The sequence below is a fragment of the Bos indicus x Bos taurus genome, chromosome 21, assembly GCF_003369695.1.
Source record: "Bos indicus x Bos taurus breed Angus x Brahman F1 hybrid chromosome 21, Bos_hybrid_MaternalHap_v2.0, whole genome shotgun sequence".
Lineage (NCBI taxonomy): Eukaryota > Metazoa > Chordata > Mammalia > Artiodactyla > Bovidae > Bos > Bos indicus x Bos taurus.
In genome coordinates, this window is record NC_040096.1 from 48,925,819 (window position 1) to 49,214,176 (window position 288,358).

The window sequence follows — 288,358 nt, forward strand, 5'->3', positions numbered from 1 at the left end:
AGAAAACAAATCCCAAGTTAATGCCAAAGGTCATAGCCAGAAAGATGGGTTTCAGAGGCTGGGGCAGATCAAAAATGAAAGGTAGAAACAGGAAGAGAACTTCTTGACAGTCTTGATGAACACTACAGAAAATGAGCTTGAACAGTGTGCCTGGCTTGTGTGTTTATGACAGACCTTCATCTGAGGAGGTCAAAAGTATCTGAAGGGTAAAGGACGAAAGCAACAAGTTCTTTGAACTTCTCAAGGCTGGGCCATGCTTAGCTTTCTGTACTTCATGTGTGATGAGAGAGTATAAAATTCACTGAGAATCCCAGGGACAGAGGAGCCTGGTGGGCTGCCGTCTATGGGGTTGCACAGAATCGGACACGACTGAAGCAACTTAGCAGCAGCAGCAGCAGCAATATTGTCTTTCCAAACAATGACAAATATATGGGGGGGGGGGGGCAGTTACTCTTTATCTATAATCAGATGCTGAAAATTGTAATAAACAGTGAATATATTAGAAATAAAATGAGAAATGAATACTATCATAAGGATGAGTCAGAGGATAGTTAAATGGCTGTTTCCATTCAATCTGTCTACTCTAGCCCTTCTCGTAAGGGCATCTCACACATTATGAAGTGACAAGAAAGCAACCAATTAAACATCTGTCACCACTTTCCCTTTAGTATTTAATCTACAACAACTTTCCATTTCCTTCCAAATGAGAGTTGATTATTCAAGGGAATGCTGGCTGCATTGTACATGACTTCGTCTTGGCCCAGACTGGCATTAACCAGCCACCATATCAACACTGAAACTCACAAGTTCAACACAACGGAAAAGGAACATTTTCACCAGAGTTCAGTGAGGTTGCCTGTGTAAGCATTCCATTCACTGACAGTAACAAAATTAATGAATATAGTCACCTGGATGGTGCTTTCAATGCTACCCTTAAACTGATTTCCAAATACTACCAACCAAAGATCCAAAAATCACAAAATGAAACAGATCATATCTAATGTCTATATAGTAACAGACCTTGTCTATTAGGAAATGTAGGAAATGTTTCATGTTTTAATTTCAATCTTAAATTTTCAGGTCTTCATTATAAGGGGTGGCTACTCCAACTGCCTTTGTGACATAAATATATTTTGACCATTAGCTCCCCTCCTCCTTAAGGAGCCCCCAGATTTTCCCAGTACTGCTCCTTTTGCCCACAGGACCCTTTGATCAGTATTCAAAACCCAAGAGGTATTAAGCCAAGTGGCCATTTGCCTTCAAGGTTATACAGTTACTCAAAGAATGCACTTAACTCTCTCATCTCCCACCACACCCCCTCCTACATCCTTGTCTCTAGATTCACAGAGCTGCTCATCTTCCCTTAAATACACTGTGTGTCTCTATGAGTTGCTCACTGTTCTAGTCTACTCTGGCCACCACAACAAAATGCCATCGGCTGCTGGCTTAAACAACAGAAATTTATTTTCTCACGGTCGTGGAAGCAAAAACTCCAAGATCAAAGTGTCAGAAAATTCAGATTCTCATGAAAGCTCTCTTTGCAACTTGCAGGCAACCACCTTCCTGCTATGCCTTTAGATGAATTTATTCTGTGAGTAGATGAAGAGGAAGACAGCTCTGGTGTCTCTTTCATTTCTTATAAAGACATCTGTCCTGTAAGAATCCCACCCTCTGACTTCAATGGACCTTAATTACCTCCTTAAATAAATAGTCACTTAGGGGGTGGTTATGGCTTCAACATATGAAATTGGTGGGAACACAGTTTAGTAGCTAACACTCACGCACTATCACCAGTCGAGAAAGGTCCCCCCTCTCTTTTCCCCTGAGAGACATTCCACTCAGTGTCCACTTAAATGTTATCATCTCCAAGAAGCCTTCTCCAGTTACATTCAGGAATAATTTATTACTGTTGTGCCATTATATTTTCCCTCCTATTACTTCTTGTTAGCAGCTTATGTGCCTCTCCTCACTAAAATACTATGAACTCCTTGAAAACAGGGACTCTTCTCAGACTCATCATGCATTGCCCATAACACCTAGCACAGTCATTCACTCTGTCTCTGCAGTATCTAGCACATGACTACACACAACAAGCACTCAGTAAAAAAAAAAAAAGAGAACTTTCTTTCTCTTTCTGCTATTCACATTTTCTCCAATTCCCCTTTAGTCCTTTTTGTCCTCGTTATGAACTCTCTTTCCCTTTTTCCCTTCCATGACACTAACATTTTTTTCAAGCCCCCCACCCCCAAAATATAGCTTGCTCTCTCTTCCCTTATTTCCTCTCCTACACACTTTAAAAAAAAAGATACACAAGAAGAAAAACTTCAAGTATGATTCCCAAAGTGCATCTGCATCCCAGACCTCTCTGTTGAATTCCAGTTCTGCATGCCCATATTCCTGATTGACAGCTCTACTGGATGTCCCACAAGCAGTCCAAATACAACAACCCATCTACGCATGGAGAAGGAAATGGTAACCCACTCCAGTATTCTTGCCTAGAGAATCCCGTGGACAGAGGAGCCTGGTGGGCTGCTGTCCATAGGGTCGCACAGAGTCGGACACGACTGAAGCGACTTAGTAGTAGTAGCATCTATGCATAAGTCACCCCACATCAAATCAGTCCCCAAATCCTGTAGATTAGACTGCCCCAACATCTCCCTTTCTGCCACTTCCTTAATTGAGCCTGGTGTGCAACTTGTCAGAATGATAACGATGATGGTGGGTGTGAGGGTAAGGTGGTGATGTTACTGATGATCTTGATGACAATTACTTCAGCAACAACTTAATTATTTGCCAATTGTGGGTCTAGGCTTATTCCCACCATTCCCCTACATTCTCTTTTTGATCCCAGCAGACCAAATATAATTCCCCAATTACATGCGATCTTTCCTGCTATGTTTCTATACACTCCTCCCTTAGCCAACAGTATCACTCTCCACCTTCTGAATCCAGTTCATTCTCACTCATCTTTCAAAACAGGTCACGCTGCCACTTCCTACAGGAGGACCTCCAGGATATTCTTTGTAGCCAATGGCACTGTAAGCAGTATTGCCTATGTGGAAAGATAAGCTGATTTTCCTTGCTGATTCCTGACTTTCCTCTTCTGAGTCAAAGGTCTTCACTGCCCCAGGAAAAGGAGTGTTATATATACACACACATATGTACATATGACAGGAACTAAAGAGTCATCTGACTTTATAAATATAAATTGGATATCATGGTGCTTTCCCTAATCACAAATTTGAATTATCCAGAATATATGAGAACTTCAGCTCAATTTTACAAATAAAAAACTATGTATTCCAACATATTAGATATTGTTTTCTCACACAGAATAAGCCGAGATCCTTCTATATAACTCTTTCTGGGTGAAATGAAGAAATGAATGAATCTCAACTGAGAGTTACTCTAACAACACTGAGATATTCTTGAAACCACCATAACTACAGTTAGTCTCAAAATAAGTTTAAAAGCAATGAAATACCTTAAAGAATTGCAAGGTAGTCATGTTTGGGTCACATCCTTCAGAAAAAAAATGGTAACATATAAGCCTTAATATGACTGTAAAATCTGCAACTGCCACCAATGACATACACGGCTCCTTGAGCAGTGTCATCAATGTTGCTAAGCACTAAACCATGAGACAGATCACCAATACCCAGGGCCTGAAATGTAATCAATACTACAACATAGAAACTAGGCTTATTATGTTTCAACATGGCCAGGTTTAAAAGGATAACAGCAGAATACAAAAGCAGTTCTTTCTTTACTTCTGTGAGGAGACATGGAAGAAACCCTTAACAAGTGGGATAAGACGCAGCTGCACGAGCAAAAAGCTTGTATCTGAGCAGCCCCTCTCTGCTCCAAGACTGCACTAGACCTGACAGCTGAGATCTGCCGAAAAACACCAGCACAGGCAGCCACAGCAGTGAGGAATGTGGGAGGTGCGGGTTCCATCTGAGGAAGATTTCAAGCTGACCACTCATAACTGTACACAAACTGACTGTGGAAAACACACCTAAGAGAAAGCTATTCAAGTGTCAGGGGTTTTCACGTAGATTTCTTCATCCAGCAATTTATTCTGGAAAAAAAAGCTATAATCTCATTGACTAATAATTAGGTTTTTAAAAATTTAATCCTACAAATTACTTTCAAAATGCTTGATTGTGCTCAACCTACATAATTTTTCACAAACTGATTTTCTAAGGGAGAAAACTAAGAAGCCATGTAGAAAAGAACAACAGACTTCAGTTGTGACTACTCAAGCAAGCCAAAAAAAAAAAGTAACCTTCTGGGAACAGAGTGTGGAAATGTTCTCATAGCCTCCAGGATATGCACAGAAAGTAACCATAAGCCATTTATCACCTTTCAAGATGAAGAGTAAAGAGATCCATATAGATAATATAACAAAGATAAACATAAAATGACAGGACTGATTTTCTTATACAATTTACACTAAGTCTCATTGCTCTATTACTTTTTGAATTACAAACCTTAATACCAAACAACCTTAATTTGCATCATAAGCTATAGATTACCAAGTACTTTCTTATGCATTAACTCCAATAATCCTTAAAATATTACCCTGAGATATATCTCTCATTTCTGCTGAAGAAACTAAGGTTCAGAAAGGTTAAGGGGCTTGCCCAAGGTCATGCAACTGGTGAAGTCTGAGCCAGAGCTTTGCCATAAAATCTAATTCCATCACTTTTTCCAACACACCACTGTTGCCTCCATGTACCTACGTCTATCAAATCATATCTGCATGCCCAATAATATGAATCCACCTCTTCAATAAACACTGATCACCTACTCTATGCCTAACAGTATGCTAAGGTTTTCACATCAGCAGATTAGACCAACCACAGACAGAATTCCGGTTGGCTGAATCCCTGGATTAAGAATCTACAGGCTCGGAGGTCAGACCATACAATGCCATTTCACATATGGAGCATCCTCAGGTTTTGGTCTCCACAGACAGCCTGGACCCAGTTCCCCACAGATACCCAGATACTGAGAGACAACTGCAATGATGAGTCCCATAAACAGAGACTAACAGCTGCTCTCCAGGCTAACTGCGCAGGACTACCCCATCAGACAAAATAGCACATGACTTTTTAGGCACCTGGACTCAAAATATTGTATACTTTTTTTCATGTTGAAAGGTGTATTGTAGAATGTCGTATGTCTAGGTGGCCTCCAAAAGGGCTTTTCCCAACCTGTAAAATGTGGTCATTTAGGAGATTTTTGCATAAAATTAATAAATTCAAGCCCTCCCCCGCCCCCTGCAAAAAAAAGCCGGGCATCCAAAGGTGACTCAGATAACATCCCTGACCCCTCAGAGACACACAGTCTTCCAAAAAGACAGTGACATCATCAGCATTATCCAAAGAGCTAACTTTTTTTGATATTACCCATGGGCCAGGCACAATTCAAAGCATTTTATAAGCACTCATTTAATCTCATAAAGCTATGAATTGGGTAATTTAATACCTGCATTGTACATACAGATAAGGAAACCAAGGCAAAAACCAAACTGACACAAAGGATTAAAAGTAGTAAAAAGAGTTTGGTGCTAAAACAGTGTTAAAGGCATTTCAACAGAATAGATCCTATTTGAGCTGAGCTGTAAAAGATGAGCTGGGCTATGAAAGACAGAAAAGACATTTCCAGTGGCACGGCTGGAATGTTGGCAAGGCTGAAGAGCTGCCTCAAATGTGTTTCATGCTCTTTGGCCTCCTTGTCTTTCTGCTTTGCTTTAGCTACAAATCTCTTCCCTCTTCTCCAACTGAATATACCCACCAGGGCTTATTGGCTAATTGGAAATGGCTAAAAAGAAAAAGGAAGCAAAGGATAACTCAAAAATATTTGACCAAAACAACAAGAAAGATGGAGCTGCTATTAGCTGAAAAGAAAACTAGAGGAAGGAAAAGTTACCAAAAAGGGCGGGGGTGGGGGGGGTGGGGTGGGGCGGGGAGGGGAGCCAAAACTGTGCACCCTACACAGGGAGCTTCTGTTTAGAGAAAGATAAGTCTTTCTCTAATCTGCATAAAACAAATGTATAACAACTCCAGGAAGTATTGAGAGTTTGGTTTCAGGCATGTTAAGGGATTTATTAGACATCCAAGTTAATCTCTCAAGTAACTGAATAAACAAATCTGGAGTTCCCTGAATAGGTTCAGAAAGGAAATATAATTTAGGAGCTGTGAGCTTAATTATACTACTTAAAACCATGACTCTGGATAAGTTTATCAGTGAAGAGGGAAAAAATAAAGAAGAAATCTAAGGACTGAGGTCTAGAATATCCAATGTTAAGAGATGAGAAAGATGAAGAGGAACCAGCAAAGAAAGTAGAAGTATCCTGGAAATTTAAAGAAAGAATGATAATAATACTGCTGATTGATCAAGTAAGATAAGGACTGAGAAGTGACCACTGGAGTTAACAATATGGCAGTCACTGATGACTGACAAGAGAAGTGAGCAACTGGGGAGAGCAAGCAGAAGCAACTGTAGAAGTTTTGTAGAGGAAAGTAGAAAATGGAGCAGTTGCTGGCAGTTGCATTAATTATCATTATGCTGCTGCTGTTGTTTTAAGTTGGGAGAAATAGTTGCCTGTTACTAATGGAAACAATTCAGTGGAGGAAAGGGAAATGACGGTGCAGAAGAAAGAGGACAGAATTAATGGAGCAATGTCCCTAAGTCAATACAGAAGATGGGATCTAGCGCACAAGTAGGATGATTGTCACGGCTAAGAGCACGAACAGTTCCTCCACAATAATGGAGGAAAGGCGGACTGTAGGGGCCCTGATGCAGGTATGCAGGTAGAAGCAGTGATGGGAACGTGGCCTATCTCTTCTGATTTTTCTATTTTCTCAGAGAAGTGGAAAGGAAAGTCATCATCTTAGAATGAAGACTGCAAAATCTTGCAAGCATTGCTGCCAAAAAAAAAGTACTAAAGACTGACATACCAGAAAAAGGAGTTGTCAATGATGTGGACAACAGAAACTTGCATACACTTGTTCAGTCACCCAGTCGTGTCCAACTCTTTTTGACCCACGGAATGCAGCATGCCAGGCCTCCCTGTCCTCCACCATCTCCTTAAGCTTGCCCAAGTTCGTGTCCATTACATCGGTGATGCCATCCAGCCATCTCATCATGCTCTGATGCCCTCCTCTCCTTCTGCCCTCAATCTTTCCCAGCATCAGGGACTTTTCCAATGAGCTGTCTGTGTGCATCAGATGACCAAAATACTGGAATTTCAGCTTCAGCATCAGTCCTTCCAACGAGTATTCAGGGTTGATTTCCCTTATAATTGACAAATTTGATCTCTTTGTTGTCCTAGGGACTCTCAGGAGTCTTATCCAGCACCACAGTTCAAAGGCATCAAATCTTCTGCCCTTCACCTTCTTTAAGATCCAGCTCTCAGAACCATATGTGGCCACTGGGAAGACCACAGCCTTGACCATACTGACCTTTGTGAGCAGAGTAATGTCTCTGCTTTTCAACACACTGTATAGGTTTGTCCTAGCTTTCCTACCATGAAGCAAACGTCTTCTGATTTCATGGCTGCAGTCACCATCCACAGTGATTTTAGAGCCCAAGAAGAGGAAGTCTGTCACTACCTCCACCTTGTCCCCTCTGTCCCCTCCACCTTGATCTCTGCTTCCTCTTCCTTTTCTAAACTGACCTTGGACATCTGGAAGTTCTTGGTTCACATAATACTGAAGCCTAGCATGCAGGATTTTAAAAATGACCTTACTAGCATATTCATACTTTGGCCACCTGATGCAAAGAACTGACTCATTAGGAAAGACCCTGATGCTGGGAAAGATTGAAGCCAGGGGGAGAAGGGGACAACAGACGATGAGATGGTAGGATGGCATCACTGACTAGATGGACATGAGTTTGAGCAAGCTCTGGGAGTTGGTGATGAACAGGGAAGCCTGCCATGTTGCAGTCCATGGGGTCGCAAAGAGTTGGACATGACTGAGCAAATGAACTGAACTACTAGCATGGGAGATGAGTGCAATTGTCCAGCGGTTAACATATTCTTTAGTACTATCCTTCTTGGGAACTGGGGTGAGGATTGACCTTTTCCAGTACTGTGGCCACTGCTGGTCTTCCAGATTTGCTGAAATATTGAATGCAACACCTTGATGGCATCATCCTTTAGGGTTTTGAATAGTTCTACTGAAATTCCATCACATCCACTAGCTTTATTAACAGCAGTGCTTCCTAAGGCCTACTTGACTTCTCTCTCCGAATATCTGGCTCTAGGTGGCTGACCACACCACTGGAGCAATCCAGTCCTTTTCGACCTTTTCTGTACAGTTCTTCTGTGTATTCTCTCCATCTCCTCTTGATCCCTTCAGCATCTGCTAGGTCTATACCATTTATGTCCTTTATTGTGCCCATCTTTGGGCAAAATGTTCCCTTATATTTCCAGTTTTCCCGAAGAGCTCTCTAGTCTTTCCTCTTCTGTTGTTTTCTTCTAGTTTTATACACTGTTGATTGAAGAAGCCTTCTTGTCTCTTGGTGCTATTCTTTGGAAATCTTCATTTAATTGAATATACCTTTCTCTTTCTCCCTGGCTTATCACTTCTCTTCTTTCTCTTAACTATTTGCAAGGACTCCACAGATAACCACTTTGCCTTCATGCTTTTCTTTTCTTTGCATTCCCTGAAAGTGAAATTGAAAGTGGAATTGCTCAGTGGTGTCCGACTCTTTGCGATCCCATGGACTATATATAGCCTCCTAGGCTCCTTCTATGGAAGGAGTCCATAGAATTTTCCAGGCAAGATTACTGAGGTGGGTTGCCATTTCCTTCTACTGGACATGAAAACTGGTAGAACCACTTGGAAAACAGTGTGACAAAATTCAGTAATGGCAAAGATGTTCATATCCTGTGACCCAGCAGGCATTCCTAGTTATACATATTATAGAAATGTGTGTGTATGTAATCACGGCCCCATACAAGAATAATCATGGCATGACTGCTCTTATATAGGTAGTAAAATTATTTTTTAAAAAAGAAAGAACAGACAATCATCAACATAGTGGCTACCATTAAGAGGAAGGAAGGCGGCTGTGACCATGAATGAACATACTAAAAGATTTTCAAGTACTCACAATGTCTTATTTCTTAATCTGAATGATTTGTTAAACTGTACATATGCATTTTATGTACTTTTACAAGCTGTTCAATTTCAACATTTAAAAAATGTTTTTAATTCCTTAGTCTTGCCACTTTTGATTTACACCTGTCTCACTGGGTATTATATTGGAGAAGGAAATGGCAACCCACTACAGTGTTCTTGCCTGGAGAATCCCAGGGACAGGGGAGCCTGGTGGGCTGCCGTCTATGGGGTCGCACAGAGTCGGACACGACTGAAGCGACTTAGCAGCAGTAGCAGCACTGGGTATTATATCAGCTCAAGAGTCTCGCATTCCCCTCCACCTTCCTTCTCCCCTGAAGATAACATAATTTCCCAAGGTGGTTGCAAGAAATCTTGGCAGCTGAAGTATCTGATCCAGTAGCATCTAGCTCACCCACCTGGTTGCAGGGCATCATGCACTGGTGCCTGATAAATATGAGTTCAATTCCTGCCTCAACCCCAATCCAATCTTGAAGGCAGCATATTCTGAAACCTCCTCACTGAGACCTGGGCCCTTGTTTAACCTACCAGCCCTCTCAGCACTTATGCATGGCCCTGCTGGCTCAGAAAATCTGAGGACTGACTGAGGCTTCCCCAAGCTTATCCATTTCTCTATCCTTTGCTTTCCATCTCCCTGCACCATGCTATGGGAAATACAGCACAAATCTTTACGCTCTGAGCATCTCCCTATAAATATCCACATCCTGCATCCTTTCTATTTTCAGGCTCATTTTATTTGTACTTAGTCCATCAGACTCTGAATTTTAATAACAGTAAGAAAAGCTTTGGGGATCCAGAAAACTCTCAAGTTCCCAGTAGTTGCTATTACCTTTAATTCTGTCCAGTTTTGTTTCATGTACTCTGAAGCTCTGCTATTAGGTACACACTTATTTATGACTGTTACATTTTTAACACTAATAACAACTTTTGTCTTGAAGTCTAGTCTGTCTGATATTAATACAGTTTACTCAGCTTTCTTATGGTTAGAGTTCACACAGTATCCCTTTTTCCATCCATTTATTTTCAACCTTCTTTAACACTGCCCTACAGGTCTGTGATCTCTGGTCATTTTTTAAAACGTTTTTTCTATGTCCTTCAGAAGAGATAATTTTTATCGATCTATCTTAAAGTTCACTGACTCTTCTGTCATTTCCAATCAAGTATTAAGCTCATTCAGTGAATTTTTATTTCACGTATTATACTTGTCAGTTCTAAAATTTATATCTGGTTCTTTTTTGTAATTTCTGAGATATATCTGAGATATAATTGCTGAGATATCATTATTCATTACAGAAGTATCTTCCTTTATATCCTTTACATAGTTATAATCACTGCTTTAAAATCTGTTTGCTAAATCCAACATCCAACTATCTTTGGGTCAGTTTTTCTCTTCAGTGTGAGTCACATTTTCAGGTCTCTTCATGTCTAATAATTTTAAATGAACCTGGATATGATAAATGATACGTTACAGAGACTCTGGTTACTGTTATGTTTCTCCGGAGAGATTTATTTTTGTTTGTTTTGACAAAAACTTACCTAGGCTGAACTCAAACTCGAAATTCTGAAATCTCAGCTCATCTCTTTATGTGTCATCCAGGGCCCATCTAGATATTTGGGCAACTGATACAAAGAATGTGGGGCTCCTTTTCCATGGCTCTCTCTTACTTCCTGCCTTACTCTTCAGCTGCTATGGTTATCTCAAATCCTATCCTCAGTAAGGCTATGGGTTTACTATCCATGGTTTGGTTTCTGAGTGTGCCAGCCTGGGACTTTCCTCCAGGCTAAAATCTATTAATATGAGGAACTGGAAATCCACTCAGTGCTGGTCCCTTCCTCTAAATGTCCATATAAAACACATACAAATGTGCCTTTTTGGTTTGCTCCCTAATGCCTTCAGATGATTGTGTTTTCCGTTTTATGTTGTGTTTATAGTTATCTGTGGAAAGGTCATTCTGACAGGAGCTTCTAAGCCATTGTCAGAAGCAGAAACTAGCACCTGCTATCAAAAGCCAGGAATTCTGTGCCTATTCCCTCTAGTGTCATTGCTGTTGTTTAAATCTCGAAAGAAACTCAATGAAGTCCTTCCTTCTCTCTTTACTTGTGTGTATACGTCTTTTCCCTGAGAGTAGAGAATTCAGCTTCACTATCTAACTTTAATGCTGAAAGGACTAAAGGAAATAAGAAAGGGAAACATGAACACATCCCTCTGTAACTGGAGATCTATGATGGAAGAGGTTAACACACTAAAATCATCATTTGAACAAATTAGGTTTCTGGCCTAGGAGGTCCTGAAGGAGAAGAATCTGTGAGAGGAGAGAGTACAGAGGATATAAAAACATCCATGGCTGAGTGAGAGACAGATCTTGGTGGAGTCCCTTAGCGAGGTGTGAGATGGGGAGCAAAGGCTGACATCTCATAGATGAAGGAGGAGCCCCAAAGACAGCTTGTTGTTTGCCGTTACTCTTTATTTGCTCAGTCATGTCTGACTCTTTTCAACCCCATGCACTGTAGCCCACCAGGCTCCTCTGTCCATGGGATTTCCCAGGCAAGAATACTGGAGTAAGTAGCCATTTCCTTCTCCAGGGGATCTTCCCGGCCAAGGGACTAAACTTGGGCAGGTGGATTCTTTACCCCTGAACTTCCAGGGAAGCCCAAAAAGACATTTTACAACCCCAGAAAATGGAGATTGCCTAAATTTTAGACTTATACCCTTATGACATTTTAAACCTAAAAGATATTTATCAGATTATCTAAATCCAAAAGTCTTATTTGGGAGACAAGGAAACTGAGTCTCACATTTTTGCCTGCCTCATAGTTTAGTCAATTTAACCCTGTCAGTATAGGGTTGCTGCTGCTGCTAAGTCGCTTCAGTCGTACCCGACTCTGTGCGACCCCATAGACGGCAGCCCACCAGGCTCCCCCGTCCCTGGGATTCTCCAGGGAAGAACACTGGAGTGGTAGTCTATTCTTCTTAACAGCAGCCTGGGGCCTGCTCACATTTGTGTTTTGACTAATCAATGTGCTGTATGATAGCTTTAGGTCTGAGCCACTCAGTTCATTCTTAAACATGCCAGAGAATTCTAATATAGAGCCTTTTGTTCTTTCTCTGTATATCCCGGAGTTTTAATCACAGCAGAGTGCACTGAGGCTTCTTTATGATTGCGTAGAGTACACCAGGCTCCAACTCTCTCTTCTAATTACGACAAAGCCGTGCGGCGTCTCATGGATTGCTCAGTGGAGTGTCCAGGTATAGATGGCTCACAGGATTTTATAAAGATTAATTCAGATTAGCTCATAAGTTTATTGAAGGAGGTATCTATTAGGTGTTCCTATCTGTCTGTGTGACTGCTATTGACAATAATAAAATGATATGAGTTTCAAACTCCTTTGTCCCATGCTGCCTTCAGATTTAATCATTAGTCAGAATCTGCCTTCTTCCCTAAGGTATTTTTTTTATCATTTCAAATAAGAATGACAAGCTGAGATTAGTGAATTTAAGAAAAATTTATTTCAAATACTACTTTTATCTCCACAGATTTATCCTTTCCTCTCAATATCTGGGTTATAAAACAAATTGACATCTTCTGGACAAATTAATGTATAATCAAGATGTGTATAATTGTTTTTTAATTGTGCTTCCAGTGACAATGGTGGCCAAGTGAAAACAGAGTAAACCATTGTTCACAACCCAGGGTCAATAGTTACTAGGTTTCTTTCAAAATGATGCACCCCTGCCCACCTGCCAACCAATAAGAGCCCAAATAGAATTTAACAAATAGTCCCAAGGTATCAAATATAACCAAGAGTAAGGAGTGAGGTTTATTTCCCTCCCATAAATAAAAAATAGAAATGCTAATACTCTTTTTTAAATCTACAAATATTCATATTATTTTTGAGGCTGTAATTATATAACCCAAAGGTAATTCAAAATTCAGCACTTGGAAATACAAATAACAGCAGCATTTTTTAAGCAACTATTATGTGTAGAGCCAACAGCAGAGGCCATGCTATGTCTCACCCACTGGGGACTTTGGTTTCTTCTAGTCCTAGGGATCATTGATCTTCTTTTTAAGATTTTTGCATTTAATATGAAGATCTTCACTAAGAATACTTTCTCCAATCCCAGATTACTGCTGTTAGTTTCAGTGACAAGCCTGATGATCTCCACAATATATAATCAAAATTCATATATAAATAAGACACTGGATCAAATCACTTTTTAAAAAAGATAAATTATTATTTCTCAACAACCACATATGCAAATGTACTACAGGATAAATGAAATCTGATTAAGCACTGTCACAAAATCAGTGACAACCGACTCCCACTTAACATCTCAGACACCACTATCAAGACCCCAAGCATGGGTCCTGATCAGTTTCAGCGGTCAGCATGAATGAACAGGAGCAGGAGGGAGAGAGAAAAGAGGCATTGTTTTGATGCTTTCACAGTATCTCTTCTACTCTGGTATGTTTTCCCCCCAACATGACTCTGGTAGTTACTGGATTCTATCTTCCTTAGCCTGGAGAAAATAAATACTGCCAGCTCCCTTTAGCCTCCTAACAACTTTATCCTATCTGAATATAATTGGCGTGTCATATTAATGGACACACATACACTAACTTATTTTCTGCTGCTTCCTCAGGCTTTAAAACCGCTCTCCTGTTAATTATTGAACATTTTCATTTGATGAACAAATATTTTGATGTGGGCTTGGTGTCAAGCAACATAGAAAAGCAAGACTGAACTAGACAAAGAAGGGGATATACATTCCAGGCAGAAGACACCCATTAAAGAGAGATTCTGTAGCAAGAAAAGGAGGTTCACATCCTATAAAGACTTGCTATTTTAGTGGCAGCTTGTAATTCAGCCCACGTTACTGGTAAATCTTAAAAATTAGCCCATCAAGCTAATTCTCAAGAAAAAATGTGACAGCCACACAGCATGGCTAGTAACCAGGTAAGCGACCGTCAGTGTGATAGTACCAGATGGTCATGGGGAAAATGCATCTTTGCACATGAGTCTCAGCGGGGCTAATGGTGTGAGTGACAGGCAAGCAAAATGCAAATGACCAGTAAAAACAGCCAGTGCTCTCAATATGGTTTTTAAGATGAATTACACTTTAAATAATTTTGAAACTTTTCTTCAGAAACTCTAATACTCTCTGACTAAAATGCCTGAGTAGATAAATTATCATCACTAACATACATTAATTTGGGGCTTATGATGCTTTAGTAACCAAAAAAAAGGATCTATTTTTGACTATCTTAATTCCTTGAGTTCTTACGGAACTAATATATCTTGAAACAAAATGAAAAATATAAGCTGAGGTCCATCCTTGGTTAGACTGGAAAAGATTTGCTTGTAGTTTGGCATTATATCTTTAACACACAAAATGTCCCTGAGGGTTTTACTTCAGATATAATCCCCTGGGAATTTACCACAAGACATTAATATATATGTATATACAAAATGTATTAATATAAAAATGTGATGTCTTAAGCTTTAAACAAAGTAAATTTATTTCCTTTTTTAAAATGAACTTTTAGGACTTTCCTGGTGGTGCAGTGGTTAGGACACTGCACTTCCACAGCAGCGGGCATGCATCTGATCCCTGCTCAGAGAACTAAGATCCGGCATGCTACCCATGGCAAAAAGCTGCTGCTGCTAAGTCACTTCAGTCGTATCTGACTCTGTGCGACCCCATAGATGGCAGCCCATCAGGCTCCCCCATCCTTGGGACTCTCCAGGCAAGAATACTGGAGTGGGTTGCCATTTCCTCCTCCAATGCATGAAAGTGAAAAGTGAAAGTGAAGCTGCTCAGTCGTATCCGACTCGTAGGGACCCCATGGACTGCAGCCTACCAGGCTTCTCCGTCCATGGGATTTTCCAGGCAAGAGTACTGGAGTGGGGTGCCATTGCCTTCTCCATGGCAAAAAGCTAGAAAAGTTAAAAAACAGAAAGCAAAATAAAATGAGCTTTTACATCATGTCACAAAACGGCATTATGAGTATAATATTTAGTATCAAAACTCAAATATAAAAATTAAATGCAAAACTACATCAAGTGCATTCCCTTAAGTGTAAATAAAAAAGAAAAATATAATAACCAGATGAAGGTGCTATCAAGGAGATTATAAGCATCCCAGTGGAAAAACAAAGAATGTTACCTGATTGGGATTAAAAACAAAAATAGGTGGAGAGTTTAGCTCCTCCTACTATAAGTTTTCTATAAACAACTGAAAAGAAGAAGGGGAGATGGGCATTTCCAGAAGACCCATCCTGTACAGCCACTGCAGTGGGCTCTGAGGGTGTAGCAGGGAACAAAACATATGTCCTTTGCCCTCATGGAACTGACATGAGACAGATGAGAACTGAGAAAAGATAGTTTTTCTAAATTGTCTTTCTTCCCTCCCAAGCTCCCCGTAGCTTCCGTCCAGTATAAGGAAGAGAAATGCATCTGGAATTCCCTTTAATCCCTTTTCATTGTCTACAGAGTTCCAGCTCTCTGACCTGGTTTCCCAGGCCTTCCTTGGGCTATTCTCAACCCACAATTGCAATCTCATCTCTCCCACTTTTTCACATGTATGTTTTTCTCAGTCAGGTTTTATCCAGTCACTGTTTCAAGATACTGTTTTTACTTTTAGTCAAAACAACTCACTGAGTCCTTTAATAGCTTCTCTTCTCTCAAGGGCACCTGGAAGGGCTCCCTTTGTAGACAGCCCTGTCCTACACCTAATGAAGATTTACAGAAAGAAGCAGACATGTTCCCTGACCTTGAAGAGCTGTTGGGAAAATAAGGAGAAATGGGCAGAGTTGATCTCTTTGCATTAGCTGTCTTCATGATCAATATCTGTCTCCACTAAATCGATTTTATGGAGCCTTAAACTGATAGCTAAAAGACCAGATTGAATATTGCAACCATGCTACATATGTCCATTCATATTTTCCATGTTGGCTGAGCCAAGGGCTGCACATTCTATATGGTACCTTATATAGAAATCAATCTAGAAATGAATTGCTATTCTTCATCATTTTTCAATATGAGTAAACACGAAGATCTTGTTACAACTTAAGAAAAAAGGAGTCAGGAACTACAGCCCAAAGACAACAACTTTAAGACCTAGATAAGATTTCTTAGACTTTCATAATGTCATTTACTTTTGTCACTCTCCATAGGAATTAACAACAGAAACATTAAAAGAAACAACAAAAAGGCTCTGTTTTTCTTTATCTTTGGGGACTGGTGGCAAGTAGGTCCTAGTCTAAAGTAAGCACTCAGTTGTTTCATCATGATTTGTAACGCTGTAGTCTGCAGGGAGAGAGCCGGGGAGGTAAATACCCCAACTTCCCTCCCTCCAACTTCCTGCCAGGGCTGAACCCAACCAGAAGTCACAGAAGCCCACTGAAGGGTTTCTACAGGTCACCCTCCTGGGATGTGGAGCAGAATGGAGAAGCGTAGAAAGGGAATCCAGAGAAGCAAATGCAGGCTATCTAGCCAGAAGACTTGAAAACCTTTAAAATTAAATTCCAGAAAAGTCTTGTGCTCAGATGCAGTTGGTGGCTCAGATGGTAAGAAGTCCATCCGCCTGCAATGCAGGAGACCTGGGTTCAATCCCTGGATCGGGAAGACCCCCTGGAGAAGGAGATGGCTACCCACTCCAGGATTCTTGCCTGTAGAATTCCATGGACAAAGGATCCTGGCTGGCTAAGTCCATGGGGTCACAAACAGTCAAACCCGACTGAGTGACTAACACTTTCACTTTCATGCCACATTAAAATGGTTAGAAAGATGGGCTCTGGAGTATCAATGACTCATTCATTTACATAGTACTTCTTTTAAGAAATACGGGAGAATTGGAGACTGACATGTACACACAGCTTTATTTTAAATGGATAACCAACAAGGACCTACTGTATACCCCCAGGGAACTCTGCTCAGTGTTTTGTAACAACCTAAATGGGAAAAGAATTTGAAAAAGAAGGCGATGGCACCCCACTCCAGTACTCTTGCCTGGAAAATCCCATGGACGGTGGAGCCTGGTAGGCTGCAGTCCACAGGGTCTCGAAGAGTCGGACACGACTGAGCGACTTCCCTTTCACTTTTCACTTTCACACATTGGAGAAGGAAATGGCAACCCACTCCAGTGTTCTTGCCTGGAGAATCCCAGGGATGGGGGAGCCTGGTGGGCTTCCATCTTTGGGGTCGCACAGAGTCGGACACGACTGAAGTGACGCAGCAGCAGCAGTAGATCCATGTATATGTATAACTGAATCACTCTGCTGCACACCTGAAACTAACATAACATTCATCACTTATACTCCAATATAAAATAAAAACTTAAAAAAAATAAAATAAGAAATATGGAGGAATTTGAACCACTTAACAAGAAAGAGACATCCATTAAGCTGTCTTTGAAGTGAGAAAGATTATTTACTTTAATAACTCATAGCTAGGAAATAACACCCCACTTTTCAAACCTTAAGGCCAGGTGATCTGGGAGACAGAATCAGTCAGTTATCACACAGGGATAAGTAAACCCACTGGGTGTCTCACATCAAATGCAACTTAATGGATGTCTCTTTCTTGTTAAGTGGTTCAAATTCCTCCATATTTCTTATTTTATTTCTCAACTTTTTAGTTTATATTGGAGTATAAGTGATTAACAATGCTGTGTTAGTTTCAGGTGTGCAGCCTTTGTCAACAGCAAAGGCTCCTGCCTCTGTGATACTGTGCTCACAGAAACTATAAACTGAGAAAAAAAATGGAGACTTGAGCCCAAAAGCACAGATGTGAACACACACAAATACCCAACACCACACTGAAAGAGCAGAAGGAAAATTACTACACTAGCATGTATCTTCCTCAAAAGACGGAAGCCCTTATCTCCAAAACTCTCTCTGCTTCCCCTGCCTCAGCGAGTACAAACCATGCAGTAACAGAACCAGACATGGTGCCGGTGAGTTCAGCATCATATTTTGTTAATTAATCTGGCTTTCATATGTGGCTTGTTTTTCTAGAACACAGGATTACTACATTATGAAATGCTAATTGTTTCTGCTACCCAGCATGACCTGCCTGGAAGATGAGATGCAAATTAAGACATAATGTTGATATAATTATGGCTGTTCTCACGCTATTCCAATGTATTTTTCTTTTCCAACAGGCTCAGGTAAAGTGGTCCTTATTTTAATTCCCATATCAACTCCTGCAGCCTACGGACTCTACCCGGTGAAATGTCTAACATTAGTATAAGACAGTGAGGCTTCTTGTTTCGAACAAACATATCAGAACTTCTGTATCCAAACAAGTCTTGTCTTTCTAAATAATCACCTTGGGAGGATAATTATTTAGGTCACATGGCTGCATTTTTATACCAGTGAGCTTTCATGAAAATACTGTGTCAAGACAAACTCTGAAAGAGAAAAGAGGCACCATCAGAGAAGGATGATAGACATCAGCTTGCAGGGGGCATGTGGAAAGGCGGGGCTGTACACTGCCTTAATGACCATGGGGAGTTAGCGAGGCAGAAACCTTTCTTCCTTACCGGCAGCTTTTAAAGCATCCTCTTAGCCTCCTTAGCCAGCTGCCCACCCTGATTCAGGCTTGGTATCTTACCAGAACAGAATGAAATACATTGCTAATGGAAGTGTTTCTAAAAAAAGAAAGAGACAGAGGGGAGTGAGAAGAGGAAAAGAAGTGGGGGGTGGGGGGGGGGACAGAATGAAGGAGAAATAAATGTGTTTTGGCAAAGTATCAGGAAATCTCCTGTCAATAAGACATTAAGCACTTCAGAATGTTGTAGAGTGTGAAGCTGTTTATGATAGTAAATACTTGAAGTTGCTGAACTGTAACTGGCAAAATAATTTATGGATTATCCATGCATTAGAGTAATTGGCTGTGATTTAAAGTTATTGTATACACCTATTTTCATTGAAATGGACAGTTGTTAGAAGAGAAAATCACATCACAGACTACATGTATAATGTGATCTCCTTTTTAAAATATGTATGTTTGCACATATAAATGTATATGTGTACACAGGGAAAGAGGGAGAAAACTACAGGAGAAAGAGAGGAGGAAGGGAAGAGTCTCAATAAACATCAAGATGAAAATGGATATTTTTGAGAGGCAAAAATTATGGATGGTTTCTTTCTTCTTGCTTATTTCAATTATTTTTCTATATGAGATATGACTTACAAATGTAAAAAGTAAAGAAGGCTGCCATAAAGAAAACTGAGTAGTTGTGGCTGAAGATTATCATTCAAGTCGTTACCCAGCATTGGCTTTTTTTTGTACTAATGTCTCTTTCTAAAAGCAGACAATGTTATGCTATAGATACAGTGATGAGATTTGTACATAAACCTCCAGAGTCCACATAGAGTGCTCTTTTAAAATCATAAGGCTTCTCATCTCTAACGTGTTATGAAGTGAAAAAGCAAAATGAAGAAGCAGAAAAAGTATAAAGTATGCAGCCAATTGTTCACAAAAGGATATATCAGATTGGCTTCCATGTGCATAAAAATGATCTGAAAGGGTAAATAAGAAACTTAACAGTGTTTGCCTGTGGGGAATAATGACTGAGCTGATGGGGGACAGAGATAAACCTTTGGGTGTTTTTTTACATTTGAAACTTGTAAATTTATTACCTAGTCAAAAATTAAAACTTTAATTAATCTTTTATACTTTTCAATGACTTGTCATGTATCGTCAGAATTATAAGTGATTGGCTTAGTGGTTTGCTCTTGATTTAATATTAATTATATTCAAATGTCCATCTCCATGATATTTTTTAATATTTCTACTTTCTCTCTTTCTGAATGTTAAAGATTAGATGACCTGGGTAGGTGGGGACAGTCTCAGCATCCTACCAACTGAATAGGACTGAATATTTTTGCCCCATGCTTTTCTTTTTTGGGGGGTGGGGTGGGGCACGTGGCATGTGGGCTTTTAGTTCCCCGACCAGGGGCAGAACTCTTATCCTCTGTGTTGGAAGCATCGAGTGTTAACCACAGGACTGAGAGGGAAGTCCCTGCCCAGTGTTTCTTAATAGCAGGTTTACCAAAGAAGTCAAATAGAAAACAAACCCTAGCTGGGGGTTAGCCGCTAAGAGGCATGAAAGAGGCCATGTTCTCGTTCATCATTCTATTTTGGAGTCAGTATTAACGTCTCTTGGATGACAATCCTGCCTCTATTATTTCCCCTTAACATGGGGCACCCAATGAGAACATCTGCCCAACATTAATGAGCTATTCACAGGAGAAACAAGAACTGGGTACCAGGAGCCAAGACAAAACAATTAGAGGGAAAGGAGTCTGTTGGCTCCTGACCTAAATTGAATTGCTTTTAAGAGACAGAAACAGATTTTTAATTATGTAATCCCTTTGTTTCTCATTTCCTTTAAAATTTAAAGGTCAAATTTCCCTTTTAAATGCTAAAGGCCAGATTTGACATTATTGTACCTGATGTTATTGTGTCTGTGAGACTTGCTGGACTGAACCCAGAAGAGGTGCCCTGTTCAACCTAGATGGATGCAAACCATTTTGTTGTTATTATCCAGACCACTCTTTGGAAGAATTAGTTAATAACTACTGTCTTTCTCCACTTCATTTTTCTTTCCAAATACTGTTCAAAGAGAAAATTTAGGCTGCCTTTGCTATGAAAAAGAACTGTTTGAAGGCATGAAGATTTGGGATAAGAAGTCTAGTTAACTTCCACTTCTGCAAGACTTAACTAGGCTTTGAGATTGCTTTAATCTACTCCCTCTCACATGTTATTGCTTGCAGTATTTCATTAATGGAAGAAATTTTTCTTTCCATACACTTCTCCTCTGCCCTTCCATCCCTCCTTTTCTCAGCCTACACCTTTATTCTTCCCAGCCCAGATAAGTCCACTTCTTCAAAATCAACTTCCCCAGTTTGCACAGCTCCCTCTGATCTTAATCTCTGACTCCCTGACTCTTTCTGTTTATAAAACTCATTTGGCACTCAGGCCCACATTCTCTTCTCTTTTGCTGGCAAGAAGTCTAATATAAAAAAAAAAGAAGAAGAAGAAGTCTAATAAACGAACTGCACTGGTTCCTAAGGCAGGAAAGAAAAGGAATTAAGGCCTAGCTGTGTCCAGAGGTTCAGTCAGTGTCACTGGACTCTCTGCCTCCTTCTCCATCCCTTTGGCTCTGCTTTCCCTCTGTGCATCTTCTCTCTCAAGCAAGTTCTCCCTACAAGGTGGCTTATATAATCCTAACAGTTGAAAATCCCAGGAGAAAAGGACTCTCCTTCCCAGAGTTCTAGGAGAAGTCCTAAGGGCTCTTGGTAAGAGGCCCAGCCCTGAGTTAGATGCTCACCTCAGGAACAGGGATCAAGATCAGTTCTACCCAAAATCCACGCACTACAAAGAAGGAAGGGAAAATCCCAAAAAGAAAGGAGGGATTCTGACACCAAAAGCAACAGTGTTACACACACACACACGTCATCCTCTCAAGTTAGCACCAATACTATCGATAATGACGATTTATATGCATCATTCACCTAGACACGGTAAATTTCCCTGGTGGGATTTCCCTGATCTGCCTACAATGCAGGAGACCCAGGTTCGATCCCTGGGTCAAGAAGATCCTCTGGAGAAGGAAATGGCAACCCACTCCAGTACTCTTGCCTGGAAAATCCTGCAGATGGAGGAGCCTGGTGGGCTACAGTCCATGGGGTCGCAAAGAGTCGGACACGACCGAGCATCTTCACTTCACTTCACCTAGACAGTAAGTTCTTGGAAATCAGAGACTTTCACTATCCTTCATCTTCCAACCTATTATGAAACACATTATTAGTGAATATTCTACACACACTCACTGAATAAGAAAATTCCTTTTACAAAGAGAGAGAGAGAGAAGCCCTGTGTAAGACTCAGAGGCTCTATAGAGCTGGATACTTCCATCAACACTGGGGGAAATTTCCATCTCTGGGGACAACAGACAGTGTTTTCAAGGGTGACAGACCCCAGATGCTCCTGATTCCCTATACGGAAATCCCAAATGTCAGCCACTCCTTATGCTGTAGGGAAAATTCCAGGTGCTCGGCTTCCTTTCTGAAGAACTTACAGCAGGGACCAGTGAACTTTATCTGTAATGGAGCAGATGGTACAAATTCAGGTTCTGCGGGCCACATGGTCTCTACTGCAGCTATTCAACTCTGCAGCATGAAAGCGGCCATAGACAACACATAAATGAATGTGCATGGCTGAGTTCCAATAAAACTTTATTTATGGTACTGAAATTAGAATTTCAGATACTTTTCATGTATCACAAAATATCATCTTCTTTTGATTTTTCTTTCAACGATTTAAAACTGAGAAATACATTCTTAGCTTGCAGGTCATATACAAGCAGGCAGAGAGCCAGAAGTGGTTCAGGGGCCATACTCTGCCAACCCTTGTTCTAGAGTAGTTCAGGTTTTTTAAGAAGGACCTTCTTCTGACTTTACTGGAATAAGATAAAAGCAAAAAGTAAATAAGACAAGTTTAAACTTCCACTTGAAGGTTAACTTTTTGAAAGGTGATAACCAGTTGAGCTTTCAGTGTGATGGTACCTAAGTGTACTAAGCTCTTTCAAAGCTGTTCTCAGTCTGACAGCCTACAAAAAACATTTAGCCATGTTCACTGGTGTTTTTGAGAACTGAAGCCATTGATGCTTGATATCAAGAAAACCTCTGCAGATTTGAAAGTCTGTCTCTAGCATACTGAATTTTCGATTACCAGTACACATGTGGTTAATTTAGGTAACACATTACAATTCAGTCAGCCTCAAGTTGATCAAATAACCAGTTGATCCAGGGGAGGGGAGCTTTTCTAAATTTGTGCATTGATTCAGTTAACATCATTCAGATACTGGATAACAATAGCAATGAATATTCTCTTATTCTATAAAGGAACTGAGGTAGCTAAAAAAACATATATATGGTACTCATTTTTTCAAATTGTTTTGAGAATAATTGTGGCATTTATGTGTCATTATGTCATTTAAGTCTCCCAACTTGATGAGTTAGTTAGGTAAAAGTTTATATTACTATAGAAATGCACTTCACTTTAAGAAAACAGAAAGCCAGAGAAGTTAAAGAACTTAAAGCATTTGAACTTGAACCTAGATCCTTTGGCACTAAATGCTTGTTCTTTCCATGATACTTGCTCAAGGATGGAGATTTTGTGCGTTAAGTCAGGTCATTTATGAGCATCAAATAACTGTGGTATGACTAAAAATTTAAGCTCCATATGTAAAGTCAGATATAGAACAATGAGACTATTGGTCTCTTTGCAAAAGAATTTTAAATTGAAAATCCTACCTTGTCAGGCAAACAGTATTTTAAAACAGAAGATAAAAAAAGACAAGAAATATCAAGTGTTAGAGGAGAAATATCAAGTGTTAGGAGAAAAGGAAACCCCTATACACTACTGATGGGAGTGTAAATTGGCACAGCCACAATGGAAAACAGTATTCAGACTCCTTTAAAACAGAACAGAACTATAATACAGTAGTTCTAAACCAAAGAATACAAAAACAGATTGAAAAAGATACACGCAGCCCTGTGATCATGCAACACTATTTACATTAGACAAAATATGGAAACCTAAATGTCCATCAACAGGTGAAGGGGTAAAGAGGGTGCAGTGTGTGTGTGTATGTATAATATACTTTTCAGTCATTAAAAAGATGATACTTTTCAGTCACACACAAAAAAGGATGAAATCTCACCATTCGTGACAAATGAACCTCAAGGGCACTATACTAAGTGAAATAAATCAGACAGAGAAAGACAAATACCATACGATTTCACTCACATGTGAAAAGCAAAAAGGAAACACAAACAGAAAAACAAACTACATGAACAAAACAAACCACATAAAAACAAACAAGTAGATATAGCGAACAGAGTAGAGGTTACCAGAGGGAAAGGGAGGTAGGGGACAAAATGGATAGACAGGATCAACTGCACGGTGACGAGCAGAAACTAAAGCTTTGGCAGTGAGCACCCTGTAGCCATTACAGAAGCTGAAATGCAGTGTTGTGCATGTGAAACTAACAATGTTATAAACCAATGTTACCTCAACATAAACAAACAAACAAAAATTTTAAGGAACAAAAGATAGCCCTAGGAAAACTGGACCTTTGGAAAACTCCAACAATGAAAATACAGGCATCATTCCTGCAAAAGCTAAAAATGCATGTTCTTCTAAAGGTAGATCAACCCTAAAATAACCCTAACCCTGATTTGCCAGTTTTATCCTTTTTGTTCTGACTACACACGTGCCCACACTTCCTTCCCTCCTGAGCTAACCCTTGCCCAACAAATCAAAATGCATCTGTTGACTGGTGGTGGCTTAGAAAGGTTCTAAAACAAAGCAGCTGTTCAGAAAGGACTTTAAAAAACATCCCAGCTGTGGAGCCAGCTTTCCTAGTGGCTCAGATGGTAAAGTGTCTGCTGCAACATGGGAGACCTGGGTTCAATCCCTGGGTCGGGAAGATCCCCTGGAGAAGGAAATGGCAACCCACTCCAGCATTCTTGCCTGGAAAATTCCATGGATGTAGGACTAGGAGCCTGGTAGGCTACAGTTCATGGGGTCGCAAAGAGTCAAACACAACTGAGTGACTTCACTGTGGAGTGTGAACTATTATAGAACTTAATGATCTTTTAGGCACACAACATACCTTCTTCCTCCAAGGGAAACTCCTACCTGTCTATCAAGAATCTACCTCATTCACCACAGATCTGTGACCTTGCCTGACCCTCTATCCCCTGTTATCATGAATTTGGCGCTTGTCTAAGGTCTTATAGCCTTAATTCAGTGTTATTTAACAATACCTGTATATTCACCGTATCTCCAACTAGAATGTAACTTCTCAACATCAGTTTCACTTCCTTCTGTCTCCACCCCTTTGTCAGTATCTACCACAGTAGAAATCATTGTGATAATCTATTATTAATATGCCAGTGGCTCCCAGTGACCCAAAACTCCTGATTTAAACATACTCATGTGCTTCCCTCCCCATAATTAGTGTATACTTCATGACTAGCTTTAATCATAGAATACAGTGGTGGTGCCAGTTCCCAGGCTAAGCCTTGAGAATACCTGGAACTTCTGCTTTTAAGTCCACGGACCCGTGGAGAGTTGGGAGACTCTGCTGGAGAAAGAGAGCCCCCATTATCTTTGTGTCCCAATTTAATCCAAGCACCACCTGATCTACAAGTTGAATGAGTCACCAGAGTGACCATCAGCAAAATCAGCAGAACTCTCCAGGTGACCCCATATTGCAGAACTATAAGCAAATTAAGTCTTACTGTTTTAAGCAAACTTAAACTGTTTTAAGTTTTCAGATTTATAATGTAATAAAAGATAACTGGGAAAAGGTACCTGGAAAATATATGTTGATTGAGTCAATTAATGAATGAATGAAATTCTTGATTTGTATTGCTTTGCTACAAAATTGCCATAGCAACAAATATAACATTAAAAACTCATAAAGATAATGGATTGAGAGTCTGGGGTTAGCAGATGCAAATGGCTTCAGCAATATGTGAACCGTGAACTTCCTGATGTTCAAGCTGGTTTTAGAAAAGGCAGAGGAACCAGAGATCAAATTGCCAACATCCGCTGGATCATGGAAAAAGCAAGAGTTCCAAAAAAAAAAAAGAGAAAATTCCAGAAAATCATCTATTTCTGCTTTATTGACTATGCCAAAGCCTTTGACTGTGTGGATCACAATAAACTGTGGAAAATTCTGAAAGAGATGGGAATACCAGAACACCTGATCTGCCTCTTGAGAAATCTGTATGCAGGTCAGGAAGCAACAGTTAGAACTGGACATGGAACAACAGACTGGTTCCAAATAGGAAAAGGAGTTCGTCAAGGCTGTATATTGTCAACCTGTTTATTTAACTTCTATGCAGAGTACATCATGAAAAATGCTGGACTGGAAGAAATACAAGCTGGAATCAAGATTGCCGGGAGAAATATCAATCACCTCAGATATGCAGATGACACCACCCTTATGGTAGAAAGTGAAGAGGAACTGAAAAGCCTCTTGAAGAAAGTGAAAGTGGAGAGTGAAAAAGTTGGCCTAAAGCTCAACATTCAGAAAACGAAGATCATGGTATCCGGTCCCATCACTTCATGGGAAATAGATGGGGAAACAGTGGAAACAGTGTCAGACTTTATTTTTCTGGGCTCCAAAATCACTACAGATGGTGACTGCAGCCATGAAATTAAAAGACGCTTACTCCTTGGAAGGAAAGTTATGACCAACCTAGATAGCATATTCAAAAGCAGAGACATTACTTTGCCAACAAAGGTTCGTCTAGTCAAGGCTATGGTTTTTCCTGTGGTCATGTATGGATGTGAGAGTTGGACTGTGAAGAAGGCTGAGCCCCGAAGAATTGATGCTTTTGAACTGTGGTGTTGGAGAAGACTCTTGAGAGTCCCTTGGACTGCAAGGAGATCCAACCAGTCCATTCTGAAGGAGATCAGCCCTGGGATTTCTTTGGAAGGAATGATGCTAAAGCTGAAACTCCAGTACTTTGGCCACCTCATGAGAAGAGTTGACTCATTGGAAAGGACTCTGATGCTGGGAGAGATTGGGGGCAAGAGGAGAAGGGGACGACAGAGGATGAGATGGCTGGATGGCATCACTGACTCGATGGACGTGAGTCTCAGTGAACTCTGGGAGTTGGTGATGGACAGGGAGGCCTGGCGTGCTGTGATTCATGGGGTCGCAAAGAGTTGGACACGACTGAGCGACTGATCTGATCTGATCGGATGTATAGAAGGGATAAACAATAAGGTCCTACTGTATAGCACAGGGAACTATATGCAATAGCCTGTGATAAACCATAATGGAAAAAATATAAAAAGAATGTACATATATGTACACAAAAATATGTATAACGGAATCACTTTGCTGTACAGTAAAATAAATGCAACACTAAATTAATTATACTTTAGTAAAATAAATCTTTAAAAAAACTCATAAAGAGTGGATTGAAAAAAAGCAGAATGTATGAAAAAAGAAAAAACTAACATCCCAGAAGCTTAGAAAAGCAAGAAGAGAAGCTATGTGCCCCAGTCCAATGCACCACAATGCTGACCCATATCCGGGTGCATCCATGTATATGCTGGCTCAGTAAGTCTGGTGTAACAGCAAAAACATATGTACTTTTTACAAACTCCCCAATTGATTCTGATGCACAGTCAGGTTTGAAAACCACTGTTCTGGTCCATTTAAAAATATAACTAATTCAGGAAAAACTGTTAGTTTTTACCCTTCAGAGCACATGTCATACTAATGGTACGTGAAAGATGATACATTTTTAATTATGTGGACTGTCTATCTTGACATCTTCAATTCACTAGATGTCATCAACCATCTTCTTTAATGCTGACTTGTGTAAAATCAGTTTAGTATCTCAAAAGGTGAGTTTTTAAATCTCAGCAGTCAGCCTAAAACTGGTACCATTACCCCATAAAACAGCCAGGTAGATTTAGGCTTGGTTCTTTGAACAGATACTAATGCATCTTAAGTATAATGTTTCCAGCTGATTTAGTACAGTAGATTCAAGCATATATACCTTGCCCTCATGTTTCTCTACTATGATAATTAAATGTAATGTGTTATAGTTTCAAGATCAATGTGGAATCTGGTTTTGTGATTAGTCACTCAGTCATGTCCAACTGTTTGTGACCTCATGGACTGAAGCCTGCCAGGCTCCTCTGTCTATGGTGGTTCTCCAGGCAGGAATACTGGAGTGGGTTGGAATCTGGTTAACAACCTCCAAAAAGATGCTCCTATGTCTACCCTAATAACCCATGGAAATATAAAACTAAATCCACTGCACACACAATGAAGTGATCAATAACCTCATGCCACAATCAGTGGAATCAACACAAAGCCCAAGGCATTTGAAAATACACTGAGAAAAACCTTATGCTCTTCATCACACCACATACTCTGGTGTGAATCATGAAAAAGAAGCCACTTAAGGGAAAAAAAATACACGACCCAAAATTATTTTTAACCTTTAAAAAAACTTTTTATCGGAGTAACATATAGAAAAGTTTATGCATCATTAGGGTATATAGCTCAATGAATTTTCACTAACCAAACTCGTCTGTGTAACCAGCATACAGATCAACAGACAGAGTAATACCAGCTGCCCAGAGAGTTGCCTCAGGCTCCTGCCAACCACTAACCCCCACACCATGGTTTGTAGCTTTATTTAAAATTCAAAAAAGATATTTATAGTATCCCACTTTCAGTCGCCTAACTCAGAGTCCATAAAAATGAAGCCAGCGTGCCTAGAGCCTGTGCGCCACAGCAAGAGAAGCCATCGCAATGAGAAGGCTGTGCACGCCGCAACCAAGTCAGCCCCTGCTTTTCACAACTAGAGAAAGCCCCAGAGCAGCAACGAAGACCCGGCACAGCCAAAATACAAGTAAATAAGTAAAAAAGAACGTAGCAAACAGAGACGAAGCCGTCCATGCCCCTTGGGTGTTTTTCTATGTGTGAGACACAAAACCACACAGGACTCCCCTTCCCTTCCTCACTCCTCCAAATCTCTGCGTCCGGGCAGAGAGAGTAAACACCAGAAAGCAGTGGGACAATGAGTATGTGTACAGAGGCGAGGAGACGCATGAAGGGACGGGTGACATCCGCCTTCTCTGTGAACACCGAACTATTCGGCTATGAGCACCGAATGCTGAGGATTGAAGCTTGTGTGCACCGTAGCGATTCACACGTCACAGAATCAAGCATTAGAGACAAACGAACGGTACGTCAACTGAACAAATGCCCGCTTCGAAAAGGAAAACTGGGCTGAAAGCGCAATGCATCAACCTGCCCTTCACATGTCCTGTGAAAAAGAGATCATATCTAAATATCTTTGAACTGTATCAATACACCAATACGGTTTGTTAAAGATATGAGTGAGGAGGTAAGAAAAAGTCTACTCACCCTATCTGATGACAAACAAGGAGTTTGGATTCATCTCATTTTGTTCAAGGAAACAAAAGGAGAAAAACCCAACGTGAGTCTGTGAGGGGGAAAAAATACAGAATAAAGAAAAAGAGAACAACATATATGAGAGCCCAGGAAAAACAGAGCTAATGTCTAAAAATAAACTCTTTATATTCCAGCAAAAAATTTCCAAATTCTGATTAGTCTTCAAGAACAATATAAAAAGACATCTGATCTAACGAGGATAATCTGGACAAAGAAAGAGCAGGGTGAAATGAGAAGGTCAAGTGAATAGTTTTAAGGAAATTACAAGTACTATTGCACACTGTTCTGGTAAGTGGTCTGAAAATACCTACTAGACTTGATTATCTGTGTGCTCTATTAGTCAACAAACCTTCTAGTGGATATATAATATTTACCCTAAGAAATACCACAGAGTGCACCAGAATACAAATTTCAAGTTAATTATACTGTATTGGATACTGGAAACTTGCTTTGATTTCAGGTGCTCTAATCATTTTTAAAAATGAAACTATACAAGGGAACAATATGTTAATTAGCTTGACTGTGGTAATTCTTTCGCTATGTATATATGTACATCGAATCATCATGGTATGTACCTTAAATATATATAATTTGTACTTTTTTAGAGAATGTTTAAAGCACCATTTTTTTAGTAGCCAAAAACCATAGTCAACCCAACTGTGTGGACCCAATCTAACCCCTGCAGACAGGGTAGAATGGCGCTGTACGTAACGATGAGATACCTACCATACAGAAACGAAAATGCAGCAGACGACACCTACTCACCCCAACACAGCTGAGTGCCACAAATACAGTGACTTATGGAAGGAGCCAAACAAACAATTCACACCGGCTGATTTCTTGTACATAAAGTTAAAAAGCTAAACTGCTATATTTAGGGATGTATACGTAGGCTGCCAAACGATTAAAAAACAGAAAGCAAGGCAGTGATTACCGTCAAAGTCGGAAGACCATTACCTTTGAAAGGAACAAGGAGTTTGTCCCTAGGGATGGGGCATGTGGAGACTCCTGGGATGCCGCCATGTTCTGTTTCTAACCTCCTTCTTAGAGAATAAACTTTATTCTCTTAGAATTTCTCAGTGTGTGCATTTAGGATATATTCTTTTCTGTATGTGCATTACATTTCATGACAAAAAGTTTTGGAAACACATTAGCAAAATTAAAATCTAGGTTGAGAGAAAATGCAGGTGTGATAAAGAAAAATGAGAATGAACTTGTATATCTTTTTTTTAGTATTTATTTATTTGGCTGTGCCAGGTCTTAGCTTCAGCATGTGGGATCTAGTTCCCTAACCCATAATCAAACCCAGGCCTGCTGCTGGGAGCACAGCGTCTTAGCCACTGGGCCACCAGGGAAGTTCCTGAACTTGTATACTCTTATGAAATATAAAACAATAAGACATAACACGATGACAGCAGAAGAAAAAGAAAAGGAAAGATTGAAATGCAGACAACTGACATCTCTGGAAAAAAGCCCCAACAGACAGAAGGGAAAATCAAGTAAATAAACGAGTAACGTAAAATAGGTACTGAAGGCTTCCCAGGTGTCACTAGTAGTAAAGAACCCACCTGCCAATGCGGGAGATGTTAAGAGATGCAGGTTCAATCCCTGAGTCAGGAAGATCCGTGGAGCAACCCACTCCAGTATTCTTGCCTGGGAAATCCCACAGACAGAGGAGCCCACCGGGCTACAGTCCATAGGGTCCCAAAGAGTCAGACAAGGGAAGGGACTTAGTAGAGCACAGAAGAGAACAGTAAGTACTGGGCTAAACATAGAAATTAACTCACTGAATGCTTGCAGTAACTCTATGAGGTTCAATACCGTCACTGGTTTCTTCCTCATGCTAGTGGGAAAACTGAAGCCTAACTTACCCAGGATCTTATGACTGGTAACTGGTAGGTAGGTAAGTGGCAGATAGAAACCTTAAACTTCTGTGAAGTACTAGAGCCAGTCCTCTGAAACACTATACAATACTGCCCCCTCTTTTTTCCTGTCCTGGATTAAAATAAAATGTACTGCAACACTCAAAGCCAAAAGATAGAGGAAAAAAAAATCCTTTAAAAGATTTAAGGAGAAATTCATTTTTCATTTGTTTATTTATTTGTTTGGGCATGATTTTCGGTTGGGTTTTTTTGTTCGTTTTTTCCAGAGTTCATTTAATCCAATTCTAACCATGAGCACTCATTACAAAAAGTATTTATTCAAACTAAACAGAATTAAAAATATAGATTTTCCTGAACCAACAACTATGAGTCATTTATTACAAAACCAGACGTATTCAATATTTACTACAGAGTCCAAACCTTATTTTAAAACAAACAAAAAAAAACTTTAAATAAGTCATGCTTGAATGGGGAAAAAAAAACACCTTCTACTTAATGTTCTCTATAAAAGAAAGTCAAGTTTACCTTGGTACTAACTGGGAGTAGCAATCACAGGCTCTGGTTAGAAACACTAATTAATTTCTAGGTTCTTTGCCCTTGTTCTGCAGAATAAAGTACAAAGTAACCAACGACAATGGCCCTTAAATATTATGCTATTTTAGTTACTTTGTTCAGAATGTATGACCCCGTATGTTTTTCTTAACCCTCTTTTGCCGGAAAAGCCTTTCAAAGCATATCATGCATCTCTATAGGATATAACTAGGTTGTGAAACAATGAACAACCAAAGCCATCCTATATTTAGTACAAAACACCACTGGAGCCGAGCCTGGGCACAAGGCGCTGCTGCGGGTGGACATCAGCTACACTAAGACCTCCAGGCACCGGCCCGCGCTCCTGGTTGGCCGCAGGGACCACACGTGACCCACTTGCTGCCTGTGACCCACCTGCTGCACTAGCGGCACGTGGGGACTGCACGTGAGCTGTGCACAAGACCAGGACCTGAGACCCAGGAGCTGGGCGGGGCAGAGAGGGTCTTAGACCACGTCTTGGAGTGCAGGCGGCGGGTGGGCTGTGCAAGCGCAGCACCGACGGCCACTTCCGCACAGGCCTTCTGGCCACGGGGCTGCGGTCTCGGGGCGCCGGGAGGTACAGGTGCACAGAGCCCGGCTCCGTACACAGCCTCAGCCTTCCACAGAGCCCACTACTTCTCTGCGCCAGTCATCAACACGTGGGTCGTCCGCGTCATCAACACGTGGGTTGTGCTCGGCTTTTCGCCGAGCGCGCAAACCAAGTTAAGGAGTCGGCCAGACGGTGACCCTGCACAGTCGTCCCCCAGGGAACCCAGATGATCTTGAGTCAGGGGCCGGGTCCTCCACAAACCCTCTCTGCTCTCTCTTCACCTTCAGTGCTGGAGCCTGAAGGACAAAGCCCAGTCAGTGCAGAGGAGTTTGCTGGGGAAAAGGCAGCCACCCGAAGGGCCTCCTGGCCACCAGTGGTGCCAGTTCAGGGGCCAGGCCACTCTGAGGAGCACCATCAAGTGTGCATGGCCTTGTCTCTGCCCTGCGACACCTGAGGGGAAATTCATGGTAATCCAAGAATTTTATACACAACTGTTGACTAAGGGGGAAAAAAAAGCCTTAAATTTGATAATTGTGTTTTATTCTGAAGATATCCTGAGGACTTAAGCCAAGCTTTCAACTAGCTGGAATAGATTGCTCCAGCAGAAGTTCAAGAGGAGGTATGGTATATATAAGCTTTGCAACAAAACCAGGTAGTTGGAACATCAAAAGATCACTGTTAATTAAAGAAAATCATACATCTGAAGTTAATGATTTTAGCACATTTCTCTGTAGGGGCAAGAGTCTGGGCTCATTGATATCCTGTCTTTGATAGGCTGTCTAGGGTGGGTGTCCTGTTTTTGTCCATACTGGATCCCCTCAGGGGGCACGGTTGGGCATGGCTGTAGTGGCCTCCCTCTTGATGGCCATGGCATCCTTCCTTTACTGGTATGGCAGGCAGCATTTCTCATCCATACACCCAAGCTGTTGCATACTTGTGAAAGCAATAAAACAGACTCGGGTGTTCCAGAAACTACACCCACTCATATTTTTAAAACCTTTTAAAAAAATATACATTTGAAAACCAATTTCAACTGGCCAAGAGAAGAAGCCTAGAAGGAGGTAAATATGAAGGAGGTAAAAATAGAAGTGTTCCAGAGCTCCAAAAATGGCTGAAAGATGGATTTAATCATCTAGGAAGAGTTTAAAAAGAGAAACTAAAGCAGTATCCAAACATTCCTGATGCTACAATTAAAAAGAAACATTTTTGAAAGAAAAAAATATTTTTAAAATTTGTATAATAATCCAAATTTTAAAACTCAGATTTCATTAAGAAGAACTGGGTGGGTGAGAAGTAATAAGCAAGGAGAAGGTGGTGGTGGTTGTTTAGGTGCTAAGTCATGTCTGACTCTTTTGAGACCCCAGGAACTGTAGCCCACCAGGCTCCTCTGTCCACAGGATTTCCCAGATGAGAATACTGGAGTGGGTTGCCATTTCCCTTCCAGGGGATCTTCCCAACCCAGGAATGGAACCTATGGCTTCTGCCACATCTCCTGCATTGCAGGCAGATTCTTTACCACTGAGCCCCCAGGGATCCTCAAGGAGAACTTGGAGGGGAGTTTAAACTTCTCTAAACAGTAATCAAAGATATGGTTTTACTCTTTGGGAGTTACAGAAATGTAAATTTATGAATGCTTTTGAAAAACTTTGAAAGCTAAGTACCACTAGCAAAATTTAAATATGTGTGTGACTATCTCCGAAGGAAGATAAAAGCAAAGAAAATGAGATCCATATTTCAAAACAATGGAAACGCACAGAAATGGGAAAACAAAACATGAAACAAGATGACAGGTAACACCAAACATATTGAAGTCAGAGGGTTGCAGATCGAGTCCCAAACTGCTGAGTTTAAGAGCCCCATATAATATCAAGTGACATAAAAAGGAAAAAAGTAAAAGGGAAGGAAAATGTATGGGAAACAAGGGCACAGGAGAAAGAAGCAGTGATGAAAATATTAATAACTAATTAAGAGGAATATAAGGCCAAAAGCATTACATAGGATTGTTTTACATTAAAATAGGATTATTTTACGTTAATAAGTGATACAGTCCTTAGTATGTGTACAACAGTCAAATCTTTATATGCCAACTAGGATTGTATTGAAAACACACACAGGAAATATGTCCATAGACATACCAGGATACATTTTCAGCAATGCAATAGTAGTAGAGAATTTTGACACTGTCTGCTTCCTGGCCAATCAGATATAGGCCAAAAAATAAAAAAATAAAAAGGATGACATTTCAAGAAATACATAAGATCAACTTATTGGATATGTGTATCATATTATTTATACCACAAACCGAACACCAACTCCTATAAACCTCCTAAGTAAAACAAAAATCATTAAGATCAATTTAGAAATAGCCGAAATGAAAACACTACACATTAAAGAATACAGTATCAGCAATGAGGTACCCAGAGGAAAATATTCACTAACACTCAAAGAAAGCATCATAGTAAATGAGCTGAGAACTCCTAAGAAAGCAATAAAGCAAGACAAGGGTAAGCACAAAGGAATTAATAAGAGAGTAAAGTAATGAAGATGAAAATAGAAAAATATCAGAATGATAACCCCAAAGATGGTTCTTTGAAATTAAAAAAAAAATAAAAGGACAAATTTCTGTTGGCTTTAATCAGAAAGCAAAGATAAAAAGTAGTTACAGAGGATCAAGAATCTAGAGAAGAGAAACTTTTTAAAGTAAAAGATTTAAAGTATTGAAAATCTGGATCAAACAATGGAATACAGCTTCACACCAATTAGGCTAGCAAAAATCATAAAAATCCAACCAGTGTTGCACGTGTGTGGTGGATGTGCCGAGCGCTGCTTTGGTTTGGAGGGCAGGAAAGACCGGAGACACCAAGTAGTTCAAAAAGGTGCTTTTCCTTTGATCTGCTCCCAATGCAGCAAATAGTGCAAAGGGTATGATGCAGGTGGGTGGATGTGGCTGCCTGTAACTTCTCTTGCTTTTCGTGGTGGCACAGTAGAATTCCAGTCCACCAGGTTAGAGAAGTACAGACTGGAGGAATCCCTGATTTTTTTTGTACCCTAAAATACATTAAAATCCAGACAGGTTTTGCTTTGCAAGAAGTCAAGTTGCCTTGCTTGTGCTAATGTTCAGATTTCATTCCTTGACATTCCTGCTGTGCCAGATCTGGGCCAGTCTCCTTGTCTGGGTCAATACGCTTGCACTGTAGGATCCAGGTGTTTTCAATCACGTTGACTCAGGGGATTTGGGTGCCAAGGCACAACATGGCATAACTTCCAGAGTAACACCTAGTACTCTGATAGGTCTCTTCATTTGTTTACTCATCCATTCATTTGTTAACCAAATATTTAACAGACTTTTATGTATCAAGCAATGGAATAAAGTCGGAGAATACAAAAACTTTGGGGGAAAATTACTGCCCTCATTAGAGACAGCACAATCTAGTGAGACAGACAGACACAGTTTAAAAAAAAAAAATTATCATATCAAATGTGCACAGGTAAGCTATGGGAGCAAGCCATGAGAAGAAAGGGAAGTCTTAAAGGACAAATATAGAGTGTTTGTCTTTCTCTGGCATAGTTCACATAGCATAATGCCCTCCACGTTCATTCATGTAGTTTCAAATGGCAAGATTTTTCTCTAAGGCTGAATAATATTTCTCTTTGTGTGTGTGTACATGTATATACATATTTTTCACATTTTCAACAATACTATATTGCATACTTATAATTGGCTAAGAGAACCAATCTCAATTTAAATCTTCTCAAGATAAAATTGTACATGCAATTGTAACTAGAGCTGATTTGTAAATTACTTAGCTTGATTATGGTGATATTTTCACATTTATCAAAACATCAAGCTGAATACTTTAAATATATACAATTTCATATGTCAAATATATCTCAATAAAATTGTTTTAAAAAACGAAAGAATAACTATGAATTTTCTAGCTAAAATAACTCCAGGCAGAGGCAGCCTGTCTCTTCTCCCTCCCACATCAGTCTCTGAATTCTATCCTTCTCATTACCCCTCTCCCAGCATCATCCCTCTTGCCTGCTGCTGCTGCTAAGTCGCTTCAGTCCTGTCCGACTCTGTGTGACCCCATAGACGGCAGCCCACTAGGCTCCTCTGTCCCTGAGATTCTTCAGGCAAGAATACTGGAGTGGGTTGCCATTTCCTTCTCCAATGCATGAAAGTAAAAAGTGAAAGTGAAGTCGCTCAGTCGTGCCTGACTCTTAGCGACCCCATGGTCTGGAGCCTACCAGGCTCCTCCGTCCATGGGATTTTCCAGGCAAGAGTACTGGAGTGGGGTGCCATTGCCTTCTCCGAATTAGAGAAAGGAAATGCCTCAAAACTCAGAGAATAGCACAAGGCCCCTCACTCATAGCAAGTACTTCTCATCTGTCCTCCTTTTTTCAGGTATGACCTAAATCAAATCCCTTACGACTATACAGTGAAAGTGACAAATAGATTCAAGGGATTAGATCCGATAGAGTGCCTGAAGAACTATGGACGGAGGTTCGTGATATCGTACAGGAGGCAGTGATCAAGACCATCCCCAAGAAAAAGATATGCAAAAAGGCAAAATGGTTGTCTAAGGAGGCCTTACAAACAGCCATGAAAAGAAGCAAAAGGAAACGAGAAAAGGAAAGATATACCCATTTGAATGCAGAGTTCCAAAGAATGGCAAGGAGAAATAAGAAAGCCTTCCTCAGTGATCAATGCAAAGAAATAGAGGAAAACAATAGAATGGGAAAGACAACAGATCTCTTCAAGAAAATTAGAGATACCAAGGGAACTTTTCTTGCAAAGATGGCCACAATAAAGGACAGAAATGGTATGGACCTAACAGAAGCAGAAGATATTAAGAAGAGGTGGCAAGAAATCACAGAAGAACTATACAAAAAAGATCTTCATGACCCAGATATAACCACAATGGTGTGATCACTCACCTAGAGCCAGACAACCTGGAATGCAAAGTTAAGCGTGCCTTAAGAAGCATCAGAACGAACAAAGTTAGTGGAGGTGATGGAATTCCAGCTGAGCTATTTCGAATCCTAGAAGATGATGCTGTGAAAGTGCTGCACTCAATATGCCAGCAAATTTGGAAAACTCAGCAGTGGCCACAGGACCAGAAAATGTCAGTTTTCATTCCAATCCCAAAGAAAAGCAATGCCAAAGAATGCTCAAACTACCACACAATTGCACTCATCTCACATGCTAGTAAAGTAATGCTCAAAATTTTGCAAGCCAGGCTTCAACAGTACGTGAACCATGAAATTCCAGATGTTCAAGCTGAATTTAGAAAAGGCGGAGGAACCAGAGATCAAATTGCCAACATCTGTTGGATCATTGAAAAAAGCAAGAGAGTTCCAGAAAAACATCTACTTCTGCTTCATTGACTATGCCAAAACCTTTGACTGTGTGGATCACAACAGACTGTGGAAAATTCTGAAAGAGATGGGAATACCAGACCACCTTACCTACCTCCTGAGAAATCTGTATGTAGGTCAAGAAGCAACAGTTAGAACTGGACATGGAACAACAGACTGGTTCCAAATCGGGAAAGGAGTACGTCAAGGCTGTATATTGTCACTGTGCTTATTTAGCTTCAACGCAGAGTACATCATGAGAAATGCTGGACTGGATTAAACACAAGCTGGAATCAAGACTGCCAGGAGAAATATCAATAACCTCAGATACACAGATGCACCACACTTATGGCAGAAAGTGAAGAAGAACTAAAGAGCCTCTTGATGAAAGTGAAAGAGGAGAGTGAAAAAGTTGGCTTAAAACTCAACATTCAGAAAACTAAGATCATGGCCTCTGGTCTCATCACTCCATGGCAAATAGATGGGGAAACAGTGGAAACAGTGACAGACTTTATTTTTTTGGTCTCCAAAATCACTGCAGATGGTGACTGCAGCCATTAAATTAAAGATGCTTACTCCTTGGAAGAAAAGTTATGACCAACCTAGATAGCATATTCAAAAGCAGAGACATTACTTTGCCAACAAAGGTCCATCTAGTCAAAGCTGTAGTTTTTCCAGTAGTCGTGTGTGGATGTGAGAGTTGCACTATAAAGGAAGCTGAGCACTGAAGAATTGATGCTTTTGAACTGTGGTGTTGGAGAAGACTCTTGAGAGTCCCTTGGACTGCAAGGAGATCCAACCAGTCCATCCTAAAGAAAATCAGTCCTGAATATTCATTGGAAGGACTGATGCTGAGAAAGATTGAAGGCAGGAGGAGAAAGGGACAACAGAGGATGAGATGGTTGGATGGCATCACCAACCCAATGAACGTGAGTTTGAGTAAACTTCATGAGTTGGTGATGGACAGGGAAGCCTGGTGGGCTGCAGTCCATGGGATCGCAGAGTCAGACACGACTGAGCGACTGAACTGAACTGAGCCTTACCGACCTCCAGATTATTCACTCCGATCAGACACTGTCCTGCTTAAAATCTGCCATGGGATTCTCAGTGCCTTTAAAATCTAAACTTCTTAACCTGGCTTACATGGCCCCTCAATATATGGCCCATGTCTATCTCAGCTGTTTCATCTACTGTATTTTCCCAGTGGATTAATTTGGAGAAGCAGATATTGCCCAATTGAAATAACCCCCTAGACTCTCATGTTAGATTTTCTTGCAGTTCCAACAGTCTGTTTGCAACACATCCCTAATGTAACGCCCAGGCCTGGGAATTCACTGTATATTCTCAGTGATGGTGACAATGCTTGTAATAATGACAGTACTGGAAATTGACTATACCTCCATTTAAGTTAAAGAAATCAGGAGTCCGGGTAAAGAGGGAGAGGAAAGTAGGTGGGAGGTGGGTGGGAGTAAAGGAGGGACATCCAGGACATGTTTACGAGGTTGGGCACCTCAACTCAATATCAAAACACCCGCGGTGGAGGAGATAAGTAGTAGAGAGTTCTGGCAAGTGTAAATCCCAAATCAATAGGAGTTTGAGTCTTTGTTCCTGCCTGGAGTTCTATTCTAATAGGCAATTATAATGGAGGAGACAGCAGTGTGGATAAGGTCTATGAGAACGGCGCTTAACCCCTACTCAGGTGTACCTGGATGTAGGCAGAGAGCTAGAGAGAGCAACAGAAGTTTTCAGCAACTTTACTGAAGGATCCTGAAGTTACTTGAAAAATCACACATCAGTATACCAAGCAAGAGGTCACTGCAGCATGGGGCAGTGATGGAAGCCCACAGCCAGTGGCCAAAGTGTGGACCGACTGAGTTTGGGAAGATCAGTAGGACCCCTGCGAGCAGGCATGGGAGCTGGTCAGCAGGGGCTCCTGGCTGGGCTCTCCTGAAGCATCATCAAGAGAGACAGTCCACAAGATACAGGGGCCACAGGCAGCGAGGGGAAGGCTGATGACCAAACACCAAATGGAATGGCCTTCCAGCCGAGCCAGTGATGACCAAATGACACTTTGTTGGCTCAACTGGCCCCATACACTGAGAGCGAGGAAGAAATTGAGGAAAGGGGCAGACCACTCCAGATTGGTGGGTGACAGTTTTAATAAACAAGAAAATTTGCATGCAAGACTTGTCTTGGGTGCCCGCTAGATGAGCTGATCTCTTCACTCACCCACCAGAACCTTAAAAGCTTATACAGAGGCTTTAATTAGGTTCTGTCACTTTTTCAGTTCAGATGGTCTCATCAACACCTATTCTTTTAAGGCTGTGTCTTTGAAAGAGCCTCTAGTGTGGGAACAGTGGGCAGAGCATCATTCCAAGAACAGGGGCAGGGGTGAGGAGCATTAATTGTATTGGTCCAGTTCTCCATACAACTGGTAGTCACATCCTTTCAATGAGTTCCTCCCATACCCTTCCCTCATCTCAGGACTCCATAGAAGCTCCATAGGAACTTTTAATCACCCCCAGGGAAAACAGCAAAAATAAGTCGTGGATTCTAGGGCAAATTACCTGGACTTACTCAAGTCTATCCACTAAGTAGCTATGCCATCTTGCGTGAGTCAGTTGATCATTCTGTGCCTTCATTTCCTCATTGACAAAATGAAAATAATAATGGTGCCTGTCTCAGAGGTTATCCTTAGCACATGAAACAGTGCCTGGCACAAAGTGAGTGCTCCATTTGTTATTAATTACTATTAAGTTTGTTATTCAGTTGCAGTTCCTGGTGTATTTGTGTACAATCAGTATAATATAATCCATGTACTTTACCACTTATCAGCCATGAACACTTTTATAAGGCCTTTAAGTCTTAGTTACTTTATCTGTAAAAGGCAGATAATAACGTGGGGTGCCCAACAGACAATGAAGAGTCAGAGAGGAGTAAAGCCTCCCATGATAAGGATGGCAACCAACACTTCAGTTCAGTTCAGTTCAGTTCAGTCACTCAGTCGTGTCCGACTCTTTGAGACCCCATGAATCGCAGCACGCCAGGCCTCCCTGTCCATCACCAACTCCCGGAGTTCACTCAGACTCACATCCATCGAGTCGGTGATGCCATCCAGCCATCTCATCCTCTGTCGTCCCCTTCTCCTCCTGCCCCCAATCTCTCCCAGCATCAGAGTCTTTTCCAATGAGTCAACTCTTTGCATGAGGTGCCCAAAGTATTGCAGTTTCAGCTTTAGCATCATTCCTTCCAAAGAACACCCAGGGCCGATCTCCTTTAGAATGGACTGGTTGGATCTCCTTGCAGTCCAAGGGACTCTCAAGAGTCTTCTCCAACACCACAGTTCAAAAGCATCAGTTCTTTGGTGCTCAGCTTTCTTCACAGTCCAACTCTCACATCCGTACACGACCACTGGAAAAACCATAGCCTTGACTAGACGGACCTTTGTTGGCAAAGTAATGTCTCTGCTTTTCAATATGCAACACTTACAGGGCACTTAATAAGCGCCAGGCACTGTTCTAAGCATACTACAGGCACTTGATCATTTAATGCTCACACAACCCTATGAGTAGGTACTGTAATTTTCCCCATTTTACACCTGAGAAGAAGGTTCAGAGTGATTAACATGCCCAAAGTGATTCAGCTGGGGAGTGGCAAAGTTGGGACTCTAACCCATGCAGTCATGCTTCTAAACACCTCACTCGGCACCCTCTGTCCCCTGCGTGTGTGCTTAATATCAACACCCATGGATTCTTCTTCTTAAAAGAGATACACTATCCGTTTCCCCCTGTTTGCTAGATAGACAAACATTGATTATACAGAAGAAAAATAAAAGAGAAAGCACCTGTTAATCTAAACTCTGCTGGATTACTCCTGCTGGAAATAGCAAATGCTCAAACCTTGATGTTTAAAAATAGCTGAAACACCCACTATATCTAACATTTACCAAAGCTGTTTATCCCCACAGATCTCCACTCATATGATAAGTAATTCACTCGAGCATGGAAAGAGTCAGAGAATTTTTGACATTTTAGGATCTTCTACTAAATATAATTTTCTTACACAAATTCTCCTGGTTATGGTTATTGTGCTTTTGCTTAAAAAACGAACATCATACTTTAAATCTATATTTAGATGGTAACCAAATGAAACATGACTAAAATATTAAATATTCTGCAAGAAATTATAGGTCAAAAACGTGGTCAATCTGGAGATTTTAGGGTTATGTGTGACCTTGGAATCCCCTCCCAGTCTCTCTTAATTGTGCTGCAGAGTCCACAATTAATACTTTTTTTTTTTTCACAATTGATACTTTTAAGAGAATTGATTTACAGAAATTTTTAAATTTTATGTATTTGTAATTTTCTTCTGGGAACTCTGTTTTTTAAAGTATTCCATGCGTGATGCGGAGATTAACTCAGACTTTCGAATTCTGTACACTTTCAACAAACTATTTTTTTACTCTGGGGGTCCCATTATTTTAGACAGGCGTAGGGATTAGCTGTCAAAAATCACACACTAAGGCATGGGCATTGATATTTTTTAAATCACAAAAAATAATTAGAAATGTCCAGAATTTAAAGTGGAGGAGAAATACTAAGAAAATGACTTGTTTCCAGTTATGTGGTAGCTGCTGCCCTCGTGTGGTGAAAAAGTGTTAGTGCCTTCAAGCTATTTTCACCTCTTGACCGAAATTTCTTCAACATTTTCTAACATTTCTCTGAAATGCTTTCCTTGTTATTTTTATTATGTCATTATTTTCTTCCCTTAGTCATTTTCTCTTTTGTTTATTGAAGGCCTAATAATATTAACGTAAAAAAACCAGTGAATTAAAATTTTCACACAATTCAACAACTAGTTCAGCAATTCTACAAATAAGTAGAAAGTGAAAATAATACAGAGAAATGTAATGACACAGCCCTTAACAGAAAAAAAAGCACAGAATAATTTTTTTCTCTTGACAAATTTGTTTTTCAGTCCTAAAATCTAATCGTAAGGAAGACGTGGCAGGAAATATTTTAGTATTAATCTCATTTAAGTACAAAAGTCAGAAATAAAGGACAGATACATTCTAATGTATGAATCATCTAGCACACAGAAATTTTTCATTGATTATTTGAAATGAAATTATAATTTTCTTTACGAGAAGGATAAATGATAAAATACTTCATGTCTCCCTCCCTGCATATATCTGACTGGTAGGTTAGTTCTTTTTCTAACTTTCTAGAAACATCAGCAACTGATATTTTTAGCACAAGGCACTGCTCTATAAATAATTTTCATCCCTAGTCTACAGCACTTATGTAATCTACATAGTATTGCATATAAAGTGAGTGAACGGTTGTATCTCTGAGATATTTTTTATCAACAATTACTGAGAAACACTTAGGTGTTAAACAAGGTGTCATAGACTTGTGCAAAGGAGCATCCAGTTTCAGCATGGACTCCCACCAGGGTGGGACTCTCGTCACTGAAACACCCTTCCCATGGTTACAGCCCACAGAGAAGCCCCACCAGCAGAGCAGACCCAGGGGGCAGAGGAGAACATAACCACCAACATTCTGCACAAAGCTGCACATCAGGTCACCACCTTAACAGGAAAAACAGACAGATGGCCTTGTCTAGCATTTGAGACGGAGAAGGCGATGGCACCCCACTCCAGTACTCTTGCCTAGAAAATCCCATGGATAGAGGAGCCTGGTGGGCTGCAGTCCATGGAGTCTCGAAGAGTCAGACACGACTGAGCGACTTCACTTTCACTTTTCACTTTCCTGCATTGGAGAAGGAAATGGCAACCCACTCCAGTGTTCTTACCTGGAGAATCCCAGGGACAGGGGAGCCTGGTGGGCTGCCGTCTATGGGGTCGCACAGAGTCAGACACGACTGAAGTGACTTAGCAGCAGCAGCAGCAGCATTTGAGAGGCAAATGTAGCCTTCCACTAGAATTCATGATAAAGATTTGTCTCTTCGGGTTTACTTTGAGCTGCTTATAAGCAAATCCTGTGACTTGGAATAAAGGTCCTAAAGTGAGAATTGTGTATCACAGACCAAACGCTGTGGAGGAAGAGGTGAACAGGTCGGACCCAGGAGGCAATCTCCAGGTCCTGGGAAAAGAGTATATGGAGACTAGAACTATTCCCAAGACATGCTGATTAGGAAGCTTCACTGAGAGAAGAACCAGAGACTGACAATGGAATTCTCTGTGTATGTATAGTTTATACTCTTCTTGTGGATAAATGTGAAACAGGTAACTTGCACTAAGATAACATAGATAGCAGAATACGTGAGCCGTAATAGAGACCACATGCAGAACTGTGAATGAAATGATGAATGCTTTCCACCTAGCAAGAATATGACTATTGTTAAGTGGGACTATGTCTATGACTTAAGAGAGACCTATTAGGTAGAAGTGATGCCCAAATTATCAACCTGCTAGGGTCTTCCTCAAGTGGTTGATGGATGGAAAATTACACACACTGAACAAGTTTAAAGGGACAGAGATAAAAATATAGTAGCTCTCAAAATTATGATTCACGATCCCTGCTCTTTCAATGCACTAATTATAAAGACGTGGAGTGCTGCTGCTGCTAAGTCACTTCAGTCGTGTCCGACTCTGTGTGACCCCATAGACGGCAGCCCACCAGGCTCCCCCGTCCCTGGGATTCTCCAGGCAAGAACACTGGAGTGGGTTGCCCTTTCCTTCTCCAATGCATGAAAGTGAAAAGTGGATTGAGTCTTGTGTAATTCCCATTACTCATCGATATTAAGATTTTTTGTTAGGAATCCTCTTGGACAGTGTTAGAAAGACATCCAAACCAGGTGAGCCTTATCTGTTCCAAGTGAGCAGATAAGGCATCTTCTGGGACTCAAATGTGCCACATATCTCACTGTCTGATTAGTGTTCTCAATGCTGAATCCCTTTTCTTTCCAACAGGCAGGTGAAAAGGTAGTATCATCATTGTCACTGTGACCATTGTTTCACCAACAAGTTTAACTCTTTTTCAATATTGGGGATTTGATGTAAGGGCACATTTGCAACTGGTTCAAGAATCCGCCTGCAACGCAGGAGACAGGTTCAATTCCTGGGTTGGTAAGATCCCCTGGAGAAGGAAGAGACAACCCACTCCAGTATTCTTGCCTGGAGAACCCAGTGGAGCCTGGTGTGCTACAGTCCACAGGGTTCCAAAGAGTTGGACACAACTGAGCGACTGAACAGCAACGACGACGAAACATTTGGGAGTAAGGGTGAAAGGATTCCATAAAATAGCCAGGCTTCAAGATTCAAGGGCATCTAGGATCCCTACCCAGCCACGGCTCATGAACCTTCACCCTCTGGTTCTACAGTCAACATGCCTCTTCCACTCTTTGTTTCTTCTCTATCATTTTTCCTCTCATTACAGAACAGCTGCTGCTCTCTGAGTTTTCCTATTCAAATTTTAGAGGAGAGGAAGTATACATAGTCTAATTAATTGCCAGTATCCGTACTGGGATATCCTTATGCTTGCTCCTTGGAAGAAAAGCTATAACCAACCTAGACAGCATATTAAAAAGCAGAGACATTACTTTGTCAACAAAGGTCCATCTAGTCAAAGCTATGGTTTTCCCAGTAGTCATGTATGGATGTGAGAGTTGGACTATAAAGATAGCTGAGCACCAAAGAATTGATGCTTTTAAACTGTGGGGTTGGAGTGTCCCTTGGACTGCAAGGAGATCCAACCAGTCCATCGTAAAGGAAATCAGTCCTAAATATTCATTGGAAGGACTGATGCTTAAGCTGAAACTCCAATACTTTGGCCACCTGATGTGAAGAGCTGACTCATTTGAAAAGACCCTGATGCTGGGAAAGATCAAAGGCAGGAGGAGAATGGGATGACAGAGGATGAAATGGTTGGATGGCATCACCAACTCGATGGGCATGAGTTTGAGCAAGCTCCAGGAGTTGGTGATGGACAGGGAAGCCTGGCATGCTGCAGTCCATGGGGTCGCAAAGGGTTGGACATGACCTAGCAACTGAACTGAACTGATCCTTACTGGGAAAACTTTAATGCCAAATCACTTTATAGGTTGGCAGCCAGTCTGCACCTTAGAGATGCCTTTAAATGATCCCACGCCTTTGTTTAAGGAAGAAACTGGGACTGACTGCTTATCTCGGCAGAGGGGCTGCAAGCAGAGGACTTCCTGAGTGTTACAGGCATGCTGATTGATAACGTCTAGAATGCCATGTCAAGGATTTGGTTTTCTTACCCTGTAGTGGCAACCTTAGATTTTATTCATGAGTGGGTTTTATCTATGACAGGTGCAGAGCCATATATAACATGTAGCATGGCTACTTCATTATTAAAAATATTTTGTGATTATATTCTTAATAAATAAAAGTAAACTCTGGTCATGTTTTAACATATCTCTCTTCAGCCATCACCGTTTCATGATCTATTTAATCATAAGAAATCCTTGCAGTGTTCCACATAACTATTGTTTTGTGGAAGGTCTTTCAGAAAGGTGGAGATTTGTTTGAATCCAGTTAATTTCCTTCATTAGACAGCTGGACAGCTAATGATATGGACATATGGACTTAAAACTGAAAGGTGCAGATGGAAAAGCAGATGTAGCTGTCTCCCATAGAGGCTGAGTAAGCACAAGGGGCGCCATGAATGTTCTTGCCAGAGAACCTGTAATAACAAAGCATGAGCTCCCTGAAACCATGCTGGACTTTAGACTCCAAATGGAAACTAATCATTAGAGTCATTTACAACAAGCCACATCAAAAGCTGTATGATACTCAATAAGTGAATGTAATTGAAAATGCTACTGTAAATAAATATATAAGAAGATGACAGAGTGGGAGGTGGGAGGGAGGTTCGAGGGGGAGGGGACATTAGTATACCTATGGCTGATTCGTGTTGATATACGGTAGAAACACAATATTATAAAGCAGTTATCCTCTAGTTGAAAATAAATTCAAAGAAATAAAATTTTTAAAAAGATGATGTAATATACACAGAACGGTAGTCTGTTGGTGTAAAGACTGCTCAGACTGTTGAGTTTATTTTTCTAGTTGCATGAATATCCACGTCTGTCTAATCCATAATGGTTGTTTAGTGTGTTAACTGCTCAGTCATGTCTGACTCTTTGCGACCCCACAGACTATAGCCTGCCAGGTTGTCTGTCCATGGGATTTCCCAGGCAAGAATACTGGTGTGGGTTGCCATTCCCTTCTCCAGGGTATCTTCCTGACCCAGAAATTGAACCCAGGTCTCCCGCATTGCAGGCAGGTTATAATCTGAGCCACTGGATATCCATGTCTATCTAACCCATAATGGTTGTCTAAGCAACTAATAAATATACCTCAGTTCAGTGCAGTTCAGTCGTGTCCGACTCTTTGTGACCCCATGAATCCCAGCATGCCAGGCCTCCCTGTCCATCACCAACTCCCGGAGTTCACTCAAACTCATATCCATCGAGTCAGTGATGCCATCCAGCCATCTCATCCTCTGTCATCCCCTTCTCCTCCTGCCCCCAATCTCTCCCAGCATCAGAGTCTTTTCCAATGAGTCAACTCTTCGCATGAGGTGGCCAAAGTACTGGAGTTTCAGCTTTAGCATCATTCCTTCCAAAGAACACCCAGGACTGATCTCCTTTAGAATGGACTGGTTGGATCTCCTTGCAGTCCAAGGGACTCTCAAGAGTCTTCTCCAACACCACAGTTCAAAAGCATCAATTCTTCGGGGCTCAGCTTTCTTCACAGTTCAACTCTCACATCCATACATGACTACTGGAAAAACCATAGCCTTGACTAGACGGACTTTTGTTGGCAAGGTAATGTCCCTGCTTTTCAATATGCTATCTAGGTTGGTCATAACTTTCCTTCCAAGGAGTAAGTGGTTTTTAATTTCGTGGCTGCAGTCACCATCTGCAGTGATTTTGGAGCCCCCAAAAATAAAGTCTGCCACTGTTTCCACTGTTTCCCCATCTATTTCGCATGAAGTGATGGGACCAGATGCCATGATCTTAGTTTTCTGAATGTTGAAATATACCTAGTGAAGAACATTTCATAACATGCCTTCGCTTGCACAGTCCTAAAAAATGGGAGGCATCTTCCCTAAAATAAATAAAGCTATTCCAAAGTCTATTACTCAGAATCTTATTTTCTCAACACCTTTATCCAAATATAGAAGCTGATTCCAGGTATTACCAAAACCCAAGATTCAATGAACACATTCTCTTCAGGTACATGATACTGTACTCCCATTAATATTTCAGTAACTTAATAACCTTTGTAATAGAAATACTTACTTGCTGAAAAGGGATATTTGATAAATCAGTTGGCTTAATGTTCTCATTAAAAATAGAATTTTAGAATGATACATTTCAAGAGATCAGACAGGATGGAATAACCTGGGCTCAGCAGAGGAGGACTGTGTCTGACTCTGTACTCCCCACTTACCTTGTTAGTACTTAGTCAATGTCTGCATTTTATCATCACCAGGTGATTCCTATGCCTGGTCAAGCTTGAGAAGCACTGTGCTATGATTCTCTCATCTCCATTGAGTTTTTCTTCCCAGATGTTTTCAAACACACAAATAACTTGACCTGTCAACATCTCACAAGGATTTTATGAAGATTAATTTTCTGCAGATTAAGTTGTTTTTAAATTGCCTTCATGACAGGAACTATCAGCCCTAAACCAGTAAATCTAGTGAAATGTGATCCTCACTCATTAGAGGTTCTTCAATCACAACGCTTATCACTTCAAATGATGTCTTTACTGTAACTCCTAAGTAATCTACACATTTGTTATCCTTAGAAAAATGTCTAACCCTTCCAGAAATTGTTGATTTTATGGATTTCCCTGTTTTGCTAAAACAAACAGTGCAGTCCTCAGACAAGTTTAAATGTACACATAGCATCCTTCTGTGGCTGCTTCACCCTGTTAAGGCAGCTGAGCAAGATCCTGACACAGATCAGAAAACAATTCTTCCCAGCAGCAGCTCAGGCCACATTTTCCCTAGGAAACAGATTCGCACCCCCTGGCTTTTCATGCCCTTCTCTCTACCTAGAAGTGTACTCTGATTACAGGGCTCTGCTGGGAAGTTAGGTACATGATGTCCTGCTTGGAAAGTGTATTTCTGAAGTAGCACAGACTTCCTGCATTACGGGCTGCCCCACTCTCATTTAATGACAATATCAGAGGGCCAGATGGCTTTGTAGGTCAATGGTTATAGTCCTCAGAATGTGTTGTGTAAAACAGATTTAAATGTTCGCCATCAAATTCTGGTCAAGGCTTCTTTTTGGTATGTCACATATTAATCCTTCCCAGTTCACTATCTTTTCTTTAAAGGTGTAAGTCACTTGTAGGGTTCAGCAATCTACGCTCTCCTGTCTTAACTGACACTGCAAGTGATCTACAGAGGGCAATCAACCATCAGGGATATTGTGAGGGAATTCTTGAACTGGGTAAGGAAATAGGATTTAATGATCGCAACGGACTCCTTTAACTATAATTTCTCAACTTTGTAAGTACTTCTATGTTCATAAGGAGTAAGTATATGATTTTAACATCAACTTTTCCCTGAAATTCATTAGAGAATAAATTTTAGATGCCTTGGTAATTATACAACTAAACAATTATGCTTAATTGGCCTGGACCAAAAAATTTGAATAATTGTTCATTTAAGATCTCCATTAAAAAACTATTCAGAAGATGAGCTGATAGTCAATTTCCTTCTTTGCTTTCGAAATGCATTTAAGACTTTCAACGCTTATTATCTTTTTGGTTTTGGTTTTATGAAGCATCGCCTCCATTTATTTTCTATCTCATTAAAATTCTTATTTTACCTTTATTTCCTTTCTCCTTCTTTCCTTAGATATATTTGTTGTTCATTTTCATTGAGTTGAATACAAAGTTCATTTATTTTCAATCTTTTTTCTCCAGTTGCCTTTAAAACAATATATCCCTCTAATAATCTTTTTTTCCATACCACAAGTTTTGAAAGAGTACTTTTATTTTTCAATTCTAAATATTTTATAATTTTCATTGAAATTTCTTATATAACTCATGAGAAAATAATCTTGTTTCCAAGGACAGCAGTGTAACAAAGTCAGAGCACTTGGTTTGAGTTTTATTGCCATATGCCAGCAATTCCAAATAATATCAGTGATAAAATACTCCAGCTTGAAACAATTTTTATTGGTCTACAGTCTATACAATTGCTATGGCTACCTCTGAGTCATAATATGTGTGTAATTTTCTGATTATTACATTGAGACAGTGAAGAGGAACTAAAAAGCCTCTTGATGAAAGTGAAAGAGTGAAAAAGTTGGCTTAAAGCTCAACATTCAGAAAACTAAGACCATGGCATCTGGTCTCATCACTTTATGGCAAATACATGGGGAAACAGTGGCTGACTTTATTTTGGGGGGGCTCCAAAATCCCTGCAGATGGTGACTGCAGCCATGAAATTAAAAGACTCCTTGGAAGGAAAGTTATGACCAACCTAGATAGCATATTAAAAAAGCAGAGACATTACTTTGCCAATAAAGGTCCATCTAGTCAAGGCTATGGTTTTTCCAGTGGTCATATATGGATGTGAGAGTTGGACTGTGAAGAAAGCTGAGCCCCGAAGAATTGATGCTTTTGAACTGTGGTGTTGGAGAAGACTCTTGAGAGTCCCTTGGACTGCAAGGAGATCCAACCAGTCCATTCTAAAGGAGATCAGTCCTGGGTGTTCATTGGAAGGACTGATGCTAAAGCTGAAACTCCAATACTTTGGCCATCTCAAGCGAAGAGTTGACTCATTGGAAAAGACTCTGATGCTGGGAGGGATTTGGGGCAGGAGGAGAAGGGGACGACAGAGGATGAGATGGCTGGATGGCATCACCGACTCGATGGATGTGAGTCTGAGTAAATTCTGGGAGTTGGTGATGGACAGGGAGGCCTGGCGTGCTGTGATTCATGGGACTGCAAAGAGTCAGACACGACAGAGCAACTGAACTGAACTGAACTACCTATCCTTTCATAAACACTGTATTTGTCCCATACTCAGAACTTAATTCAGAGAAGCCCCATACAATCCAGTCCCAACATCCACACACCCTTGCCTTTGGAAGGTTAAATTAGTAACAGTTTTTGAATCAGTTCGTCTCCCTTGAAGAGATTTTTTTTTTTTTGGTCTTCAATATCCATTGGTCAAAGTATCCTAGTGTTTAAACAGTAGGTTCAATAAACAGTGGTAATTACAAAGATGAAGAAACAATTCACTCAGTCTTTATATGGCCACCCAGAGTTTTTGTTTGGGGTTAAATTTTAAAACAGTGAAACAGTGTGAACTTTGAGGTGTAATCTTTTTTGTAAGTGCAAATTTTAGTGTACACATGGAAACCTTTAATGAGTTTTAGTATCTTTACAATTAAAACTTTCTTTTTGAACTGTTTTAAAACTAAAGGACTGACCAAGAAAATAAAACATGACATTAATAGCACAATTTAGAAATTTTTCTTGGTGCAAAGTTTTAGATGAGGTTGATCAGAAATTAAAATAGTTGCAGTCTAAACAGAACTAAACAGTGTACAGTAAAACATTTTTTAAATTGCTCCTCCATTTTTAAATTGTGAAGAGCAGCACACAGCAGTTGTAGAGAAGACTATCAGCTATGCAGTGACAAAAATATAAGATATGCATTTACATTGAATAATCAAATTTGAAGAATGCCAGGAAAGCAACAAAAAGATGTTGGTCTTAAATGATCAAAGAAATTAAAAGAGCAATGTTCAAATGCCTTGATCATCTTCACCATAAAAGGACCTTTGTTCTAAATCAATGGATCAAATAATGTCAATGTTCACCAGCATTGAGGTATCTGTTCTCATTTTTGCAAAAGAAAAATTTTGGAGGATTTTTATCAGATTTAAAAGGAATTTATCTTGAATTAAAACTCAATAAAGCTGTTTTTTCTTTAAATAAGTGGCTTTTTAATCCATCAATAGCAGGTTTTATAAATGCTCTACTTTTACACTAGGCTTTTCAGGCTTACTAGATTTCAAAATAAGCGGGAAAACAGAGCAAATGTATATTTTATTGGTATTCAGACCTATCATAGTTCAAATAAAATGGAATAGAGCAATTTATTTACTCTAATCAAATAAAACATACAAACAATTCATTTAAAGTATCTGTTTTCCCATCAAATGATTGTGTTCATGCAAATACAATCATTGCAGTCCTTCTAAGCCCATATAGTAGCACCACCTTTTATTGCAGTACTTGATGTAAATTTCATTGTCAAACATATCTGGCTTTAGCAATGTAAACATCTGCTACAAGTAAACTTTAAAAGGTAAAAGTGAATGATACTAATGAATAAATCAAAAGAGAACTGAGCATCATCACATGATAAAATTCAACAAAATATTAGATAATACTGTTTCAATAAGAACTACAACTGTTCACGAAATGGAAGCAAAAACAGAAAGTAGTGTGTAAACTCCCAAGAGTTTAAAATACTGAAGGATATAATATAAAACTTACCTCAGAAAAACAAAAGGAAATAACAAAAGCATGCAGTGAATATTAAATTTGGTTTAGAAGTTACAATAGTCTTTTTACTGCAAAGCCTTTCTAAAATGTACTGTGACGAAACTATTTCTTTTCTATTTCCCTTTATTAAAAAAAATATGTTTAATCACATAGTTGGGTCCTTTGTGGGAATTTCACATGTTATCAATTATGGAACTGTCATCCAAAAAAACTTTCATCTCTAAACTATTTTTTTCAAATGACGAAAAACATTAAATTATCTTCATGAAAATTACCATATATAAAGTCAAATAATTCCTAAACAAGTCATCATAAAAATAAATCTGCCTTAACAGAGTAAGTACAGAAGAAGTGTATACATAAGTGCTGAATATCATGGAAAAATATTCAATGAATAGGCAAAAATGTTCACATTTATCATTACTGTTGATGATTTTGTTTACTTTCTGGTTAAAATTAAGAAACAAGTTTTCACAAAGTCAGGAACATTCAGTGCCACTTGGAATTTGTCTGCAACATACAAATGAGTTATATCCCTGCAATGCAAGGCAGACGCTATTTTTACTTTTTAACATAATTAAGTTATAAAGCATCACCAACTAGATAGGACATGAGTTTGAGTGAACTCTGGGAGTTGGTGATGGACAGGGAGGCCTGGCGTGCTGCGATTCATGGGGTCGCAAAGAGTCGGACACGACTGAGCGACTGAACTGAACTGAAGTTATAAAGACCTCAAATTTCTAAAACCAGTTATAATACTGTGGCAAGGAAAACAAATTTGTTCGTATTGCTCTTATACTCTAGCTTAATCTACAAACATGAACATTTTTCCAAATGCTGTCTCAAACCATACTAATACAAAAAGAGTCTACAGAGATCTCTGTTGATTTCCACAGATTAACTGAAAAGAAGAGAAAAAAGAAACAAATACTATTTCATCTTCTCAATCTTATTAAGTTCAGCACATCAAGCAGCACTTGACACAGCAAGTTTTTTCAAGTGATCCATAAACACTTGCAAACTAACATCATCTGTGAGAATCGGCGCTCCAGACTCCTAGAAGAAAACAAAGATATTCGCTATAATCAAAAACAAAGGATAAAATGTATAAGCAAATGTGTAAAAAAAAATAGACAAGGAAATCATTTTAAGCAGAATAATGTCTATGTTCTTGTATAATAAAGAATCTGACTGGTCTTTGTCCCAGATTCCTGAGGGGGGAGACTACATCCTTGGAATTACCCGACAGCAGCATCTGTTATTCATGAGCCCTTCAGATCACACTCGAGTTTATGCTGTGAGATGAGATGACTCAGGATAGGGACCAGTCACCAAAAAGATCAACCATGTAATTAGATGGCTGGGCTTTAAGAGAGCCTGACCTCCAGGGAGGAAGGGATGGTGTGGGGGCAGTGGGGGGCTAGATTTTCAATCAATCATACAAAACAAAGGCAAAGGCAAAAAAAAAAAAAACCCACTGGATACCAGAGCCAAGTGGAGATTCCTATTTGAGGAATAAATACATCAATACATCAGCTGGGAGGGTGACAAACCCCGATTCCATGGGAAGAGGAATTATCACAGTTTTATAATAAAACTGTAATCATAAATATAGTGCTTTCCTGAGTTCTGTGAGTTGTTCTAGGGAATTTCCAAATCTGATGGGGGGTTGTGGGAACCCATCCTCTTATCTACCCCACCCACCCATCTCCCATCCGACCACTCTCCCTTTCTCACCACCCCCAAACATGAATTTGTAGCCAGCTGGTCGGAAACGTGGGTAACCTGGGATTCGACTTTCGGCTGGCATCTGAATAGGGTAGGTCTTGTTTGTGGACCATGTCCTTTGACTTTTGGGGTCTGCACTAACCCCAAGTGGTCAGAGTCAGATTTGTACTGCAATTCATCAATTGGCATTAAAATAGCTCCATATCCAATTTAGTCTTTCAAGTAGTAAAGTGTTCATTTGTCTTGAATGTATTGGTGCTTTTATCTCTACTAAGAAGTAAGCCTCCTTCATTGCTGCCTGTTTACTAAAATAAAATTTCAATTACATATATTTTGGCAGAACTGCCAGCTGGAAGGAAGAGAATTTATATCATGTTTTAAATAAAACACACATATATTTTCATTCAAGTCATTTTCTTTCTTTCTTTTTTTTTTTTCATTCAAGTCATTTTCATTGATTCTTGTGGGTTCTAAAGTTAGGGAAAATTCCTGACTTCTATTTTAATAAAAACTGTGTTGATGAAATGATCTTAATAATCCAATCCACTAATAATGAAATTTTATTGTAGCAAGAAAGTTTCCTGGAGTATTTTATATCTGGATTTTTAAATTCTTCACCTGATATCCACTTTCTTACTTAGAGGTATATATAAAAGCCTAAAATAAGGAAATTCAGTAATTTTCAGAAGATATCAGCAAATTAGTGGCAAACATGAGATAAGAATTCACAGCTCTTGTGGTTCTTCTCTGGCATAGCCACAGACATGCCATAACCTCTCCTGAAAAGGACAATCAATTTTATTATATGTTTTCACAGGTGAATTCATAAGAACTTGAAAAACTACATAATGAAGGGAGACAACAGCACTGGAATTAAGAGCTTAGAGACTGGAGCCAGGCAGACTGAGCTCAAATCCTGACTCTGCCGCTTACTGCCTATGTGACTTTGAAGAAGTGACTTTAGCTCTTTGAGTCTTAGTTTCCTCATTTGTAAAATACAGATAAGAACAGAACCTATTGCACATGGCTGTCATACTGATTAAATGAGTTAAATTGTGTAAAGCAAATAGAACAATACCTGACACACGCAGGTGGCCTATAACATTAGTATCTATTTTAGAAAATCTATTCTTTTATAGGCTACATATATAGTTTTATTATATTTTATTCTATATTTTATTCTACATTCACAGTTAACATAGGAAGTAAGGTATCAAAAATGTGACTTAAACTAGTAATAAGCCAATAGCTCCTATTTTTCTTCCTATAATTATACCTGATTTTTTTTCCACTTTACACATTCTCCACCTCAATTCACCCAATCCCAGATCTATTTCTCCTAGTAAAGACAAAATATATATGGGTTTTCTAATTTATATACTGCGACCTTATTTGAAATGATAAATACTAAATGCTCAACTCAATCTTATCAAAAATTTCCAGTTGACTGATCTCAATTTTTCAACTGTACCCTTTTTCTCTTTAACATACACCCAGGATTGGGCAGAAAGGGCCACGTTTTATATCATTTAGCATATGAAGAACTACAGCATCAGAGGCCTCCAGCACCATCACAGAAGCAGTGCTGCAGCGGCGCCCCCTTCAGGTCATCCATGGATAATACTTATACTGGACTCTCGATTTCTGACAAAAAGAAAACTAAGGTATTAGATTTCATAATTTTTAGCAAAATGCTTGGGTATCATGTTAACTCCCTAAATTTCAATCATCAATTTAGCTTAATGGTTAAAAGTTCAGATTCTGGAGTTAGAATGACCTAGGATCAAATCCAAACCCTTGTCACAGTTTATGTGACTTGGGGAAAGTTAATCTACGTAAGCATCAATTTCCTCTTCTGAAAAATAAGATTAACAGTACTCACCTCACAAGTGTTTTAATAAATAAGAGTTTATGAAAATCTTAGTATAATGACTAAAACAGTGCAGATTCAGCTTATTATTATCTATAAAAATATTAACATAATTTCTCTTATAAAAGTCATATGTCAAGAAAAACCTTAGGCTCTTGGTTTCTTTCTTACTCCTAATTATCACATTTATTTAATTTTGACATTTCAAACACCATTACAAAAAAGGGATGCTTTCAAATTTAACAAAATATAAAGACTGAGAAACACTGATTTAAATACATCAGACCAAAATTTCATTGTTTTTAGACACATGAACTAATTCAACACAGACTGAAAGATCTTTGAAATAGTTTTAAACCAATCTAAAAGGAGTTGTTTGTTTTGTTTTCATAAGATTCTATTCATAAAAGATAGGATCAAATGCCAGCTTGCCCCAAAGGTATAACTGTGACTAATTCTTCAATTTTCCTAAACCAGATGGCATTTCTGGAAAAGATTATTATATTTTCTAAAATGTAATAATGAGAAGAAATCCAAACTGCTTTTAACTGCCTCTTTGAGGAAAAAACTTTATAAAATAACCTAAGGAGAGACAGACCTGATAATGTAATTAAAACCACCATATGTAAGGATATAATTTAACCGAATGATTGAAAATATTTAAACAAGGTTTTATCAAATGAATAAAAAGAACTCCTTTAATAACAACAAAGCATATTTAAGTTTCTCCAAAGACGATGCTTTCAAAGTTGAATACATGGATGGGTGGATGGATAAATGAATGAGTGAATAAGATAAACAATACTGCATGTTTGTTCCTTGGCCTGGGATTTCCTTCTCCATCATATTCACCCAATGAAATGATCTCCCTCCTTCAGGGTCTGGCTTAAAAAATGTTAGGGCTCTTATTTATGCCTCTAATGTTCCTATTTCCAGGCAGTAATAATTAAGTTTCAGTTTAATTATTATAGGTTATATTATTATTGGTTTTCTTCCCTATCTTAAATATCTCTAGAGAGAGACTGTTTTCTCCAGTGATAACAAGGAAAACTAATAACTAATATTTACTGAGTATTACTGGGTATATCAAGTACGTGTCATTACACTCTATAACAGATAAGGAAAAGAAGGCATTGGAAAGTTTAGTAACTTGCAGAATTTTCAACTATCAGCCCAGAACGACACATGGATTGATGCCTTTCTACCTCAATTCACCAATCTCAGATCTAGTGCTCCTAGACCAGACAAAATATATATGGGTCTTCTAATTTATATACTGTGATCTTATTTGAAATGATAAATACTAATGCTCAACTCAATCTTATCAAAAATTTCCAGGTGATTGATCTCGATTCTTCAACTGTACCCTTTTTCTCTTTAAAAATACATCCATGATGGTTTTCCACCTCCATCTGCCCATAGCTTAAAATAATATGACCTATGTGATGGATTCATTTTGATATTTGGCAAAACTAATACAATTATGTAAAGTTTAAAAATAAAATAAAATTTAAAAAAATAATATGACCTATAATAATTAAACCGGAACTTAATTATTACTGCCTGGAAATAGGAACATCTGTGGACCCTCCCCATAAGCCCTAGTCGGCCACAGCCCCCGCCCTCAGGCGTTGGTTTCTGACACTGAGACTGAAACGGTCCCTTATATGCAGCCAGTTTCACTCATTTGTTCACCTAGTCCTTACGGGCAATTGATAAACGACCCCTGATGAATACTGTTTTAAAGTATCCTTTAACTTCCCCCTCATATTGATTATTTACTATTTTCATTAACTCTATTTATTGGTGCTATATTTTCTATATTCTTGTGGTTTTCTTTTCTTAAATAAGTTCCTTTTACCTTGTGGGATCCAGAACCAAAACCAATACTCAACCAACTAAAGTATAAAAGAAAGGCTAACTCATGGACATCCTGTAGCCCAAAGTTCCACATCACAGGATTATACTTGGCTTTTTGTCTCCCCCCCACTCCCTACCAAGTGGAAGACGGTGAGGGATGATACTGAAAATCTATATGTACATGTATTATGTGGAGACAAATTTTTCTCACACATGCTATGTACCCCTTGAACAATTTCCAGGAGTAAGTTCCTTTCCTTGCTATAAAAAAAAAAAAAAAAAAAACCTCCTCACTTTTCAGGACTTTTAGACCATGGACTCAATTTATCTATCTATTTCACAAAAGCTTTGTAACTCCTAAAGCATCTCCACAGATTCCCCTACTCTAATCTCTGTTGTCCTGTCCAGATGTATTATAGTCAATATGTGCTAATGTTTAAGGTACTGTGGAAAGTCAAAAATGAAAGTGACACAGTTATTACCCTCAAGTAATTTATATTCTAACAGGAAAAATAAGTGCCATCAGAAATGGATGGGGAAAGAGAAGTGGAATGAAGGGTCAGGGATATTCCACAATATCCAGTCATACAATCACAGAAAAAGTTTCATGGAGTCAGTAAACTTTTAAAACTGAGCCTTGAGGGATGGCTGCTCTGTAAGTTACATGCTCAGTACACTCAGAGTGCAGTAGGAAGGCCAGTTTGATTAAAAAGACTAAATAGTAGCTAAAAGTGGGCAAAGCTATGTGGAGCACACTACAAAGGACCCTCAATAGCAATACAGAGCTTTTAGTAACTCAATAGGGGGTTATTAAAGATTTCCATGCAGTGCTTTGACTTAGAACTGTTTTAGGGAGACCACTCTGATCAGTGCCAAAATGGGAAGAAACAGCTGAAGCGGTGCCAGCAGGTAATTCCAACAGTCTATGTGAAGACTAACAGGGCCTAATCTTGATTAGCGACAGGGAAAGGAGTGAACGGCCAGGGAAAATAAGTCAATGATTAGGGGCAGAAGAGAGAAAATGTACATGACTAAAGTTCCAAGCCCTGGCAACTGAGAGAATGGTGGGCTCCTCTGTAAAAAACCTGCAAGTCAGTAAGTACAAGATGGTATGAGAGAGCTCAAGTTGGGGCATGCTGCTTATGAAATGTCTACAGGAAACTCAAGTGCTCTGCACCTGGTGGTTATAAACTCCAGTCTGCAGGTCACTGTGAAGCCAAAGCAAAGATGGAGACTTACAAGTTAGACTCAAATGAAAGCTGAAGCCACAAGAATGGATACAATCACCCAGAAAAAATTCTCTAAAATGTAGAGAATTCAAGGCAAATTTTGAGGCACCTCTATATTCAAAGGGCTTCCCCCATAGCTCAGTTGGTAAAGAATCTGCCTGCAATGCAGGAGACCCTGGTTTGATTCCTGGGTTGGGAAGTTCCCCTGGAGAAGGGATAGGCTACCCACTCCAGTATTCTTGGGCTTCCCTGGTGGCTCAGCTGGTAAAAGAATCTGCCTGCAATGGGGGAGACCTGAGTTCAATCCCTGGGTTGGGAAGATCCCCTGCAAAAGGGAAAAGCTACCCACTTCAGTATTCTGACCTGGAGAATTCCATGGACTGTAAAGTCCATGGGGTCACAAAGAGTCGGACACGACTGAGTAACTTTCACTCACTTACTCACTATATTCAAAGAAAAAGGCCTGAATTCCAATTATTGCTTTATTTCTCTTCTAACTAGCCTGGGCCCCATAGTCAATTGTTTAACAATGTTCTCAAATATTCTACTCTCTTTGCTGTGTCCATCTTTCTTACCTCTAGTTCTAAATTAGCCCCAGTTCTTTCATCTTTGATGCAATGCCTAACTACACAGCATGGCTAAAGAACATTACGGAACCATGCTCAAGAAACTGTTGGTAAATAAAATGGACCCTCAACACTGCTGTAAGTCTTTTACTCACCCTCTATTGCTTTCTTATATTCTTTATAGCTGTTTTTAACCTGTTCTGTTGGAGAAGGCAATGGCACCCCACTCCAGTACCCTTGCCTGGAAAATCCCATGGATGGAGGAGGCTGGTGGGCTGCAGTCCATGGGGTCGCTAAGAGTCGGACACAACTGAGTGACTTCAATTTCACTTTTCACTTTCCTGCATTGGAGAAGGAAATGGCAACCCACTCCAGTGTTCTTGCCTGGAGAATCCCAGGGATGGGGGAGCCTGGTGGGCTGCTGTCTATGGGGTCACACAGAGTGGGACATGACTGAAGTGACTTAGCAGCAGCAGCAGCAACCTGTTCTGTTATCTAGTCCTTAACCCCAGCATTTCTCACTCTAGCAATAATCTATTACTGAAAAGAAACAGGCTTCTCCAATGAGAGTTTTTCTCTCCACCTCAAAATCTTTCTGTCTTCACCCTTCTTCTCACTCTTTGCTTTTGCAGAAAGAAATGTCCTGCCTCCCTACCAGTGCTTAAACTCCACATAATGTGATCACACTGTCTCTTTCTGAGGATCTTAAACATCTATACAGTGTCCTTCTGGGTCTCCCCAACGTTAGCTCCTTACACTTAGCCTACAAGTAAGTTTTGTGCCCTTACTCTAATAACAATCATCCTTCTATTATTCATTCAGGCTAAATTTGCAAAAGAAGCATTTATACTTAATGACCTCCACTTCTTCACCACTCATTAATTCTTTAATAATCTATCCTCTACACAATGACTATATTAAAACTGCTTAGCAAGGGCACAAATAACCGCCTAGTCCTCAAACCAAGTATCTGCAGCATCTCAGTATTTGTTACTCCCTTCTTCTTCCTTCTATAAAGTTCTCCCTCGCCACTTAGGACACGGTGTTCCTCTCTTTTTCCTTCCACTTCTCTGATTATGTATAAAATACTCCTAGCACTTGTACTTCCTCAAGGTTCTGTCTCATCCTTCTTTGCCTCTGTAGCCTCTCCTTGGACAACCATCCACTGTGATGGCTTTCAGTATCACTTGTCTAATCCTTGCCCTGACCACCAAACCCAAGTTTTCAACAGCCTGCTCATTTGGGCATCTAGATGGTATCTCAAACTCAAGGTCTAAAACGTTGTCTTTTCACTCTCATTCCTACCGGCACACGTTCTCCTCAGTTACCCAGGCTCAGAGCACCTTACTCCCTTGTTCCCCCCCCTCAACTATTTTTCAAAAATTCAAACCTTAGGAAAAAAGTACAATGAATACCAACATAGCACTGAACTTAAAATCAATGATGAACATTTTGCCACATTTTATGTTTGTATCTATTTTTTCTTTTCTTTTTCTTCTTGTTGAATCATTTTTTCAAGCTGAAGACATCACATTTTATCCCCGAACACTTTAGGATATATCTCCCAAGATCAAGGACAATCGCCTACATAACCACAACACCATTATTACTCTTAAGAAATTTATTACTATACTAGTATCTGATATACAGTCTATATATTTCACAAATCATCCCAATTATGTTCTTTATAAGCTGTTTGCTCTAATCCAGAATCCAATCAGAATTCAGATTTTGTATACAGCTGTCTGGCCCCAGAGTAAGTTTTACTTTCCTGCAACTGCTAATCAAATCTCACTGAGTCTCCTCTCGAAATATAACTCAAATCTATTCCTTTTCACCATCTCATCTTCTTTCTCTCTCACTTGGATTACTTCAGCAGAAACAGTTCCAACTTACAGACTGCTTCCAATTAATCTTAAGATTCAACTGTATTATCCAAGAATCAGAATTGGCTCTCTGGCCAAAAACCTTCAATGACATTCCATAACTTAGCAAATAAAAACTCAGCTCCTCAGTCCTCAGCCTGGTACTCAAGAGCCTCCATAACTAACTGTACAATTACATTTCCAGTTTATTGTTCTACTATTCATCCTGACATATACTCTTTATCCTAGTCCATACTGTCATCTACCTAGAATTCCATTCCTCACATAATTTCTACTTATTGGAGTCATAAGCACTCTAAAGGAAATATCTCTTCTTCTGCCATCATGCGACCCTTTTCCCTCCTTCTCCTCTATCCCCCCGTAACACTTTAAATTTTCCTAAAAGCATACAACCCAATCTGCCTTGTATTTTTAATTACTTAGGTATGTGCTTTATTTCTAATACTAGACTACAAGCTCTTCAAAGGCAGGGATGATAGCTGGGATCCTGAAGTACCAATATAGAGTCCTGCAGATTGGACACTTGATAAGTGGTGATATAGTGCAGCAGCAGCAGCAGTGTATCAAGAGAGAGAATTTCTACCAAATTAAAATACATTAATAATGATGTCCAGGCCTCCAGCCTCTCTTGTTCAACCACAATCCCTGACCACTCCCTGCGTACTGTGGCCTTTTGTGGTTCTCAGCCTAGCATTAAGTCTGAATCATCACCTTCTAGTTCATTTACTATACACTTTATTGCTTTTTGTCTCAAGGGAAACATGATAAGCTTGAAATATGAAAGGGTTCTACATATTTGATATAATCACTTTTGTATTTTCTGTGGTGCCACCAAATGTTAATTCTATTTTCACCTCTTTTTTTTATTACTTTTCCAGCAGAAACCATTACCAAAAACAAAGGCAAAAAACGTAGCTTTCACTAAAATAACGAACTATAAAAAACACAAAGAAATAATTTCCACGGTCTGCTATTTACACTTACCTGTCCCCAGGCATACATATTATTATGAGTCTGTGAGGGGTTAACTTTTGAAAGCAGGAAACGAGCCTTAAAAGCAAAGAAGAAATAATATTATCCATCAAATATAAGATTTGGTCAATATAGGCTAAACAAATACATTATGCCATATAAAATCAATTCTATTTAATATATTTTCATAAAATTAATTTTATTAAAATGAAACTTTAAAAAAATGAGATAAATCTTGAAATACATAGACCACTATATGTTACAAATAAGTGTAACCTCTCCAAATCATACATACATAATAACATTTACAGTAACAAATACAAATTGTAGAATTCAAAACTCGGCATATAAAGAGTATGTGTGCAACAATTATGACAAAGTTAGTGTGACATTTACCAAACATCTGGTCTGAAACATCAACAAAGGTTCAAAGTCTCCAAAGGTTCAAAGTCTCTACATGTTCTTTCACTTTAAACAATGACTCTCAAACTTTTTCAAACTATAGGCTATTCCATGACAGCACTTGCCCAACATTTTGCCCATCTATCCACTATGCCTTATCATCATGAAATAATAACCAGAATTGAAAAGGAATACAGCACTACATGTGGTGAGACATCAATGAGAGAACAATTCATAAATTATTATTTCACATTAAAAGAACAAGACAGTCCTATCATTTGAAATTTAGTACCATACAAAATCTTTTCTACTTCTAAAGAATATCTTGGAGAAGGCAATGGCACCCCACTCCAGTACTCTTGCCTGGAAAATCCCACTCCAGTACTCTTGCCTGGAAAATCCCATGGATGGAGGAGCCTGGTAGGCTGCAGTCCATGGGGTCATTGAGCGACCTCTGAGCGACCTCACTTTCACTTTTCACTTTCATGCATTGGAGAAGGAAATGGCAACCCACTCCAGTGTTCATGCCTGGAGAATCCCAGGGACGGGGGAGCCTGGTGGGCTGCTGTCTATGGGGTCACACAGAGTTGGACACAACAGAAGCGACTTAGCAGCAGCTGCAGCAGCATAGAACATGTGGATTCAAATCCCAATTCCTCCATTTACAGTTTTCCTTGGCCACAAGTAACCTAAGTCTCAGTTTTATTATCCGTAAAATGGAAACAATAATAGGACTGCTAGAGAATCAAATGAGAGAAGTTATGTAAAGTGTTAACAGCTTTGCAAATTCTCAATAGGGTATAGTAGCTCCTATTATAAATATAGTAAAACCCTAATAATAATTGCTATCATTTCTGAGTAATAGTTACTGATATCTACTACCTACTTTGTAATACTGTGCTAGGCACTAGGGATACATCAATAAACAAAGCAAGGTCTGTACTTTCTAGGAACAAGTGAAAAAATAACCTATAATTAATTTATATACCTCTAATAAGAATTTAAAAGCAGCAGTAAAAGTTATTCAAGAGTTGAGCTTTCCACAGATGGCTAACAAACACATGAAAAGATGCTCAACATCACTCATTATCAGAGAAATGCAAATCAAAACCACTATGAGGTATTCACGCCAGTCAGAATGGCTTCGATCCAAAAGTCTACAAGCAATAAATGCTGGAGAGGATGTGGAGAAAAAGGAACCCTCTTACACTGTTGGTGGGAATGCAAACTAGTACAGCCACTATGGAGAACAGTGTGGAGATTCCTTAAAAAACTGGAAATAGAACTGCCACACGACCCAGCAATCCCACTGCTGGGCATACACACGGAGGAAACCAGAACTGAAAGAGACATGTACCCCAATGTTCATTGCAGCACTGTTTATAATAGCCAGGACATGGAAGCAACCTAGATGTCCATCAGCAGACGAATGGATAAGAAAGCTGTGGTACATATACACAATAGAGTATTACTCAGCCATTAAAAAGAATACATTTGAATCAGTTCTAATGAGGTGGATCCAACTGGAGCCTATTATACAGAGTGAAGTAAGCCAGAAAGAAAAACACCAATACAGTATACCAACGCATATATATGGAATTTAGAAAGATGGTAATGACAACCCTATATGCGAGACAGCAAAAGAGGCACAGATGTATAGAACAGTCTTTTGGACTCTGTGGGAGAGGGAGGGGGGATGATTTGGGAGAATGGCATTAAAACATGTATAATATCTTATAAGAAACGAATCGCCAGTCCAGGTTCAATGCAGGATACAGGAAGCTTGGAGCTGGTGCACTGGGATGACCCAGAGGGATGGTATGGGGAGGGAGGTGGGAGGGGGGTTCAGGATGGGGAACACGTGTACACCCGTGGTGGATGCATGTTGATGTATGGCAAAACCAATACAATATTGTAAAGTAAAAAATAATAATAATAAAAAATAAAAAAGAAAAAGGAAATGAATTTTTAAAAATAAATAAATAAAATAAAATACTAAAAAAAAAAGAGTTGGGCTTTCCTAGTGGCTCAGTGGTAAAGAATCTACCTGCCAGTGCAGGAGACGGGTTCAATCCCCAGTTTGGGAAGATCTCACATGCCACGGAGCAACTAAGCCCGCGTGCTACAACTGTTAAGCCTGTGCTCTAAAAGCTGGGAGCCACAACTAAACCCATGTGCCACAACTACTACAGCCTGCACACTCTAGAGCCCGTGCTCCACAGCAAGAGAAGCCCCCTCAGTGAGAAGCCTGCGCGCCAAACCACAGAGTAGTACCCGCTCACTACAACTAGGAAAAAGCCTGTGTAGCAACAAAGACCCAGTGTGGCCAAAAATAATAAACAAAAAAATTTTTTTTAAAAACAGAAAAAAAAAAAGTGTATGTTATGGGGTCCTAATTGAGTCTTCTGTAAGGCCAAAAAAGGCTATATGTACGTTATTTAACCCTAATAACTCTAAAAATTACACACCTTTTTATAATGCCATAATGCTTTCCTATTACATGACATTTTCTAGAAAAGTGAAATGATAGAACAAGGAAAACAAAAATTATGTTACCATAAACTTCATATTCATAGACTTTGTCAGTAAACAAAGAGATCTGAGAAAAGTACACTAAATTATTTCCTAAGTTGTTCATATCTACTTGCTCAACTAAAGCTGGCATATCACCAAAACACCACCCTGGCTCTTGACTAGAGCTGAGCTGGAAGAAGAAGATGGGAGAAACCACCACCTGTAGTCAGCTAGTCAATGATCTTACTGCTCTGCTCTCAAAACTAAGGCAAGAAGGAAGCATACCTTCCTCTGGAAACCATCTGCCCATCTCCTTCCTTTTCATTTGCCTGGTGAAGCAGTCTATTCAAACTAATGTCAGAAGGCAAACAGGAACAACTCATTGTAAAATCATCAACACACACGCAAACAAATGAAGAGCATTACCTGACTGCCCCCGTGTTCCGTGTCAATGTACCTCGGCATTGGAAACCTGGAGTGAAGGATTTCCTGGGCGTCATCCACTGGGGCTTGCAGAAGGTGGCGGAAATTTTCATATTCTGGCATGTCCTGGTATCCTGACTTGCGCCACTGAGCTATGGTCTAATTTTAAAACAATTAAAGGAATTATTACTTTTTTTCTTGCCTAACCAAATATTTGTTTTTCAAATGAAACAATCATCAGAAAATAAGAAAATCATAGACTATTATCCCATTTATTTTTAAGTTACTAATTTTTTAAAGTTAAAATACTAATTTCAGTATTCTTGCATAAACAGATGCAAAATTAGGATATTTCTTCTTTAAAAGTAAAAAGCAATAATAATGAAAAAATTTAAAACACTACACTTATCATATTAAAGTTAGATAAAAGGTATCCCTGGGCTTCCCAGGTGGCTCAGTGGTAAAGAATCCACAAATCAATGTAGGAGACAAAGGTTCAGTCCGTGGGTCGGGAAGATCCCATGGAGAAGGAAACAGCAACTCACTCTAGAATTGTTGCCTGGAGAATTCCAAGGACAGAGGAGCCTGGTGGGCTATATAGGCCATGGGGTCGTCAAGAGTCGGACATGACTTAGCGACTGAACAACAACAACAAAAAGGTATCTACCTAAGCTTATGATAAATAAAGGCGATTTTTGGTACAGAAGATTTCCTGGAGACTTCAAAATTAATTACCTCTTATATTATGAATCTTTACCAATGGAGTTACATTCTCACAAGATACATAAAGGTAAAAACTTTAATAATAATAGCAATAATATTATAAAGATAATACACCTATAAAAGAGCATCTGAATCAATATTCTTAAGGTAAAAATATTGATTTTATTAATCAACTTTTATTAAGGTAAATGACTCCAAAACACCATTTAATTAAATCATCCAAAGATTTAACCTGGCTTGATTTCTAAGTTAACTGAATCAATCAATGTATATCTTTATATCTCTATATTTAACAGAGGAACAGTCATCTGAATTTCTGATTTCTCATTTATGCATGTTAACAAGCTATTTGAAGAAATAAAACTATTGAAAGACAAAAGAAATAATCAAAAACCTAGCTCTGTCACAGAGCTAGTATCACAGGCATTATTCTTAAAAGTTTATAATAGCCAGGACATGGAAGCAACCTAGATGTCCATCAGCAGATTAATGGATAAGAAAGCTATGGTACATATGCACAATGGAGTATTACTCAGCCATTAAAAAGAATACAGTTGAATCAGTTCTAATGAGGTGGATGAAACTGGAGCCTATTATACAGAGTGAAGTAAGCCAGAAAGAAAAACACCAATACAGTATACTAACGCATATATATGGAATTTAGAAAGATGTTAACAATAACCGTGTATACGAGACAGCAAAAGAGACACTGATGTATAGAACAGTCTTTTGGACTCTGTGGGAGAGGGAGAGGGTGGGATGATTTGGGAGAATGGCACTGAAATACGTATAATGTCATATATGGAACGAGTCGCCAGTCCAGGTTCGATGCACGATATTGGATGCTTGGGGCTGGTGCACTGGAATGACCCAGAGGGATGGTATGGGGAGGGAGGAGGGAGGAGGGTTCAGGATGGGGAACACAGGTATACCTGTGGCAGATTCATTTTGATATTTGGCAAAACTAATACAATATTGTAAAGTTTAAAAATAAAATAAAATAAAAATTAAAAAAATTTAACCCCCCCCCAAAAAAGTTAAATAGCTCTAGTAACTGGTAACAGTTAAAAATAATAATCAATAGGTCTTTAAAAGTCCCATATATTTAAAGTGATATTTCGAATAAGATCTTCCCTGAGTGCATGCGCGCCAAGTTGCTTCAGTGGCATCTGACTCTTAGCAACCTTGTGGACTGCAGACCACCAGGCTCCTCTGTCCATGGGATTCTCCAGGCAAGACTACTGGAGTGGATTGCTTTGCCTTCCTCCAGGGCATCTTCCTAACCCAGGGATCGAACCCTGGGTTATGTCTCCTATGTCTCCTGCACTGGCAGGTGGCTTCTTTACCACTAGCACCACCTGGAAAGCCCCTTCCCTATTACAGTGCAAATCTAAAATCATTTACAGTTATAACACTGGAAAAATATATCTGCACAAGTTACCTGAACACTAGACTATAAGCTTGAGTATAAGTTTATGAAAAAGATCTGTATTTCTCAAAGCATCTAGATTTCACTGCTTTCCACACAGAGGAAGCACTTAAATACTGCCTGAATGAATAAATATAGGAATGAACAGAGTTATGCTAAATAACCTAGATTAACTCAATTGCTACTCAAATAGTCTGCTCTTTTCATTTACCTATCAAATTAAGTCATAAATTTTAATTAGCTTGTGCTTTAAATGAATCTTTAAGATCAACTGAAATATTTTTTTTTACTTTAAATACTTCGTGTGGAATATTTGGGGGGTGGGGATGGGGTCTGTGTCGGGTTTTAGTTGCACTATGCAGGCTCTAGCTCCCTGACCAGGGATAAAACCTAGCCCCCTGCATTGGGAGTATGGAATCTTAACCACTGGACCACCAGGGAAGTCCCAGAATACTTTTTAAATGGATACATGAAATAACAAAAAGGAAAGCCCGCCTACTGACTTTTCCCTTCTTAGTGTCTTCAGGTAAAACCCAAAGGTATGATATGCTCACTCTTTCACAGCTATGCTTTGTATAAAATTCACTTCTCCGATTATGTGCAGACAAACAGACAGAACAACCACAGACAGGTCAACTGAAAATTAAGTCTAAAAATTCACAAAAGGAAGAATCACATTTTACACATAACTTAATAAAAGCAGAAATAAAGTTTATCATAGAGGAGACACTACTCATACAGTAAAGGGAGGAAAACTTCTAGCAATATGAATTAAAAGACTTTACTGAAACTACGTGCATAGCTTTAAACACAAGGGAATCTTACCTCACCATGATAAATCAAAATCTGGAAAAATGTGTCCATGAGGAGAATACGATCTGCAAGAATGCTGCTGCTATCAAGAAGAACCGGCTGATGTGAAGATAATAATGAAAGAGGAAGAAGGAAAAATTAATTACTTAAAAATACAAAATTGATCTTTTTAGGATCTTTTAAATCTTTTAAATGTATTATCTTACTATTTAAAACCTCTTGCTATTATGAATTCTTAAAGGATGTTTCAATTTAATTTTCTGAGGAATCGCTAAACTGAAATAACAATTGAAAATAGAGTAGTCAAGAGGAAATCAGAGAATAGATTCCTAAGTCTGATGGTGTGTGGCACCACTGAGAGAGGAAAGGCTTGGGACAGAGAAAATTTGGAGATGGAAACATAGTTCTGAATATGAAATAGAAGGAAGTGGCCTGAACTGACATAAATTTGGGTATCACATGCATGAAGATGGCAATTAGAGCTATGTGATTAGACTGCACCGTTTCAAGGGAATCCAGAGAAGCCAGAGACTGAGCCTAGACCACACCAACATTTAGAGTTCAGAAAGGGAGAAGCCAGCAGAGGGAGTCTGAGAAGGAACAGGCAGTGAAGAAGAGGAAAACCAGTAGGTGCTGTAGGCATTGGAGAAGCCTAGACCAAAAGTTTTTCAAGGAGAGTCCTCACTGGGTAAATGCTGTTGTGAGTTCCAGCAAGATGAGGGCTTGGTAGCCTTTATAAGAGTTGTTTCAGAATAATCTCAGGGCCAAGAGTCTGACTAATATAGGTGGAGAAGAGAATGTAACGTGGGAACATATGGACAACAAGCAACTCTCTGCGTTTAGCTGTGACTGGGACCAGAGCAATGAGGCGGCAACTAGAGACAATGTGAAGTCCAGGGGCTTTTGTTTAACAAGAGTGACACTAAGGTTTCTATGTTAATAGAATGATGGTGATGAGAGAAGTGACAATGCAGAAGAGAAAGAGGATAACTTTAAATGCAAAGCCTTAAGAAATGAATGGGATTCATGGATTAAACGGAGAGTTTGAAATCTGACAAGAGCAGGCAGTGGGATTCTATTTTTCTTCCAAACACTTTTTGACATTTTCCAGATGTTTACAACTTACATATATTACTATGAAATTAAAAAAAAAAAAAGGTATTTCTAAAACTTACTTTCCTCATTCAAATAACTATGAGACCAAATGAATAGCTAGACCAATTAAAAATGCATTTTCTAGAAAAGTAAAAACTATGACAAATTACTATAAAAAATGGCAACAAAATATAACTTTTTACCCACTATTTTTTTACAAAAGTGAATAAAGGCAGCATTAGAGATCATTAACAAATAGATATCATATTCTCTTTATACTGACCCTTCCTAAAGTTATTATTTTCAAATATAGTCATTACATACTTTTAAGTAAACAAATTGTTTTAATCATGAAACAGAAAAACTATCTATTTGAAAATAGGTAAAAATAATTGGGACAGTTTGCTAAGAAGGCAAAATGGATAGCTTTATCATCTTTCTAAGTATATATCTTTATAATCAACTGTATCTTATGTTCCAAAAGACTATAGGAGAATGGGACTGTATTAAAACAAAGTTTTTGTTTAGACAGAATGCCCTAATTGTCAGACACTAAACTCTGGAATACAGTTTCTAGAATCGTCATCACCTGCAGACATTGGTAAGGACATAAGTCATGAGACCGATAGGATTTTTATCAACCAAATGACTAGACAAAATAATCTTTAAAAAGTCTGTTAAAAAAATTTTTAATAAATACAAAGTCTCATAGCTGTTTATCTTTTTAATAATTTCCTAATATAGCCTAGCATTTTATCTAGCATATAGTAAGCACTCATAAACATTAAGAGTACATATGAATAACAAGATATTCATGCTTGAATTAAATTCTTACATTTAATAACTATATTTCAAGAAAAACCTAGTTGTTTTACTCTAATAGCAGACAGCACAGTAACAAAACCAATTTCTTTTTCTACCCCTCTCACCTCTGGTGGTCCACTAAAAGAATAAGCGTACAGAATAGGCTGAATCATGATGAGAGACTGGGTCAAGTCTTGACGCATAAAGTGGTGACGGTAATAGGAACTCTCATCAGGACTATTGTTAAAAACTTGCAAGAAAGGAGATCTTCTTAAATGAAACATAAACTACAAGATAAAACATGTGAGATAGCTTTAACTGATTTTAATATGGCAACAGAAGTTTACTACTATGAACACATTTGATTACAGCCATTAATACAAAAAAACAACTTACAATAACAACATTCTAAATTGTATTTCTCAGAATCTTACCCATGATATCTATCAGTTACTTAAAAATGCAACTCAACAACAACTAAAAAGAAAGAGATGACTCAAAAGAAAACCAAGACTAGGGACAAAAACCCTTTGTTTGGATCTAAGTCAAATATTTAGACTGAGGGCTTCCCTGGTGCTTCAGTGGTAAAGAATCCGCCTGCCAAAGCAGGAGACAGTTTCAATCCCTGGGATGGAAGATCCCCAGAGAAGGAAACGGCAACCCACTCCAGTATTCTTGCCTGGAGAATTCCAAGGACAGAGGAGTCTGGCGAGCTACAATCCATAGGGTCACAAAAGAGCTGGACACGACTTAGTGACTAAACAACAATAACTTAAACTAATGCCCTCAATTCCCTTACAATTTTCTGATATGAAGTGAGATCCGAGAATTCTCAAAACACAAAGGGTTGCCTCCCTTAAGACAAGTGAGTGACAGTCACTTAGTTGTGCCTGACTCTTTTCGACCCCAGGGACTATATATAGCCTGCCAGGCTCCTCTGTCCACGGAATTCTCCAGGCAAGAATACTGGAGTGGGTAGCCACTCCCTTCTCCATTAAGACAAGTAGACACTGCCTTATTCTAATCCTCCAAAATCTCAACAAGAGACTTGGGGAAGTCTCCCCCATAAACATGGAGTTTCTAGGTTACAGATCAATGAACTATTTTCAAAAAATAAGAGTATCTCTGAAAAGAAGGTCGAAGCTTTAAACAAAGTTTCTGTGAGGAGCAAAAATTTGAATTTCCATATCTCAATATTAATCATCCTTCCAGGTTAAGGTAATATAAAATACCACTTCTTCCATAAAGATATACCAAATAATCCATTTGGAAGGATTCTTTAAAGTTTCCTTTAAATATTGTGTCTCTGTTGTAGTGTTGAATCTCACTTTCTTTTCTGCATTGTTTACATATATTTCAGATCTCACCCTTCAAAATGAACGCTCCTTGAAAACAGAATCCACATCAACCATCTTTATTCTCCTAAATTACTTGCACTTCGTATATACTCAGTTGAATAAATATTATCTCTATTACTCATCATATAAACCTATACTTTTGGGAATATCTACCAAAACAACAGACAGATAGACTCCACTATCCAAGTAGAAAGGTTCTGTAAGATAAAGGTTCTTTTCTATTTATCTGGGATATCTCCATAAAGTTGTCCTCAGGCAACGATACCATAAGACTAGCAGATTGTTAAAATTACTTCCTTTCGGCAGTACTACTATTAGTTAGATCCCTTTTATCAGATGGAAAGCTAATCTGCGTCATACCAAACTGTGCTCCCTGATAAGGTTCTGGTGTAAATTTCTACTCACCACAAATATATACTATATGCAAGGTTATCATAAAAATACTACTTACTTTCACTAACTATTCAACCATAATACTGTTTTCTTAGCTATCTCAAAACTTAAAACCTAACCAAAAGAATAATCCTATAAGATGAGTAATAAAAGACAACAGGAAAAGTGAGACCCGACGCTACTGTCAACACTAAGAACACAGATCTTCTGTCTACTCACCTGTGGATAAAGGGAGAAAGTTTCTGAAAATCTGAAGGAACTTGGATCATCTTTGTGATACTCGCCAAACTTCTGACACTAAATAAAATAAAACTTGTTAGTAATACATACTCTGGCACAGAGCTAAAACTTCTGCCTATGTGTTTTCTATTTTTAAAAAGTTATTCTCTTTAGGAGGCAGATACTTGACACAGTAAAACTGGGATATTATTTATAGACTTACCAAGAGAATGATTACCAAAAAAGACAGAAATCTGAATTTTGGAAGCAAACAATACATTTGCTTCAGTGCAGAACAACTCATCTTAAAAGTGTTTGCATTTTTTTAAACTAAGTGTCTCTGATAGCAAATAAAGAGCTCTGGGTGATGGCCCAAGGAGCTCAGTATGTGCCCCCTAAGACCCTACCTAAAAAAGAGAACAGTCTATAGACAGAAACATGTGCTGTCAAGATACCACAGTGGCTCTAAAGGCAAAATGATGGTATAAAATTGGGTACACTCGAAAAAATACCAAAAAGAAAGAGCTACTGAGGAAAAAGAAAATCAAGATCAACGGGTAAACCCGGATGGAAAGAACACAAAGGCAGAAACTAAAAGGCAATAAAGGAGACACATACTCTAGCAATAGGGAAGTAAACCCTCCATGATAATATAACAAAAGGCATCAAAGTAACTGAGATAATCCACAGGAGAAAAGTGCTCAGCACAACAGCGGACACTAACTAAGCACTGAGTAAATGGTAGCTTCCTCTTTGTTCTTCAGCAAAGTCTCTGACCTGAAAAGTTTCTATAGTACTTATGTAACTGGTCTACTTCCTGGCAACATCTATTAGTACTTGCATATGATCAAGGGCAAAAATAACCACCAAAAAGTAACAAGAGATTCACTGCTGAAAGTAGTGCAGGGCTTTTGTAGCCTAAAATGTTCAACTAAATCATTTACATAGCTATCTGTGCCATAAAGAACACATAAAAGGCATAATTGGTTTGACCACATTTTTGGTTTTCAGGAAAAATCATTTCAGAACCACAGCTATCCAAAGGATAAAAAAGCTGCAGCTGCAGCACTAATCCTCAGAAAACAGATCTTGGTATCTGGGAATAAGAGTACTTCTGACATCAATGTGCCCTAATAACATTTCACTGATGAAACTTATAGATTAGGATAATAATTTTCACTGTCCAATATGAAAGCCACTAGCTATGATAAATTAAAATTAATTAAAATTAAATTAAAATCCAGCTTCTCAGTTGCACTAGCCATATTTCAAGTACTCAAGAGCCACATGTTGGTAGTAGTTCCATAATGGACAGTGCCAATAACAGAACATTTCTGCCATTGTAGAAAGTTCTCCTGGACTGGTCTAAAATACAAAATATACTTGAGATCTAGAACATCAAACACGTTGGAAAGATTTTTCAGAAAAGCCAGTATGCCACACATCATTTGATTTTATTATAAGATCAGTCACTTTTTCATGTTTTTCATTTTCATTTTTATTGGTGACTGCATTCCTTCTTTTGCTAATTCCTTGTCCATGATCTTTGCTTATCTTTTACCCAAATACTACTCATTTGCAATAGCTCTTATATATGAAAATTTTCACATTTTGCCATACATGTAATAATGTTGGTAATAAATTGTGCTAATGGTATTTTTACCACACAGACTTTTGTTTCATTTGAATGTAATAAATCTTTTAATATTTTTATTTAATGGCTCCTGATTATATGTTTCATATTTAAAGTCCTTTTTCATCCAGAGGTTAAATGCATATTAACTTATTTTTTATAAATATTGCCTATGCCACAGATAACAATATAAATTTTGTATAATATACACATACATAAATTTCTAATCTTTGGGTTACTTTTTAAAATTTTACTGAACACTCAAATGCCCTGGCATTAATTACTGGAATTGAGAGTAGTTTTTATTTACAACCCAACCAGAACACTACCACAAATGAGAAAAAAAACAAAAACTGAAGCAAAAAGGAGGTATATTAAAGATCCACTGTTTGAGTTATTTACTAGTAGTAAGACTGGGCAAATAAAGCAATAGTAACACAATTTTCTTGGAGAAAATAACAACACTTGTAAGAACTTTAGTCTTTAATTCAGCTATTAGTAATGCACAAAGCCAGCCACATAAATGAGCCCAAAGGGTCAAAGCCTAACCTCTGTAAGAAAATGGTAATGATGGAAGCAGTCCTCCTTAAAAACAGCACAACTAAAGTGCCTGGTCCCACCAGTATACCAGAAAAAGTGCAGCTTCACACGGAAAGCTACTTATCAGTGGGTTTTACACAGGTTGATAACCCAAGGTGTACATTCCGATTTCGTGTCATATGTCATAACCTACAAATGCAGTGATAATAGGTTAACTACAAATCATAACCATATGACAAATAAATGTGCTGATTACTTCAAACAGCTTTTAGATTCTCAAAGCAGTAAAGTATTTGTTAAAATTACATAGTCACAATTAGTGAAAAAGCTCAGGAAACAAGATATTTCAGAGCAAAATTTATTATCTAGAAAAGAAAAAAATCACACAGTAGATAAGAACCTAATAATGACCACATGTAAAATTACAGTAAGTAAAATGCTAGGATAAGATGAAGTCTGAGAAATTAGAAAGGTTCCATTGTAAAACAATATAAAAAGTGAATGCATTCATGACATGTTAAATGATGTTGAAGAGGTTTGTATAATTGGCTGAAAAATAACAGCTTCCCTAATCAAGCGAACAAGTCAACAGATTTCACCAATGTCATGCCAAGTTGCTAAATAACTGTGAAATTCCAGAGGATTTTTCTGCTGCCCTAAACAAGCAAAGGGCAAAACATATTTAATGTTTTGATCTTCTTATATGGAAACCAAAGTCTACTTTGGAGAAAATATGCTGGCATTTGTACTGACGGTGTCCAATTAATGGTTGGCTCCAAGAAAGGTTTTATGACTCTTGTCAAAAAAAGACAGGCTGATGTTGCCACAACACTGTTTTCTTCACAAAGAGGTCCTAGAGTAAAAACGCCCTCAAAAGTGAAAGAATGAAAGCACTGGATGATGCTACAAAAATGGTTAACTTTATTAAACAAAGACTAGTTCCCTCAATAATGTTTTAAATATACATGAAAATTTAGACAAAGAACACAAAAACTTCCTGCTAAAAAAAGAAATTTGATAGCCTAGCAAAGACAGTTCTCAATAGAATTTCCAAACTCAAGGAAGAATTGAAGAAGTACTTTCAAGGAAATTATAGGCCAGAATTTGCTGAGTAAATAGGAAGCATTAAGAACAGAACTTAACTAAGCATTCTAGGTCATAAGGAAAGTAATGGGTTCCTGACATGTTAAAGCCCAAGTATAATTAGCATTCTTAACAACTTTACTAACATACACTTTGGTAGCCTAGATACAGATAATAAAGACTTGTCTATGTTTTATATGTTAATGTGTATAATTTTTATATCCTAATTAATTTCTCTTCAAACTTCCACTAAAATAAAAATAGAAAATTAAAACCACAGCAGTGGAGGAAACTATGCAAAAATACAGTAAAAACAAATACAGCAATTAAATTGGGAATTAATTTGGTATCAGTCCCCCCAAATAATAATAGGTACATAATTGTCACTCCTTCATTTTAACGAAAAAAGGCATTTTCATTTACTGGAAGAGATCGATGAGCTCTACTATTCATGACTATGCCTTTCTCAGCAACTTGATCAGTAGTCCCTCCACAGTCCTTCAGTTACACTGTCAAGTACCTTTGAAAGAGATTATCAGAAAATACTGACCATCAATAAATGCATACCGATTCAGAACAGTATGTTTACTTCTTACCAGTCTTATGAGCTGTCTGTCTAGCCATCTAAGCACATCTGGACCTTCTTCAGTTTCAGCTCTATAAATCGCCAGCCGAGCCATAAGAATGGCAGCTGCCTCCTGGTCAAAAGATGCAGCAATGTTTTGGATCTGAGTTTGAGCATCTGCCCAGCTAAAAACAAGAAGAAAATACAGAATTGCTGCTAAATTATAATGTTCATGATACCTTAGTTGGCTATTACACAGATTTAAATTTAAAAGATACAGAAAATTACATCAATATTTCAAAATTCCAATATTACCTAGAAAAATTAGGTTTAAAAAATCACTAATAGTAGTTTCAGTATAGTACTCACTGTTTTCAGAAAAAAATATCCAAACCTAATAAAATCCTCTAAAATAACTGCATGTGCCTAGGTGCTTCAGTCCTGTCCAGCTCTTTGCGACCCCACGGACCGCAGCCCGCCAGGCTTCTCTGTCCATGGGATTCTCCAGGAAAGAATACTGGAGTGAGTTGCAATGCCCTCCTCCAGGGGATGTTCCTGACCCATGGATGAAACTCATGTCCCTTATGTCTCCTGCACTGGCAGGCAAGTTCTTGACCACCAGTGCCACCGCAGAAGCAGTAGATTTCCAAACACATTCCTTAAAACATTAAGATCTTTACATATAAAAATAACAGCATAGGTATGTGTGTGTGTATGCACACAGATACACGGGTTGGTATCACAACAAACTGTGGAAAATTCAACAGTTAGAACTGGACATGGAACAACAGACTGGTTCCAAATCGGGAAAGGAGCACATCAAGGCTATATATTGGCACTGTGCTTATTTAACTTACATACAGAATACATCATGAGAAATGCTGGGCTGGATGAAGCACAAGCTGGAATCAAGATTGCTGGGAGAAATATCAATAAACCTCAGATATGCAGATGACACCACTCTATGGCAGAAAGCGAACAAGAACTAAAGAGCCTCTTGATGAAGGTGAAAAAAAGTTGGCTTAAAACTCAATATTCAGAAAACTAAGATCATGGCATCTGGTCCCATCACTTCATGGGAAATACATGAAGAAACAGTGGAAACAGTGACAGACTTGATTTTTTTGGGCTCCAAAATCACTGCAAATGGTGACTACAGCCATGAAATTAAAAGACACTTGCTCCTTGGAAAGAAAGTTATGACCAACCTAGACAGCATACCAAAAAGCAGAGACATTACTTTGCCAACAAAGGTCTGTCTAGTCAAAGCTATGGTTTTTCCAGTAGTCATGTATGGATGTGAGAGTTGAACTATAAAGAAAGCTGAGAGCCGATGAATTGATGCTTTTGAACTGTGGTGTTGGAGAAGACTCTTGAGAGTCCCTTGGACTACAAGGAGATCCAACCAGTCCATCCTAAAGGAAATCAGTCCTGAATATTCATTGAAAGGACTGATGCTGAAGCTGAAACTCCAATTCTTTGGCCACCTGATGCAAAGAAGTGACATTTGAAAAGACTCTCATGCTGGGAAAGATTAAAGGCAGGAGAAGAAGGGAATGACAGAGGATGCGACGGTTGGATGGCATCACCGACTGAATAGGCATGAATTTGAGTAAATTCCAGGAGTTGGTGATGGGACAGGGAGGCCTGGCATGCTGCAATCCATGGGGTCGCAAAGAATCAGATACGACTGAGCGACTGAACTGAACTGAACTGACATGGGTTGGTATATCAGACTTTAAAAATTCATTTCTTCAATCTTATAAAATCTTCAATCTTATAAAAACAGAAAAATGGAAACACAAAAAATAAAATTTTCTCCCAGACTAAATAATTATCATTTCCTGAACCAGAAAATGAATAAAGTATCAGAATTTTTTCTCATTGGTCTTTAATTCAATTATTAGTAATAAAAATTACTTAATTAAAATTATTATGCATTCTTTTCTCTCCATATTGATACACTAAAACCAATAAAAAATAATAAGTAAAATTTTAGTCTAAGTGATTCATTTGATATTATATATAAAATAGCACAATTTATTAAACTCACCTGTTCTATAAATCTAATCCAGTCAAGCTGATAATGAGGAGACCCAGCAATAGCTTTTGTTTGTTTGTCTAACATTTCACAGGCAGAGTTTTTTAATACTTCAGCTGATCCTGTTCCTAAAGCACCTCACTTAAAGCAATTCTGGCAATACTTATAGCTTCGTGAAAAGCTGAACCACTTTTACATGACTCAGAGCTCTAAGAAGGGATCTCACGCAGCAGCACTCAAATTCTTCTCCTTTTTTCCTGTGCTTTTAATTTTTTTTCAAGTAGACAAATAATTGTTTAATATTTTCCAGGTGACTTATAGCCATAGATTATCTCAGTCTAATGAAATACCAAAAAGCAGAAAACAATGAGACTGAATAAAGGAATAAGAACTGGCAATTTTAAAGGTTACTTTTAGTGCAATTTAAACACTTAGTGATTATACTAACAGTTTAATTTAATTACTTTTAAGTAAAAAAATATCATAGAACTAAAAACAAAGCTGTTGCTTGTCTGGCCACGCAGCAGGGCTTGCAGAATCTTAGTTCCCCAACCCGGGAGTGAACCAGGGCCCAGGGCAGTTGAAGTACCAATGGTTAGGACCACTAGATCACCACGGAATTCTCAAAAGCAAAACTGTTTTAAATGGGAATTTTTTCCCAACTTGTACGACCATGATATTCACTTGCTGAAACATTTTTCTCCTGAAAACAAAACGGTTCAGCAGTGAAAAATACATTAGCAAGCAAACACATACAAATTTACTACTTAAAAGTTATTTAGCCATCAATTTAAAATTTTATTCCTAAAGTTTAAAGGGTTTGTTCACATGGCAAAATCTGTCTTCTGTATTTTCAATACTCTTTCACTATGATTCTTACCAGTAGTTTCAAACCAAACTTTCCAGATCAAAGTTATTTTCTCTATACAACACAGGATAACTTGACTGTATCTCAGGAACTTAAGTCCTTTACTTTCATATGGTTTATTCACTTAACAAATGCACTTGCCTTGGCCAATAAATAAAGGGGAAAAAATAAGACTTGATTATTGAAAATGGCCAGGATAAGCTAATTTGAAGAAGTGGGTGCTTTGGTGATACTCAAAGATATAAATGGCACCAAAACACACATGGTATCTCTCTACAAATAGCCTCAAAAATTCGAAGCAAAAAAAAATTGAAGATCTGTAAATCCATGAAAAATTTCTTATAACAAAAGTTCCCTTTCTCTTGAAAGATTAACCTCTTTTTAAAACTTTTCATTTTAAGAATATTTCAAACATAAAAGCAATGAGTAGAATAATCTATATGTTCATCACCTAAATTAAACAATTGTCAGCACTGTAACATTCTGTTTTGCCATTCTCTCTTCCTTCATACACACACACTTTTTCTTTTGCCAAACTTTGTGAGACTAAATTAAAGATAGGTATTTCACCTTCTCCTTAAATACTTCAATGTGTATCTCCTAAGAATAAAAAAGTTCCTTTATACAGCTCCAGTTACAAAATAAATGAAATTAAACACTGATATAACTCCAGTATTCCTGTCTGGGAAATCTCATGGACAGAAGAACCAGGCAGGCTATAGTCCGTGGCATTGCCAAGAATCGGACACAACTTAGCAAATGAACACCACCACCACCACACAATCTGGAGACTGGGATTTGGGGAAATAGTTCTTGATGGAAATTTGGCATAAAATGGAAAGTGAAGTGACCTAGCAATATGGAATATAGACTTTTGTAAGAAATTAAAATTTGTGTATAGAATAATAGTTGCAAATATTCAAACAATAAATTCCGTGGTTAAAGGGAAAAAAAAAAAGATAAAATATTATTATCCTATATGTAGACCAAATTCAAATTGCCCCAATTGTCTCAACAATGTCCCTATAGCAAAAATTTTCCTGACAGGATTTTATCCAGGATTGCATACTGGCTTTAGTTATAATGTCTCTTTAGTCTCCTTTAATTTGGACAAGTTACTAACAGTTTCTTTGCCTTCTAAGACATTTTTGTTGAGTCTAAGCCAGTGGCTTTGTAAAGTATCCCTCAATTTGACATGCTCAGTTGTTTCCTTAAGCAAATATTTTGAATTCCAAATTAAGTTATACAGGCATGTGGGGGTGGGACGTGTATATGCTGCTGCTAAGTCACTTCAGTCGTGTACAACTCTGTGCAACCCCATAGACGGCAGCCCGCCAGGCTCCTCTGTCCCTGGAATCCTCCAGGCAAGACTATTAGAGTGGGTTGCATTTCCTTCTCCAGTGTACATGTTGAGGTGGCATAAATAAATTGACCTATTTGCCAAGAATCAATACTTCAAAGTTTGTAGTATAAAATCTGAACAAACATAAAGGAAAGCTCAATTGGCACTTTTTCTTCAAAAGAGTAATATACTCCCTTAACATTCATTCAAGGATTTTAAGTCAGAGCAAAGTTATAGCAGGACAATATATCTAATCTCTCTACATACTGCCCTGTACTATTTAACAGGCCATCCAACACAACCCTCTGTTGAAACATTAGGCCGTGTCCATCACTCACCAAAATAGTCTCATGATTTTAGAAATGAAGCTGAAATTTAAATACATTTCAATAAAAAGAGAGCTATGATGCCTTCCTTCAGTGTGCATTTTCTAAACCATACCTAGATTAGGTTAAGTTTATACTGCCCAACACTTCCTACTCAGACAATCAAATCCAAGACAAAAATAGACCAAAAGTCTGTTCACGTCTAGACTCACCTCATCTAAGAATCCTTTCCAGACCAACTTCATTTCAAAATGTCACTCAAAATAGGAAGCCAGTTTGGGGAGCATGACACATAAATTAAATCTCTAACAAATACAACTTACTTCCTAGCAATGGTGGTCACTCGTATGCGTCTCTGCCCACTTGAATGCTGATACTGAGTCACAAACTGGATTGCACCACGCCCTCCTTGAGGAATTGGAGCATTATGCTGCATAAAAATAAAAGAGCAGAATCTAAGCAAAGTCTATTACAATGTTGTCATATACTCATGGATTGCATATTCTAGCACTAACAATTCATTCTAAAATCTATCAGAAGGATGCTTATTTCAAGGGCATACAGAACAATGGCGATTTACCACATGAAGGAGAAATGTATTGGGGAGAGGAGAAAAATTATGAAGGATAAGAGGGAACTGAGTCAAGCTAGTAAACCAATTTCAAGTAATATATAATTCAGAGAAACATGAAAAAGCAAAATGAAGAGAGAAGTGTAAAGAAATTAAAAGATAAAAAAAAGCATATGTGAGGCAGTTCTGCCTAACAGTAACTGGATAAAAAGAAATGGAACTAACATAAAAAAGAATGAAATAATGCCTTTTACAGTAATATGGATGGACTGAGATATAATCATACCAAGTAAGAGAGACAGAGAAATACGTATATCATACGGTATCATTTATATGTAGGATCTAAAAAAAAGATACAAATGAACTTATTTACAAAACAGAAATAAATTCACAGACATAGAAAACAAATTTATGGTTACCAAAGGGGAAGGCTGGGGTGGGGGATTAGGATTTGGGGATTAACATATACACACTACTATATATAAAACAGATAACCAACAAGGACCTACTGTATAGCACAGGGAACTATACTCAATATTTTGTAATAACCTATAAGGGAAAAGAATCTGAAAAAGAATAGAAAAATATATATGTATAACTTTGCTGTACACCTGAAACTAACACAACATTTCAAATTGACTACAATTCAATAAAAGAAAAAGAGCTAAGTTTCCTCCCCTACGTACATAAGATGAAAACACAGATTTTAGGAAGATAATCACATGATGAACAGATGACCAACAGAAAACCATTAATGAGAAGAGACCAACAGTAATATATGATAATCATCCTCAGAAAGAAACAAGACGGTCAAAAGGGAAACTTTCTTCATGCCCTTTGACAACAGCCATTCTTGCTTTGTTGTTGTTGTTACTGTCTGTCAATAAGAGCCACTATCTTTTTCACAAATTTTAATAGTTAAAAAAGAAAATTACTGCATATATTTTAGGCAGGCTCACTACTAATACTTCATAGTTCATTTTATGCCCAATAACTACTGGTATATCAATATTTATACGTTATATCATTCTTTAATATGATAATGTTCTCCTGCAGCAGAAGAAAATATCGTTCCAAATACTGGCATCTTTTACCTTCCAATCTTTTTCTATAAATTTTGATATCTTAAACTTTCTTTCAAAAGGACTCATATATCAGTATACCTTGCGACACCTAGGAGGAACTAGATACCCACCTACAAAAATGCATAACTAGAGCAGAATTTAAGATTTTATTTATGCTACAGCTTTAAAACAAAAGACTAAAAGCTGGGTTGTCCAAGGTTGGGTATTTGCAGCTCTCCCTGACATCTCTTATTATACAGTATGTCCTCTCACCAAGGAGTGTAGCCTTGAGAAACAGAAAATGACAAAGAAAAATTTCAAAACAGAACAAGCTTTTGGTCATAGCTCTGGAAATACTCATGGCCTAAATTACGTTTTCAAATATACATTTCAATATTCAAATATAAAAGTCATACCTGATTGACAACTTCAAAATATATGGCTAAGGTTGTGGTGGGACTGAGTCCACATATCTTCCACTGACAAGTGCCACCTGTTCCTATCTCCTGTAAAAATAAAACACAGCATATTTGAAAGCTAGAGAATATAATTTATCTCTGGTGGTGGTGGTGGTGGTGGTGGTTTAGTCAGTAAGTCATGTCCGATTCTTGCAACCCCACGGACTGTAGCCTGCCAGGCTCCTCTGTCCATGGGATTCTCCAGGCAAGAGTACTGGAGTGGGAATTTACCACTATATATATGTGTGTGTATATATATATGTATATATATATATATGGGCTTCCTTTGTAGCTCAGTCGGTAAAGAATCTGCCTGCAGTGCAGGAGACCTGGGTTTGGTCCCTGGGTTGGGAAGATTCCCTGGAGAAGGAAATGGCAACCCACTCCAGTATCCTTGCCTGGAAAATCTCATGGACACAGGAGCCTAGTGGGCTGCAGTCCATGGGGTCGCAAAGTCGGGCACGACTGAGCGACTAACATTTACTTACTTATACACACACACACACACACACACACACACACACATATATGCATATATATATAAAGGTGGAAACGTAGAAAAAAAAACCAGTGAGAAAAAATTTACTTCAGGTTTCTAACTAATTTAATAAATGTCAAATGTCTAAGATTTTTTTAAGATCATATAAATATGCCATGAAATAAAATTAAGCAGTTTTCACACAAATAAAATTAATTCAAATCCTTGCTAAGTAAATTATAAAAGTATTAGCATAAGTTTCTCATATTGGAGACATTACAAGTATACTCAATTTAATGAAGTAATTACAACTAACATTATCCTTCTATCCAATGATTTAATCCACTTAAAGAGATAGTGATTTAACATACGCATATGAATACAGGTTCTTCGGATCAGAACTGTGTAATTTAAGCCATCTAATTTCCAAGAAAACATCTTAGATATAAATTTTTACCATGCAAACTGCTTAAAATTAATTTTTAAAGTGTCATTTCAAAGATGATTGCACACTTTGTATTTTATCCCATCATTTTCTTCACAGCTACATGATTCTACCATTTCAAAGCACCTTATACATCTCCTAGATAGAATAATAGTAAAGAAAGGAATTAATTCAGCTTGTGGCTTAGCTGGTAAAGAATCAGACTGCAATGTGGGAGACCTGAGTTAGAACCCTGGGTTTGGAAGATCCCCTGGAGAAGGGAAAGGCTACCCACTCCAGTATTCTGGCCTGGAGAATTCCATGGACTGTATAGTCCATGGGGTCGCAAAGAGTCAGACACGACTGAGTGACTTTCACTTTCACTTTCAAAATCTTAAATCTAATTCAATTACTCCAATGGAACCTCTATTAATGAAAACAATGGGGGAATCAATTTTGACTTTCAGAAATCTCCAACTTTCCAAATCATAATAGTTGCTTTTTCTCCCCCAGGCACAATGGGGCAAGGAATAACTTAGGCATAAAAAATAGAAGACTAGTGAGACAGTACAGAAGTTTTAATTTAGGGACAGATGGGAAAAGAAGAATGTGGAAAGAACCACCACACACAGAGGTATACCAATGGAAGCTGAACCACGTTCTACTGAAAAGCAGCCCACACAGTCATTTTGAAAGAATGCTACATATTGCCCAAGACTCTATTGAATCTACCCTGAGAATTAATGATTTTCTTTTTAGAAAAAAAGGTAGTGACTTACATTTTCAGACACACAGGGTCCTTTAGAATTGAGAGACACACAGGGTCCAATAGCTCCTGAAATCTTTATTTCCCTTGAGGTCTGCAAAATAAGAATATACAGTCAGCACCCCATATTGGTGGGCTCCACATCGGCACCTTTTTGAATGAGAGCTTTCTGGATATATGTGGCAATTTCTTAAAATAAGACAACAATGAAGTTCGCTGCATCAAATGGCTCTTCTTTTCACAAGCAATTTCTCTGTAGAATGCAACACTGTCGGACAGCATTTCACCCATTAATTGAACTTCTTTCAAAATTGGAGTGAGTCCTCTCAAACTCTGTCACTGCTTCATCAACTAAGTTTATATAACACTTTAAATCCTTTGGGGTCATTTCAACAATCTATAAAGTATTTTCACCAGTAGATTCTATTTCAAGAAACCCCACTTTCTTTGCTCATTCTGAAGAAGAAACTCTTCTCCATTCAAGCTTCATCATGAGATTGTAGCAATTCAGTCACACATTCAGGCTTCATTTTATTTTAAGTATTTATTTATTTCACTGTGCCAGGTCCTAGTTGCAGCACATAGGATCTTTGATCTTTACTGCAACATGCAGGATCTTTTAGTCATGGCACGTGGCTTCTTTCAGTTGCAACATATGAACTTCTATTTGCGGCATGTGGGATCTAGTTCCCTGACCAGGGATGGAAACTAGTGCTCCCTGCACTGGGAGCACAGTCTCAGCCACTGAACCACCAGAGAAGTTCCCAGGCTCTAATTCTGCTGCTGCTGCTAAGTCACTTCAGTCGTGTCTGACTCCGTGCGACCCCATAGACAGCAGCCCACCAGGCTCTGCCGTCCCTGGGATTCTCCAGGCAAGAACACTGGAGTGGGTTGCCATTTCCTTCTCCAGTGCAGGAAAGTGAAAAGTAAAAGTGAAGTTGCTCAGTCGTGTCCGACTCCTAGCGACCCCATGGACTGGAGCCTACCAGGCTCCTCTGTCCATGGGATTTGCCAGGCAAGAGTACTGGAGTGGGATGCCATCGCCTTCTAATTCTAGCTAGCTCTAATTCCCCACATCTAATTCTAGTTCCCTAGTTGTTTCCACTATATCTGTAATTACTTCCTCCACTGAAGTCTTGAACCCCTCAGAGACCCATGAGGCTTGAAACTTCTTTCAAATGCCTGTTAAGGCTGATATTTTTTACCTCTTTCCACAAATCACATATGTTCTTAGTGGCATCTAGAATGGTGAATTCTCTGCCAAGATTCATCAAATGAATCACCGTCTATGGCAGCATGACCTTATGAAATATATTTCTTAAAAAATATGACTTGAAAATTGAAATTACTGCTTGATCCATGGGCTGCATAACACATACTGGGTTAGCAGGCATGAAAACAACATGAATCTCATTGTCCGTCAGAGCTGTTGGAGTACCAGGTGCATTTTCAATGAGCAGTAGTATTTAAAAGAGAACCTTTTTTTCCTGAGCAGCAGGTCTCAACAGTGGGTTCAAAATATTCAGTAAACATGCGGTAAAGATATGCTGTCATCCAGGATATGCTGTTCCACTTAAAGAGCATGGAGAGAAGATTCTTAAGGGTCCAAGGATTTTCAGAAATGGTAAATGAGTCTTAATTCAACTTACAGTCACCAACTGCATTAGCCCCTAACAAGAGAGTCAAGACTGTCCTTTGAAGCCAGACATTGACTTCTCTCTAGCTATGAAAGTTCTCAATGGCATTTTCTTCCAGTAGAATACAATTTCACCTACATTGAAAACTTGTTTTAATTAACTACCTTCATTAACTAACCCAGTATCTGTTATGCAGGCCATGGATCTTAGCAAGATCTTCTGGATAATTTTCCTGCAGCTTCTACATTACCACTTGCTGCTTCCCTTGCACTCTCATACTTTCCTTAAATGTTATGAACTGACTCTGTGCTAGCTTCAGATTTTTCCTCTGCAGCTCCCTCACCTCTCTCAGCCTTCCAAGAATTGAAGAGAGTTAGGACCCACTCCAGTACTCTTGACTGGCAAATCCCATGGATGGAGGAGCCTGGTAGGCTGCAGTCCATGGAGTCGCTAAGAGTCGGACACGACTGAGCAACTTCACTTTCACTTTTCACTTTCATGCACTGGAGAAGGAAATGGCAACCCACTCCAGTGTTCTTGCCTGGAGAATCCCAGGGACGGGGAGCCTGGTGGGCTGCTGTCTATGGGGTCACACAGAGTCGGACACGACTGAAGCAATTTAGCAGCAGCAGCAGGGCCTGCTCGAGATTAGGATTTGGCCTAAGGGAATGTTATAGCAGGTTTTATCCTCTATCCAGGCTACTAAAAATATCCACAATCAGGCTATTTCACTTTCTTTTTGCTATCATTCATGTACTTTTAATTTCCTTCAAGAACTTTTCCTTTGCCTTTACAACTTGACTAAATGGTGCCATAAAGCCTAGCTTTTGGCCTGTCTTGGCTTTTGACGTGCCCTCTTCAGTAAGCTTTTGATTTAAAGTGAGAGATGTGGGACTCTTTCTTTTACTTGAATGCTTTAGAGGCCATTGCACAGTTATTAATTGATGTAATTTAAAATATTATTGTGTCTCAGGGAATAGGAAGGCCTGAGAAGAGGGACAGAGATAGATGGAGTGATCAGAACATATACATTTGCTGATTAAGTTCACTATCTTAAATGGGCATGGTTCATGGTGCCCCAAAACAATTATGGTATTAATGGTAACATTAAAAATCACAGATGACAAATGCAATAATAATGAAAAAGTTTCAAATATTGTGAGACTTTCCAAAATGTGACAGAGACATAAAATAAGCAAATGCTGGTGGAAAAATGGTGCTAACAGACTTGCTCCACACAGGGTTGCGCATAAATCCTCAACTTGTAAAAAACATAGTACCTGCAAAGCATGATAAAACAAGGTATACCTAGCCTTAAAAAGTTAAACCCTATTTAAACAAAAAATGGAGTCAAAGGAAATTTTACTTATATGATTTTTTCTTGTTTTAACAATTACCTATGGATGCCCAAGTAAAATTTCATTATATGTTTAATAATGAACAGTATTATGGTGAATAAAATCTCTAACTCCAGGTTTCAATATAAAATAACCACAATTTTTAAAGTATATATTGAATTTGACTGATGGTATTTTAAAATTATGATCAAGCCTACAAATTTCTCTCTTGGTAACATACCACACATGTCAAGTTTTAGCTCTTACCTTTATTTCTAACGTACCACCAAAGCCCATTTTAAACTGCCCATGCATATCTTTGGTAAAAACTCTTTGAAAGGTCTGCTTGAATAAAGAAGTGTTGAAAGAGTCGCCCATTACCATGTATCCTCTGCATGAAAAGAACAAGAAACAATGTGATGCGAGTACTTGGGTCCATGTGATAAAACCAGAAAAGCAAATTATTTCTCAACACTACTAACATTTTAAAGATATTTCCTCAAATGTGTTTATTAACATTAATTTTAAAAACTCAATTATATGAAAATATTCCTACCCCACAAATAATCTCAATTCTGAGGGTACCTGAGTGCCCCTAACACTTGTATTTATCCTCAGTAATTTTTTTAAAAATCTTTTTTAAATAAGTTATACATCATACATTACAAAATTCAGAAAGCACAAATGGGTACACAGTAACATATGTGTTGGAAGTGAGAGTTGGACTATAATTTTATGAAAGCTGAGTGCAGAAGAATTGATGCTTTTGAACTGTGGTGTTGGAGAAGACTCGAGAGTCCCTTGGACTACAAGGAGATCCAACCAGTCCATCCTAAAGATCAGTCCTGGGTGTTCATTGGGGGGACTGATGTTGAAGCTGAAACTTCCAATACTTTGGCCACCTGATGCGAAGAGCTGACTCATTTGAAAAGACCCTAATGCTGGGAAAGATTGAGGGCAGGAGGAGAAGGGGATGATAGAGGATGAGATGGTTGGATGGCATCACCGATTCAATGGACATGAGTTTGGGTAGACTCTGGGAGTTGGTGATGGACAGGGAGGCCTGGCGTGCTCCAATTCATGGGGTCGCAAAGAGTCGGACACGACTGAGCGACTGAATCGAACTGAACATGTGTCTCTCTCCTATCCCAGTTACCCAGTTCTTCCTGCTAGTGCAGACAGCTGAGTTAATGGCACGCATTCTCATTTTTACAAACAGAACATCTACACGTGTATGTGTATATGCATGTGTTGGTCTCTGTGTGCCACATTAAGCTGTTAAGTGTTACACCCAGTGAATGAGAATACAGGGATACTTTGGGAGCATTTTCACTTTATGCACTTACATACTGTTAATTTTTTTCCATAACCATGTACTTCTATAAATTTAAGTTTTAAAAAAAACATTAATTGTCAAATAGAAACTATCCAAGATGCCATTTCCACCCTAATAAATCAGCAAAGCAGCCTGACAATGTATCCTGTTGAGGAGACTGTGGGAAAAGTAGGCACTTTCATAACTGCTGATGGGAATGGAAAATGGTGCAACCCCAACTCAAGGGAATGTGACAATATATAACAAAATTAAATATGTATTTTCTCCTTAATCCAGCAAACATACTGTTAGGAATCCATCCCAAAGATCACTGGGCAAACAAAAACAAAAAGCAAAATATAGGCACAAGTCTATTCACTTAAGTATTTTTTACAGCAATAAAAGATTGGAAATAATCCAGATGATCATCTGTTGAACTAGCTGAATAAAATACAGTACATCCACACAGTAGAGTAATATACAATTGATCTTTGAACAACACAGGTTTTGAACTGCATGGGTTCACTTACACGTGTGGTTTTTTTTTCAGTAGTAAATACACAGAACCATACTATTCACTATGGTTGAATCTGAGAATGTAGAACTGCAAATATGGAAGAACCACAGATATGGAGGCCAGCTATAAATTATATTCAGACTTTCCATTATGCAAAGGGTCAGTTCCCCTAATTCTCAAATTGTTCAAGATATTTCCAGGATGTGAGTAAAAAATGTAAAGTAGGAAAAAATGCAAAGTAGGGGAAAGTGAAGTCGCTCAGTCATGTCCGACTCTTTGTGATCCCTGCACTGTAGCCCACCAGGCTCCTCTGTCCGTGGGATTCTCCAGGCAAGAATACCGGAGTGGGTTGCCATTTCCTTCTCCAAGGGATCTTCCCAACCAAGGGATCGAACCCTGGTCTCCTGCATTGCAGGCAGATGCTTTACCCTCTGAGCCACCAAGGAAGCCCAAAGTAGGGGAAGGCATGTAAAATTTCTGTTTACGTTTAATCCCCCGTTAAATGGGGGATTAAAAAAAAACTTTAGTAAAAAATTAAAAGAGGACACATATACTCATAAACAACATGAATATAAACATTTATAAACATTTTGTATAGTTTTTAAATAATAAAAACAATCAAAAATTAAATTAGGCAAAAGAAAAAAATTAAAAGAGGACACATACACTCATAAACAACATGAATATAAACATTTATAAACATTTTGTATAGTTTTTAAATAATAAAAACAATCAAAAATTAAATTAGGCAAAAGAATAAAAACAATCAAAAATTAAATTAGGCATAATTAATCAATGGTAATTTTTTTAATAAGATTGTATTTATTTATTTATTTGACTGTGTCAGGTGTTCATTGAGGCATGCAGGATCTGGTTCCTGGACCAGGAACTGAAACCAAACCCCCTACATTGGGAGTATGGAGTCTTAGCCACTGAACTACCAGAGAAGTACTCAACAATAATTTTATTTTTGATACTGCTAAAGTCCTTATTTATGTCATCTCTGATGCTATTATACATTGTATGTTGTTAAATTTTGTTTGCTCTTTATTGTTGACTCTTGAACAACCCAGAGTTGGGACACAGACCCTTATGCTCAGTCAAAAATCTATGTAAAACTTTTTAGTTACCCCTTTGTATCCACGGTTCCACATCCCCAGATTCAACCAACTAAGGATGGTGTAGTAATTCAGTGCATATTTACTGAAAAAATACCCACATATAAGTGGACCTGTGCAGTTCAAATTCATGGTGTTCAAGGGTCTACTGTATTTGTTGCTGCTGCTGCTGCTGCTAAGTCGCTTCAATTGTGTCCGACTCTGTGCGACCCCATGGACTGCAGCCCACCAGGCTTCTCCATCCATGGGATTCTCCAGGCAAGAAAACTGGAGTGGGTTGCCATTTCCTTCTCCAATGCATGAAAGTAGAAAGTGAAAGTGAAGTTGCTCAGTCGTGTCTGACTCTTAGCGACTCCATGGACTGCAGCCTACCAGGCTCCTCCATCCATGGGATTTTCCAGACAACAGTACTGGAGTGGGGTACCATTGCCTTCTCCCACTGTATTTGTTACTGGTATACAAAAATATAATTGAAGCTTGTACACTGACCCTGATTTAGAAGTCTTGACAACCTAACATACTAATTTTATAGTCAGCATGTACATTCTTTCAGATTTTCCACTTTTGTAAACATACCATCTATAATGATCTACGTTATCACTAAACCTAGTTAAGCATCCTAAATTAATGGCAACATATACTGCACCCTATTATCTGTTCCCTTTTACAACAAACTTTTATGCAAGAGCTGTCTATACCCTTCCTAGTCAGTGTGGCCCTTGATCCATCAACATTAGCATCACCAAGGGTCTTGTTTGAAAAGCAGAATTTCAAGTCCCATCCTACGCATACTAAACCCAGAATCTGCATTTTACCAAGATATCCAGCTGACATGTAAATGTGAAAGGGAAGTCTGAGAAGTTCTGGTCTATACCAGCTGCTCCCAATCCCCTCTCCTGTTCCTTTTCTTATTCATTCTAAGTCAACTTTCAATGCTCTTAGGAAAGTCACCAATGACCTTCCTAGTGATAAATTACACAATCTTATAATCTCATCTACTTTTACTACTTTAAAAAAACCTGTAATATTCTGGCAACTCCCACATTTATATCTACAGATATAAATCCAGACCTATCTTCTGCCTTCCAGGTTCTAATAACCAACTGCCTACTCAACTCCTCCAATGGATGTCTACCGGCATATGAAACCAAACACGTTCGGAACTGAACTCCTAATCTTCTCCCCAACTGTTCTTCCTCCCAGTCGTACCCATTTCAATAAAGAACAGCACAATCCTTCTAGACTCATTTGCGTTTCTCAAACCCCAGATCCAACCTATCAGCAAATCTTCTACCTTCTAAATATATCCAAAATCCAACCATGTCTCACCACCTGTGATTCCACCACTTGCTTTTCCTGTATCTCACCGCTGAAGACAACTGAAATCAGTGACCCTTTTAAAACATTTATTCAAATCATATCACTCCTCTCCCGAAAACTCACTAATGACTTCCCATCTCACTCAAAGTAAAATCCAACAAACCAGGGATAGGAACATATTCAACCTGATAAAAGCATCTACAAAACCCCACAGCTAACGTTATTCTTAATGGTGAAGGACAAAATGGCTTCCCCCTAATATCAAGAACAGGCAAATCTATAGAGAGAGAAAGTAGTTTTGTGGTTGTCTAGGCTGAAAGGGGAGGGGAAGGAAGGAGAAATAGAGACTGACTGCTAATGGGTACAGAGTTTCTTGCTGGGATAATGTAAATGTCCTAAATTAAATTATGGTGATAGTTAGAATATACTAAAAAAATAAATTATATCCTTTAAGGACTTCCATGGCTGTCCAGTGGTTAAGACTCTGTGCTCCCAATGCAGGGGGCACTGGTTTAATCCCTGGTAGGGGAACTAAGATCCCACATGCCACATCCCATGCAGCACAGCCAAAAGAAAGTAAAATAAATTATATGCTTTAAATGGGTAAATTTTATGGTATGTTAATTAAAATTCACAAAAGCCACTAAAGTAATAAAATACAATGAGTTGAGTATCAAGATGAGCTTTTCAAACAGAACTTGTGCCTTTTTAACTGTACTTTACAAAAAATTTAGTGAGCATCACTGAAAGGAGTATAAGAAACTTAACAGCTGTTGCCCTAGAGTGGCAGGATGATGACTCGGTTACTTTTTCCAAAATTGTCATTGGTTTATACTTGTAAACTCTCATTATTAGTTTATAATTGCAAAACTTATAAAAATGTGAATACATACCCGGTAAGGTTAGGACAGCACTTCATCTCCAGGAGACCTGTCTGATCTAATGCACATGCATAGATATCGATAACATGACCAGTGGTAGCAGCACGATTAGCCAATGCTTCAAAATGCTACAACAGAAGTTTCAAGACCAAATCAAAGTAATGTACAAACTTCATCATCCTATAACTCTTTCACCATCAATAGATCAAGATGATCTAAGAAATGTTCAGAGTCCATAATAATGTAAATGGGATTTGTCCTAATTTAATTTTCTATAATGTCTCATAAAATAATACAATAAATTCTAGTAAGTCTGGCACTTTCACATTCTTTAATTCTTTCTAAACTCCTCAATCAAGTTAACCTTGAAGAAAAGCATAGGGAACATCCTGCTCTTCATACATAAAAATAATAGAAGAATCAACACAGAACTTTTTCTTGGCTAAATCTATACCCAAGTAACATCAAAAATAGACAATAACAAAATCGTTAAGATAAACAAATACAAAACTTTTTTTATAGCTCTAAGAAATATTCCAAGCTCAAAAGGGAAATTAGGTGTCAGGAAAATAGTATCCATTAATAGTAACAAAAATTATCTGTTATTAACTACACACTAAAAATTGAATAATGACTACCAAAAAAAAAAAAAACCATGAGACAATACAGCACAACTAAACTAAAATTGTAAACTTTAGAGAACTTTTTTAAAAGGGTGTTGGTTGGGAATTAACAAGCAGAACCAATACAAGGGTGTCAAGAATCAAAAGTAGTAAAAATGTACTGACACAAACCCAGGTAAAACTGAAGTTTCATGAACAGAGAACAACTCATGAGAAAATGATGGACTATTCAAATTACGAATAATATTCACATCTAAAGGGCAGCCTCTTGGAAATGAGAAATAGGAAAATTTAAGAAATTCTTCCTTATGGGAAAGACATTCTTTAACGTGAATATTAAAAAGACACACAGGTTTTCTCCCAGGATTAATTTTTAAAGAGACACCTACTGGTGTCCACTATTAAGTTTTTAATTAAAAAGTTAATATTTAAATTAAATTAAATTTAAAAATATTAAATTTTTAATACTTCAGCCACCTGATGCTAAGATCTGACTCATTAGAAAAGACCCTGATGCTGGGAAAGATTGAAGACAGGAGGAGAAGGGGACAACAGAGGATGAGATGGTCAGATGGCATCACTGACTCAATGGACATGAGTTGGAGTAAACTCCAGGAGCTGGTAATAGACAGGGAGGCCTGGCGTGCTGCAGTCCATGGGGTCGCAAAGAGTCGGACACAACTGAGCAACTAAACAACAAAATTAAGTTTCTAAATATTTAAAACCAGAAAAAAAATACCCTAAGTTATCAAGGAAAAAAAGACTATTTCTCTAATTCTGAATGGCAGCTATAGGATCATCACAATATCGGATTTATCATCAAGTAATTCTATTCCTCCTTCTTCACCAAATGAATTTTTCTAATAAGGCAAAAAGACTTAAAAATCAAACTTACCTTAGTTCCCTTTTTGACATATTTGGCATTGTCTTTTTCAATGTCATGCCATGATCTTATGGGTGTCTTCAATTCATCTCCAACCACCATTCCAGGCCCCTGAGTGGCTGGACCACCAATGAACATCATGATACGAGCACCAGTGTTGGGAAAAGTACACTATTAGGAAAAAGTAACCCATGAGAAGAGTTTAAAGGGAAACAAATGGATACACATTTCTGATACTGAATTTTGATATATTCTTTCTAAACAACAGGAAAGCACACATATTTCAAGAACAATCAAATGTTTAACAAAATTTAAACACAAGATATATCTTTCTTTTGAAATTCTATTCTAATGGCCATGTTTTTCTAATTTTATTTTTTTTTCCTAATTTTAAAATTATCTATAAACCTGATCCCTATAAGCAAGGTTGTTCCTCCTTCTTAACTAGTACAGACAGGAAGGAGTAGGGAAAGAAGAAGAAAACAGGGCACTCTATTTGTTCCACAAATAAATAATATCATATTCAAAATGCTTTTATTTTTAATTTCTATAAGCAGTTATTGAAAAAAAAATACAGAGTGCATTTTCAAGCTACTTATTCATTACATTCAGAAAAGAATATATCACTTCTCGGGCTTTTGGCTAAGATCAAGTGCAGAAAAGAATGTAAGTGATATAAACTTTAATAATAATTTTAAAAATCACATACTTAACAAATCTAGGGAAGAGCAAGGAAAATTGCCTTTTAATTTTCATTTTCATATATCCTTATATATTGTTGGAATGTTCTTATTAGGTATACTTATTACTTATATGACTTTCTTAAATTAGGTTAATAAATAAAAATACTCTTTTCATCCTGGGTATCATCTTGCTGATGTAATACCAATCATGTAAAGCTGAAACATCAGTAAAGAAGAACAAATAAAAGTATACAAACCGCACATCTTCATAACTAGAACACAAAAAACATTTAAACTTTGAATTACTTATAAGGAAAAAAATAAACACTAAGTCCCAGTGAGCTATCTCCCATGCAAACCTTCACACAGAGCAAGGGCAGTTTGGGGAAAAGTAGAGGGAAGAAAGAAGGGAGCTAGCAACCAGCACAGAACAACTGCCAGACTCAAATGAAAACTTAAAGGAAACTGAAGAAAAGCAAGAAAATACCCAAGAGCATAAAAACTAAGTAAAGAGTAAGAGAGCAGAGACAAAGTGGCTGAAATGGAAAACAGGCAAAGATCCAATTTATGTGTAACTGAAGTTCTTAAAGAAGATAAAACAGTTAAAAAACTAATACTTAAAACTATGATACAAGAAAACTTTATAGAAACAAAAGATTTGAATACACATATAAAAAAGGATCACCAGACACTAGAGAATATTTACCCACAAGACATTCTAATAATGCTATTAAGATAATAAAGATAAATTCCTCAAGACCTCCAAGCAAAATGATCAAATAATTTACATGGGCAAGAGAATTAGACTGGCATCAGTCTTCTCAAAATCATCAAAGCAAGAAAACAATGGAGCATCATTTTCAAAAACTACCAGAAAGAAAGTGAGAAGCAAGGCTTTTTATATCCTGCCAAGTTATCCTTCAACTATAAAAAAAGCCACAGAAGAAGTGTTCAAACATTAGACAGTTTATGAAATTCTGTACCCTTACATCTTCTTAAGAAATTTACTAGAAGACAAATTTCATACAACAAAGGGACTAACACTACTCTCAACATATAGTTTTGTACAACTTTGATTTGGAGGCATGTTAATGTTTCACGATACATACACACACACGCAAAAGAGGAATGGGATTTTTTAAAAAGAAATGTACAGAATGTGCAACAAATCAAAAACATAACCACATGAAGTGGGGGGAGGATGGGGATAACTAACCCAGTTCACTTTTGAGTATAGTGTATTTTGTCTCATATATCCTCAGAATGTTAAATAAACATTGAGCCCTAACTCCTAGGCTTTTTCACAGAGATCTGAGCTAAAAATTCTAAAACTAGTCTATCTGTATTCTAAGACTGAGCAAATAAGTAAATATATTTTAAATAGTCACAGCCAGCTTCTCACGGTCAAAGGAATTACAAATATGCAAAGTGGGAAGGACAGAATAAATCCTGTGGTACTAAATTGGAATTAGATATATTTGAAAGAAATCTTGGTTTCTAATATATATAGTGTTTATGGTTGTAATAGAGATAGACATAGATGTTTGCAGGGGAATGTAGATATACGTGTAAATATATGCACACATACACTTAATTATATGGGTATGTGTGTATATATATAAATATATAGCTATAGAGAGAAAGGGAAACATACATACTTATCTTCTTCTTATACATATCTGCTTCTTAGCTCTATTCACTAGGACATAAAAGCAATGACATTCTAGTAACAGTGAGCACATGAACCATCAGTTCAGTCACTCAGTTGTATCCATCTCTTTGCGACCCCATGGGCTGCAGTATGCCAGACTCCCTGCCCATCACCAACTCCTGGAGCTTGCTCAAACATGTCCATCAAGTCAGTGATGCCATCCAACCATCCATCCTCTGTCTCCTGCCTTCAATTTTTCCCAGCATCAGGGTCTTTTCCAATGAGTCACTTCTTCACATCAGGTGACCAAAGTATGGGAGCTTCAGCTTCAGCATCAGTCCTTCCAATGAATATTCAGGACTGATTTCCTTTAGGATGGACTGGCTGGATCTTCTTGCAGTCCAAGGGACTCTCAAGAATCTTCTCCAACACCACAGTTCAAAAGCATCAGTTCTTTGGCACTCAGCTTTCTTTTTAGTCCAACTCTCACATCCATACATGACTACTGGAAAAACCATAGCTTTGACTAGATGGCCCTTTGTTGGCAAAGTAATGTCTCTGGTTTTTACTGTGCTGTCTAGGCTGGGCATAGCTTTTCTTCCAAGGAGCAAGCATATTTTAATTTCATGGCTGCAGTCACCATCTGCAGTGATCTTGGAGCCCCAAAAAATAAAGTCTGTTTCCATTGTTTCCCCATCTATTTGCCATGAAGTGATGGGACTAGATGCCATGATCTTAGTTTTCTGAATATTGAGTTCTAAGCCTACTTTTTCACTCTCCTCTTTCACTTTTATTAAGAAGCTCTTCAGTTCCTCTTCACTTTCTGCCATAAGGGTGATGTCATCTGCATATCTGAGGTTATTGATATTTCTCCTGGCAATCTTGATTCCAGCTTGTCCTTCATCCAGCCTAGCATTTCGCATGTTGTACTCTGCATATAAGTTAAATAAAAGCAGGGTGACAATATACAGCCTTGATGCACTCCTTTCCCAATTTGGAAGCAGTTTGCTGTTCCACGTCTGGTTCTAACTGTTGCTTCTTGACTTTCATGCAGATTTCTCAGGAGGCAGGTAAGGTGGTCTGGTATTCTCATCTCTTTAAGAATTTTCCACAATTTGTTGTTATTCACACAGTCAAAGGCTTTGGAATAGTCAATAAAGCAGAAGTAGAAGCATGGTCATGTTCCAAAAGAAATAGAGCTAAAAGAAACCAGGGCTTCTAAATGGCCAACTTCAGGTCAAGGGCAGGGAACATGTAAGATGAGCATCTTACTATACTAGAAAGCAAGTTAATGTTCAAACAGTGATGAGGACATATAACAAGGACCCAGGAGCCAGCTTGAAAGGGCTCCCATTGCAAAATCTGGACAATTTGAGTTTCAAAACAAAAATAATGTCAGTAAAGGAATATAATCCATTGGATGAAATAAGAATTCACATTGATATAAACATAAATGAAGAACAGAACACTCAAGTAGAAAGTCAATAAATGTAGAAGAAATGATGGAATTAGAAAGTCACTATTTAGCCCCCCTCAATAATAATTGATCAAGCAAGAATCAAGAATGGACGCTAAAACTACTGGGTAAAAGTTTGATGAGTACACAAGGAATCTCCCCATTCAGTTCAGTTCAGTCGCTCAGTCATGTCCGACTCTTTGCGACCCCATGAATTGCAGCACGCCAGGCCTCCCTGTCCATCACCAACTCCCGGAGTTCACTCAGATTCATGTCCATTGAGTCAGTGATGCCATCCAGCCATCTCATCCTCTGTCGTCCCCTTCTCCTCCTGCCCTCAATCCCTCCCAGCATCAGAGTCTTTTTCAATGAGTCAACCCTTCGCATGAGGTGGCCAAAGTACTGGAATTTCAGCTTTAGCATCATTCCTTCCAAAGAAATCCCAGGGCTGATCTCCTTCAGAATGGACTGGCTGGATCTCCTTGCAGTCCAAGGGATTCTCAAGAGTCTTCTCCAACACTACAGTTCAAAAGCATCAATTCTTCGGCGCTTAGCCTTCTTCACAGTCCAACTCTCACATCACATCCATACATGACCACAGGAAAAACCATAGCCTTGACTAGACGGACCTTTGTTGGCAAAGTAATGTCTCTGCTTTTGAATATGCTATCTAGGTTGGTCATAACTTTCCTTTCAAGGAGTAAGCGTCTTTTAATTTCATGGCTGCAGTCACCATCTGCAGTGATTTTGGAGCCCAAAAAAATAAAGTATGCCACTGTTTCCCCATCTATTTCCCATGAAGTGATGGGACTAGATACTTACAATGGGAAAAATATAACGTTACAGTGAAGAAACCTGGTTGAAACCACTTCGACCAAGTGATCAAAGCTAAGTAAACCAGCAGTAATAAAATAAGTTAACATCACATCATGGACTTCCTGAGATGCTGCACTAAGCAGATCGCAAATCAGTATTTGCATTTTTTTTTTTTCAATATTCCTGCCAAAAGTGCAAAAGCTCAATCTACTCATGAGAAAAAATCAGATAAACCCAAATTGAAAGTCATTCTACAGAATAACTAGCCTAAACTAACACAAAATTATAAAGCCATTGTCCTACAATTAAAAATTTCAAAATTAAAATTAAAAAAATAACTAGACTGTACTCTTAAAAAAATATTAATGTCACAAAACACAAAGAAAAACTGAGGAACTATTAGAATAAAGGACACTAAAGAGACACAACAACTGAATACAATACAGAGTTAAGATTAGGATAACTGGTGAAATGTGAATAAAGCTTAAAGATTTGGAAAATAGTGTTCTATCAATGTTAATCTCATAACTGTTGAATGAGCTGCATTACAAAAGGATGTTCTTGTGTAATTAAGAAATACACACTAAAATATTTAGAAGTAAAGGGATATGGCTATAACTGACTTTCAAATGGTTTCACTATCTATATAAATATCTAGAGAGAGAAGGACAAATCAAATGCAATAAATGTTAACATTTGAGGAATCTGGTTAAAAGATATAAAGGAATTCTTTGAACGATTTTCATGACTTTTCCTATGTTTGGAATTATGTCAAACTAGAAAGTTAGAAGAAAAACAAAACTGAAAGTAACAGACTATAACTCGTATAAAACAGGAGACCATCAACCCACAGTGATATTAATAAATAAATGAGTAAATTGAAAGTTTAATGAGGAATGGGATATTTTCATAGTTTTAAAGATCCTCACCATCTAACGTTTATTAATCATAAAGGGAAGAGAAATGAGAGTAATTTTACAGTGGAGACTTCTGCCAGACACATTTTAATGAATGATCAAAGTGATCATCATCAATAATGGGGCAAATGAAAATCATGTGTCACCTGATAGGCTATAAAAAGAACAGAGCATTACTTCTGTGATCTTCCTGCCAATGATGCAAGACCTCAATCTAATTGTGAGTCTACCATCAAGACAAACCTAATTTGAGAGACATTCTATATACTGGCCTGAATTTTCCAACATGCCAAGGTCATGAAAGCAAAGGAAGGCTGAGGAAATGTACTCGAGTGAAGGAGACTAAACAGACATAATCACTACATGTGCGTGCATGCATGCTGAGTTGCTTCAGTCGTGTCCAACTCTTTATGACCGCATGGACTGTAGCCCACCAGGCTCCTCTATCCACGGGATTCTCCAGGCAAGAACACTGGAGAAGGTTGCCATGCCCTTCTCCAGGGGATCTGCCCGACCCAGGGATCAAACCTGCATCTCTTATGTCTTGCGCATTGGCAAGCAGGTTCGTTACCACTAGCGTCACCTGCGAAGCCCATCACTACATGCCTCTGAATTAAACCTTTTAAGCAAAAAAAATTATTGAGATAATCAGTGAAACTCGAATGAGTTCTGAGAATTAGATGGCAGTAATATATCTGTGTTATGTATTGTATAATTCAATGGATATGAATTTTAGCAAACTCTTGGAGACAGTGAAGGACAGGGAAGCCTGGTGTGCTGCAGTCCATGGGGTCGCAAAGAGTCAGATGCAACTTACAAATGAACAACAACAACACAACAATACATCAGTGTCATGTATTGTATAAAACATCAGTGTATATATACTGATATATATATATCACATATTTTAAAACCTGATTTTAAAAGTTGTATTGTGGTTATGTAGGAGAATATCTTAGTTTATAGAAAATACAGCTAAAGTATTCAAGGAGTTAGGAACATCACTTAATCACAAATAGTTCAGAGAAAAAAGTCCTTTGAAACTTTTCTAGTAACATTTCAAACTTAAAAAAAAAAAACTTTTTTTTACAAAAACTCTTCTAATTATTAAGATAAAGCTAAGATATGTCAAGTTTAAAATTTTCAAATTGTATTTCATAAAATTCTCCTTATCCTGCCACTCTTAATATTTGGGTAAACATCATTCCAGAAGCTTCTCTATACACAAAAGGATACACCACAGATCAAACTTTAAACAAAATCATGTATGTCCTATCCTGTAACCTGATTTTTCCACCCAGCATCATCTTGTGCATACCAGTCCATACATACATGTACGTATTTACATTCCAAAATAAAGTTACTGTCACTACCTCAAGGAGTCCTACAGCTATGGAAAGTGCCACCCCAGAGGAACGCAAAGGTCTCTTTCCCTGTGGTACAGGCCAGGGGTCTCGCTGAAGCTCTCCCAGAAGGTCTGTGAGATTCATGTCTATCTTCTGTACTGGCTGTAAGAATCTACAAAACAGAACAAAATAAAAAGCCATTGATAAATGTGGGTGAAGGTTTAAGAAACAAATTGTCCACTTTCTTAAAAACAGAAAAAGAAGCTGAATACAAGGCAGACCAAATGGTTCTCAAACTTTTGTGTATATCAGAATCGGTGAGAGGGTTTGTACTGACACAGATTGCTGGTTCCAGGGTTTTGTTTCAGTAGGTCTGGGGTGGTGACCAAGAATTCGCATTTCAAGTAAGTTCCCAAGTGATGCTGTCTACTGCTGAGGAACTCAGTGAGTACAATTACTGTAAAGAGAACACTCAAACCAAGTATTACTTTGGGACTGCATCTTCCATTTACCAATCTAGTAAGTTTTAGAGTTACTGAATTAATTATGAGAAGACACATCAACTCAATTTTACTAATACCATCTCTGATTAGTAAGTTTAGCAGAAAAAGCTACCCACAAAACTAAGAAGGCAAAATTAAAAGCTTATGGGGACCTATTTTTGCTTGGCTGCCCTCAAGCACAAAAATAAAATTTTTTGAACTTAAAAACAGAAAATCAGGAATATATCAAAACTATATTCCAGGGGCCTTCCTGGTGTCTCAGTGGTAAAGAATCTGCCTGCCGATGCAGGAGACACAGGTTTGATTCCGAATCCAGGAAGATCCCACATGCTGTACAGCAACTAAACCCCTATGCCACAACTACTGAGCCTGTGCCCTGGAGCCTGCGAGTCTCAACTACTGTGAGTCTCAACTACTGAGCCCGTGTTCCGCAACTTCTGAGCCCGTACACTCTAGAGCCTGTGCTCGGCAATGGGAGAGGCCACTACAGTGAGAAGCCCTTGCACCGAAACTGAAGAGGAACCCCCGCTCACAGAAACTAGAGAAAAGTCCGTGCGACAACAAAGACCCAGTACCATTCAAACAAATAAATAAATAAAATGCCCCACATAAAGTTAAAAAAAAAAACCAACTATACTCCAATATTTAAAAAAAAATTTTAAAGACTATATCAAAACTAAAGTAACTCCTTACATTGTCATAATGAAAAACCAACCATTTCAGCAATGTGATGTTACTACAACTCTTTAAAAAGTATACTAATTCAGTATTTATATTCCTAAAAATATTTAACGGTATTGGATCACTGAAGGCCTGTGTTCAAGTTAAGGGTGAAGACAGATGTATCAACTGTAAAACTGTGAAGTTCTTTTTGACATATTTATTACCTATTGGAAGGAGGTGGCTGCTGTACCTGAGGACCACGTGTTGCTTGAGTAACTGGTACTTTAGAGAGCCCCAGCATTTCCTGTAAAGAGATTATTTCTGTGATGTCTGTTTAATTACTCCTACAAAGATGTATTAACTATTTATGGCATGGAAGGTGCTTCCATAGACGTTAGAAACACAAAAATAAAGAACACAAAATCTCTTCCCTTGAAAGCAAAACTTCCAGTTGGGAAGACTATGAGGTCAACAGTGATATAATGAAATAGACATCATAAGAGAGCAAAGTACAAAGTGCTATGTGAGCAAAGTAGGGGGAAACTAGCCTAGAATACTTCACTTCTAATTAATAGTCAAAACAGATTACTGTGTAACTTGGATGTCTGTATTCTTAGCTTGTATTCATCAGCAGCTATATAGTTCAAGTATCTGTTATGGGCCAGGAATGTAATGGTGAAAAATATAAATAGTCCCTGACTGTATGAAAATTTAAATCTGGTGAAACCAACAAAAGTTGAAGCATTAGCTAAATAAGTGTAATAATAAATATGAGAGATAATAAGCAATTGTATAAAGGAGGGTTATACAAGGGGGGTTATTATTATAAAGTAATAAACATCTTGCATGCCTATGCTTCTTAATTCTCTGACTTATATGAACATTCTCTGCCCTCTCAACTATCTTCCAATCGATGAACATATTTAAAGTAATATGAATATCTCTCATCATCTATCAAAATATCTAGACAGAAAAAGATTTTGAAAAATATACCAAGATAATCCTAGTATGTTGCACATAACTCCCTGCCTTGGAAGACAAGGCTTTAATTTGCTTCCAAGACAAAAATATCCGAGTGTATGAAAAAATATATATATTCACAGTTCACCTATTAACTCTCAAGCCTTAAAATACCTCCCCTTGCCAAACACCAAGTGTTTAGTGCCTAAGTGACATGCAAGGAAACAAAAGTGGTTGCCTTCTCTCAGTCTTCAGCATGACTCTTCTACAAGCCTTCAAATCTTTAGTAAAACAGCTTCAGTTTCACTCTAAGTTTTACAGATACTTCAAAAGTAAAGGGTCTTCAATCTCTATGATTACAGTGTAAGGCAAACGAAAGAAAGCTGAGGCCATCACTAAATTTAAAGGCTTTGTTATAATACAACTATATTAGTCATTCATAATATTTTCTGGAAACATATATCTAGAAGGCATTTTTAGACACACATAGAGTGATGTGCAGAGACAGGCAAACTACCATTCTTGTTGCTTACCTGCAGTTGTTTGGCAGACAGATCTTTTGTTCCTCTGAAGACATAGCTTTTTGAAATGCCCTCACATCCAAGTTCATGAACCTGCACCATTCTCCCAAAAGTAATTAAGCCAACCAAAGCTGTAGGTGGTAAAAGGCTTAGTGACATCTGCATAGATTCTTTCAGGGCTTGTAAATCTTCATCTTCCATGCAAGTATCAACCACATAGAGGAATATCAAAGGCATCTGAGGACCACGCTTTTAAAAAAGATTGTGATTAAAAAAAATGTTGTTTTAAAAGTATAACACTTCAGCTCAATACATAGGATAATCAATAGAGGACTAATTAAATAATTTATTATATGTTTAACAATGGAATTCTAAAAAAGCCATTTTACAAATGAAACATTATATATCTAATACATCATCAAGTGAAAAATTAAGTTTATGAACATTAGTTATGTTACAAGAAGGGGAGTTTCACTTTCAATTTTACTTAACTGCATGAAGTTTCATTTCTTACAACAAGCACTTTTTTTAAAACAAGAACACAGTAACTTTAAAGCTTAACAGCAAAATTAGGTGATTTTTATAAAATAATCATCTAATCTGAATTGCATTGTAAGGGAACTAGAAACTAGTCCGAATGGACAAATCAGTGACAGACTCAAGTGAGTCATATTCTGCTATCTCTACAACATTCATAAAAGACATTACCTTAATACTTAATATTAAAATAAATTATATAAAGCTGTTCAGAAAGGGAAGAAAAATTATTTTCCTAACAAGAACCAATTCAAGAGTAATTTCATTATTAGACTTGGGGATATATCATTAGGCTCCAGTTTCATATTGACCAAGTATCTGTAACTAACCTTCCAACTACAAAGCAAAATTGATACTTTACTATTTATTAACCTACTCAATATAGCAAATCAAACCTCCCCACCCAAAATCCTGGCCACCTTTCAAATAACTACAATAGAAATTACCTTGCTCAAACTGACCTTGACAGTTCTTACCTTTGAAATGCTCAATCAATTCAATGTGAGAATGAAGAATGATGCCTTTTAAGTCAGCTCAATTGAATAATTATTTTGGTATAAAGTATTGCTATATTACTGGATATTTTAAACTTCCTTAAAAAGTTACTTTTATGTTCTTACCAGAACTACATATTCAATGCTAGAAAACTGAGGTAAAAGTTCAGCAGGCTGATTCAGTTCAGATATACCAGCGTAAGTCGGTGGAAACTACAGGTAGAAAAAAGCAAAATATTTTAACAAATTATTACCAAGTAATGAACTTTTAAACTGAAACAAATTATTTCCTGATCACTTAATTACTTAAAAATAGATACTTTAATCACTTATTTATTTAATCCTATAAAAAAGTAATCTTTATTTTCAAATATGTATTTTCCTACAGTATTAGTATTACAGCATTAACATCTACATTGGGGGCTTTCTTACCTGATTCCTCTGATAACAAAAGTTGCAAGCCCAGAGTTTTGCTCGATAATCCACTTGACTGTTTTAAGAAAAGATACAATAGCTCATGATTTAGCTAAACTGTGCAGTAATTCCAATTTCAATAAAATTAACTTCTTTCTGAAAATGAATCAATTCAAATTGACAGTGAAAGCAATCTTTAAAAGCCATTTATTTTTAGGTGTTGCCAATATTTAATTCATACTTTTAACACATACAAGCTCACCAAAATGAATATATTGTAACTTTTAATGTATAGCAAATACCAACGATAAATTAAGATAATCTTATTTTTTTTCTCCAAGTGACTCAGTGACTTCTAAACTCAGCTCTAGAAAACACATATTCAATAAAAATATATATAGTTACTGAATGCCATTATTCTAGGTACTGATGATAAGTAAATGAGATCAAAGGTCTTATTTTCATAAAGCTTATATTCTAGAAGTGAAAGACAATAAACAATAAATGCATAAATGCAGAAGATACTTTTAGAAAGTGATAATAAAAACTAAAGATAACAAAGCAAGACATGAGAATGTATTTGGGAGGGCAACTTTAAAGGAAAGCCTTCATTAATAAACAACTAAAATGTAACTGAAATGAAAAGAAACCAGTTACAGGAAAATCTGGGGGCAAAGCAATCCAGGCAGCACGTATAGCTATTGCACAAAGTCTGTGGCAGAAATAAGTTAAGTATATCCAAGAATAGAAAGAAGATAATGTGTAATGTAGGTGAAAATGAAGAAAAATGGATGATACAGATGAAGGCAGAAATATACACAGGCTACATTATATAGAGCTTTACAGGTCTTGATAAGGGGTTTGGATTTTTCATTATAAGTGTAAATTCTCCACTCTTCTGGGTGGAGAAGAGATTACTGAAAGGCAAGAATGGAAACAGGAAGATCAGTTAGGAAGATAATGAAACCACCCAAGAAAAGATTACCATCTTTTGAAGCACCATGTATTAGCAGAGAATGAGAGTAAGAGACAGGATGAGTACTGTTCTTAAGACAGAATGCACCAGATTTGCCAGTGGATTGAGTGGAAAGAGAGGGAGTAGAAAGAGGAATAAAAGGTGATTCTTCAGATTCTGGCTTATATAACAAGAAATCATAACATTTTCGAAACACCATACTACCCAATTATGACTTTACAAATGACACAAAATGAGGTGACAGCCAGCATCAGTATCTAGAGAATACTGATAGAATCTAACAGTTTACATACTGACAATTTTGTATTTGGTTTCTTTGTAACTCACTACAGCTAGTATGAGTCTAAAATTTTATAGCTCTTTGGTTCTACTTTAATTTGAAAAAATATAAACAAAAACATTTTATATAAATGAACAAGTAAGAAACTACATTTTTAAATCATAAGGACACTTTAGTGTTTTCCATATGCTTTAATTACCATAAAGGATTCAAAACTGCACGGCAAGTGGTCCTACTACAGAGAACAGGTTCATATTGAATGGGTGGCAGATCTGGTCTCTCCTTCAGTGGTGTAAATAAGGCTGCTACTGGAACGACCATTCTTGTGGCTTCCAATCGACTCGATGGCCAAACATTCCAACTAAATCGGACTCCATCTCGTTCTTCATTTTGTTGGATGAATTCCAAATAGGTTGTCATTGTAGAGCTTGATTCTTATTTCTGTAACAAAATTAAAAGATATTTTTAAATCCTATTAAGAAAATTCAAAATAAGTATGGTTTTCCCAGTTCCACTGATACTCATCCATTAGAAATCATAAACGAAAGAAAATAATTATCTCAGAAAAAAATTAGCTAGTGAACAATGACCTCAATTATAACAAAATAATGAATGGCTCTACAGAACCCAAAGCTCATTAGGCCCCCAAAGAGGTATTTTATCCTTTTTTCATTCACTCTTGAAAAAAACTACAGAAAAAATAATAAATGATAAAATTGATGTCCCATTGATTTAAGTCAAAAATGGGGAAAATCCAGGTCTTAAGTTTTCTGTATCAACCTTATCAGTTACATCATTCTAATAAACAGATTGTCAAAAACATTAAATTCTAAAACTCACCTGCTTTTCTACCCAGAACGAAGTAAGCTTCCATTAAACTTGTTAAATATAATGCTTAAGAGTACACAACAAAAAGATTTTTCTAAAATGAGGTACTTCTATTTTAGACAGGCAATTTTTTATTATACTAATACAGGACATTTGAGGAACAAGAAATAAACACATGGTAAGTGTGTTCCATGTGATGTATATATCACTTACTTCTTTTGCAGAAACAACTCAGAATACTTCTAACATTCCAACATATGAGAGCATTTTAAACTCTAATTTGAGACATATAATTTCAAAATAATCATTTAAACTCACTACCAGAAGAGGGAGATGCCATTTTGGTTAGGGCCCGGTATCAAAAGACATCTTCACCTTGTTATTCTTTAGCTGCTTGACTAGGATGCCAGCTCTCCTACCTAGGCAACAGGTCTGTCTCATGCTCTCAAACTGCAGCAGTGGTTAGTGATGGAGGGAAATTATAAAATTTAAAGGTCTAAGAAGATAGAATCTCAAGTACTATCTGGCTGGCTAAAAGATTTGTGGGAGGGATGAATGGCATCAAGAATTGGAGAATTATGAAGGTAAGGTACCAACAGAGCCAGCATGGATGCTGAAGTTGCTAAGAATAATGATGGGATGAGGAACTGATTCTAAAATATAAGTGAGGGAAGAAAAGGTATTATTAGATATAATAGTTTTCATAAAAATGCTCAAATATATTTTGATAATACAAATTACAGAAACTGATGCTTAACAAACCTAAGTATCTTAAATAGCTAAGAACTTTCCCTTCTTTAAAGAAATAAGAATGTTATTAGTCAATTATATCCTAATTGAAAATATAATAAGAAAATAAAAATTAGACACTGTATTTCCTCCTATCAGAATTTCAGAGACAACTAGGGAATTTTATACTAAGCAAAAGCAATCATGGATTTTTCAAAGATTGACAAAGGGTAGAGAGAAATCCTAAAATAACTAGATTTGTTTAGAAAAGATTATTTTAAAGCTAAATATAGGAGATGGCTTTGAGAAAAAAAGAAGCATTTGAGAAAAAAATGGCTGTTGAAAGATAATGATAAAATAAAGGTCAAGGATAATCAGAGGGGAGTTAAAAGATGCCAACATTAGTTTTAGCATAGGAAACAATAAGAGTTTTCCAGCTCCATACGTGAAGCCAGATTTCCTTCATACAATTCAACCAGACAACATATCAAAACAGCAAGTAGATCCGAAAATCCACCTGTCTTCTATTAAGCCTGGCTCAGCTGGTAAAGAATCCTCCTGCAAAGCAGGAGACCTGGGTTCAATCCCTGGGTTGGGAAGATCCCCTGGAGAAGGGAAAGGCTACCCACTTCAGTGTTCTGGCCTGAAGAATTCCATGTACTGTATAGTCCATGGAGTTGCAAAGAGTAGGACGTACTAAGGGACTTTTTTTTTTCTTTTCTTTTGTTCTGGATCCTCAATAATGTTTAAGATTATAAAGAGGTCCTGAGAATCACTTCCTTAGGACTCTAGGGCTTAATTTAAAAGCATGGAAGCTGGTAGAGCAGGCTCTATGAAACTTAACGTGAAGACATCTACACACAGCCATTGGCCAGGTTTAAGTTTCTACAAGAGGTAACAAGCCTGGATTGTAACTTGACATCCTTACTTTTTACTGAGACATACTGAGTATCACCTGATTGATATTTAAGTACAATTCCCCTCCTCTTCCTCACTGTTTTGTCTCCTCAATCGCTCTGCTCTAAGATCATATTTGTTCTCTAAATCACATCTATTTATTTCTTACATTATCACTTTTCAACAGCAGTCTGAAAAATGTCCCACGTTTTTCTTCTTAACTGGTCCGATTACAGAGACATGCAAAACACCTCCCCATATTCCCTCACCTTTCCAAGGGAGAAATTAATCTTAAAATCACTCACTCTAGAACCAATCCTGCCAGGCTTGGTCCCATATTCAACAACTGCATATCTGAAATAAAGTCCTTTTGCAAACCAGCTCTTTATGAAATGGCATTATTTGATAAGCATTCTCTCCCCTAGTACTGTCTGTATAAAAGCATAAAACTAAAAAATTTTGATTCAAACACTAAACTAGGATGCAGACAATATACTAGTCATTACATTTTATTAAGTGGTACAAAACATAAAAGACCATTCTAAAGAAACGTCTCCTTTACAGCACAACTTTTAATCATTGGGAATGTACTTTCTTATGGTATAACTAAAGTAAAGAAACATTAAGTCACTTTAACCTAGCACATCAGATATATGCCCATTAGCCATTTTATAGGTAGATAAGTGAGAAACATTGTAAATTGCAAGTAAAATTTGAGTTCCTTCCAATCAGATATATCTGTTAATAGACAATTAAATGTGGCTTTCCCACTTTTCTGTCCTAAAATCCTCAAAGTAGTGTCTTCAACTACTTCCCACGACTAGATTTACTATACTGTACAAATAGCTTAACCTCTCTGATCCTCAAATTCTCATCAGTAAAATGAGGGGTTTCGGCTGGAAAACTACAAGGCCCCTTCCAAATCTAAAATTCTGAGCCAATTAAAAATGACTGAACTTCCAAAATGATGTCAGTTAAGACTACTGGAGAAGGCAGAAAAGGAAGACTTAACATACATCTATAATTAAATCTAAAACTTCTTTTAACCAAGTTCACTTGGCTAGTTATCCACTCCTTTGAAGGGTGGACCTTGAGGAAGCTCCCGGATTCAACATACTCACTCCAGTGATTACAAGCAGATTTACTATGACTTTTCCCTTCCCACCAAAACGGGAAAACATTTAGGGCCGAATGGAAGTACGGAAGATGGGTCCAATCTTAAAACTCAAGTCTATTTGTAATCAAGGCCCAAGGTGTGAGCTCTACCTGCACTTTTCTCCTTATCCCCTTTAAGTCCCAAAGCCAAACTACGAGTGACGAAGTCACGTCGGGTCAAAGTCTAGGGCTCTTCGGATGAGACAAGGAATGAACCAAGAAGCCAAAGTACCCAGAAGCGGCGATGGGGTGGGGTGGGGTGCGGTGGGGAAGGCAGATCGGCCATGAACGGAGGGTGGGGTGCTGCGAGAGATGCCCTAACTGCTGTTTTTCACTCGACTCTATCTTTCACTCCTGATTCGGGGTAGGTGGGTGAGGGAGCCGGGTTCCCAGGCCCTGATAGAACTAAGCAGAGGGGGTGGGTGAGAAGGTCACAAGTTCAGGGCTCAAGGCAGCCCCCGCCGGGCCGGGTTGCAGCCCCTGCGCACCCCCATCTGGCCTGGGGCACCCAGAAGGCAGAGTGGGCACCACCCTCGAGACCCCGGCCCGCGGACCCGCCGCCGACCTTCCCCCGCTTCCCAGTGAGCGCTCGCGGCCCCGAAATCGATCCTTACCACAGTGCCACCACGTACGAGATCTGCGCCTGTTGCAGCCTCTACCTTACAAATCCGTCCCCTCCGCCGAGCGGCAGCGGCCGTGGCACCGCAATCAGGGACCGCGCAGCCCCGCCCCCGGCCTGCGCACAGAACACTGCTGGACCAACATGGCTGGTGCCGCCTCTGCCACGTCAAAGGGAGGGGGAGGGGCGGGGCGGGAGCTGGGGGCGGGGGCGGGGCCATTCTGGGGGCGGGGCGACCGAGCCGCCGAACCGCAGGGGAGCGAGCGGGACCCCTGCGGAGCCGGGAGGTTGGAGAAGGGGAGGAGAGAGGGGAGGGGGGAAAGGCGGAGACGGAGCTGGAGGGGCGGGGCGACAGTGACAAACCCAACACGACTACCCCGGAGAAGCGCGGAAACCCGGTGGAACTAAAACGCGAGGGTGGGGCTGCGTCGTGGCGATGCGGTCTCCTCTCCCAGGAGTCACGGCGGATCCCACTCCCCGTGGGCCTCCACGATGTACGACCTTCTGTCGCCAGACTCCTCACCTCGTTGAGAGAAACGGAGGTGTTCCCGAGGACATCCTCTCCTCTAGGGCCCTGGTTGATTCCAAAAACAAGCCGCATCTCCCCTGAAAAAGCAAAGTGAGAAGTTCATTCTTTGACTTAGTGCAACAAACATTTACTGAACGTTCGTCTGCTTTGTGCTAGGCACAGTAGCGATGCTGTGATACCGCGTAGGCAAAAAAGGCCAAATATTCGGTCTGGAAGAACTTACATACTATTTATACACTATTGATGTGTTCCCAGTTTACCTCCCCTTCTACACTGCCTCTGCCACCTCTCCCCGCTAAACACATACAAACACACACACACATACCCTCTACAATCTTTGGTTGATTCATCTTGATGTGTTTTCTGCTTCTCTTTTCAAGAAAAGAATTGAGCAAAATGGGGAAGACAGAAACTGGCTGGAAAGACACTGAAGCTTGATGGTCCGAGGCAATCCCACCCTTCAGTGAGGAGTTTGTTGACTAAAAAAATAATATAGTCACAACCTTAAAGAAGAGAGGTATTTTATTTGGTGGAAATGTTAAGGACTTTGAGCCCAGAAGCAGCATCTCACTAGACCTGAGAAATCTGCTCCAAGGAGGCAAGAGGGGGAGTCATGCTATATACAAGTTTACAACAAAGTGGGGCAGGCAGTCTGACCATCAAAGATTATTGTGAGGTAAGAGAAAACAACATTCAGAAAGCTAAGATCATGGCATCTGGTCCTATCACTTCATGGCAAACAGATGGGGAAACAGTGGAAACACTGGCTGACTTTATTTTGGGGGGCTCCAAAATCACTGCAGATGGTGACTGCAGCCATGAAATTAAAAGACGCTTACTCCTTGGAAGGAAAGTTATGACCAACCTAGACAGCTTATCAAAAAGCAGAGATGTTACTTTGCCAGCAAAGGTCCTTCTAGTCAAGGCTATGGTTTTTCCAGTAGTTATATATGGATGTGAGAGTTGAATTATAAAGAAAGCTAAGTGTCGAAGAATTGATGCTTTTGAACTGTGGTGTTGGAGAAGACTCTTGAGAGTCCCTTGGACTGCAAGGAGATCCAACCGTCCATCCTAAAGGAAATCAGTCCTGAACATCCATTGGAAGTACTAAAGCTGAAGCTGAAACTCCCATACTTTGGCCACCTCATGTGAAGAACTGACTCATTGGAAAAGACCCTGATGCTGGGAAAGATTGAAGGCAGGAGAAGGGTATGACAGAGGATGCAATGGTTGGATCGCATCACCAACTGAATGGACACGAGTTTGAGTAAACTCCAGGAGTTAGTGATGGACAGGGAGGCCTGACATGCTACAGTCCAAGGGGTCGCAGAGTCAGACACGACTGAGCGACTGAACTGAACTAAACTGAAGGGAAATCAGATATCAAGTTAAGGAATTTAGCATTCTACGTATGGGAAGATGCAAGTCTCTGGGCTCACTGACTTCATTCCTTTCATATGGACCTCAACTCTCTGGGGCCAAATCCTGTTTTATGATTGTTTACATCCTTAATTCCTTGTTCACCTTAAGGAGTGGCAAATGTGGCAGATGGCTGCTTCCCCTAGCTTCTCAGCAATCCTGGGGGTGGAGGGTAGGGAGGGGGGCATGGCAGCATCTGGTGGACAGAAGGCATTGTGTTCCAAAATTGCTTATGTCTGTGACATTTCTTATTTATTGATATGGCAGGAGTTACTTCACATAACAGATTGTTCATGAAATTATTTCCAAAAAGGACAATACCTAAACTCTTGCCAAGCTTAGCCCTATAAGCATTTTACTGCACAGAGAAAATGATTAATTTTTTTGTTCTTCAAAAAAAGAAGATATTCTTTTATAAGAATATAAGAATATAAGAATATAAGAAATCTTTTATAAGATGTTCTTCTTATATTCACAAGAAAGAAGATACATAGCAAATATATATTTTACTTTCTCTAAGCTTGTTTTGTAAGATAAAAGAGGGTGACTTTGGTTGTCAAATTTTAAACACTCCTGAAGAGGAAATGGGAATCAAAATTCTGTACAGACCTGCAAACAAAGTGGGGTCAGTGTGCCACCTTAACAAGGATTCTTGACTGAAAGTACAGCAAGTAAATAGCTGTAGACAATGATATAAAGGTGGAATATGGACATTCACAGAAAAAAACAAGATCTAAGAATGAGTAGGGTAAATAGAGACAGATGAGAGGATCCACTGGGATCCTGGAATTCCGTGAGGAATAAATCAAAGTACAGCACCTTTGGTAATTTCATTCATGTTATGGTCCCCAGAGAGGGATCTTTGCCATCCAACTCAATGAAGTCTAAGAACTCATAATGTTTATGTTTTCAACTGGACAAAAGGCTGTTGTTTCTTATTCCAATGAAATAAATGTTAGGATGGGTAACAAATTCAATTATATCTGTCTTTATGTACTTAAAGATGAATGAGTTTAAGAGTTAACTCTTCTACATATTAGGATCTATTAGACCCAACTTTAGTTTTCAAAGATTTCCTCTTCTGGGAGTACTATTTGTAAGGATTGATTTTTTTTACAACTTTTATTCTTTCTTAAAGGTCTTCCAAAACACAAAAATTCATTAAAAAATAGAATTAAAAAAAAGGATAAAACTTTATTCTATTTGCAGTAGTTACATGGGTCCATTGAACTCTTGTAAATCTAGGATAAATCATGGAAACTTACTGATCTTATTTTTCCTGTCTTGCAACATTCTGCTACTTCATCATCCATGGAATTATTTCATCATTAATGATTAATTGTTCCAAACTATGCTTTAAAATATACTAAAATAATAAGAAAATGGAAAATGATATAATTACCTAAGATGATAGAATAGTGAAGTAAAGCATCACTATTGCATTATCCTTCAGTTTTCTTTTTGCAATGCTCCAAGTACTGTAGCTTCTTTCAAGATCTTTATACTATGTCTCTAGCTTTCATTGAATATAGTTGAGAATTCAGAAGATGAATACAGAAATAGAGAGAAATACAGAAATTTCTAATAATAAGAGCAAAATCTTAAATTAGAATCTTTAGATGACCATTTCCTAAATGAATGTTTCAAAGTCAAGAACTAATGAGTCAACAACATATTTCTAAAGACAAAAACTGTGATATCCTCATTTAGTTATTCATTCAAAAGGAATAACTTCATTCCACAAGATTTGCAGCAAGCATCTGCATGATCTTATTTTGCTAAGAGCACATATTATGGAATTCTTTCATCTTTTATGATGTTTATATGGATAATTTACTTGATTATTTTTAAGGGGATATTTGCTAATGGCAGTTTTGTATACAAAGATGATAAGAAGGAAACAGGTAATCTAGAAATTAAAAATTCTTTGAGTTGCTCATTTATTAAACTAAGAATACATATGTTTTGCAACTAGGTAGCAAAGAAGATGGCTGTCCTCTATTCCACAAAATGATGAGCTTTTAAAGGTTTCAGAAACTCTTTGTCTTATGTTTTGATGATGCAACTGCAAAAAGAACCAGAAGTAACAATAAGCAATTCATAGTATGCAGTAGTAATGTATTTGGAATTTGCAGTCACCATGTGCCAGACGGATGTGTTCCAGACACATTATTGCAGGCAATGAGAAGGTAGTCGCATTCAGAGCACATTGCCCATTTGCGGTATTATCTTCAAAACCAGGAAAATAGGGAATAAAAACTGGGATTTTCTATGCTTATTTATTTAAATTTCCAATAAAGTTGCTTTCCATTATCCTTTTATTCTTTTTTAAATAATGGCTTTATTGAATATCCCTTTAATCTAAATATGTATTGGTTATTCATGAAATGACTTGAAGATATAAACTTAAAAAGGACAATGAGTCCAGATGGTAAACGGTGAAAACTATTTTTTCTGATATATTGAAAGTTAAGTAGTTTTGATCTGAAGAAGAATAGAGACTGGGAAAGAAATGTTTTAATTGAAGTATAGTTGATTTACAATGTTGTGTTTGTTTTTGGTCTGGTATACAGCAAAGTGATTCTGATACATAGATATAGATAGATATGTGTATATATTCTTTTGACTAGATCAGTCTGACTTAAGAAAATACAGGTAAGATTTATAGTACAGAATGTTTTGCCTATGTTCTCTTCTAAGAGTTTCATGGTATCATGTCATTTAAGTCTTAAGTCATTTTGAGCTTATTTTTGCAAATGGTGTGAGAGCGTGTTCTAACTTCACTGATTTACATGCAACTGTTCAGGTTTCCCAACACCACTTGCTAAAGAGACTGTCTTTTCCCCATTGGATATTCTTGCCTCTTTTGTTGAAGATCAATTAACCATACGTGTGTAAGCTGATTTCTGGGCTCTCTCTTTTCTGTTCCATTGATCCATATGTCTGTTTTACGTGTAGTATGTGTAGGACTAGCACACTGTTGGGGCTTCCCTAGGGGCTCAGTGGTATAGAATCCACCTGCCAATGCAGAGGATACAGGTTTGATCCCTGGTCTGGGAAGATTCCCTGGAGAACCCAGTGCAGTATTCTGGTCTCAAAGAGCTTAGCAACTGAACAACAAAAAACAACACTGTTTTGATTACTCTAGCTTTGTAGTAATGTCTGAAGTCTGGGAGGGTTATGCCTCCAACTTCGTTCTTTCTCCTCAGGATTGCTTTGGCAATTCTGGGTCTTCTGAAGTTCCATAAAATTTTTAGGATTATTTGTTCTAGTTCTGTGAAAAATGTAATGGGCAATTTGACAGGTACTGCATTAAATCTGTAGATTGCTTTGAAGAGTATGGCCATTTTAAAGAATGGAGCATTTCTTGAGCTCCTGAGAAAGGACTCAGACAACGAATTGGAAAAAGGGAAAATCTCCCAAAACAATCTTTACTGGCTTTCTATTTAATTATAGACATCCCTAGACCAAGGCATTTTAGATCAATATGTAAACTTGAAGGATACTAGTTAAACATTTACCAACATGCAACTGATTATAACTGTTTGCTTTCAGTTACACCACCCTGTAAGTCCTAGCACAAAATGACTGTTCCCCCAAATATTTATGAATTGAGCATGAAACTTAAACAATTATAAAATACTGTTTTTATCATTATCATTCATATGTATCTAGATTGACTGTAAAACTATAAAATCTGACATAAATCCCCCCACAGAAAAAGTATTTTTTAAAAGCAAATACTCCTAAGATAATTACTTCAAAATGGTATTTTTTGAAAATGTCAGAATAGCCTGGCGTACTGCAGTCTATGGGGTCACAAAAAGTAGAACACAACTGAGTGGCTGAACAACAGCGAATTAAAAAGAGGAAGGAGAGGTCCCATGGTCAAATAAAGTCTGGAAATGCCAGTTATGTAAAATAGGTCTCTTAATTTGTCAAGAGTTTTAATATGTTAATATTCATTGTGAATCTTTAAGAGTGGCATTTGTGTACATTTCCCAAAGATATCTGACCTTGGACTTTTTCCAGGGACTATCTAGGGGCAAGTATTCTAAACAACCTATGACTTTGTCTTCAGTCATTAATCACTTTAATCACTAGTTAATGTGTAACAGCCAGTATTTTCCTTCCCACTTTTGAACCCACAGGTTTTTCCAAACTGGAGATTCCAGTAGTAGTCAAAGAATACAAATTTCTTGAAATTGCATATGGTCACCAGCAGATGGTGCCTTCACCTCTACTTTTTCTTTCTGGTTTAATCTGTTTTTTGGGTTTTGTCCTGTGGGATCTCAGTTCTCTGCCCTGGGATTGAACCCGGGTCACAACAGTAAAAGCACCAAATCCTAACCACTAGACTAGGGAATAAATGAAGCACCTGTAGTTTTTTCTAACATGGATTGTCTTCTATTTGTTCAGATGGTGACATTATAAGACACCACGCAACTATTTTTGGAGTACTCACTAGAAAAAGTAATACTAAGCATCAGCAGAGTGTCCATATATATTGCATATGTGATGCCATAGTCCATATAGTGTTGTAGTCTGCACATACAACTACAACTGTTGTTTAGTTGCTAAGTCATGTCCAACTCTTTGCAACCCCATGGACTGCAGCATGCCAGGTTTCCCTGTCCTTCATTATCTCCTGGAGTTTGCTCAAACTCATGTCCATTGAGTCTATGATGCCATCCTCTATCTCCCCCTTCTCCTCCTGCCCTCAATCTTTCCAAGCATCAGTTTCTTTTCCAGTGAGTCAGCTTTTCACATCTGGTGGCCAAAGTATTGGAGCTTTGGCTTCAGCATCAGCCCTTCCAATGAATATTCAGGGTTGATTTCCTTTAGGATTGAGTGGCTTGGTCTCCTTGCTGTCCAAGGGACTCTCAAGAGTCTTCTACAGCACCACAGTTCAAAAGCATCAATTCTCTGGCATTCAGCCTTCTTTCTGGTCCAACTCTCGCATCCATACATGACTACTGGAAAAACCATAGCTTTAACTCTACAGACCTTTATCAGCAAAGTGATTTTAAAAAATCTGAAAAATAGTCTTGGAATGTTATATTAATTTCATAAAATAGTTTTCCATTATAGTGTTATCTAGTTTTAAATCACCTTGAATGATGAATCCTTTTCAATTTCAGGAGTTTGTTTTGCCTATTCTTATTGCAGTATACACATGGTGATAAATTTTCATTCATGTTTGACCTTAATGAAAATGTAGATCTATTTTATGAGTTCCAAAAATGGGCAGAAGACCTAAATAATCAACATGACAATTTATTAGAGAAATTCAAATCAAAGCTACAATGAGGTACCACTTCACACCAGTCAGAATGGCCATCACCAAAAAGTCTACAAACAACAAATGCTGGAAAGGGTATGGAGAAAAGAGAGCCCTTCTACACTGTTGATGGGAATGTAGCCACTGTGATGCAGCCACTGTGGAAAACAACATGAAGAGTCCTCAGAAAATTAAAAATAGAGTTACCATATGATCCAGCAATCCCTCTCCTGGGCACAGATCCAGACAAAATTCTAATTGAAAAACATACATGCAGCCCTATGTTCATAGCGGCACTATTCACAATAGCCAAGACATGGAAACAACCTAAACGTCCATTGACAGATGAATGGATAAAGAAGATGTGGCACGTATATACAATGGAATACTACTCAGTGATTTTAAAAATGCCATTTGTAGCAACATGGATGCAGCTAGAGATTATGATACTAAGTGATGTAAGTCAGAAAGAGAAGGACAAATAACATAAGATACCACTTACATACGGAATCTAAAATATAACACAGATGAACCTACCTATGAAACAGAAACAGAACCATAACATAGACAACAGACTGGTGATTATCAAGGGGGAGGGATGGAGTGGGAGGATGGGGCTAGCAAATACAGGCTTTTATGCATAGAATGAATAAACAACAAACTCCTACTGCATAGCACAGAGAATTATATTCAATATGCTATGATAAACCATAATGGAAAAGAATATTAAAAAAAGAATGCATAAATATATACATATAACCAAATCACTTTGCTGTACAGCAGCAACAAACACAGCAATGTAATTCAACTCTACTTCAATAAAAAAATTGATAAATTTGTAAAAAAAAATTATACACGAGAGTTATAGAATTCTAAACTCAAACAGATCTGAGTGATCAGTTAGTCTAATCCCTGTACATAACAAATGATGTGAGGATAATAGAGTTTAAGTAGCATATCCAAGGTCAGGGTGTTTATGTCCATTTAAAACCTAGAGCACTTGGTATTAGTTTCATGCCTGTCATATCCTCCTTAAATGTTGGCGAGACTTGTCATTAAAATTTCTAGCTTTTGTTCAAACAGCAATTGAGAGTGCCCCACCAGTATTATACTTCAATATCATTTCATTCTGCCACTCTGACCAAATACATAATTATTACTAAGAGTACATGTAATCAAACAAAACATATGAAACAGTATGCTCTGCTCTTCATTCAGTTATAGCTAAAGAAACAGAACATGGTTACTTTTAAATTTTTAAAAAAATATTTTTTGAAGTTTTTTTCCTTTTCTTTTTATCTACTGTTTATTTGATTTCCAAAGAACGTAAGAATTATTAAAACCATGTAGCAAAGAAGAGAACTCCTACTTTAAAAGGAAGTAGCTAGATTTGTATTTTTACTTTAAAAGGGGAGTAAAGTATTGGGTTTGGGGTTTCTATAATTAAATTAGACCTTGCCTCAACTTTTCGGCATCAAGTAAGCTTTGTTGGATCTGGATTCAAAAGCTTAAGAACAGCATTCTCAGAGATAAAGAGACTGACTGCTCATGCCCAAAGGGTGTGATCTAAGACTAAGTGTGACCTTGAATCTAATAGAATTGCCTCTCTCTAATCTACAGCCAGTTCCAGTTCCAGTTCAGTCGCTCAGTCGTGTCCGACTCTTTGCAACCCCATGAATTGCAGCATGCCAGGCCTCCCTGTCCATCATCAACACCCAGAGTTTACTCAAACTCATGTCCATTGAGTCGGTGATGCTATCCAGCCATCTAATGCTCTGTCGTCCCCTTCTCCTCCTGCCCCCAATTCCTCCCAGCATCAGGGTCTTTTCCAAGGAGTCAACTCTTCGCACCAGGTGGCCAAAGTATTGGAGTTTCAGCTTTAGCATCCGTCCTTCCAATGAACAACCAGGACTGATCTCCTTTAAAATGCACTGGCTGTATCTCCTTGCAGTCCAACGGACTCTCAAGAGTCTTCTCCAACACCACAGTTCAAAAGCATCAGTTCTTCGGCACTGAGCTTTCTTCACAGTCCAACTCTCACATCCATACGTGACCACTGGAAAAACCATAGCCTTGACTAGATGGACTTTGTTGGCAAAGTAATGTCTCTGCTTTTGAATATGCTATCTAGGTTGGTCATAATTTCCTTCCAAGGAGTAAGCATCTTTTAATTTCATGGCTGCATTCACCATCTGCAGTGATTTTGGAGCCCCCCAAAATAAAGTCTGACACTGTTTCCACTGTTTCCCCATCTATTTCCCATGAAGTGATGGGACCAGATGCCATGATCTTCGTTTTCTGAATGTTGAGCTTTAAGCCAACTTTTTCACTCTCCACTTTCACTTTCATCAAGAGGCTTTTTAGTTCCTCTTCACTTTCTGCCATAAGGGTGGTGTCACCTGCATATCTGAAGTTATTGATATTTCTCCCAGCAATGTTGATTCCAGCTTGTGCTTATTCCTGTCCAGCGTTTCTCATGATGTACTCTGCATAGAAATTAAATAAGCAGGGTGACAATATACAGCCTTGACGTACTCCTTTTCCTATTTGGAACCAGTCTGTTGTTCAACGTCCAGTTCTAACTGTTGCTTCCTGACCTGCACATAGGTTTCTCAAGAGACAGGTCAGGTGGTCTGGTATTCCCATCTCTTGAAGAATTTGCCACAATTTATTGTTATCCACACAGTCAAAGGCTTTGGCATAGTCAATAAAGCAGAAATTGATGTTTTTCTGGAACTCACTTGCTTTTTCCATGAGCCAGTGGATGTTGGCAATTGATCTCTGGTTCCTCTGCCTTTTCTAAAATCAGCTTGAACATCTGGAAGTTCACGGTTCATGTATTGCTGAAGCCTGGCTTGGAGAATTTTGAGCATTACTTTGCTAGTGTGTGAGATGAATGCAATTGTGCGGTAGTTTGAGCATTCTTTGGCATTGCCTTTCTTTGGGATTGGAATCCAAACTGACTTTTTCCAGTCCTGTGGCCACTGCTGAGGTTTTCCAAATTTGCTGGCATATTGAGTGCAGCACTTTCACAGCATCATCTTTCAGGATTTGAAATAGCTCAACTGGAATTCCATCACCTCCACTAGCTTTGTTCATAGTGATGCTTTCTAAGGCTCATGTGAATTCACATTCCAGAATGTCTGGCTCTAGGTGAGTAATCACACCATCGTGATTATCTGGGTCATGAAGATCTTTTTTGTACAGTTCTTCTGTGTATTCTTGCCACCTCTTCTTAATATCTTCTGGTTCTGTTGGGTCTATATCATTTTTCTGTCCTTTATTGAGCACATCTTTGCATGAAATGTTCCTTTGATATCTTTAATTTTCTTGTAGAGATCTCTAGTCTTTCCCATTCTGTTGTTTTCCTCTATTTCTTTGCACTGATCACTGAGGAAGGCTTTCTTATCTCTCCTTGGTATTCTTTGGAACTCTGCACTCAGATGTTTATATCTTTCCTTTTCTCCTTTGCTTTTCGCTTCTCTTCTTTTCACAGCTATTTGTAAGGCCTCCTCAGATAGCCATTTTGCTTTTTTGCATTTCTTTTCCATGGGGATGGTCTTGATCCCTGTCTCCTGTACAGTGTCACGAACCTCCATCCATAGTTCATCAGGCACTCTATCTATCAGATCTAGGCCTTTAAATGTATTTCTCACTTCCACTGTATAATCATAAGGGATTTGATTTAGGTCATACCTAAATGGTCCAGTGGTTTTCCCTACTTTCTTCAATTTAAGTCTGATTTTGGCAATAAGGAGTTCATGATCTGAGCCACAGTCAGCTCCTGGTCTTGTTTTTGCTGACTGTACAGAGCTTCTCCATCTTTGGCTATAAATAATATAATCAATCTGATTTCAATATTGACCATCTGGTGATGTCCATGTGTAGAGTCTTCTCTTGTGTTGTTGGAAGAGGGTGTTTGCTATGAGAAGTGCGTTCTCTTGACAAAACTCTATTAGTCTTTGCCCTGCTTCATTCCGTACTCCAAGGCCAAATTTGCCTATTACTCTGGGTGTTTCTTGAGTTCCTGCTTTTGCATGCCAGTCCCCTACAATGAAAAGGACATCTTTTTTGGGTGTTAGTTCTAAAAGGTCTTGTAGGTCTTCATAGAACTGTTCAACTTCAGCTTCTTCAGTGTTACTGGTTGGGTCATAGGCTTGGATTACTGTGATATTGAATGGTTTGCCTTGGAAATGAACAGAGATCATTCTGTCGTTTTTCAGATTGCATCCAAGTACTGCATTTCGGACTCTCTTGTTGACCATGATGGCTACTCCATTTCTTCTAAGGGATTCCTGCCCACAGTAGTAGATATAATGGTCATCTGAGTTAAAGTCACCCATTCAAGTTCATTTTAGTTCGTTGATTCCTAGAATGTCAATGTTCACTCTTGCCATCTCCTGTTTGACCACTTCCAATTTGCCTTGATCATGGACCTAACATTCCAGGTTCCTATGCAATATTGCTCTTTACAGTGGGTCATAAAGGCTCTCACAAGAGATGAGCTGTATCTTGTAGAGCATAGTAATTTTTAGAGCAATGGTTAATTAATCTGACTACCCAAGATGGACTCTCACCTCCATCCACTTCCTAGCTGTATGATCTGGGCACGTTATATAACCTTTTCTGAGCCAGTTTCTTCATCTGAAAATAAACATAATAACTGTATTTACCACTTAGAATAACAACATATCATGATAATTTGTATAAAATATTTAGCCCAAAGAAAGAGAAAAGCAGTTTCTGAAAACCTGAAATTAGCCTGGCTCTATCTCTGGGTCGGGAAGATCCCCTGGAGGAGGACATGGCAACCCACTCCAGCATCTTGCCTGGAGAATCCCATGGAGAGAGGAGCCTGGCAGGCTATAGTCCATAGAGTCGCAGAGTCAGACATGACTGAAGCGACTGAGCATGCACACCTGGTCAGGCCTAAAAAATCACATATAGGTATTTAACCAAGGAACAGAACTCATCAGAATTGTCCTCCTCAAAATTGTCCCCATTTCCTGACAGCAAACCTCCACTGTCCCCACATCACCTAATAAAGCCCAATGCCCACGATCGTGTCTGACACATCATAGAAAACTGATAAACCTAGACAGCATAGTAAAAAGCAGAGACATTACTTTGCCAACAAAGGTCCATCTAGTCAAGGCTATGGTTTTTCCAGTAGTCATGTATGGATGTGAGAGTTGGACTGTGAAGAAAGCTGAACACCAAAGAATTGATGCTTTTGAACTGTGATGTTGGAGATGACTCTTGAGAGTCCCTTGGACATCAAGGAGATCCAACCAGTCCATTCTAAAGGAAATCAGCCTGGGTGTTCATTGGAAGGACTGATGTTGAAGCTGAAACTCCAATATTTTGGCCACCTGATGCAAAGAGCTAACTCACTGGAAAAGACCCTGATGCTGGGAGGAGTTGGGGGCAGGAGAAGGGGATGACAGAGGATGAGATGGTTAGATGGCATCACTGACTCAATGGACATGGGTTTGGGTGAACTCTGGGAGTTGGTGATGGACAGGGAGGCCTGGTGTGCTGCGGTTCATGGGTTGCAAAGAGTCAGACATGACTGAGCGACTGAACTAACTGAATTGAAACGTTAATTGGATGACTGAATTTATTAAAGTTTAATGCATAAAAGAGAGAAGTTAAATTTCAGACTGTAGCCAAGGAGAAAAGAACTGACAAAGTATGGTAAGACAGAATTCTAGGGTGTGTGCTAAGTTGTTTGAGTCATGTCTGACTCTTTGACAGCCTATGGACTGTAGCCTGCCAGGCTCCTCTGTCCATGGGATTTTTCAGGCAAGAATACTGGTCTGGGTTGTCACGCCCTCCTCCAGGGGATCTTGCCCAACCCAGAGATCGAACCCATGTCTCTATGTCTCCTGCATTGCCAGGTGATTTCTTTACCACTAACACCACCTGGGAAGCCCCAAATTCTACGGGAGTAAATCTTAAAGAATAAGGAGGAAACGGTAAAATGGATGTACTAAGCTATGTTTCTCACTTGGAATGCTTTCGAAAAATTTCAGTTTCAGAGTCCTACAACCAATAAACAGAGTCAGAAACTCTGGAGGAGAGAGTTATAGGACCCAGGAGTCTGTATTTTAAAGAATTTCTTGCAGATAATTCTTATATACACTAATACTTGAAAATAACTGAGCTGCTTAAAAGGACATAAAATACAGGGACAAATTTTTCATTTAGCTCTGCAAGTTTGACTTAGCAGATGTTGCTGTCATCAATAAACAGACATTCTGTGCTCACAACCTTCATATTACTCCTACAGCCAAACACCAATGTGGGAAACATTGAAACATAAAAATATTTCCACTGTAAACTGAGAAGTGACTGGAAATCTTTAAAAACAGGGCCTCAGAAGCAGTTAAGTATCTTAGAAATAGTTCTTCCTAGGAAGAAATGGTTATTATAGTCTTAGATGTTCAGATTTCTAATAAGTTGTTTTTCTTCAGAATAACTTCATCAACTGTCTCATAGTTTCTTCTCAACTGTCTCATATCTCAATCAAAACACTCAAAAATACTTAGTGCAGGGGACTTCCCTGGTTTTCCAGTGGTTAAGACTTCACCTTCCAATACAGGGGCTTCGGGTTCTATCCCTGGTCAGGAAGCTAACTGCCTCATGACCGAAAAACCAAAAATAAAGCAGAAGCAGTATTGTTACAAATTCAATAAAGACTTAAAAAAAAAAATACTTAGTGCAACTTCCTATTTATAACCATATTAAACGTGTTCCAAAATTCATTCCTTAATTCTTTTAAGCAAGATTAGTTTTAAAGAGCAGACAGTAACCCTTATAAATGTTTAATTTCCTCTCTCTTGAATGAATTCATCCCTGCATATTTAAAATTTTAGAACCATTTCAGAATTATTGATGTCTTTCATTACACACTTCTTTTGAAAAAAAATTCTTATTATTTCCTGGGACAAGCTTTATTTTGTTATCTCTCTCCTTGTTTCCTTCATCCATGTGTAGTTTTGCCATGCACTTTTATATGGAGTCCAGTATTAAGAATTGTTCCCTTTGTGGTTGATCTAGTAGGTTCTTTTCTATAGAAAAATGGGGGGAAATTGCTAATATGCTACTTTCCAAAGAAAAAAGTATGTGTAAGAAAATCCAGAAATGACACATTATGATTTCTAATTTATTCTTGATCATCACCAAAATGTTTGTTGACAGGAGTGTTTCTCCACATCTCTTATAAGTTTGTTTCTTCTAAAATCAGTAAGATTTTTTAACCAAATAACTTTCTAGTTTGCAGCCAGGCAGTTTCTTTCCATATCTCCAGTTGTTTAGTTAGTATTTATAAGCACTAATTCTTAAGCGCTTAACCTAAAGATTGTCCTTACTTTATCTCCAGTTTATAAAGTTACATTCTGGTTTTAAAATCAACTGTGTGCAATCTAAAAACTGATTTAAGAACAAGCAAAAAAGCCTTAAATTAAAGACCTTAGAAAACAATTGTATTCACTCAGAGCTTGTTTAGAAAAGACTGAGACATAGTAATTTCACAGTTTCTTGCAATTTGTGACCTAGCATAAGTTCAGTTCAGTCGCTCAGTTGTGTCCAACTCTTTGCGACCCCATGAATCACAGCACGCCAGGCCTCCCTGTCCATCACCAACTCCCGGAGTCCACCCAGACTCACGTCCATCGAGTCAGTGATGCCATCCAGCCATCTCATCTCTGTCGTCCCTTCTCCTCCTGCCCCCAATCCCTCCCAGCATCACAGTCTTTTCCAGTGAGTCAACTCTTCGCATGAGGTGGCCAAAGTACTTGAGTTTCAGCTTTAGCATCATTCCTTCCAAAGAACACCCAGGACCGATCTCCTTTAGAATGGACTGGTTGGATCTCCTTGCAGTTCAAGGGACTCTCAAGAGTCTTCTCCAACACCACAATTCAAAAGCATCAATTCTTCGGCACTCAGTTTTCTTCACAGTCCAACTCTCACATCCATACATGACCACTGGAAAAACCATAGCCTTGACTAGACAGACCTTTGTTGGCAAAGTAATGTCTCTGCTTTTTAATATACTATCTAGGTTGGTCATAACTTTTCTTCCCAGGAGTAAGCGTCTTTTAATTTCATGGCTGCTGCCTTGTTTACTCACTTGTAAAGTGGAAATAATACTACCCCCTCACAAGATTTCCCCTGAGAATAATGATAACTTCTGGGTGTTGGCATTAACTTTGTTCTTTGCACTATTTAAGAAATCTTTCTTAAAAACAAAAAGGAATGGCTACTGTAGTAATAATATCAATTTTGGATAAATATAAACTGATCTTTGGCACAGCCAAGTACAAGAAATTCCTCTGGGAAACTAATTTTACATTCATTTGGCATCAGATAAATCTGGGTTGGAATTGGCTCTTCTCTTTTGTTGTTCTTGTTCAGTGGTGTCTGACTCTGCGATCCCATAGACTGCAACACGCCAGGCTTCCCTATCCTTCACCATCTCCCAGAGTTTGCTCAAACTCATATTCCTGGAGTTGGTGATGCCATCCAACCATCTCATCATCTGTCACTCCCGTCTCCTCCTGCTATCAGTCTTTCCCAGCGTCAGGGTCTTTTCCAATGGTTCTTCTTTATAAGAAAATTACAATTGTCCTTAACCCCTCTTTCAGTCGATTTCCGCCCCCACAGACCTTGCATAATACCACTTACTTTAAAAGACAGTAAAAATTAAATGAGGAAATGCAGGTGATGTGAATTTAAAGCTCAATACATGATTGTTACAGTAGCTGCTCATTAACTTAAAAAGTACTTACAGTTCCCTCAATACTAACGATGCATAAAAGTTAATAACCCTCAGTCTTAGAAAGGTATAAGAATAAAACCCAGAAAAACTTCAGAACCACTTCTACAAGGAACTCAGTTCGCAGTCTTCACGACAGCACCGGACGTTTAACTCTGGGACAAGCTTCAGGTTTGCTCATGCGCAGTTACGCCCCCTAAGGCCGGCCTCTTGCTCAACTCCGCGCCTAATCCGCCTCTACGTGCGCCTGCGCTGTGACCCCAGCTCTGGCGCATGCGCTGGGTGGGACGCTCGTCATTGAAAACTATGGCGTGGGTACCTGCGGAGTCTGCGGTGGAGGAGTTGATGCCACGGCTTTTGCCGGTGGAGCCCTGCGACTTGACGGAAAGTTTCGATCCCAGCGTACCTCCGAGGACTCCCCAGGAATACCTGAGGCGGGTCCAGTGAGTGTTGGACCCTGTGCGGGTGGGCCGGTTGTCCTTACGCCCTTGGGCAGAGCGCCCGTACCCCGCTCGACCCCAAAGTGCGATAAAGCCCCAGTACTGTCCCGTCCCCATACTCTGTCAGAACAAAATCCCTTGATTACATCTTTGTGTGAGCGAGTTTCTGTGAACTTCATTTTATTAAACCTGATTACTCGTGACAAGATACATGCTCTTAGATTGCTTTCAGTCCAGATAATTTTAGAAATTTATTGTTTAGAGCTTCCATTGCAATTCTGTAAGTTTGTAATTTTATGTTGAACTGTAGAAGTTGGATCGCTTGTTAACACTACACGTGAACAATAGTAATCACGTTTTTTTGCATTTATTACTTGTTTGTAGGATCGAAGCAGCTCAATGTCCAGATGTTGTGGTAGCTCAAATTGACCCAAAGAAGTTGAAAAGGAAGCAAAGTGTGAATATTTCTGTGAGTGTTATTATACGTCAGGGGATTTTTTTTTTTTTTTTCCTTCCCCGCAAATTAAAAGATGGAGGCTCACCCTAAGAAAGTATGAGACAGGTTAAGTTACAATGTAAGATTTGACTTATGTATGTTCAGTTAGACAATTGCTTGTACTTTTTCACCCCAAAAGGACAACTGGCGTTTACTACCTCCAGAGAGGCTTTCAGTAACCCTGACATTCCTGGAGATTTGCTCATAACATTTTAGGAGCATGATCCGGTCTTCATGGAGTCTTTAAATAGGTTATTTATGCTAGCCTTTATTTTTAAGGTACCTTTTACCAGTTCATAATTACTATTGGGCTGGCGTTTAATCTTACTTAGAGTAGTTCGTATGTTTTGAATTTGTCTAGATTTTGTTTTTTAAAAATAAAAACCCAAGTATCACACTTTTCTACCTAGGTGCCCACTGTGAACCTTTTCATTCATTTATTTATCCAGCACATTTTTAAACCAAGCAACTGTATGTGCCAGGCACTGGGAATACAACAGAGGATGAGACAGAAAGTCCCTACCCTTGTAGAATTTGCTTCTCCTGAGGAAAACATTGAAAAAGCAAACAGTTATATATCATATCTATTGCTGTGAAGAGAGTTAACATATAATGACCAGTAAGTAACAGGGAGAACTAGTCTGGACGGAGTAGCCACAGAAGGTCCACTTGATGCTGTTTAACCTATGGTGGAAGGAGAGTAGCAGTTTTTAAATTACCACAGTTCCTTTTCCTTTTGTGTTCTAATTATTTGTTTATCTGATGTTTATTATCAGGAGATTTTAACTCAGACACTATAATGTTTCATATAATTCCTTTACAGAAATTTTTAGTTGATGACAGATGATATCTTGTATACCTGACTTTTGAAATGTGACCATACTCATTTTTATTTCAAGGCAATATGTGATCAGTTGTGACCTGTGTGCTGTTTTGAGAAACAAAAGTAGCCCTTGTAAAGTCAGATGTCTTGAATTATTTGCATTCTGCTCATACCAGAATGTTTTATTTGCATTATGTCTTTTTGTTTCAAATAGTTTTGCTATTATAGAAAGGTAGTACTGGGTTATATCTTTAGGTCTCATATTTGGATTTTATAGAAACTCCAACTATAAACTGTTCCATTGCTTTTACTAAAGCAACTATATAAGGATCTTTTCCTGATGTTTTAAACTCAGACATAAATGAATTGCCTCCTTTTTTACATCTGCAAAAAGTACTTCCTTTCTTGTATAGTCTTACTTGCTTTATTACTCATTTTTCCTCTTGATTCTGCTTTTACTTTGCAGAGGCTTGAGATTCTAGTGGTAACACTTAACATTGATTCTAAAATTTATGAACTAATCTTCAGCTTTCAGGATGCCAGCCTGCCCCGGAAGGATACTCCCCCACTCTTCAGTGGCAACAGCAACAAGTGGCACAATTTTCGACTGTTCGGCAGGTAGATGTGCTTTAATCATTTAATCAGATTAAAGCCTTCCTTCAGATTTTTTTCTGTTCTTAGACTGTAGTTGGAAAAATTGGGACTACTAAATATATAAAGATAAGAATATTCATGAATCAGTTACCAAATTATTATTATTATAATCACTCAACATAATACAATTTGAAATATTTTCCAGGCTTTAAGATTGTTAGAATGTTGTGCAGCAACTGATTTCTTTTGAGTTATCCATTCTATGAAGATCATATGTCTGATTTCTCTTCCTTTAGAGTGTGAACAGACATAGAAGTCACTGGAAATCACAACAGTTGGATAGTAATGTGACCATGGTATGTAAGTTTCTCTCTTTAGATTGTACAGTGTATAACTATTTGAAATAGTCCATATTTACTTCCAGTTCTTAAAGATTCTCTTGTTTAATCCATATTATTTTCATTCTCTCCCATCTACTATTGATAGTAACAGTTCCATTATCTTTTTGCCTGAAAAGGATAGAATAAGTAATGCAAGTTATGTTTATGACACCCTTAATCCACATCTTGAGAGACTTTGGATCGGTCTCTACAAGTCTGCAAAGGTTCTTCTAGATATTTTTTCAAGAAAGTAAATACATTTTCAGTATTTACAAAAAGATTGAATAAAGGCTTCTTGGATTTTCCTGATGAGGTAATGGTACCAGTACCAGTGACTGACTTTTTAGTAAAGTTTGTCAGGCTGACTGGAAGGTACTATTTCATGTTTTATCACCTTAGACTCAGAAGGCAGTGGCAACCCACTCCAGTACTCTTGCCTGGAAAATCCCATGGACGGAGGAGCCTGGTAGGCTGCAGTCCATGGGATCGCTAGGAGTCGGACAGGACTGAGCAACTTCACTTTCACTTTTCACTTTCATGCATTGGAGAAGGAAATGGCAACCAATTCCAGTGTTCTTGTCTGGAGAATCCCAGGGACGGGGGAGCCTAGTGGCTGCCGTCTCTGGGGTCGCACAGAGTCGGACATGACTGAAGCGACTTAGCAGCAGCAGCAGCAGCAGACTAATTTTTTAAAATTTGTAATTGGACGATAACTGTTTTACAATATTATATTGGTTTCTGCCCTATATCAACATGAATGGTATATATATATGTCCCCTCCCTCTTGAACCTCATTTGTACCTCCCACCCCATCCAACCCCTCTAGGTTGTCACAGAGCACCTGATTTGAGTTCCTTGTCTCATCCAGCAAATTTCTACTGGCTGTCTATTTTACATGGTAATTTGTATGTTCCACGCTGCTCTCCCAATTCTTCCCACTTTCTGCTTCCCACACTGTGTCCACAAATCTGTACCCTATGTCTGTATCTCCATTGAAAAAGTGAAAGTGTTTGTCACTCAGTCGTGTCTGACTCTTTGCAACCCTATGGAGTGTAGCCCATCAGACTCCTCTGTCCATGGGATTTCCCAGGGAAGAATACTAGAGTGGGTTGCCATTTCCTTTGCCAGGGGATATTTCCAACCCAGGGATTGAAGCTGAGACTCCTGCATTGGCAGGCCGATTCTTTACCACTGAGCAAACAGGGAACCTCTTTAACCTCTTAGGGAGTCTCATATTCATCTGGAGAATCAAAAGAAAGCTTTTTATTTTCAGAGAGGGGAAAATGCACCTATTCATACAATTTTGCTCAGTGTTTCAGGTGGTTCATAGATTTCAGGGGGTTCTTTTGACCGTGCTATGCTCCCTGTGGGATCTTGGTTCCCTGACCAGTGATCAAACCCGTGCCTCCTGCAGTGTAAGCAGTGAGTCCTAACCATCGGCCCACCAGGGAATTCCCCATAGATTTCAGATTTTAGAAGCTTCTTCTAGGCAGTGCTTCCTAACATCTTTTAAATGATGTCACTTTGGGATAAGTGGAGGAAGCTGTTCTCATGGCCTAAGACTACCAGCTGAAATCTGAGAGATTCAGTATAACCTCTCTATATGCTTCTGTATACTAGTTGGAAGCTCTGCTCTAGGAAAAGTGTGAATGACACTAAGATCACTTGCCCAAGATCATTTAACTCATAAAAAGTATAGCTGAGATACAGACCAAACTTTGTCTGATTCGAAAGCCTTTCACTGTACGGTGAGGCCTCCTGGTAAGAAGAGGGAGAGGGCAGTAGGTAGGTAGATACATTTTTTCCTTGCTCAAGGTAAGGACTTTTGAGTACCTATGTAATTCAAAAAGAAGCTGCATCAGTAACATGATAATGATATAATTTTGTCAAAAGAGAAGTGACAACATAATTAATTGATTTAACAAATAAAGATCCTCCATCAAAACAGTGGAATATTACATAGCAGTAGATACCAGGGGAACATTTCATGCAAAGATGGGCTCGATAAAGGACAGAAATGGTATGGACCTAACAGAAGCAGAAGATATTAAGAAGAGGTGGCAAGAATACACAGAAGAACTGTACAAAAAAGATCTTCACGACCCAGATAATCATGATGGTGTGATCACTCACCTAGAGCCAGACATCCTGGAATGTGAAGTCAAGTGGGCCTTAGAAAGCATCACTATGAACAAAGCTAGTGGAGGTGATGGAATTCCAGTTGAGCTGTTTCAAATCCTGAAAGATGATGCTGTGAAAGCGCTGCACTCAATATGCCAGCAAATTTGGAAAACTCAGCAGTGGCCACCAGACTGGAAAAGGTCAGTTTTTATTCCAATCCCAAAGAAAGACAATGCCAAAGAATGCTCAAACTACCACACAGTTGCACTCATCTCACACGCTAGTAAAGTAATGCTCAAAATTCTCCAAGCCAGGCTTCAACAGTACATGAACTGTGAACTTCCAGATGTTCAAGCTGGTTTTAGAAAAGGCAGAGGAACCAGAGATCAAATTGCCATCTGCTGGATCATGGAAAAAGCAAGAGAGTTCCAGAAAAACATCAATTTCTGCTTTGTTGACTATGCCAAAGCCTTTGACTGTGTGGATCACAATAAACTGTGGCAAATTCTGAAAGAGATGGGAATACCAGACCACCTGACCTGTCTCTTGAGAAACCTATATGCAGGTCAGGAAGCAACAGTTAGAACTGGACGTGGAACAACAGACTGGTTCCAGATAGGAAAAGGAGTATGTCAAGGCTGTATATTGTCACTCTGTTTATTTAACTTATATGCAGAGTACATCATGAGAAATGCTGGGCTGGAACAAGCACAAGCTGGAATCAAGATTTCCGGGAGAGATGTCAATAACCTCAGATATGCAGATGACACCACCCTTATGGCAGAAAGTGAAGGGGAACTAAAAAGCCTCTTGATGAAAGTGAAAGAGGAGAGTGAAAAAGTTGGCTTAAAGCTCAACATTCAGAAAACGAAGATCATGGCATCTGGTCCCATCACTTCATGGGAAATAGATGGGGAAACAGTGGAAACAGTATCAGACTTTATTTTTCTGGGCTCTAAAATCACTGCAGATGGTGATTGCAGCCATGAAACTAGAAGACACTGCTTGGAAGGAAAGTTATGACCAACCTAGATAGCGTATTCAAAAGCAGAGACATTACTTTGCCAACACAGGTCCGTCTAGTGAAGGCTATGGTTTTTCCCGTGGTCATGTATGGATGTGAGAGTTGGACTGTGAAGAAAGCTGAGTGCCAAAGAATTGATGCTTTTGAACTATGGTGTTGGAGAAGACTCTTGAGAATCCCTTGGACTGCAAGGAGATCCAACCAGTCCATTCTGAAGGAGATCAGCCCTGGTTGTTCATTGGAAGGACTGATGCTAAAGCTGAAACTCCATTACTTTGGCCACGTCATGCAAAGAGTTGACTCATTGGAAAAGACTGATGCTGGGAGGGATTGGGGGCAGGAGGAGAAGGGGACGACAGAGGATGAGATGGCTGGATGGCATCACTGACTCGATGGACGTGAGTCTGGGTGAACTCCGGGAGTTGGTGATGGACAGGGCGGTCTGACATGCTGCAATTCATGGGGTCGCAAAGAATCGGACACAACTGAGCGACTGAACTGAACTGAACATATATATTCATCATGGCAGAAATATGTAAATTATAAGATGACGAATTTTTAAAGCAACCTCTGAAGGCAACTATGTAAATTTGAACATTGATTGATTGATCTAATCATTTGTTAAACACCAACCATATGTAATAATTAGGATTTTCAGTGCTACCTGAAGCAGAAACAGTCTCTGACTTAATGGAGTAATGGGAAAACATTGTTCCAGGACAGTAGGCTTTTACCTTTTAGGGGTTTTGTTCTCCTGAGAATATAATGAAAGCTCTTTATCCTCATGGGGGGAAACTGCATGTGTATGTAAAATGATTTGTGAGGTGATGTGCCCAAATAAAAATTGTTCTGTTAACTGAATCACTTTGCTATATGCCTGAAACTCACTCAGTATTATAAAGCAACTATAAATAAATAAATATATATTTTTAAAATTTTAGGTTCTGTTAAGGTTGTGCTGAAAGGTCATGCTTTTTTCATCTGACAGTGTAGAATAAATCTATTCCTTCTTTGATTGGACAGCCTTTTATGTGAAGTACGTAATTATGTCTCCTTCCTTGGGATAAACAGGCTTCATTCTTGAAAGCATTCTTAGTGTGTTTTTTTTTACGTCTTTATCACCCTCTTTTGAGCACATACTTGCTTGTCAGTGTTCATTAAAGTATGATCCAGACTAAAAGTGTCCCACATGTGGTGTGACCACTTGGGTCCTGTACTGGTTTGCTAGGACTGCTGTAACAAACCACCACAGATGGAGCGGCTTACCAAACAGTAAGGTGTGTTCTCACAGCTTTGTGGGTTAGAGGGCTGAGATCGAGGTGTCAGCAGGTTTCTCTAAGGGCCACTCTCTCTCTCTGGCTTGCAGATGGCCATCTTCTAGCTGTGTCCGCACATGGCCTTCTGTGTGCATATGCATCCCTAATGTCTTTTTGTCCAAATTTCCTCTTTCTCACAAGGATGTCAGGCAGATTGGATTAGGACCCACTCTACCCACCTCATTTTAACTTAATCACTGATATAAAGACTCAGTCTCCTAACCATCACATGCTGGAGGTGAGGGTTTCAACGTACGAATTTTGAGGAGACACAGTTCACTCCATTACAAGCACTGTATGCTTGTGTGAGCTGGTGGGAATATGAAGGAATCCTCGCTTGTTTTTTCATTGTTCAGTATTAAAGAAAATACATAAGTAAATTCATTTTTTTTTTTCTTTTAGCCAAGATCTGAAGATGAAGAAGGCTGGAAAAAATTTTGTCTAGGTGAAAGGTTATGTGCTGAAGGGGCTATTGGACCACCTGCAAGTGAAAGTCCTGGAATCGATTATGTACAAGTAAGTGATACTGTGACTAAACAAACAAAAAACAGGCCATAGTTTTGGTGCAAGATTCAGTATAGAGACTTAGCAGAATATAGCTTAGGCCATATCCAGTCTCCTGACTTTTTGTAAGCCCATTTGCTAAACGTAGAAGCATAATAGCTTTTTTGTTTTCCAAGGTTGTAAAAAAGTTTTAAAAAGCAAATAATATATGACTGGTTTATATCAGTGTATTTTCTAAAACAGTATGTGCTTTAGCTGTTTAATAATTTTTTGAGCTAGATAGGACTTTTTTTTAATGATTAGGCAAGGGTCAAACAATGAGTTCTGAGTAGTCAGAGAAACAAAGGAAAACTTGACTCAGGTGCTTAAAAATGCTTAATAAATTGCATTTTCTGGCAGTGAAATGTTGAGGCTATATTTAATTTATATTTTATAAATATAAAGATTATTTATATTTCATATGACTTTAATAATAAAGTATGTGGCCAGCTGTTACTTGTCCTTCAGGATTCACCTGCCCCCAAGCTTGCAGATGTTCATACATCTGCATTACTGGTAACTCCCTATAGCATGTTGTCTGTTCTGTTGAATAGGTATTTATTGTTTCCTCTTTGGTGTCACGTTTTGTTTTTCTCATTTAAAAGTAGTTTACCCCCTAAATGTAAAAGCGCTGAAAATCACTAAAAAAGACCAAGACCCCAATTTAAAAAAAAAAAAACAAGCAAAGGATGTAAAGAGACATTTCACAGGAAGGAAATACAAATTGTTCTTATATGAGAAGATGCGGAAACTCACTTAAAATCAAAACATTACTTACAGCTCCACTGAGCTGGCATTTTTCAGTTAACATTGGTAAAGCAAGTTTGACATACTCTTAATAAGGGCTGGAAAAACAGGCACTCTTAATGCATGGTGGTGGGAGTGTAGACAGATTCAGTTCTCTGGGAGCTAATTTGATGCTGTTTCTCATACAGCATTTCTTCTATTGGGTTATATCCCTAATGTATGTTACTTTTCAAAATTTTTTAATTTGGCAAAGAATGTATATTTTTTCAGTTTATTATTGCAAAATACACTTTAATGTGTGTCCACTTAAGTTTCTCTAAGTCGGTACTGTTTTCATAATCAAAGCTCTCAACATTAAAGTCCAAAATAATTGTATTTAAAGGAGATTAGGTTTGAAAGAACTCATTCAAGTACCCATACTTCCCCAAAATGTTTACTTTAGCTAAAGATTTTTGAAAGAGTGTGCACAACTTACTGATACCATACTGTGTTTCTATTACATGCTTTATTTTAATATCTTCATTACTCAAATCATTCTATATTTTTACATTTATATATTCATGTGTCAAGACATTGTTTTCTTGGGCATTATTAGCATAGTAGTTCATGGAATGTTTTATTGTAATATATAAGGAATGAATTTTGTCTATTTTTTGTTTTTATAAAACAGCATTTTGAGAAATTCACCAATTAAAAAAAATGTAAACTTCAATCTCATTTTTCTTTCAGATTGGTTTTCCTCCCTTGCTTAGTATTGTTAGCAGAATGAATCAGGTAAAATATATCTAATAATAATAAGAATATATGCATTCTTCTGTTTGCAGTGTGTGTTAAGATATTTGAATACATTTATTTAATATTTACAGTATGTAAGATCCTGTCCTAAACTCTTTAAAATTCTTATTTAATCCTCACTACAACCTTATATGGGGAATTATTATTAATCTACTTTTTTTTTAGTAAATGAGGAAACAGTTGGCGATTAAGTCATTGTGGTTTATTAGCAAATTTTAATGGCAGCACTGGAATTCAGTCCCAGGTTGATCTCACTTCAGAACTCATGCTCTTTATCATGGTGCTAAACTATTCATACGTTTATGTTTCAGTCATAAGTCTTAGATGATGGGATTTGAAAAAAATACTAAGGTTAGATTGCTATTTCTAGTTCCAGATGTTGGGCACACTTCATTAAGAATGAAATTTGAATTTCTTGCGTCAAAAGGGAAGCAATATGAATTTTAGTTGTTTAGTCTCTCAGCACTAGGAACTCTTTTACCCACTTAAAGAGCAAATAAAACTTTGATTGTTTAGTATTCACATATATTGGATACCCTTGGAAAATAAATTTTTTAACAAGTTATACTCTGTTGTAAATAATATACTGGCCTACAGTTTTACTTACTTGATCATTTACATTAAGATACTCTAATGATTATACTAAATTCAATGAGAGTGACTTGTAAGTGTCCCATCTATATTACGGAGAAGGCAATGGCACCCCACTCCAGTACTCTTGCCTGGAAAATCGCATGGATGGAGGAGCCTGGTAGGCTGTAGTCCATGGGGTCGCTAAGAGTCGGACACGACTGAGCAACTTCATTTTCACTTTTCACTTTCCTGCATTGGAGAAGGAAATGGCAACCCACTCCAGTGTTCTTGCCTGGAGAATCCCAGGGACGGGGGAGCCTGGTGGGCTGCCGTCTCTGGGGTCGCACAGAGTCGGACACGACTGAAGCGACTTAGCAGCAGCAGCAGCAGCAGCATCTATACTAGAATAAGCTAGAGAATTTGATAAAGTCTATCGATATATAGCTTTAAAATTAATTTTCTCTAGCTAACTTTGTGTTTAGATTTGTACTTTGATTTAATGCAAATAAGCTGAATTTATGCAAAGACATTTTTTTAAGAGAGTGGGGAATTTTAAAAAAATAGTTCTGAACTACATTAGTAGTTACTAACTAAATCCTAGGATTTAAACCGTGTTGATAATAGAAAATATATAAAAATATTTCTCAAAACAGCCTCATCTCACTGAGTGTTCCATCTAATCAAATTATTAAATAGAGTTAAAGGTTTCTCTTTAAGTCTAAAGAAGAAGTCCATTTTAAACAGAGTTGCTTTCTCACTGAACTTAATGTAACTCAGCTTGAACTTGTCAGTGTTTTATTACTAATGATGTTCTTCCATCTCTTACCCCTCCCCCCTTTTTTAGGCAACAGTAACCAGTGTCTTGGAATATCTGAATAATTGGTTTGGAGAAAGAGACTTTACTCCGGAATTGGTAGTACTGCATCTTTTTCTTTTCATAATGCAGACAAATTATATATACTTACCTTATATGTAAGCTATGGTTCTACATTATATATATATGTGTGTTATTCATCTGTATGTATAATGCAGACAATTGCTTGTTTGCAGTAAAATAAGGAACTTACAATAGAATGTTAATCAACATAGTACTTCCTTCATTGAGAATCTTGCATTGGGGAGAAAAAAAAATCAACCGAATAGTTGGTTTATATCCTGGGAGAATCTGCTTATATTTTCACAGATCAGTAACAAACAGGATGGCTACCAGTCCGCAGACCCCATTTCAAATAGTCCTGGCTTAGAGAAGTTTGAAATGCGTTTTCTAAAATGGCTTTGAAATCCAGTCCACTAAAGAATATCAGAAATAGGAATAATAGCAAATATATGTGCCAGGCTTCGTTCTAAGGATTTTATGTATAATAACTCCTTGAATCCTTCAATAACCTGTGAGCTGTTATTTCCATTTTATAGATGAGGAGACTGGAGCACATAGGGATTCAGTAACTTCCCTGAGGGCACACAGATTATAACTGGCAGAACTGAGACTCATGCTGGGGCAGTTTGGCTGTACTCTGACCAACTCTACTGTACTGCCCTTCTGTTTTATTGCTTTACACTCACAGCTTAAAAATTTTTCACCTTCAAAACTGGGTAAATTTGATAGATGTTATGTAAATGAATTGCCCACTTAATCCCCTAATAAGAAATTTTATCATCCTTTGCAGTTAGATTTGATTTTAAAAACAAGTATTTTTCACTATTGTGGATATTTGCAAAAGAGAGTGTATCTGAAGCTTCAAGGCTCCCAGTCAAAACACAAGATATAATCTTTGCCATCCAGAAGCTTCTGGTCAAGTTTAAATGTATACCTGCTCTTTTCACGTAGAAGAGAATCCCACTCACCCTTTATGAAAGAAACCTAGATGTGAATCTTTTTGTTCAAGAAAAAGTCATTGAAATAAAGCTTGAATAGAGCGAAACCATTTTTTTTTTAAAATGGAAAAAAAAGCCATTGACTTGGGGTTCCTTGAGGAGCTAACTTAGTGTGTTGCACAAATGGCTATTTAAACTTTGTTCTAACACTTTTGAGTAGTCCCTGGAGTGATGTGTTGCTCCAAATAAACTCAGTCATGTGTACTGCTGGTGGAATATAACTTGATAACGGCCTTTCTGAGGTACAATTAAGTGATTATAAATTAAACTTATGGTGTAGTTTGCCTACTTACTACTTTTTTAAATCCTGTATAGGGAAGATGGCTTTATGCTTTATTGGCTTGTCTTGAAAAACCTTTATTACCGGAGGCTCATTCACTGATTCGGCAGCTTGCAAGAAGGTGCTCTGAAGTGAGGCTTCTGGTGGTAAGTTCAGACTCACTGTTTCACGTCGGAAGCACTCAGCAGCTTCTGTGGTGGTAAAGAATGATTTCAGTGAAATAACAAAAGGTGGACTATGTTGTTAGTCAGGATTAGATTTAGCCGTGTAGTAGAAGAGTCCAAAATAGCATTATCTTAAGTAAAATGGAGGTGTTTTTCTCAGACAAAGGGAGTCTGAAGGCAGGCAGATTAGACCTAAGGTGGCATAACCAGGCCTTCGGGTTCTGCCACTTGGGGTTTCCCTCCCCAGGCTCACTTCACAATCCAGGCTCCGCCAGTATGTTTCACTAAAGGAAGCTGGGGAGAAGGGAAGGTCCTCCCCTCTGAAGAGCCTTCTCAGAGCCTCTTACAAGCACATCTGGCCAGAATTCGGTCACATGACCATAAGGAACTATAGGAAATGTTTATTTTAGTTGAGTGGCAGTGTACCCATCTAAAAATGAGCTTCATTTGCTACATAATAAGGGGAATCAAGAAGCCATAGTGGTCAACCAACAGTCTCTGGCATAACAATGGTTTTGAATTTTTCAGGTTAGACCCTTTAACTCATGCCTGCAGCATTACAATGTAAATTAATTCGATGCCAGGCTAAGCTGATTTTTTTTTCATTCCTTCTTTCACCTGTACAAAATATATAACTGTTCTCCACTGACTACTCCAAAATATTTTCATTAAACTTCCAGGAGATGACACAGACTAATTTAAATGCCCTGTACTCCGAGCAAAATGTAACTTACTACTCACTAGATATTTAAAGTGAATTTTAGGAAATGTATAGTTCAGGAACAACTTCCTTTGTCATTGAGAGCCCTGATCTGAAATATTTTCTTTAAAATATGTTTATATATGTTTTTTCCATTAGTGTTCAGTTAGGACACAGGCTTTTTTCAGTCTTGGCAATCAGAAAAAGTATCTCTCCCAAGTTAACCTCCTTAGAGCTCTAAACTCTTATTCCTTTCTAGGACCTATTCAGGAGCTTTCTTTAAAAGAACATCTTAGATGTTTCTCAAGGAATCATTAACTCTACAGTTTCTCTGTTTTCTTTGATGTTTTCTATATCCATGTGATTATTATTGTTATCTAATAAAATGTTCATGGTTTGCACCTTGAAAGGAAACTTCCTTCAAGAATATTAGGTGGTTGGGGCTTTGCTGGCAATCCAGTGGTTAAAACTCTGCTTCCACCACAGGGAGCATGGGTTTGACCTCTGGTCAGGGAACTAAGATCCCAAATGCTGCGAGGCCACAATAAAAGAAGAAGAAAAAATTAGGGGATAACAGATGACATTTCAAGCTTTCTTTTTTTCTTCTTACTTTTTAGGACAGCAAAGATGATGAAAGGGTTCCTGCTTTGAATTTATTAATCTGCTTGGTTAGCAGGTAAGTAATCCTTGACTTCTTGCTTTATAATAGCATTATTAATGGTGGTAGAAAGTATTGTTTCCATTTTACAGTGAGGAAGTTGAGGCATAAGGAAACAGCATTATATGTATCACAATTCCCTTTATTTCTAGTTTTTCTCTATAAATAATGCTGCATTGAAGATTCTTATACATACAGCTCTATTTATTGCTTAAGGGCAAATTCCTGGAAATAAATTAAAGGGCTTGCATGTACTTGTAAAACTGAGATATTTATTGCATTTGCCTTCTAGAAAGATCATACCACTCTGGGTTCCCACTAAAATGTTGGTGAGAGTGCCCATCTTCTACTGTTCAACACTGAGCGTTTTCAGTTGATGTAAATATTTCCATTCTAGTAATAAAAAGATGCAGATTATTTTTATTTTCTTTGTATGGTTATCCATAAGGATAGAATATGTTCCATTTTATTGCAGTTTTTTTAAATTGCTGTGTCCTTTGTTCATTTTCAGTTGGGACATATTTTTATTTAGTATATTTTTTATTTCATTTCTTACATTAAAATTCCACCTGGAATTTACATGAAACTGTCTTCATATTCTAAATTCTTGTATGTGAATATGTGTATACATAAACACGTATTTATTTTAGGTCTCTTTCTGACTTGCTATTTTTGTTCATTGGTCTGTTTTTATTCCAACACTAATAACTTATAAATGTTTTATAATATATTTAAATATTGGGATGTTAAGTAATACTATGTTCATTTTTCCCATTACCAAATGAGATACTTTTTCAAAATATAAACACATTCAGCATGTAGTTTCTTGATCTATAATAATTATGCTGCTGCTGCTGCTAAGTCACTTCAGTCGTGTCCCACTCTGTGCGACCCCATAGACGGCAGCCCACCAGGCTCCCCTGTCCCTGGGATTCTCCAGGCAAGAACACTGGAGTAGGTTGCCATTTCCTTCTCCACTGCATGAAAGTGAAAAGTGAAAATGAAGTCGCTCAGTCGTGTCCCACTCTTAGCAACCCCATGGACTGCAGCCCACCAGGCTCCTCCATCCATGCGATTTTCCAGGCAAGAGTACTGGAGTGGGCTGCCACTGCCTTCTCCGATAATTATGCTAATGATGGTAATTAATACTTACTGGTCAGTTTGTGCCAGGCATTTTTCTTAGTGCTTCAAAATAGGAACTCATTTAATCCTTAGAAGGTAGGGCAGACATTTCTGAGGCTATAGACTTCACTTAGGAAAACCTATAGGTTATAGCAGGTTTGATAACCAGATAACATAGGCCTTGACTCTGTTGTAACAGCTTCAGTGTAAGTAACTTAAATGGTTATAAGTCTTTTGTGTTTTTTGTTGTTGGTTTTCTTTTGATAGCTTTAAGGCAATGGCTGCTAATTCATAGAAATACCTTATCAGATGAGTAGGATGCCATTCAAACAGGATCCAATAACTGTTGTGCATGCATAGTTGCTTCAGTGTAATGTCTGACTCTTTGTGACCCTCTAGACTGTAGCCCACCAGGCTCCTCTGTCCGTGGGATTCTCTAGGCAACAGTAGTGGAGTGGGTTGCCATGCTCTCCTCCAGGGGATCTTCCCAAACCAGGGATCTAACCCGGGTCTCCTGCATTGCAGGCAGATTCTTTACTACTGAGCCACTGGGGAAGCCCCTCAATAACTGTTAGCCACCTTAATTATTTTACCAATCATAATTAATTTTTATGCTTCTTATTTTAGAGATTTTTAAACACATAAAAATATAGTAAAATAAACCCCCCAGACCAATCCACCACCCAGGTTCCACAGTTACTAACTACACCAGCATGTTTCATTTATCTGTTTTGTTAATATATTTTAAACAAATATTGGACATATTATTTCTCCTGTTTTGGTGTATCTGACTGATAAAGGGCTTTTAAAAAAACATGACTGTAATATTGGGCTCATACACAGTAAATTTAGTGATAACTCAGTATCTGATGCTCAGTCGTTTCATATTCCCTAATTGTCCCAAGAATGTCTTTTTAGGTTTGTTCAAACCAGGATCCAAGTAGGATTCACTCGTTGCATTTGTCTGGTATGTCTCTTAAGTACCCCCATCAGGCCTTCTGGTTTTTTTCTTTGCTATTTATTTGTTGAAAAAACGGGATCCTTTGACTTGTAAAATTTCCCATATTTTGGTTTTGACAGCTAACTGCATGGTGGTGTTTAATGGTTCATTTATCTTGCATGTTTTCTGTAAACTGGTAGGTAGGTCTAGAGGTTTGATTATATATAACGGGGTTTGTTTGTGTGTGTGTTTACACAACTGTGTGCTCTTGTGTCACATCAGGAAGCATACAGTGTCTAGTTGTTTCTGGTAGAGCGGTGTGAGGTTGATCTTCGCATTCAGGTAAAGGGATATAGCAGTCATTCTTTTTGATGCTCAAATTGTTCTATTTTCGATAGTGGGAACCCTTCAGATCAGTTCCTGTGCTTTTTGGTCTATAACCTCAGTGGTCTTTTGATAGCTTTCTTACTTTCTGCTCTGCCAAAATGACTCAGTTATATCTTGCGCACTTCTGGATCCAGATCTGGAATTAATCTCTTCTCCTGGGAGTGTTGGTTCCTCTTTCAAAGTAGAAAATGGTATCTAGAGTCCACAATTTGAACATTAGGGAAGCTAGGTGTTTTTGGGTTGGTCATTGCATTTAGGCCTTTTCATTGAACACAGCTATGAAGTATGTATTTTTTAGAAAGAAAAATAAAATCATAGGTCTAAGTTGATATTTCAGTTCTAATTTAAGATTACTTGATTTTTTCTTAATAACGTAATTATTGACTTTATCCTACAATATGCACATGGTAGTTTCAGAATAACAATACTAACAATATGGCCAGTTGTAAAACTGTTGAAGTCCCTTTAAGAATTCTTTGCAGTTCTTTTTGTCCATGGTATATCTTACTAGTTACATATATCAGAACATCATGTTTAAGATTACTTGGAATTATTCTCCTGTTTGATTTATGCCACCAACCCAGTATAGGAGAAGATTCATTTAGTGGAGTCTGGTTACTGATGTTATTTTCAGTTAAACTTGTTTTATAATTTCATAAAATATTCACATTGTTCCAAAGTTAAAATTGTAATTTGTATTGGAGCATTTTAGAATCCACCTTTATCCTCTAGTCTCTTTTCTCCCTTTTGTAGTTATCTGTTTTATCGTTAATTTTTTATTTATCCTCCCATTCACTGTTTCTTTTCTAAAAATATAAGCAAATGTATATATACCCTGCACATGCTTACAAAACATAACGTACTTAGCTTTCCATTCTGTGCTATATTTTTTCACTTAATGAATCCTGGGAATCACATGGTAGCAGTGTAGATATTTTCCTCATTCCTTTTTTTATAAAAGCTTTGTAATGTTTCACTGTGTAGATGTACTGTAGTTTATTGAGCCAGTCGCTTTATTGATGGATATTTGGGTTGTTTGTGGTCTTTTGCTATTACAAAAACATTATTTTTTATAGCTGAGTAATATTCCTTATGTATGTATATAGATATATCTTTTCGAATGTGCTGCAATTAATATTTTTAAGTATAATTTTTTTAAATTGAATATAATTGATTTACAATGTTGTATTAGTTTCTGGTGTTTGGCAAAGTGATTCAGTTATGCATGTGTATATATGTATATTCTATTCTTTTTCAGATTTTTTCCCATTATAGTTTATTACAAGGTATTGAATATAGTTCACTGTGCTGTACAGTAGGACCTTGTTTATTTTGTATGTAGTACTTTATATCTACTCATTGAAGTGAAGTGAAGTGAAGTCGCTTAGTCGTGTCTGACTTTTTGCAACCCCATGGACCATATCCTACAAGGCTTCTCCATCCATGGGATTTTCCAAGCAAGAGTACTGGAGTGGGTTGCCATTTCCTTCTCCAGAGGATCTTCCCAACCCAGGGATCAAACCCAGATCTCCTGCGTTATAGGCAGACACTTTACCATCTGAGCCACGAGGGAAGTCCTTCAGATCAGATCAGATCAGTCGCTGAGTCGTGTCTGACTCTTTGTGATCCCAGGAATTGCAGCACGCCAAGCCTCCTTATCCATCACCAACTCCTGGAGTTCACTCAGACTTACGTCCATCAAGTCAGTGATGCCATCCAGCCATCTCATCCTCTGTCGTCCCCTTCTCCTCCTGCCCCCAATCCCTCCCAGCATCAGACACTTTTCCAGTGAGTCAACTCTTCGCATGAGGTGGCCAAAGTACTGGAGTTTCAGCTTTAGCATCATTCCTTCCAAAGAAATCCCAGGGCTGATCTCCTTCAGAATGGACTGGTTGGATCTCCTTGCAGTCCAAGGGACTCTCAAGAGTCTTTTCCAACACCACAGTTCAAAAGCATCAATTCTTCAGTGCTCAGCCTTCTTCACAGTCCAACTCTCACATCCATACATGACCACGGGAAAAACCATAGCCTTGACTAGCCAGACCTTTGTTGACAAAATATTGTCTGTGCTTTTGAATATGCTATCTAGGTTGGTCATAACTTTCCTTCCAAGGAGTGAGTGTCTTTTAATTTCATGGCTGCAGTCACCATCTGTAGTGATTTTGGAGCCCAGAAAAATAAAGTCTGACACTGTTTCCACTGTTTCCCCATCTATTTCCCATGAAGTGATGGGCCCAGATGCCATGATCTTCGTTTTCTGAATGTTGAGCTTTAGGCCAACTTTTTCACTCTCCACTTTCACTTTCATCAAGAGGCTTTTTAGTTCCTCTTCACTTTCTGCCATAAGGGTGGTATCATCTGCATATCTGAGGTTATTGATATTTCTCCCGGCAATCTTGATTTCAGCTTGTGTTTCTTCCAGCCCAGCATTTCGCATGATGTACTCTGCATATAAGTTAAATAAACAGGGTGACAATATACAGCCTTGACGAACTCCTTTTCCTATTTGGAACCTATTTGGAACAACATGGAACATGTTGTTCCATGTCCAGTTCTAACTGTTGCTTCCTGACCTGCATACAAATTTCTCAAGAGGCAGATCAGGTGGTCTGGTGTTCCCATCTCTTGAAGAATTTTCCACAGTTGATTGTGATCCACACAGTCAAAGGCTTTGGCATAGTCAATAAAGCAGAAATAGATGTTTTTCTGGAACTCTTGCTTTTTCCATGATCCAGCAGATGTTGGCAATTTGGTCTCTGGTTCCTCTGCCTTTTCTAAAACCAGCTTGAACATCAGTAAGTTCACGGTTCACATATTGCTGAAGCCTGGCTTGGAGAATTTTGAGCATTACTTTACTAGCGTGTGAGATGCGTGCAATTGTGTGGTAGTTTGAGCATTCTTTGGCATTGCCTTTCTTTGGGATTGGAATGAAAACTGACCTTTTCCAGTCCTGTGGCCACTGCTGAGTTTTCCAAATTTGCTGGCATATTGAGTGCAGCACTTTCACAGCATCATCTTTCAGGATTTGGAATAGCTCAACTGGAATTCCATCACCTCCACTAGCTTTGTTCGTAGTGATGCTTTCTAAGGCCCACTTGACTTCACATTCCAGGTTGTCTGGCTCTAGGTGAGTAATCACACCATCGTGATTATCTGGGTCATGAAGATCTTTTTTGTACAGTTCTTCTGTGTATTCTTGCCATCTCTTCTTAATATCTTCTGCTTCTGTTAGGTCCATACCATTTCTGTCCTTTATCGAGCTCATCTTTGCATGAAATGTTCCTTTGGTATCTCTGATTTTCTTGAAGAGATCCCTTGTCTTTCCCATTCTGTTGTTTTCCTGTATTTCTTTGCATTGATCGCTGAAGAAGGCTTTCTTATCTCTTCTTGCTATTCTTTGGAACTCTGCATTCAGATGTTTATATCTTTCCTTTTCTCCTTTGCTTTTCGCTTCTCTTCTTTTTGCAGCTATTTGTAAGGCCTCCCCAGACAGCCATTTTGCTTTTTTGCATTTCTTTTCCATGGGGATGGTCTTGATCCCTGTCTCCTGTACAGTGTCACGAACCTCATTCCATAGTTCATCAGGCACTCTATCTATCAGATCTAGGCCCTTAAATCTATTTCTCACTTCCACTGTATAATCATAAGGGATTTGATTTAGGTCATACCTGAATGGTCTAGTGGTTTTCCCTACTTTCTTCAATTTAAGTCTGAATTTGGCAATAAGGAGTTCATGATCTGAGCCACAGTCAGCTCCTGGTCTTGTTTTTGCTGACTGTATACAGCTTCTCCATCTTTGGCTGCAAAGAATATAATCAGTCTGATTTCGGTGTTGACCATCTGGTGATGTCCATGTGTAGAGTCTTCTCTTGTGTTGTTGGAAGAGGGTGTTTGTTATGACCAGTGCATTTTCTTGGCAAAACTCTATTAGTCTTTGCCCTGCTTCATTCCGTATTCCAAGGCCAAATTTGCCTTTTACTCCAGGTGTTTCTTGACTTCCTACTTTTGCATTCCAGTCCCCTATAATGAAAAGGACGTCTTTTTTGGGTGTTAGTTCTAAAAGGTCTTGTAGGTCTTCATAGAACCGTTCAACTTGAGCTTCTTCAGCATTACTGGTTGGGGCATAGACTTGGATTGCTGTGATATTGAATGGTTTGCCTTGGAAACGAACAGAGATCATTCTGTCGTTTTTGAGATTGCATCCAAGTACTGCATTTCGGACTCTCTTGTTGACCATGATGGCCACTCCATTTCTTCTGAGGGATTCCTGCCCGCAGTAGTAGATATAATGGTCATCTGAGTTAAACTCACCCATTCCAGTCCATTTCAGTTCGCTGATTTCCTAGAATGTCGACATTCACTCTTGCCATCTCCTGTTTGACCACTTCCAATTTACCTTGATTCATGGACCTGACATTCCAGGTTCCTATGCAATATTGCTCTTTACAGCATCGGACCTTGCTTCTATCACCAGTCACATCCACAGCTGGGTATTGTTTTTGCTTTGGCTGCATCCCTTCATTCTTTCTGAAGTTATTTCTCCACTGATCTCCAGTAGCATATTGGGCACCTACTGACCTGGGGAGTTTCTCTTTCAGTATCCTATCATTTTGCCTTTTCATACTGTTCATGGGGTTCTCAAGGCAAGAATACTGAAGTGGTTTGCCATTCCCTTCTCCAGTGGACCACATTCTGTCAAATCTCTCCACCATGACCCGCCCATCTTGGGTTGCCCCATGGGCATGGCTTAGTTTCATTGAGTTAGACAAGGCTGTGGTCCTAGTGTGATTAGATTGACTAGTTTTCTGTGAGTATGGTTTCAGTGTGTTTGCCCTCTGATCCCCTCTTGCAACACCTACCGTCTTACTTGGGTTTCTCTTATCTTGGGCGTGGGGTATCTCTTCACGGCTGTTCCAGCAAAGTGCAGCCATTGCTCCTTACCTTGGACGAGGGGTGTCTCCTTAGAGGGAAGTCCTTAGTGGACTGCTAGGGACTTATCTGCTCATTGGGAACTCCTAATTCATTCTCCCCTGCCCTGCCCCTCACCTTTCTCCTTCAGTTACCATAAACTTGTTTTCTATGCCTGTGGGTCTGTGTCTGTTTTGTATCATTTTGTTCATTTGTATCGTTTTTTTAGATTCCACATAAAAGTGATATCATATGGTGTTTATCTTTGTCTGACTTACTTCACCTTGTATGATAGTCTTTAGGTCCATCCAAATTGCTGCAAATAGCATTATTTCATTGTTTTTTATAGCTTAGTAATATTCCTTATATATGTATATACATGTACCTTTTTAGAGTTTTCTCCAGATATATGCCCAGGAGTGGGATTGCTAGATCATATGGTAACTCTATTTTTAATTCTTTTTAGGAACCTCCATACTGTTTTTCCATAGTGGCTGCACCGATTTCCATTCCTACCAACAGTGTAGGAGAGTTCCCTTTTCTCCATACCCTTTCCATCATTTGATGATGGCCATTCTGACTGGCGTGAGGTGATACCTCATTGTAGTTTTGATTTGCATTTCTCAAAAAATTAGTGATGTTGAGCATCTTTTCATGTGCCTCTTGGCCAGCTGTGTGTCTTCTGTGAAGAAATGTCTTTATAGGTTTTCTGCTCATTTTTTTTATTGGGTTTTTTGGTTTTTGAGTTGCATGAGCTGCTTTTTTTATTTTGGAAATTATACCCTCATGGATCACATTGTTTGCAAATATTTTCTCCCAGTTCATAAGTTCCCTTTTCATTTTATGCTTTCCTTCACTGTGCAAATTCTTTTTTCACCAGGTATTTTGACCAGCGTGACTTGGCTGATGAGCCATCTTGATGTAGCTGATATCTGAGGGATAGAAGATACTTGTGATGAAGACAGCCTGAGTGTGAGGAAGTGCAGTGCCAGTTCAAGTGCAGATTGCCTCACATTTTCAGCACTGTGTGAAGAGTCTTCAGCTTAACCTGTGCAACTCACGTTGATCTTCAGAAGACAGATTGTATTATTTTGAACATCTGAGGTATCTTTGAAAGATCTTACCCAGTTTTTAATGAATAAGCAGTTTTCTGTAATCACGTGCTTTTAAAGCAAAAGTGAAAGATTGATTGATGAAGCATCCTACACGGAAACTGTATGGTGAAATTGTACAGAGGTCTTTGGTGCTGTTTTGTTGTTTATTTACATATACACATATAAAATTTTATTGAAAATATGTTTTGGTTACTCAATTTTGTTTGACTCTTTAACAAAACAAGACAGCAGACTAATGTCCTTGGTATTAGAATTAAGATGACCTAGTTTATATGGCATGTGTGGTCATGGTTAGCAACAAAGTTAGTCTCATGTTTTCCCTTTAAGCTCAGTATTTTTATTTTTAAAAGCTTTCTTGCATAAACGCAATTTTTTCTTTACAAATCATTTTGTGTAATACTATAGAAGGTCAACTCTTTTAATTTTTCTGTCACATCTTTTATCATATCACTTACAATTTTTCTACTTCTATATCAGGTGGGAGTGTTTCATACTTTAAGTGATGGAAGATCCAAGTAGCAATGGTTTTTCAAATAGGGATTTATTTTTCTCATATAACAAGAATCCTAGAGGAGCTGGCATTGGTTCAGTGACTCCACTCTACCAAGGTGTCCGAAAGTCTGTTAGTGTTTCCTTCATGGTAAGATGGCCACTGCAGCGCAGAGCAGTGTGTCTGTGTTCAAGACAGAAAAGTGGGGGAAGGAGGCAGAGCCTCCCACATCTGAGTCTTTTCTCATAAAAGCAAAACCTTCTCCAGAAATCCACAGCAGACTTGTGTTCATCTGTTGGCCTTGAATGTATAAATTGCCTCTAGCTTCAAGAAGAATGGGAAAACGAAATTGTAAGCTTTTCCAATCTTTCTAATGGGAAATGGAAAAGGAAAAGAGGATTGGGAATAAACGTGGATCGGGCCACCAATAGTTTTGCCACTAGTTATAAATGGAGCAGATATAATTTTATATTTTAATCTTTTCTACCACGTTGTCTTCCAAAGGTTGGTTTTGGCAGTGGGGGAGGGGGGTGGCACACAATGGCTTGTGGGATCTTAGTTCCCTAACCAGGGATTGAACCCTGGGCCCTCAGCCATCAAAGCAAGGAGTCCAAACCACTGGACTGCCAGGAAATTCCCTCAAAAAACTGAGTTTTAAATGGTAGCCTAGTAGTCTTAAGTTGTGTTTTACCAGAATTTAAACATTCTCTCATTGTTGGGTATTTAATGTTTTCAGTGTTAATCCAATATAGAAAATATCTTTATGTACAATTTTTCCTTTCTTTGACCAGAAGTTCCCAAGAGTAGGATTGAAAGTCATAAGATTCCAACAGTTAAGTATTGCTTTTGAAACTTAACTGAGGTTTTAAAAATTAAGAATTTATTTTTTTTCTCATTAATTCTGGCTTGAGAAGTTCAGAGCTGGTGTAGCAGCTGGCTGTAACAATATCTTAAATATCCTAGGCTATATCCAGATTTCTCTTTCATCAATCTAAGAGGATAGTTTTCATCTTTTTAGTTATGATATGGTTATCTCTTTGAATCTACATTCCAGGGAGGATAAAAAGGTACCACACTTCCTGATGTCTTATCAGGGGAGAAAAGTATTATAAGAAATCCTCAACTTACACATTATTTGCCAGAATTACGATATTTTCTACTTAGAATGAAGGCTGGAAAATGTAATTATTGGTGAGTACATTGTCACTCCTACCAAAAATGGTTCTGTTAGACCAGAGGGGAGAAGGGCTGTTGAGTAGGCAGCCAGCAGTGTCTACCATGAAGAGTTTAGATTTCCAACCAATAACCACAAGTAGCCTTGTAATAGACTCATGTTCTTTGCTATTTGATCTTTACTGGGTAAGGCTAGGGACTGATTTATTAATAGTAAAGGTATAAAGTGGCAGTTATTGTTGTAACTAATGTATAACTTTTCCATGGCTAGTGGCTAAGCATGTAGTTATGGTCACTACTCACACAGAAGAATTAACATTCCTGAGGACTAGAAACAAAAAACGCAATTTTGCATGTACAGAAGACGTGGTATAACACTTTATATATAACAGTATATACAATGTTATATATAATGTTATATATAACATTATATATACTGTTATATATAACATTATATATAGTTTATATATAACAGTATAACAATTTATACTGTTTTAATGCTGTTATACCTCTGTTTTCCAGCAAGCTGTAGGTCTCTAATATTTAACTGAAAACTTATTTTTGTAATAACTTAACTTGGCATAAGGATATTTTTCAGGAATGTAGAAACAAGGTATTTTAAGTCACAAATATAATTAGGCAGACTGCCAATATAGCTGAAGGGTTTATCAAGTCTTTAACAAATAAAAGTGTCTTCTGATGTTAATGAGAAATTGAAGAGGAAAATTTTTCCAATTCTTTGACACAGAAATGCTTTAAGTTCATTGAGAAATTACACATTTTAAATACAGAATTTAGAGGTAATTATTTTGAAAATAATAGCTACCATACAGTAGTATAATCAGATCTGTGGGGGTATGGACCAGATAAATTGGATTGCACCTATTTTTTTTCACATAAAGATTCATTACTTCTTTTGGTCAGGAGGACATTATGCATTCATTAAATTGTTTGTACTTTTATTGTACACTTTTTTTTTTTTTTTAAGATAAGATTATTTCATCTGTGTCTCTTAGCAGAATAAGTCAGTTAGAGACTAAACTAGATGAAAAGTGGTTCAAGTTACCAGTTTTACCATCTGGGGACAAAAATAATAAAAATGCATTAGAAACTGAGAAAGATGAGTATAGCAGTATATAGTAGAAAAGCAGCCCAAATGGACCAAGACAGGTTCTACTGACATCTCCAGGCTTAAGTTCCTTTATAGAGGTTTGGCTAGTGGACAAGGGTTGAACTGTCATCATGGTTAGAATAGGCCACTGACTACAGTTTATAAAGCTGCCTCACAGTTTGTCATTCATACAGTATATTTACTTTTGAAACATACATCTGCTCTTCAACACAAGTTTACTGTTCACTTAGGGCTGTTGATGACTATAATTAAAATGTAGTTGTACAGAAAGATACCCCAAAAAAATCTTTATTGTGGGATTACTTTAAACTGTACAATTTACTTATAACTTTCAAGTCTTTTGGATACACTCATAGTCATGTATATTTATGTTTATAATATATATTTTATATATTGCATGTGTGGTATCCTGTAAAAAAACTAAACTTTCTAAGACCAATTAACATCATTCCATGTAAGCAAATACATACAGCTCTATTTCATCCTTTTTACTGGCTGTACATTATTTCCTTGTTTGCCAGTACAAATCAAGTGCCATCAATGAATATAAGCAAATAGTGAAAATCCTTATACATACAATGAACATTTAGGTTGGTTCCACTTCTTGGCTATTAATAATGCTACAGTGGACATGGGAGTGCAAATAACTCTTTAACATCCTGATTTAAATTATTTGTAATGAATACTCTCAAGTGGGATTGCTGGAATATATAGTAGTTCTAGTTTTAAATTTTTGTGAAATCTTCCACAGTGGCTATATCATTTTAACATTCCCACTAAGAGTGCAAAGGCTTCCAATTTATTCATATTCTTACCAACACACATTTTCTGGTTTGGGTTTTTTTTAATGGCCATCCTAACTGGTGTGGGGCAGTAACTGATGGTGGTTTTGATACACATCTCCCTCATTGGTCATGATGCTTAGCATCTTCATGGACCTGCGTATCGTATAAGGGTCCAGTTCCATTCTTTAGCATGCGGATGTGTATTCAGTTTTCCCAGTACTGTTTCTTGAAGATATGCTATTAATTTTTTCTACTATTTTGCTTTATTTGATTTTCTTCAAGTCTTGAAAAGGCCTTCTCTACTACAAGATCATAAAACCTCATATTGTCTCTAGCACCTCATGGTTTTATTGTTTTAAATGTAAACCTTTGTCTTCCCCTCCCCCTATAGAAAAAAGAAAATTCAATATTCCCATACTGTTTCTCATATAACCTAACTTTTGCCTCACCTCTACCAAGACAGGCTTATTTTTTGGCTACAAGTGGTGGCACTAATGGTAAAGAATCTGCTTGCCAATGCAGGAAACACAAGAGATGCAGGTTCAGTCCGTGAATTGGGAAGATCCGCTGGAGAAGGAAATGGCACCCAAGTCCAATATTCTTGCCTGGAGAATTCTATAGACAGAGGAGCCTGGCGGGCTACAGTCCATGGGGTCGCAAAGAGTCAGACACAGCTGAGCACACACACACAACAAAATACACAAAAGGGAGACTGAACAATACAAGGAATTTATTATAAAAGAAAAAGTCCAAAGGTATAGCAGTTCCAGGATTGGTTAGTTCAAGAGCACAATTCAGGTGCTTTCTATCTGCACCTGCCATTCTCATATGATAGCTTTCATCTCCATGCTTGTCCTTTCATGATCATCAGATGAAAGAAGAGATAAGAGATACACTAGATGAGCACTGACCTCAACCCACAGAAGCTTATGGGCCCATGAATACTGGTGTGACTATCGATTCATCCACCCTCCTGCCCTTGGGGAAGACTAAAAGTAAGGGGAAAAAATACAGATGTTAGAATCTTCACCAGCACTTCCACATATGGAGAAAGAAATGGGAAGTCAAGACTGTTAACAGGAGTAAGTATAACAATTCCTTCCTCAAATACCTATTATTCTTTGGCTCTGGAGTCACTGAATTCACATCTGTATCCCACTTTATCTAGATCTATATTTTACTTTATTACATGAATGGAGCTTTCAAGAACTGAATTATATGAAAGTAAAATAAAGTTTAAAAGCAATTTAGGCAGTTAAATATATCACACACACACAATACACAATATATATAATGAAATCCTTATACATGCATAAAAACTCTTAATAGAAATAAATTATAAGCAATAAGATAATAAAGTTTAAAATTTAGTGTACTATTTGCTTTTTTAATAACTAAAACTCATAAACCAAAATTTGTTCATTTTTACACAAATATCTGGTTGGTGCATACTTTTCTTTATACTAATTTACCAAACCCTGAGTTTTGCTTCTCCATTTCTGGTTAGATATGTATCACTCTTAAGCAAATAAAAATATTTAAATAAGGGTCCTGCATTGGTGTTTAGTTATTTGAAATTAGGTTTTCATTCTGAATAGTTTCAGTGAAGTGTATGTTATAGTAGAATGTCTCTACCTGCTTTAAGGTCTGTCTTAAATTGATAAAATACAACCTTCCTCCTGCTTAAGAGTGCATCTTTCATTATACAAGTTAGCAAATAGCTTATATCAGTACAAATGTCCAACAATGTAATTAAATCATTGCCATCTGAAATACTTTATACAGGAATAATTTATCTCTTTACACTAGTAAAGCCTTGTATTTCAGTAGGTTCTTATAGCTTCTGTATCATCACTTGAAATTTACCTAAAAAGGAAAACATGAAACTCATTTTGATTTCAGGTAAAAGGTAAACACGTCTAAACATCCATTTTCTGCTCTATTTAATAAGTTGTTTCAATCAAGAAACTTGCTATATCAAATGACTTTTCACACTTTGATAAAGTCAGTTTCATTTTTATCATGATTCTCTGGTTTGGGAATGAGTGCCTTTGTTTCTCTGATTTCTATATTTTAGGTGTTTCATTGCCAATTACTGTGAATAGAAAGGAAATAGAGTGATGCTCAAGCCAATTTTATTCTTGGTTAGTAGCTGTGGTGAAGAGATTTTTGAAAAGGAGTTTAGTGATAAAAGACTGCTTCTGCTGCTAAGTTGCTTCAGTCGAGTCTGACTCTGTGTGACCCCATAGACGGCAGCCCACCAGGGTCCTCCGTCCCTGGGATTCTCCAGGCAAGAATACTGGAGTGGGTTGCCGTTTCCTTCTCCAGATAAAAGACTAGTTGGCTTTATCTAACTATATAATAGATGTATTTGAGAAAAATTTTAAAAATCTTCAAAATTATAAGGAAATTTGCTATCTTAAAATTTTCCTTTAAAAATTAAGAGTCACCCTTTAAGTTGTCTTATAAATTTACATTTCCTTAGCACATTTTCTTAAATCATTGTCTATTATGAATTTAAAAATCACTGACTATAAATATAAGTATGCTACATATTACTACATTGTGTTAAAACGGACAAGAGTAAAATGAAACGGTTTGAGCATTTTAAATGTCCTCTAAGTAACAAAAACAAGAAACAAAAGAACACCAGACCTGATAAATAACGGTTAAAAACACTTGTTAAGAAATATGAAGTCAACTTACAGGCAGGCATTGAAGATACTTCAGCTGTTACAATACTTTTTATCCCCAAGTTTGATAAGCCACCTCTGATTAAGCCACATGTAAATGCTAAATACTAAAAGGAACAAAAGTGTAAAAAGTATTAAGGATTTACTAAGACAGTAAAGGTATTGATAAATATGACATTTAGTTAAACCTTGATAATAAGACACTTATTTGGAAAAGCTGTATAATAATTTTTCAAATTATTAAAAATTCTTATTATTAGATTTCCCAGCTCCTTGGCAACTAAACAGGGACACATGACTTAAGCTCAGTCACCTCACTGGTCTAGTCCATGACCTTGAATCTACAGTGAGTGACAAAAACAAGCTGGAAATAGGTTACAAGAGACTAGAGACAGCAAAGGTGGCTTGTATCTACCATCAGTGCTGCTTGAAGGATTCTAACTAGACTCCTTGTGGAGTGATCTGGCTGCTTTAACTTCCCATGGTGCCTTTTTCTCCTCTAATTTTGGCCACACCATGTTGCATGGCTTGTGGGATCACAGTTCCCTGACTAGGGACTGAACCTGGGCCACAGCAAATCCTAACTACTAAATCACCAGGAGATTCCCCTAACCATGGTTCTTGCCTGTTTTCTGAGCCTTCCCATCAATTCTGTAAGCTAACTAATATGATTCCATTCAATCAAGATTGGTTTCTGCTTTCTACAACCAAGAATCTTGACTTGTTCAAGACTTAAAGCCTGCCACAACAAAGACTTAATCCAGTTTAAAGCATCAAAGTGCCAATGTTGACAAACTCTGCTCAGGAAACAAGGAAATGGGACTAAGCCATAGCAGAGACAGCACAAAAATGAGAACCAAAAATCAAATAGTCCAAGGTATTTTATCATCTACATTTTTGTAGTGCATGATATTCAATAATATGTATGAATAATATAGAAATTATTTTATAATATACATAAATGGGTACTGATAGGCAATCAGATATGAAATCATGAAATTATAAACTGGGAGAGAACTTGGAGATTATTTATAATATACTGTTACAATCAATTTTATTAATAAGGAAACTAAGGTCCAGAGGGGAGCTATAAGTTGTGGAGTTAGCTTAAAATCTAGATTTATTTGGTCCCAAGTTCATACTCTTCCCACTACACTAAACTGCCTTTGTGTTAGATAATTTAGGTGTGGACAAATTTTACAGATAAAAAGCAGCTTTTACATACTGCCCAATGTATTTTAATCATTTCAAAGGAACCTTTATATTAAAACTTGTCAGGTTTTCTGTAATACATCTGGCCTACTTATTTATTCCTACTTGAGACTGAAAAAAAATACATGAAACCCTGAAATGCAGTTATACTTAATACAAAACATATATTCTTAGAAACAAATATTAACTATATTAAAAAATTTTTTAATTTACTGATGGAGATTGTAAATATAAACTCCGAGGTGAATAATTTTGTATAGGTAATACCAGTTTTTTAAGCTTGAGTATCTTTTCTGATGTATCCATACTATATTTGAGAATCTTATCATTAATCTACATTTTTAATGGCATTTAAACTATAGTGTTTCTTGAATTGGTCATCATAAGCCTACTTAGTTACAAGTTAATATAAACTATTTCAATATGATAAATATCTTTCTATTTCATAGAGAAGTATTTAGGCAAAAGGAACAATTTAAAAACATTTTGAATTCAAGTCTGTTATTAGCATTGTACTTTTCCCTACATTTCTACTTGTTTCATAATAAAAAACCAATCTTTTATTCTATTAAATACCTTTGATGCATGTTCTAAATATTGTTTTCCTGCAGACATTTGAGTAAGCAGGCGAAATTTGTTGTCCTGAAGTACATAGATGCCCTGTCCCAAAAATAGAAAAACATCCAAAGTCAATGTAATGTGTACTCTTCCCTTCAAAACAATTTAAGAATTTTTAAAAGTTATTAAAACTCTCCCTTCCATTGGTCAAATTTTCTTTATACAAAGAAGTGTTGCAGTGTTCAAATTGAAGAGTTGTTCATCATTTATAACACTAATATTTACTGCATGCGTTAAAGATACTAAAGATACAAAGATACATAAAACGGTTCCTATCCTTAAAGAATTCAGTCTAGTGTGAAAGAAGCAAAAATACATTCTAGGTGAAATTAGCAGCTATATCTAATTAACTCATACCTTGAAAGCCAATAATTGGAGTCACTTTCCCCCCTAAGCATTTCAAGTACTTCTAGGCTAAGGCTGATGTTATTTGAAAAAATGAATTCTACTGGTAGCTAAGAGATAACATTATTTTCATTTTTTGTACTTCAGTAAATGCCAAATATATTCTAAATATCTCCTATAATTTAACAAAATAAGTCAATTTTTGCATAATCTCTCAGGCAACCTATTAACTTTTATATTAACAAAATATTTTAAGAATAAAAAATACAATGGCAACTGAACAGGCAAGAATTACAATGAGGCTTCAGGAATTACTTGAAAGACAGAAATGTGATATATCTGTGGTTCTGCATATTATCACCACTAAGTAATAATAATGAAAGAACCAAGCCCTAAAAGTGTTATCATTCTGATATTTGCTACTTTTTAAAACCTAAAATTTTATTGAGAGAAAGGGACAGCTGTCATTAGAGATAACTGCCCTTGTCTTTATTCACTATACCCTATTAGAGGAAAAAAAGTAATGATGTATTAATAACAGAAACATTCCTAAGTTTCCGAGAAATTAAGTTTTATATAACAAGTAAATCACTAAAATAGGACATTTATATTAAGATAAAGGACTTTAAAAAATAGGCCTTAATTTATCTAAATACCTGATGATTTGTCCTTAGATTGTCGATTTGTTTCTTGAATACTGTAGTCCAAAAATCTTTACAAATGAACTTCATGATATCTAACTCATCCTTGAACCTTGCAGTATCTTTTGTAAACCTAAAAAGATCAACTAGAAGTAATACAGTACTTTTCATCCAGAGAAAGCAGGAGGGGCAAATTTTTCACTAATTTGCAAATGCCACAATAGCACTGAACATTTACTAACAGTCATAAAGTGATAAGTACCAAGCAAAGTAGTTCCCATTTCAGTGAATTCACATTCTGTTATATAATGATGGACTAAAATTAGTCTAACAGTAAGCAATTTTAGGTACAGCTGACATTTTTTTAAAAAAAGCTGACCATGATCATGGTACTGTTATATAAAATATGAAAGAAAGGTCGCTCAGTCGTGTCCGACTCCTTGCGACCCATGGACTGTAGCCTGCCAGGCTCCTCTGTCCATGGGATTTTCCAGGTAAGAATATTGGAGTGAGTTGCCATTTCCTTCTCCAGGAGATCTTCCCAATCCAGGGATCGAACCCAGGTCTCCTGCATTGCAGGTGGATTCGTTACCACCTGAGCCATGAAGGAAGATCAGGAAAATATAAGAGTTCAGTTGTTTCAGATAGTGAGAAAGGAATACTATAAGAAATTGATCTATAAGTTTGAAGATGATCACATGCATAAACAGAGACTAAGGTACGCATTTAAACCATATTCCATTTAGGATAAAGAACCTACTTAGCTTAAGTAGGAAATGCAACAAGATTTTAGTTGTTTCAGCACACCAAAGTTTTGAGGAAAAAAATTTAAAACAAATACATATTTTCTTCAAATTTTGAAACATGAAAGTTGGGTAACTGAGTTAAAATAGCATCAGACCTAAAAAGAAATTTCAATCTGTGAATAAAGAACAGAGAATAAATAAAATTTAGGAATTAAATTGAAAGTATCTCAAGTTTTATACAATCTTTTGAAATGGATCATCTTTGTTCATAACCTACCTGGAAGAAAATTTTCAAATCCATACTGCTCACCTTTCTATCAATCCTTGTCCCACTCGAAACCCCATGTTTTCCAGTTTAGTTATACAGCGTCCATTTTCCTATTTAAAAAAATAACAGTTTTGAATAATTTTAGAATGCCAGAATGTAAATACTTCACTGAAACATTGTGAGGAAAAGTGAATTACAGGTCATATTTGAATTTTCTTAAACATTTTCATAAAGCAATAAGATAAACAGAGAAGTGTTACTACTTTTCAGAAATGCCAAAGCCTCTTCTCAGTTACTCTTCCTGCTTTCCCTGGCTTTTTCCATTTTCAACTATTCTTTCCGTTATAAAACTGAAGTCAAGGTATCGCTTTTGACTTTTTTCTGTCATTCCCTTTGTGCTGTCACTAAGTTCTGCTTCAAAATGTCTCTTAGAGTCATCCAAGCTTTCCATTTCCCAGTGTATCTTAGGTGGTGACCCCACCATCCTATTTCTGGAATCATGCAATTGCCTCACTCTTCCTTTGACAATCTCATCCACTCTTAAGGCTTTAAATACCACCCATGTCAAAGACTCTCAAAATTCTCTGGATGACCTACAAAGCCCTATACAATCCAGACTCCTGTGCCTCTCTAACCTCACCTCCTCTTCACTCACTCCATCCAGCTTCACTGATTTCCTTGCTGTCCTTAAACATGCCAGGCAGGCTCCAGGCAGCTCTCCATCTACTCACGTGACCACCTCACTGGCTTTAGGTCTTCACTCACATGTCATCATCTCAATGAGGCTAATTTCAGTCTTTTAAAACTACAGTATCATTCCACTTCAGAAACTACCTAACGATTCTCAAAGTGTGTCCCAAGACTAGCAACATCAGCATCACATGGGAACTTGCAAAAATTGCAAATTCTGTAACCCCACCCCCAATTCAGTGAATCAGAAACTGTAGGTATGGGTCAGTAACCTGTTTTAAGAAGCCCTCCGAAAGTGATTCTGATGCTCTAATTTCTCTGCTTAATTTGTCTCCAAGGAGCTTCTTTCACCCTTTAACCTAATATACATTTTGCTAATTTTATACTGTTCGTATTCCTCTATCCCCACCTACTAGAATACAGCAACAAGAGGTCAAGAAATTTTATATATTTTGAAGCCTTTGTCTTCCATTAACACCACAAGCCTCATTATCTGCTGAACTTTCTTCTAAGTACTCCACTAACAGGGCTGACTGCTGCTGCTGCTGCTAAGTCGCTTCAGTCTTGTCCAACTCTGTGCGACCCCATAGACGGCAGCCCACCAGGCTCCCCTGTCCCTGGGATTCTCCAGACAAGAACACTGGAGTGGGTTGCCATTTCCTTCTCCAATGCATGAAAGTGAAAAGTGAAAGGGAAGTCGCTTAGTCGTGTCTGACTCTTAGCGACCCCATGGACTGCAGCCCTCCAGGCTCCTCCATCCATGGGGTTTTCCAAGCAAGAGTACTGGAGTGGGGTGCCATTGCCTTCTCCGATTTATGCTATAGACTTTCTAAAAACCAAATTGTGTTGTTTCTCCATTGGACCATACAGCGCCACTCTGTTAATTTCCACACCCGTTTCCAAACATGCTCAGGTAGAATGACCTGTAAATCATGATGCTCTTTGTGAAACAATCTACTCTTTGTAGAATCACCCAGGAATATATTGATAAGCAGGAAATACGCTTATATGCAGACATTCTCAAATCTTAACTACGAATCACATGAACTTGAATTAAGCCCTAGGAAAACCTTCTGATGTTGCTACTTGTTCATTTACTTTGGCATCTATGAGTGCTCACTACTAAGTACCAAATTTTTAAGAAAAACTTAGGAATATTTTATCCATTAATGTAAAAAAAAATTATTCCCAATAAATTGCTAAATGTCCAGTTATTCAGTTATTAGATTTAATACCTCTTTGGCACAGTTGGAAAATTAATGATATGAAGTGTGAGAACATTAGTCTTTTCCTTGATTTCACTTAAACTTATGACTTCATGTCTAAAAAGATATATAAAGACCATCTCTGGATGATAGAATTATGTCTTTTGTTTACATTTTTTTATTATGAAAAATTTGAAGCACACTCAAAGTAGAGACTTAACAAACCCTCATACACTGAGATGCCAGTATGGATTCTAATCATCAAGCCTACTACATAACTTTTTAAAAATCCTTTTTGCTTTGTGCACTTACAATTTTTTCCCCACCATACACAAACTGCAATAGGAAAAGAAAGTTATTTTTAATGATTCAAAACTTTTGGATTTCCTTTCTCTTATGGGACTAGCACATCTCTCAAAATTATCAGTCACGATTAGAACAACCATTTTATTTTGGCTAACCCATTGAGGGGGGGGAAAGGGATTTTTAAAAAAAGGTTTTCCTGGGCAAGAGCTGAAAGAGGGAAAGAAAGTAGAAGAGAGTAGAATGAAGCAAGCTGATGCATATGTGGTGGGGCAGGGAGCAGGGATTTTATGATAAAAGAGTAAAAGAGGTGTGTTACTAATTATTCTCTGGGGAAAAGGATTTAAGGAAAGCTAAGTCCCTTGGACTGCAAGGAGATCCAACCAGTCCATTCTGAAGGAGATCAGCCCTGGGATTTCTTTGGAAGGAATGACGCTAAAGCTGAAACTCAAGTACTTTGGCCACCTCATGCGAAGAGTTGACTCATTGGAAAAGACCCTGATGCTGGGAGGGATTGGGGGCAGGAGGAGAAGGGGCCAACAGAGGACGAGATGGCTGGATGGCATCACTGACTCGATGGACATGAGTCTGAGTGAACTCCAGGAGTTGGTGATGGACAGGGAGGCCTGGCGTGCTGTGATTCATGGGGTCACAAAGAGTCGGACACGACTGAGTGACTGAACTGAACTGAACTGAACTCTACACAAACACAAATGTCTGCCATTAAGCACTAGCACTTAGCAAAGATGCTAAACATTAACTACTGGTTGTTAATGATGTTAAAGTCAAAAGTGTGTAATTTGGAAAAAATCTCTTATTACTGATGGAACTGAATAATAAACTTTGTGGGATTCCCTGGTGGTTCTGTGGTTAGGGCTCACTGCTGAGGGTGTGAGTTCAGTCTGGGAACTAAGATCCTGCATGCTGCAAGCTGTGGCCCCCCCAAAAAAATAAAGGGATAAAATTTGCTTTATTTCCAATACTCTTCCTGATGTCTTCCTATTAATATCTCTAATGCATAATTAATACCAAAGACTGAACGTATCTCCCCAAAATTCATTTGTTGAAATTCTAACCCTAGATGGTATTAGAAGGTAGGGGCCTTGGGAAATGATTCTGTCTTGAGGGTGGAGCCCTCAAGAAAAGCATTAGTGCCCGTATAAAAGATACCCCAGAGAGCTAGCTAGTCCCCTTCCACCATGTGAGCACACAGCCAAAACACATCTATCTATAAACCAGGAGAAGGCTTTCACCAGACACTGAATTTTCTGGTGTCTTGACTGTACTTCCCAGCCTTCAGAACTGTGAGAAATGAATTTCTGTTGTTTATAATCATTTTGGCATCTTTGTTACAGCCCCCTAAAACAGAGAGTATCCTGCTTATGGTTCACAAACTGACAGTACCTCTTCCTGGATGTCCTAAGGTGCCACAAATTCAACCAGTCCAAAACAATTTAGTATTTTCACCTCTTCTTTATTCCTTCTCCATCCAACCCAATGGCTCAAGCTAAACACCTGGGGATAATTTTCAATTCTCATTCCTATACCTAATCAACTCTTAAGAGATTCGGCCTCCTATCTCTCAAACCGCTCTCTCCTCTTCTCTTTATCCAGATCTGCATCATCTCCTGCCTGGACTCCTATAATAATGGAGCTTCTCACTACTAAAGGTTCCCTCTCCAGTCCAAAGAATACTTTAATCTTTCTGAAATGCAAATGGACTGTGTCATTCTTTTTAAAAATCGTCCACTGAGAAGGTCCATATTTTTAATCATACAAGGTTCTTTCTAGCTTCAGCTTTCAATACTTTTCACTCTCCACCTATTCAATCTAGACACAGTGAATACTCATATTCACTCACAAATATGTAGGCATATTAAAATACTCTACACCTTTCATTCCACTATGACTTTTCCTTTGCCTAGGATGCTTGTTCTGCCCTTACTTTCTACCCCTCTTTATCAACAGCATTATAAAAACTAGAGCTTCTGACCTGAGCATGACTTTAGAATACTTTATATATGAAATCCTACGACTCCATTATTTCATACCACCCAATACTGTTAATTATTCATTGAACCCACATTCCCCAATGACTGTGAGGCAGGGACTTCATCTTATTAATCTAAGTGTCAGGCCCACAATACACTTAACATATTTTCTAAATGAATCAATTAGTGAATGAAGACTCACATACATTAGAAGTAACCTCCAGAAGAATGGGGCCATTGTTTCCTTCATTACTATATCCCCAGCGTCCAGCTCTGACATATAAAGCACACTAAAATTTTTTACATTGTGTTTCCTAATCATAGTAACACATGCAAAGTTTCCTTTGCTTCGACCTCAAATCTCATTAACCTTCTTTCTCTGAGTTTCCTGGAGTGTTAGAGAGGGTTAGGGATGTGGAGGGAGGGACAGGATTCTCTGGCTAGGAGAGGTCTGTCCAGTGGACAACTGGAAAGTGCTGGAAGTGACACTGGAATTAAGTAGGGGTGCCAAAATCAGCAGTTAACTCTGCAGCAAAGCAGGGCAGGGACAACACATGGAAGGGACGAAACAGAAAATCTGTGGCCTGCTAGACACAGATACGGGACTGGACAAAAAAGTATCATAGAGTAGAAGACACGAAAGAGACAAGAATGCAAGACTGAAGACAGCTGACAGGTTCTAAGGCTTAGGATACCTGAAGGTGGACCAATTTGTCTACACTTCGGGAGGAGACGCGTGGCATGCGATAGGACAGGGGTTGAAGAAAAGAACTGAGTGGAAACAAGGAGTGTCAGGGCGTGTGGCAGCACTCACCACCTCCCCCTGCTCCGCGGACTTGTACACTCCAGACACCATCTCGTTATGCAGAAGCAAAAACAACGCCTCGTCCGCCATTTCCTGCTTATTTTTCCAAGCTCGGGGTTTCGGCTCCCGTTTGGGTCCGGCTTAGGGATTCTGGATAGCGCCCCAAATGCTTGGACAGCTACGCGGCTGGCTCAGTCCGCGGCCGGGCCCAGTCCGCGGCTGGGCCCTCGTTGCTAGGAGACCAGGAATCCACGCAGCTTCCTGAAGGTTGGTAATGGAGCGAGTCTGGTCCCGGGGCGAGCTCACCCCAGGGCCACTCAGCCCTACGGCAGAACGAGAGAGTCTGACAGCAACGGGAACCAAACCCAGCCCGTGGAAACCCGATCCGGCCCCTAGGCCGGGAGGTGAAAAAACAACATCCGGTCCCCTCTACCCCGGCATTCCGCCAGCTCTATGGTCACAGAGTTCCTTGCCTGGGGTGAACCGCTGGCGCCGATAGGAGGAAGGATTTCTCGTGTGCTAAGTGGCGAAGTTGGTAAGATAAGAGAAGGGCTCCCGCAGCCATCTCTGTTAATTTGTTTTGTTAGAACTGACAACAGTGTCTAATAGCTTCATTAAAAGCTTCCACTTCTGCTCTATGTTGCTAAATATGAAAAGTTGTAAGGAGTGAATAAATCATGTTTTCAGGCTATAAATTTTAGATTGGTGATGGACAGGGAAGCCTGACGTGCTGCAGTGCATGCAGAGTCGGATACGACTGAGGACTGAACTGAACTGATACATTTTAGGTATACTGAGAAATTATCCCAAACTGGAGTGGGTTGCCATTTCCTTCTCCAGGGGATCTTCCCGACCCAGGAATTGAACCCGGGTCTCCCGCATTGTAGGCAGACGCTTTACCATGTGAGCCACCAACGAAGTCCAGGTGTAAGATGTAGAGCCATTTTGGCCGCCAGGAAGTTTACTGGGAGTAAGGGACAAGGTGGATGGAGTAAGGAAAGAACAGGGAAATTTTAATCAGAAAATGCAAATAAAAGACTTCAGAAATGCGACGTCACTGTGGGATGGAGTTCATATAAGAATCTATGGTGGATGTGGGACAAACGCTGCAGACGTGCAAATACAAATGTTAGACCATATGCACATTTTAAATTTGGCAAACTTTGGCTTAAACGTGTTGCTGCGCCTATGATTAATTCTTTTCTTAGTAACAAGAGATTTTATGCCCAATGAATTCATTGCTTCCCTCAAAAGTAACGCTGAGTTTCTCAAATTGTTAACCTTTCAACTCTTCATATCCTTTAATAAAATTTAAGACCATGTACCATAATTGGAATTGAGGTGGGTTTGTTTTGTTTTTAAACATGTCTCTTATAACATTTCAATCGGTTTTTTCAGCCACCACAAAAACAAGCATATGTATCAACAAACCCTTTGAAAATAGACTAATTTTGAAGAGTATTTTGTAATCTTAATCTTGATTTTTCCAGCACTAAATTTCTCATTTGTGAAATCAGGTCCTTTATGTCCAATTGTATTCTCCCTCATCACCACCAGCAAGGTCAAAGATTAGGCAAAAAATTGGTGTCTTACTAAGGTCGATTTCTCAAACCACAATAACAGTGTCTTCAGATATTTTGGAGACTAGAGGGGAAACTAATACTTATTGAGCATTACTAAATGTTGGACGCGGCATTCTACTGATTAACCCCTGTAAATGAGACTTAAATTTCATTTAAGGATGTTAGTAATAGATTCTAAGGAAGTAGGACTAGATCCTACATTTTTGGCTGACTCGAAAAGCATCTTCCCATGGAAACACTGTTTCACTTTGTAGCACTATTACCACACTCAGGTTCCAAGTACTGCCTACTACACAGGATTGTGATAAGGATCAATGAGACTAAGCATGCTCACAATCAGTTCAGTTCAGTTCAATCGCTCAGTGGTGTCCAACTCTTTGTGACCCCATGGATTGCAACATGCCAGGCCTCCCTGTCCATCACCAACTCAAGGAGTTCACTCAAACTCATGTCCATCGAATTGGTGAAGCCATCCAACAATCTCCTCTGCCTTCAATCTTTCCCAGCATCCAGGTCTTTTCAAATGGGTCAGTTCTTTGCATCAGGTGGGCATAGTATTGGAGTTTCAGCTTCAGCATCAGTCCTTCCAATGAATATTCAGGACTGATTTCCTTTAGGATGGACTGGTTGGGTCTCCTTGCTGTCCAAGGGACTCACAAGAGTCTTCTCCAACACCACAGTTCAAAAGCATCAATTCTTTGAGGCTCAGCTTTCTTTATAGTCCAACTCTCAAATCCATACGTGACTACTGGAAAAACTGTAGCTTTCACTAGATGGACCTTTGTTGGGAAAGTAGTGTCTCTGCTTTTTAATAAGCTGTCTAGGTTGGTCATAACTTTTCTTCCAAGGAGCAACTGTCTTTTAATTTCATGGCTGCAGTCACCATCTGCAGTGATTGCTCACAATCAGAATCATGTAATTTTTTTTTTCCATACCACAGCTGCAAGCAGAATTTTAGTTCTCCAAACAGGGATCAAACCTGAGCCCCCTGCAGTGGAAGTTTAGGAGTCTTAACCACTGCACCACCAAAGAAGTCCTAGAATCATTTAGTTATTTATCAAGACTCATCCTTCTTGGCTTCCCAGGTGGTGCTAGTGGTAAAGAACCTGACTGCCAATGCAGGAGATCCCTGGATCAGGAAGACTCCCTGGAGCGGGGAACGGCAATCCACTTCAGTATTCTTGCCTAGAGATTCCCATGGACAGAGGGGCTTGAGGCTATAGGCCATAGAGTTGCAAAGGCATGACTGAGCACACACGCATCCTTTTTACCCAGCTTTACATTTTTTTTTTTTGGTATCGCACTTAACTCATTTCTACCACGTTTTACAATTTACTTATGCTTTTATCTGTCTCCTCATTCTTCCCATTGCCAAACTCCTTGTGGGCAGATATCTGTATTGTACAGTGACTATCCAAGTGCCTGGCACACAGTAGGCATTTCATAAATATCTTTTGAACACATAAGTACAGGAAGCATCTTTGCTTCCTGAGAAGCCTACAAACTTCGTGGAAGCCGAAACCACAGCTATCTTGCTCCAGGATTTTTCCAGAGTCCAGATTAACAGATCAAGAACTTTTAAGGATTGTATGAATTTAATAGTAACTCGGATTAAATACTGCTGGCCCGCTAAGTTTAGTGCAAGGATGCCTGGCTAACGAATGAAGGATGAGAACACAAAGATTATCCATAACATTGTTCTTCAGAACCCATTTTAAACCGACCAGCTGCAGCCTAGCTGTAGAGGCTAATACCCGTTATCGTTGCTCTTTTTTTTTTTTTTAAGTACAGCCCTGCACATGATCTGATCATTTTTTTGTAGTACAGTCTGGCACTAGTCTGATCATAGGATGATTCTGGACCGGCGTGACCTAAGGACAGTTACATTATCTCCAGACTCAGTTTCCTTATCAGTAATAACAAGCCTGAATAACAAGTTTATTCAAGCCTTTGGCTTGTGGGGGATAATGCACGTAAAGTGTTTCACAGAGTACAAAATAATTGTTAGCTACTAGGAGGAATGACTTTTCCTCTTCCTTCACTCGCGCCCCTCCGCTCGTTTAAGGTTTAACCTAATCAAGAGAAGTCTGCGCCCCGCCCACCGCCTCTCTGGGCATGCGCACCAACGGAATGGCCGCACCCTGTCCTAATCAAATAATTTACCGGGGGAAGACGGGAAAATAGCCTCGCCTGAACCCTACTCTGAGGGGATCAGGTGGTAAAACGATAAGAGGCACATCATCTACAGGTTAAAAGGGCCAGGAAGACCCCGCTCTCCGCACCAGAAGAGCTGGGCCGCGAACCCACGTCTCCGAAGACCCAGGTACTCAAACCCGCCCCGGCTCTGCGCTAGAAGCGGAGCCCAGGCACCCGCAGCTAATTGGGGAGGGAGGGGACCCCTGCCTCACTTTTCATTGGCCCAGAGTCACAAAGGCCGGCAGTTTCTCCCCCTTCCGGTTGCTGAGTGGTTGAGGCCAAAATACAACTCCTTTTGCCATTGGCTGAGCCCACCTGTCAGTCTTCTGGCGTCTTGCGGCGCGACACAGCCAGGCGCGGCCTATAGAGCAGTCTCGAAGCCTGCTGCAGGGAGAAGATGGCGGTCGCAGTGAGAACTTTGCAGGAGCAGCTAGAAAAGGCCAAAGAGAGCCTAAAGAATGTGGATGAGAATATTCGCAAGCTCACCGGGCGGGATCCGAATGATGTGAGGTAAGGAGTGGATGGGAAATGCTGGCTCCCAGAGGCGGCCGTGAAGCCGGGGTGAATTGGGGGCGGGGAGGGCGGTCAGCCCTGAGAAGACTGGAACATCGAGGCCTGTTCCCGGGCAGCCGTGGGACCCTGTTCTCGGTGAGGAGGGAATTTCCAAGGCCTTCAGCGTTAAGTCCTGAGTCTTGGGTGCGTGAGGAAGGAGAGCGGAGCCTGAGTGCCCTAGGATGGTCTCCCGTCCTGTGGGAAGGCCGGGACTGCCGATTCCCGCCCTCGGCCCCGCAGGCCCGGAACTGCAGCACAAAGCCTTCCTCCTTCCCGGGCCACCCGATTCAGGGCTGGCCCCGGGACCCTCCGGGGACGCGGTCCGCCGCCTCACCCTCCGGCTCTTGCCCACGTGCAACTTTCTTTGGGTTGGTGAAATTTGAACCTAACTCAGGCCTGTTAACGTGTAGTGATGTTGAGATAAACACAATTCTGTGAAACTGGTCTTGGGAAAACGAGGAAGTTAGTAAAGTGCTTCTTGCCGTGTTTCAAACACGTGGGTTTGAAACCGTCATCTTAGAACATTTCTGTTTATTTTCTCTTGATGGTGAACCGCACCCGTTGAAGTGTTTGGTGCTGTTAGAAACGATTGTTGGACTGATATGTAAATTATTTTGTAGGCCCATCCAAGCCAGGTTGCTCGCCCTTTCTGGTCCTGGTGGAGGTAGAGGACGTGGTAGTTTATTGCTGAGGTAAGATTTCCTTAAAATGTAATCCATTGGTACTGTACTAAATGAATCGGTTTAAGCAAATTTCGTGCTAGAGCCAGTGTTAAGAAAAGTTTGGTTTGTTTGAAGCTGTGATTAGCTGCAGTTTCTGTATAGTTACTTTCATTTACATTTACAGCTAGAGATTGAAGAATACAGTAACTATATCAGTTATGTGCAAAGTTTATTTATTCTCATAGATCTAAAAGAAATGCTATAAAAACATCCATCTTGAAGTAAATGTCCATCTGAGGTTACTTTATTCGGAAGAGGAGTTTTTAATATCGGCAACTAAATTATCTTCTTAAATAGAAATAACCATTTTTCTTAATTTTCATATGCTTTATGTTGGACATTTTTATTGCAGGCGTGGATTCTCAGATAGTGGAGGAGGACCCCCAGCCAAACAGAGAGACCTTGAAGGGGCAGTCAGTAGGTATGTTGGAGGACAAGATTCTGGAAGCATACTTTATTTTATGAAGTAGAATATAAATATTTAATCTTGTTGAATTGAGTTGTATTAGAATTGAGTGGTATATCACTTACTCTGAGTCTTTTCACTTGGTATTTGACTGAACTGAGACAGCCAGTATCCCTCAAAACTCAGTTGTTCATGGCAGTAGCAGAAATCTTAGCACATGGAGAAGGAAGTGGCAGCCCACTCCAGTATTCTTGCCTGGAAAAGTCCATGGACAGAGGAGCCTGGCAGGCTGCAGTCCATGGGGTTACATGACTGAGCACGCATGCATGATAGAGATTGGAGGGAGATGGGTTGGTAGCAATAAACTGGTAGAACTAAAAAAAGAAAGCACAGTAAAGGTCAGGAGAAAGATAAGATCGAGGAGATAGTCAGTTTGTCTTACTTTCCTGTCTTGCACTACAAAAGCTTAACTGGGTTGAGAGCTATAGGAGATCAAAGTTTGAATCGGCCTTTTTAAATTCCCTTTCCTATGTCAGGCTGGGAGGGGAGCGTCGGACTCGACGAGAATCACGCCAAGAAAGCGACCCAGAGGATGATGATGTTAAGAAGGTAATTGAGATTAAAAGAACTTCATAGAGGGTGAATATAGTATTTTCACCTTACTGCATTTAGTAGAGTACTACCCGTATGTTAGTTAAATTACTGAGATTTCTTTTCTCCTGCAGCCAGCTTTGCAGTCTTCAGTTGTAGCTACCTCCAAAGAGCGCACACGGAGAGACCTTATCCAGGATCAAAATATGGATGAAAAGGGAAAGCAAAGGTATCTTAAGTATCTTTCTGGAGGAAAACAGCTCTTGTTAAATAACACAATTTTAAGAAAATTTTAGGAATTTTTCAAGTGTCTATACTGTGCTGCTTTTAGGACATGGCAGGCTTAAATAAAGTAGAACCTTTTGAAACTGGATTTTGTTTTTCTTTTCTTCAGAAACCGGCGAATATTTGGCTTGTTGATGGGCACCCTTCAGAAATTTAAACAAGAATCCACTGTTGCTACCGAAAGGGTATTTATGCAATTTTTCTTTTGCTTCCTTTATTAAGCTGTCAAAGTAGTTGATTATGTGTTAAATGTTTAAAAAAATCTTAAGATTTAATTGCAAGATTCAATTAAATTTAATTGCAAGTGAAATGATATTTCCTGAGTGAAAAAGATTTAATTGCCAGCCTAAAATGAAGCTAAGAAAAAACTTAAAACTTTCTCAAGTTGTTATTAACTGGTTCTTTCTCAGGTGCTGTTAAGTAACTTAGTGAACTTTTCTTTGTTGTTCAGTGAGCCTAATTTGACTCAGGAGAACCTGGATTCGGGTTTCAGCTCTATAGCAATCTCATTTTCAGGTCTTGGGCAAGTCTGCATTTCTTCAGGCCTTATAGTACTTTCTTTCAAACAGCAAGTTGAACTTGTTAATCATTGTAATTTATTAAGTAATTATAATTTCTAAAACACACTCAGGTATTCTAGAAGCAGAAGCATAAATTATATTCCCTGCTCTCCAGAGTTTATTTGTCCTATTTGTGGAAGTTTTTATTTTACTAAAGCTACAAAATTGTGTCTTTGGAGTTGAACACCAAGTTACTGCTTCTGAGGGGAGAAGGGAGATAGCAATTCAGTTATAGGAAGTTAATAAAGTTTTATTTCAGAGAGAGTGAACTAGTTGTCTGTTCTAGGATATCACTTGTCTCCAGTTTTTTGCTTTGGAAAGAGTAACTGAAAATAACCTATAAAGACAGTACTCTTCTCTTTCAGGTGAACTTTTAGGTTAAGTTCTTTCATATATTGTGTTGGAATGGAATGGTAACTGATATTACAGCTAGCAGCTTTAAATTTTAGATTTTTTACATGAAAAGGCTTCAGTCCCCATTTCCTGAAAGGGAAACTACAGTCTGCTTCAGATGCCAAGTTTGAATTAGCTGGTGTCCTGAATTACAGATGTGACACATGTTTGTAGACATCAGTAAAATTGCAGTGTTTCACATCAGGGTGCATAATAAGCTTTTAAAGGTTATTGTTTATCCTTAGCAAAAGAGACGCCAGGAAATTGAACAAAAACTTGAAGTGCAGGCAGAAGAAGAAAGAAAACAGGTTGAAAATGAGAGGAGAGAACTGTTTGAAGAGAGACGTGCTAAACAGACAGAACTGCGGCTTTTGGAACAGAAGGTTGAGCTTGCGCAGCTGGTGAGTATATTTTGGAATTCTAAAATTGGTAATCCTTCATGTTGACAAAAGCACTGACCTTTTACCTTTTCTTTAGCAAGAAGAATGGAATGAGCATAATGCCAAGATAATTAAATATATCAGAACTAAAACAAAGCCCCATTTGTTCTATATTCCTGGAAGAATGTGTCCTGCTACCCAAAAATTAATAGAGGAGTCTCAGAGAAAAATGAATGGTAAGTGTAAAGAAGAGGTCCCTTGAAATTTCCTTAATGGGTAACAGACTTATACATAGATACATATTTATTTCTTTCATGTAGCAATTGGAATTCGTTGATGTTTTAGAAAGATATTAAGGTGCTAATGTGTTTGGAGTATAGGATCGTTTGTTTCATGACAGATCTTAGATACAGGAAACTTAACATATTAGGTGGTGCTTAATGCATGTTTGTTTCTAAAGCATTTGTGTGAGCTGACTTCTTTTTTTGCTTGATATTCTTAGTACAAGAAAAAGGTGAAGATTGATGTAGTCTATAGAGGAAGTATATACATGGAAGGGTAGATACTACTAAGATTGTGATTAGCTCATTTGTCTCTTTTTGGGATCGGAAAAATTAATTCATGATATGATACCATGAAACTGATTGTTTAAAAGAAGTTTTGTTCTTTTTTCATTTAGTCTGCAGTAAAATAGCAAAAGATTGTCCTGTTTTTCCATCAGGTAGATAATGTGTAGTTTTGTCTGCTACTGATTTCTTAAAGTGTTTAGGTTTCCAGTGTGCTTTTGCCATCTTGGATCAGTTTGGAATTACTTACTTGACATAATCAGTTTTGTTATCTCTTTACAAAAAAGACATTTAGATAAGATTCCAATGACATTTTGTGACCAGATGTCAAATTGTGACTTTGAATTTTTTAAATCTTAATAAATTTTACACATGTAAATTTTTATTCTTTAGCTTTATTTGAAGGTAGACGCATCGAATTTGCAGAACAAATAAATAAAATGGAGGCTAGGCCTAGAAGACAATCAATGAAGGAAAAAGAGCATCAGGTGGTGGTGCGTAATGAAGAACAGAAGTTGGAACAAGAAGAGGGTAAGGTGGCTCAGCGAGAGGAAGAGTTGGAGGAGACAGGTAATCAGCACAATGATGTAGAAATAGAGGAAGCAGGAGAGGACGAGGAAAAGGAAATTGGTATAGTTCATAGTGATGCAGAGAAGGAACAGGAGGAGGAGGAACAAAAACAGGAAATGGAAGTAAAGATGGAGGAGGAAACTGAGGTAAGGGAAAGTGAGAAGCAGCAGGATAGTCAGCCTGAAGAAGTTATGGATGTGCTAGAGATGGTTGAGAGTGTCAAAAATGTAATTGCTGAGCAGGAGGTAATGGAAATCAATCAAGTTGAAAGCATAGAACCTTCAGAAAATGAAACTAGCAAAGAATTGGAGCCAGAAATGGAATTTGAAGTTGAGCCAGATAAAGAATGTAAATCTGTTTCTCCTGCAAAAGAGAATGCTAGTACTCTAGAAATGGAAAATGAGCCTGAGGAAAAAGAAGAAAAAGAATCTGAGCCCCAACCTGAGCCTATGGCTCAACCTCAGTCCCTGCCTCAGCCCCAGCCCCAATCTCAATCTCAATCCCAGTCTCAGCCCCAACAGGTACTCCAGCCCCCGCCTCTCTCTCAGCCTGAGACTTTGCCATTAGCTGTTTCTCAGCCACCACCTCAGGTTATTCAGGAGCAAGGACACTTACCACCTGAGAGGAAGGAGTTTCTTGTAGAATCTGTAAAACTCACTGAGGTGACAGAGCCAGTCCTGACGGTACATTCAGAGAGCAAGAACAAAACCAAAACTAGGAGCAGAAGTAGAGGTCGAGCTAGAAATAAAACAAGCAAGAGTAGAAGTCGAAGCAGTAGCAGTAGTAGTTCTAGTAGCAGTTCAACCAGTAGCAGCAGTGGAAGCAGTTCCAGCAGTGGCAGTAGCAGTAGTCGAAGTAGTTCCAGTAGCAGCTCAAGTACAAGTGGCAGCAGCAGTAGAGACAGTAGCAGCAGCACGACTAGCAGTAGTGAGAGCAGAAGTCGGAGTAGGGGCCGGGGGCATAACAGAGATAGAAAGCACAGAAGGAGCGTGGATCGGAAGCGAAGGGATGCTTCAGGACTAGAAAGAAGTCACAAGTCTGCAAAAGGAGGTAGTAGTAGAGATGCAAAAGGATCAAAGGATAAGAATTCCCGGTCTGACAGAAAGAGGTCTATATCAGAGAGTAGTCGATCAGGCAAAAGATCTTCAAGAAGTGAAAGAGACCGAAAATCAGACAGGAAAGACAAAAGGCGTTAATGGAAGAAGCCAGGCTTTCTTAGCCTATTCTTTGCAGCAGAAGATTTCTTGATGAGTTAAAAGGATTACCTTTCCTTGTAAGGAGAATGCTGCCTTAAGAATTGCATGTTGTAAAAAATTTTTTGGAAAATACAGACTGTTTGTTTACCAGACACTCTTGTACTTTTGCATAATTTTGTAAGAGTTATTTATCAAAATTATGTGAGGTTCCAAAATATGTAAAAACAATAATAATAAAAAAAGATTAACATCCCTTGTCATCTTTTTTAAATATCCTATACTCTTCAGTAAGAATCTGTATATTTTAATAGGTAAATCTTTAAGTCTGTTCCCTTCTGTATCATACATTGCTTTTGTAGAAATAAATGTGCATTTATTTCATTAGCTTTGGGATGTCCTCGTTGACGCTTGTATAATAAATACCCTCATGATACCATTTTCAGCTTTTATCACTAGATACTAAACATGATTAGAATGTTTTTGAAGATTTCATCACTTTTATTTGCCTTAGACAATTATTTTGAGTTGTCAAAGTCAGATCTTTCCAGCTTTGATGGGAACATAGTTTGTTCTTCAGAATCACTTAGCACATTTTTCTAATCTCCCTTGTTTTAATCTAAGCATTTCCCCATTTTTCCTGTTTTCTCATATTTAAACCATATATTTGGTAGATAAAACAGTATGGCATTTTCTTTATGATTATGGGAGCATCTTTGTCTCCATGGTTACTTCTGTGATACAGCATATACATCTGTTAAAGAAAATAATCATTTTCTAGGGGAAGGAGGTAGAAAAGTATTTTCTAAACTTGGATTTTAAGTTTGTGGTCTTGTCTTAACTTTTGTGTTGGCCCTATCTGAAACATGCCAATATGTGTTTTCAAGAATTTTTGTTTAAGTATTTGTGTGAAAGTTTACAAAATGAAGGAACTTCATCTACACTTGAATCTGTAAGCAAGATAACACGCAAGTGGTACCAAATGATTATTTGTTGTTTTATAAATTTGTATGAATTTGGAGTATCTGTTGCCCATTACTATATGTGTGCAAATAAATGTGGCTTAGACTTGTGTGACTGCTTAAGACTAGTACTTGTATTAACTTTTTGATGCTTTATACAAGAGAGCACTTAAATTGCAGATGGTCTTTTTTTGAGTTCATAATTTTTTGTCGTGACTGTAGCTTTAGGCTTAATTTTGAATATTTATTATGCCATCTCTTGACAAGAAAACGGTAAGAGTTAAAATGTCAACACATTTCCAGCATTGTATAAAAGTTAACGTGGTAAAAGAAAGATCTCTTTAAAAAATCCTTTCTTGGAGCAATTATTAAATAGTAAACGTGTAGATCTTCTCAAGCTGTCAAAGCTAGATACCTGCATCCCTGGGCCAGTTGTTTCTACCAAGAGTCACTTTACCTAGGAATTGTAATGCTTTTCAGCATTACAGTATAAGCTTTATTTTCTTGTGTGCCATTATGGGGAGAAGGTTGGTAAACACTTAAAAGGGATAACCATAGGACAACCTGATTCTTTTCTTAAAGCATCCTTGTTCGATGAATCTAAAATACTTATATGTATTAAGATCTTATACAAATTAAATGTTCACTCATTTTTATCCAGAAAATTTGAACTGTTGTCATGGTGCTTATACAGAAGATTATTTTGGGATTATAATGCATGAGGAGAAAAAAGGAAAAGATCTTTGGAATATGCAGAACAATTTTATTTTGGTTAAGCTGTACTGATCACATATATAAAGAAAATTCTAATAACTTCGTTAGCTTTTTAGTGGTATGCATTTATAAATTAGAAGGTTTCATTTTTAAAATTGGGTTTTGCTTTATCCTTGTAAATGATATTTTAAGGAATTTATGTTAAGAGAATCATGTAATTGGTTCCTTACAAAGATAACAAGAAATGTTAGAATGTAAAAGTAGTGACAATTTCTTAGGGGGAAAAGACATACAGAAATCCTATTAGAAATTATTTTTATGGGAAAATGTAGAAGCCTAAAAGGGGTACATTTACTGACCAAGGACTGCAATTAGTTTGGAGCTCTTAATTAGAGACATCTAAGAGGCTGTTAAGAAAACGCTTTGCTCTAAGAGTCCAAGGTTAGGTATGGCCACAGAAATTAGAAAATAGTATCGTCTTCGATGAGCTGTATCCAGTCTAGGGCTTGTCCTTGCAGTATGTAGAACTCTGGTAATTATACACATGTATACTCTAGTCATTAGGGCCAAGCACTAATGCAGCAATTGAGTGAGTTGATAGGCTACTAAGTTGACAGATGATTGCATGGGATAGTAATGTAGGCCAGTTCCCTCAGAATAGCAAGTCACTAGCATGTTTGGGCGGAGAAGGCAATGGCAACCCACTCCAGTACTCTTGCCTGGCAAATCCCACAGACAGAGGAGCCTGGTGGGCTGCAGTCCATGGGGTCGCTAGAAGTCGGACACAACTGAGCGACTTCACTTTGATGCATTGGAGAAGGAAATGGCAGCCCACTCCAGTATTCTTGCCTGGAGGATCCCAGGGATGGGGGAACCTGGTGAGCTACCGTCTCTGAGGTCGCACAGAGTCGGACACAGCTGAAGCAGCTTAGCAGCAGCAGCAGCATGTTTGGGGGTTCATTTCTTAACATGAGTTTTTTAGATAATTTTTTTTTTAATCCTTGAATAAAAGTAAAATGAGTTTCCCTTGAGATACTGCCATTAAAGCACTTAGCCCAGAAAATCTGTTGCCTGTCTACATGTTTGGACTTGGCTTCTGTAAGAAATCAATGGGGAGGATTGCAGCTTGGCAAACCTGAAGTAGCTGAAAATCTCTTAAACACTACTTTGTCTCACCTAGCATAATACTTCCCATTGCCATTTCAGTACCTTAATTTAAGTTTATAACACCCCTACTATCCTCTTGTCTTTATTTTCTTCCATAATTCTTCGTATTATGTAGTTATATTGTACTTTGATATATTGTATATGTCCCATTAGAATTCAAACTCCATGAGTTTTTTAATCCCATTGCTGTAATTCAGATACCTTGGATATGAACCTTGTTATAGGCAATATAATGAATAAATTATGGTGGGTAATTAATGTTCGTGTGGTTTGATCTTTTTCTTTCCAGCTTATGTTACCTCTTCTATCACATTAAAATACGCTTCTTTGAAACAGCTGTTTTAAATGTACCAGCCATTGTAGCTGGACCCAAGGAGGCATTTCTGGCTTAAGATCTTTAGCTTTTATTTATGGCATGTCATTAGAGAGTTTTGAACAAAGAGGTTAAATGATAGGATTTAATAGAATTACTCTGGCGACTGTGCTAAGGAAAGACTAAATGGAACCGAGGTCAGTAACAAAGGGTTAAGGAGCTACTGTAATTAGACACGATGTAGTGACTTGGGGGTGGTAGCAGCAGAAGTTGTTAACAGATTCTGCTGCTGCTGCTGCTAAGTCGCTTCAGTCGTGTCCAACTCGGTGCGACCCCAGAGACGGCAGCCCACCAGGCTTCCCCGTCCCTGGGATTCTCCAGGCAAGAACACTGGAGTGGATTGCCATTTCCTTCTCCAGTGCAGGAAAGTGAAAGGTTAAAGTGAAGATGCTCAGTTGTGTATGACTCTTGGCGACCCCATGGACTGCAGCCCACCAGGCTCCTCCATCCATGGGATTTTCCAGGCAAGAGTACTGGAGTGGGGTGCCACTGTTTTAAGATAGTCCTTTCAAGTGGACTGTATGTTGTGAGAAGTCAGGGGTGATTAAAGATTTTACCTGGACTAGAAGTGGATTGCTCTTAACTGAAATGGGAAAGATCAGAATGAATAAACAGGTTTGAGGATAGTGAAGGTGAGTGGGTCAGGAACTTAGAGATTCCTGTTGGATATCCAAGTGACAATATGCAGTAAAAGAAGCAAGACAGTTTACTGGAAGTGAAGTTGATTCAGGGGATGCTTTACTGGAAATACAAATTTGAGAGTTCTGAGTGTATCCATGGTAAGATCCCCAAGGGTAAGAATGGAAGAAGAGTTGTAATGAGAGTCCTGGGCATTTCGGCTTTTAAGAGAATGGGGAGCTAAGGAGAAACCAGAAAAATAGGGAAATAGAGTGGAGTGGTGTTTTCGAAGGTCAGGGAAGGAAGCCTTTCCAGGAGGAAGTAGTGAAATGTGCCAAGTGATACAAATAGGTTAATGAAGAGTAAGAACCCTTGAATTTAGCAACAGGTCACTACTAGTGAACTTCAGAAGGACAGTTTCATAAAACAGGCCCTACTATATATATAGCACAGTGAAACTATATTCAATATCCTGTGATATAATGGAAAACTATAAAAAATACATAACTGAGTCACTTTGCTGTACAGCAAAAATTAACAAACTTTGAATAAATTTTTTAAAGAACAGATTCAGGAGAGTGATGGGGTAAGAGCATGATGGAAAAGAAATGTATCATTTCCAGTTAAGGTAGTTACATTGAAGCTACCTATCTCCCCACTTAGAACTAGAAAAGCTGTGATTGATACATAGACATATGTATGTGTATGTCTCTGTATATAATTACAGAAGTATAGGTACAAACATCTGAAGCCTTCAGAGAACCACTAAGGTACTAAAGAATTATAGGGCCAAAATCTGAGAAAGGAAGAAAAAGAGGTGCTTGTTGTTTGGGGTTACTTTTCCCTCAGGACCTATTCTGGAAAGACTACCAAGAAGCTGAAAACTGTACAGAATCAGGTGCCAAGCAGACAAAATCTTGAGTTCAATAGTCACCAAAAAAAGAGCGCTTTTAAGCCTCCCATGCCCCAGGCTTTGAATTGGAACCCCAAGTTACTATATACTCTAGGAATAGGTTGAACCAGAAGTATTAATTGCCAGTTTTCAAAGGGACTGAATGAACCTTACTGGATTGTTATCTGAGATTCAGAGGAGCAAAGTTGGTTTGTATGAAGATGGCATCACCAGTGTTTCAAGTTTTTATGCAGTTTTTTGCACATGATCAAATATAACCAGGAGTAAAAAGAGACAAAGACCTGGTCAAAAGACAACAGACACAAAGGTGACAGAGTCAAAGGGAGTCCTGATAATGGTGTAATCAATCCTGGACTTTAACTGCTTAATATATACAAGGAACTAAGGGAAGATGGAGAATTTAACAGAATGGAAAATTAGTCTTACAAAGCTAAATGGAAATTCTAGAACTGAGAAACATTTTGAAATCAAGAGTTCAGTAGCCAAATTAGCAATAGATCAGAGACAGTCAATGGATAGTGGCTGAGGATCTTCCACAACTGAGGAAACACAATAAGGCCATAGTCTTGAACCTCAAGTGGAATAAGTAAAAAGCACTTAAGCATCATAAAACTTTTCAAATACAAATCCAAATGTATGGGAATTTTCTAGTATCTTTTTATTACTGATTTATAGTTTAATTCTACTGTCATTAAAGAGCTTATTCTGTGTAATTTCAATAGATTAAATTTTGTTGAGAATTACTATTAGGTTAGACCTTGCATATGTTTAGTTGAATAACTATTATGTGGCCTTGAACAAAATAGTGATTCTGTAGCTATTTGCAGTTCATGTCAATTAGATTCTTTTTATTGATGTGTTGCTTAAATCTTTTATATCCTTATTTATTGACTTAGTTACCAAGAGGCGTGTTATAATTTGCCATTAAGTTCATGGATTTGTCTTCTTTCGTTTTTATGTATTTTTGAGGCTGTTTTAGTGCATATAAATTTAAAATAGCTTCATCATCTTTGTGAATTGACCCTTTTAGAATTTTCAAATGTGTTTATCTCTTAACAATATTTTTTTTCTTAAAGTCTACTCTGATAGCTACTGCAGCTTTCTTTGGGATAGTGTTGGCATAATTTATTTTCCACATTTTACTTTCAGGCTTTCTGTAATCCTTGTATTAAAGATGTGTTTTATAAGCAAGATATTTCTAAAAACCAATATGATAGCCTTTGTCTTTTATTTGGAATAAGTCTGCCTAACTTTAATTATTGACATATTTAGGTGTAAGTCTTACCATTTTAATAATTGATTATTTTTCTTTCCTATTCTGTTTTTTTTTTTTTTTTTTTTTTTTTTATTTCTTGACTTCTTTTGAACGGAATGAGTAATTACTAATATTTTATTTTCCTGCTCTATTAACTTGATAACATTCTTTTAAAGTTTCTTAAGGGCTTCCCTGGTGACTCAAAGGTAAGGAATCCATCTGCAATGCAGGAGACCTGAGTTCGATCCCTGGGTCAGGAAGGTCCCTGGAGAATGGAATAGCTACCCAAAATATTCTTGCCTAGAGAATTCCATGAACAGAGGAGCCTGGCAGGCTACAGTCCATGGGTTGCACAGTTGGACACAACTGAGCGACTAATACTTGCACTTTTTCAAGTGGTAGAGTCCTTGAGTTTACAATATGTATCTATGCATGAGCCAGTACCCTTAGAACATTTTGCTAGTTTTTTCATATAGTTTGTCTATATATGTTTTAAGCCTCATAACACATTGTTATAGATTCATACTTTCATATTCATTTACACCTTCCATTGCTTTTTATACCTTCCTGCACCTTCAAGCTTTGATCTGGGATCATTTTCCTTCTACCGGAAGAACATTCTTTAGTATATCCTTCAATGCAGGTCTTCTGGTGATGTAGTCTCTGTTTTTATTTATCCTAAAATTCTTTTATTTCATCTACATATTTGCAGGATATATTTGCTCCGTATGGAAGTCTAGGTTGGTAGGTATTTTCTTTCTGTATTTTGAACACCTTATTTTATTGCTTTCTGTATTCATTGTTTCTGTTGAAGTCAAATAATGGCCTTATTTTTGCTCCTCTGAAGGTAATCCAGACCTTTCCCCTGAGGGAAGAGGGAAACAGCAAAGGAAAAAATTCCAGGCCCCAGTTATTTCTATCAATGAATTCTATCAATTTTGCACAAACCCTTCCAGAGAGTAGAAGAGGAAACACTTCTTAGCTCATTTTGTGAGGCCTGTATAACACTGGTGGCAGTATGACACATGGATATTAGACGAAAGGGAAAATTACAGTGCAGTTCACTCACAAATGTAAAACCTTTAACTATGGGAAGGTCAAATCCAGCAATGGTTAAAAATGATACACAGTGGTAAAAAATTTAACACTTTATCCTTGAGATTAAGAAAAAAAAGGAAGTTCACTATCTCCACCTTTATTCAGCATTTTACTGAGTGGACAATTCTAGTGCACTAAGGCAAGAAGAAAAAATAGATGGTAGAAAGATTGGACAGGAAAAAAAATTGAAAACTACACAGAAAACTAAGATTATTGAGAGAAATTTTAGAAGAATTAAGTGAATGTACCAGATTCAATCATTAAGATTATTATAAAAATGTTAATTTCCACCAAGTTGATCTGTCAATTCAATATTATTCTAGTATAGGTTCCACAAGTGTGTGGGGAAGGGAGAGGTGGGGTGTGTAAGGATTGACAGGTCCCTCCAGTACTCTTGCCTGGAAAATCCATGGATGGAGGAGCCTGATAGGCTGCGGTCCATGGGGTCGCGAAGAGTTGGGCACGACTGAGCGACTTCACTTTCACTTTTCACTTTCATGCATTGGAGAAGGCTGCGGTCCATGGGGTCTCGAAGAGTTGGGCACGACTGAGCGACTTCACTTTCACTTTTCACTTTCATGCATTGGAGAAGGAAATGGCAACCCACTTCACTATTCTTGCCTGGAGAATCCCAGGGACAGGGAAGCCTAGTGGGCTGCTGTCTATGGGGTTGCAGAGTTGGACACGACTGAAGCGACTTAGCAGCAGTAGCAAAATGTATATGAAAATAGAAAAGGTTAAAAAAAAAAAAATAGAAAAGGTAAAGAACCTAATCCTTGAAGAAGGATATCTGGATATCTACCAGATATCAAGACTTCTTATAAACTAAAGTAATTAAGACTGTGGTATTGGTGCAAGTATAGTCAAACAGACCAATGAAATAAAGTCCAGAAACAGATGGTCACCATAATAGCTAAAATTAAAAAGGAGTGCCAATGCCATGTGCTGGTAAGGTATGGAGTAAAGAGAACTCTCATATATTGTTAGTGAAAAAGTAAGTTGTATAACCACTTTAGAAAACTGGCAATATCTGCTGAAGTACATTTCTCTGCAGATCCTATATCCAAGCAATTTTATCACTGCTGCTGCTGCTGCTAAGTCACTTCAGTCGTGTCCGACTCTGCGACCCCATAGACGGCAGCCCACCAGGCCCTGCCATCCCTGGGGTTCTCCAGGCAAGAACACTGGAGTGGGTTGCCATTTCCTCCTCCAATGCATGAAAGTGAAAGTGAAGTCACTCAGTCATGTCCAACTCTTAGTGACCCCATGGACTGCAGCCTACCAGGCTCCTCTGTCCATGGGATTTTCCAGGCAAGAGTACTGGAGTGGGGTGCCATTTTATCACTAGGTAGGTATAAATCCAATAAAAACAAGACTGGGAGCTGACTGGCTCAGATCATGAACTCCTCATTGCCAAATTCAAACTTAAAATGAAGAAAGCAGGGAAAATCACTAGACCGTTTAGTATGACCTAAATCAAATCCCTTACGATTATACAGTGGAAGTGACAAATAGACTCCAGGGATTAGATCTGATAGAGTGCCTGAAGATTTATGGACAGAGGTTCGTGACACTGTACAGTAGGCAGTGATCAAGACCATCCCCAAGAAAAAGAAATGCAAAAAGGCAAAATGGTTGTATGAGGAGGCCTTACAAATAGCTGAGAAAAGAGAAACTAAAGGCAAAGGAGAAAGGGAAGTATATACCCATCTGAATGCAGCGTTCCAAAGAATACAAAGGAGAGAGAAGAAAGCCTTCCTCAGTGATCAATGCGAAGAAATAGAGGAAAGCAATAGAATAGGAAACACTAGAGATCTCTTCAAGAACATTGGAGATACCAAGGGAACATTTCATGCAAAGATGGGCACAATAAAGGACAGAAATGGTATGGACCTAACAGAAGCAGAAGATATTAAGAAGAGGTGGTGAGTTTACACATAAGCACTATACAAAAAAGATCATGACCCAGATAACCATGATAGTGTGATCACTCACCTAGAGCCAGACATCCTGGAATGCGAAGAGGGCCTTAGGAAGCATCACTACGAAACAAAGCTAGTAGAGGTGATGGAATTCCAGTTGAGCTATTTCAAGTCCTAAAAGATGATGTTAAAGTGCTGCACTCAATATGCCAAGCAAATTTGGAAAACTCAGCAGTGGCCACAGGACTGGAAAAGGTCAGTTTTCATTCCAATCCCAAAGAAGGGCAATACCAAAGAATGTTCAAACTACTGCACAATTGCACTCATCTCACATGCTAGCAAAGTAACGCTCAAACTTCTCCAACCAGGCTTCAACAATGTGTGAACCATGAACTTCCAGATGTTCAAGCTGGATTTAGAAAGGCAGAGGAATCAGAGATGAAATTTCCAACATCTGTTGGATCATAGAAAAAGCAAGAGAATTCCAGAATAACATCTACTTCTGCTTATTGATTATGCCAAAGCCTTTGACTGTGTGGATCACAACAAACTGGAAAATTCTTCAAGGGGTGGGAATACCAGACCACCTGACCTGCCTCCTGAGAAATCTGTATGCAGGTCAAGAAGCAACTGTTAGAACTGGACATAGTCCATTGGACTGCCGGGAGATCAAACCAGTCAATCCTAAAGGAAATCAGTCCTGAATATTCATTGGAAGGACTGATGCGGACACTGAAACTCCTCCAATACTTTGGCCACCTGATGCGAAGAACTGACTCATTGGAAAAGACCCTGATCCTGGGAAAGATTGAAGGCAGGAGGAGAAGGGACAACAGAGGATGAGATGGTTGGATGGCATCATCAACTCGATGGACATGAGTTTGAGCAAGCTCCGGAAGTTGGTGATGGACAGGGAACCCTGGTCTGCTGCAGCTGCAGTCCATGGGGTTGCAAAGAGTCGGACATGACTGAGTCACTGAACTGAACTGATAAATCTAATAAAAAAGTATGCAGTCTTCACCAAGATATGTACATAATATCTTTAGCAGCCTTGTTTATAGATGGCCCAATCTGTAAAAATCCAAATTTCCTCAACAATGAGATGAATAAATTGTGGCATAATCATACGATGGAATGCTGTTCAGCAATTCAAACAGATGAATAGCTACATCATCAACATGATACCTTCTATAACTGCAATATTGAGCAAAAGAAATCAGGGAGGAATACGTATCATGTGATCCCATTGACACAAATTTCAAAAACTAATCCATAGTTTTAGAACTAATGGTGTTAGAAGTCAAAACAGTGGTACCTTTGGGAAAAATGGAGAGGTTAATGACGAAAGGGATCATGAAGGAAACTTCTAAACTGCTGGTAAAGTTCTTTCTGCGCCTGGATAATGGATATACTTGTGGGAATCTACCGAATTGTATAGTTAAGACTGAATTGTATAGTTAAGACCTTTGTTATCCTTAAGATCATCTCAAGAATGCTTATAGATTATTACTACTTGTAAATCAACCCAAACAAGTTAGTCTCTCAACATAGCAAAGTTAACAATCTTAGTTTGTTATTTGAGTGATTCAATTTAGGAAATGCTTATTGAAAGCCTATTTATTTTATTTTTGTGTTAATTAATTTTTTTTAGCTGCGGCATGTGGGATCCTAGTTGCCCCAACCAGGGATCAAACCTGCACGCCCTGCATTGGGAGTGCAGAGTCCCAACTATTAGTCCACCGGGGAAGTTCCTGAAAGGCAATTTATTCAGTAAAAGGAAGACATTTGGACAATGAGAGAGTGAGTGGTAGTCCTTGCCTTCCATTACTAAGAAAAACTTTAAGCTGATTGCTTTCACTCTCTTAAGGACTGATAATAGTCCTAAATTTATTGAGCATCTATTCAACACCAGATGCTGGAAATGGAATGTATTCACATAGACCTCACTGCTTCCTAGAGAATAGTCAAGATGTGTGTGTTTATAATGCATTGTGGTTTAGCTTCTACAGATTTTTCACAATCATCCCATGAGAATACTTGGCAAAGCTGGCTGTAATGGTTACTTTATGGAATCAGTTTCCATTGAAATGATAGCAGTGTTCATTTAATGAACAGATATGCTGGGCAATTTGGGGAAAAATCTTAAATGTTTTTCCTTTTGGAAGAAATTAACTGGGCAGATCGGTGATACCAGCAAAAAAAAAAAAAACAAAAACACCATATATGTCTATATAGGCAGTCCTTGACTTATGAGGTTCAACTTAATGAGTTTTTGCTTTTATGATTTTTTTACTTTACCATGGTATGGAAGTAGAAACTGTACTTCAAATTTTGATCATTTCCCAGATTTAATAGTAGGATGCTCCATCATTCAGTGCGCTGAGTAGTCATCTGCCCAAAATACAGACCTTCCATTTTGGCTTAAATAGTATGACACTCTGAAAAAGAAGTTAATCATGATAGCAATAGGACAGGAATTGGAAGAAATCAGATGAAAATGCTCTGCCAACTCCCACATTACTCATCTCCAGAGGAACTTTCATAAAGATATTCAAAAACATCTGAAAAGCTAGCTGTGGAGATACATCTATAAGTGTGTTTGCCACAATGTGACTCATTTAACATGGCATATTTTTAGAAGCCCATAATTTGTAAGGTTTCAAAGCAAAAATTTTCAAGCTTTTAAGTAGCTCTTTATTACTGTGAATTTATAATAGTCTGAATTTTATGTGCAGGTCTATGAGAAGCAATACTTTGTAATTTGATAATATTTTAAATTATTTTTGTTTGAACTGTTGCTTGATTACTGTAACCCAACATGATTTTCCTACTGAGAATGAAAAATTAGGATTTAATACTTGGGATGGAGATCTTAAGTCTTTTAATGTGTACCATTTAAGTATTTTTATGCTCTACAATATGGGGGAAAAAAGTGTTCTACAAATGTGAGGAAAGCAGACAGGCAGTAAAGCCTCTTTGGCTGACATTTCACTCTTCACATGCTTTGAGTTGAATTTTTGGAGAGAAGAGTTTTTTATTATCACTAAATTTTGAAACATATGTATGTAGCTCTAGGTGCCGATTTTGCTGTAATGGAGTCCTGAAGAATGCATGGAGGTGACATGAATTCTCAGCAGGAGTGCTGTGGGGCTTAAGTGAAAGTAAATATCTTGCATCTAGTTTACAGTACTCTGTAGAGTATAATCCTATGTAAGACAGGTCTTGACCTTTATATGAATGGCTGATACACCAACATGAATTTTGTTATGAGGCAGTTCTCTGGCATAGGCCCAGAAAGCAGTCCTAGAGTAAAGGCCCTCCAATGTCTGAATTGTTGATCCTGAAGAAAAAAAAAATACACCTTTGTCACTTGAAAATATTATTTCTTTTAAAATAATTATGGAGATAATCTTCTGTCAACAGGTTATATAAAACAAAATGTGCTCAAGTGTGGTAATATGTTTATTGATAAGACTATGAGCATTTTCACAATATATTGGCTTTGTTCCAGCATCATTCTCATACCCTGTCTGAGAATATTAGAAATACAGATCTAATATAAAGTTAATCTCAATCCCCTGCTTACAGTGTGGGTGGATTATAGATTTTTGTAACACACCTTCAGCAATGCAAATTTAATCAAAAGGATCAGTTGACTTTTTTAGAAATGAGAGAAGCAGTTGAGCCTCACAGCTGAAGATACAGTTTCATTTAGTAATGGGGCCTGACGAATCTTGCCCTTGAAATCAGTTTATTCATTCAGGAATGTATTCGTTTATTTACTCAATAAAAAGTTGAGTGATATATTCATTAAGTGATTTAAGATACTTGAACAATAAGTAGGAGTTAGTAAAGCAAAAAAGTGAGGTTCTATATAAACACAAATATTGTCAGTCTCTTCCTTAAAGCTTCCTATGGCATCCCACTGCACTTAAAACAAAGCTCATTCATTTCCAAAGTCAAAAGTCCCTACACAATGGGACCTGTGTCTCCTACTTCACCTCTGACCAGTCTCCACCTGCCTTTATGCTTCTTGATTATATATGCCAAGTTAGTTTTCACTTTTGAGCCTTGTTTCTGACATACTAGAATGCATTCAATGTGCCTTTTTCATTTTTTTTTTTTTCTGTACATCTTTTGTAATCAAACTACTGGAGAAGGGAAAAGCAATCCACTCCACTGTTCTTGCCTGGAAAATTCCATGGACAGAGAAGCCTGGTGGGCTACAGTCCATGGGGTTGCAAAGAGTCGGACACGACTGAGAGACTAACACACACACACAAACTTCAGACCATGAAGTACGACTTTCTCATTCATTCTCCCCTCTGCACACAATGTTCTGCCTTCTACTCCCCCATCTTAAATCAAATGTCACTGTCCAGAAATGCCTTTCCTTACAATTTTATCTTAAGCAGGCTTACGTAACAAGTTATCACTACTTGCAGTTATCCTGTTCATTTATTTGCTTGTTTGTTCTTGTCTCTCTTCACTAGCATACAAAGTCCTTGAGAGCAAGGACTTTGCTCTGTTCATTCCTGTACCTCCAGTCCCTAGAAGAGTGGCTGGCACATCACAGGCACTCAATAAATAATACCTAGCCTGGAAGGTGAGATTTTCATGTGAAATATTAAGCTTATTGATACAAAGCTGGTGTTCAACAAACTTTAAATTCCTTTCCTATCCAGTGATGAGACTTACCAATTCAGTCCGCTGATCAGCAAATATCACACGTTTACCATCTTGACTATAGAGGATACTGCATACTATCATTCAAAAACACACAGTAAAGGAATAATGACAACATGGAGGGTATTATCTTCTTTTCCTCCCAGTCCACCCTTTGCCACTCTGCTCTGCATCTCTAGAACACAGAACTTTAGAATGGCTTCAAAGAGTTCCCTATTTGCTAGCTTCTGACTGGGTTTGATGGATTGGAGATAAAATCAGATCAGAAAAAAAGAGATTCTCTTGACTGAGTTCCTTTACTGAAGATTTCAAGTTTGTGTTGGGCAGTCCTTTCCTGGAGTTCTCTCCAGGCTGTGGTTACTGTTCCTTCATGCCTGGGGATGTTACATCCCCTGCTGGTCTGTCTGAACCCTGCCCCCACCTTCGTTATTAGAAACTCCTCAATCACTCAAGAGTGCCTCCCTCAAAATGGAATACCCATCTGTCTCCTGGTAGAACTCTTGATAGAATAAGAGGAAGTGGTCAGGATTAAAACAGCATTCAGCAACACAAAAGCAACAAAAGTAAGAAGAACCATGGAGTGACTAGCACCAATGACAAGTCAAAGTGTGCACATTCTGCCATCTCTTTTTGCATCTGTGGATCACTAGCATCTGAGATTGGGTCCTCTAGGTAATAAATACCGAGACGGAGTTATGCGTTCAAGAGATTAACACCTACTAAAGGAGAGGAGAGAGGAGGGATTGGGTAGAAAGGGAAGTCAAACTCCAATGCAGGCTCTGCAAACTTCAGTCAATCCAACAAGGAGCTCTGTAGTGAGGAATGCCTGTCAGAGTGTCCTGCCTTAGGCTGAGATGACCTTGCTTTTGTATTCACTTGTCATTTATTAACGAGATTCATCAGATCACCCAGGAAGGGGTGATCTTGGGTAAGGTGGCTCTCTGCAGTTGAAGCAGACCTGGGAATAGGTGCATTGTTAGAACAGAAGCCATATGAATGTGGTCTCTCTGTCAACATTTTTTTTTAATTAATTTTTATTGGAGCATAGTTGCTTTACAATACTGTGTTAGTTTCTGCTGTACAAAGTGAATCAGTTAAATATATACACTCTTCTTTAGATTCCCTTCCCATTTAGATCATCACACAGCATTCAGTAGAGATTCCTGTGCTATACAGTAGGTTCTCATTAGTTATACATTTATATATAATAGTGTGGCTATATCCATCCCAGTCTCCCAATTCATCCCACCCCCACTTCCTCCACTGGTAACCACAAGATTGTTTTCTACATCTGTGACACTATTTCTGCCTTGCAAGTAAGTTCATCTGTAAATCTGTACCATTTTTCTAAAGTCCACTATAAGTGATATTATACAGTATTTGAGGTTTCTCAGGTGGCTCAGTGGTAAAGAATCTGCCTGTTAATGCAGGAGACGTGGGAGAGGCAGATTTGATCCCTAGTTTAGGAAGATCCCCTGGCGTAGGAAATGGCAACCCACTCCAGTATTCTTGCCTGGAAAATTCCAGGGACAGAGGAACCTGGCAGGCAATTCATGGGGTTGCAAACAGATGGGGATGACCGAGTTCACATATCTGTCTTTGTCTGTCTGTATGACAGTCTGTATGTCTGTCTGTATGACGGTCTCTAGGTCCACCTGTGTCACTGCGGATGGCATTATTTCATTCCTTTCTGTGACTGAGTAATACTCCATTGTATGTATGTACCACATCTTTATCCATTCCTCATTTAATGGACATTTAGGTTGCTTGCATGTCCTGGCTATTGTAAAACAGTGCTTCAGTGAATATTGGGGTGCAGCATCCTTTTGAATTTTTTTTTTCTGTATATATGCCCAGGAGTGGGATTGTTGGATCATATGGTAGCTTTATTTTTTTAAAGAATCTCCATACTGTTCTCCATAGTAGCAGTATCAATTCACATATCCACCAACAAGGTAGGAGGGTTCCCTTTTCTCTATACCCTTTCCAGCATTTATTTGTAGACTTTTTGATGAAATCTATTCTGACTGATGTGAGGTGATACCTCATTGTATTAGTAGTTTTGTTTTGCATTTCTCTAAAAATTAGTTCTATTGAGTATCTTTCTTTTTTTTTTTTTTTTGCCATCTATATGTCTTCTCTCTTCAAGCATTTCTTATTGTACAAATTTAATGCCCTTTCCATCTTAACTAAGCATTTATCAGACATTATGGATGTAACTTTTGCATTTTGAAGTGTGATAGCAAAACAAGCACAAATTTCTTTTTCCTTCTTCACAATTTCACAGATAGATTTGTTTCTACCTTAGATCTCAGCAATCTCAGCATATGATTTTTTTCCGCTTATTAAGTCAAGTACTTTCCCATTTTCACCTAAAGGAAGTGCTTTATGGCTTCTCTTTGGTGTATCTGAATTGCCAGCACTGTTACTGCTGTGTTTGGGGCCATTTTTAAGTAAACCAAAGGCTCCTTGAACACAAGCACTGTGATACCTTGACAGCCCATCTGATAACCAAGGTGGCTACTAAGTGACTGATGGGCAGGATATACTGGACAAAGGGATGATTCTGAGCAGGAGGGAGAAGGACAGCAGGAGATTTCGTCACAGCACTTAGAACAGCGCACAATTTAAAACGTGACTTGTTTGTTTCCGGAATTTTCAATATAATGTTCTCAGATCTCAGGCAGCAGAATCCATGGAAAGTGAAAATGTGGATAAGATGGGACCACTGTAATTAAGTTTCTCTATTTTATAAACTGCCAGGGTAACAGGCAGCTGATTGAAGAAGTATGTTCCCACTTTAGGAAATCTGAGGTACTAAGAGAAAAAGTAGTACCACATAGTATCAGAAATAACTTCACCAAGCAGTAGAAGTGCGGCATTCATGATTATGTCTGTATATTCTCATGGGAAGGTCTGCTTTGCCATATTACCTCTAAGATACTGAACATTCGTGGCTTTGAGGATTGATTCTTTAGCTCAGTGCAGTAGTTACTCTTTCATCCTGTGTGGTTTCTGAAGAAAGCTATTGTTGTTCAGTCACTAAGTTGTGTCTGATCACTTGAATGTAAACCCTATGGACTACAGCACACCAGGCTCCCCTGTCTTCCACATCTCCCAGAAGTTATTCAAATTCATGTCCATTTGACTGAGTGATACTATCTAACCATCTCATCCTCTGCGGCCCCCTTCTCCTGCCCTCAATCTTTTCTAGCATCAGGGTCTCTTCCATGAGTCAGCTCTTTGCACCAGGTGGCCAAAGTATTGGAGCTTCAGAATCAGTCCTTCCAATGAATATTCAGGGTTGATTTCCTTTAGGATTGACTGGTTTGACTTCCTTGCAGTCCAAGGGACTCTCAAGTGTCTTCTCCAACACCACAATTCAAAAGAATCAATTCTTCAGTGTTCAGCAATTTTTAATGATCCAATTCTTATATCTGTGCATGATTACTGGAAAAACCATAGCTTTGACTCTACAGACCTTTGTTGGCAAACTGATTCCAATACTGATTTGAAAGAAAGCCTTCCAAAGGCCTATCTTTTGGAAGATAGGCTTTCCAAATCAGTTTTCCTGACTTGTACTATGAAATCCTCCTCAGAAGCAGTATTATATTTTAATATTGACAAAACACTTGAGCTGCAAAATGCATCAGCCATTATATAATGTCTGGCTAAGTTAATAGACTATTTTTGCAGTGAAAATTGATACTTCAGTTTCTTTAAATGTTCTCATCCTTTTCATATACCACCTCTTCATCTGGATCTGTTAGTGACATTATGCTACCACATTTTCAGATTTCTTGTTAAAATATATTTGAATAATGGTTTGAACATACAATGAGATCATTTGAGTGCATTAAGTAGTAAGAAAGTGGGAGCATTTCTAGCAAGAGCAAATCTCTGCAAGGTGGTATCTTAGGCAAGGATTTTTCTCTTGTTTTTCTGGACTCAAATGAATAGACAAATTTCTCTGGGTTCATCTGTCTCATAATGCAGAGCACAATTAAATTAGCTAGTTAAGAATTTAGCTTTAACATTTTTAATACTGAATACAGAAAAGGATGAAGTACATTAATTATTGAACATTCTTGATTTGATACTATAGACTATGTAAGTAATTCAGTGCTAAAATTTGAAGCTGAAGATCTTCTTTAATATCTTTGACATAGTTTACAGATTTGCAAAAGTATTCAAGAAACAAACCTACACCTTTTTGAGTGTGCACATGTACAGCTATGCAGTTCTGTACTGCATAGTTCTAATTGTAAACCAAAGGATCCTTAAACTCATGTTCTGTCAGATTCTTTCTAAACAGGCAAAAATCTTTGATCTCAGAGAACAGGGTTCCTACCAATTATTGGTTCTGGAAAACAAATAGAGAACACACATCTTTTTTTTTAGGACTTTGAATGTAACAGACTTTCACTTTAGCTTGCTTAGGCACTAGAGGGGAGTGTGGCGTCATACAAGTGCAGCAAGTGCTGCATTCTGCAAAGTGCGTGTATGCTGGCATGCCCAGACACTGGGAAAAGGTACAGCAAAGAAGGACTAAGAAAAATACTTCCCTAAGATTGAAATAGGACAAACTTAGTTTGCAAAAGTCTACTTTGACCTGGTGTTTAACACAAAAATTCCCAATATAGGGATTTGATCTCCTTTAAGGGACAATATCATTCAATTTGGAGAAAGAAGTGGCCACCTACTCCAGTATTTGTACCTGGGAAATGCCATGGACAGAGGAGCGTGGAAGGCTACACTCCATGGGGTTGCAAAAAGAGTCAGATGTGACTTAGCGACTAAACAAGTCATTCAAATAATTTAATTTACAAAACCTTACTGTTATTTAAAAATGACATATGCTTGCTTATTTTTAAGAAGAAAGTCAAACAATATAGAAAAGTACAAAGAGGAAGTGAAAACAACTGGAACTCAAACGATATATTCCCACCATGTGGGAGAGGAGTCTTTCAGATGCCTCTCTCATTCACCCTCTACATACAGAAATATGCATATGATTTGAAATACATGAAATGACACTGTATGTATGTATTGTATGAAACTGTGCCTTCTGTTTCTGGAATGGTATTGTCGCAGATGGAGTAGACACCTTTCTGTGGGTGTGAGAAGGACGAGTCACGGGACCTAGGTTTAAATTTCTTCTCCACTATGTGACGTTGGGCAAGCGAGTTAACCCATCTCCACGTACCTCAATTTCCTCATAATGCAAAAATAGGGATGATAATATTACCGACTTAGACAGTTGATGTGAAAGTAAAATCAGATCATGTAATTGTTTAAGATAGTACCTGGATCATAATAAGTACTGAACACATTTTAACTATCTTAATACAAGTTTCAACTTCAGAGTAACATAGAAGGTTGTTACAATATGAAAGTGGGATATTTTTTCAAATAACTTTCATCATGATAATCTTGAACCATGCTTTTAATATAAATTATTGTTGCTTCTACATTTAACTATATCTTTCTTGATGCTGGTATTTACATGCAGCAAATACTATATACTTATTGACCGATCTACTCGAAGACTTTAACAGAAAGAGATGAACTACCTTTTGTGGAGGCCATTTAAAAATTGTTCTGTGGAACACAAGGTGCCTTTAAGCAGGAGAGTTTTCCATGGGCCGGCTTTGTAAGACATGACTCCAGCGAAAAATCCCTGTTAATTATTAAACCTTTATGTATAATCTGGATACCTGACACTGCAGATACTGAAGATTGAGAACAGAGAGTGTTTGTCTCTCAAGCCTAAACACGGATAGAAAAAAGTAGTTATGGGGTAGAAGGGGTTGAAAAACCTCAAACCTTTCCCTCTTACATTTAGAAAATAGGCTGGGTTATCTCCTGTTTTGGCTGGCATAACTACTGTCTAAACAATCAGTTTAAACCTTGTTTGGGATTCCTGCTTATTTTAGCATGGCGGATCTTAAAATTCACAGAATCTTCCTTTTGGTTATTTCTCTGACAAAGTGTTTGGAGAGCACAAAACTGCTGGCAGACTTTAAAAAATGTGGTGACTTGGAATGTGAAGGTAAGTTGCTTTTCTTTTTTTCCTCTTAAACTAAGGCTCTGAAATGATATAAAATGTTATTTTGGGCATGTATGATAAAAAAATGAACATCAATATCATTGGGAAATATTTGTAGTTATACGGTATAGTCCATTATAAAAAGGACATGCTAGAAGCAAAACATTTTGTGATAGTTTTTAATGTAAATATAAAGGAGTAAGGATAACCTTATATATAAATATATCAGAAATTATAAGGATATTAATCCAGCTTTCAAAAACAAATTAGCACTTTTACTACTTTTTAAGATAAATGTAAATGATTTATATTAAAAAAATCAGGCCATTTGATAGCTATTTTTATGAAGCTCTTACATTTTTTAGTTTCTGTTTCACAGTCAGGAGTTTCTGACTCTCATGAGTTTTCTAAGACTTTTTATTTCATACTATCATGATTTATTGTCCAAAACTTTAACAAACATTAATCATTTTTGCATAATTTATTATGTAAAAATACTGAAATGAGTTTTAGGAGTTGAAAATTTTATTTATGTCTTTGAATATTAAGCTTTCTTCTACAATGATAAATTAATTTTCATTTTGTTCTTTAAGAACTTATTTTCTGAAATTGGCATTTGGTACAAAATGAATAGCGTCTTTCATCCCAATATATTATAATTGCTTTAAACCTTCTATCCCTCCAGTATGTGAGAATTATTAATTTGCAACATGGAAATTAAAAATGCAAAATATTATTAGTATTAACATAAATAATTTAAAAGTAAATTTTTATGTGTAAACATTTTCTTTAGTAATTTGGATATGTAATTTAGTATAGAGAGAATGTTTACTAGATGATAATATTATTATATAAGAATTATATAATTATATTATCTAATTATGTAATAATAAAACAATTTTTATTTCCTTTTTTACGACTTCATTTTAGTTGCCTTAGAGTTAGGCACATATCATGTAAACAGAACATTCACATTTATAGTAATCGATAAAAGTTATTTTAATTTTAATTGCACAACTTAATCAAAATGTTTTACATATGTCAGTATAATTATAATAGTTAATATGGTATGTATATTACTTTACATGTTGAAGGGCTAAATCTAGCATATGTAGATATAATCGTTCATAGTTACTAAGGGTCTGTTATGTGCTGGGTCTGGAAGATCAGGGGTGTGTATCTAAGCGGAATAAAATAAAATGTAAGATAAGTTTCTATTCCTCCAGCAATTTTCATTCTAGTAAATGATGATAAGACAAGTCAATATGAAATAGTAAATAGGGATACAACATAAGAATAATAGGTAATTTTGAAATTCAGAGAAGGGGCAGAGTAGGCTGGACAAATTAGGGATATCTCATATAAGAAGTAAGATATGAGTTGTCCATTAAGAGAGACTGATGGATTTCTAGAAAGGTTTAGGGAAAAACAGAAAGAAGAGCTTAGAATATAGAAGGCGGATGTTGCAGTGAAAAGAAAGTCAGTTCAGATCTGGCTCCACTATTTATCAGGTGTGTGACCATCTCTTTGAGACTTAATTAAAGGCTCATTTGTTAGTCTAAGATGAGATTATTTCCCTCATAGGCTGTTTTGAGAATTTCATAATAACAATGATAAAAGGTATGAAAGAGCTTATCATGATGCCTGGAATATAGTAGGTGCCAGGAAGAAAACTAATTATCTTTTCCTTCCCTTCTCTACTTTGTGTGTTACATAGCTTTAATAAGCAGAGTCTTCGCCATAAGAGATTACAGAGGACCTGACTGTCGATACCTGAACTTCACTAAGGGAGAAGAGATATCGGTTTATGTTAAACTCTCAGGAAAAAGGGAAGACTTGTGGGCAGGAAGTGTAAGTATCTAATTTTATAAATTGAATACAGAATAAATGACCAGATTGCACGAAGAAGCCTGCTTTTCATCTCTAAAAGAACTTTAACATTTCAAAGTACTATATATATATATGCTATGCTATGCTATGCTATGCTATGCTAAGTCGCTTCAGTCGTGTCCGACTCTGTGCGACCCCATAGACGGCAGCCCACCAGGCTCCCCCGTCCCTGGGATTCTCCAGGCAAGAACACTGGAGTGGGTTGCCATTTCCTTCTCCAATGCATGAAAGTGAAAAGTGAAAGTGAAGTCGCTCAGTCGTGTCCGACCCTCAGAGACCCCATGGACTGCAGCCCTCCAGGCTCCTCCATCCATGGGATTTTCCAGGCAAGAGTACTGGAGTGGGGTGCCATTGCCTTCTCCAATATATATATATATATATACACACACATATATATGTAAAACCTTTATATATATATGTAAAACCTTTATATATATTTATATATACCTTTGACGTATTTAAACAAATGGACATGTTCACTCCTGGTTCCAGAATTTCTATAAAAATAGCTTTGAGGAAGCCAGTCTGATTGGGCTGAAGGCTTAAGAGTGCCTTGAAGTTATTTTACATAGCATGCATAGTTTTTGAACTTAACTTTTATATTTGTTTGGAGAGACCTTAGAGGTACTGATGGAGGTACTGGGTGACTAGGTAAGCCCAGCCATCCTTTGTTGCTACCAACGGCCAAGTTTAAGAGAGACTGGGAAGTTTTAGTTAATCAGATTAAAAGACGTGTCTTGGGACTTCCCTGGCAGTCCAGTGGTTACAGCTGCATGCTATCACCTTTCACTGCCAAGGGTGCAGTTCCATTTCCTAACTGGGAAAACTGAGATATCAGTTGGCCAAAAAAATAAAAAAGACATGTTTTTCTGAGCAAATAAAGGACTTAGTTGCTATTGAAGAGGTCCTCTGAAAGATTAGTAGCCTAAGGAAATGAGGTATATGAATTTTTCATGGAAAAAAAGAATAACTGAGACACTTTTATTTGGCCCAAAGTCCTATTACACTGAAATTCCTAGATGCCTGAATCATCTTTCTGAATATATAACATAGACAAATTAATGATTAATATTTTCAGTTGAAAATAGATTGGTATCTTAGATTATATCATTATGTTTTAGAATGAAAACATACCATGACACATGATTTTATTCCCAAGCTGAGCAAGCATGACCAACCTGATACCTACATCATTTCCATATAGCATATGCATAAGAGCTCTTCCTTGTATAGCATCTACACGGGAAGCCTCTGATCTTTATTTGAAGGAGCAGATTCTACATGGGTCAATCCTGCTTCTTAGCATTAGAGGCTATATGACTGAACCTCAGACATTGTCGACCAGAATTGTTTACCTGGACTTTGCAGCTCCCAAGACTGCTTACTGCTTATGGTTCTTTAAACACATTATTTCTCTGCCTTGAATGCACTGGAGGTATCTAATGCAACAATAAGAAAAATGAAACAGTAGGTATCATAAGAAGAAAGCATTCTTTCTTGCCTACTATGTGTGAAAATGATAGTTCCGCACAAAGCAACATGTAATGTGTGGAGCCAGGGTGAAGTTTCAAGCACACTTAGTTTTGTGCTTTAGGTGTCCAGTCCAGGCAGATAGCCATTTAAGAAGCCACACTGTGGGCTTCCCTGGTGTCTCAGTGGTAAAGAATCCACCTGCCAGTGCAGGAGACATGGGTTTGATCTCTGATCTGGGAAGACCCCACATGCTGCCAAGCAACTGAGACCGTGGACCACAGTTATTGAACCCACACTCTAGAGCCTAGGAGTCACAACTACTGAAGCCCATGTGCTCTAGAGCCCATGCTCTGCAACGAGAGAAGCCACTGCGATGAGAAGCCTGCACACCACAACTAGAGAACAGACCCTGCTTTCTGCAACTAGAGAAAAGCCTGCATAGCAACAAAGACATAGCACAGCCAAAAATAAGTAAATAAATAAAATTAAAAGAATCTACACTGTGTGATTAAGACTCTGGGCTTTCGTTGCTGAGGGCCTGGGTTCAATCCCTGGTCAAAGAACTAAGATCCTGCAAACCAGGTTTTGCGACCATAGAAAAGAAGCCACATTGTGGAGTTCGCTTTGTCAGTTTTCAAATAGTTGCAGCAACTGAAGAGCTGAAAAAATCAGAATTGAGGTATAATGGTGCTAAATCAAAGGGCCAAAAGAAATACACTCTTTAAACTTGGACAGGGGTAGGAAATGGGCTGAGAGTGGCCGTGTGAAGCCTTCACTCTTGGGGGACATCTTGAAGGCACTTAAACAAGATTGAGAGGATCTCTGTCACCAAGGTACAGAAGTTAAATGGAACCCAATTCCCTCTAGAGGACTTGTAGATGTTTACTATCTTGATGAATCCATCTTGGCTCTTCAGAGTTTAAACATCTTATTTTGACATCCTGAAAATGTTGAATATGTCACAGCTCCATCTAGCTTGGCTACTGTCACCATTCCCTTGTTTTTTGATATTCCAGGTTTATTAGTATAAATCTGTGGTCCACTAGGCAAGAAAGGTCATTAAGAACAGAAAGAGGAAGAAAATGAGTGGTTTTCCCTCTGAAATCTGAAAAAGTGCCATTTTATAGCTTGTCCCTTTGTTCCCTCAAATTAACCCTGTTCTGTTGAGTAGCAAATGGAATATGATTTCATTGGACTTTCTTTTAGATGGTAAATGAAAACCAATTAATATTTGTGATTTGAAATACATGAAAGTCAAGGACATGGAACAAAATTAGGCTCAATAGCTATTGCTTTGATCACTCTTACTTGCTAATATTTATTCTTCATTTTGATAGAAAGGAAAGGACTTTGGATATTTTCCCAGAGATGCAGTCCAGATCGAAGAAGTATTCATATCTGAGGAAGTTCAAATACCAACAAAAGTGAGTAAACAGATTTTGGTTGTTAATTGAACTGATTTATTTTTTAAAGTAAATTTATATATTTTTTCTCTAACAAAAGAAATAATTGTAAACACCCAAGAATTCTCTTTTCCAATTACCAGTTTTCCTTTTCTTCTTCCTCCTTTTAATGAATGTATTCTTTATTTAATTTATTTTTAAATTAATTGATATTGGAGTATAGTTATTCTGTGTGTGTGTGTGTGTGTGTGTGTGTGTTAGTCATTCATTCATGTCTGACTCTTTGTGACCCCTTTGGACAGTAGCCCACCAGGATCCTCTGTCCATGATATTCTCAAGGCAAGAATATTGGATGGGGTTGCCATTCCCTTAACGGTTATTAGTTGAATTTAAAATTTCTTGATTAACACAGTTTTCTGTGGTGTAAGTGCTCATTAGTTATACATCTTATATAGTGGATACATAAAATAGTCTTAAGTGGAGAAGGAAATGGCAACCCACTCCAGTATTCTTGCCTAGAGAATCCTGTGGACAGAGGAGCCTGGTGGGCTGCTGTCCATGGGGTCGCATAGAGTCAGACACAACGGAAGCAACTTAGCATGCATGCCTTGGAGAAGGAAATGGCAACCCATTCCAGTATTCTTGCGTGGAGAATCCCAGGGATGGAGGAGCCTGGTGGGCTGCTGTCTATGGGGGTGCACAGAGTCAGACACGACTGAAGCGACTTAGCTGTAGCAGCATCAGTGCCACAAAGTGAAATATAGATCACTAACTACAAACCACCAAAGAGTTCCATTTCCACTTAAACCAAGGTCACACACTTTATGTCTGAACTTTTTTTATTTTTTGTCTTCATTCATATCTTGGTAGTTTTCCCTGCTTTCCAATAAAGTTTTTCTATGAGGGGTATTATATAAAAAAAAATAGTCTTAAGAACTAACACTAGGAATAGTTTGAGTATGTGAATAATATCAGGTAAAACAGGGTTAATGACAAAGATTTTGCTTACTGAAAAATTAGCAGGCAGTAGAATACAGTGGTTTAGAGCATCAATTCTAGAGATGGGCTGGGTTCAAAGCCTGACTTAGACAGTTGTCATGTGATCTTTGTGCCTTTTTTCTCATTTGTAAAATGAGGGTGATGATTATAAACTTACCTCATGAATGTATTGAGGAAAAAAGAGCATATGAAAGCACATAAAACAGCATTTACTAAGTGCTATGTAAATCTTAGATATTATTACTAATGTTATTGTCCTCCTGAGACAGAGTCTATTTCCCATCATACTCTCTAGGTCTCCAATCTGTAAACCTCTTTTGCTGTTGGATTTTTAACTGAGTTTGATAATGCTGGGCTTGATAATGAGAAAGGGAATCAGAAGGTGACTTTTCAATACGTGAATTTGACTAGCACATTTAACTCAGATTCTGTGTCGATCTCTGGATCAGCAAGATCCTCTGGAGGAGAATATGGGCACCCACTCCACAATTCTTGCCTGGAAAATCCCGTGGACAGAGAAACCTGGCAGGCTATGGTCCATAGGATCACAAAGAGTCGGACACAACTGAAGCAACTTAGCACACACACACACGCAGGTTAAGCCAGTTTACCTTAAATGAGGTCAGTGTGAAGTCAGTTCTGCCTGGTTAAGTAAACTGTCTATTATTTGGCTCTTTCCCAGCACAAATTCTGGGATTAACTGTCTATTCACTCTGTAACTATTGGTCCTGCCAGTTCTGTCTCCAAAATATATCTATCTGTCTTCTCTTCCTTTTTACTCTCCCTATAGCTCTGACTCAAGGCATAATTACCTCCTGAGTAGAACCTGCAGTAGATTTCTAACTGGTCTTTCTACCTTTACTTTTGCCCTCTTCCAATTCATTCTCTAAACAGCCATGAACCTTAGTCATGAATCAGAATTCAAAAAATTAGATCTTGTCATTCACTTGGTTTAAAGCCTTTCAACAGCTTTGCGTTGCATCTGACTCCTTACCTGGCTCTGCATGATCTGTTCCTGCCCTCTGCTGACCCTGTCTTATGCCCTTCTTCTGGCCCCCACTATGCTCCTAGCCATGCTGGCCTATTGACTGTTCTTAGACCATGCCAAGCGCTTTCCGTGCCTAAAAACCCAAATAGGTCATTCTCTTTGTTTGGAGTGCTTTCCCTAAGTTCTTCATCTGGTTAGTTCCTCCTTATCCTTTTGTTGTTGTTTAGTCGTTAAGCTGTAGGTCGCAGCTTAAACATCAGTGCCTCAGAGAGCTCTTTCATGATGGTTCTAAAGGAATTATTTCTTCTCAACCACAGCTTCCTGTTTATTTCCTGCATAGCACTTATCACAGTCTATTATTTATTGTTTCTATCATTTACTATAGAATTTCAGTACTTGGCACAGAGCAGAGCACATAGTAGGCATATAGGAGGCCCAAATTCTTAGGTCAAGTCCCCTGGGAAATAGATGGACTTTTGCATCCAAGAAGTGCACTGGGGGTGGGTACTCTTAAGAATAGCACTTATAAGGAAACACCAGAAAAAGCAGGATTGGACAGACAGAGAAGTTGAACTATGATGCAGTTGCAGCAATGATTTCAGGTGATTCTATAAGGAACTTAGACACTGGGATGGCCTTTCAGATTTGTTCTGAATAGAGGCAAGGGGTTGGGCCTTTTTATCCTTGCACAGCTGGCTCATCTAGGGTAGTATAACCTTGGGCTACATTAGGCTAGTATTTACTAGAGACAGTTGCTATTTCAAGTATTTGATTCATTTAATCTTTCACAACAGCCCTATAAGGTATTATTTTTCTTATTTTACAAATGAAGAGACTGAGGCATAGAAAGATCATCTAATTCACCCAAGGTCACAAAGCTAGTAAACAGCAGGATTAAGATTTCAATCCATAGTGTTTGGCTCCAGTGTCTATTAATCACCTACAGTGTTGCAGTGCCAAAATTATACTGTAAAAAATTGTAATTCTGAAGTTTATTTTTTGTAAAATTCTGAGTTTTATTCTCATTTTATAATGGTGATAACCAAAGAGTAGTGCATATCAGTGTCTCATACCTTCAGATAAAAAAAATAGCTTTTACCATTTTATTCTTGAAAATTTGGTTGTTCTGTGAGATGAGCAAGGGGATCCCTGCCTCCATTGGCTGTTTGCAATAACTCAATGAAAGAAGCCTAAGTGTTTTAGTGTAGCTTCTAACCAGGCCATCATGCTTTAGAGTCTGGTTTTTCTGAGCTGTGATCATGTTCTGTAAGTTCCACTCTGAAACCACGGCACAGCTCCATGTGTCCATTCAGTGTACCCTTACAAGGAGCAAGGTTTTGTGGCCATGTACGCCTTTTCATTAGAGTTACTTTGCAGAATATACTCAGTACTAGATTGCCTTTTCTTCTAAAGTTCTTCAACTATTTGATAACAAATCCTAATGCAAATGATATAAACCTAACTGAGGTTTATATCACTAACCCTGAAAAGTCAGTTATGATACAAGTGTTTGCAATTAGGAGTTTTTGCTCAGCTATTGAGCTAGTTGTGTGGCCTTGGGAAAATGACACTCATTTGGAATGATTTTGGACAAACAAGGAGTTTCAGTATATTAATGTTAATCATATATTTATTTTTCCTTTTAGGAATCTGACTTTTTCTGTCTTCTTGGAATAAGCTACATATTTGAAAATCAAGCTAGTGAGTTAAACAGTGATAATAGTGAAAATATGTATCCATATGAAGAAGATAATGACCTCAAATCTAGTGTATATGAAAGTGATTTTCAGATAGAACCTGGCTTTTATTCAACTTCTGAAAGTAGTTTGTTTGAAGACCGATTTCCAGCTTCAGAGGCTCCTGAAGATATCAGAAGTACTAGTGAATTAGAAGATTGGGAAGCAGAAACTGAAAGTATGGAACAGTATCTTATTCCAGAAGAGGATCATGTCCCACCATCTTCAGCTGTCCCTGAAGTGAAAGGATGGTTTGGATTTGGAGAGGACCAAGCTGAAGAAAAGCCTTTTGAATCAGTTACTGAACCTCAAGAAGAAAGCTCATTTCTAAGTAGACAAATAGCAGTGGAAGATGGGAATGACCAAGAGGAATTAAACAGTGGTGAGCCCCAAACAGAACATAAGCAAGAACTTGAATTAGAGTTTGATTCAGTGCCAAAGGAACAGTCTGAACTGTTAGTATCTGAGTTAGAGCACATTCTCAATCCTCAAGACACTGGTTGGTTTGGTGGTGGATTTACAAGTTATTTGGGTTTTGGAGGTGAGGATACAGAGCTTGAGTTATCATCCAAAGAAAGCAACCCACTGTTAGAAGATGTTCCTAGTTCCATATCCTCTGAGGAAGAACCCACTGTTCCGTGTACAGAAATATTAACAGAAAAGGAAGACGTAATCACTAATGAGAGCTCAATTCTCAGGCCAAGTTGGTTTGATTTTGGTTTTGCTATGCTAGGCTTCACATATGCTAATGAAGATAAAATGATATCAGATGATGGAAAAAATGAAGAAGGAGGTGAGGAAGATAAACATAGACATCCTTCAACAAGTGAATTTGACCCTGATAAGGAACAAGAAATAAAACTAATAAAAGTTACAGAAACTGAAAATCAAGTAGGCAAGGAAAGGGTCTTAGAGAAAACAGAGGATTCTGATACTGTACCATATTTTAAAAAGTTATTGTATAATTTTGACAACCGCTGGAGGTTCCAGAACACTCCAAAGGAAATGGAATTGACATTTCCCAAACAGACTCTGGATGAAAGTAATGTAGGTGAAAATGATAAAACAGAAGAATTTTCAGCTGAAAAGTACCCCACAGATAATATAGAAGATATGTTGAAAAGTGGTTACAGTCAGCCAGGTTAGTATAAAAATATCTATAATGTGATTTCTTTTTTAAACATAGGAAAAAGTGAAATTGCTAGTTGCTCAGTCGTGTCTGCTTTTTGAGGTGCCATGGACTGTAGCCCGCCAGGCTCCTCTGTCCATGAATTCTCCAGGCCAGAATATTGGAGTGGGTAGCCATTCTCTTCTTCAGGTTATCTGCCCAACCCAGGGGTCAAACCTGGGTCTCCCACATTATAGGCAGATTCTTTACAGTCTGAGCCTATTTTTAAAAGTACAAATCACATGAAAAATCCAGGAATCCTTGTTTTTCTAAATAAACAATAATCAGCAACAACCTTGTCAATCACCCTTTTATCAATATATCTGGTTTGCTCTGGGACTTAGTAGATCTTAAAGTAAAGTGAAAGTCAGTCAGTCATGTCCAGCTCTTTGTGACCCCATGGACTGGGGCCTGCCAGGCTCCTCTGTTCATGGAGCTCTCCAGGCAAGAATACTGGAGTCGGTTGCCATTCCATGCTCCAGGGGCTCTTCCCAACTCAGGGTTCAAACACAGGTCTCCCACATTGCAGGTGGGTTCTTTACTGTCTGAGCCACCAGGGAAGTGCTTAGTAGATCTTAATATCATAAAATCTCAAGGGAAAAGGAATGATTGGATGTATATGGATATTTCAAGGAGATCTCTAGGTATTTTACAATAAGTTTTAATCAAACTTCTATATGTAGACAGGTTTAAAAATATATGTAGTGCTAAGGCTTTTTTTTTCCCTAAACAAAAGCAATTTCTGTTCCCTTTGTCCATCTCTACTTCCACCTCTCTCCCAAGGATAATAATTTCTTTTATTTTTTAGAGAATATTTCTTTTAGTATTTATCTATTTTCTAAATAAAATATTTATATTGTTCTCCTTTGATTAACCTATTTTAGATAATGTCCATTGACTTTCTGTTCTGTTAGGTGATAATTTTTGCTTATTAGGTTATTTTAAAAACAACTTTCATTACTTTAAAATAGCCTTGGTTTCTAAATTATATTTTATTCTAGATCTATAGTTCCTCACCTCCCCATTAAGAAGATCTGTGATAACAAGGGTTTTCTTTAAGTGTACAAGGTAATATGGAAACTCAAGCAAAAACAATGTAAAACGTTTTCCACATTGTCCATCAAGTCTCTCAATTCTGGGAGCTCAACAGAAGGCAACAGAAGAGAGCAGAGTAGCAGAGGAGACTTCTAGGTGTCCAGGCATCAGTGACACCTATGATTAAAAACACGTGGATTATATTTTAAGTAGAGTTATATAACATGACTTTCGCATATCTCCATTCTGTCTTTATGATGGACAGATTAGAAACTCAACAAATATTGGCCAATAATACAGAAATGATTGAACTTTAGAATGACATAAAAACTTTCACAAGAAGAGATCAATAATGTTGCAAACTCAGAAAGAAACACATTTCACTGGAGCTGGTTGATTTTCTTGAATTTCCAGAAGAACTATATGTTATTTCTTAATATTCTATAAAATGTGAGTTCTTTATTTGATCAACATCCTCTAACCAGAATATAGACTTTAGATTCTAAGTGAAGTGAAAGTATTATTCGCTCAGTCATGTCAGACTCTTTGAGACCCCATGGCCTGTAGCCGGCTAGGCTCTTCTGTTCATGGAATTCTCCAGGCAAGAATACTAGAGTGGGTAGCCATTCCCTTCTCTAGGGGATCTTCCTGACCCACGGATTGAACTTGGGTCTCCTGCATCGCAGGCAGATTCTTTACCATCTGGGCCACCTCTAACACTTTTCTAAATAAGAAAGGTGTAGATATGATGATTTTCATGACTGAAAACATTAGAGACCTAGATTTTCAAAGGCTGGAGGAAATTATTTTATTCTAAGCTTGTTAGATCCTAAAGAGATATTTGTGAAAAAGCAGATAAGAGTAACTGGAAAGAAGAGACTAAAACAAAGTAATATCAACCCAGAAATATAGACGTTTCAAAATATAGATATATAAAAATATTTTAGAGCTTATATATAGAAACTTCAGGGCATTCTGAATATCATTTTAGTAGAATTTATTTCATGTAGTGATGCTGGGAAAATATGCAATTATAACTAGTTTTGAAGGATTTTTATAAAAGTGCTAAGAAATTCTTTTAAGGTTCAGAAAAAAGATGCCTTACTCTACAAATATTTCAAAACATTTCACTATTAACTAAATGAAAACAAACTAAGGTCATGCAAAGTTTGCTATTAAAAAAGAGAATACTAAAGAAAGGATTCAGTTAATGCCACAGAGTCTATTTTCTGGATATTGGAGAAATAGCTAAAATAGCCAATATTTTCAGATAATTTCACTACCCCTTTTAGGGAATAACAAGTGAAAACTGGACTTATTTGTAAAGAATGCATAAGAAAAATGAATCGCTGATCTTGAATAAGTATTTGTGAAAAGTTGAGGCTTGAGATAACACATTTACAAAAAGCCAATATTGCTGATCTAAGAATTTACAAAATAAATTAATTAGATAAGTTATTTATATTACAATATTAATAGCTATTTTACAAAAGGATTCCAACTGAGCTTATTTAAATAATGAATTTTCCAAGTACAGTTAAATATGAAAGAATATTATTTTATTTGAATTAAAACTTTATTAATTTATTAAAAATTATAAGAAAGGCATAACTATCTAATGTAAATCTTTTTTAAAAATTGAAGTACTTACAATATTTTAGGTATACAGCAAAGTGATTCAGTTGTATATATATATATATAATATATATACATATAAGAACATATATGAATATACAGATAAGAATATATATTACTTTTCAGATTGTTTTCAATTATAGGTTATTATAAGATATTGAATATAGTTTCCTGTGCTATTATTAGGACCTTGTTGTTTATTTTATATACAGTAGTATATAAATGTTAATCCCAAATTCTTAATTTATCCCTCCCTTTCTTTCCTTTCGGTAACTGTAAGTTTGTTTTCTGTCTGAGTCTATTTCTGTTTTGTAAATAAGTTCATTTGTATCACTTCCACATGTAAGTGATATCATATGATATTTGTCATTCACTATCTGACTTCATCTAGTATGATAATCTCTAGGTCTATCCAATGCTGCAAATAGCATTATTTCATTCTTTTTTATGGCCTATAGTCCATTGTATGTGAATACATACAATTTTCTTTTTCTGTTCATCTGTTGATAGACATTTAAATTGCTTCCATGTCTTGGCTATTGTAAATAATGCATGTATATTTTCAAATTATAGTTTTTTCCCAGTATATGGCCAGGTGTGGGGTTGTTGGATCCTATGGAAGTTCTATTTTTAATTTTTTAAGGGACCTCCATGCTGTTCTCCCTAGTGGCTGCACCAGTTTATGTTCCCACCAAAGTACAGAAGGCTTTCCTTTTATCCACACCCTTTTCAGTATTCATTGTTGACTTTTTGATGATGGCCAAAACTCCCCAGGTCAGTAGGTGCCCAGTATGCTACTGGAGATCATTGGAGAAATAACTCCAGAAAGAATGAAGGGATGGAGCCAAAGCAAAAAGAGTACCTAGCCGTGGATGTGACTGGTGATAGAAGCCAGGTCCAATGCTGTAAAGAGCAATATTGCATAGGAACCTGGAATGTCAGGTCCATGAATCAAGGCAAATTGGAAGTGGTCAAACAAGAGATGGCAAGAGTGAATGTCGACATTCTAGGAATCAGCGAACTGAAACGGACTGGAATGGGTGAATTTAACTCAGATGACCATTGTATCTACTACTGCGGGCAGGAATCCCTCAGAAGAAATGGAGTGGCCATCATGGTCAACAAAAGAGTCCAAAATGCAGTACTTGGATGCAATCTCAAAAACGACAGAATGATCTCTGTTCGTTTCCAAGGCAAACCATTCAGTATCACAGTAATCCAAGTCTATGCCCCAACCAGTAATGCTGAAGAAGCTGAAGTTGAACGGTTGTTTGAAGGCCTACAAGACCTTTTAGAACTAACACCCAAAAAAGATGTCCTTTTCATTATAGGGGACTGGAATGCAAAAGTAGGAAGTCAAGAAACACCTGGAGTAACAGGCAAATTTGGCCTTGGAATACGGAATGAAGCAGGGCAAAGACTAATAGAGTTTTGCCAATAAAATGCACTGATCATAACAAACACCCTCTTCCAACAACACAAGAGAAGACTCTATAGATGGACATCACCAGATGGTCAACACCGAAATCAGATTGATTATATTCTTTGCAGCCAAAGATGGAGAAACTCTATACAGTCAGCAAAAACAAGACCAGGAGCTGACTGTGGCTCAGACCATGAACTCCTTATTGCCAAATTCAGACTTAAATTGAAGAAAGTGGGGAAAACCACTAGACCATTCAGGTATGACCTAAATCAAATCCCTTATGATTATACAGTGGAAGTGAGAAATAGATTTAAGGGCCTAGATCTGATAGATAGAGTGCCTGATGAACTATGGAATGAGGTTCGTGACATTGTACAGGAGACAGGGATCAAGACCATTCCCATAGAAAAAAAATGCAAAAAAGCATAATGGCTGTCTGGGGAGGCCTTACAAATAGCTGTGAAAAGAAGAGAAGTGAAAAGCAAAGGAGAAAAGGAAAGATATAAACATCTGAGTGCAGAGTTCCAAAGAATACCAAGGAGAGATAAGAAAGCCTTCCTCAGTGATCAGTGCAAAGAAATAGAGGAAAACAACAGAATGGGAAAGACTAGAGATCTCTACAAGAAAATTAAAGATATCAAAGGAACATTTCATGCAAAGATGCGCTCAATAAAGGACAGAAATGGTATGGACCTAATAGAAACAGAAGATATTAAGAAGAGGTGGCAAGAATACACAGAAGAACTGTACAAAAAAGATCTTCACGACCCAGATAATCACGGTGGTGTGATCACTGACCTAGAGCCAGACATCCTGGAATGTGAAGTCAAGTGGGCCTTAGAAAGCATCACTATGAACAAAGCTAGTGGAGGTGATGGAATTCCAATTGAGGTATTCCAAATCCTGAAAGATGATGCTGTGAAAGTGCTGCACTCAGTATGCCAGCAGGTTTGGAAAACTCAGCAGTGGCCACAGGACTGGAAAAGGTCAGTTTTCATTCCAATCCCAAAGAAAGGCAATGCCAAAGAATGCTCAAACTACTGCACAATTGCACTCATCTCACACACTAGTAAAGTAATGCTCAAAATTCTCCAAGCCAGGCTTCAGCAATATGTGAACCGTGAACTTCCTGATGTTCAAGCTGGTTTTAGAAAAGGCAGAGGAACCAAAGATCAAATTGCCAACATCCACTGGATCATGGAAAAAGCAAGAGAGTTCCAGAAAATCATCTATTTCTGCTTTATTGACTATGCCAAAGCCTTTGACTGTGTGGATCACAATAAACTGTGGAAAATTCTGAAAGACATGGGAATACCAGACCACCTGACTGCCTCTTGAGAAATTTGTATGCAGGTCAGGAAGCAACAGTTAGAACTGGACGTGGAACAACAGACTGGTTCCAAATAGGAAAAGGAGTTCGTCAAGGCTGTATATTGTCACTCTGTTTATTTAACTTATATGCAGAGTACATCATGAGAAACGCTGGACTGGAAGAAACACAAACTGGAATCAAGATTGCTGGGAGAAATATCAATAACCTCAGATATGCAGATGACACCACCCTTATGGCAGAAAGCGAAGAGGAACTAAAAAGCCTCTTGATGAAAGTGAAAGTGGAGAGTGGAAAAGTTGGCTTAAAGCTCAACATTCAGAAAATTAAGATCATGGCATCTGGTCCCACCACTTCATGGGAAATAGATGGGGAAACAGTGGAAACAGTGTCAGAGTTTATTTTTCTGGGCTCCAAAATCACTACAGATGGTGACTGCAGCCATGAAATTAAAAGACGCTTACTCCTTGGAAGGAAAGTGATGACCAACCTAGATAGCATGTTCAAAAGCAGAGACATTACTTTGCCAACAAAGGTTCGTCTAGTAAAGGCTATGGTTTTTCCTGTGGTCATGTATGGATGTGAGCGTTGGACTGTGAAGAAGGCTGAGTGCCGAAGAATTGATGCTTTTGAACTGTGGTGTTGGAGAAGACTCTTGAGAGTCCCTTGGACTGCAAGGAGATCCAACCAGTCCATTCTGAAGGAGATCAGCCCTGGGATTTCTTTGGAAGGAATGATGCTGAAACTGAAACTCCAGTAGTTTGGCCACTTCATGTGAAGAGTTGACTCATTGGAAAAGACTCTGATGCTTGGAGCGATTGAGGGCAGGAGGAGAAGGAGACAACAGAAGATGAGATGGCTGGATGGCATCACTGACTCAATGGACGTGAGTCTGAGTGAACTCTGGGAGTTGGTGATGGACAGGGAGGCCTGGCGTGCTGCGATTCATGGGATCGCAAAGTGTTGGACACGACTGAGCGACTGATCTGATCTGATTCTGGCTGGTGTGATACTTCACTGTAGGTTTGATTTACATTTCTCTAATAATTAGAGATGTGCTTCTTCTTAGCCATCTGGATGTCTTCTTTGAAGAAATATCTATTTAGGTCTTCCACTCATTTTTGATTGAGTTGTTTGCTTTTTTGATATTGACCTGTATGAGCTGTTTGTATATTTTGGAAATCAATCCCTTGTCCTTCGCAACCTTTGCAAATATTTTCTCCCACTTCCTAGGTTGTCTTTTTGTTTTGTTTATGGTTTCTTTTGTTGTGCAAAGATTTTTAGTTTAACTAGGTCCCATTTATTTTTGGTTTTGTTTTCTTTACTCTAGGAGACAGATTCCCCAATATATTGCTGTGATTTATATCAAAAAGTTTTCTACCATTGTTTTCCTCTAGGAATTTTATAGTATCCAGTCTTATAGTTAGGTCTTTAAATTTTTTGTGTATGGTATTAGAGAATGTTCTAATTTCATTCTTTTACATGTTGCTCTCTAGTTTTCCCTGTACAACTTTTTGAAGAAACTATCTTTTCTACATTGTATATCCTTATCTCTTTTGTTGTAGATTAATTGATCATAAGTGTGTGGGCCTATTTCTGGGCTCTCTAGAGTATTCCATTGATCCATGTATCTATTTTTGTTCCAGTATCATACTATTTTCATGATTGTAGCTTTGTGGTATAGGCTGAAGTCAGGGAGTATGATTACTCCAGCTCTATTCTTCTTTTTCAAGATTCAATATTCTTCAATTTCAAGATTGCTTTGGCTTCTAATGTAAATCCTAAGGCTTACATTTAAGTAATGTAAAAATAATACCTCAGAAATATAATTAAATATGAAAATAATATAGCAAGTTTTCATTTTTTTTACATATATTTATTTCAAGTGCAGTATAAGATAATATTTTAAAAAGAATCAATCTAGGCACACAAAAATTTTGTGAAATTAATTGTTGAATAAGTTGATGTTTGATGCCATCAAACATCATTGTAGATCACTATTTGAGTCCTGTATTTACAATGGTCCAATTATATTCAAACTCCTGAAATGATTGGTCATTTTAAATTTTAATGTCCACATGTGGCATTATTAAATTACAGGTATCTGTTTGCTCACTTGGGACTTTCATCTTTTAAACAATGCTGACTAAGTGACAGCATGAAAATGATATGTTACATTCATAACTCAAAGAGCGAAGTTAGATAATGAATAATTAAGTTAGGACTATTCTTTAATATTGTTTTTCAGGACTGCAGTGATACTTTTCTATCCTTGTCTTGAAAAGTAACTGAGAAATAAATCCTACAATTTACTTGACTACTATACCTTAGGCTGGGACTAGTTAGAACCTTTTTTAAAAAAAAAATCCTAAAAAAAAAAAAAAATATCCTGTTTGATTAGTTCATTGAATCAAGTAATCAGTTTAAACTATATTTGAAAATTAAATTGATGGCCGTGTGACATGGCATGCACATAAATATATGGTGCAACATTACAAATGTGGAAAATTATAACACATATATTTCTAATTAAATTTTTTTCTTAATTTTGGAGAAGGGTAGTCCTTTTTAAGGGCTTCCCAGGTGGATGAGAGGTAAAGAATCTGCTTGCCAATGCACGTCAGGTACTCCCTGGGTTTGGAAGAGCCCCTGAAGAAGGAAATGGCAATCTGCTCCAATAGTCTTGCCTGAAAAATCCCATGGACAGAGGAGCCTGGCAGGCTACATTCCATGGGATCACAAAAGTTGGACACAACTTAGTGACTAAACAACAATTACAACAATCCTCTTTAAAGTGAATTTTCTCGAGATGTGCATATATATATATATGTATATATATATCTTCATATATACAGGGCCATGAGCGAAAGGATGCAGGTGGCCTCCAGAAGGTAGAAAAAGCAAGGAAATGAATTCTCCTCTAGACCTCCAGAAGGAATACAGCCCTGCCACAGCCTTGGTTTTAGGATTTCTGATTTCCAGAAACATATTTGTGTTGTTTAAGCCATTAAGTGTTTGTTAATTTGTATCTGCAGTAGGAACTAATACAGACTATAAAGTTGTTTCAAATGAATTCTTTCCATAATGAAGAATCACAATGCCCACAAAGATTCAAAGGATGACCTGCCTAGAAAAAAAAATAGGAAGCCTACAACAAAGTAAACATTATTAAAAACCCTAAACATTTCTCTCTATTTGCAGATATGGACTCTGAAATAGAGTTCCCTATGAGAATTATTGAAGAAGCTCATTTCAAAACTCTATCTTCTGAAAATAGTGATGAAAAATTAAAAATATCACTAGACACTGAAAGGCCTACTCAGGTGGAAATGGACACATCTATGGAAAATACCCTGTCAAACAGTCAGATCCTTTCAACTGATTACTCTTTATCTTCTCAAAATTACATTGCTAAAAAAGGTAAGAAACAAGTTATTTGTTCTCTAATGCAGCAATTAAGGAAGAAATTAAACTCAAAATTTGTATCTTATCATGTATTAACATTTTAATTTATAAATTGACAGAAGATGCTTCTTGGCGTCAGCTTCTGGAATATTTATTTCAAATTGATGTTTATGATTTCCTGAATTCTGCATTTTCACCAATTGTAATTCTTATAGAAGGGGTAAGTTGACCTTTTAGATATTTTTCAATACTTTTATGTGTGTGCTAAGTAGAGTCAGTTGTGTCTGACTCTTTGTGAAGCTATAAACTGCAGGCTGCCAGGTCTACATCATGGGATGATGTAGGCAAGAATATTGGAGTGGGTTGCCATTTCCTTCTCCAGGGGATCTTCCCGACCAATGAATCGAACCTGAGTTTCTATCTCTTGCATTGACAGGTGGGTTCTTTATCACTAGCGCCACCCAATAATTTTACCTATTTTACTAAATATAGGAATAACTGAAAATTATGTTTGAGTGAATCCTCCCTATGTAAATATTATTGATGCATAATATTTCTCTTTGCATAAAATCTTATATGAAGCTTTTCCCTTATATGAGTATTTTGTTGCATAGATGTTCTTAAAGATATTTTTTAAAGCCTTTCCTTAAACTTTGTTGATCTTGAGCATTAGGGTTTTTTCCTTCTCTTTTTTTTTTTTTAATCAGAGGAAATCATACTAAGATTTAACTCAGAAATAATATGAACTGAAATTTAATCTTAAGGAAATTATTATTTGAATGACAGCTGTGACCTCAAAATGATGTAATGAGAATCTTACAAAACAACTAGTACTTCAACATTTAACCAAGTCATAACTAAAATTCTAAAATCTGTCTGCTTTTTCATTTATTGTAATTTGTATTAAATTCTATCTCATTTATTGTAAATGAAATATTACAAAAGGATCTAGCTGTAGTATTTGGCACATAAGGTCTTTTGCAAGTGTTTCTTCCTTTTCTCATTTACTGCTATTATATAAATAATTGAGGAAGCACTTCTGTCTTCTCATTTACATTTTAAGATGAAACTTAACAGTGGTTGCCTTCAAGGAGTTCATTCTAGTTGGACACAGTAAAAAAAGCAATAATTGTACGTGCTGTAATGGCCACAGGATGCTACTGATACACAGGAGGAGCTGCCTGGTAGACTGACTGGAAATGGTAGGTAGAGAGAGTGGGGAGGAGGAGCCTGGGAAAATGTCCCAGAAGAGATCTTACTTGAGCTGATCTTGAAGAAAGAGTAGGAGTTAGCCAGGCAAGAAAGGATGAACATTCTAGGTTGAGAGTGCATTTTAAAAAGTACAGAAGTGGGAGAGATTCTGGCATTTCTAAGCAATTCAGTCTGATTGAATTTATAAGCAATAAATTTATAAGCAATTTATAAGTAATTCAGTCTGACTGAATATTGGGATTGAAGTTGAATACTGGGATTAAAGAGAAAGGTTAGCTTTGCATTTGTGCTGGGAAGTTGAACTCTATCTTTTCAATAATGGGGCACTTTTTAAAATTTATTTTTAATTGGAGGATAATTGCTTTGAGTAAAGTGAAAAAGTTTCATGTATGAAGTCTGTCAATCAACATTGTCAATATTAATAAGAATTGACTGAAAACCAGAGGAAGGGAGCCCAATCAAGAAGTTATCACTTCAGTTCAGGAAATAAATTGTGAAGGTCTAAATTAGGGTTTATAAACTCAAATGAAATGAGTGAAGCACAGGTAAAGGAGAGAACTGTAGCCAACTAGAAAATGTATGCCTTCTCAAAGGATATAGCTTCTTCAGTCTTTTTTTTCCAGATCTTCTGATATTTCAAGAAAAGTTGGAAATCTAGATTTTTTTGTGTGTGAAATCTCCCATTTTTAAAAAAGAACCTGTTTTTTAAAAATAATATTTAAAAATATTGATTTATTTGTGGCTGTGTTGGGTCTTCATTGCTGCACAGGTTTTTTCTAGTTTCAATGAGTGGGGGCTGCTCTCTAGTTGTGGTGGAAGGGCTTCTCACTGCAGTGGCTCCTCCCATTAAGGAGCGCAGGCTCCAGGGCGCGGGGGCTTCAGCATTTACAGTACACGGGCTCAGTACTTGAGACTTGAGGGCCCTAGAGCATGGGCTCAGCAGTTGTTGCACTCGGGTTTAGTTGTTCTTCGGCATATAGGATCTTCTCTGACCAGGGATTGAAACTGTGTCTCCTGCATTGGCAGGTGGATTCTTTTTTATTTATTTATTTATTTTTAGTTGAAGGATAATTGCTTTACAGTATTGTGTTGATGTCTGCCAAACATCAACAAGAATCGGCAATAGTTATACATATGTCCCCTCCCTCTAGAACCTCCCTCCCACCTCCCTCCCCATCCCACCCCTCTAGGTTGTTACAAAATCCTGGTTTGAGTTCCCTGAGTCAGACAGCAAATTACTATTAGCTATCTATTTTATATATTGTAATGTACGTTTCCATGTTACTCTCTCCATACATCCCACTCTCTCCTTCCTTCCCTGCACTGTGTCCATAAGTCTGTTCTTTATGTCTGTGTCTCCATTGCTGCCCTGCAAATAATTTTATCAGCACTATCTTTCTAGATTCCATATATATGTGTTCAGTTCAGTTCAGTCGCTCAGTCGTGTCCAACTCTTTGCGACCCCATGAATCGCAGCACGCCAGGCCTCCATGTCTATCACCAACTCCCGGAGTTCACTCAGACTCACGTCCATCGAGTCAGTGATGCCATCCAGCCATCTCATCCTCTGTCGTCCCCTTCTCTTCCTGCCCCCAATCCCTCCCAGCATCAGAGTCTTTTCCAATGAGTCAGCTCTTCGCATGAGGTGGCCAAAGTATTGGAGTTTCAGCTTTAGCATCATTCCTTCCAAAGAAATCCCAGGGCTGATCTCCTTTAGAATGGACTGGTTGGATCTCCTTGCAGTCCAAGGGACTCTCAAGAGTCTTCTCCAACACCACAGTTCAAAAGCATCAATTCTTCAGTGCTCAGCCTTCTTCACAGTCCAACTCTCACATCCATACATGACCACAGGAAAAAGCATAGCCTTGACCAGACGGACCTTTGTTGGCAAAGTAATGTCTCTGCTTTTGAATATGCTATCTAGGTTGGACATAACTTTCCTATATATGTGTTAGTATATGATATTTGCTTTTCTTTTTCTGATTTACCTCACTCTGTATAATAGGCTCTAGGTTCATTTATCTTATTAGGACTCAAATGTGCTCCTTTTTACGGTTGAGTAATATTCTATTGTATATATGTACCATGGCTTCTCTTTACGTTCATCTGTTGATGGACATCTAGGTTGCTTCCATGTCCTAGCTATTGTAAATAGTACTGCAGTGAACATTGGGGTACATGTGTCTTTTTCAGTTTTGGTTTCCTCAGTGTATATGCCTAGTAGTGGGATTGCTGGGTCATATGGTGGTTTTGGAGAAGGGAATGGCAACCCACTCCAGTACTCTTGCCTGGGAAATCCCATGGACAGAGGAGCCTGGTGGGCTATAGTCCATAGGGTTGCAGAGTTGGACACAACTAAAGCAACTTAGCAAGCACACACATGGTGGTTTTATTCCCAGTTTTTTTTTTTTTTTTTTTAACAATCTCCACACTCTCTTCCATCATGACTGTATCAATTTACATTCTCACCAGTAATGTAAGAGGATTCTGTTTGCTCCACACCTTCTCCAGCATTTGTTTGTAGATGTTTTGATGACAGCCATTCTGACTGGTGTGAGGTGATATCTTATAGTTTTGATTTGCATTTCTCTAATATTGAGCGATGTTGAGCATCTTTTCATGTGTTTGTTAGCCATCTGTATGTCTTCTTGGAGAAATGTATGTTTAGGTCTTTTCCCCACTTTTTGATTGGGCTGTTTTTCTGATATTGACTTATATGAGCTGCTTGTTTATTTTGGAAATGAATCCTTTGTCAGTTGTTTCATTTGCTATTATTTTCTCTCATTCTGAGGCGTGTCTTTTCACCTGGTTTATAGTTTCCTTTGCTTTGTAAAATTTTTAAGTTTAATTAGGTCCCACTTGTTTATTTTTATTTTTATTTCCACTACTCTAGGAGGTGGGTCGTAGAGGATCTTGCTGTGATTTATGTCATTGAGTGTTCTGCCTATGTTTTCCTCTAAGAATTTTATAGTTTCTGGTCTTACATTTAGGTCTTTAATCCATTTTGAGTTTATCTTTGTGTCTGGTGTTAGGGATGTGGGTTCAATTCCTTGGTCAGGAAGATCCCCTGGAGGAGGGCTCAGGCAACCCACTCCAGTATTCTTGCCTGGAATATCCCCATGGGCAGAGGAGCCTGGTGGGCTATAGTCCATGGGGTCTCAAAGAGTCGAACATGACTGAAGAGACTTAAGATGGGGTGAGGAAGTGTTCTACTTTCATTCTTTTACGTGTAGCTGTCCAGTTTTCCCAGCACCACTTATTGAAGAAGCTATCTTTGCCCCATTGTGTATTTTTGCCTCCTTTGTTAAAAATAAGATATCCATAGGTGCATGGGTTTATCTCTGGGCTTTTTATCTTATTCCATTGGTCTATATTTCTGTTTTTGTGCCAGTATCATACTGTCTTTTTGATGACTATAGCTTTGTAATATAGTCTGAAGTCAGGAAAGTTGATTCCTCTAGCTGCATTCTTCTTTCTCAAGATTGCTTTGGCTATTTGGGGTCTTTTGTGTTTCCATACAAATTGTGAGATTTTTTTGTTCTAGTTCTGTGAAAAATGGCAGGTGGATTCTTTACCAGTGAGCCACCAGGGAAGCTTGAAATCTCCCAATTTTTAATTGCTGGCAAATATTCAGATTAAAAAAAAAATACCATGCAGGTCAGACAAAATGTTCTGTGGGTTGAGTTTGGCCTACTAGCCATATTTTTTAACCTCTGACCTAAGTATCTGATCAGATCAGATCAGATCAGTCGCTCAGTTGTGTCCGACTCTTTGCGACCCCATGAATCACAGCACGCCAGGCCTCCCTGTCCATCACCAACTCCCAGAGTTCACTCAGACTCATGTCCATTGAGTCAGTGATGCCATCCAGCCATCTCATCCTCTGGCGTCTCCTTCTCCTCTTGCCCCCAATCCCTCCCAGCATCAGAGTCTTTTCCAATGAGTCAACTCTTTGCATGAGGTGGCCAAAGTACTGGAGTTTCAGCTTTAGCATCATTCCCTCCAAAGAAACCCCAGGGCTGATCTCCTTCAGAATGGACTGGTTGGATCTCCTTGCAGTCCAAGGGACTCTCAAGAGTCTTCCCCAACACCACAGTTCAAAAGCATCAATTCTTCGATGCTCAGCCTTCTTCACAGTCCAACTCTCACATCCATACATGACCACAGGAAAATCCATAGCCTTGACTAGACGAACCTTTGTTGGCAAAGTAATGTCTCTGCTTTTGAATATGCTATCTAGGTTGGTCATAACTTTCCTTCCAAGGAGTAAGTGTCTTTTAATTTCATGGCTGCAGAGTCACCATCTGCAGTGATTTTGGAGCCCAGAAAAATAAAGTCTGACACTGTTTCCACTGTTTCCCCATCTATTTCCCATGAAGTGATGGGACCGGATGCCATGATCTTCGTTTTCTGAATGTTGAGCTTTAAGCCAACTTTTTCACTCTCCACTTTCACTTTCATCAAGAGGCTTTTGAGTTCCTCTTCACTTTCTGCCATAAGGGTGGTGTCATCTGCATATCTGAGGTTATTGATAGTGGTTATTAAGTATCTGATAGTGGTTATTAAAATGATTGGAAGAACAAACTAGATATATCTTTTGCAGATAGAATTCACTGGATTTAGTGACTGATTGAAAGTAGCAAGGAGAAAATGGAAAACAGGAAAATTTACCAGATTTCTAGCTAAGGTGACCAGGTGCCACTGACTGTAAGAGTATTTGTGAAAACTAGGCTTAATGACACATATTCTTGTGCTTTCAGAGGCTTCCTCCTCACTTTCTTTGGTGGGTTCCAGAGAGTTGACATTACCTAGTAAATAAGCTCAGAGAAATGATTAATTTACTCAATATGATTTGGTGTTGAAGACGTTGGTTAAAAACATTACTCAGAAGTCTGCTCTAGCATAGGAGAGAATAAAAACTAATGATGATGTAGTTTCTAAAATAGTTATAATAAAACTTTCAACTGCTTATTTAATTCTACTTATTAGTATGTCCTACTGACATAGCCCTTACTTGTCGTCTCTCCATAAGTTATACCAGTGAAGTTACTAAATTAAAAAATTATTGCTATACCATATTAACCTTTCATATACAGTTAAGTGCTTATTTAATATAGGCTGTGCTAAGTATGCTTACTTTTGTGGACTCAGTAAATTTTGTCAAATACATTTTATATGAACATCTTGTTTGAAATTCTTTAGACATGAAAATATTGACTTTAAATGTATTAATTATCTTGTGACCCTGGAAAGTCACTTATTCTCTGGGGAAGTCTCAGTTTAAAATTCTACTATCAGAGATTATATGACAGGCTTGACAGGTTATAGACTTGAGCTTTGTGTAAAACATTATGAATCAGTTGCCTGCATTTAAAATGTGCATTCATACAAAAATCTGGATTTCTGCATTCTGTTGAAGAAGTAGAAGACTGTAATACATAGTCTCCCACTCTTCTACAGCAACAAGAAGTTCAAGCTAAATAGTGCTTGTATTGAGTAGACATGCACTTTTTATTTCCCTACACTTATTTCAACTGTTTGGCCTCAATATGGCTTTAAGTTCATAATGTTTGGACTAAATATTCTGAAGAGTTCCTGTCAGACCAGGAATTTCAACAATCTTAATGTTCTAATAAGCACCCATAAATTTAGGTGAAATGGTTTCCTTTTTTTCTTGCCTAAATTGTTTCTATTTGTTGATAAGTTCAGTTAGATTTTGTACAAAAAAAAAGCTTTTTAAAAAATTAAGTAATAGGAATCAACACCACTTTTATCTACTTTATTTTATAACTGAAGGGGCTCTTTGAGTTCTAAGATTTATATATTCTTAACTAGAATGCTTCATTTATATATGGAATAAACAATGGAAATTACCCAACTCTTGTTCAACAGGTAGCTCCTGATTTAACATGTTTTGAGAACAAACTCTTACATCATTAGAGAATGAAGATGTGGCTCAGCATGTTTGACTTTCTTTTGAAAGACTAGATCTTATAGCCAGTGACAACTGACTGTTTAATTAAAAGGGAGTAACTAGTATTTATAGTTTAGCAACAGGGCCCTTTATAAGGGAAATCAGTTTCTGGATTGTGGACCAAGTTTACTGGTTAGCATGTTTCCAGTGTTCTTGTATGGGTTCTTGTAGCTGTCACAAACACTAACCGCATATGTTCTCCATTTCCTTTCAGGTAGGCCTATATAAGTGGCAAAATCCCATATCTACTTAAGGAGAACAAACTTTGAATGTAAATATGGTAAAAGTCATACTCTATATGAATATATGTTAAAACATTCAATTTTATTTTTATCAGTTACCTAATCCAGGGTTTCTCTTTTCAATTGTAGATTTTAAGAGAGTAGTACTTGCATGATATTTAAAGACAAAAATTGACCAGGAGTTTTGTCCATGAAATTAGATTATGGGTTGGTAGTCACAACTCCACCTATGGCACCCCTTTACCACACAAGTGTCAGAACTGGATCACCGTCATTGTAGAAACAGAAGAGTGCAGGATGTATTAGAACCTGAAATCTTTCTCAAAGATATGAGGTACTTATTAGAATTTTACTTACATATTAGGATATTTTAACATGAACTTTTTAAAAAATGGAATTGAAAGATCTAGAGGAAGAGGTAAGTTTCAACATGACTATTAAGTGTGTACAGAAATTAGGTTTGGATCTGGCATTGAGTTTAAGGTTTACTGTTTTTGCCATGGGGAAATTTGTAGATTTTTAAAAATTTTCATTTATCCTTTTGTTCCTGATCTATGTTTTTAATATTTGTAATGGTAATTACTGTTAAATTAGAAAAGGGCACAGACTGTCTCTGGGAGAGCAAAGGGACTTAAAAAAAAAATGTTTTAGGTTGTAAATAAGTCCTGAAAGCTGAAAGTAATTCTGGAGTTCTCTGAAAATGTTCAGATTTACTGAAGAATTTTCATTCAGTAATACAATATTTTGAGGCATACTTTGTTCTAAGACTCTTTTAAATTTTAAAGACAGAGTTTTAGTTTGGCTTCTGTTTGACTTAATAAGCTATACACATAATTTAGTTTGAGTATATACTGTCCAACACATATGAAGGTTGTGTAATACCTTAAATATGAGAATTATTAAGCAATTTCTGCTGCTCTTTGCTACCGATAGTTCCTGAAACTCCTTAGGCTGATGTGGCAAACGAGAGTTCGGAAAATCTAGGCGGCGTTTTGGTTCCGAAAATCTTCCACCGTGAATTGGACCATTTTTGGATTCTTTATGGCACAATGCTTTTGTTGCTGCTGGAGCTTAACGTTAGGGAAGTTTCCTAAGGAACTAACATATTGTTCAACTGTTGAGTTCTCTCAGGTGATTTGTTAAGGAAGACGTACCCGTTCCTTTCCTTTTCTTGTTGCTTCAACGAGGACTTCTGTTGGAAAATGCAGAGATGGGTTATAAAACCCATCTCTAAGAACAGATCCATCCCTGGGTATTTTATTCAACAGACCTAAATATAGGGTCCTAAATTTAGAGGGCAAGGTGCTACTTTTAGCTCCCTTTTCAGAGAACACGCGCCCAGCTGAGGTTCATGCGGGTTTGATTTGGCGTCTGGGTAACTAGGAGCTCATGGAGTTGAAGAGTTTTGCGCAGCAAGTTACCCCAGGTAACTCAGGTAAAAGTGAGTAAGCCCCTGGAGCCCTCCGCTGGGCACCGAAGGCCCGATCGATGTTCTCTTGCGTGGGAGAGGTTAAACTTTGCCCAGATCACAGCTGACCCGAGACGCCTTCCTGTCCAAAGTCCGGACACGGTTGGCAGGACGCAGAGGCCCGGGCCCCGCAAGCCATTTTGTGAGTGGAATGAAGACGGCGGCCGGTTTCCCTGGGCCGGCGGGCTCCCCCGGGGTACGACGCCATCAAGGCTTCTGTGGGGTGCGGACAGCAGGCTCTTGCAGGGCTGCGAGATGAAAGCGTTGGGGGCTGGGCTTGGGCCAGGCGCCGGCAGCCGGGCAGAGGAGGCGCGTCGCGCTCACCCAACCGGGCGACCCGGAGGGGCCTCCGGGAGAAGTCTAGCAGCCGCCAGCCCGATGGTGGGGATTTCTGGGCCATGGTCTTGACCTTCGCTGGGGATGTCTGCGGCCCGCGCTACAACTCAGGGCCGGAGGCCGAATCCTTCTCTTTCAGCCTAGAGCACCTCGATTTCCAAGGATGGGTGGCCTCTCTAGGTAGAGGGCCGGCCCCTTTAAGAGAGAAAGACAGGGACACGTCTACGAACCTCGCGCGAAGAAGGAAGGGAAATTAACTGAGTCCCCGCGACCCCGCCTCCCCGCCGCGGCCCGGCCGAAACCAAACCTCGGGGTAGGGTGGCAAGGAGAGTACAGATCGCAGACTCGCGCGGCCGGGTTTGAACCTTCGGATCTTAGGGACGCAAAGCGTAACCTGGGGTGGGTGGCGAAGCTCCCCGGGTGGTCAGCGTGGACGCTCGAGGCACGGCGGCGCCATTCATCTCCAGCACCCCCCTGTAGCCGGCTCCTCAGTGGTCTGATCCGGTTGCCCGGTGCAGGTTTGGGTTCCGGACCGAACGCTGCGTGTTCTGTTCGTTTGTTGTGGCTCGGGCAGGCCCTGGATACGGCTCCGATTGCCAGAGCAGCCCTGGCGCTATGGAGGGGCCCGGGAGTGCCCCTCAGCCGTACCTGGGGCTGGTCCTGGCAAAGCTTCGCTGGGTGAGTCCAGGCGCGATCAGGGTTACTTGGCCCAGGGGTCGCGGGTGCCTCCCGGGGAAGGAAGCTGCAGACTTTGGCTTTGGGGTCTGAGCCGCAGTAGTCGGAGGTCCTGAAGCCAGTTCTCACCTGCCGGCGGGCTGCGGCCTGTGTCCAGGGCACAGGTTCCTAGGGTACTTGGGCGGGTTCTGATGTGGTGTAGGGGGACCTGGAGATCCGGAAGGTGAAGAGAGCATTTGCTTATGCTTAGCAGGACTTTAGAAAGGTGAGTTTCCTAAAATGAATTAGCCTTTCGGTCATGTTATTTATTTTGATGACACGTGGTTTCCCCGACTGTGAGAAACTTGAGGACTGATCCTCTGAAATCAGTTCCTTTTAAATGCTGAAACTTCGCGTTGCTTGAAAGGACATCTAAGCCTGGACAGGGAATTGGGATTCTAATTCTGCGGTTTCTTTTAAGAAATAATGCTCTTTTGAGGTGCTTTACCATAAGTGAGTTTGTTCGTCGCTTCTTTCTATCTTGTTAATGTAAACGGTCGTGTTAACGTCAAGATCTGGAGATATTGAGCTCCCAGTGTTCACAATTTGTTTTTCGTTTTTTAAGGTTCAGTTTATAATCAAGTTGCAGGGATTTTTCTCAGTAACTGTTTACAAGTGTCTTTGTTGACATGTTTAGGGGCATGTCACCGTATTTAAAAAAAAAAAAACAAACTGCGTTAGAAATGTCAAAAGCCCCTTTAAATATTGGGGCAGTTACAATTTTTTGTTTCTTATTATGTAAATTAAAAAGTTCTATTGCGTTGATATTCACTTACTCAACCATAGTGTGTCTAGTGTCTGTATATGTATAAATGTAAATACAGATGATAGTTATATGGAGAGTCTAAGCAGACCAAGACGTAGTCTGGGCCACTGCTGTCATACTGTCAGTTAAGGGAGAGAAGACAAAAACAGTACAAGGTAGAAATGGATAAAGTCCTTACTGAAGCATACATAGTAAGTGCTGAGGAAATTGAGGGGTGGGAGAGAGCACATTTTCTTGAGTGATTATGAAAGCCTCTGCAGACTGAGTGAATAGCCTAAGCAAGCAATGAAAACAGCATGGTGTGTACAGCCGACTAGGAGCAGTGTTACTGGAGTGTAAAGCGGGCTCAGGGAGCAATATGCAGTGATGCTTGTTGGAGACATAAGTAGGTTCCAAGTGATGTAGGTGCTGGAGAGCCTTCAAAGTATTTCAGTGGTTAGACTTTTGGGTTAAATAGATCTTCCTGATAGAAGTATGTAGGTTAGATGTAAGAACAACAAAACGAGGAACACAGTGTAAGGGAGAGGTGACAGACTTGTCACATAGGATAGAGAAGAGGGTGTGCTCGTGCTCAGTCGTGTCTGCCTCTTTGTGAGGCCATAGACTATAAGCTGCCAGGCTCCTCTGTCCACGGGATTTCCCAGGTTAAGAATACTGAGTCGGTTGCCATTTCCTTCTCCAGAGGGAGGATCTTCCCGACCCAGGGACTGAACCTGCATCTCCTGCACTGGTAGGCGGATTCTTTACCACTGAGCCACCTGGGAAGTAGAGAAGAGGGTACTGAATGGGAAGTATTTGGGTAGCCAGATTTTGTGCAAGTTGTTCTACTGTGTGAACAATATCTTCACCTGGATGATTTTTTTTTTTTTTGGCTAAATACACTATTCTCACAAAACTAGCCTGGGGCCTAGGCTTGCACAACACTGCTCTACTTTTTAATTTTTTAGATAAAAAAATAATTATTGAGATATAATCAGATAACAAAATTTACCCATTTTGAATGCTAAATTCAGTGATTTTTTTTTTGGCGTATGTTCACTGCATTGTGCAAACATCACCACAATTTTGAAATACTTTTATCATTTTAAAAAGAAACCCCATCCTTATTAGTAATCAGTCCCAATTCTCGCCTCACTTTGTCCCTTCAGTTCAGTTCAGTTCACTCGGTTGTGTCCACCTCTTTGCGACTCCATGGACTGCAGCACGCCAGACTTCCCTTCCATCACTAACTCCTGGAACTTGCTCAAACTCATGTTCATTAAGACGGGGATGCCATCCAACTATGTCATCCTCTGTCATCCCCTTCTCTTCCTGCCTTCAATCTTTCCCAGCATCAGAGTCTTTTCAAATGAGTCCGTTCTTCATATCAGGTGGCCAAAGTATTGGAGTTTCAGCTTCAGCATCAGTCCTTCCAATGAATATTCAAGACTGATTTCCTTTAGGATGGACTGGTTGCATCTCCTTGCAGTCTAAGGGACTCTCAAGAGTCTTCTCCAACACCACAGTTCAAAAGCATCAGTTCTTTGGTACTCAGCTTTCTTTATAGTCCAGCTCTCACAACCATACATGACTATTGGAAAAACCGTAGCTTTGACTAGATGGACCTTTGTTGGTAGTATCTCTGCTTTTTAATATGCTGTCTAGGTTGGTCATAGCTTTTCTTCCAAGGAGCAAGCATCTTTTAATTTCATGGCTGCAGTCACCATCTGCAGTGATCTTTGAACCCAAAAAAATAAAATCTCTCGCTGTTTTCATTATTTCCCCATCTATTTGCCTTGAAGTGATGAGACCGGATGCCATGATCTTAGTTTTCTAAATGTTGAGCTTTAAGCAACTTTTTCACTCTCCTCTTTCACTTTCATCAAGAGACTCTTTAGTTCTTCTTCGCTTTCTGCCATAAGGGTGGTGTCGTCTGCATATCTGAGGTTATTGATATTTCTCCCGGCAATCTTGATTCCAGTCTGTGGTTCATCCAGCCCAACATTTCTCATGATGTACTCTGCATATAAGTTAAATAAGCACGGTGACAATATACAGCCTTGATATATTCCTTTCCCGATTTGAAACCAGTCTGTTGTTCCATGTCCAGTTCTAACTATTGCTTCTTGACCTGCATACAGATTTCTCAGGAGGCAGGTAAAGTGGTCTGGTATTCCCATCTCTTTAAGAATTTTCCACAGTTTGTTGTGATCCAAACAGTCAAAGGCTTTGGTGTAGTCAATGAAGCAGAAATAGATTTTTTCTGGAACTCTGTTGCTTTTTTGATGATAGAATGGATGTTGGCAATTTGATCTCTGGTTCCTCTTTCTTTTCTAAATCCAGCTTGAACATCTGGAAGTTCATGGTTAAGGTACTGTTGAAGCCTGGCTTGGAGAATTTTGAGCATTACTTTGCTAGTGTGTGAGATGAGTGCAATTGTGCGGTAGTTTGAACATTCTTTGGTTTTGCCTTTCTTTGGGATTGGAATGAAAACTGCCTTTTCTAGTCCTATGGCCACTGCTGAGTTTTCCAAATTGACTGGCACGTTGAGTGCAGCACTTTAACAGCATTATCTTCTGGGATTTGAAATAGCTCATCAGATTTGAAATTCCATCACTAGCTTTGTTCATAGTGATGCTTCCTAAGGCTCACTTGACTTCGCATTCTAGGATGTCTGGCTCTAGGTGAGTGATCACACCATCATGATTATCTGGGTCATGAAGATCTTTTTTGTATAGTTCTTCTGTATATTCTTGCTACCTCTTCTTATTCTTTGTCACTTCCACTGTATAATAATAGTAAGGGATTTGATTTAGGTCATACCTGAATGGTCTAGTGGTTTTTCCCTACTTTGTTCAATCGCTACTTCATCATCAATCCCTACTTCATAGCTTGGCCACCCCTAATCTACTTTATATCTCTATGAATTTGTCTATTCTGGACATTTCATGTAAATTAAATCATATAGTATGTGGCCTTTTGTGTGTGGCTTCATTTACTTATCACAATTTCAAAATTCATTCATGTTGCACTAGACATACAACATTTTGAATGTTCATTCATAGTTTAATGGATATTTGAGTTTGTGCTTTTTGACTGTTATGAATTATGCTGCTGTGGACATTCATGTACAAGCTTTTTAAATGAATATTTTCAGTTCTTTTGAGTGTATGCCTAGGAGTGGAATTACTGGGTCATATTTACTGTATGTTTAACTTTTGGAAGAACTGCCAAATTGTTTTCCACAATTGATGTACCATTTTGCATTCCTACCCTCAGTTTATGAGAGTTGAATTTCACACATTCTCTCCAATATGTTTTTTTCCTTCCTATACAGCCACCCTAATGATGAGTGTGGGCATCCCTGGTGGCTCAGTGGTAAAGAATATGCCTGCAATGCAGAAGCTGTGGGTTTGATCCCTTGGTTGGGAAGATCTCCTGGAGGAGGGAATGGCAACCCACTCTAGTATTCTTGTCCAGGAAGTCCCATGGGCAGAGGAGCCTGGCGGGCCACAGTCCTACAGTCCATGGGGTCACAAAAGAGTCGGACACGACTTAGCAACTAACAACAATGTAAAGTGGTACCTTGTGGTTTTGAGGCATCCGGTCCTATCACTTCATGGGAAATAGATGGGGAAACAGTGGAAACAGTGTCAGACTTTATTTTTGGGGGGCTCCAAAATCACTGCAGATGGTGACTGCAGCCATGAAATTAAAAGACGCTTACTCCTTGGAAGGAAAGTTATGACCAACCTAGATAGCATATTCAAAAGCAGAGACATTACTTTGCCAACAAAGGTCCATCTAGTCAAGGCTATGGTTTGTCCTGTGGTCATGTATGGATGTGAGAGTTGGACTGTGAAGAAGGCTGAGCACCGAAGAATTGATGCTTTTGAACTGTGGTGTTGGAGAAGACTCTTGAGAGTCCCTTGGACTGCAAGGAGATCTAACCAGTCCATTCTGAAGGAGATCAGCCCTGGGATTTCTTTGGAGGGAATGATGCTAAAGCTGAAACTCCAGTACTTTGGCCACCTCATTCGAAGAGCTGACTCATTGGAAAAGACTCTGATGCTGGGAGGGATTGGGGGCAGGAGAAGGGGATGACAGAGGATGAGATGGCTGGATGGCATCACTGACTCGATGGACGTGAGTCTGAGTGAACTCTGGGAGTTGGTGATGGACAGGGAGGCCTGGCGTGCTGCGATTCATGGGGTCGCAAAGAGTCGGACACGACTGAGCGACTGAACTGAACTGAACCGAATGACCGATAATGTTGAACAACCTCACATATACTTATTGACCATTATCTTCTTTGTAGAAATATCTATTCAGTTTTTTTTTTTTTTTTTTTTTACCATTTAAGACATTGGATTATTTATCTTTTTACTGTTGAAGTCATAAGAGTTCTTTATACATTCACAATATTAGACCCTTCCTTATCAGGTACATGACTGGCAAATGTTTTCTCCCATTCTGTGGATTATATTTTCACTTTTTTGATGGTGACCTTTGAAACACCAAAGTTTGATGTTAAACTTTGATGTAATCTGGTTTATCTTTTTTTCCCGTTGGTTCTATATGCTTTTGGTGTCATATCCAGGAAACCATTGCTTAAAATAAGGTCACAAAGATTTACATCAGTGCTTCCTTCTAAGAGTTTTAGCTCTTACATTAAGGTCTGTGATGTGTTTTAAATTAATATTTATGTGTAATATAAAGTATAGGTTTCATTTCATTTGTTTGTAAGTGGATATTCACTAGTCCCAAAACCATTTGTTGAAAATACTCCTCTCTCCTCATTGATTTTGTATTGGTACTGCTGTTAAAAATCAATTGACCATAAATTTTTTTATTGAGATGAGGTTCATTTATAATATTAGTTTCAGGTGTAAAATATAGTGATTCAGAACTTCTATTATGTTCCACTTAAAGTTATAAAATATTAGCTATATTCCCTGTGCAGTATATCCTTGTAGTTTCAGTTCAGTTGAGTTCAGTCACTCAGTCATATCTGACTCTTTGCGACCCCATGAAGCACAGCATGCCAGGCCTCCCTGTCCATCACCAACTCCTGAAGTCCACCCAAACCCATGTCCATTGAGTCAGTGATGCCATCCAACCATGTCATCCTCTGTCGTCCCCTTCTGCTCCTACCCTCAATCTGTCCCAGCATCAGGGTCTTTTCCAATGAGTCAGCTCTTCGCATCAGGTGGCCAAAGTATTGGCGTTTCAGTTTCAGCATCAGTACTTCCAGTGAACACCCAGGACTGATCTGCTTTAGGATGGACTGGTTGGATCTCCTTGCAGTCCAAGGGACTCTCAAGAGTCTTCTCCAACACCACAGTTCAAAAGCATCAATTCTTCAGCGTTCAGCTTTCTTTATAGTCCAACTCTCACGTCCATACATGACTACTGGAAAAACCATAGCCTTGACTAGACGGACCTTTGTTGACAATGTAATGTCTCTGCTTTTGAATATGCTGTCTAGGTTGGTCATAACTTTCCTTCCAAGGAGTAAGCATCTTCTAATTTCATGGCTGCAATCACCATCTGCAGTGATTTTGGAGCCCCCCAAAATAAAGTCTGCCACTGTTTCTACTGTTTCCCCATCTATTTGCCATGGAGTGATGGGACCAGATGCCATGATCTTCGTTTTCTGAATGTTGAGCTTTAAGCCAACTTTTTCACTCTCCTCTTTCACTTTCATCAAGAGGCTCTTTAGTTCTTCTTTACTTTCTGCCGTAAGGGTGGTGTCATCTGCATATCTGAGGTTATTGATATTTCTCCCGGCAGTCTTGATTCCAGCTTGTGCTTCATCCAGCCCAGCGTTTCTCATGATGTTCTCTGCATATAAGTTAAATAAGCAGGGTGACAATATACAGCCTTGACGTACTCCTTTTCCTATTTGGAACCAGTCTGTTGTTCCATGTCCAGTTAACTGTTGCTTCCTGACCTGCATACAGGTTTCTCAAGAGGCAGGTCAGGTGGTCTGGTATTCCCATCTCTTTCAGAATTTTCCAGTTTATTGTGATCCACACAGTCAAAGGCTTTGGCACAGTCAATAAAGCAGAAATAGATGTTTTTCTGGAACTCTCTTGCTTTTTAGTGATCCAGCAGATGTTGGCAATTTGATCTCTGGTTCCCCTTCCTTTTGCAAACCAGTTTGAACATCTGGAAGTTCACGGTTCATCTATTGCTGAAGCCTGGCTTGGAGAATTTTGAGCATTACTTTAAATGGCAGCCCACTCCAGTATTCTTGCCTGGAAAATCCCATAGGCAGAGGAGCCTGGTTGGCTACTGTCCATGGGGTCGCAAAGAGTCAGACACGACTCAGCAACTTTCACTTCAGTTGACTTACTAGCGTGTGAGATGAGTGCAATTGTGCAGTAGTTTGAGCATTTTTTGGCATTGCCTTTCTTTGGGATTGGAATGAAAACTAACCTTTACCAGTCCTGTGGCCACTGCTGAGTTTTCCAAATTTGCTGACATATTGAGTGCAGCACTTTCACATCATCATCTTTCAGGATTTGAAATTAGCTGAACTGGAATTCCATCACCTCCACTAGCTTTGTTTGTAGTGATGCTTCCTAGGCTCACTTGACTTCACATTCCAGGATGTCTGGCTCTAGGTGAGTGTGAGTGATCACACCATCCTGATTATCTGGTTCACGAAGATCTCTTTTGTATAGTTCTTCTGTGTATTCTTGCCACCTCTCCTTAATATCTTCTGCTTGTCGTTTACTTTATGCATAGTAGTTTGTACCTCTTACCTGCCTCCCCTTGTCTTGCCTTTTCCCCTTTCCCTGTCCCTACTAGTAACCACAGATTTGTTCTTTATAACCGTGATTCTCTTTCTGTTTTGTTGCATTCATTTGTTTTATTTCTTAGATCCCGCATATAGTGATAATGTCCTGTGTCTGTCTTTGTCTCGCTGATTTCGCTAAGCTAATACCTTCCAGATTTACTCATATTGCAAATAGCAAAATTTTGTTCTTTTTTATGAATGGATAACATTCCATTGTGTGTGTGTGTGTGTGTATACACTACATCTTCTTTTTAAATTTTTTTAAAAAGTTTTTACTTTGTATCGAGGTATAGCTGATTAACAAACAATATTATGAGAGTTTCCAGGTGTACAGTGAGAAAGAGCTTGGCCATATATAAACACGTATCCATTTCTTCCCAGTATTGTGTGTCCAAATACTCCTTTTTCTCAGAAACAGAAATAATTTTAAAAAATTGTCATTAGTTGTGTATAGTGACGTCACAATACTGTGAGCTGGTAATGTAGGGAAAGGCAGAGGTAGAGATCAGGGTAAGGGGTATTTTTTTTTTTTTTTTTTAGAAAAGATTTAAGGTTTATTTAATACAGCTTAATGAACTGTAAATAGTATATATGGATCAGAGTTATAAAAAAGATTTTAAAAAGGAGAATAGATATTAAATGGTATTTTTCTAGCTAGAAATGGCCTAAAAAGGAAAGATTTGCCAATAGAGGTTTTGGATTTAACTCTGGAAAGACTCAAACCTGATCAAACTTCAGGTTGTTCTTAAAGGATATTTTTCTACTGTTTCCCTACCTTTTCCCTTGTTCTGTTTACTTCTGACTGCCCTGGGTCTCCGTTTCTGTGTCATGGCTTCCCCTAGTTGCAGTGAGCAGGGCTTCTCTCCATTGTGCGCAGGTTTCTCACTGTGGTGGCTTCCCCTCTTGTGGAGCAAGGCCTCTAGGTGATCGGGCTCAGTAGTTGTGGCGCAATGAGGTTAGTTGCCCCGTGGCATGTAGAGTCTTCCAGGGCTAGGGATTGAACCTGTGACCCCGGCATTGGCAGACAGATTCCTCACCATCCAACCATTAGGGAAGTCCCCTTTTACCTTTTTATGTGATTGAATAATATGTGGGGCCTGGTAACAAAATAAAAATAACCTCATTGGATGACAGTGAAGATGAATTGACCCAGAGAAAGGTAAAATACAGAAGCAGCTGCAAAAGCCTTCAGCTGTTTTGTGCTGAAGACTTGCTAGGGAAAGAAGTAATGGGGAAAGGCCATGATTACAGTATCGTGGTCTTTGGAAGACAAATAGTAGGAAGAGTTACCTCTAATGAGCACCTGTCCTCCATGTTTAAACAGCATTATTCCCATTACAGATAAGAGAAGGGAGCCACAGAGGTATGGTAGAGGGATTCAGATTCCAAAGCCATGGTTTCATCAGTAGTTTTTAAACTTTGATAAAGCAGCAGATCCATTCCCCCCCCACCCAGGTAAATCTTATACGGAAGCCAATATACTCTATGGAAAAAACCTAAACTGATTGAATCAGGATAAGAGCATCTGATTCAGCTTCTTTCTTTGGCCTTCTTTCCTCTTACTCTCACTTTCAGGCATCTCTGTAGAACTCTGGTTTAAAAATCATTACATTTCGCCCTACTGTTTTCCTTCATCTCTTGGTGATAGTGGTTAATAACAGGTCATTTTATGAAACAGGTTTTAGTAGTGTTTACATGTAAACTTGTACTTATGTTTATGTCTTAGTCTGACAGGGCTGCTGGAACAAAAATGCTGTACACTGAGTGACTTAACAAACATTTTTATTATAGTTGTAGGGCTGGGAGCACCATGATAAAGGTGCTGCAGATCTGGTGTGTTGTAATCAAAACTTTTTAACAAGTTAATTTTCTTTGTCTTGAAGGCTGTGGCAGCATTGCCTGAAGATATGAGACAATCCAATTTGTATGGTTTTCCATGGGAATTGGTGATTTGTGCAACTATTGTTGGATTTTTTGCTGTTCTCTTGTTTTTGTGGAGAAGTTTTCAGTCGGTAAGTAACCAATGCTAGGTGTACTAAGAGAATGTTCATTCAGTCTTAATGTTGAATAAGTAATATGAGAAGCGTATCTTTTGTTTTAAGGAAACAGGTTAATCATTTTGTGGGCTAGTTGTGTTAATGTGTTGCTACTAGAAACTGAATATCGATTTTAAGGAATTTTTTTTTTCTTTCATTTTTCGGCCACACCATGCAGCATGCAGGATCTTAGTTCCCTGGCCAGGGATAGAACTTATGCCCCGCTGCAGTGGAAGCATGGAGTTTTAACCACTGGACTGCTTGGGAAATCCCTGTAGGAATTTTTTAAAGTGCTGAAATTTTAAAAAATTCCTTTACACGAGTATTCCATACTAATACTAAAACCCTGCCTTTATTTCTTATTTCTTATTTGGGGTGGTGTTTATTTTTAATAGTCTACTAAACATCTGTGAATATACCACCCACCTGGAATCAAAGATGTTGACTGTCACTTAAATTTAGATGATCCTCCTCATTTCATCCCCCTGCCTCCCTGAAGTAGAGGTAATCCTGTTCAAGATCCTGTATTGATATTCCAATGCCTCAAAAAAAATTTATTTTTGGTCATATGTATTAAATACATATATCCTTCAAAAGTATAGTAATTTTGCTTAGTTTCATGCCAAATACCATGTTTTAGAACTTTTTTACTCCATCCTATATTGCTAAGATTCATCCATATTTTTGGCTCATTTTGATTGTTTTAATACTACATCAAGAGAATATACTACAGTTAATTTATATTTTTTATGGTCTTGGGCCTTTGAGTTGTTTCCAGCTGTTTTCTATTACAAATCATGCTGCTGTGTAAATTCTTATACTTGTCTCCTGTTGTGTATTTGTAAGTTTCTCTTGGGAATATACTGGGTCTGAGATTTACTTGGTTTAGCATGCTGGAGGTTCTACTTTTAAAAGGTAATGCTAAATTCTTTTCCAGATGTCTGTACCAGTTTATACTCCCAACAGCAATATATAAGAGGTCCCAGAGATCCATTTGATCTCTGTCCTCTCCAACAGTTATTATTGTTGAAATTCTTTATTTTTGCCATTTGAATGGTATCTTACCATGGTTCTGATGTATTCTTTGATCACTAAGGAGATTGGAAACTTTATTTACTGGCCATATGTATTTGTTCTTCAGGGAAATATTTTGTTTATGTCTTATGCCCCTTTTTCTTTTGAGTAGTTTGTTCTTTTCCTTTTTATTTGTAGGAATTTCTTATGTATTCTTTAAAAAATTTTTTTAAATTGGGGTTTGATTGCTTTACACTGCTGTGTTGGTTTCTGCTGTATAGCAAAGTGAATCAGCTATAAGTATACATATATCTCCTCCCTCTTGAGCCTTCTTCCCAACCCCTCCTTATGTATTCTTGATGATATCCTTGTTGATTATGTCTATTACAGATGTCCCAGTATGAAACATCTTTTCATTGTTCTTAAGATGTTTTCTGATGAGTAGAAATTCTTAATGAAAGCAATTTCCATTTAGCACAGAAGAGCTTGATCCATTTTGAGTTAATTTTCTGGTTGGTGTAGGGTAGTGAGTCTGTAATTCCCCATCCTCCTCACCCTACCCGCCAAATAACCTTTTCCCAGCTTTGTTTATTGAATAGTCTTTCCTTTTCCCATTTGTCTGCCATGCTACGTATGAGAGTGCCACATGGACATACACCTTTTCTGTGCTCTTTTTCCTATTCCACTGAGTATTATTGAAAACAAATACATGTGTATCATTCCATACCCATCCATTATTAGGTCAGTCTTGCTAACTTGCTCATTTGTAGTGTTCATGTATCACATATTCTTGCTCTTTTTGTTGTTGTTTCCTTCATCTATCAAGAATAGAGAGAAGTTGGCTGAATTCCACTGTCATGATGGATTTATCAGTTACTTTCTATAGTTTTTTCAATTCTTTCTTTACGTATTTTGAGAATATTGTGTTAGGTGGATATATGTTTAGAATTGCTATATCTCTTATTGGTGGGTTAACTGTTTAGTCAATATTTAGTGACCCTCTATAACTCTACTGATGCTTTTGTCTTAAAGTTTCTTATCTGATGTTAATACAGCTAGACCAATTTTCTTTTTGGTAATGTTTATTGTGTCTTTTTCCATCCTTATATTTTCCGGTCTTTCTGTGGTCTTTTACTTAATGTATGTACTCTACAAATTTCTCTGTTTTATTGGAGTATAGTTGATTTACTATGTCGTGTTAGTTTCAGGCATACAGCAAAGTGATTCAGTTCTGTATGAATTTTTTAAAATATTTAATCCGAAAGTCTGTGTTTTCACTGAGTTTACTGTATCTACATGTTACGATTATTGATTACTGATGTATTTGGACCACTTTCTCCTAGCATACTTTATTAATTTGTTCCACTTTTGATATATTTCTTTTCAGTTCTTTCTGCATTCATAAAGTAAATTTTCCTAGTGAGAAGACAAGAACCTTATTTAGCATACTCTCACATCCCTTGGTCTCTTTCACTTTCCAAACTACTTTCATGTTGGTATAATCTAGAATTTTAGTTCTAAAAATATTTCTCTTTTCTTTTTCACTTTCTTCTCCACCCCTTCTCCATCCCTGAAGACAACAATAAATATTACCAAGATATTTGATCATCAGTAATTGACATACCTCTTGTAGGGTCTCCTGGATTTAATTCTTCTCATATTTGGATACTTCTTTCTATATTGTGTTTAGTATTGGTCTTTGTATGGCAAAACTTTTGTATGCTTGAGAATGTTTGAATTAAGTCCTTATGTTGGAACAGCAGTTTGTTTGATTTAAGCATTCTGGGTCTAAAGTTTCATCCTGTTAATACTTGAAAATCCTTTACTTCCTTGTCTTTTTATATCTAATGTTACTCACTGAAAGGTCTCTTGTCAGTGTGATTCTTATGCATTTGTAAGTGATCTGTTCTCTGTAGAGGCTTTTGGTATCCTTATTTCAATACAATTTGTTTAGGCTTGACTGTTTTCTTATTTCTTCTTTGAATTATCTTAAATATTTAAATATGAAATCTTTTATATTTTTTAATTCTGAGAAGTTTTTTCTGCATTTTACTTTTTTTTTTGTCTTTGGGACTATTGCTGTTTAAGATGTTGGCTCTTCTCACTTCCCTATCTCTTTAACGATTTTTTCTCCTTTTTTAAAAATGATTTACTGTTGCTTTTTTTTTGAAATTTAAAGAAAAAATTTATTAAAGATCTGAAAAACAATTTCTAAAAGATTAACTTTTCCAGAAAATTGTAGCTACACAATACATTGAGTCTATCATGTTAAAAGGTGCATTAGACACAAATACAAAAACCATGAAACAAGCCACCGTTCTTCAGCAATTGGGCAAAGATAAAATGCCTAAAGAACAATATGGATGGATTACTCACAAAGGATGGGCTCTTTAAGCACCATTAAAAAAAAGGGGAGCACAAATGGATGAATGTTTTCAGTTATACACACTGAATTGAGCCTTTGGCACTAGGAATCAGAGCATTGTGTCATATAGCATTAACACATATTATAAAAGTGCGTAGTGTCAAAGGAATAGAAACCACCAGTGTTCAAAAGCAGCTTTGTCAGCTAAGCAATAAAACACTCTACAGTATGTCTCTCTGTTGTCCATCACTGAATATACTGGCAGCAACTTTGAAATGAAAAAAAGGAAAGAAAAAAGGAGCTGTAACTCCTTTTATTTTCTCTGTTTAAAATCAAACAGAAAACAAACATCAATTTTGTTATACACGAACATTTCCAAAGTACATTGTTTGTACAAGAGAAGGACTAAGAAACAAAAAGGTGTTTATAGAGATCAAATGTGGGTGGGTGCATGTGCCTCACATGGCTTTCCGATGGTACTCGGGGGAGCCACTTCATAATCACTGGCACTGAACAAAATTGCAGAGTTCTTTGCCAGGTATTTTAGGAAATTGTGAAGATAATTCAGTAATAAAGCAAGGCTCTTCTCTTTCAGAGGTGTATAGGCCAACATTGCTCCAGTTCTTACAGTCTCAGGAGATGTGGCCCTCTGTACACCTGGGTGCATCAGAGTGGTCGGCAAGGATCTCAGCATACTGCTGCTGCTGCTGCTGCTAAGCCACTTCAGTCGTGTCCCACTCTGTGCGACCCCATAGACGGCAGCCCACCAGGCTCCCCCTGTCCCTGGGATTCTCCAGGCAAGGACACTGGAGTGGGTTGCCATTTCCTTCTCCAATGCAGGAAAGTGAAAAGTGAAAGTGAAGTCGCTCAGTCATGTCTGACTCCTAGCGACCCCATGGACTGCAGCCTACCAGGCTCCTCCGTCCATGGGATTCTCCAGGCAAGAGTACTGGAGTGGGTTGCCATTGCCTTCTCCTCTCAGCCTACTGCGGCCTCTCAAATTTGTAGAGCAGTTGAGTGCCCAGCATCACACTGAAGTACTCATTTTTCCCAGCCACTAACTCATTGACTGCATACTCCTTATGTGATCTGTGTTTCCTCGAGATTTCTTATAATTTGCATAATCCTCTAGAATGGAATCCACATTCTTTTTGGCAGGAAGATAAAAGAGCTGTTTTTGCTGGGTAATTAAGTCCTAGTCATCAACAAGCCATGGTTCCAGTTCTTCAGGAATCTTTAACTTCAGCTCTGCTCATGAATGTTTCCTGGTTTTCAACAGTAGGATCTACTCAAGTCCTTTTCTTGCAGGGAGGCTGAGGTGTCTCACCAATGCTGCCACCATCTCCATTTCCAGGTGTCTTCTGTTTGTTCTTTTTTGTTTTCACTTCAGCGTTTTTCTGCTGCAGCCCAGCAGTCTTCTTTCCAGGGGCAGCCCCTCGCATCTTCCCTCTGCATACTGCTTCTGATTGGCTTTTATGAAGTTCTCGTTTCTGCAGATTGGTATCCACGTACTTGAGTACTCTGCTTTCTGGAACCCATTCACCCCAATTTTTATTCCAACCACTGTAATGTATATTTTACTTGTTTATCCTTTATGGCAACTTTTACACATTTTGCTTCATAAAGAAGAAGCCCATGAAAGCACAACACTCTCTCACCTCTTGGAATTTAGGCTTCGGGTCCTGCTTCGGCACCATTTATAAGAGATTCGTTGCTGCCGCCTCCTCCTCCTCCTGTTACTTTTTGAGATAGTTTCTGAATCTGTTTCAGTTCACTAGTTGTTCCTTATCTAACTAATTATGCTGTACCTTGACTTTTAAATCTTGTTTCATTTAATTTTATTCCTGTATATCTTGTGTAGATTATCTAAGTCCCAATTGCTTTTTTTTCTCAGTACTGAAATGGCAACCCACTCCAGTGTTCTTGCCTGGAGAATCCCAGGGCGGGGGAGCCTGGTGGGCTGCCGTGTATGGGGTCGCACAGAGTCCGACGCGACTGAAGCGACTTAGCAGCAGCAGCAGCACTTATTTATTCTGGCCCTTGTGGCCCATTTGGGGAGTGAAGGGGGAGCAGGCATGTCCCCATTGTTTTTTAGTCCTAAGCCTGACCCCTTTATAAATTGAAATTTTCCCTTCATTGTTTGAAAGAGAGGTTAAAGAAGAAAAAAGTTTTTTTACTTTATAGTCAGCAGATCCATGGCCCCATCGTAACATTTTTCAAATTGTGTTATTTTAGATATTAGTACTAGGGGAGATGATAGGGGCTTCTTTAAGTAGTTTGTTTTGGGGTCAAATATGTTTGAGGAGCAGTGGGCTAAATGAAATGAAACAGGTATTTTTAAGGTAGAGTTATTTCAGAGCCTTTATTATGCTAATAAATAATGTGAATCTTCAATGGGGGGACTTTAATATGTAGTATTATTTTCTCAATGGAAATACAACACTTTTTGGCTAGCTTACGTTTATACTAAAGGTAATAAGAAACACTTTAAGTTGTCAGTAGCAATTAAATAAGTTATATTTGCCTGAATGTATGTTTGTTTTAATGTAATTTTTGTTAAAAATTTGTTTCAGGTTAGAAGCCGGCTTTATGTGGGTAAGCTCTTTTTTTCTATTTTAGTTCACATCATTGTTGTTTGTAATTAAATAAGCTTAAAAACATGATAACATTAACTCTTTTTTAGGGAGAGAGAAAAAGCTTGCTATAGAACTTTCTACACTGATTGAAGAAAAATGTAAACTGCTTGAAAAATTTAGCATTGTTCAAAAGGAGGTAAGACATTTTTGAAAATGTGGACATCCATGTTAGGATCCTCTAGGATCCTTACTTTTCAGTGCAGGTTTTCTGTGTAAGTTTAAGATTATTAATGCTTTGTTTGCAAAGTATGAGAGTTGCTTTCATATTACCAGTCTAAATTGTAACCATTGTGGTCGGTGCATAGTGATGTCTCATTATGATTTCGGGTTTTGTTTCCCTGACCGATGAGGTTGAGCACCCTTTGATGTTTTATTGGCCATTTGGATATATCCTTTTTGTTTCATGTTGCCTAGTTAATTTTTTTTCACATTTTGAAAATTATCTTTTATCTTTTGAAAATCTTTGGTTATCTTTTTCCTTTTGATATATATATTTTTCCTATATTTTGGATACAAGTCCTTTGTCAGATACATGTATTACAAATATCTTGGTTTGCCTTTATATTTCAAGTGGTGTCTTGGTAAGCAGAAGTTCTTATTTGTAACAGTTTAATTTGTCAATCTTTTCTTTATGATGACTGCTGTCTGTTTCCTATTTAAAAAAAAATTTTTTTTTTGGTCTACTCAAGAATATGAAGATATTCATGTGTGTTATCTTTTAGAAACTTTATTTTTTTTACTTTTCTTATTTAGTCTTTTTATTAGTTTGATAGGACTGTTACAACACAATACCTCAGGCTGGATGATTTACATAGAAATTAAATTTTTCACAGTTTTGGAGGTTAGAAGTCCAGGATCAAGGTGAGGACTGGTTTGGTTTGTGCTAAGGCCTGTCATTTTGACATAACCGGCCAGCCTCTTAGTCTGTTCTCACATTGTCTTTTCTCTGTACAGGTGCGTGTTTCTGATGTCTCTCTGTGTCCAAATTTCCTTCTCTTGTAAGGGTACCAGTCAGATTGGATTAGAGCCTATCTTAATCCAATGGGCTCATTTTAACTTAATGGCCTTTGAAAGGCCTGTCTCCAAATACAGTCACATTTTGAGGTATTGCAGCTTCAACAAACACATATTGAGGGGAAACGCAGTTCAGCTGCAAATTAATCTAGAATTCAGTCTGTGATGTATGATTTGGTGGTTAGTATTTTATGTTTTTCATATGGCTGCTGAATTTACCGGTACCATTTATTAAAAGGCCATCTTTCCCCTTTGCTCTGTAGTGTTGTTGTCTTAAATCTTGTGACTGTGTATATCTGAGTCTGTTTTTATAATATTTTCTGTTCTTTTGGTCTATTTTATATATATACACACATATGTATATTGGAGAAGGCAATGGCACTCCAGTCCTCTTGCCTGGAAAATCCCGTGGACGGAGGAGCCTGGTAGGCTGCAGTCCATGGGGTCGCTAGGAGTCGGACACAACTGAGTGACTTCACTTTCACTTTTCGCTTTCACGCATTGGAGAAGGAAATGGCAACCCACTCCGGTATTCTTGCCTGGAGAGTCCCAGGGACGGGGGAGCCTGGTGGGCTGCCGTCTCTGGGGTCGCACAGAGTCGGACATGACTGAAGCAACTTAGCAGCAGCAGCAGCATATATGTATATATCTTTGCACCAATACCATGCTTTTTAAAAGCTACCTAGCTCGTCTTGGTATCTGACAGTGTAAATCGCCAGACTTGTTTTTCGAGATTGTGTCTTTTCATATAAATTTTCAATCACTTCATCAGTTTACACATGCACACATGCACATAGCCTGCTGGGAATTTGGGATTACATTGACTATATAGATTAATTTGGAAAAAATTTACATTTTTACAATGTTGAGTATTTATCGATGGACCATGGTATATCCCTCTAATTATGTCTTTTTAAAATTCTCAGTGTTGTTTATACATTTTTGTGTTGAGGTCTTGCACATCTTTTCTTAGATTTATTTATTCCCTGGTATCTGAGGGTTTTGAAACTATTATAGTAGTTTTTTAAACAGCTCTGTTGGGATATAATTCATATAGTGTACTGTTCACCCATTTAAATTATACAAGTGAATATTTATATAATTAGTATATTTTAGTATACTTTAGTATATTTAGTATACTTTTAGTTTATTTACTAAACAAAACAAAATGTTTTTGAACATACTTTGTACACCCTAAAGGAGCCCTGCACATCTTAGCTGTCACCCTTCACCCAATCTCCCCTATTCCCAAGCCCTAGACAACTTACCCACTTTCTATTTCTATAAACTTGCCCACTCTGGATTCCATTTCACGTAAATGGAATGATATATATAACATGTGCTTTGTTGTGACTAGCATTTTAAACCTAGCATAATGTTTTCAAAACTCATCCATGTTGTAGCAAATATCAATACTATATATATCTTTTTTTGCCAAATAATATTGCTTACTACAGTTGACATATCCATTTTTCAATTGATGGTCATTTGGGTTATTGTACTTTTTGGCTGTTATAAATGATGCTGCTATGGACATTCTTGTACACATTTTGGTGTGAATATACGTTTTGAATTATTTTGGGCGTATACCTACGAGTAGAATTGTTGGATCTATATTTAACTTTTTGAAGAACTGCCATATTGTGTTTCACAGCGGCTGTGCTAGTTTATATTTCCGCCAGCAGCTTGTGAGTGTCCCATTTTCTCCACATCTTTCCCAACACTTGTTATTATGTCTTTTTGATTATAGCCATCCTAACAAATGTGAAGTGTTGTCTCAATGAGGTGTTTGTTTTTTTAAATTTTACTGAAGTATGGTTGATTTATAGTGGTGTTCAGTGAGGTTTAATGTACATTTTCCTCATAGCTTAGTGATTTGAACATCATACAGATAGGTTTTTCTTTTTTTAATCAGTCTAAAAAATATTTTTATTTAAAAGACTATTTAGTTCATTTGCATTTAATACAATTTCTAATTTATTAGGGGTCAAATCTACCATCTTAACTATTTTCCTGTTTGACCCATCTGTCCCACATGCCTTTTTCTCTTCTATTTTTTTATTTTTGGATTGAAACAGTTTTTAACTAATTCAATATTTTCTACATCAGTGGGTTTGTTAGTTACGGATTTTTTTTTTTAATGGTTACCTTTGAGATTGTAGTGTATATTTTTAAATTATTGAGTTCTAATATAAATTTGTGCTATTATAATACTGCTTAATGAATAGTGCAAAGATCTTAGAATGCTTTAATTCCACTTGCCCCCTTTTATCTATTATATTTTGCCTTTTGCATTATATTTTGCCTTTATATTTATATAAACCCCCAAATAATTTTATTATTCTTTGAGACAGTCAAGATTCATTTGGATTCATCCACACATTTATTCTTTCTATTATTCTTTGAGACAGTCAAGATTCATTTGGATTCATCCACACATTTATTCTTTCCATTACTTTTCATTCTTCCCTTCCTTTCCATCTTCCATCTGAGGTGATTTTTTTCCTCTTAAAGAATAGAAGGACCTCCTGTTTTTTTTCTGTAACATAGTGTCGATAACTCTTAGTTTTTGTCTGACTATGTCTTTATTTCTCTGTTTTGTATGATGTTCTTTATAGAAGTCTGAGTTGGCAGTTGTTTTCTTTAAGCACTTTGGGGACACCTCATTTTACTTTTTTTCTTGGCATGTTGTTTATGGGTCGAAGTCAGCTATAAGTTTTATTGAAATTTGGTGTTATGTCTTTTTTTGAATTATTTTTCTCTTTCAATTTAAAAACCTTAAGTGTAGTTTTCAGTAGTTAAATGGACATTCTTAAATACGCAGTTCTCTCTATTTTCACAGGTGTATTCACCCAGGAATCTACCTTCCTCGTTAATACATAAAACATTTCTGTCACCTTTGCATTTCCCTTGTCCTCATTTTCATTCAGCCCCATAGCCCTGCCAGCAACCACTGTTTATATTTCTATCTCCATAAATTAGTTTTTGTCTATTTTAGAGTTTCTGTAAATGAAATCATACTTTTTTGTGTCTGGCTTTTTTCAGGTAGCATTGTATTTTTGAGATTCACTATGTTGCATATAGTAGTTTTTTGTTTTAACTTGAAAGTACATTTTCATTATATCAACATACCACATTTTCTTTTATCCGTTTACCTCTGAATGTGGTTATTTCCATCTTTTGGTTATTATGAATAAAGTTGCTATGATCATTCTACCTTTTTTTGTCTGTAGGTATATGTTTTTATTTCTCTTCTGTAAATATCTTAGAATTGGTGGGTCATATGGCAGGAAGTGTATAATTTATAAGAAACTATGTGCCTATTTTTATGATTTTCTCTTTATCTTTGATTTTCAGCAGTGTTACTAGCTGTTTGGATGTGGTGTCTTCTGTTATTCATCCATGGGCTTCATGATGTTCCAGAATCTGTGGCTTAATGTCTTATTTGTTTTGGAATTCTCTTGATCATAACTTTTTCAAATACTGTTTTTCTCTTTTTTCTTCTCTTGCTGGGATTCCAGATACTTGTATTTTAGCTTTTTACTATATCCTACATATCTCTTATGTTCTTTTCTGGATTTCTTATCTTTTTGTTCACACTTCAGTCTGGATATTTTCTTCTGATCTAGCTTCCATCTTACTGATTGTCTTCACCTATGCCTGCTGGTGCTAAGTCGCTTCAGTCATGTCCAATTCTGTGCGACCCCATAGACTGCAGCCCACCAGGCTCCCCTGTCCCTGGGATTCTCCAGGCAAGAACACTGGAGTGGGTTGCCATTTCCTTCTCCAATGCAGGAAAGTGAAAAGTGAAGGTGAAGTCGCTCAGTCGTGTCTGACTCTTAGCGACCCCATGGACTGCAGCCTACCAGGCTCCTCCGTCCATGGGATTTTCCAGGCAAGAGTACTGGAGGGGGGTGCCATTGCCTTCTTGGTCACCTATGCCCAATCACCTTTTAAACCTTAATTTCATCTGTTGCCTTTTTTGGTTCTAAAGGTTGTGTGGCTCTTTTTGTAGTTTTCTTTCCTTGGCTCAATGATTGTCTTTTAGTTCCTCTTATATATTAAGCTTACTTATTTTGTTGTCTGAAAGAGAACTCTGTTACTTGAACCCTCTAAGATTGTCTTTTTCCCTTGTTCATTTTTTTTCTTCATTCTCACTCAGATCTTGTTTTCTTGAATGCCAGATTTTTCCATGTTGAGTATCAATAATAGTATAATAAAAATTATCGTGGTAAATTTGAAGCTGTGGATGATGCTGTCTTTCTGCAGTGTGGTTTTACTGTTGCTTTTCATGGAATTGGTGGGTCAGAGGGCAGGTATAGTTTGGAATAAAATTTATAGTACTTTTACTTACAGTGTTGCTTTCTTTCAGTATGAAAGCTTAGAGTCATCTTTAAAGGATGCCAGCTATGAGAAGGAGTCAACAGAAGCACAAAGTTTGGAGGTAAGAACAAATAGATACTTACAGAAGTTAAAGGGAAGGTTCTTACTAAATGACATAAACTTTAAAAGTCATGTAGCTTCTCAAAACTCACATTTCTTGGAAATTAAAACTTAAAGAAATTTAAGTTAAATATAGGAAATAGAATGTTAGTAAGTAGCATAAGGTATTGTAAAATTTTGAGCCTTTGTTGATGATTTGTTTTGAGTGAAGCATTTTCGGTTCACTGTCATCTAGAGTTATGTAGATGCTCTTAATTCTTCATTTCTGGGAAATGTATTAAGATAATCATTCTTTTTTTTGGCTCAGTTTGCTCCAGGAAGGAAAAATAGAATTCACTTTCATAAATTTAGGAATAGTTTGAAATAATAATTATGTAAATTGAGGCAGTTCTTGCCTTTACCCCATCAAAGGGTTAGGAGCTGACTAGAATGTTACACACAGTGATGTGCTGGTATCTGAAAAGTAGGAGCCTTTATTTGTAACACCTGCTGAGTTCTGTTGTGTAAATACTCCTACCATGACCAATTTCAAGGTACCAACATGATGCCACTGAATGTGCAGTTTGGAAGAAATACAGAGTTGGGTCTCCTGAGCCAGGTTTGATTTGGCTAATAATAAGGAAGGAAAGTGTGATAATCTGTCGTTTAGCTAAGGTATGACAGATAAGGGTTTGTAATAGGAGTGTCATGCTACTGTTTAGAGATGGAAGTGTTGTAAAAAGCATACTAATATTAAAATAGAAAATGATGGACTTTGTACCTTCGGTATACGTGTTCAGTTAGCTTGGCGTTCTCCATCACTGATGTCTATAAATCATCAAAGCATATGGATCAGAATTTCCTAGTAGAGTCCAAAGGAAGTCATAAATTGAATTCCAAATAAAATTGAATTCTTAACCTTTTTTTCTTTATGTTACCTATTAATATTCTCAAAAACGTGTTGAAATTATTATATTTTATTTATTTATTTTATTTGTAATTTATTAGATTGAAAAATAGAATTTCACAAGGAATTTAACACGCTGACAGAAGAACAAAAACTGAATAGCAAATATATTTACTCTTTGCAACATTGTGGATAAAATAAAGCCACCAATTTATTCTTAGGCATTGAATTTTTACTTTAAAATGAATATTTTGGAAGTTTTTCTCTAATTTTAGTAGTTTTTTGAAACATACAGTGTTTATTTTCAAGATTGGTAAACATAGTTGAATATAAACTATAATGTGGTACAGTTACAAAAATTGTTCTTTGAATCTGTAGATAAAATCCAAATATCAGGGTAATTTTGATTCAAGTAAGAGAACTCATATAATCAGGTAGTCAAATTTGGGGAAATATATGCATATATATTTTTTTACTATATATATATATGAATATATATAAATATGCTTTTTAACCAGTATGATATAATATGTACTTGTTTTACTTTTATTTTGGCCTGCATTAAGTTCTTTGATTCTTTTGGTTTATTTTTCTTTTAACAAGTTTGTTGAAGGATCACAAATATCAGAGGTATGTTTATTACAGTATTTAAATTCCAATTGGATAATCCAGTAACTAATCATTTTAAATTAAAAAGGCCACAGAAAATATGTTTTAATTCAGTGTAGAATATTATCTTGATTGTCTTTTGAGTTTATTTTTGATTTTATGTATTGAATTATATGAAATTGGACTTTTTCTCATGCTTCTTTTATAATGTTTTAGAGCAGAAGTTGGCAAACTAGGCTCTGAGCTCTTCACTGGTTGTTGTAAATAAAATCTTATTGAAACATAGCCATGCTCATTCATTTATGTGTTGTCTCTGCTTTCTCACTACATATGTATGTGACTTTAGCTGGAACAGAAACTGCATGGCTTTCAAGCCTAAAATATTTACTATCTCTTTCTAGAAAAAGTTTGCTAACACCTGCTAGTATTTCTGTGATTTCAGTGTTATAAAAATGAACAAATATATAAACTAGATTTATTTAACTTATAGTGTGTGTATTTGATTACATTCATCTGATTTATCTTCACCAAATATTCCTATGACTGTCTTATAAAGTTTTCTTCCTCTTTCAGGCATTCTATGAAAAGCTGACTGAGTCCAAATCTGAACTTGAGGATGAAATACTCATTCTAGAAAAAGAGTTAAAGGAAGAGAAGTCTAAACATTCAAAGCAAGATGAATTGGTAGGACTTTTGTGTTTGAGGAGACTGTAGGAAAAAGAACGTTATTGAGTTAAAAAAAATTATATGATATCAGTTAAAGTATTACATGCACTGTAAAAAAAAAAAAAAAAGTCAAAAGAATACAGAAGACTATAAAGTGGAGAATAAAATTTTCTGGATCCTCTAGCTCTTTTCATTTGTTAGAGTTAACATTATATGTTGCATTTCTAGCATATTCTTATAGAAATTTTCTATTTGCACTATGGAATAGCTCACATAAATCATTTAAGTTGAATAATCACATATATAGTGGTTTTGGTTTTTTATTACTCTGAAAGTGTTTTAGGAACTTAAACTTCCCTTTTATTTGTCTTTATTTTAAAATCTATCTTAAGGATGATCTTAATGTGTGTGAGATTATTTAGTAAGATATAATGTTAGTAGCCTTCTTATATATAACTTAAATGTTAAGAAATATTAAAGATGAGTTGAAATACTGTTATATGACTTTTATATAAAATCCCTTTAAGCATATAGCTGTGAAGTTTTCTTAATCTGAATCCTCACTTTTGGAGCAAAAGTGTTAGGTTAATAATATACTTGATAGAAATGGCATCTTGAAAACTGGAGGAGTTCAGTAAATACTTGTGATTGATACTGTCTTTTTAGATGTCGGAGATTTCAAAAAGGATCCAGTCCCTAGAAGATGAATCCAAGTCCCTCAAATCACAAGTAGCTGAAGTAAGTTGAGTTGTTTTATAGGGCTGTTGCTTTAAAAATCATTTACATTTTGCTATTACTTTTATAATTAAAGAATTAAATATTAGAATTTAGATCAGATCAGATCAGTTGCTCCGTTGTGTCCGACTCTTTGTGACCCCATGAATCACAGCACACCAGGCCTCCCTGTCCATCACCAACTCCCAGAGTTCACTTAGACTCACGTCCATCGAGTCAGTGATGCCATCCAGCCATCTCATCCTCTGTCGTCCCCTTCTCCTCTTGCCCCCAATCCCTCCCAGCATCAGAGTCTTTCCCAATGAGTCAACTCTTTGCATGAGGTGGCCAAAGTACTGGAGTTTCAGCTTTAGCATCATTCCTTCCAAAGAAATCCCAGGGCTGATCTCCTTCAGAATGGACTGGTTGGATCTCCTTGCAGTCCAAGGGACTCTCAAGAGTCTTCTCCAATACCACCGTTCAAAAGCATCAATTCTTTGGCGTTCAGCCTTCTTCACAGTCCAACTCTCACATCCATACATGACCACAGGACAAACCATAGCCTTGACTAGACGAACCTTTGTTGGCAAAGTAATGTCTCTACTTTTCAATATGCTATCTAGGTTGGTCATAACTTTCCTTCCAAGGAGTAAGCGCCTTTTAATTTCATGGCTGCAGTCACCATCTGTAGTGATTTTGGAGCCCAGAAAATTAAAGTCTGACACTGTTTCCACTGTTTCCCCATCTATTTCCCATGAAGTGATGGGATCGGATGCTGTGATCTTAGTTTTCTGAATGTTGAGCTTTAAGCCAACTTTTTCACTCTCCTCTTTCACTTTCATCAAGAGGCTTTTTAGTTCCTCTTCACTTTCTGCCATAAGGGTGGTGTCATCTGCATATCTGAGGTTATTGAGATTTCTCCCGGCAATCTTGATTCCAGCTTGTGTTTCTTCCAGTCCAACGTTTCTCATGATGTACTCTGCATATAAGTTAAATAAACAGAGTGACAATATACAGCTTGACGAACTCCTTTTCCTATTTGGAACCAGTCTGTTGTTCCATACCAGTTCTAACTGTTGCTTCCTGACCGGCATACAAATTTCTCAAGAAGCAGATCAGGTGGTCTGGTATTCCCATCTCTTTCAGAATTTTCCACAGTTTATTGTGATCTACACAAAGGCTTTGGCATAGTCAATAAAACAGAAATAGATGCTTTTCTGGAACTCTCTTGCTTTTTCCACGATCCAGAGGATGTTGGCAATTTGGTCTCTGGTTCCTCTGCCTTTTCTAAAACCAGCTTGAACATCAGGAAGTTCACGGTTCACATATTGCTGAAGCCTGGCTTGGAGAATTTTGAGCATTACTTTACTAGCGTGTGAGATGAGTGCAATTGTGCGGTAGTTTGAGCATTCTTTGGCATTGCCTTTCTTTGGGATTGGAATGAAAACTGACCTTTTCCAGTCCTATGGCCACTGCTGAGTTCTCCAAATTTGCTGGCATATTGAGTGCAGCACTTTCACAGCATCATCTTTCAGGATTTGTAATAGCTCAACTGGAATGCCATCACCTCCACTAGCTTTGTTCGTAGTGATGCTTTCTAAGGCCCACTTGACTTCACATTCCAGGATGTCTGGCTCTAGGTCAGTGATCACACCATCGTGATTATCTGGATTGTGAAGATCTTTTTTGTACAGTTCTTCTGTGTTCTTGCCATCTCTTCTTAATATCTTCTGCTTCTGTTAGGACCATACCATTTCTGTCCTTTATCAAGCCCATCTTTGCATGAAATGTTCCTTTGGTATCTCTGATTTTCTTGAAGAGATCCCTAGTCTTTCCCGTTCTGTTGTTTTCCTCTATTTCTTTGCATTGATCGCTGAGGAAGGCTTTCTTATCTCTTCTTGCTATTCTTTGGAACTCTGCATTCAGATGTTTATATCTTTCCTTTTCTCCTTTGCTTTTCGCTTCTCTTCTTTTCACGGCTATTTGTAAGGCCTCCCCAGACAGCCATTTTGCTTTTTTACATTTCTTTTCCATGAGGATGGACTTGATCCCTGTCTCCTGTACAGTGTCACAAACCTCATTCCATAGTTCATCAGGCACTCTATCTATCAGATCTAGACCCTTAAATCTATTTCTTACTTCCACTGTATAATCATAAGGGATTTGATTTAGGTCATACCTGAATGGTCTAGTGGTTTTCCCTACTTTCTTCAATTTCAGTCTGAATTTGGTAATAAGGAGTTCATGGTCTGAGCCACAGTCAGCTCCTGGTCTTGTTTTTGCTGACTGTATAGAGTTTCTCCATCTTTGGCTGCAAAGAATATAATCAGTCTGATTTCGGTGTTGACCATCTGGTGATTTAGATACAGTATTTTAAAAATTTAGTTTATTTTAAGATAAAATTTAAATAAAATTTTAAATAAAATTTAGTTTGTTTTTAAACTACTTTAAAAAGTAGTTAAAAAAATTTTTTAATTTATTTTTGGCTGTGCTGTGTGTTTGTTGCTGTGTGGACTTTTTCTCTAGATGTGGACAGTGGGGGCTAATTCTCTAGTAGCTGTGCATGGGCCTCTTAGTGCAGTGGCTCCTCTTGCTGCAGAGCACAGGTTCTGGGTGTATGAAGTTCAGTAGTTGTCGTACGTGGACTCAGTAGTTGTGGCTCTTAGCCTCTAGAGTATAGGCTCAATAGTTGTAACAAACGGGCTTAGGTGCTCCTTGTCACATGGAATTGAACCTGTGTCTCTTGCATTGACAGGCAGTTTCTTTACCACTGAGCCACCAGGGAAGCCCTAGGTACAGTTGTAAAATATAGAGCATCTGAGGAAAGTTCATTTTTTTCATTGAATAATATTTATTGAGCTATAGCTGTATATACGGTTCACTGTTGAAGGTGATTGGCACTTAATATTAGTAGACAAAATGGACAGAAAGGCTTTTGTGGATTTTAAGGAGATCCAACCAGTCCATTCTGAAGGAGATCAGCCCTGGGGTTTCTTTGGAAGGAATGATGCTAAAGCTGAAACTCCAGTACTTTGGCCACCTCATGCGAAGGGTTGACTCATTGAAAAAGACTCTGATGCTGGGAGAGATTGGGGGCAGGAGGAGAAGGGGACGACAGAGGATGAGATGGCTGGATGGCATCACTGACTCGATGGACATGAGTCTGAGTGAACTCCGGGAGTTGGTGATGGACAGGGAGGCCTGGCGTGCTGTGATTCATGGGGTCGCAAAGAGTCGGACACGACTGAGTGACTGAACTGAACTGAACTGAAGAGAGACAATATAAAGTTAATTAAAGTTTCCAGGTAGTGTACATAGAAGGTTATGAGGGGTTGAATCACGTGTCCAAAGTCATGTGGCAAGTTAGTGGCAGAGCACCTAGACCTTGAGTGACTAGACCATGAGTTAAGCCAGCCTTTTTTCTACTATAGCATGCTGCCTCTCCTATTAATATTGGCGTGTTTTTAACTTTAATTCTGTGTTTCAAGGAGTGTGTATAAAAAAGGGCTATTAAGCTAATTCTTGTAATCTCACTATGTTGTATTCTACTTAGGCCAAAACAACCTTCAAAATATTTCAGATGAATGAAGAACGACTTAAGATAGCTATAAAAGATGCTCTGAGTGAAAATTCTCAGCTTCAAGAAAGCCAGAAACAGGTTTGTACTGTAAAGGGACTCCTCAACTTGTGAGTATATAATTATAAATGTTCTGGGCATACTCATGACTGACTCATGCTAGGGGCAGAAGTGGGCTATTTCTGGAGACCACAAGAGCAGGGCAATCTCCTATGTACCCTATGGTGTCTCTTTTGTAAAGGATACAAAGGTGTATATTCCTGGAACCCTCTTCCCCCAGGAGTGAAAGTAAGCCTGGACACTCACCATTTTGATAATAATAGCAAATAGCATTTAGCACAAATCTTCAAAGCCAGATTGTAGGAGAGCAGAGAATACCATGAGAGCTATTGCAGCTAGGGGCCTAAAGACAGAAGCGGCTATGGTGGCAGATATAGTAAGGATTTAACTTTGATCTTCTTCCTCCTCACATATGTAGACACTGCCACATACCCAAACATATTTCCTCTCAAACTATTCTCCCAATACGGTTAGAATTTTTCAGTGGGAAATTTTTTTAATGATAACATTATTTATAATTTTCTAAAGATTGTTCACAGCTGAGTCACATGATGTGCTCTGATTACGTATTTTGTTTCACTCAACTTTTTATTTGCCATAGAGTTAATAATTGTCTTGTTTCTTTTAGACGTATCTGTAATTTATCTGTATTTCAATCATAAATGTCTCTTTTAGAGATTATGTAAATATTTTGTTGATGTGTGCAAAGGCTTTGGTTAATCTAATTTTATTTTTTCCTTGAAGCAGTACTTTCTGGGGTCTTCCGTCCTCCTAGTTCAGTAGGAACTTGTTCTCCAGGTCTGTTATATTTCTGCCGTTCTGAGATTTCACTTCACCCCTATCCTTTGACTTGTTTTTTTTTCTGTGTTGGATCTTCTATTTCCCATGTCATGTGTGTGCTTTATGTGGTAAATTCCCTTGATTATCTTCCTGAGAAAAAGCATAGGAGGAAACTGTTTAAGAAGTTTCATGACTTAGAATGTCTTCTTCTCGGTTGGATATCTTCTGGGTTGCATTTTTTTTTTTTTTTCTCTTGAAATTTTGACATTATTACTCTATTGTCTTCATTTTCCAGACTTACTTGTGAGAAGTCACATGCTGTTTGGATTACTGAACATTTTTTGTTACCTATTCTTTTCCCCTGTGGAAAATTTTAGTATCGTTCATTATTTCCAGTTCTCTGAAATTTCACAATGACATGGCTTAGTGTGGGTCTTTTTCCATATATTTGTTGGTTACACTCTGTCTGGAAACTCTTGCTCTTGATTCAGTTCTGGGAAATTTACTTGAATTATTTTATTCATTTTGGGGTGTATTTTGTATGATGTATGAAATTATTTGAAAATGTCTTTTTTGGTTTCTTTATGACTATGAAACTTTTGTTCACTTCTTCTCTGATATTTTTTGCTTGTGAGAATTGTTTGTTGTTTTGCTTATGCTTTTTACTGATTTCATGGATGCAGTGTCTTACTTTGCTGAGGATGTCATGTTTTTCTTCCCTACTCTTTTTTGATTTTTTTTTTTCCTGAGTTGCCTTGTTTCCTTCAAGTTCCTTTGTGTTCTGTTTTAGTCTATGTCTTTTGTCTAAGAGTTTCTTTTTTCAGATGTTTGGTGATTCATGGGTGTCTATTTAATAGCAGGGCTCTCCAAATCTAGTTGGAAGCCGTGTGTGTGTTTCTTACGGGCCTTTCTACACAGTAATCTGGCTAGGGTATTTCATTGGAGGGTCCCCAGTTCTTGGTTTTCAAATACCATTTTCCACAGGGATGAATCCTCCACAGTTCCTGTTTGGTAGGTATAGGGTTGTTTGTGAACATTGAGGTAAGGAGGGCTGGTATCTCACTATTCAGTAAGTCAGTTTTTGCTTAATGCTTTTATGTTTACAGCTTATTACTCACACCTTTACCTGGGTCAGGTGTCCCAGATTTCAGATTCTAGCTAGAGAATAACCTTCCAGGCTTTTGCCAGATGTGTGTGTATGTGTGTGTAAGCGTGTGTGCACATGCATGTGTTTGTGCATGTAAAAGACAGAGGGAGAGAGGGTTGGACTGAGAATTAGAGTGTTTGTATATGTATGTGTGGGGAGAACATGGGCTTTTCTCTAACTAGTTTTCATACAGACTTTTGAGTAGTCCTTCTCTTTTCATTCCACTTACAAACTAGTACTTGTACCTCCAAATCATGAGCCTTCCTGGTTTGTATCAAGTCAACACTACTTTTAGACTCTACCATCTTCTGCCTTAGATTTCAATTGTCTGGTCTTTTACCATGCTTCCATCACTTTCCACTTTTGGAACTATCTTTTTCTTCATCACATTTTGTCTCTTTCCTTGTGGGTTTATGCTTTTTTTCCCCCTTAAACCTTTTTACTGTCATCTTAGTAGATTTCAGGTGAAAGTGGCTGGTATCAATACATCCTGTGTTAATTTTGCTGTGTTATCAATATAGTCAAAAGTGACCTTCTGTACATTGAAAATATTTCATCTAGATTGTCTTACTCTTTAGAGCTGCTTTACTCTAACTCCTTTTGGTCATCAGAGTTTTTGAAATAAACTATTCTGTATGCACTGACTCCATGTTCTAACACATTCCTTCTTTAACCTTATAAGACTGCTCGCTATGTATGCAGTCTCCTTAGTAACTCACTAAAGATCAGCCAGTCACCAAATCCAAGTTTTATTCTTAAATTCTTATTTATTTTTAATCTGTCAAAATTATCTTACTTTACTAACATACATGGAGAAGGACTAGTTTTTTGTGTGCTAGGGAATATGCTGATGAAACCTTAATTTTGCAGGGAAACCCAGTAATTACTATTTAATAGAATAGAGTTTTAAATTTAAATAAAATTGGCCTTTTTTCCATATATATATGTATATATATATATATATATGGGCTGATTCTTTTGTAAATCACTTGCTGATTGTATTTTTGGGGGAGGGGACCTTTTTTTCTTATTGACTTCTAAAAGCTTTTTGCATATTACAGTTATTAACCCTGTGATATATATAAAGATTTCTTTCTAGTTACTTGCTTGTTTTTAAATTTTAAATTTTATTTCTGTTATTTTTTGATTTGCACAACTTTAAAATAAGCATTATATAGTTAAGTTTATCTTTTATGACAGTCTTTACCTTTTATTTATGTTGAGAAAGTTCTCCTCTGTAAAAGTCTATACAGTAAAAGATTGTTTATGCAGAATTTGATCTATTCTAGATTAAGGGTATTTCTGAAGGTTAGTTAGCCACAAAACGACACATGATTAAAAAATAAACTTTAATATAAATGAGGTATGGCATGTTATATGGGATATAAAGAATGGCAAGAAATGGTCAAATCTAACAAGTGTGTTTGTCTCAGAAAGCTTTTAATTTGATATAAATTTATCATGTAAGTAGTTGAAGAATGTTAGTCTGTTATTTTACTTTAAAACCCATGTTTTAAAAGTTCTTTGAAAAAAGGAGCCCTTCCTCCCTTCCCTTCTTTCTTCATTACACTCCTTCTTCCCCGTCACCTCATTTTTTCTCGCCCTTCTTAGCAACACACTGTGTTGTATAATATTTATTAGTGGTGCATGTGTGCTCAGTTGCTAAGTTGTGTTGGACTCTTTGCAACTCCATGGACTGTAGCCCACTAGGCTCTTCTGTCCATGGGATTTCCCAGGCAAGAATACTGGAGTGGGTTGCCATTTCTGTCACCAAGGGATCTTCCCAACCCAGGGATCAAACCCAGGTCTCCTTCACTGGCAGGCAGATTCTTTACCACTGAGCCACCAGGGAAGCCTATTTATTAGTCGTGCACCTAGGTAATATAAATAAGTGCATCCACACCTGAGTTTGATACAGTAATGAGTTACTTCTTCCTTTTGTGAGGTTCTTTTAATGATACACCTTACATACATAAGTGTGAAAGTGAAAAGTGAAAGTCGCTTAGTTGTGTCCGACCCTTTGTGACCCCATGGACTATACAGTCCATGGAATTCTCCAGGCCAGAATACTGGAGTGGGTAGCCTTTCCCTTCTCCAGGGGATCTTCCCAACCCAGGGATGGAACCCAGGTCTCCCACTTTGCAGGTGGATTCTTTACCAGCTGAGCCACAAGAAAAGCCCATGAATAAGTGTACCTGCACATAAATATGATGAGATAATAAGAGTTGCTTTTCTTTCTCTTTGGGGTTTAAATTTTAGCTTTTACAAGAAGCTGAAGAATGGAGAGAACAAGTGAATGAGCTTAATAAACAGAGAATAACATTTGAAGACTCCAAAGTACATGTCGAACAAGTTCTGTGTGATAAAGAAAATCAGATTAAGGTAAACAGCCCGGCTAGTTTAATGACTGAGTTAAGCTAGAACTTTATACTAATTGTGAAATACAAGAAATTTTGCTTTAGCAGCTTTTATTTTGAGGAGATGTACATTTTGGCAAACATTACTAGTTGTACTGTGTTTTTATTCATGTTGCAAAATGTTCTTTGAAAACTTGCAGATTTGTAGTATGTATGTATACACACACACACACACACACACATATATTCTCTGTGTCCTTTTTTCTTCTCTCTTCTATTTTAGCCTAGATATTTAATGAAGAAAGACAAAGGATTTTGGATTTTGGCTTTTATCTTAAGATTGCCATCTTTTTTTGTTAATGAGAAGAATTGGAAAGAATTTTATAAATTGGACAAATGAAGTTATATGCATTGAATATAAATATGAATATCTTTAATGCCTAGATTAACTGGTATATGTACTTTCACAGAGATGAATATGTTAAGTAAATCTAATTGTACTTTAACTCCATTAGGAATAAGATAATTGGTATTACTGTTAAGATTTATTGATGTTTTTCCTACTTCTTATCTCTCCCTTCTACCAGTTTTTCCTGCCTACACTTTTAAGTCTTATGTTTTTAAGCAGCAAACAGATACTCAAGTATCTGTTTATTATGTTAACTAATATTAACTAATAAGATGTACAACTAACATTCTGTAACCTGCACAGTGAAGTGGATGATGTCACCTTGAAAGCTGTACATTTACACTGCTTACTTCACTGCTAAGGATGTTTCTGGGGCTTCCTCAGTGTCTCAACAGTAAAGAATCCACCTGCCAGTGCAGGAGACCTAGGCTCGATCCCTGGGTTGGGACAGTTCCCTGGAGCAGGCATGGCAACCCATTCCAGGATTCTTGCCTAGAGAATGCCATGGACAGGGGAGCCTCTTTAAGAAAATTCAAAAAGTACTGTAGCAAAACCTCTAATGTTCCGACTCAGATTCTCTTTTACAATTTCTTTTTCTTTTTGTCAGTTGTGTCAGCTGATCTCCTCAGCTAGTTGTTTACTTGAATAAATTGAATCTGTGAAATCGCTTTTTTCATATATCACTTGGGGATTTGTTTAACTTCACACAAAATTTCTTCTCATGTTAGTGACTACTCTTATTGTGGCAAATGAGAGATACCATGTAAGAAATGTTTTGTTACTGTGTAGTCGTGTAAAAATGGGCCATTACTATGTATTCTGTTTATTTGATTTGGGCTTCCTTCGTAGCCCAGACGGTAAGGAATCCACCTGCAACGCAGGAGACCTGGGTTCCGTGCCTGAGTTGGAAGATCGCTAGAGAAACGAATGGCTACCTGCTCCAGTATTGTTGCCTGGGGAATTGCAGTCCATGGGGTCACGAAGAGTCGGGCCTGACTGAGCGACTGCCATTTTCAGTTTTCACTTTTCATATTTGATTAAGAGTAACCAGTTGTTATTTTTTAACTTGTAGACCTTAATAGTAAATAAATGTTAGTTTTTGAGGGTATTTACATATTTTATGCTGGGTAGAGAGTGAGAGCTCATGTACTTTTTGTCCATGTGGGTTGATTTTTAGACTACAGTTATGCATTCAGAGGTTGTAAAGCCAGCATAAGGCATTACCCTCTTTTTTTGCCCCCTTTGGTAAACGTCAAGTCTCTGACAGAGCGCTTACGAAAGATGAAAGACTGGACTGCTGTACTTGGTGAAGAAATTGCAGACGATGATAACTTGGAATGGGAAATGAAGAGTGATTCAGAAAATGATGCGCACCTAGGTATTAAGTCATAACATCATCTCTTACTGAAAATGATGGCTGGCTCTTGTATGTCCTTTTAGTTCCCCATGTGCTATTATAAGACTCCTTATACACTTGTGTAATATTCTTTTCCTCTCTCACTATCAGCTTCAGCTGTTTCAGCTAGGCTAGCTCCATTTCAGTAAATCTTTCTTCAGCGCCTCAGATAGACTTTCAGCCTTCCTCATCTCTGTTCTTTTTATGTGTTGTACATTATAGCAGTCTTTGGCTTCCCTGGTGGCTCAGTGGTAAAGAATCCGCCTGCAATGTGGGGACCACCTGCAATGCAGGAGATGCATGTTTGATCCCTGGGTCAGGAAGATCCCCTGGAGAAGGAAATGGCAACCCACTCCAGTATTCTTGCCTGGGAAATCCCATGGACAGAGGAGCCTGGCCGGCTACAGTCCAAGGGGTCGCACAAGTCGAATATGAAATAGCGACTAGACCACCACGACCACAGCAGTCTTCATATTGCATCATAATTCTTTCCATGCCTGTTTTCCCCTGTACTGTAAGCTGATAAATGGGTGGGTGAGTAGTTGGAAAATTGAGTGTTATATAAATGAATGCCTTAGGGTGCATTTTTTTAGATGGTTCATATCTTGACAGTACTTTAATTTTGACCATCCCAAAGTCTATTGCCATTGCTGGTTGCAGTATGAAAACTCAGCAAAAGTTAGGTTCCCTATAGCCACTTAGTGTATTTTCAGATCAGTTCTTTTGACTTTAAAAAAGAACATCTTGTTTTGATACATAGACTCACAGAAAATCGTAAGAATAGTACAAAGAGGTTTCAGGTATCTTCATTGAGTTTCCCCCAATGATAGTTTCTCTGACTTTTGTAACCTTTCTCTTTTCTCTCCCTCCATTTTCTATATCAGTAAAAAATGTGTGAAGGAGAAGGTGTGATTTTTTAAAAGATTTTCTTTGATGATAACATTAATGTCTTGGAAGAAAAGTACACTTCAAAGTAAAGACATATAGTTCTGTTTGTACTTTTTTACTTCTGCTTTATCTTGTAAGAAATAATTATTTTTCTAATGAGAAAACTCACATTTAATGTTATTTTAATTTGGAATATAATTCTGCTCATATTTTGTCTGATGAGGGATTCTAAGAATAATTGAAACTGGGGGCTAGATTTAGGTGACTACCACATGCTTATTTTAACTCTGTTTTTGGAGTTAGTGGTGAAGAACCGTGTTACGTGATACTATGGTAATTCCATTGCTTTTTTTGTTTAGCTTCCTGGGAGCAGGTCTGAGACCGTTGTGCCTTACGTTAAATTCTCTATTGTAGCAAGGGATTATAAAGCTCTAGTTAAGTGAACTAATAGAATCATTTGGCTGTCTGTTGTGGCATTGTACTGTTTTATCAAGTTGTTATGGTTTTGTTTTTCATTATAGATAATCAACCAAAAGGAGCTTTGAAGAAACTGATTCATGCTGCTAAGGTTTGCATTACTACATAAGAATATAGAGAAACAAATAAAGCATGGATTAAATCCATATATCCTAGTAACTCTTTTAAATGTCCATTTTATAGTTACCATATAAGTGATAGAAGTTTTAGAAGTGATCAGAATTTTCTTCAGTTGCTTTTTAATTTTTTTTATGGTAACTAGAAATTCATATTGTTAGTTTTTAGAATTTATTGTAATAAACATTTTCAAGGTGTGCACTCATTTCTTTGGATAAGGACTGTATTAATGTTTACTACATATTTTCCCATACTTTCCTCTTTGAATGTTCTTCACTCTCGGGTCTCAGTGTTTTCTAATATTCTGCTGCCCCATATCTTATCTTGAGAAGTAGGTACTAGATTCATTTTCTTGTGGTTTATCCCTGTTCTCTTTCATCCTGGTAGTGGTATCCTGATCTTTATTGATCAATGTGAAGTTTCAGTAATGTAGTGTGAAGGTTGCTTTGATCAAAATTTATGTGCTGAAAGCAAACAGCTGCTGTTCAAACATTAATCACTGACTTCTTTATGCCTGTTTTGAGATTTACATGTGTTGATGACTTTGCTAACTTTCTAAGATAGAAACTCCATTGTTGGCTTGTGTAGTCTGGGCAGTAATTTCATCGGAGTGTAAAAGAGCTTCAAAGGATTAGGATGGTATATTGAGATTTTTGTTTGTTTTGGTATAATTGTTTAATGTTGCTTTTTTTCTTCTCCTTCTCCCATTCTTTGAAGTTAAGAGCTTCTTTAAAAACCCTAGAAGGAGAAAGAAACCAAATTTACACTCAATTATCTGAAGTTGATAAAACAAAAGAAGAGCTTACAGGTAGATAATCTATAGACTTACAAAGTTTTTCTAAATAAATACGTCTCCTTATAGAGAATAGAACATTAATTGAATCAATTATGGGGAGATACAATTTGAATTTTTTTACTTTTACTTTTGTTTGTTATTTGTGAAAAGTTAGTCTGAGTTTTCATTGTTGGTAAAGCCATATCGTTTCCTCCATATTTATATAAAATTAATGGCATTATTTTAAAAAAAACTATGTAAAGCTGTACTTTTAATTTCAGTGTCAAATATTTGGTATGGTTTTAGTTGTTTAAAAGTAGCAAATTAAAACTTAATTAAAAATATCTTTGTTAATTGCAAATTTGATTTTTAATAGTGGTACTTCTATATTTCATAGATCTTTTTATGGTACAGTTTTTTCCTCTAATGTCCTTGCATAGTATATTAACATATATGGGAATGATGTTAGACCTGTAGAACTGATTTGTTTTTCATTGAAAAGATTTTTTTTTAATTTTGCTGATAGCGTTTTTTTTCCTAAAGTGAACAAATACTATTATGTTCCAAAATTTTAAAAGTTGATGTAAGTAACATTCCATTTTGTAAAAAAAAAAAAAAAAAAAATTCAGCATAACTGTTAGCAAAAAAAATGATGGAAGGACATTCTCAAATGTCAGCCATGTTTCTCTTTGAATATGGGATCATGGACAGATTTCTGTTTTCTTTTTACTTATCTATATTTTCAAAAATTTCTAAAATAAGTAAACTGTGTTTATAATAACACATTTTTTGAAAAGGTTGAACCACCAAAGATACAGATTATTTAAAAAATTATTGTTGCCCTATTCACATGTAGTTGGATTATTTTTGAATTTTGAAAAACATTAATATTAAAGTTTTGCTAATGTATAGTACTAAAAGCCATGGGAGATTTACAAGAGGAAAAGATATGGAGCCTACTTTCAAGCAAGCCCTATTTTAGTACATTAACAGGCTTTCAGTGAGGAACTGTAGAAAGTGCTAGGATAGTAACAGATTTGCTCACCAGTTACCCCATCACTTCATATGGTATCTTGGCAAATTACTATTTTTCTAAAACTAGTATTTGGAGACTTTGTGTCCCTTCTTGCAAATCTTTCTTATTTTAGGGAGTCATGAAAGATAAATTTCTATAATTGATCTTCTATTCAGAACAGAAAGGTTTTCTTCTGAATTGTTTCTCCTCTGACCTGCTGTTTTTGGTAATCATTTGCAGTGGTATTTTAAGATACAGAGGATTTGAAACAAAATAGTTAATGTAGAAGTGAAAAAATATAATGAAGGTTTAAGTGTTGGTTTAATTTTTTTTCTAAATAGAGATGATCCAATTTTAAAAGAAGTAATATCCAACATGTCAGTTAAGTGACTTAACAATGGCTTGTTAAGAATTGTTAAGATGACATGGCAATGGCTTAAGGCCAAAGGTCAACAAACTTTACTGATCTAGATTTAAAAATTTCTTGGAAAGACAGAAGTGGACAATTTCCTGTACATTTAATCATTTAATGTTAAGGTATTAAACTATCTTTTTGGTGTGTGTATTTAATTAGTAGATGTTTTAGAATAATTATATAATATTACATAAATCAATAAAATTCTAATGATTGTTAGTATGATTTTGGAATTGTCCTGTTTAGGCAGAGTGAGTTTTGCCTTGTTTCAAGATTTGTGGTATGGTCATGATTCATACACATTTTTGGGGGAGATGTCACCTTAGTGTTAGAGGAGTTGAATTATGTTATGTTGAAAGAGAAATAATTTATCTAATTAGTGCATCCACTAATTATTTTATAATCATAATTAATTAGAATTGTTTATTTTAATTTTCATTGGTGATTCTTTTAGGTTGAAACAAAGCTAAATTGGTATTTTCCTTTCCAGTCTTTATCTGGTGTAAGCCAGCAGGACTTTGGGGCATTCATTATCAGAAGATCCAAATTTCTGGCTTGATTTTTAACATGTATAAAAATTTTGGCTTAAAAAGAGGCTGGGTAGAAGTATTAATGGGTAAACTTTTTACTAGGGAAAAAAAGATGCATTATTAATCATGTGGGAGAGGTTCACAGAAAATATTAAGCTAAAGTATTTGCCTTCAAAATCCTCATCACCAAACTTTGAGAATTTTAGTGACTTTTGTCTCCTAGACTGAAAATTAGATGCTACAATTAAAGAGTACTGAAGGTTTTAGAATTTTTTTTAGGAAATCTTTAAATAATAAAAAAATTATAATAATTTATATAGCTCTTTAACATGTTAAAAGGTATTAGGCGAACAAAATATTGATTTTCTGTTGGAAAGAATTTAGTTTATTAATAATTAGTTTTTGTAATTTTTATTTTTATAAAATATTAATGTGTAGCTCAAAATACTTGCTCCCTTAATTGTGATTTAAAACATTTTTCTGTAGAGTGTATTAAAAATCTCCAGACTGAACAAGCATCTTTACAGTCAGAAAATACACAGTTCGAAAATGAAACTCAAAAACTTCAGCAGAAACTTAAAGTAATGACTGAACTATATCAAGAAAATGAAATGATACTTCACAGGTAATAAATTATGTTTGTCACTCCATTGAGTGGCAAATAAAATAGCTTAAAAATGTTTTGCATTCAGCTTATGTGATGATTTAGGCTTCCCTTGTGGAGAAGGCACTTGTGGCTCAGCTGGTAAAGAATCCACCTGCAATGTGGGAGACTTGGGTTTGATCCCTGGGTTGGGAAGATCCCTTGGAGAAGGGAAAGGCTACCCACTCCAGTATTTTGGCCTAGAGAATTCCACGGACTGTATAGTCCATAGGGTCACAGAGTCGGACATAACTGAGCGACTTTCACTGGCACCCCACTCCAGTATTCTTGCCTGGAAAATCCCATGGATGGAGGAGCCTGGTGGGCTACAGTCCATGGGGTCGCTAAGAGTCGGACACGATTGAGCGACTTCACTTTCACTTTTGACTTTCACGCATTGGAGAAGGAAATGGCAACCCACTCCAGTGTTCTTGCCTGGAGAATCCCAGGGACGGAGGAGCCTGATGGGCTGCCGTCTCTGGGGTCGCAAAGAGTTGGACACGACTGAAGTGACTTAGCAGCAGCATGTTATTATTCAAAGTTCTTAATTTATGATTGGGTTGCATTTCATCAATTTATTTTTTTAAGAAAGTTACTTGATTTTGAAACATTTTTTCTTTAATGATAAAAATATAAATGATAATGATGAACTCTTAAAGCTTCTGTATTAGTAGTACTTTATTGGATAAGGTGCTTTACAATTTGAGTCTACAATATTAAATTCCACACTCAGGTACATTTGTTTTTTTCTTACATGTGATGTTTTTATTGATATTTGCAGGTTGCTTTATGGGAAACAGTAGAATAAATCACCAGTTGTGATATAATTAAAAGTATACCGTTGATTATTTTATGACATACAATAACAGAAATAAAACCCTTTTTGTTTTAAGGAAATTGACAATGGAGGAAAATTACCGGTTAGAGAAAGAGGAGAAACTTTCCAAAGCTGATGAAAAGATCAACCATGCAGCTGAAGAGCTGGAGACCTATAGGTATGAATATATTTCACCCCTTTCTTTTTGAGGTAGGAAGGGTATCCATACAAAAGCCCCAAAGCAGAGAAAAAATAACAGAGCACTCAAAAAAAAATCCCCCATAATTTTATTATTTTTCATTTAGATGTCTTGCTCTTATGCGATTATACAGAAAATATAAAAAGGAAAAAAGTTTTTCTTTTACTCTATGTAATTCAAAATCTCTTAGATTAGTTGGATTTGAATATGGGCAATCCTATATTATGTTAAAGTTAAGAACTTTATGAATGTGACTAATTTTAAGGTGTTTCCTCTTTGGTTCACATGGGGAAGAATGTATATAATATTAATCAATTTGAGAAGTATGCTGCAAAAAGAAGAATAAGCCTTAATTAAAGTTATGAAGAAGTGTTTATAAAACCATAAATTTAGTTTTTACCTTAGCTCAATCCTTACTGAAATAATCGATCCTAAAATAATAGAAATAATAAAAACTTAGAGAAAATAAGTGACGAGATTCAGCAGTACTCCAAATAGTTGTGATACTTCATTTTACATTAGGAAGAGCAAGCTTGAATTTTATCCAAAAAAAGTTTTTAGTCTTAAAAAGTCTTTTTATAGTCTTATGAACTTTAAGTCTTTTTAGTTGTATAAAGGTAATAGCATTTCCTTTCTCCCAGGTCTTTAATTTCCTAGAGTTCTATTAAGACTACAGACATCTGAATACATCTCCCAATATGCTTCTTAAAAATGAAAATGAGCCAATATTCCATCTAAATCTTAGGTAAACTCAAGTAGTAGTATTCCTAAAGCTTACCTAATTATATCAGGAAAAAAATATGCTTTAGAACCTTGCAACTAAACCAGCACCACAAAGGTGATGAACATGTGGAATTCTAGCGTGACATGAAACAAAGCAGTCTAGGTGTTAAATTAATTAATATTTTCAGTAGAGATAGTGTGTTCTGTCATTTCTTAGTTTATGTTAAGAGTAGAATGATTGTTTGTTCTTTGTAGAAAGCGAGCCAAAGATCTAGAAGAAGAGTTGGAGAGAACTATTCATTCTTATCAAGGACAGGTATGTGTGTGTGTGTGTAACTTCAAACAGTGGTGATTTGTTTGAATTCACATCTGTTTTGATGCAGGAGTGTAGTTGGTCTCTTGAGGTTTTGCATGTGATGGCAGAACATTTCTAGGGAGCAAAGATTCTGGGACAAGAGACATTGTTTAAAGTTGCTATGTGAACTACTGCTGATTTGGGAATTTGAGTTGTGTAAATAAATAAACATATAGCAGCATTAGGAGCCTATATATATATATATATATATAAAACCAGTCTAGCTGGTTGTCTCTTAATTGGTATCTCCTATTGTAATTGATTATTGTGTAAAACAGAAATGTACTAGACAAAAATTTGAATTGTCTTTACTTGTTTTTGTTTTAGAAGTATAATAGAGTAGATCATATGTATATGAAAATTTGCTTTAAAATAATACTTGCTGACTTTTTAGAGATGATTGAGTTATTTTTGAGTTTATGAGTTTTGTATTAAATCATAGTGGTAGCTATGAATGTTTTTTACAGAAAAAACAGTTAGTAGTAGTATTTTAATGACTTTTCTTTTTCAGATTATTTCTCATGAGAAAAAAGCACATGATAATTGGGTAAGTATTAAATTTTCTTAGGCTTTTTTGTCAAATTGTTCTTTTTCCTAATTTAGATGAGCAGTGTAAAGGTATACTTTTACAACTGAGAAAAAAAGGTAGTGTATAAAGAAATCAGTTTCTTTTAATTTCACCAGTAGTGGAATTATATCCCTTATGAACTAAATACTTTGTTTTGATACAGTTCTTCACAAATCTGATTTTTCCTTCTCTGCTTTTAGTGTTTTACTTCTTGCAAGAAGCTTTACTCTTTGGGGCTTATACTCTGGGGGAGGTGAGGCAACGTTCATGGACTTGTTTCAAGCAGTGGATTGCCAGCTAATTACTTGTGGACAAATTTTTAAAATTCTGTGGGCTTGTTTACTCATCTGTAAAACAGTGGGACTAGCTGAAATAATAATCTAAAGCCCGTCCTAGTTCTAAAAATTATATTAATATAATTCAGGTATCTGATTCTCTGATTTTTAATTACTTGTTACACAGTACAAAAAAGACCATCATGAGAAAGGACATGTCAGTGCTGTGGAGGAACTGTATGAGGAAGTGATAACTATATAGATTTTGAGTAATGATCAGGATGGTCTCTCTAACATGAAGAACTATCATTAACAGCTGGCTTTTGAAAGACTTGCCCCTCAAAGTCTTCAAGGGGAAGTGATTTGCACAGTAGGTGAATATGGGGTCTGGAGTCAGCTTGTTTTGGTTGATATCCTGGTTCTATCACCTACCACCCATTCCTTACCTAAAGACAGAGATATTAGTATCTATTTCACAGTTATTGTGATGACATTAAATAAGATAATTCTGATAGCCAAGTACCTGACATACAGTAGGCATTCAGTAAATGTTAACTGTTAAATTATCACTGTTGAACTGAAGCTTGGAAGATATTTTTATTTTTAGGCATGGATGTTTCTTGGAATGGAGATTTCAGCTTAGAGTAAGAAATTAAATAAGTTGAATATCAGGATCCTTGCCAATTTTGAGCTTTTATATGCTTCTGTAATGAGGGTTCAAGTGAAGATTTGTTATTGAAATAATACACTGGTCTTGGAAATGAATTTAGTCTTCTTCATCCCTTTCTAAATGCTCAGATGAAAATTATTTTTTAAAGATGGAGAGGAACTGATGTTTATTAGTACTGCATATATTTTAGGCACTGTACTCTAAGGCATTTTACATATATTACTCATTCAGTCCACACAATAACTGTAATTCAGGTCTTCCTGATGAGGAAACAGCCCTAGGTCACATGATTAGAGAGTTAAGATTGGAGATTGAAACATTGACCTTTTAGATTCTAAGTCTTATAGATTTGTTTTTTAGACTCCAAGCCTTATACTTTTTCTTTTCAATACATTGAAATTCTTGTTTAGTAAATAATGACATTGACCTTAAATTAAAACATGCAGAAAATATGCCCTTCATGTCTCAAACTAAAAAGATATTTTATAAAAATAATATATACTCATTGAACAAAAATTTATACCATGTAGAAAAGTACAAAGAAGTAATCAGCAGTAGTACTTTAATTTATTCCATGCTTTTATAGATACATTGAGACATAAAGCACATATATATGTTTAAAAAAATAAGATCATATATTAATGTTTTATAACCTTTCTTAATATATCATAGATATTTTTTATGAAGTTTTTCATTTTATACACTTTTAGTTTGTTTCCACTATTTTACTATAATAAATAATTTCTTAATTTTAGATGTTACTTTTTCTGTTGAGCATTTCTTTGCTCCATCCTGTTAGATTTAATTTTCCTTTAAATTGTCATAGTACTTTTTTTTTTTTTTGTATCCTGTGGCAAGTGCTGTGGTTATTTGTATTTGTTCTTACCACAGATTTAAGCTTATAGGGACTGTTTTTCTTTCCTTCTTAACACCTGTTCCTAATAGAATCTTTTTTGCATATTATAAGTGTTCAATATCTGAATATAAATGTTTTAGAATACAATGTGGTTGGTTATTTACTAAAATTACAGTTTTTGCTAACTTCTGGGTGTAAATTTTTCAAGTGTGAATCATTATCATCAGTCTGTTTTTATATTTCTTTGTTGCAGGTATATCTTTAATATATACTATACTATAATCAGAGTAGAATTTACTTTTGACTTAACTACACATTTTTGTGCCATATGTTTAAGAGTAAATATGTTACATATTAGCAAACATTTAGAAATGATTTTAGCTCTGCATCATTAAAAGTTAAATGAATTGTTATTTTGTTAACAAAAATTGTTACAGTGGTGTTCTTTTTTGTTAGTACCAAAATTGATTATGTAACTTGGAAAAAGATTTACACCTGAAATCTTTTTGGTACTGAGTGCTAACATGTGGTTAAGCTATACTTTTGGTGAATATTTGCCCAGTTAAAGTCAATTCTCAGGTACAGTTCAAAATTATAGACTGAGTCACCTTTTGGTGACTGTCACATTTGCTCTAGTGAACTGCATTAATCTGGCAGGTGTGATGTTCCACACTCTGCTGCTTCTGCTCTGGAGAGTCCACAGAATAACAGGGAAACATGTAGTATAGACAGGGAGGCCTGGCGTGCTGCAATTCATGGGGTCGCAAAGAGTTGGACACGACTGAGCGACTGATCTGATCTGATGTAGTATTCTATGCAGGCTTAATTTTACCCACAGCTGTTTGGGTTTACTGCATATTCTTGGTATAAGCTTTTTTTTTCTTGTAACATATGTATCGGTAGTCTGATTTTTATTAAATGAAAGTGTCTCTAAGTAAATGTAAAAGACTAAGGAATGTATCTCTACAGTGCTGTGTACTTAATAAACATGCAGCATGCTTTGATTATATTCAGCCATTAAAAAAAACAGCCTTTACCAGCATTTTTAGACCTTTGTGGTTTCACAGAATTACAGTGCTTTCTTTCCAGAGATAGTTACTTTGTTCTACTGCCAATGCTTCCAACGCATAATAATAATTCTGAGTCTCCATTCCTAAGCTTGGGTCCTCTTCCATTGCTCTTGTCATGTTATTTGGATATTTACAACACCAAGTAATTCTAATCCTTGACTTTGCATCTAGCTGAAAGCATTTCTTGGCAAGTACATGATTAAACTCCAGCCTTAGGCTCATCTGGTTGTATGAAACTCATTCCTTTTTGATATATTTTTCTAAATTAAGTTTTTTTTACGTTGAGTTTACTGAAATGCATACTTACATACTTAAGTGATTGTATGCAATTTTTGTATATTTGTATGCAATTATTAAGATATTTATGTATGCTTATATTATTTTTCTTAAGTTGGCAGCTCGGACTGCTGAAAGAAACCTCAATGATCTAAGGAAGGAAAATGCTCACAACAGACAAAAGTAAGTATCTTAGTAGGAATACTTTAAAAACTTTGCTTATGACTTTTATTCTTAGTTGTTATTTTATTAAGTAGTTAATATTTTTATAAGGATAAACAAACTTTCAGTGACCCAACATATCTAGTAATAAAGTATACCTTAGTTCTGTTAGAGTTTACTAGATTTTTTGTTTGAAACACTTGTCTTAGAGGTTACTGTAACAGAAAGAAACTTCATAGATTTTTTTGTAAAAAGTATAACTTAAAAAATTTTTGTTTAAACCAGGGTGGGTAGAAGGAGATTATAAGAGATGGAGATAGAAAGGATAAATCTCTTTGACATGGTAATTCGCAGAGTATTAACATCTTTAATGAATAAATGGATAGAATGTTTATTATTTCTTTTTCCGTGGTCTTATTATATTGGATGGCATTGCTTTACGATAACAAAATGAAGGGATAAAAGAGTACAATGTTCAATTGAAGGGAAGAGTAAATGGTTTTCTGTTAAGACTGTAAAAGTCTTCCCATAGTGTTATAATTTCTTGACAGAATGTACTATTAACATTATCCAGTGTTAGTTTTAGTCTCTTGTCTTTTCTACTCAGAAATTAAAGCCATATGATTAAATGTTTTATTTCAGATCTAATGGTATAGAACTAGAAATAAGATTCTTTTAAAATGTCATATTTTTCAGATAAAAAGTTTGGAAAGGGATAAAATAGGATGAATTAATCAGATTCCAATTTTATGTTATGATTGAAATCGTATGGGTAACACTACAATGGAAAGCTTATATGACTCAGAGCTGGGAGCCCTGAGTTTTAACCCTGGTACTTTCATTTTGCATAAATCATTTGAACTCCTAACTTCACTTTCCTTAGTTGTAAAATAATAGGTTTGAACTCATTGACCTTGGAGGGCCCTTCAAGATCTTTCTAAAAGTTGGATTCTGTGATATGATATTCTTTGTAGCCTAGTTTTGAAAAAGATCAAAACAATTTCAAACCTCAACAAAACCACTATCATGAGGCAAAAGGAACCTGTTACCCTAAAATAAATAGTGGAGGATATATAAAGGTATTTCAGTCAGAATAATTTTACAGGACCTGTTTCTATTATGTAGATATTGAGATAATAAAAAGTAGTTTATAATAGTGGCATTTTTCTTGAAATGTGAGTGATTTACTTACTCTCTTAGTTAAGTAACTTAGCAATGTTTGTTCTTTATTTGCAGATTAACCGAAACAGAGTTTAAAATTGAACTTTTAGAAAAAGATCCTTATGCACTTGATGTTCCAAATACAGCATTTGGCAGAGGTAGTTTTTTTTTTTTTAACCCCTCATTAAAAAAATACTTATTTTATTATATTTTGTACATACCGTTTATATTACTGTGAATTAACACTACTCCTTATGAATTTTTTAGATTTTGTAGTTAGGGTTCTAATCTGAGTTTTCTTGTGGTCTCCCAAGTTTCTGAGTTTTGTTCTCTAGCAATAATGTGAATAATGGCTTTCTCAGTGGCATTTTGTAGGATGATGTATGTTTAGTACCTTGAGCTCCTTGGGAAGCAAAGTGCTTGGTACATAGTAAGGTACTCATTGTTTTTTTGTAGAGTGAATGGGTAAAGCTTGCTTAAATGGAATGGCATTGTGACTGTTTATATATTAACCATTCTTTGGAATTTGCTTGAATCTTAAAAATAAGAATTAAAATAGCTGATTTTAAATGATGTAAAATTCATTAAAAATGTGGGAAAACTATATTATCTGAGTTTTGATTGCTTTAATTACCCCCAAAAGAACCAGTTATTTGGAAGATGTATTTAATATTTCTGTCCATTCATTAGTGAGTTAGCATCTTTATGATCTCATACTATTCCAAATAGTTTATTACATTTTTCAAAATAATTTTGGTTGAATTGGAATTAAGCTTCTAGGGTAGTAAAAACAAACCTATCTTGTGTAGGTAGACTCCTCTTTTAATAACTGTTGAAAAGTTATAAAAATCACTTTGAGAGTCCAGTTTCATTAAGTATTTCTACGTTAAGAAATAGCAGATTGTTATGAATTTCAAATAGGAACAAAATCTGGAGTTGAGGGAGTTATACAGAAAGAATTTTTATCTGAATCTAATGCAAAAATGTCTCAGGGTAAATAATGCTTTGATCTTTTGTTGTAACTACATTTGAATATTATATAAGCTACATAATAAAGTTTAGCATGTTTTGAAAAGTATTCTTTTGGGTGGCATTGAAGTTTGTTTGTTTTTTGATAATGTTGATTTTTGATCTTTGGAAGTATAACCATTATTTGAGAATGGTGAAGTTTGTAAAATGATCAGACTTTTGGTCATATGGTTAATAGATAAAGTGGTTTATTTGATGTGTAAAACCGAGTTTTCACTGGTGATAAATCAGAAGTAATTTCTGATGCTTCAGAGTATTTTGTGTTTTTTCTTTTCAGCTTTTGAAAATCTGAACTTTACTTGGGTAATTCACAGCCCAATACATGCCCTATCTGGCCCTGATTTAAACAGAGCCCTTCTATTGGTACGACCCTCACCAGCTGAAATATCTGGAAGCATACTGCCATTCACAACAAAACAAAACCAAACAAACTTCATGCCTCTCAAATGCTCTTATAACTAAAGTATGGTGTCCTTTACTTATTAGTGTATGATCATTCAAGTGTATTAGTTACCAAAAGAGTAATGTTTTTATTGACTGAAGTGTCTATTTGGTAGATAGACTTAAACACATGGTTCTATATATAGCTCTATCCCATATTAGCTAAACCCAAGGCACGTTTAGTATGTAGGACAGAGATTAAATTTAAATTGGCAATAGAATGACCCGATGGTAATTGCTGAGATAGGATTCTAATCTATAGTGTAGTTAATTGAAACTATGAATTTAAATATGCTGTTTTAATTATTCCAGAGCATTCCCCATATGGTCCCTCACCATTGGGTCGACCTTCACCTGAAATGAGAGCTTTTCTCTCCCCTCCAACTTTGTTGGAGGGTCCACTCAGACTCTCACCTTTGCTTCCAGGGGGAGGAGGAAGAGGTATATTGTTTAAACATCTTTATTACTCTAGATTTCTTCCTTACTTTATATTTTCATCTCAACTTATCTTTAAAATGATCTTTAAAGTAGACCTTTGAAAAATACAGGCATTCCTTGCACTTACTCTAGGTTAATTTTTGTTTGGAAAAGGAACTCTGTGACATCTAATTTGAATATATTTTTCCCTTAGAAACCTATTTCTAATGGATTACATTTTGGTCAGGGACTTGATATATCATCTTTTAAAATCTTTTTAAAAACTGTATCTTTTGCTACATAATATATAACTTTATAAAAGTATGTATGAAATACAGTAACAGTATAACCTAGCATAAAATTGTATTTTAATTAAGCATTATTGGAATACAGACTTAAAAAAAAATCTTTTTTTTACTTTATTATCATGATCTTTTTATTGTAGAAAATCAGAAAGTGAAAGAGCTATTTTTTTTTTTTTTTTTAAGAAACAAGGAATTCAGAAGTGCTCTCCTGTAGGCATAGTTTTGTTGGGAACCTTAAAAGAGCCCTAACTCATTTGTTAATACTTTGAGAAACTGACCCAAGATTGTGTGCTTTGTTACCCCCTTATGTGTTTTTGAGAATTTCCAGAGCCATTCAAGCACAAGCATTAGCTATTGATCTTTCTGCAGTGACCTCGTCAGCACTGATGTTACCTGTATACCTCTTTTGATCTGGAGTTTTCCTCTTTTGGTCTCAACTATATTTTGTTTGTCAAGTTACTTTAAAACTTTCCCTTGCGTTGTGGCAAAATTGAAACATATTTTTTCCAAAATCAAGAGCTTTGGGTTTTTAGCCCTGGATTTGTGTTTATATCATGTCATATTACGCATGAACATAAGTGTTCTCAAAGCCAGTCACATGAATACTACCCTTACTATCTTTGATGCTTTCTGATAACTTCTATTCAGTTCTATTCCATTTCATTAAGAAAGAATACTACTTAAGATTAACTTCATACACCACAATGGGTTGCAGCCAACAGTCTGAAAAACAATGGCCCTATAAGTAAGGATATAAACTAGCTAAATTGCCAATGTGAATCACTAGAAGTTGAATGACATAAGTCAAGGATTGCTTGTAGTTAATTGAATATTTGAAATAACAGTAAAAAATTACCTTTGATTTCTCCTCTCCTATTTAAATTACTTTCCTTTCTTTTTAAATAACTTTCAAGATACAATGTGATTAGATCATTTGCAAGGGTGTTTTACTGTTTGTTAGAAAAGCTACAGAAGTTTTAGGTAAGTTATCAGCCGGTCTTAAAAGAGTTGCTTTGAACTGAACGTTTCTATGACCCACAAAAGAAGAATGACCTTTCTTTTCCTTCCTCTTATCTTTTTTTTTTTTTGAAAGTTTGGATGAGATACATGTTTGAGTAAGGTTGAGAGTAAGGAAAATAATGTCTTTTTAGAGTAAATTGTATGTAACTTGTGGACTGAATGAAAAACCTTGACCTTTAGCCTATTCATGTTGGCAGTCTTTCACCTAATAGTCACTTGGCCTGTACTTTTTCTTCTGGAAGTAAGCAGTCAGGAGAAAGGCTTTGAATGTCTCTTTTAAAGATCCGTTTTTCACTCTAGACAACTGCAGCCTAGTTGACTCTTGCACATTTTTCACCGATTTAATTTTCTGCTTTCCCAACCTTTCTTTCCTTCTGATGAACTGATTAGAAGGATGAACAAACTAGAAGGAATGAGGAAAAGTTGACCTTCTGACATAAAAGTCAGTTGGCTTCCTGCCAACAAGAGTAGATAGAACAATTTTAAAAATTACTAAAATTAAAAAAAAAAAGAATGCTTATACTGATTGGTACAAGTTACCATGAAAAGGTCATATTACTTTTATCTCTTAGAGGAAGTACTGAAATGTGGGGAGCATTTTAGAATGATTTCTATTAAAATAATTTTTTTTTAAAGTTCTTTGAAAAGTTAAATAAGTTTTTGTTTTCTGGGCAATATAGTTTTGAGGAGACCTCATTCCCCCTTCAATGGCAGATAAAATATTAATTAATTAATTTTGTTATTTAATATTAAAACTTTTTATATTTGTGTTTTTCACTTTAATTGAATATGGGTTATTAGTTGAGGAACCATTCTTTCTGTGGTCATAGGAAGGGAACTTTGGAATGATTCCCTTTCTTTATAAATGTCAGCGTGTCAGATTTTCTTATCCAAATGAGTTTACCTTGTTCAGAGTGTTTATTTCAACAGTGCTGCTGCTTTTGAAACTCTTTATTTTAGACTTGCTTTCAGAGTTGTGAGCTCTCTTTGGAGGTGAACTTGATATTTAAAAATTGCTAGAAGCCACTTAAAGCCAAATTTATGTGACATATATAAATTTTGTAATCAGACTGGTTAAAATCATTTCTGAGGCAGAAGTCATGAAGAGTCATGCCTCTACTTACTACAACAGTAAGATGCAATTTCTTGAGTGGCTCTTAAGTTAATATGAGTACATTTCTAAAAGATACGTTAAGTAGTTGCAGAATTATTAAAATAGGTATATAGCCTCTAAGATGACTGTTTTAAAGGCCTCATACCCTTTGACTATTGGCATATTAGTTTAATTAACAAAAATCTCATAATTATTACATCTGATATAGAAATCCTTTACTTTGCTATTTACTTTCTACTTTTATTTTTCAGACTTAGTATTTATAATTTCCAGTTTAACCACTGACTTTATATGTAAATAATGATAGTAATAACATTTAAGAATGAGTTTTATAGGCAAGTATTTATGTATATGACAAAATATTTCCTTTTGTTTTAGAAATGGCTTTGGTAGGGATAGAGTTATAGTCTAATGTGTCTTAGGAAAACTTGGTTGGAATCTGATTGTTCTGCCTTTCAAAAAAAGGCCTGGATTTTATTTGATGAGAGATCTTATAATACTTTTTTAGATAAAACAGTTGTACCTTTCTTCTTTAATTAGGCTCAAGAGGCCCAGGGAATCCTCTGGACCATCCGATTACCAATGAAAGAGGAGAATCAAATTCTGATAGGTTAACTGATCCTCACAGAGCATCGTCTGACACTGGTTCCCTTTCACCTCCCTGGGAACAAGATCGTAGGATGATGATTCCTCCATCAGGTATGGAATGAGTATAGTTAGTGTGTATATTTGAAAGGCAGCCAGTATGTGCACCATACAGGAATGAAAGATTAGAGAAGTACACGTGTGCCCTGTCTTAAGAACCATGATACATATTAGAAAACAGTAGTAACACAAATTTCCAAAGAGAATAATTAGGGATAATTATTCACATTATAGAAAACTGTCTTCCCTCCACCCCCACCATGCAGTGTCTTTATAGTTTTTGTTGCTCATAGAAGTGATGCATGTTTATGTTAGAAAATTCGAACAATGGAGAAATGTATAATTAGGAAAGTGAAAAAAATCCCCCTTGTCATCTTAAGCATGCCCTCCCAGAATGTAGTTTTATATCTTTTAGGGAGTTCTTTTTTGATATGTTTTCATAAACATAGGTATACCCATTCCTTCATCACTTCTATGCAGTTATACTATTCACCTTCTTCTAATTGTCTTTTTACCCTTGAACAATATATCTTACATTAATTGTCAAGATAAATATATTTACCGGAAGACTCACAGTAGAATATTCTGAAGTAAGGCAATAACTGTTATTCCCTTATAGCCTCTATTTGCCCAAGGAATGTTATTAAAATTATTCAGTTTGCTAAACTTTTATTTATGCACAGTGTTTCAGGGACAGACACTGTTATGTAGAGTGAGCTATGCCTGCTTTGCATAAATTAGTTACATTTTAAAAAATATACTAGTTCAGATTGCTTCCTGAGGAGTTGGAGAAGGAAGAATATTGTGGTTAAAAAAACCTTTAATTCCAAGAGTTAGCCTTTGCTTTGTTAGTGTGTGTATATCGTATGAAGTGGTAATTTCTTTGGTTTGAGGTTACTTTCTTCTGTTTGATATCATTAGAGTATCAGCTTCATAAAAACAGAGATTTGTATCACTTTAGTTCACTGCTGTATCTCCAGAACCTAGAACCATGCCAAGCCTGTAGTATTTGCCCAGTAAACATTTGTTGAATGAATGAATACCCAAATAATTCTAAGAAAGCTGAATAGTTTTCTTACTGTTTTTATATTTAGAAATATATATGCTGTGACTTTCAGACTTAAGAATCTGTTAATAAGTGGCATAGAAATCCTCCTTTCAAGGATTTTTTTCTTGAGTAGCATTCATTTTAAACTTTAGATGTGATAAAAATAAAGATGAATAATTTACAGCCCCTTTCTTAAGGAGTTTGATTTCAAGCTTTTGGTGTATATTGTATTTCTGTGTGTGTGTGTGTGTATATATATACACACACACACACACACACATATATATATATTTAAAATTTTTTCTTTGGGAGCATTAGGTCTTAGCGGGATCTTTCTTTGTGGCTCACGGACTCTCTAGTTGTGGTGCATGGGCTCAGTTGCTCCAAGGCATGTGGGATCTTGGTTCCCTGATCAGGGATCAAACTCGTGTCCCCTGAATTGCAAGGTGGATTCTTAACCACTGAACCACCAGGGAAATCTCATATTTTTGTAAAGAATGGTCCTTTTGAGAATTTACAAGCTGTCAGTACCAGGAGCCCCTGTCACATGCTCTGCCTCTCCCCCCAAGTATTATCTAGGGTAGTGATGCTCAAACTTGGCTTATCATCAGAAATAATCTAGGGGACTTAAAAAAATGCAAATACCTGGGTTTCACCGCTTTCCCCCGCCCTTGTTTTTCTGTAAATTTCATTGAATTATAGTTGCTTTACGATGTTGTCATTACACCTTCTGAACATGATCTCTGCAGGTAAGATCTGTATTTCCCAAAAAAACCTCTCTAGGAGGTTCTGAGGAATAGCTAAATTTAAAAACCACTAATTTATCCAGTGCCCTTACTAAATAGAGAAGGGAACTAAGTCCCAGAAGAGGGATTTTCCCTGACAGTCTTAGTTAGAACAGTTAGCTAGGTGAGGAGCTGAGGCTGGAACTCAAACAATAGTGACCATTATTTATAAAATTGGAACATACTTGACATGTTACCAATTGCCTGAAACTTATAATTTTTCAGACCTTTTGATGTTGTCCTATAGATCTCTGTCTCCTCATTTTATTGCCAAATTTTTTTCCTTTCTTTTTTTGGTTGAATAATTTCTGTTGATCGTTCTTCAAGTATACTGGATCTTTCCAGTGTTACTTTCATTCTGCTGTTAAGCCCATCTGGTACATTTGGGGCTTTCCTGGTGGCTTAGCGGTAAAGAATCTGCCTGCCAATACAGGATACATGGATTTGATCCTTGGGTCGGGAAGATCCCCTGGAGAAGGAAGTGGCAACCCACTTGAGCATTCTTGCTTGGGAAATCCCGTGGTCCAAGGGGCCTGGCAGGCTACAGTCCACAGGATCACAAAGAGTTGGACATGATTGAGCAACTAAACAACCCCATGCACTGTAGCCTCTGTCCAGAATTCTGCAGGTAAAAAAGTATTTGGATTGGCAATTAAGAAATTTGATTTCTAATCTTCACTCTTTAATCTTTTTATGTGATTTTTTGAAATTTGTTTTATCTCTTTGGACCTCAGTCCTTTTATACAATGAGAGAGATGAACTGAGTGATCTGTGTAACCTGTTTATCTGAGTAAGAGAACATTTAGTTCAGTATTAATGGTTGATGTTGAGATGTTCAAGATAATGTTCAATCTAGTTGATAGACCAAATAATATAATATACAATGTTAGTAAAACCAAAGATTATTTACAGCATTCTTTTCTAAATCCAATTGTGAACACACCTTTTTCATTTTAAAAACTTAATTGAGGGACTTCCTGTTCTAGGTCAAGCTACCTTTTAAACAAACTGGTAAATATTGACAGCAGTAAACAGTGGTAAGTTATGTAATACCTAGAGCAACCACTAAAAAGTCTTCTTAAAGAGATATACTGAGGAATGCTTTGGATCAGATAAATTGTCATTGGAACAGACCTGCTTTTCAAGCCCCAAGGAAACATTTCTCAAGATAGATCATATCCTGGGTCATGAAACAATGTTTAACAAACCTAAAAGAATTGAAATCGTATCCTGTGTTCTCTATGGTGGAATCAAACTAGATTGAATTATTGATACATGCAACAATTTGAATAGATCTCAGATGGTTAAGAATCTTCATGCAACGCAGGAGAGCCAGGTTGGATCCCTGGCATGGGAAGCTCCTCTATAGAAGGGAATGGCTACCCACTCCAGTATTCTTGCCTGGAGAGCTCCATGAACAGAGGAGCCTGGCGGGCTACAGTCCATGGGGTCTCAAAGAGACAGACACAACTGAGTGACTAACATAAAGCCATAATATTGACTGAGAAAAATATCTCAGAAAGTCAGATAATATATGATTTCATGTATATAACATCCTTGAAATGACAAAATTATAGAACTAGAAAACAGATTAGTGGATGCCTTGAGTTAGGGATGGTAGAGGGAGGAGAGTGGATGTGATTAAAGGGAAGCCTGAGAGAGATCCTTTTGGTAATGGAATAGTTCTGTATCTTGAGTGTGGTGGTGGTTTCATAAATCTATTCATGATAAAATCTATCCATGGCAAGAACTATACATGTTAGTTAGTAATAATGTTAGTTTGCTGTTATTACATTGAACTATAGTTATGAAAAATGTAAACATTTGGGGAAACTGGGTAAAGGGTATGCAGGAACTTTCTGCATTATTTTTGCAGGTCTCTGGGAATCTTTATTTTAAAGTCAACAGTTAAAAAAACCTTCTTATCTGGATACAGAGCATATAAAGTGCAAGTATTTTTATGCATATAACCTGATGATTGTTTCAAAATTTGAGCACACCTGTAAGCCAGCATTCAGGTTAAGAAACCGTTTTCAGTTTATTTTTATTCATCTTATGAATTTAGATAGAAATATCACATCATAAGTAATCAGAATTAAAATTTTAACAAGAAGATGTCCTGTAATTAACAAACCCATTATAAATTCTTAATAAATATTTAACTGCAACATGAATTTCATCAGTGTTACTTACCTTGCTCAGTGTTTCATTCTGTAAGAAGTTGAACTTTATTCTGTGAGGATCTCATCCTTGAAGTTCAGGAGTAGAAAAGCAAAAACATCAAAATGCTTTTTGAAGCCTCTGAATCACAACAGCTAACATTGATTGACAAAGCAAGTCACGTGGCAGAATTTGGAATCATTGGGCAGGATAGGTATTCTACCTCTTAAGGACAAGGATACGAGGAAAGGTAAATAATTAAGGTCATGAATAGAATCTAGCCAGAATGATTATATTAATACTATTGTGATGCATTTTCACATATTATATAACTGGCTTTTAAAAATATATGTAAGTAATATAATTTTAAAATTACTTTTTGGAAGAAAGGAATATATGGTTTTTCTGTTAAGTTCTTCCTAATTGCCTTGTTTTCTTTATAGTTGCTCTTATTTACAAAGCTGTGCATAGTAAGCAATCTTGACTAATGGTTGAACAAGTTTTTAGAAAGTCTTTAAATATGATCTAACTCCCACGTGTGCATGCTGAGTCACTCAGTCATGTCCGATTATTTGCAGTGCCGTGGACTGTAACCCACCAGGATGCTCTGTCCATGGAATTTTCTAGGCGAGAATACTGGAGTGGGTTGCCATTTCCTACTCCAGTGGATTTTCCCAACCTAGGGATTGAACCCATATCGTCTGCATCTCCTGCTCCCACATTTAGTAGTTATTAATACATTTTGAGAGACATGCTTATTAAAATGTTCTTATGCTTTTTGTAAACTGTAATTAGTATCTGTATGTTTCTACGGTACTAGTAACATAATTCAAATAAGAAATGCTAAAATTTAAATGATAGCTTTTTGACTGTCAGAGTATGAATCTGCAGGATTCTTGGCTTTTAGTCTTTTAACTGATTCTTGAGAATTATATCTATAAGTAATTTATAGTACAGGTATTAATCACAGTAACGATTCATCATATGTACATGGTTATATTCATGAATCTAACAAGAAGGATAGTAATTGTGTCTAAGTTCATGTAAATATTTTGGTAAAATTTTAAGTTAAGAAAATAAAACCACAGATACTTTAATGAAGCAAAGTTTCAGTTTTTATCATTTTTTTTTTCACCCTTTGGTATTCTTCATCTCTCAGTGCCCCTCTTGATTTTTCAGTGCTCCACCTTTAGTGTCCTTTTATTCCTCTATGTTGCCTCACAATTTCTTTTTCCAGGAATAGAGAAGTAGCAGAGAAGAATAAGAATCTTAATTCTCAGCAGATCTTGTGCTACTCGAGAGATATGCATTAACAGTGAATTACATGATTTTTCCTCCGTGTACTTTTTTGAGCTTTAGCAAAGAGCAGGGAATATGTATGTATGTATGTATTCCATTTTGTATTTTGGTCAGTGCTTATCTTTAACTGATTTAGATAATATATTTTATGTAAGGGGTAGCAAAGAGACTTAGCTGCTATTTCTTGGTGGTTTTATCATGAATTAAGTGTGGCCTTCAGCATTGCATGTTTAAAAAACTTGCTTTTTATCTCTCTTTTTTTAAAGAGCTAAACAGAAGACATATACAGCCAACTTGAAGAGGACAGTTCTAAATTTTACCTTAAGAGAGAAAAGCAGGCTAAACAGATCAAAACAGTTAGGAGAGCTTTATCAGAACAGTTTGGAGAACACAGGCATAGATTTTTACATTACTGGCTCTGATCTATAGATGTTTGTGTAGACCTTTGCCCTGCATTGCAAATATTCTTTCAGATAAGATGCATTTGATAGAATTATAGTTTGTCTTAAGTTAGGTTCACTTTGATTTTCCTGTTGAGATTTTGGAGTTTTCATAAGCTGAAAAAGTGTATTAAAATCCTAGTGATGCTTTTCTACTCTTAGAGGATGAGATTTACTTTAAAGTTATTTCCAAATTCCAAATTTTGAGGCTGTCACTTTTTTGGGAGTATGTATTTCTTGTGGCACTTCAACTTTCTTGTGTAATGATCCTTTTTAAATTCTAATGATTAGCATTTGGTTGCTAATTTACTGCTATATGTAGTTATATAAACTTGAAAAATCCATGTTTAATTTTGCAGTCTTCCTGAACAGAGTCGATTGAGGAAGATTAAGATGTGGGGACAAATGTAAACAATTTTTGAAAAAATTTGCTTTTAATAAAAATGAGAGATGAGGTGGTAATTGGATGGAGCAATGTTTTTATTTTTAAAGATAGAAAACATTACAACATGTTTATTTGCTGATGGGAATAATCTAAGATCAGAAGAGAAATTGATGATGTATGGGAGAGGGTATAAAAGTACACAAAAAGAGTGGGATCCAGAGGGTAATTAAGAAATTAGATAGTGTTTGAATAACTTTGTAAAAGGAAGGAAGGCGGAGCAGCTGGGCACAAACGTAGAGGCTGGGTGAGGTAAGTGAGTGTGTTTAGTTGCATCAAGTTCCTTGATGTGTAAGATCATTAACTTGGGATAGGAGAGAAAGGGAAGGGATTGTCAGAGATTTGGAGGGAGAAAAAGGTACACAGTAGCCATTTAGGAGAGTGAAAGAGTTTATATGTTAGTGAAATGTGGTATGATTACACGGCAATGTTGAGTATCCAGTTGAAGTTTATGATCATAGATTTGAAAGAGACCAGTCAATACTATAGGCTTCCCAGGTGGCGCTAGTGGTAAAGAATCTGCCTGCCAACGCAGGAGATTCAAGGGACATGAGTTCGACCCCTTTGTTAGGAAGATGCCCTGGAGGAAGAAATGGCAACTCATTCCAGTATTCTTGCCTGGAAAATCCAATGGACAGAGGAACCTGGGCTACAGTCCATGCAGTCGCATAGAGTTGTATGCGACTAAGCATATATAGTTTGTAATTGTAAAAAAATTAATTTATCATTACATCTACTTTGGGATGCTTACTTTGTGCCATATGTTAAGAGCTTTATATTAATCATTCTAACACTCTTAAATTTATTATTCCTATTTTACAGGTGAAGAAAAAAAAACAAAAAGTTAAAAAATAGCATAATCCTATCACCTACCAGAATTTGCATATTAATATTTGTTTCATATATATATACATATGTGTGTGTGTGTGTATATGTAGCTGTGTGTCAGAGAAAGAGAATGGGTAAATAAAACAAATATAAACTCTATGAGTTGAAGTCTGTTCTGTTTCCTTCACAGCAGGTGGATTCTTTACCCTCTGAGCCACCAGGGAAACTCTTCTGTTTCCTTTCCCAAGGTCAACCTTCTTTCCCAGAGGCAATTACTCATCAGTTTAATGTTTGTAAACTTGTAGTCTATATATGATTTTTTTAAAATTTCTATTTTATCAAGTTTTTGTCAGCATATGTTCCTGATTTCTTTCCATTTTAATAAAAAAATTATTAAATTGCTGTATTTAAGTATATAAATATACCACAATATATTTATCCAGTCTTATCCATTTTCCTCTGATGAACATTCAGGGTGTTTTCAGTGTTTCACCATTACTAACAGTGCTGAAGTTAACACTTGATTTTTGCACGTATGTTCTTGAGAGATGAGCCCAGGTTATGGAATTGCTGGAAAGTAAGATACACATAGTTTCAGTTTTAATAGATGTTGCCCTTGGTCTTCAAGAGTGGTTATGTTTGAAGTATTTGAGAGTAGCTGTTTTTTCAATACCTGATGTAAAACTTTTAAAAAGTATTTCCAGTCATATGAGTTAAATTTTTTCTCATTTTTCTTTGATTGATTTTTTTACAGTTCCTTCATTATTAGTGAGCTTGAGCCTCTTTTTATGTTTATTGGTTATTTGTATTTACTTCTGTAGATTGCCTGATCCATTTCTCTTTTGCTTGATAGGAATTCTTAGTATCCTTTGGATGCTAATCTTCTTTTATAAATATTTTCTTGGTTTATTGTTATGTAGGTTATTGTTATATATCAAAAACCAAAAGTTTTCTATTTTTTTTAAGGGAAGTTAATCCATTTTTATTTTTACTGAATTTTTTTTTCTTTAGAACCTGTCAATATCAAAAAGATACTGTTTTCTTCTAAAAATGTAAAATTTTGATTTTTTAGGTCTTTAATATGGGTTTTATTTTGGTTTTAGTGTTTAGTTGAAGAGTTTTTTCCCCCCATGGGTAGACAGTTGTTTTAATACTGTATATTTATCAATTTGAAATATTACTTTTATCTTAAATGTCCATATTTGCATATGTATGTTTCTTAGACATTTTCTCTGTACCATTGGCCTCTTTATTCCAGAGCCATAATCTATCCATATTAATGGTTTTATCAGCTACTTTCTGGAAGTTTTACTTTCCATTAATTCTTTAATCATTAAATTAAATTATTTCTTCACATTCTGAGTAAAGATGCTTATTGTACTTGATTAGTGAACAGTACTGAAATTAAAAAATGCAAATCCTTTATCCATCTGTATAATTCTCTTCTCAACCACATTAATGTTCTTGTTATGTGATAGACCCCCAGTTATTAAAGCTACTGAAGGAACTATTATAAGCTGAGATTTATTTTGGAATGAAAAGAGATGAATAACATTTTTGTTTAAACTAGACATTGTGAATTTTATTGTAATCTTTATTTTATGAAATTGCTTCATGGTGCTCTGTATGGTTCTTCCTCCTTTTTTATTTGTTTTTTTTTTCCCCTGATTCTTTTCCTTCTCCCATTCTTCCTTTTTAATCATCTCTTCTCTGAGAAGGCTGGTAGAAAACAAAGGTAGGCAGTCAAAAGAGAAAGGAACCCTTCATGTACTTATTTGTATTTTAGTCTTTCATTGGTCATATGCTTTCCATGTAGTTTTAATACATTAAGTATATGTGTCTGTTTATGTATGTACATATACATGTATATGTATATTTGAATTTGACTAGAATATCATTCTAATCAATACCAAATATCAATATCACTCGTTTGTCCTTTCTTATTTTTCTTTCGGGGCAAGCTTTACTTCCTCTGTGGCACCGTTTCGGACTCCTCCAGTCAGAATTAGATAGACCATCTCTCATATTATTTGTATGCCCTTTTATTTAAGACATGATTTGTTTTTGTTTCATCATCATAAGGACACAGATTGTATTAAAACCAACTTTGTATCACTAATGCCTGGCACATAATAAGAGCTGGTAGATTTAAGAGTGGATTATTTTCCTAGAGGAGGGCAGTGTGTAACATATGGTCAGTAAAACAGAATACTTACAGCAAAATCTTGTATTTCTCAGGTTACTGATATTGTGGGGATGTATTTTAGAAGCAAAATAGTGATATGGTATCTTGAGACCTGATTTTAAGGAAGAGTTGGAAAGTCTGCCATTTAGTTAATTCTGTGTTTAAAGTAGGGAAAAGGCAGTTTAGACCTCAGTGGTTGGTATTGGCCCTTTCTCCCATGGGGCTAATTCAGATGGTTACCACAACTCTGAAAGGGAGGAAATGGGCCTTCAAGACTCTGAATCTTTCTTTCCTAAGTCACATCCCTTGACCCTTGCTGCTGCTGCTGCTGCTAAGTCACTTCAGTCATGTCCAACTCTGCGACCGCATAGACGGCAGCCCACCAGGCTCCTCTGTCTCTGGGATTCTCCAGGCAAGAATACTGGAGTGGGTTGCTATTTCCTTCTACAATGCATGCATGCATGCTAAGTCGATTCAGTTGTGTCCGACTCTGTGCGACCCCATGGACAGCCACCCACCAGCCTCCTCTATCCACAGGATTCTCTAGGCAAGAATACTGGAGTGGGTTGCCATTTCCTTCTCCACTTGACCCTTGAGAACTCATTAAATATAATTTTCTTCATTGACTCCAGTTGATGTCAGATGGTATCCTTGGCTTTTTGTCTGTAAGGTCCCAAGGGACTGAATCATATAACAAGTATGTATGGAGTTCACATTATATTCACCTAGGACAGTCATGGAAGGTAGTATGAGACCATATCTATTAGGATGGGAGAGAGTGAAACAGGGTAAAAAAAACGTTATCCCCTTTGTCCTCTGCCATATTTTTTTAAATAGTATTATTACTTACTAACTTTTGCCAGAATCTGGTTACTTAAGGAAACTTCTGGCCCTTCCCTCCCACTGTAGCAGTGTCTTTAAGAACTTCCACCCCTAATTATTCAGATAGAGGAAGACAAATACTGCAGGACGTCACTTATGCGTGGGCATCTGAAAATGTAGAACATGTAGAAAGAGAGTGGACCAGTGGCTCCCAGGGGTTGGGGATGGAGAAATGGGCAGATGCTGGTCGTGTTCTCTACCATATTTTTGAAGATTGGCAAAAGCATCCTTAATCAAAGTCTACCGTCACCTAACAGAGATGAGATAGACTACCTATATTTTTTCAAGAATGAGGAGTTACACAAGGACCCATGAATTATTACCATTTTGTCATCATAAATGACAAAGGAGGCTGACTGTAGAAGCACTTGAGTCAGAGTCTGTGCCTAAATTTGTGCCCACCCAAATGTCCTTAATCTGAGCATTGTGAACCTTCCATTCATCTGTTGAGTCAGAGATCTTTCCCTTTAGTTTTGGAGGGATGCTAAATTCTAAAACGTTGAAGTTACTGAAAATTTGATTACTTGACGAGCTCACTGATACTGTTTCTGCTCTGGTGACCATTTCTTTTATCGTTATCAGTTCCGCTAGTTCTTACTGTGTTTACAGCATATTCATCTTTTCTTTGTTTACTAGTAGGTAGCTCCTTGAAGCCTTTTTTGATTTATTGATGTATCCACTTCCTTCCACTATTATTAAAATTAAAGTTAAGTCTATCTATAAATATAGATATGTAACTAAATTCTGTTCATATATTCTGATGTACATGTAGTAATGGAAACTTTCAAACTCCAAGGTGTCATCATATTTGTGTTTACTAAAAAGCAAAATTATTGCTTTAAGTGAAGTGTGTAGTTTTCCTAAAATTGTTTACTATCGTCTACCAAGAATATGTGTCAAAGTCTTTTAGAGAGAAAAATCCTACGTTCAATGTATTAAATTTAAGGAAACTTGATTTTTATCTTTAATGAAGCTATTTTACAAACATGTGTTTTAGGCCAGCCATATCCTGATCCAGTTCTTCTTCCACAAAGGCAAGACAGATTTTATTCTAATTCCGGTAGACTTTCTGGACCAGCAGAACTCAGAAGTTTTAATATGCCATCTTTGGATAAAACAGGTAAGAAATATTCTGTGTGTATATGTGTTTTTTAGTAATGAAGGCATACTAAAGAACTGGAAGCTGCATAAAGGACTAATATAATTGTGATTTCTGCTTAGCTCTTAAGGTCACAGTTTCTTTCCTGAGAACTTCCTGGTTTTGTTTCTTGCTGTTTTGTACACATCCATGGCATCTGAACATGTGTTGGTGGTTGGTTTGAGCACTATTGCAATGACTTTATTCTGTGTACCGATGGTGGTAAATTTTACTGTGTTCCATGATTAATTTTCTAGTTTTTCCAATCCACTTTACATAAATGCTGTGTAGTTATCAGAGAAATTAGGCTGTGTGAATGATATGTGAAAATCAGAGAAATAATTTGAGTGCATGCTCTGTTGATGGGTTAATCAGTTACCTTGTTTAAATTTTTTATGTTTAGGTAGATTTAACATTTACTGAGCAACCAACGATTTGTCTGGGGCTCATTTTCTTAAACCACCTCATAGCAACCCATTGAAATTGGGAATTACATACACCCAATGTATTTTAGAAGTACATAACAAAAGATGAAAAGTAGAAAATGAAAAATTTATGGGTAAAAGATTTCCTCAGGAAAGGGTATATATTTTAGGAGAGGGAAATTATCCAGTTGGAATATGTATTATTTTGGAAAATCATTCTTCTCTGAATAATAAGCAAAGAAGGAGACCTATGGCCTGGCTTTCTGTTATTATAATTATTTCTGTTTGGTGTTTAAAATTATTTTCCCCCATTAATTCAAGCTTAATGTGAATGAAAGTATGTGTGATTAAACATCTGTTTCTAAACTAATGCTATTTAAAATTTTTCACATTTTTGTTCATTTTTTTTGCAATTGAACAATATTCAATTTAGCAAGTAATTTTTAAGTTCTTTCACTTTAGAAGGTACACTGCATGACATGGTAGACAATATAATTATAGTAAGGTATAGTTTTTAGCTCTAAGGAGCTAATAATTACTAATAGAGGAGAAAGACAGATATATATGCTTGACTGATACTAGTCAGAATGGTAAGTCCCATTAGAGAATATATTATGTTCACAGAAAGTGAAAATGCCCTTATAGTTGAAGGATGAGGGAAAACTCTGTGAAAGAGGTGACATTTGAGCTGCTTTTAGGAAATTTGAAAATTTAGTTAAAAGGTAAAGGTCTGTGCCAGTAATAATGAAGAGTATAAGCAAAAATAAAGAAAAGAGCATGAGTTATTGATGGGTAATGCCTGTAAAACTGAGATATGAATCCCTTGATCTTATGAGGGTTAAATGAGTTAATGTGGGTGGAAGTATTTTGTAAGCTGAAAAATTTCTATATATATGTAATGTTTTGTTATTGATTTATCAGTGTATGGTATTTACATGAAGGAAAGTGGTGTGAAATGGTTGAAATACATTAAGTAACACTAGTGCTCAGTAAACATTTATTGAATGAAATGAATGACCTCATTTCATCTTTACAATAAACCTGTAAAGTAGATACTATTACCCTTATTTTACAGATGAAGAAACCAAGGCTCAAAAAGGTGCTAAAGAGCTCAGGTAGGAAGTGTTAGAGCTAGGATTTGATACCCTGTCTGACTCCAGAGCCATGGTCTTGATCCTTAGGCTTTACTGAAATGAGAGGCTAGTGATCAGTTTAGTGCCTCAGCCCTGCCATTGATGCACTAAATATCTGTAGACTGTTTACCGTTTGACAGGCACCGTGGTAGCTGCTGTGTTTCCGTGGTGAATGGGAGGTCAGCATTCCTTATACCTGTGGTCTGTAGGCAGTTGCACTATATAGTGACAGAAGTAACAAGTGCACAACGTTACAGGAGCTTATAGGCCACGAGCCACGAACCTAGATGACAGGTGGTGATGTTTTGAATGTAGAGTTGTCAAGGAAGTCTTTTTGGAGGAAATGATGGATAAGCTGAGAATTAAAGGAGGAATTAGCTGGGCCAGAATGATGTTTGATAATGTCTGGGAGGAGAGAATAGCATATTTAAAGACACAGGTAGGATTGCCTTGTAAATACGGCTGCAGCATGGAGTGGAAGTCAGAATATTGAAACAAGTAGTGTAGAAGTAAGCAGTGCAATTTTCAAGGCCTTGCAAACCTGTTCAGAAATGTTGGACCTACTTGTGGGATAATGGGAACACGTTAAAGGGTTTTAAATGGAGAATAATCAGATCAGACCTGCATTTTGGAGAAATTATTCTGATTGTGTTATGGGAAATAGATTAGAGGGAGCGGTTGAGATTGGAGAGAGGGTAACTTTTTAGAACACTGTGACAGAAATCTACATGGATGATGGTGGTGACTTAGCTGAGCAGACAGAAAGATGTGAAGAGACACAGAGCTAATATAATTGGAAGGACTTCAGATTGAATGGAATGAGGGAGGAGGGGGGAGTCTTGGCTGATGCGGCTTCTTGGCTAAGGCATGTGGGCCATTCATTGTTGTGAGACAAGGAGCAAGAAGCAGTATAATGTTTGATGGGAAATATTTTAAGTTAACTTTGAACTTAAATTAGCTGCTCCTGTGATACAGCTGCAAGGTTATTCAAGTAGGCACTTCAAGCTCGGAAGTCCTGGGGGAAATATCTAGATCTGACTTAAACTTCTGGAAGTACAGTAGTAGTATACATCAAATTCGAGCTGTAGAATGGGTGAAATTTCTCAAGGAGAGAATGAGAGGAGAGAAGGCTGAGGGTGAAACTCTGAAGAGACCACCCCTGAGGAGTCATGGAGCCCACTGAAAAGACTGAGAAGGAGCAGCTAGAAAGGAGAGGTGGAGAAGGTGCCCTTCCGGAAGGTGAAGGCTGAGAGGATTGAAAGAGGGAGGGAATAGTCAACAATGTGAAAAATTACATTAAATAAGAACTGAAAGTTCTATTTTAATTGAGGGAAAAAAAGACATTTTATCTTGGGCGATACAATTTCAGTGGAACAGTGTATGCTGCACATAGATTGAGTACAATTGAGAGACAAAATGGGAGGAATTCTGAATAATATATATAGAAAAACTTTTTTTTTTTAAAAAGAACAACAACTTTTGACTGTGAAGGGGAGCGATAACTGTAAGGGGGTTCTCTTTTTCTATCTAATTTTAAAATAGTAGTTGGGAGAGACCTGCCCATAGGATAGGTCTAGCAGAAAGGGTGGAGGGAGGAAACAGAATGGAAGATCCCAGTGGAAGCTCGAGGCAGGGGGCTCTGAGTACAGAACCAGGCTCTAAGATTGTCTAGAAGAATCCTAGGCAGGTGAAACATGGCCAATAGGATAAAGACGCTAGTGACTGGCTGTTAGCAGTGGGGTCTCCAAGATCAGCTAATTAGGGAAGGAAATGAAGAAAGGAGGAAATTGAGAGATCAGAGGACTGGAAGCTTCAGTGATACCCAAGGACACGTATAGTGAGAGTAATGAAATGAAAAGGCTGGGAGGGGACATGTAGTTGTGGTCAGAGAGGGTTGTTTACATTTATGTTCTCAGAGCCTGTGCAATTCTTGATGATAAAGCCCAGGAACATTTATTTAGAAACAGTGGCTAATGCAGTTGCTAGTCTATGTTATGTGATGGAAGAATAAGGAAGGAAAGATGAGAGAGAAGGGAGGAAGAAAGGAAAGGAAAGGAAGGCAGGAGGAAAAGGAGATGGGGAGAGGAGAGGAATGCTGTCTCCTGGAAGCTTCCTTAATGAGGCAGCTTGCAGGATTATCTAGGCACGTGTTGGGGAAACCACAAACACATGCCTTTACAGAACTCTGAGTCTGCCGAAAGTTCACGAACTCAAGCTGTCCTTGTGGCTCTAATACAGGATGCTGGTGTCAAGCTGGCTTATGTGCCAACAAGGGGAGTAGGGATATCAATGTCCTTTGTGATCTGAAGCTGTAAGAATGGTGTGATAAACCATGTATTTTTCATGATTTAACTTTTAATTTTAGATGGGCCAGTATCTTCAGAAATGGAATCCAGTAGAAATGAAAGCAAAGATGATCTTGGTGTAAGTATTGAAAGTGGAATTGTATCCATGTATTCAGGATCTTTCTAATCTCTTGGTTTACTAGAATAGTAATTTAGCCAGCATCTGGTTTTTTGATTAAAAGCTGCTGCTTTCTTTTTGACAAATGTACTTCATGCTTTGCATTATAGCTATTTCCTTTCTGGATTGTACCCCATGGTGATAAAGTACAATGTACAGACTCAAAGCTTGATTTAGTTTATATAATTAAACAAGAACTTGAATTACCTCTTGGACTTTCATTTTAAATCCAGCTGGTTTAAAGTATGTTTTTTGTTTACTGTGCTTACAATCTTGGTTTTTGGTCACCTTGAAAATATTAACATAAGCTTTTTTTTTTTTTTTAGTATATGCTTGATAAAAGAATGTATATTTTGGTACTCTTGGGCTAGTCTTATGTTTTATTTTTAACTGGACAATTGCTTTGTTGGTTAAAGCTGTTTTCTGTTAAGTTAATAAAATATTTATGATAGCTAAAATCCATCTGATGTAGAAAACGGAATCTTTCTCTGGAACCTTTTATGGCATCATAGACTGCTTTCTTCCTAGGTGCCTAGATGCCTTCTTTTAAGCCTAAATTTATAAGGAAAGCTATTGCAAACTTTGCTATTGCAGTGACTGCCCTA

General features: G+C 37.6%; 5 protein-coding genes, 1 long non-coding RNA gene and 1 pseudogene across 23 annotated transcripts in view; 4 read left to right on the top strand and 3 right to left on the bottom strand.

Moving 5' to 3' along the window:
- The first annotated feature begins 28,991 nt into the window (after nt 1-28,991).
- On the top strand, nt 28,992-30,269 carry LOC113879663. Its single transcript, XR_003507410.1, has 3 exons — nt 28,992-29,218; nt 29,328-29,481; nt 29,879-30,269. It is a non-coding gene; the product is annotated as an uncharacterized LOC113879663 (long non-coding RNA).
- Nucleotides 30,270-51,607: 21,338 nt separating this feature from the next.
- On the bottom strand, nt 51,608-126,781 carry SEC23A (Sec23 homolog A, coat complex II component). Of its 2 annotated transcripts, XM_027522070.1 has the most exons (21): nt 126,631-126,781; nt 111,133-111,215; nt 106,581-106,822; nt 105,144-105,201; nt 104,838-104,924; nt 103,693-103,929; nt 102,424-102,503; nt 101,061-101,205; nt 94,177-94,335; nt 92,671-92,786; nt 87,775-87,898; nt 84,547-84,627; nt 82,824-82,913; nt 81,096-81,202; nt 76,227-76,380; nt 72,375-72,452; nt 70,530-70,691; nt 68,518-68,604; nt 65,544-65,699; nt 62,214-62,279; nt 51,608-53,146 (listed from the first exon to the last, which is right to left on the bottom strand). In XM_027522070.1, exons 3-21 carry the CDS (start codon nt 106,799-106,801, stop codon nt 53,057-53,059), a joined length of 2,298 nt encoding a protein of 765 aa, XP_027377871.1. In that variant the 5' UTR covers nt 106,802-106,822; nt 111,133-111,215; nt 126,631-126,781; the 3' UTR covers nt 51,608-53,056. The 2 variants fall into 2 exon arrangements, with proteins under 2 accessions (XP_027377871.1, XP_027377870.1); XM_027522069.1 differs by lacking the exons at nt 111,133-111,215; nt 126,631-126,781 and adding an exon at nt 110,605-110,774.
- A 108-nt stretch (nt 126,782-126,889) lies between these two features.
- On the top strand, nt 126,890-148,799 carry GEMIN2 (gem nuclear organelle associated protein 2). The gene is made up of 10 exons (XM_027522071.1): nt 126,890-127,060; nt 127,442-127,526; nt 128,905-128,994; nt 129,267-129,326; nt 134,214-134,327; nt 135,831-135,875; nt 137,314-137,382; nt 138,660-138,770; nt 140,106-140,164; nt 148,384-148,799. Exons 1-10 carry the CDS (start codon nt 126,891-126,893, stop codon nt 148,421-148,423), a joined length of 843 nt encoding a protein of 280 aa, XP_027377872.1. The 5' UTR covers nt 126,890; the 3' UTR covers nt 148,424-148,799.
- Nucleotides 148,800-152,908: 4,109 nt separating this feature from the next.
- Nucleotides 152,909-164,097, bottom strand: TRAPPC6B (trafficking protein particle complex 6B). Of its 2 annotated transcripts, none has more exons than XM_027521937.1 (6): nt 163,725-164,097; nt 158,764-158,831; nt 157,723-157,840; nt 156,680-156,763; nt 154,905-154,998; nt 152,909-154,064 (listed from the first exon to the last, which is right to left on the bottom strand). In XM_027521937.1, the coding sequence occupies exons 1-6, from the start codon at nt 163,803-163,805 to the stop codon at nt 154,033-154,035; spliced, it is 477 nt and encodes a 158-aa protein (XP_027377738.1). In that variant the 5' UTR covers nt 163,806-164,097; the 3' UTR covers nt 152,909-154,032. The 2 variants fall into 2 exon arrangements, with proteins under 2 accessions (XP_027377738.1, XP_027377739.1); XM_027521938.1 differs by lacking the exon at nt 163,725-164,097 and adding an exon at nt 163,606-163,688.
- On the top strand, nt 163,982-174,802 carry PNN (pinin, desmosome associated protein). 3 transcript variants are annotated; one of them, XM_027521935.1, is made up of 10 exons: nt 163,982-164,250; nt 167,547-168,004; nt 168,667-168,738; nt 169,121-169,189; nt 169,711-169,783; nt 169,900-169,994; nt 170,160-170,235; nt 171,249-171,404; nt 171,481-171,619; nt 172,343-174,797. In XM_027521935.1, exons 2-10 carry the CDS (start codon nt 167,892-167,894, stop codon nt 173,713-173,715), a joined length of 2,166 nt encoding a protein of 721 aa, XP_027377736.1. In that variant the 5' UTR covers nt 163,982-164,250; nt 167,547-167,891; the 3' UTR covers nt 173,716-174,797. The 3 variants fall into 3 exon arrangements, with proteins under 3 accessions (XP_027377736.1, XP_027377735.1, XP_027377737.1); XM_027521934.1 differs by having other exon boundaries at nt 164,164-164,250; nt 167,364-168,004; XM_027521936.1 differs by having other exon boundaries at nt 164,171-164,250; nt 167,364-168,004; nt 169,711-169,813; nt 172,343-174,802.
- An 18,344-nt stretch (nt 174,803-193,146) lies between these two features.
- MIA2 (MIA SH3 domain ER export factor 2) overlaps nt 193,147-288,358 on the top strand; it is a 97,176-nt gene continuing 1,964 nt past the window's right edge. Inside the window, exons 1-28 of one of the 14 annotated variants that reach the window (XM_027521215.1) lie at nt 193,154-193,472; nt 195,187-195,320; nt 198,170-198,256; nt 201,869-203,099; nt 211,754-211,972; nt 212,077-212,177; nt 231,337-231,465; nt 237,442-237,463; nt 237,552-237,640; nt 242,891-242,962; nt 244,451-244,477; nt 245,030-245,140; nt 245,789-245,860; nt 249,390-249,494; nt 253,660-253,782; nt 255,424-255,544; nt 256,972-257,018; nt 257,762-257,852; nt 260,266-260,404; nt 261,316-261,417; nt 262,417-262,477; nt 263,028-263,063; nt 266,347-266,414; nt 267,630-267,712; nt 269,337-269,465; nt 272,421-272,579; nt 283,592-283,714; nt 287,656-287,714. In XM_027521215.1, the coding sequence (XP_027377016.1) occupies nt 193,358-193,472; nt 195,187-195,320; nt 198,170-198,256; nt 201,869-203,099; nt 211,754-211,972; nt 212,077-212,177; nt 231,337-231,465; nt 237,442-237,463; nt 237,552-237,640; nt 242,891-242,962; nt 244,451-244,477; nt 245,030-245,140; nt 245,789-245,860; nt 249,390-249,494; nt 253,660-253,782; nt 255,424-255,544; nt 256,972-257,018; nt 257,762-257,852; nt 260,266-260,404; nt 261,316-261,417; nt 262,417-262,477; nt 263,028-263,063; nt 266,347-266,414; nt 267,630-267,712; nt 269,337-269,465; nt 272,421-272,579; nt 283,592-283,714; nt 287,656-287,714 (3,855 nt within the window). In that variant the 5' untranslated portion in view covers nt 193,154-193,357. Of the gene's footprint in view, nt 193,473-195,186; nt 195,321-198,169; nt 198,257-201,868; nt 203,100-211,753; nt 211,973-212,076; nt 212,178-219,643; nt 219,804-220,727; nt 220,812-220,962; nt 221,050-221,536; nt 221,868-231,336; nt 231,466-237,441; nt 237,464-237,551; nt 237,641-242,890; nt 242,963-244,450; nt 244,478-245,029; nt 245,141-245,788; nt 245,861-249,389; nt 249,495-253,659; nt 253,783-255,423; nt 255,545-256,971; nt 257,019-257,761; nt 257,853-260,265; nt 260,405-261,315; nt 261,418-262,416; nt 262,478-263,027; nt 263,064-266,346; nt 266,415-267,629; nt 267,713-269,336; nt 269,466-272,420; nt 272,580-283,591; nt 283,715-287,655; nt 287,715-288,358 lie in introns of those variants that run through there. The other 13 variants (XM_027521217.1, XM_027521216.1, XM_027521218.1 and 10 more) reach the window with 13 other exon arrangements.
- Nucleotides 235,164-236,785, bottom strand: LOC113879631 (annotated as a pseudogene).

Excerpts from the sequence above, each read along its gene's own strand:
- SEC23A (XM_027522070.1), bottom strand. The coding sequence starts at position 106,801 with ATGACAACCTATTTGGAATTCATCCAACAAAATGAAGAACGAGATGGA. Across the intron at positions 92,787-94,176 it reads ATGTCAAAAAGGGAACTAAG|CATTTTGAAGCATTGGCTAA; the intron begins GTAAGTTTGATT and ends CTTCTGTTGTAG. Across the intron at positions 72,453-76,226 it reads ACAGACAGCTCATAAGACTG|TGTCAGAAGTTTGGCGAGTA; the intron begins GTAAGAAGTAAA and ends TATTTTATTTAG.
- GEMIN2 (XM_027522071.1), top strand. The coding sequence starts at position 126,891 with ATGCGCTGGGTGGGACGCTCGTCATTGAAAACTATGGCGTGGGTACCT. Across the intron at positions 127,061-127,441 it reads GAATACCTGAGGCGGGTCCA|GATCGAAGCAGCTCAATGTC; the intron begins GTGAGTGTTGGA and ends ACTTGTTTGTAG. Across the intron at positions 128,995-129,266 it reads AATTTTCGACTGTTCGGCAG|AGTGTGAACAGACATAGAAG; the intron begins GTAGATGTGCTT and ends CTCTTCCTTTAG.
- TRAPPC6B (XM_027521937.1), bottom strand. The coding sequence starts at position 163,805 with ATGGCGGACGAGGCGTTGTTTTTGCTTCTGCATAACGAGATGGTGTCT. Across the intron at positions 158,832-163,724 it reads CCGCGGAGCAGGGGGAGGTG|GAAAATGGACGCTGTATAAC; the intron begins GTGAGTGCTGCC and ends TTTTTTAAATAG. Across the intron at positions 154,065-154,904 it reads AGTATCTTCAATGCCTGCCT|GTAAATTTCAAGTGATGATA; the intron begins GTAAGTTGACTT and ends TTTCCTTTTTAG.
- PNN (XM_027521935.1), top strand. The coding sequence starts at position 167,892 with ATGGCGGTCGCAGTGAGAACTTTGCAGGAGCAGCTAGAAAAGGCCAAA. Across the intron at positions 168,739-169,120 it reads CGTGGTAGTTTATTGCTGAG|GCGTGGATTCTCAGATAGTG; the intron begins GTAAGATTTCCT and ends TTTTTATTGCAG. Across the intron at positions 169,995-170,159 it reads GATGAAAAGGGAAAGCAAAG|AAACCGGCGAATATTTGGCT; the intron begins GTATCTTAAGTA and ends TCTTTTCTTCAG.